Source organism: Wyeomyia smithii, chromosome 3 (assembly GCF_029784165.1).
Source record: "Wyeomyia smithii strain HCP4-BCI-WySm-NY-G18 chromosome 3, ASM2978416v1, whole genome shotgun sequence".
NCBI classification, from domain to species: Eukaryota; Metazoa; Arthropoda; class Insecta; order Diptera; family Culicidae; genus Wyeomyia; species Wyeomyia smithii.
The window spans coordinates 256,330,488-256,575,335 of NC_073696.1; the positions used below are offsets into that span (position 1 = coordinate 256,330,488).

Consider the following 244,848-nt stretch of genomic DNA (forward strand, 5'->3'; position numbering starts at 1 on the left):
ACAGAGAGTGAGTGACAGCAGCAGCTGATTCAGATCGGTTCGTACTTTGCCGCAGGGATCAGCCATCAAAGGAGAGATATAAGTGATGGCGCTATTAGTAATCAGCTGATAATGAATTCTCGCGTAATTTTTCAAAGGGACCTAAGTAACAAAGACAGATTCTCTCCTCTCTCACTTTGTTTCGTTAATTACGTCGCCATTATATATATTTTCTAAGCTTTCTTCCCCTTAATCGAGAGATAGTAATACTGTCTTGCTTACTAGCATTGAGTGTTATGCAATATGGAAAAAATAACATAATTATTGATCAAAGAGAAAGTAAACAAAGAGAGTCTCTCAATGTTAGATAGGTCGCTTTGAAAAATTACGCGAGAATTGTTCACTTCTTTAGAGAAAACTATGTCAGAATCACATTGATGGACAAATACTGTGGCTTCCGATTTGACACAGATGTTCCTGCAGCTATTTGATCCATGAAAAATGTTCTGAAAATGCACAAAAAATTGTGCTGAGTAATTTTCATAGACAGAGGAATTTTTTGGACTAAAGATGGCAGTGGCTTCTATAGTTCCAATGCCCTTGAGGCATTCATCCGTTTTTTTTTTAATTACAATTTTGGTGTAAAGAAATAAAATTTAAAACATTGCACTTTGGTCTCTAAATTGACCGCACGTATTTTGTGTTGATCGTCAAAATTCAATGTGCATGTAATACCAGAGTGATACGAGAACTTTTCAAAATCTTTTCTCATTCACTCTCCAAATACTGGTTTCATTGACAAATTATCTTCAGAAAAAAATTAATATATAACAAGCCTAAGAGAATGACGAGAAGTTTTGCCGCTAGTGGCACTGCAAAATCTTACTTTACAGTCTTGCACTTTAGAGAAATGGTGTCTTTAGTAAAATGGTGGATAATTTTTGACACAAAAAGTTTTGACGAAGACACTTTTCTTCTAGCACCGAGCAACACTATTGCCTTCTTAATGCTACAATTTTTCTCACATTTGAAAAAAATTAGTTTTAAAGACTAGTTTATTAAAGTTAAAGTTTAAAGACTACCCGAAAAAACCTTAAAAATTGCTGTAACTGTACATAGTTATACCATAATTTAACTATGTTTTTCATTGTAGATACATCAATTTTACATTAAATATCATTGTCCAGAACAATAAAAAACATCGTTTTTGCCATTTTTACAATGAAAAAGGGGGGTCGTTATGTATCTTAACAGCATTTTTTCAAGCATTTTTCCCATACATTTAGAAGTCACTGACAATGTTTTTCATGGTAAAATTATTGTCGTGGTAGATTCAACAACAAAAAACGTTGTTAAAACATGGTAATGACAACAATCGTTTACAAGCTTATACAGTAAAAATACCGTGTTTTTTATGAACCATAAAAAAACGGTATTTTTATTGTAAGCTTGTAAACGATTGTTGTCATTACCATGTTTTAACAACGTTTTCGGACAATCGGATAGGTAGACAGATGATTAGGCACCAATGTAATGTAATTTGTATTTCGCAGCAGTAGAGGGTGAGGAATAATTATCCGTGTTTTTTTGTTACAGTGTATAACTAAGATTTGACAGATGTTAAAATGAGCTTACCTATGCAATTTTTAACCTTGGCTATGTGCAGAGTTGCCAATGTTCCAGTTTAAACTGGTTTCTTCCAGTTTTTTTTAAGTGATCCAGTCAAACAGTTGAATCCCAAAATCTTCCAGTTTTTTCATATGTTTGCCAGTTTCATCCAGATTTTTTATTCACTTAAGCAAAGTTGGTTTTAGAAAAAAAAAAATTAAAAACGTTAATTTTTATATTCTTAACGGCATTTTCAGTATTTTCTTCTCGCACGAAACACGGCCAAATTAAAAACTGCATGGCGAGGTTTAGATAAAAGCAAACTAATAGGTTTTATCAGATCAAGAAAAAAAATCTTCTATTTATTTTCTGTTGCGTAGCAGTTTGAAAATTGTTAGAAGAATTGGATACCAAGCGAGAGCGAACTCTGAAATTCTCACAGAAAAGTTCTTTCATAATTTTTTTTTTTGCTTTTATTTTTTCAATTTATTTGGAATCCAGTTTTTTCCAGTTTTTTCTTCAGCATTCTTCCAGTTTAACCAAAAATTTTATTGGCAACTCTGGCTAAACAAAACCACGAAATCTCCTTTGAAACAGTGTGCATTAGGTGTCATAATGAAGTCAAATCCATTATGCAGTGCGGTGATCGAGTTGTATGAACAAGGAGAGAGTCCAGTAAGTGTCGCTAGTATGTTAAAACCGTGATTCTAGAAGGTCAATTCGAAAAATGCCAAAATCAATAAAAATTGACCCGAAATCTGTACGAACTATTCTTTAGAAGGATTTGGGATTACGTTGTTACAAATTTCAACACATGGAGCGAAAAAACACTGGAACTCTGTAGCAGATTTTTTCCGAGATATTTAACTAAAGATGAATGGTCTTCTAACTCCCCTGACTTAAATCACAGAACAGATATGCAACTTCGAACAAAACTCTGCAGCAAATCGGTGCCCAAGCTTTCGCATTCATTTTTTGCTGTTCCATCCTACATTGATTTTACAGTGCATCGTTCGAACAGTTCGCTCCAATAGTTTGAGCATGCACCAAAATATTATTTTTCTTTGCTTTAATGACCAATTTTTAAAACGGAAATTCAGTAACAATTCACAATCAACGCCAATAAAACAAATTAAACTAAAAATCTTTCAACCATTTTAACATTGTTTAATAAATTTTCTTGGTTTGTACATCTCGCGACTATTTTAACCTGTTAGTTGCTTTACTTGAATATCTTCGTTGGAGTTGGAAACCGAATTTCTCGACCAACGACAATTTTTTTTTTCTCGTACCGTTTTTTATACCTAACATTGCAAGTAATGCATATCAGATGCGCTATATACAGCACTGATTACGATATTAGGCCCTATTTAGAGTTCCAAGCGAAGTGAAAATCGCATACAAAATGTTCCTTTTTTTTACGCTCGTGAAAAATGCAACCTGCAAAAATTTCACTTCACTTGGAACTGTAAACAAATTCGATCCAGCGGAATCGAAGGTTGTGGACCTCATCTTTTTCGCTGGGGTTTACTTTTTTCACGCATGCAAACGGTAGTGGAAAAAGCAGCAGCAAGCGGAAACTTGCGTGCGTTTATATTCTGTCAGTTGCAGCCAATTTTCATTCCGCTCGGAGTGTAAACTCGTGAATTTCGCTTCACTTAAACTGTAAACTGCAAGCTGGTGAAATACCTGCGTGTTCCACAAACGGGTTTTCACGACAGATTTCGCAAGCGAAAATTTACGCTTTTTCACTTGTCAAATTTTTCACTTCGCTTGGAACTGTAAACTATGCTTTAGGTACAATGTAGAAAAATTATTGTCGTTAGTCAAGACATTCAGTTTTCAACTTGGGCAATAATGAAATTCATTAAAAATATATCTACATAAAAACCATTGCACGTATGCGGGTGGTACTGTACGATTATCATGAAAAGGCACCCTCGCTATACCAGTACCAGGGGAAACGAAGGATTCTCTCGGCGAAAAAGCAGCGAGAGCTCATACAGTCCTTTTATTGAATGAATGGAATATGAGCGTAAAAAAATTTCGAGTGTAAAATGCGTTCTCTCCACCGCTAGATGTCGATACTTAAAATAAAGAGATTTTGTCTCATTTTTGGTTCTTCAGTTGAACAGATGTGCTTAAATCCAATGGACTATTCCGTTTGGTCAATTCTTGAATCCAGAGCCTGTACTTAACCACACAAATCATTGGATCATTTGAAAGCTAGTCTAACCAAAGCCTGGGATGCCATATCTGTGGAAGAACTATCGTCTATCGTCGATAATTTCCTAAACGATTGAAGGCGTGCGTTAAAGCCAAGGGTGGACATTTCGATTCCGTGATGTAAATATTACAAACAATGCTAATGTATCTACATTTTGTATAAATATGGTGTTGTTTAATATTGAAAGAATAAAGTTACACTGGGGTTGCTTTTTACGCGGGTCGTTTTTATGCGTTTTTTTAAACAGGATATTTTTTCAATAACGCTACTCGATTCGGTAGATGATTCGTACGCGGTATCAAATAAGTTTAGTATAAGTATATCTAATCTAATCTTTTAAATGCGGTAAAACCAACCGCGTAAAAAGCGACCCCAGTGTATGACTAAAACATTGAACACAGATAATTTTTCCTCACCCTGTATACATTTTATATGTATCATACAGACTTGTCAAAAAAAATCTGGCGTCTCTGCTTATGTCTATAAAACCAGCATTTGGAGAGTACATGAAAACAAAATCTCGATTTTGTGACCTCATATCACTGTGAAATGTGCATACCCTGTAGTATTCAAATAAAAATGCAACTTTATTTTGAAAACGCATGCGGTCGCTAGGAAATGGTTCGACGGGTAACTCTTAATACCAAAGCAAGCTGTTCCAGCGATGAGCATGCAGCCTCATCGAGCAATTCCTTCAGTTCAGCGTCTTCGAAGGTTTTTAGCTTTCCTTCACGCGGACAGCTGTCAGCATCTAAACTAGGAGGGAGTCCTTAAAAATGTGTCCACGTAGAATATGGCTAGCTCCGAATACACACTACACACTGTAAAAAATAGACACGTTACTGCCAAGTGGATTCCACCTGCTTCTGTGCTAATAGATGAAACATTTCATATCTACGTGGAAAACACTTGCGTTTCAGTTCACAGCACAAAATCAAGTGTCTTACACTTCGGTTTGCCATGTCATGTATACCAAAATCAATCATTTTACACTCAGATTTCAATGGCTACACACGTCAAATGCCAAAACACGTTGAAATACCGTGGATTTCAATAAAAATCGATATGGATCGACTTAAAATAATGGTTATGTTCGTTTATTTACACTTATATGTTAAGAGCATCAGGGATTAACGTGCTATTTATTTTCAGTGCACACAGACACACACTAGAGACTCAGTATATTGCGTTGATTTGATATTGGCCGCGCGTCATGCGTTAAGCAGTTCGGAGCTCAATTTCGAAAAGTGATCGGAACGGCAAAGTAAACTCAATGCTCACCTAATTTTTTTAATGTATCTTAAAACATTTTTTCTCAGCTTTCCAATGGTGATGTCAAATTTAGAATCGGTGGTTGCGAACTTACTAAAAAACATGTTTTTCTGATACAATCCAAGATGGCGGCGATGTCTATGATGGTGGCCAATTTTTTTCTACCTCAAATTAAAGCTCTATCATTCCTCTTTGAAAGGATGTGTTGGTTGCATATATATCATTCCTCTTTAAAACGATGTGTTGGTTGCAAATTCAAGAGAAATAAATCAATAAAAAGATCCAGAATTGCTCAAAAATCAATTTCTGTAGAAACCGTTTGATCGATTTTTTCCCAAGGGGTCCATCAATATGAACTAACCAAAGTAGTTTGCTCATTTTTTTTACTATTTTCAATCATTTAAACACAGATAAATCCTATTTTAAAGACCTCATGTCACCAGTGGGACAGCTTCAGTGGGAATTACTCAAATCATGTAAAACCCCTACATAAAATGTTCACCTGCCCCTGTGCAAAGGTAGGGTGGCGCAAAGCGATTGAAGCTCGGCTTTTAGAAATCCGAAAATCCACCCAATACGTGAAATTTTGGTTTCAACAGCAGAATCATACACTGGTGGAATGCAGCACTGCACAACATTGCTAGTCATGTCCGGACATGTTAGTAATTTTGTCCGGATCTGTCGCGTTGCGTTTGCTTTCAGCCATTTGGCCACTGCTTATAGCTGTTGGTGGACCGGTAGCGTGTGTATATGATCGTTATGCCCTGTTGGCAGTGTGTTCGGAATGGAGAATAACAAGAGAACTAGAATAAGCCCGTAAATGTAAATAAATGGCAATCTAAAATCAACGCTTCTCTTCAAGATTATCATTTAATCTATGGAACAAAAAAGTTGAATCGACATATCATTGATAACTACCGCCAACCATTAAATAAACCCCAATCGAGTGTAGTCACAAACCAATTGCATAAATACATTTACATAAGGCAGACTGTCGTGATTCTACGTTAACCTTGCGCTCGTGTCTTAAAAACAACCTCTTCAACTATTTGAAAATTTCCAACTGCAAGATGATAACTAACTGTTAGTTAAATTTTCAAAAAGAAACCCGAAATTATCCACCTAGCGGTGAGACCCAGCCTTTCCCATTCAATATTATTACATATTTATTTAAATATATTTACACGAACACTTTAATTTATAGAAAAAAATACACGTTGATAATTTCTGTTGAATTTATTCTACACTCTAAATAACGAATTTCTGGTAGCCAAAAGCACAACTATACCGAACATTTCAAACGTAACATTTACACACATATGAACATATGAACTAACACATACACATGAAATAAATATGTTTTATATATATGATGCAATTTTTTTGGTCGTGGTTTAATTGAAACGTCACTATACGCATAGAATACACATATTTTGTGCCGAAATTTCAGTTAGGTGAAGATTTATGAAAAAACCTAAATTAATCCACCTAGCGGTCAGACTCAGCCTTCCTCATTCAAACTTATTATTTGTAAAATAGATTTACTTGAATGCTTAAATCCAATAAAGGTATATTTACATTTTGGGTTCTAAATTATTGACGTTGTAATTGAAGTATAAAATATGAAATAAATTTGACGTAATGTTAGTGCTTAAGAAATAGCGAAATAAAAGAAATGACTCTTAATTTCGAACAATTTCATCACGAGCGATACCGAGAACGTTCAAATAGTACGATACCTCATTGAAATCATGTTGAGACCATATATATTGATCAAAGCAGGTATAGTGTTGAATAGTCCTTGGATTTCTTTTCTTTCCAAAACTTTTGAACAGCACATCAAATTGTTATGAAGATTGTTATTTGTTAGTTTGAGAGATGACTCGTTTGTATGACACTAGTTATGCTCAAATAAGTCGTGTACTACTTGAGATAATAGACTTTCGTTGTTTTAACAATTGAATACATAACGGTTGCTTAAGTTTGATTACAATCAAATGAAAAGGGAACGTATAAGACAGCCAAACTTTGAAACCACCTGTTCAATCATGATTCAACAGTTAACCCTTAACTAGCCCGTCCATCTGATATCAATATGTCAAATCGGTTGTGTAGTTTCTAAGATAATGAAATAAAATTCAATAGGGTGTTATGAGGCAGCTAGACCTTTCATTTGACATGATTTTTGTGGAAATCGGTTCAACCATCTCTGAGGAAAGTGAGTGAGTCCAAGTAGTCTTCGGAATATGTTTCTTTTCATAGCTGGATTTCACATTTTTAAACATAACAGGCAAAATAATATTCCGTTTGCAAAAAATTCAATACGGTCTCATTAGGCAACAAGACGTTCCATATGACACTGATTTTATGAAAATCGGTCCAGCCATCTCTGAGAAACATAAGTGAGATTAAATAGTCTACAGAACATGTTTCTTTCCATAACTTCTTAACTACCTGTTCAATCTTCTTAAAATTCAAAAGTTAAGGGTTTTTTAGGTAGCCCGTTAATTTGAAACCAATTTTCTTGAAATCGGTTGTGTAGTTTCTGAGATATTGATGTTTCGTGATTTTTACATTTTGATACATAACCTCCAAACTAGAAATCAGATTACAATAAAATTCAATAGGGTCCTATAGGGCAGCTAGACCTTTCATTAATTTCATTGAAATCAGTTCACCCATCTCTGAGAAAATCGAGTAAGATTGGGAGAGCGTTCACACACACACACACACACACACACACACACACACACACACACACACAGACACACACACACACACACAGACACACACACACACACACAGACACACACACACACACACACACACACACACACACACACACACACACACACACACACACACACACATATATACATATATATATATATATATATATATATATATATATATATATATATATATATATATATATATATATATATATATATATATATATATATATATATATATATATATATATATATATATATATATATATATATATATATATATATATATATATATATATATATATATATATATATATATATATATATATATATATATATATATATATATATATATATATATATATATATATATATATATATATATATATATATATATATATATATATATATATATATATATATATATATATATATATATATATATATATATATATATATATATATATATATATATATATATATATACATATATACAGAAAATGCTCAGCTCGTCGACCTGTGTCGAGTGATATACGACTTTCGGCCCTTTTGAGCACTTTTGTACCTTTAGTTTTTGCAATGATTGCTATACCTTTCTAGGATAAAGGCAATAGGAGAAAGGCAAAAAGTGAAATGATAGAAATGACTTTTTATTTCAACTTCAATCCTGAGCAAGGCCGCAAACATTGAAATAGTACAATATCAAATTTAAACGATATTGAGGCCACATATTTTGATCGTAGCTATAGTTTTAAACAGTCTGCGGGTTACATTACTTTATATCACTTTCAAACCACATGTTTAAACATTAGCAACCTAAGCGGCAAATAGACCCTTCATTTGACACCAAGATAGAAAGAATCGGTCAGACCATCTCTGAGAATAGTGAGTGCGAAAAAAAGGTGCACATACGCACGTACACACCCACACACAAACATATACACCTATACATGCATACATGCAGAAAATGCTCAATTCGCCGAACTGAGTCGAGTAGTATATGACATTCAGCCATTTGAATCACTTTTCTACCTTTTAATTAGCCAGTGATCGTTAGGAGAAAGTCAATATGTTTACTTTCATTATGTGATTTCACATTTTTATGAACAACGGACAACGTTACAATCCGATTGCAATGAAATTCAATAGCGATCTATGGGGCAACTAGACCTTTCATTTGACACCAATTTTGTGAAAATCGGTTCATCCATCTCTGAGAAAAATGAGTGAGTTTGAACAACCTCAGGATAACTTTTCTTTACATAACTTTTGAACCATATGTTCAATCATAACGAAATTTAAAAGTTAAGGGTTTTGGAGACAGCCCGATCTTTTGCAACCAGTTTTATTGAAATCGGTTGTGTGGTTTCTGAGATATTGATGTTTCGTGATTTTTACATTGATACATAACCTCTAAACTAAAAATCCGATTACAATGAAATTCAATAGCAACCTATGGCGCAACTAGACCTTTCATTTGCAAATAATTTTATGAAAATCGGTCCAGCCATCTCTGAGAAAAGTGAGTGAGAAAAAAAAGTTGCACATACACACACACACACACACACATACACACATACACACATACACACATACATACATACATACAGAAAATGCTCAGTTCGTCGAAAGGGGTCGAGTAGTATATGACATTCGGCCATTGGGACCACTTTTATACCTTTGGTTTTTCCAGTGATTGCTATACCTTTCTAGGAGAAAGGCAAAAATGTCACATTTTTTCAACCGAGCACTAAGTAGTGCTGTTCTCGGCAAAAATTACCGAGGACCGGCAATAAATTTGTGTATCGAGTTTAGGAAATACACTTCACATCACAGAAAGATCTTTGAGTAAACATCTATCAGAAAAATCAACGCCATCTGGGTGATGAAGAAAATCCCCTGCAAAACAAACTTATACTGCTGAAAATACGTTCGGGCTGATTAACATAGACTCCCTTGGTTGAAAATTTCAATTGATTGAATTTAGTTGATCGTTAAAAGGAAAAAAATAGCTCCAAAAAATGACAGCCGAAAAAAACAATGAAAATATATGTGATTTAGGGTAAGGAACGGCTTATGCAGTGGCGCCTATTTTAATCAGTCGAAGAAAACAGGCCTCAAACTCCTGCATTTTGATCAATATCGACTATTTCAATGATGGAAACGAAAACTTTGATTGTCTAGCTGCCTTACGAATATAAGTAATACCGTTAATCACAAAGAAATCTATGAACAATTGCAATTGAAACAAATCGACCTATATTGCAGCCATTCAGGAGCCACTTCGGGTGCTGAAAAAAAAACGCCTGCGAAACAGATGGAAACTGCTAAAAATAGGTTCGGGGTGATTGGAATAGTGTCCCTCGATTGGTAACTTTGATTGATGATTGTTAAAGTTTGCTAACTTAGTTTTACAATCTGAAAATAAGTTCTGACAGAGAAAACGATAGCGAACAGATTGATATACTACTGTTTGAGTTTCACCCAACACATTTCGAGTATTTCGTCTGAATACACAGGCGGTTCCTAAAGCTGCTTAAAATATGTTCCCTACCCTATGAATAAAATCTTATAAAACAAATCTACGACAATAGAATTGAAGCCTTTTTACTAGGTGTTGAATCGATAATCCGTGTAATTGGTATGTAAACAAATCCACCAACAGAACAGCGAAATCAGCAGATTCAAGCATCATCATGCCGTGCCCCCTTCACTCAAGAGACGAAAAGCAAACTGTCGCCTTTGCCTGGCGCGCTTTCGGAACGCTATTCGAAACCCAAACAGAGAGTGAGTTCCTGCTCTCACTGCTTCGCTTCGCGCTTGTCATCCATGCTGGCATCAGTAGAGATGGTGCCCTATCCGACCGTGCACTCTGGCGTAGTATAGCTTCAGGCGAAATCGACGTCGGATGTCAGTTGCTGGTGGTTAGGAAAATGTGTAACGACGCTATACAGAGGCTCGTCTCGTGATTTAATAATTTTGAAACTTTTTTCTACGCTGCGAAGCAGTACTTTAATTGAGGGGTAATCTGCCCTGTCAATAGAATTGCTTACATTTCAGAAGTAGAGGGCATAAGGAGAAAGTAAAACATTCCCTCCGAAGCTGGGAAGTTAAGTGGCTGCGCTTATCGTTTCAGAGTAGAAAATTAAACAAATCTGGTCAAGTACCCAGTGACTCAAACACACGTACAGGCACATGCTTTTAAGCACCATTATTGTTTGCGCATTTCATGTAGTTTTTCGATAGCTAATGATATTCTATGGGGAATTTTGCAAGGACCCCCTCCCCCGGATCTCGGGCGAGCAATAATGTTAGCGCGCAAACAGCGGGGATCGCCTACAGAGAACAGCCATAAGCCCGCGTTGTGCTTATTTTACATTTAACTTGGGGTATTGTAATATCAAATTTTGTAGGAATTTTCTTCGCACACAAAAGTGCTCTCTAGGAAGACAATGGAATGTTGAGACTATCAGATAGGTATTAGCCGCTGGAATTGTTTGATTTTTGCAGCAAGTAAAATTAAATTTGTTGTTGTGTCGCGAACCTTAATCATATTGAATTTTTGTTGAATATTTTACGTTGCTTGTTCAACGGGAAAAAATAGTCTATATGCTTCCCATTAAAAAGTTAATAACAATACCAGCCGTTATATGGTTTTTCGAGAATGTCTCACTATTTTTGCTTCGGGCGTCTCTGTAGACTTTCGTTCGCTTTGCTGGCTTCTGTTTGCCATTACCTGGAGGCAAACCGAGGTAACAAACTGCCTAGAGCCTAGATTGTTTCAGCGAAAGATTTATCTTTTGGAAGATAAATATGCAGCGACGCCTCACAAACCTGAAATCTGTTAGGAACAAAGAGCTGTGATTTATAACTTCGAAGTATAACTTCGTTCAAACTCAAATGTATTTTTTTACTCTACATAGATTAAGGAAAATCACACACAATCATAAGAAAAAATTAAGCTATCAAAAGCCAACATCTGTAAACATGGCACTACAATAAAATTAATGTTACCATCGTGTTCGGTTTGAAATGTTACGGTCTGCCAGACCAGACGCGAATGGATAAATAAATATAACCGCACTACACTGGAAGAAAGTGCGATATGAAGTAATACGGTAGTGAGGGGTAACGATAATTATCATAAAAAAGTAGCTTAAAGAATAAAGAAATTACCGTTCACATCTTTACAACGACAACGACGACGCAGCCGACATTGCTCCGTAATAGTAGTGATGGTACCGCTTTTGGTCATTGTTGATTTCTTAGCTGCATTTACAGTGGGTTCATTCGACAACAGCACCCACCACCCTAGTGGTGCCGTCGTTTATCAACTTCAACTACACCTTCGAGTCAAACCAGAAGCCCAATTGCTCATTGTTGATATTAATCACTTTGCTCGTGGTTAACGTTAAGCCACCGACTGCGATGCCGAAGCAGGTGTTGTGCTTCGGGTTAGACAAAGTGGCGCTAGTGTTGCTGTTATTGTTATTATTGTCCAACGTTTTTACGTTTTGTGTCTGTGCGTAACTGCTTTCAAATGTACGCATAAACATGTAAGACAATGTGTTTACGTTGAACTCGCATTGATGAACAATTGTCGGAAGGAATTTGCCCTATTTACGTGATTTGTTTTTCGTTTTATTTTAGTTTCGCAGGGTTTTAGAAATGTTTTTCGGTACATTGATATTACTAGAGGGTTTTCTCAATAATTAGTATAAATTTATCAAACAATTGTTTGATCTAAAGAAGAACTTAGAAAAGGGATCTAAATTCAATTTTCTATGTCACAGTAATATTTTTTTCACTACAAAACAATGTCATTTTTGACAATATTATTTGTAAAAAACACTTTCATTTGAACCCATAATGATTGAGGTTGTTAATGGTTTCAGGATATCTTTTTTTCATTTCCGCTGAAAATATAATTTCATACTAAATCTTTAGTGCGAAGGCAGTATGAGGAACGGAAAGCAAGCAATTCAGCTCTAATATTGTTGAAACTGTCCATTCCAGACAAATCAACTTCCCTTAAAACAATGAAATAATAAACTTAATCTCTGTGCACGCAAAACGATTCGATTCCATTTATGAACCCTGCATGAACTGGTTGTACGAGATTTTAACCTCAAAGATTCGGCATTCGAACAATTTTCCAACTTGAAGTTCGTGTTTTCCTCACTATCAAACCACTGATGCTGAGAATGTTAAGTGTCATATCCTTCCCTAAGCCTAAGCATGTCAGTGTCAATCAGTTCTAGCAATTGCCGGCTCAGACAGCTTCTAACCAGGTCATCGCTATGTAATTGCATTTTTCGAGAAAAATCCACCACCGCCACCAAAGCTTACAAACAAGGCTCGCCACTTGGTTGTGCGGTTGACTCACACCCACTGACCGGCAGTTCGAATTTTCCTTTTGAAAGTGCATTTGTACAAGTGCCGGCTGCACCCGCTCGTACTCTATCGTGCAGGTGGTTATAACCGTAGCCTACAGCACCTTAGGTGAAACGCGGCGTCGACCGTTGCTTAATCATTCTTTCGCAAATTTTTTGCAAACCCTGTTTGGAGTCTTCGATTAGCACTTTCGTTCGCTCGGTTCTAGCGTCGATCCCATTGCTGGACGTGTTGCACTCTCCAGTGGTCTGCTGATGGAGTCAAATTCTTACAAGTTACAACCGGGCATTGGTTAAGCTGCTAGCTCATAACCACGCAAGCGGCGTTCTTGTCAGTGACTTTGGCAGGACAAGTTGATATTAACTTGAACGAAAACGAGGTTATTTCGCGGGTCGTTGGTTTGATCTTGAATGTATTATATTCTAGATCGTTCTATCGGTGTTGATATTGACTTATTTTAATAGAGTGCTTAGTCAAGCAGAATGATAGCGTGCGTAACGAGGTGAAGTTTTATGGTCTACGTGATTACTTTGTGTTGAAAGCAATTGAACTGCATAATTACTTATTTTTGTTTATTTGTTTATTGATATATGTAACGTAAGGCCATGCCTTTTAATATGTTACAAAAAGGCTTCTCGTTGATTAGCTTTTTATCCATTTGTGTAGCTTTTAACATAAAAACCATTTTTTTGTATTGTTTTGTGCTTCCTTTTTTTTTTTAATTTAGGCTGATACAAAAATTCGAATTCTTTTTATGTCCATAACCTTAGCAAAGGGGGTGGCAAAAAATAAATAACACCGGGACGAAAAAAAGGAAATTTCTTTGACCAAAGTTTGTATACAAGTTATGACGTTTGTAACTTGCATTCAAATAAATGTTGAATAATGACACTTTATTATTATTATTATTTATTTCGCTTGCCTTTCGACGACACTCTCGCTGTTACTGGACTTGTTTGTTGCTAAATTAAGCATTTATGCTGTCGGAAAACCAATAAAATGAACTAAACGGTTTGAGCTTTTTTTTCTTCCCCTTCCAATATTCAAGATTTTTGAAGGGGGGGTGACATAAAATGAAAATAAAATAATTTGTAACGGCCTTATTTGTATTACCTCGCCATGAAAATATAATTGTGGAGCAGTGAGCATAGCTTTGGAAAACAGTATCCCCATAATTTAAGAAAATGTTGTTCAAGTCGTTGTTCATTCTCCGTCGTTATGGTTAATACACAAGTAAACCTGAAAGTCATCTGCGAAAAAGAACATCGAGCAGTAATCCAAGCTTGTAAACAACTCATTAATGAAAAGCAAAAATAAGAGCGGACCAAGAACGGATCCTTGTGGTACGTCAAATAGAATTGGCTGAAAGGTAGACAGAACTTAATTACAGAGAACAGATCGGTATCTATCCGTAAGGTATGACTAAATTAACTTGATTGCCGTTGTAGAGCAATCAAATGATCTAATGATGATAACTTCTTTAAAAGTTTGCTATGAGCGTCACAATCCAAAGCTTTGGCATAATCTATCAAGAGCAGGATAGCGATCCTTTTTTTGTCTAACGCCTGTGCAATGTCATTATGGATCTCCATGTCTCTGAAACCCTAAATGAAAAGGACTAACAAAATTGCAAAATGAACCAAATTAATGGTGCTTGGGACTTGGGACTGCTTGGGCTTGGGACTCATTGTGCAATTTTTACTGGCGGATACTTTTACAACTGACCAAAAAAATTGTTTAAGAAAACGAATCTTTTGAACCTTATTGCTGAACGTACTTCAAAGGTAAATTTTTGACGTAGAACTACGTCGCTCAGGAAGTTTGGCTACATAGGGATGTAAAATGAAAATCTAAAACCGGAAAAAGTGAAAAATATGTCCAATTTAAATGGCAATAAATCGGTTAGTTTTCGATGTATTTCCTTCGTTCTTGCAGCAATAGATTGGAAAATTTTTTAAGACTCTTCCCAAATGCAGAAAATTGTAATTTTATTATTCAAACTATTGTACTATTGAAAATTGTCAAGCTTTGTCAAAACGAAAAATTCAACCTCTAATTGGTCGTTATATGATTGCTTCCCAAGCACGATCGACAGAATTATAGACCTAGTAATTCGGAATGCACTATATGGCTTATATAAGAGCCTGTTTTTGCCGAAACTACTCATATTATCTCCAGACAGCGACAACAGCAGTCCTTCCTCAAATTCGACTTCATCTCCATGTCTCAGAACGTACTGAATTATCTTTTCTTTCAGTAATAAGCACAGCACCCGAAAAGCTTTTATCATCTGCATAAAAATCAGGCTATCGCATAATCAAACCTTAATAATTGTAGAGCCTAATATGACAAGCAACTATATTATTGAAAATTGTCAATCCTTGTTGAAACGCAATTTACGATTGATCTGCTTGGCTGTTATATGATTACTTTCCCAAGCACGGTTGACAGAATTATAGACCTAATTCAGAATTTGACCTATATAAGAGCCTGTTTCTGCCGAAACTGCTCATATTAGTTCTAGGCAGCGACTTCAACAATCCTTACTTAACAGCAGCAGCTGTGGCAGCGGATAGCATCAGCAGCAGTAGTGGTATCAGCAGCGATATTTGGGCTAGCTGGTGTGGCGGCACTTCCTCTAATAAAAGCTGCCTTTGTGCAGTAGCGAGCAGCATCAGTAGTAGGTACATTAGCCGGCATTTCCTCTAATGAAAAGTTGCCGTATTTTGACAACACACAAACGTTTTGGAATACTGGTTTTCAAAGTATATGGGCCGTCGAATTTTCAGTGTAAGAACAGCTTTCAACTGTGTTATCAGCAAAATGCCCTAATCTCCTCTGTCGGGGTAGCACACAGATGCGAATAACATTAAATCAGATATGAAATCGAACAACAATAGTCCTTATAAGAACAACAAACAAATTATTGAAGATTTAATATTTTCTCGTTTTGCACTGGAATTGCACTTTCACTGTTGAAACTTTTTTGCGTTTTATAGTATTTGTTTCATTCCTGTTCAGTGTTGTATGTGCAAACTAAAATTCGGTAGTACTTCAACTCCTCTTCTGCACAAAATTTTAACCCTTTCCCGCTCATGGTGACTCTAGAGCACCAAGAATTTTAATCATCATATCTTGACATAAAATAGTTTGTTGTGCTTACGATTGTTCCATAAACTTTTATATGCTGCCTCAGAGCATCACTGGGCATTTTCTTCAAGATACTACAGTTGACAGTAATTTTAGTTAGTCTACAAAGTGTTCAGCTTGAATTTTCTCGTGAAGCTACCAATTTTAATGATAAACCTTGTGAGCGGGAGAGGGTTAAACATATTCAATACAAGTAATGCAACCAAGAACCTCATGTAGTTCTACGTCAACCTTGTGGTCGTGGCTTTGCATACAAACATTGTAATTTTTCCATACATGTCATTGCCCGCGTTTAAGCTCTAACTATCTGGTCACTTCACTTTTGGAAAAAAGTCCAGGATAGGAGAATAAAAAATACTTTTTGAAGGTTGAATTTTAGAAGAAAACTAAAATTTGATCATTTTTCAAAATACTTGTATTCGTTAAAAATCTGTCCACGTGGTATGTGGATGGCCCCTTATTCAACCCATAGAAATAAACCACTGTGATTGTGAACATAATCGTAGCTTCTTGATTTTTGCTATTTTTGCGTATTTTCTTGATTTTTGCTCAAATTTCCTTTTCTACCTGCCAAACCCCTTGGAGAACTAGACTTTCTCTCACACAGTGAGTAATTATCCACATTTAGGCGTAGAGTATTTCAGTCGCAAAGTTCCTTTTCACTCTTAATCATCGCGTGTTAGGGGCTAAACATTTGTTTGCTCTCTCAGTTTAAGAGGGAGTAGTTTTCGCTAGCTTCTCCTTTACTAGAAGAGAAGTCGGCCATATATCAAAACATTTAGGTTCACATTGAAGCCACAACCTGACCGTTTTCGAATTTAATATTAAAGGAAGATTAACAACTCACCATTGGTGCGTATTCTGCAGAAAATTCGATTTTATACTGTTTTTGCCGCACCCAGAGCGATGAGAACGGTAACGCAATGCTCAGTTGATCGCCGAGCAATTTGTTTCATTTTTCTTGCGTGTGCGGATGAGCAATATACAAGAGTTTCATTGGATTTTTGCTTTGTCAAATTAGGAGCGTTTTTTCGTCAGAGAAACTATTACTCTGCGCTCTCTCTACAGCAGATGGTGTGATGCACATTGAATGTAAGCTCGCAGTTGTTAAGAGGGAAGAAAACTATTTTCTCTTTAAGATGAAGATGAGCAAAACAAAGCCTGCCTAAAATTCTTTCTTAAAAAGTGTTCCTGTACAACCAAAGGTTCCTAAGCTACAACGCTTTAAATAAAACCAACGCCAAAATGCTTTTTTAAAAAAAACTACTGTTGAGTCTGAAAAGTTTGTCCATCCACGGAAAATTCTCAGTTTGCTAGTTCTAAAACCTGTGCCAAATTTCATGCAAATCAAAAATAGTCGATATTCGACGATAGGTCATTTGGCATGAAAACGCTCATGTAGTAAGTAAGTCTCGTATTATTTCACTCATTTTATTTCAACATAACATTTCATGTTCATAATTTTGCTTATTACTATTTTCTGCATGTTCTATATTCAAAACTTAAAATTGCAGCTATAAAGGAATGTCAACCATGGTCTCCCGGGCAGGAAAATATAACAAAATCATAACTCATCAATAATATATTTTTTTTCATTCCGCGTCGAACACTCGACAGAAACGGACGTGCAAAGTGGTCGTTCTATTACAATCCGGTCCGTGTGTACGAATAGCCAAACAAATAAGTGTATTATTCGAGGCCATCAGTTGACAGTCGAGTCCGTGTCGCTGTGCTGAGTGATCTCACACCCGGCTCACTGCTGGTGGTTGTATTGGTGCCGCTGTACTGGTGCTGCTGGCTGCTTTGGGTGCAGCTTCGAACGATCGGACAACCACTGCTGGAAGGAAGAAGTAAAGAGGTACGTGTTCTTGTCGGCGCTAGTTCGCTAGTGCGCTACATTTAGCGCGATGGATATAGATCCCTCGCCTCCCGTGCCACCATCCCCGAACCCCCCTGACCCTGACCCTTCTGTTACCCCCTCCCCTGTTCATTCTCCAGTCCCCCTTGCCCCAGGCTTTACCCGGGCGGATCTCAACAGGGCAGCTATACTGTTTATTTTCGTCCAAAGGCAGGAGTGAATTCAAAGCGATTAAACATACTGCAAATTTCAAAAGACCTGACGAAGGGGTACAAGGCCGTGACCGAAATTTCCAAGGTCCGACCTAACAACCTCCGTGTCGTGGTCAGTGATCTGGCACAGGCCAATGCTATCGCTTGCTCTGAGCTCTTCACACGCGAGTATCGCGTTTACATACCCGCACGAGACGTGGAGATCGACGGTATCATAACCGATTCGAGTCTGTCTGTCGAGTGTATCCTAAAAAGCGCAACCGGTTGCTTCAAAAATACCGAAACACAGGCGAAGATTTTGGATTGTAATCAATTGCGGTCCATGTCTCTCGTCGGCGGTAAAAAAGTTTACACTCCGTCAGACTCGTTTCGCGTTACGTTTGCCGGATCTGCACTCCCTAGCCACGTCTCGATCGACCGGGTTCGTCTGCCTGTGCGATTGTATGTACCCCGTGTTATGAATTGCACCAATTGCAAGCAGTTTGGCCACACAGCCGCCTACTGCTGCAATAAGGCACGATGTAGCAAGTGTGGGGAGACTCATGCGGAAGATTCTTGCAGTGTTAATGCTGAAAAATGTATTCACTGTGGGGAAAACCAGCATGAGCTCTCCACATGCCCGGTGTACATGCAGCGCAGAGATAAAATCAAGCGGTCACTCAAGGAGCGTTCAAAGCGTTCTTACGCTGAGATGCTGAAGAAGACCGTGACCACTTCTACCATAACATCGAACCCCTTTGATCTGTTGCCCTCCGATGAAACCGATTCTGACGATTCATCAGCGGGAACATCTTATGCCAATCCTGGGGAGTCTAGGAAGAGGAAAAATGTTTCTTCTCCTAAACTTCCCCGTAAAGGTCCTAAGATTTCCCAAAGTGTAATGAAAAGTACGAACAAACCAAACAGTGCTGCGGAAAAACAGAAGCAAACTCCTCCTGGGCTTGCAAATTTAAAGTCCCAGAAGGAGTTCCCAGCACTGCCAGGAACATCTTAAACCCCAGTTGTTCCTTTTGCACATCCAGTTGATGAAACAAACTCTGGATCAGTGAAATTTTTTGACATTGTGGACTGGATTTTTGAAAATTTCAATATACCCGATCCAATTAAAATTTTTCTTACAGCATTCCTCCCAACTGTTAGACCATTTTTGAAGCAGTTGACTGCCCAATGGCCCCTCCTTGCAGCGATTGTATCCTTCGATGCCTAATTCAACTGCGTATATGAAGAATTCTATCTCTGTCTTACAGTGGAATTGTAGAAGTATTTTACCAAAAATTGATTCGTTTAAAGTTTTGATAAATAAAAACAAATGCGATGCATTTTCCCTTTGTGAAACTTGGCTTACTTCAAATATTGATCTCAACTTCCATGATTTTAATATTATTCGCCTTGATCGAGACACCCCATATGGAGGAGTACTTTTAGGGATTAAAAAGTGCTATTCTTTCTATCGTATTAACATCCCCTCGATTCCAGGCATCGAAGTTGTCGCATGTCAAATGACAATACAAGGTAAAGAGCTTTGTATTGCCTCAATATATATTCCTCCCAGAGCACAGGTTGGGCAACGGCTGCTCTTTGATTTAATAGAACTTCTTCCCTCGCCACGTTTGATTTTGGGAGACTTCAACTCTCATGGCGTGGCTTGGGGTTCCCCATACAATGATAACCGCTCCTCTTTAATCTACAACCTTTGCGATGACTTCGACATGACTATTTTAAACAACGGTGAAATGACACGTATCCCGAAACCTCCAGCGCGCCCAAGCGCTTTGGATCTATCCTTATGTTCGACGTCGCTACGGTTGGATTGCACATGGAAGGTAATCCTTGATCCTCACGGTAGCGACCATTTGCCTATTCTTATTTCAATTAATAACGGGTCAACTCGCATGCGACCAATTGACATTCCGTATGACCTCACACGGAATGTCGATTGGAAGTTATACGAGGAAATGATTTCATAAGCGGTCGAGTCGATTCAACATCATCCACCACTTGAAGAATACAACCTCCTCGCGGGCTTGATTCTCGACGCCGCGTTGCAAGCCCAAACGAAGAAATATCCCGGCGTAACGATCAAAGAACGGCCTCCCACTCCGTGGTGGGACCAAGAGTGCTCCGATGTCTACACGCAAAGATCCGACGCGTTTAAGGCCTACCAGAAGGGAGGTATACCTGGCGACTATTTACGGTATTCGGAGCTTAATACCAAGCTTAAAAGTTTGGCTAAAGCAAAGAAACGCGGATATTGGCGTCGGTTCGTGAACGAGACGTCGAGGGAGACATCGATGAGCACTCTTTGGAACACAGCCCGAAGAATGCGGAATCGCGTAACGGTCAACGAAAGCGAGGAGTCTTCAAGTCGGTGGATATTTGATTTTGCCAGGAAAGTATGTCCGGACTCTGTTCCTGAGCAAAACATTGTTCGCGATGCGTCTCCGGGCCACGACGCGATAGAATCACCTTTTACGATGGCAGAATTTTCAGTTGCCCTCCTGTCCTGTAACAATAAAGCGCCTGGGTTAGATAGAATCAAATTCAACTTGTTAAAGAATCTATCCGGCAATGCCAAGAGGCGCTTGTTGAACTTGTTCAATAAGTTCTTGGAGCAAAACATTGTACCGCAGGATTGGAGGCAAGTGAAGGTGATCGCCATCCAAAAACCAGGGAAACCAGCTTCTGATCACAACTCTTATAGGCCGATTGCAATGCTATCCTGTATCCGGAAATTGATGGAAAAAATGATACTCCGTCGTTTAGACCATTGGGTCGAATCAAATGGTCTACTATCAGATACTCAATTTGGCTTCCGCCGTGCCAAAGGGACGAAAGATTGTCTTGCGTTGCTTTCAACAGATATTCAGCTGGCGTATGCTCGTAAAGAACAAATGGCGTCTGCGTTCTTGGACATTAAGGGGGCTTTTGATTCCGTTTCTATTGACATTCTTTCGGGTAAACTTCACCGACAAGGATTTTCTCCAATTTTGAACAATTTTTTGCACAATTTGTTGTCCGAAAAGCACATGCATTTTACGCACGGCGATTTGGCAACTTTTCGCATTAGCTACATGGGTCTTCCCCAGGGCTCATGTTTAAGCCCCCTTCTTTACAACTTTTATGTAAATGACATCGACGAATGTCTGGCAAATTCATGCACGATAAGACAACTTGCAGACGACAGTGTAATCTCTGTTACAGGAGCCAATGCTGCCGATTTGCAAGGACCATTGCAAGATATTTTTTCGAACTGAATTTCTATTTTTAACAACGGCTTTTAAACCGTCCCGTGATTGAAAATTTTGAAAGGTTAATCGCACTTAATTCTCAAACCCGTTTTATGACATTGTATTTCAATCACATGTCCCAAAATATTAACCCTTCTTCGAATATTCCAAATCGTGTCGACTTATCAAATACTTCCGATTCTACTGTGTTTTTCGATACATCCATGATAGAAGAAACTCGTGGAATCCCGGATCATTTACGCGTGCAGCAGATCCCTAAAATTTTTTCCAATAAATATCGAAACATCAACTGCGACAATATGTACTACACTGACGGATCACTTCTTGATGGGTCCACTGGCTTCGGTATCTTCAATAACAATTTAACCGTCTCCCATAAGCTCGATAATCCTGCTTCTGTTTACGTCGCAGAATTAGCTGCAATTCAGTACACCCTAGGGATTATCGAAAAAATGCCCACGGACCATTGTGTCATCTTTACGGACAGTCTCAGTTCCATTGAGGCTCTCCGATCGATGAAAGATGTTAAGCACTCTCCGTATTTCCTGGGGAAAATACGGGAACATATGAGTGCTTTATCCAAAAAATCTACTCAGATTACCTTAGCGTGGGTCCCTTCTCACTGCTCGATACCGGGTAATGAGAAAGCGGACTCTTTGGCTAAGGTGGGCGCAACAAACGGTGATATTTATGAAAGACCAATTGCTTTTAATGAATTTTTCGCATTTGTACGTCAGAATACGATCATTAGTTGGCAAAATTCTTAGACCAAGGGGGAACTGGGAAGGTGGTTACATTCCATAATCCCCAAGGTGTCGACGAACCCGTGGTTCAAGGGGTTGGATGTAGGTCGGGATTTCATTTGCGTGATGTCCCGGCTTATGTCCAACCACTATAGATTTGACGCGCATCTCCGTCGTGTTGGGCTCGGGGAGAGTGGTATCTGTGCCTGTGGTGAAGGTTATCACGACATAGAGCACGTTGTTTGGTCATGCCCTGTACACCGTGACGCCAGGTCTAGATTAATAGCTTCCCTGCAGGCCGAAGGTAGGCAGCCGGCTGTTCCTGTTCGTGATTTCTTGGCGAGCCGTGACCTATCCTACATGTCCCTTATATACGTTTTCCTGAAATCCATCCACGCCCCAGTTTAGTCCTATCCCCTTCCGCCTACATCCAACCAAACGACAAGAACACGTTAAGACCCCGGATCCGGAAACAGCAATCAGACCCGCACGATACTCTCAAGGCCCGATGGAAACAACCCAATATGCCAGTCCGTAATATCTTGGCCCAGCAGCGGAACAAATTTAATATGCTGCTTACCTATGGCAATGAAAACCATCAAACAGCAAACCTGTGCTTTTAATGCAAAATATTCTAGCTTTAAGTTAGATTTAGTTTCAGCTCGTAGTCGGCAACGAGGATAAAAAATTTGCTTTTAGTTATTAAGATACTTTAGAAAGTAAGCTACCAGATATAATTGGCGCCGTTAAACATTGAATTGTATTTGTGCCGTGTCAAATAAACTATAGATGAAAAAAAAAATAATATATTTTGTTATAAATTATCTCGTGTTATTTGAAAAATATCCTCATATTTTACAGGATTTATTATCAAGTTTTGATATCAAATCTGTTGCGTCTTTCATAGGACATTGGAATTGATATTTTTGAATGTCTAGTAAGGGGCCATCCACATACCACGTGGGCAGCTTTGGAGGGGGAGGGGGGGTTGGCTAATGTCCACGGTCCACACAATTTTTTTAGAATTTATATGGGCAGTTGTCCACGGAGGGGGTGGGAGGGGGGTCAAAATCGTTAAAAATCTGTCCACGTGGTATGTGGATCGCCCCTTAAAGACACCAACCTTACAACGTCATGTCTTCTGAGCTAAAAATAACATCTACTCGAAACTTTCAGGAGTGTTTCAAAAATACCTGAGTTTTTTTTTTTCAAAGCTCCAGAAAACCATTTTTTAAAAAATAAGATTTTCTTAAAAAATTATTTTCACAAACTACAACTTAAGATGCACCAGCTGTGAAGATTTTATCTAGTTCGATGCAATATTCCTAAAAATATAAAAAATGTCAATAACTACATGAAAACTTACTCAATTTCAATAAAAATTGGAGAATTAAGTAATCGGCTGAAACTTTTGAAATTTTACACATTTATTTGGAATAAATAGACATTAGACAGTTTCACGAATTCTGATCTCATCATGATATTTTCTCCAGCTCGGGTTGCTTTTTATGAAGAGTTTGACAACTTTTGGGTTGCGAGTAAAGCATTTTGCCAAGTCGGTTATGCGATGAGTTCCTTAACAATTGTCTCTCACATGGGGAATTAGTAATGTCGATGAGTATGAATTATTTTCAATTAATTTATGTTCAATTAATTATCACTTATTAACGCGTGTTTGCGCGCATGCGGCTTCAAAATGCTGAAGCTCCCTTGCCGCAAGGTTACAGAGTCCGCTTTGACAAACGTATACCACAAGTATACATTGTGATAAGGCGTTAAAGTTTATATCAATATACGTTTTCAACCGCGGAGAGTAGGCACCGCAGCTACTATTGACATGCCGCAAATTATTGTCATATTAATTTTATTTTCTTCCATCATACCATAGCAGGCACTTTCCTCATATTTTTGTAACTTTCGTGTTATTTTTTTGCATGTTCTCTATTCAAGTTCTGAAATCTACTACAAACCTATCTACAACTGGATGGCTCTCAACAGCCAGATTTGTTTAGGTCACAAATGATAAACTGGAGCGATAGCGCCAAGACCAACTCCGTGATTGTAATTTGTTCTTTTCTCTCAACGGTTTAAGACTACCTTGTTAAAAACGGGTCCCATCAATGTCCGAGGGGGCTTAAAAGTTGTACTCGTTAAATTTAGTACCTTTGAACTTTAGCAACACACATCGCAACACTGCAGAGTTCCATGTTTACTTCATATTACGAGCATCGTTTTTTTGTATAATACTAAAAGTGTTAATATCACTTAATGTGCTCTTCTTATTCTATTGAGATTGATGTTTTATGACTAAAAGGTTTGATTTTGTAGTTAAACAAATAGTGGCGTTCTTTGACCCTCTCAAAATACCACGGAATATTCTAGCTAACCACAGTTAAAGTGAAAAGGGCATCAACTAAGCAACGAAAGCCACCAATAGTGTAGCAGAATGGCCAATCGACCCATTGAGCTTACCACCTTCGGAACCTTGCGCGGTCAGGGTAAGCTTTCGCGAGAGCGAAAGAGAACCGTATACCGTACGACTTCTTCACGATGCATTCGATATTACGGACCTACGACACACAGCAGCACGGGTATAACCTTCCACTTGCAATCAGTACGAGTGCAAGACCTCAAAAAAATTGCACATCATACCCTCGCTGCAAAAGGCGCTGACCGCCACCGCCCCTAGGCTCTGTCCACGGTCGTCCCATCACCATTAAGTGACCATACGAAAAAAAATCGCACATGCACACACAACTGCACCGCAATCGACTTCAACAACAAGAGACTTCAAAAGTTCGCACGTATAGAAGCTTTTATTGGGCCGATTCGCTTTTCTATATATTCATGATTCCATCTTTTGCATTCATGAATCGCGGATCCGTGATCGAACCACCATCGCCCCCGCGCCCTCTGCCGTCCTCGGTACACTACTCTCCAGCGGCTTGTCTTTCGACCGCAACCGCGCTTCGTGGGGGGGTTGGGGCGGACGGGGGGCACTTTGTATGTGAGCGAGCGCGCGCGCGAACGGTCAATTGCAATTTCGTCTGCGGTGCGCTGCTGCGGACTTATTTGCTTATGCGCAAACAACTTTCAGTTTCGACCACGCTGCGGCCGGTTTCAGACGCGCTTTTCTTCGCTTCCGAGCTTTTCGTGTTCGAAGTCCCAGTGTACACTTCTAATACGGCGTGTTTGTGGTTTTTGTGTGTTTCTTCGGGGTATGATAATTTAACGGCTTCTTTTTCTGCTGTTTCGAGTTTAACAGTGTTTTACATCATATTATTTTATTTTTTTTCTTCATTTTGCTTTTCGATGGTGCCATATTTAGTTTTCTATTCATTTGTGGTCCCCGTGTTTGCATACGTGCGGCACTAGAGTCGGGTAATGCATGCAAACTACAACCTGGAAAGAAAGAGTGCAATAGCAGGGGATTGACAGGCGCGACAAAGTGACAACAGCGGAAATTTAAAAGTAAAAGTTTTATTTTGGGGTGCTTCCTCCCACTTCTATCGGATTGCATTGCTATTGCTAACTATCAAAGGTGTTCGAATAGCGGGTAGAATTGGGGGCGAGAAGGGTAACGAAACATCGAACGGTTTCGAGTGCAGCCGTAAAAAGTGACAGTGCAATAAAAACGATCGAAAGAATATTCGAAGTAAAAATTGACGGGGTGAACAACTAGACAGAAAACGGTGGTTAAGGTTGACTACAAGTTGGAAACTGGAACAAGAGATGCGAAGAAAAATAGTGCTTTCAATTGAGTAAACATGTTTGGTTTGCAAATATATGTGAGTAGTGTTGTAACGAAAAGTGACAAGAAATAAGTGCAAAAAAAAAAACAAAAAACATACCAGGTTCCTCGCGTGGCCTGCTGAACCAACATGATCCATAAACTTGAAAGTCGTGGGAATGAAAACAATCTCATCTTGGTGGCCGGTGTGAGGTGGAAAAATCTGTACGACTGCAGTTAGAAACAAAATCATTGTTCTGTTTATTCGAGTGTCCAATAGATTTGTTTTCAATGGTTTAAGGCTGCACCATGAGGTTAATTTCAGAAAGTAACTTTTCTTGTAGGATTGTAAAATATTGGTGATATTTTTGGATTTTTACTATTTCACAGAAACAAAATTTTTGTGATATTTTTTTGAAACACAAAACTATTATCTACGACTTTACTGAACAAACTGCATCGATCGGTTCCAATTGTTTTAAATATTTTGATGTAATTTGTTGTGTTTCATTTCACAAGTAATTATTGTCTTACTGTGCATATTTTTTCTGGAACGAAGGAAAAAATGCTTTTTACATTTTCGCAAAAGACCGTTGTGACTTTGAAAAAAATTTGTTTCGTTTTCCTTTGGTTTTCTTTATGATTAAACAAACAAATTGATATAATTAATTTTTTTTTCGATCGTATTGCATCAAATTTCGAGTTGAATTTACTTATCGAACTCAAAGGTTTAGAATATTGGTTATTTTATTTTTGTTGCAATTAAGTGCTACTTATATACATTCAAATATGTTTTGTATATGAAAATAACGAAAATTCAGAATTCGACTTTGATTCGAATTCCGAACACTTCAACGTAATCACTAAGAAATAGATTTGCCGTCAAAATACTGACTGTCACTTTTTGCAACGCCATCTGATTTACTGGAAGGGGCCCTACAGTGAAGGGGCTCTACACTTTTCACGCGGATTCCGGAATTTACGCGGTATTTTTTTTCTGCGCGGATTCCGATTTCTCTTCACTCGGATTACAGGATTTACGCGGTTTTTTACGCGGATTCCGGAATCTATGCGGTTCTTTTTACGCGGATTCCGGAATTTACGGTTTTTCCGTTTTTTACGCGGCACGTATCTCCCGCGTAAAAAGCGACTTTAGTGTATTACTTAATCATACTTTGTATCACACTAGCTATAATCAATTTTTATTCTGGAGTGTTCGAAGTTTGAATCAAAGCGGTAAAAAAAATATTATCTATAACTTTGCCGAAGATGTCACACTGATTAAACAAATAGTTTTGGCTCTAAAAATAATTGTTATCATCAATACCATTTTTACATAGGTCCCTCTTAAAAATTTGATTGATAGCACAAAATGACACCATTAGCCCATAGGACAACCAGATCAAAAAAGGTTGATTAAAATGGTTGCTCGTTTTGTTTATGTAATTGATTAGAATTAACCTACTGTTTCCCTGAACATGGACCAACATAACGTCCCGGGAGTAAATCGTTCGATCTACTCTTCTGAATTGAAATCCTGGAAGAACACAGACCGCATAAAATAACACAATTCATTAACAAGATGTTTTTACGCAATTAGATGGATGATAATTATTTTCAAGTTTATACAGTCTGCTTTTTTATCGATTCAATCTGATTTTTAACCGATTTGCTGAATTTACGCTTCGATTCTTTTTATTCCACTTTGAATGATTTATAGGCTATGCTTTTTTAATGTTTTGGAAGTCGGTGACATCGGAACAAGTCGAATGTGAATACTTGGAATCTACCGGAAAAATTGCTGAACCCATTGTTTTTGAATTAGGTTTTGATTATTGAATCATACTCTAGTCCAAGCTTCGTAAAAAGACTGTGGTGCGACACTACACTGACAACAGCTCTCTCTTTTTATTCCAACTGCCTCATGGATAAGCTATTCATAAGAGCTCACATACTGCTAAAGCTCACACAAGGCAACGAAACTGTCTTGTGTTGCACACGACAGCGCATTCTTGCGCATGTATTTCGTTCGTTCAGACATGTTTTGTTCATTTTGAGGATGTCCTGTTGGCTTGGCTTGCGCTGTTTACAGCCTGCTGATCTGCTGCGGCTGCCATTGACTCGCACTTTTTCGCTTCTCCTTTATCTTAGGCCGGTGACTAATGAGTACGAAGCAAACCGTTTCACATGTGTTTCCATTGTTGATATTTTTCCTCACGTAAGAAAAAACATGTTTCGCACCACCTCGCTTTCATTATAGCATCGGCCTTACTTCCGTGAATCATAATCACCTCGGATTCGTGCCGATGTCGGATGTCGGAGATTATAGGCTGCCATTAGCGACAGCTTGGAAGAACCAACAAACATAAGAAGATGAAAAATAACAGCCCAGTTTGGCATTGCATGTATGTGCTGTTGGGTTATGTACCGAACGTACGGGGAGCACAGCTCTGTGCAATACAATGAGAGTCAAATTAGTCAAATTAGTTAAAAACTTGCCGTCATGGATACACAATAATTTTCAGAGTCTGGTCGTTAGAAAAATTTTAACTAAATTATGAAAAAAAAAAACATAAATTACAATGGTAAACACAGGTTTTGCCCTAGAGCTCAAACTGGAAAAACGAAAGATTATAGCTTCACAAACAAATAGACATGCCATTCAATGACGAATCTTTCGTCCAAAAAAATAACGATTATTGTGGTGTCGCTATAAGCAAGCGTGCAGACTGATAAATAAAGACAAAAACTATCAGTATTTCCGCTGGTGTCACCATAAGCAAAGACAAAAATCGAAAAACTCGAAAACTAGTACGCAGTAAGTTTACAAAGTGGCGCATAAGGGTAACTTTTCAAACAAGGGAAAAACTTTGTCTGGATTTTTCTTTAAAGAGGCACGTCTGTTTGTCTGTGATAGATTTTCAACCATTCCTGTGAATTTGGGTGCCCCTGGCAGATACGTTTTTCGAAGACTTAAATGAGTTTGCCCGTGAGCCAACGTCAACTTTTGTCGAGATGGAACTCTCAATAAGACTTTGACTAGATTTCAATCTAATTGAACTCTTCAAGTACGTTTCCACGCCAAAAAGGAATTAGATATGACTGTCTAGGAATTCTTTTAAAACAGAGAATGAAACAAATAATGAAGGATAACACTTTTCTTTTTTTCCAGCCTGCGTTCTAAGGCACCAATGGCCGACAAAAGCGAAATAAATTGTCTTAGAGCTCAAATAAAAAAATGAAAAATTATAATTCTTCAATCATCTCGGTAAATTTTGGTACCCCTAACCAGCTCGAAATTATCTCTGTTTCAGAACTGGTCACCCAGAGAGCTTGAATTGTGCTCAAAATTCCAGGGATTTACTTCCATCGAAAATAATCGAGCCCACATGATTTTGTCGGATCATTATGGTGACCATTTCTGAAATAGGATAACTATTAAGAATTAATGAGGTATATTTTGATTTCAAAATTCATAACTTCCGAACCAGTTGATCGATTTTCGATGTTTTTAAATTGAATTGAAGGTTATTTTATGTGTTGTGTCATTAAAATTTAAATTATTTTTTTTTTGTATGCCTGAAGGGCATTGGGTAGAAAGCGCCACTGCGACAGGAATGTTTGTCTTTTGTGGCTGGTCCCGATTACTTTACACAGATTACAAGATGCTCGAACTCATTGATGGAGTTGAGCTAGTTGGTTGTAAGCCTGTGCCCCAATCCGGAACTACATGGTTGATGAAACCTGTGACCGTTTTGGGATTGGTGCTCCATACCTGGTATGGAGTTGAGAGGTAACTTCCAAAGAAGTTAAACCTCGATGAAGCAAGAGCCCCGCAAAAGCCAAGCAAATGCGCTGAGCTCTCAGGTTCAGCGTTGCAAAAGCGACAATAGTCGGTTAGAACTTTGCCGATTTTCTTTAAATGATAAAGAGCAGGACAGTGTCCAGTGAGAAGTCCCGTGATGATGCGTAGTTCACTACGAGTTAAACTAAGTAGCCGTTTGGTAACCGTAGGGTTAGGGTAGATAAACTGTTTAGCTTGCCTGCAACCCTGCGCATGTTGCCATTGAGATGCTATCTTTAGCTTTTCCCATGTACTAAGTTCGCCTTTAATGGCGGATGTGGAAGTACCCCAAAACGGTTTCGGTCCAATGAATTGCTGAGCAGATCCTTGTCTTGCGAGGCTGTCGGCATGTTCATTTCCCTCGATTCCGCAGTGACCGGGTACTCAAAGTAGCATAACTTTGTTGAGGTGGGAGAGTACCCTGAGTGTTGCGATGCACTCCCAGACTAGTCTGGAGACACATGTAGCAGACTTTAATGCCTTTAGTGCCGCCTGACTGTCCGCAAAGATTCCGATTTTCGCATGTCTATATTTGCGATGTAGACATGTTATAGCACAGATATATATTGCGTATACCTCCGCCTGAAAGACGGTTGGTCACTTACCCATTGAGATAGTGGCCTTTATACCTGGTCCGTAGATCCCTGAACCAGTCTGGGGTCCGATTTTTGAGCCATCCGTGTAGAAGCGGATTGTGCCCGATGGAAGACTCGGCCCTCCATTGTTCCACATGGAGCGATCTGTGTCGATCACTATATATGGAACGTCCATGTTTGGCTTCGCTTCCATCCAGTCCGAGACTGTTGTTACTAAAGGTGTCAGCTTAAACTCTTTTAGGATGCTTAGGTGACCCGTTAGGTCACCTTCGAGCATCGTTGTATTTCTTTGCAGCCTTAGTGCGCCAAGCTCTGCTTCCTTCTTCACATGGAGATGTAGAGGAAGTAAGCAAAGCAAGGCCTCCAAGGCTGCTGTCGGTGTTGTGCGCAGGGCACTGGTAACTGAGAGACAGACCAATCGTTGGACTTTGGTAAGTTTCGCCTGAGCTGTCTTTTCATTTACTTTAGGCCACCATGCGAGGGCTGCGTAGGTTATACGTGGCCGAGCAATGGTGATGTAAGACCAGAGCGCTAATTGTGGTTTTAGCCCCCAGGTCTTGCCAAACAGTGTACTGCAAGCCCAGATAGCTGAAGTTGCCTTCTTGATAGCGTAGTCTAGGTGAGCAGTCCAGTTCAGCTTCTTATCCAGAATGATTCCAAGATATTTGGTCTCATTACTGAAACATAGTCTTACCCCATTCAGTAGCGGAGGAATGATTGTGTGCATTCATCGCTTGGTAAATGGTATAATGACCGTTTTAGCGGGGTTAATGTTCAGCCCTTCTTCTGAGCACCACTGAGAGGTGGTGTTAAGTGCCGTTTGCATACGACTAGATAGAGTTGCATCACATTTTCCCCGAACAATAAGGACTATATCATCAGCATATCCAATGACTTCGAAGCCCAGCTGTGATAGCTTGGTTAGGAGAACGTCTACCACCAGTGACCATAGCAGTGGAGAAGGAACTCCTCCTTGAGGACACCCTTTCACTGCCCCTACTGTGACAGACATATCCCCCAATGCAGCTGTGATCTTCCTGCTCGAAAGCATTGCTTGGATCCAGCTCATTGTAGTATCGTCGACTCTTTTATTTTGTAGAGCCGTGTAAATTGATGCAAAGGACGTGTTATCGAAAGCTCCCTCAATATCAAGAAAAGCGCAGACCGCTATCTCTTTATATTTCAAGGACTTCTCGATCTTCGTCACTAGGCAATTCAAAGCGGTTTCAGTAGATTTACCCTGTTGATAAGCATATTGATACTTGTGTAAGGGTAACTCCTTCAGAAACTCACTGCGGATGTAGTTGTCCGTAATTTTCTCCATCAACTTGAGAAGAGTTGACGTCAGACTTATAGGTCTGAAAGCTTTGGGCAATGTTTTGTCTTTTTTGCCCGGCTTTGGTATAAACACCACCTTAACGTTCCGCCAGTTGACCGGGATATGTCCCATAGTAAAGCTGGCTCGAAAGAGGCTGATGAGTTCGGACATAACGACTCCGTCCGATTTTTGTAGAAAGATTGGTAGAATGCCATCCGGTTCTGGTGACTTCATAGGCTCAAAAGAGCTTAGTGCCCAGTTGATAAAAGTCTCCGTGAAAATTCTACGAGCGAGCGCTGCGGAATCACGTGACGTTATGCGTCTGGATTCGAGGCTCTGTAACTCTTCAACGTTCGAACCGGAGATTGCTGTCGATCCGGGAAAGTGAATGTTCATAAGAACATCCAGCGTTTCCTTGGTGTTGACAGTCAGACTACCATCTTCCTTTTTCAACTGCCCAAGACCATTCGTGTGATCTTTGGACATCGCTTTTTGCAGTCGCGTTGCCTCAGGTAGAGTCTGAATGTCTTCACAGAATCGAATTCTAGACCTCCTTTTGGCTTTGCGTAGCTCAGCGTTGTATTTTGTAAGGGATGCTCTATAGGCTTCCCAGTTGAACGTGATTTTAGCCCTGTTGAACAAGCGTCTAGCTTCCCGACGAAGGTTGCTGAGAGTTTCATTCCACCAAGGCACATCACGGCAGACTGTTCGATTTGTTAACGGACAGTTTGACATAAAAGCTTTCGTGATCCTGTGCTGTAGGTCACTTGCTGCGATGTCCAGTTCACCTGGAGTTCGAATATTTTGGTGGCAGGATGTTCTCGAATTGACCAAATGTTCCTTAAAAGAGTTCCAGTTGGTTTTCTTAGGATTCCTGAAATGTTCTCTTCTCAGGGGAGTAGCCTCGACGTCAAATCTGATGTGTCTATGGTCTGATAAACTGGGTTCATCAGAGACATGCCAGTTCTTGACTTTCTCCGTTATCGAGGCGCTACATAGAGTGAGATCTGTCATTAGTAATGAAAAAAGGAAAAGATGATTTAGTGGAAACCGGATCGACCAGTAGCCAGCAGACTTACCGCAGCACAGTGGTTCGCCCATAGGCCAAAAAAAAAGTTTTTTGTTTTCTGGCTGCTATCGATTTAATCGATCAGTTATAAACCTGAGAATGCAGAAAAGCTGTTTTTGTTAGCATATTTTATGAACAGTCGTCTTTTGAGCACGAGATAAATGAAGGTTGAAGGCAAATTGAATTTAAACAGACGTGTTTTTCTACATTGTGTACATATCCGCTGTAGAACAATTTCAATTGATTTATCTGTTTATTTTCATCATGAGCCAGGTTTGTTTCGCCATTGCGGTGTTGTTTGGAGAGGTATGTTTGGAGGTAAGAGGGAACGTAGTAATAAAGTCAGAGAGCACCACTCATACTTAAATTCATGTAAACTTTTAAATGTGTTCCGCGCGAGATACTGTCACGAAATTACTACCAAACGAAAGATTTAGGACCTAAAAAAGATTTGTTAAAGGTTCCAGCTGCATATATTTGCATCTTAGTCGATGACATGCGGCTAAAGATGGTTACTTTTTCGTTTGAATTTCATACTTTTTACATAGTTTCTTAGAATAGTTGTGGTACATTAAGCTCAAATTTACAAACTTGTTCATAAACATTTGCCTTCATTCGAATTCTGATATTTGATGTTAAAATACGGGTCGTTCCTGAGAAAATATCAAATTTGTTTGAGGTTATTCTAGGAAAATAACGGAAAAGAAGGAAAATCAAACTTTGATCGCTTCGAGGGTTCACTTAACGGAACCAGATTGTGTTTAAATTTTGCATGAGGACTTTTTTCGAGAAAGCAAAACTTTTAAAAGCTGCCGTATTTTAAAATTCAATGGTCAAACTTTTCTAGGGTTTGCAGTATTCCCGGGAATCGATTTCCCGGGAAACGGGAATGAAAAATCTTATTTCCCGGAAATTCCCGGTAACCGGGAAGGGAAAATTTTCTAGCAAAAATGAGATTTTAAATAAGTTTATCAGTAAAAGGTAATAAAAAAGGAGGATTAAAGGTCCGCATGTCGTCGAACAATCGCTTCAGATCCGCTGACAATATTTCGATAAGCTCAAAAATGGCATTTCCTTCTGTAAATCTTTATTCAAGTCCGCTGAACCACCGCTAATGTTCGATTTCTAGAATACTTTGCAATCACCGATTTCACCTCTTGCTACATTTAATTGAAAACTGGTGTCCGATGCTTTGTTGAGTTTGTTGAAGAGAAAACTGAGTGTTTGGCAGGCATTGGACGAGGAAAATATTTGCTATATATGGTACGGATTTTTTGGGCAAAATATGTTTTACACTACAGTAAATATTTACTGTTTACTTGAGCGGTAGCAAATCTATTCGCTATTTTTTTTATTAAATATATTCTAAATAAACTTCGCCTCAAATTAGTTTTCATTAACAGAACAACATTTTTAACCCTTTTGGAGTTTATTCCACCATTGATTGGAGCGTAAGATTCCGATTCCGATTCCGATTCCGTAAGACTCGTTATTTCGCCATTCGGTGGTTTTCTGTGACCGAGACAAACCGGAAGGAAACGATAAAGTACTAAATAATCAGTTCAATACGACTTGAAATAAGTCAGTTGAGTTTTATTAAATTATTTATTCCAGGCACCAGTTTGACGTATTCAATTTTATTGCACTATTGCATAAGAAACTATAGTAAATCTAACAAAATTTTTCGCGAAACTCGGGAATCCCGGGATTCCGGGAATTAATATTTCTGTTCCCGAGATCCGGGATTCCCGGGAGATCGTTCCCGGGATTGCAAACCCTAAACTTTTCCCTAAATTCGATTGGCACCCTATTATGTATGTATTATAAAGGCAATGCCAGAAAATTGAAACAAGTTGGGCGATGGCAGTCCCGGAAAAGTTTGTTATAGTCGAAAAACATCTATTTTTGTCGATTTCAGTAGTTTTGAAGAGCAATACTGGACAAAAATGATTTATGACTTCCCATTGCCATACAATTCGAACCACTGTGCGCAGCGCAGCAGAGGACAATTTCAACACACGTTCATTTGATTGCAGTATTCCGTAGCACACGGCGCCTTGTTTAAAAACAATCAAAATTATTCAATTGAAGTAGGGCGACGAACAAAAATTACATTACGAATGAGGGAAGTGGAAAGGGTCAAACAAATTCATCAAAAACTCGCAAATTTCCAAAAAAACATTAAGAGACAAAAATTTTGTTTCTTCTACGAAGTTACATAAAATTTTAGTAAAGCGGGCAATGTATGCAGTTTGCGAGGATGCGAAAATGAACGGGAATAGAAGGTGTGACTTTTAGGCTTAGAAAAAATTTTGTCCAGACGGGACACGAAAAAAAAAATTTTTTTTCTAAGCCTAAAAGTCACACCTTCTATTCCCGTTCATTTTCGCATCCTCGCAAACTGCATACATTGCCCGCTTTACTAAAACTTAAAATGTAAGTCATATGACAAAAATGAAATTAGTTCGTAAAGTACATAAAATTTGCTGATCTACAACTTTGTTGAAAACTGCAGAGCTCTTACGTGTGAGAATAAAAAGTTGTGTCGAAGCGCCATCTCTGCGGGCAAATCGCGAACGTCAAGTCGAAGTTCTTATTACACTGAGAAACTTTTTTGAAGACTGCAAATAGGTTGGATAGAGTATCAGAGTACTGGACCGTGTATTCCATGCAATAAATACATAGCCATGGTATTTTTACATGAAACCTAGGGTTATATTGAAACTGAGATATCACAAAAACACAAAAAAAAAACACATCGTTCAAAATTTCAGAAAATGAAGATTTTTTGATGGACAATTTTTAGGAAAAATCATGGTTTTCTAATACTTGCTAACCTATGAGATATGTAATTCATAAAATTATGTTTTTTTCCAAATTTTGTGTAATATGTTCACTTAAGTACTTCAAAAACTTCTGTACTGGATGGATGGAAACGACGTAATTATTCAATTTCTATTAAGAAAAAAATTGTAAGAAATTATTCGGATGAACTCTTAAAAATTTTCACAATTAAACGTGACATTCAGACAAATTTTACAAAAACTCGTAGATCTCTGAAACTCGAAGAGTTAGAAATTTTGTATACTCGGTAAAGTTTCATAGAATTTAGAGATCTACAACTTTGTCGAAAACTGCGAAGCTCTAGCGTGTAAGGGAAAAAATTGGCATCGCAACGACACTTTCGCGGCTAAATTCCGAACTAATTCAAACATCCAAGATGAAGCACTATCTATACAAAGAAACTTTGTAATAGATCGGAAACCGATTGGTCAAACCCTAAGAGCACTATTAGTTCCCCCAGATTCCATTCCTGGCCCAGTGTGCAGTGTAACTTGGGTCGTGGTCGCAAATTCATGTGAAAATCATCTCTGCAGGTTAATTACGAAGATATTCAAATGCTCTAAAACTGACTTGTTTAGATCCGTATTGAACTGATTAATTACTATTCTTTTTCGGTTTGTTTAGGTCTTCTACAGAAACCACTTGGTAGCCAAATAACGTTCTAGTTAAATAATCAAAATTCTTACACGGAATTCTGCTCTGTAATCAATGATGGTACCAGTTCCAAAAAAGTTTGACATACTAGATTTGCCAAGCAGTTTGTATTTTGAAAATAATTCGCTTCGTGTAGTGACATAGCAAATATATTTGATAAAAAATAGGCAAAAAGACTTTGCTACCGTTCAAGCAAACAGATTTTTGAGCATATATTTGCTATAGTGTAATGATATAGCATACATCGTCGGTTCCGTGCAACACTGGGACTAATCAAAATTTGGCATTTTTCACTTTTTGATAGCAAAATGTCAAATACTGTTAAGTTTCGGCCCACGAAACCCCGTTTCAAAATTCCTCAAAAATTCCAGGGTTATGAGTGTCTTTGCTGCTCAAATCGAAATTTCTTCATAGAGGTAGTAAAAATAAGGTTTAAACCTGTACAACGTGCTCATAATATGTGTACAATAGACCCAAAAATGTTGAATAGTTTATAATAAAATTTACAATTAAAAGTTTGCTTGAAAATTCAAAAGCAATTTTTGACGTTAATTTTCAAACGCGAACAATGATTTTTGAGTTGTGCCAGTGTTGCACTAAACCGACGATATATTAGCCCGAAGAAATATGTTGCCCAAAAAATTCAGCACCAAATAAAGCAAATATTTGCCTCCTTTAATGCCTGCCTAACACTCAGCTTACTCTTCAACAAACTAAAATTATTGGACACTCCAACTTCTAATCCCTTAAACCAACTTTTCTGCAAATATTTCCAACAAAAGTCGGTCGTGAATCCCCGATGCGAATTTGAATTAGTTTTGTTTTTTCATTCGATTTTTATGCGAGTATTGACAACTGCATGTGAACAAAACGATCAAACGAACAAAACTATTTTTTGGTACCTTTTATTAATGAACTGTATTTGAAATCTCATTTTTGCCATGGAATTGTTTTTCCGATTCCCGGGGATTTCCGGGAAATAAGATTTTTCATTCCCGTTTCCCGGGAATATTGCAAACCCCAATAAAAACTTTGAAATCTCACTTTTCTTCTTAATGTTAATTTTTTGAAAGCAGACGGCAGATGCAACGATCAAAAATGTTTTAATTTCTTTACCATTTCCTCGTCTTTATCTTTATACTCGATTTATATTATTTAGTGTAAAACAATTTTAGGGTAACTGTTTAATAGCTTGATATAAATGTTGAACTAAATATTTTAGAATTCGCAAGGTAAGAAAATTCACCATTGCTTCAAGAACGTGTTTGTGGCCTTGAGGAAAGCTGATTGTAATTTGTACTTGGCAGAAGGAACAAAAAATACTTTGAGCTAGTGTATTTCGTAACAGCTTTAGCTTCGGACCCAGCATCTTAGCTAGCTCTCCTGGTAACAGCAATAGTACGGGAGACTGAATTTGGCTGCTCTGCAGCTTGTCTGTGGCTTGCTTGTGTCCTCGATGCCATCTTGATTAAGAGTTTATTGACGGTCGAACTGTTGACGGACTTTTCTGTTCTTTCTTCCATAATACCGTGTGTGTAGCCCCGCTCACTTGTCGCTTTGCTGCGTTTTCCGCCAATTTCGAATTTGTTACAAAATGGCGGCTGTGCAACGATTGCCGTGAATCGCTTTTTTTTTAAGTTGTTTCGCGGCGAGCAGTAGAGGTCGTGCCCAACTCCACCTATAACCAAAACAATTTTTTTTTTCATTATCTACATGAGTGTCGCTAGTGAAGTACACATGATTATATTTTTAGAATTTTTCTTCGCAAAATGGCAACGGTTTGAAAAAAAAAATTCTGTTTCGACAATAAGAATCGAATTTGATTGTTTATAACTTTAGTTGCTGTTAATCAATCGCTGAAATCGTGTGTACTCCACTAGATAATCTAATGAAGAAGCTACAGTTAAAAAAAATTCAAGTCAATCGGATGTAAACTTCTTCAGTTCTACTGCTCGCCGATTTTAAAAACATGGTTTTGAGAAAAACGCGTTTAAAGTTTCAAATTGCTATAAATCTTGAGAATCGCAACAGTAAAGCCCCTAATAATTTTTTAACCTTCAGTCAGCTACCTCTGTACCGTAATGTTGTCCTTTCTGGACTTTATCTTCCTCTTCTTCCTTTTATTTCATCTGATCTATGGCTGCGCCTACGCTCTTTCGTGGTATCAGGCATGCGACGCTCAGTGACTTTGACGCAGTTGGCGTCCGATCCCACGCAAAACTCAAACTTGTCACTCATATTTAAGTACTTTTGAGTATGATTCACAGTTAAAACGTAACAAAAAAGTCAAACAAAGACGGTACATAACGAGAACGGCTGATCTACTGAACAAATAGAAATTGTGACTAAACACGTGCTGTAGAGACGCTATAACGGTCGAAACTTGATGCAGCGACCTCTATACTACAAATTTGAAACACGATATCGATCATAGGTAACTTCTACTAGTTTACAAAGCCTCGAAATTGAAAACAAAAACGAGCATCGCCAAAATAAACAAAAAATGTTTTTTGGAGCATGAAAGTTGTTCGGTAAAAATAGATTTAAACGAATTTTGAGTTTAAATCAGTGCTTGAGCGATGTAGATTTTGATTCTAGGATAGTTTTAGCATGATTTAAGCCAATAAAAAAAATGACAAAAAAAAATTTTTTTTTTGGTAGACATAATCCCTTAAGTCACCTTTCACCTACGCAATTATATGGGTCCGGTCGGAAAGGGTTATCACTACATTCAACAGGAGGTATGGTTATTGTGCGCTTCAAATAAGATTGATTTCCATGAAATTAATTTAGTCCAAGTTAAAAGAAAGTAAGCGTCTATTAACTTAATACTTGCTATCACTCATCTGTCCTATAGCTTTAAACTAGCACTTGGCTATGATCTTGCTTAGACTTTGGCTTCTGTCCTAGCTTTAACTGTAACTGCACTCTTTAGACAACAGAAAAAGAATCCGTCGATGAAGCCAACCACTAGAAAGTAGTAGCAATATTCAGCGACGAGTCCCCCAACAATCAAATGACCCCCTGATTGTAATTTTTTATTAGACAACAGCAGGCCGTTGGGGATGTATTGCTATTATAACTATAATAGTTATTATTATTATCAATAAACGCATCTTTCAACTGTTAAATCCAAGACATAGATGAGGGGGCCTAGTGTGGTTGGTAACGTCTCCGCCAACCACGCTCGACGCCTGGGTTCGAATCCCACCGCCGACATAGGTGTCGATGGTTGTGTGGTGGCGTGATCCACTCACAACCAACCCAACTGCTCTAGATTCAATCCTAGCCGACACCGGGAGATTTTCTGAGGCGAAAAATCTCTGGGATCACGCCTTCCATCGCACGAGGAAGTAAAGCCGTTGGCGCCGGTCCGTTAATAAACGGGTCGTGAGTTAGGGTCCTGGGTGTGGAGTCGCCTCCCTGGGCGTCGGTGATTGGCCACAACAGTGGCGGAACTAGACCGACGGAAAATAAGCGAGAATAAAAAAAACAGCACATTAAGGTGAATAAAGCCGTGCCTCACTGTATTCAAACTGTTCCAGCCCGAATCGTACAACAGTCCTCTTAATAACAAAAAGAGTACCGTACAATTCGCTCGACACACCAGTATGCAAATTACTGCTCATTATTTCCCCCGAAATCAATCAGTGATGGTTTTTTAGTTGGAATTTAACATACATAATCACCACAGCGAAACGATAAATCAATGGAATAATTGACCATTGCCAAGTGCGTAACCGTAATTTGTTGCTTTTAGCTTCGATGAATGTTTTCGAGCAGCTACTGCTCGAACCCATCGCGTCATCAGTGTTTTGACAAAACTTCGGCTTAATTGGTGTAATCAACAATTGGCATCAGTGCCCAAGTGATAAAGCTGCTGTGAAAAAAAAAATCTACCGGAAAAGCTTCCTCTTCCGTGTGAAGGAAAAGAAAAAGCTAACACCAGTGGTGTCGAATTGTTACACAGTGTGGGTGAAAGTGTCCAGTGCGTGAGGGAGCTTGACCCGATTCACCAGAGAAAACCGAAAGGAAGCAAAAGGATCCCGCATCAGTCCAATAAAAACTGAGAAGTTTCCACAGAAGAATTCACCACCAAACACCGACGCCACTACCATCGAGTCGACGTAGGAAAAGTAAGTACCTACCTAGTAGCAACTCAACCGTGTAGTATTTCCTGGTACATGTCATCCCATGAGTAGGGAGCGGTTTCCATTTTACTGGGATGGCTCATTTTGAGAAGTTTTTCCAACCCACAAAGAAAAACATGCAAGAAAATTCCAAGCGAAAAAAACTTACCCACCTAGGGAGTGAACTTGAGCCCACAAAGTAAAACGCTGTATATGTACTATTAAACGAACTGACGAAAGCAGCTCTCGTTCATCTGCCGGCCAGCTGCTTCATCAGTATTGGGTTTTTTTCTCCTTCTCCACCGTCTGTCGAGATCAGCGGTCGACCATTGACCACCAGCAAGCGGTGAAGCGGTGATGCGATGGTATCACAGCATCACTTGGACACTGGTGGAAGGAGGCAACACTGGCGGGCAATTATTATTATCTAATTTCAGTGCATCTCCTCTACGTTTTACACAAACACACTCACAGACGTACACTTGCGGTGTCTAGCCAACACCAATTCCCGGCAACATACGTTCATGCTGTTGTGCAATGCACGATACTGCATTCCCTCAACTTCATACGTGGTTGTTGTGTTATTCGATTATGGCAGAGATCAAGCGATCGACCGACTGACTGACTGACATCGAGCCCGGCAAGATAGTGAATTGAAAATTATTTGGTCATACCTGTTGGCCCCATTACGGCGCTGGGGGCTTGGCCTCCAGCAGATTCCTTTGATGTCGTTTCCAAGATCTTCTGCAGTAGGAATGGACCATCAGAAGGATGGGTTTCTTGACGCTGCATCGTGGTGGATTCTTGGTTCTTTATTATTGTTGCACAACTTTGCATAGACAGCTTTATGAGCTTCATGAGTGAGTTTAGCTTTAAAATGCAATAAATTTACCACTAATTGCTTTAACAGTGTTGAAATATTTTTAAGTCATAATAATGGAGGTAGGAACGAGCCAAGACCGTTCCTGATTAAAAAGTGGTAGTAACTAAAAAAATCGATATAATCAATATTCCGTAATTTTGAATTTATTTTGTAGTAGAACTAGACTGCTGCGTCCATCAATTAAAACTATTGTGTAGTAAAGCTGAGAGTTGCAATGGCTGGGGGAACCGCAATGCAATGGATGGGGGAACCGGAATGTGATCCAGTCATATATCCGCGAGCGGTTGACCGATTCCAGCCATTTCTATCGGCAACATAAAGGACAATTTTCTTCTTAAACCAATCTGCTAATCCATGGAATGGATTCTTCTTAGTTCACTTTAGATTCCTCATAAAGTATAATTTTCAAAAACTCACTTAAAAGCACTAAATTTTATATTATAGCCGGGCATCAGCACTCTAAAACTCATTTAATTTAATCACCTAGGGTCCCCTCTCCTATATTCATCGCAGCACCTATATTCGTCTTAACACGCCTTTTTGATCAATTTATCATCAAATTTTACCACAGTGCGTCTTGAACTGTCCTACAGATCAGACGTTTTTTCGGTTGCTTGTGGACTGGTCTTTGACTGCCTATAGCTTCAAAGTTTGTGTTTTGTCAGTGTGTCTTTTAAAGACTACCTGAAAGTTATTTCCCATCAGTCTTTCTCAAGACTACCTACTTTTGAATTTAACATTTGTTTTCACTTTTTTCGTATCACCTGAAATGGCTGGACGGAAAAAGAAACCTCGCATCGCTGCGGGGAGGAAAAGAGAGGCATCTCTTTCTGACACATCGAGTGTCTGTAGTGACAATCCTTTTGATATTTTGCCTGAGCAAGAAGCTGGTGAAATGGAAGTTATTAATATTGAAACTATACAAAATATAAAATCTTTAAAAAAGGAGAAAGTTCCACCTATTGTGGTAACTATTTCTTCTGAATTTAATAAATTCAAAAAGGAACTTTCAACGTTTGTTTCTGACGTTAAAGTTACCTATCAAATTGGCCGTAGAGGTGAATGCCGCTTATTAGCCGACTCAGTAAAGGATCGTGATCGTCTTGTTCAGTATTTAACTGACAAGATGTACAAATTTTTTACATACAACACCAAGAACGCCAAGCCGTTCAAGGTTGTCTTGAAAGGTCTCACCAACGATCAAACCGTTGATGAGATCAAACTTACTTCAACAGAATTACTTGGTATAGCCCCTACCCAAGTAATTCTAATGAAACAAAAATCACGAGGCGAAAACAGTCAGAGAACTGGAATTTCCCTTGTTAATTATTTAATTCATTTTAACCGCAATGAGGTTAACAACTTAAAATTTTTTGAAAAAGCACATGCTTTGTATAATGTGCGTGTAAAGTGGGAAATTTATAGGAAGTATGGCGGAGGTGAAAAGCATATCACCCAATGCCGTACTTGCCAACGTTATGGCCATGGTTCCAAATTCTGTAACATGGACCAAAAATGTCTTAATTGTGGAGACTCTTCTCACAAAAAGGACACATGTCCTGTGAAAGAGAGTAAAAATTTTCGCTGTGCGAATTGTAACGGCAACCATATGTCAAATTTTTATCAATGCCCAGTCCGTTTAGCAATTGTTAAGGCAAGGCAAGGTAAACAAAATTCAATTTCTCAATTAAAACCAACTTCAAAACAAAATTCTCCAAGCGTACCAGTGACGCATAGTTTACCTACTCCTTTGCATACCCGTTTAACTTATGCACAGGTTACAGGTAGTTCGAACATTATACCACCTAGTGTTGGTAGTTCGAAAATGACCGTTAATATGGGTAAGCAAAACACGCTAGAAAATAATTGTACACCTATCACTCCAGCTAATATTGCTGCCGAAAATATTTTTTCTTAATGTCAACTGCCTGGGGCCTATTACGGCAGGTAAACTTTCTTTTTTGCAACAGGCAATGTTCGATCTTATGAACGCCATGTTGCAGGCAAAATCAATGTTTGAAGCCATTCAAATAGGCACAAATTTTACTATTAAAATTGTTTCTAATTTAAAATTTAGCAATGATTTTAAATAAAACAATTAAAATATTAAATTGGAATGCTCGCTCATTGAAGGCCAATGAGAATGAGCTTTTTAACTTTTTAACAGTAAATAATGTGCATCTTGCAATTATTACTGAAACATTTTTGAAACCTAACATTAAATTAAAATATGATCCCAATTACGTGGTTCATAGATATGATAGGATTCAGGGTTCCGGCGGTGGAGTTGCAATTGTTATTCATCGCCGAATCAAACATCGTGCTCTTCCCCATCTTGAGACGAAAGTTATTGAAACTTTGGGAATTGAAGTTCAAACTGAACTTGGGATTTTATTTATTGCCGCAGCATATTTACCATTTCAATGCACACGCGAGCTCAAAAATTATTTTAAAGGTGATTTACAAAAACTCACTAGAAATCGTTCGAAATTTTTCATAATCGGCGATTTTAACGCTAAACATCGTTCATGGAATAATTCTCAAAGTAATTCCAATGGCAAAATTTTATTCAATGATTGTTCTTCAGGATACTATTCTATTTTGTCTCCGAATAGTCCTACATGCTTTTCTTCTGTAAGAAACCCTTCAACTATTGATTTGGTGCTTACAGATCAAAGTCATGTATGTAGTGATTTGATCACACATGCTGACTTTGATTCTGACCATCTTCCAATAACTTTTTCTTTATCACATGAATCAATTTTAAACCCTATGAGCTCTGTTTTTAATTATAACAAGGCTAATTGGGAAAGATACAAAACTCATATTGAGAGAAATTTCAATAATGAGCTTGATTTGCAAAACGAAGTGAATATTGATTCCGCTTTGGAAGCATTAAAATGTGCAATTGTTGATGCCAGGAATTATTCTGTTCCAAAGGCTCAAATGAAATTTGATTCACCAATAATTGACGAAAATCTTCAACTTCTAATACGTTTGAAAAATGTCCGCAGACGTCAATATCAACGTTCTCGTGACCCTGTTTTTAAAACTATTTATAAAGAATTACAGAAAGAGATTAAACATAGATTTACTCTTCTGAGAAATCAAAATTTTGAGACTAAAGTTGAAAAATTGAAACCATATTCAAAACCATTTTGGAAGCTGTCGAAGATTCTTAAGAAACCTTCAAAGCCTATTCCAGTTTTAAAAGATGGTGAACGTTTTCTTGTATCCAATTAACAAAAGGCTCAAAGACTTGCTCAGCAGTTTGAGAATGTTCATAACTCAAATTTGAATTTTGTGAGTCCAATTGAAAATGAAGTCACACGTCAATTTGATTTAATTTCTTCCCAGGATTTTTTACCTGCAGAAATAATTGAAACTAACTTGAATGAGATTAAATCAATTATTAAAAATTTCAAAAATATGAAAGCACCTGGTGACGATGGAATCTTTAATATACTAATCAAACATCTCCCTGAGAGCACAATGGATTTTTTAGTGAAAATTTTCAATTGCTGCTTCAAAATTGCATATTTTCCCAAATTATGGAAAAATGCAAAAATTACTCCCATTTTAAAACCGGATAAGAACCCAGCTGAAGTTTCAAGTTATCGACCAATCAGTTTGCTTTCTTCAATAAGTAAACTGTTTGAGAGAGTTATTCTTAACAGAATGATGTCACACATCAACGAAAATTCAATTTTTGCAAATGAACAGTTTGGATTTCGCCATGGGCATTCCACAACTCATCAATTGCTCAGAGTTACTAATATGATACGAGCTAACAAATCTGAAGGTTATTCCACTGGAGCTGCTCTTTTAGACATAGAAAAAGCATTCGACAGTGTTTGGCATAAAGGTTTGATTGCGAAATTGCAAACTTTTAATTTTCCAATTTTCCTAATCAAAATTTTAAAAAATTATCTTACTGATCGAGCTCTGCAGGTTGTCTATCAGAATTCAAAATCTGATAGATTTCCTGTCAGAGCAGGTGTACCTCAAGGTTCAGTCTTGGGTCCAGTCCTGTACAACATATTCACTTCAGATCTTCCTGATTTGCCTCCAGGATGCACAAAGTCATTGTTCTGCGATGACACAAGCATTTCCGTAAAAGGAAAAAGTCTTCGTGTCATATGCAGTCGATTGCAGAAAAGTTTAGATATTTTTTCTTCCTACTTGCAAAAGTGGAAAATCTCTCCCAATGCTTCTAAAACTCAAATGATAATTTTTCCGCATAAGCCTAGGGCTTCTTTTCTCAAGCCAAACAATAATCACGTTGTCAAGATGAATGGGGTTATTTTAAGTTGGTCCGACAAGGTTAAGTACTTGGGACTAATTTATGATAAAAAACTTATTTTCAAAGAGCACATTGAGAGTATACAAGCCAAGTGCATCAAATATACGAGATGTTTATATCCTCTCATTAACAGGAATTCTAAACTTTGTTTAAAGAACAAACTTTTGATTTACAAACAAATTTTTAGACCAGCAATGCTTTATGCTGTACCGATCTGGTCAAATTGCTGTTCAACAAGGAAGAAAACGCTCCAAAGGATTCAGAATAAAATTCTGAAAATGATTTTGAAGCGTCCTCCTTGGTTTGGTACACTCGAATTACATAGACTTACTGGTGTTGAACCATTAGAAGCTATGTCAAATAAAATTATTAACAATTTTCGACAAAAATCGTTGCAATCCTCAATTGCTACGATAAGCTCTCTTTATAGCCAATAAGTTAGCAATTAAGTTAGTTGTAAGTTTACTTCCCCTTTTCTGACAAGTAGGTTTAAATCCCTACGAATGATAAGTCCTAATTGCGAAAGCAAACAAATCCTAACAATTAGAATTACAAATTTCTAACAGTGTTGAGAAGTCACCATTTGTGATTGGACACACATACTCATTATTTACTAATATTTATCATAAATACTGAAGCTACTAACAAATCCCCCCTTAAAAAAAAAAAAAAAAAATCAAATTTTACCATATTTTCAACGTAAAACTTTCAGCCACTTGAGAAAATAGTGATGCAAATAGATTTACTTTCAATAATTTGTGGAAATTTGACGGTAAATTGGACAAATGAGAGAAATAAGATTAATATAGGTGCACCAAGCTGTTGAATGAATAATGGAGCGATTACCCTACCTCAGAAAACAAAATCCGCGCATTTTTCTATACGGCTACAACGGGACTCGTTCAGCAGCCAACCAAAGTTTTTTCATCACTAGCGGACCACTTTTTATTTTGATCACTAAACAAAATCACTCACTACACTAAGAATACTTTAATCTTTGAAATGTTCACCTCAAATTTTCTAAAACAAGCTGGAATTAGCTGAAATAGATGAGATGAATTTCTACAATTCCTAAATTTCAACTGTATGTATTCTCATCTGTTTTCACTGCGTTGAAGAAAATCAAGAGCTGCCAAATCAATTATACTGAAAATGTTGAATTATTCCGACATAATTGACATAAATCTACAGCACTGTTGTGGTTACGTAGGTTACCTATTTTGCACGTAAACAACTGCAGCGGAGAGATAATTTCACTAAATATACAATGCTAAACGATTCCATAAGTGTGCGTAAGCATATTTAGCTTATTTGTTCAATGATTTCGTGAAAATTTGGTGTTTAATCCGTGCATTCTTCGTGAATATCGGCTTAATGAGATGGATAATGGAGCAATTCCTATGTGCCAAAATCGAACGGGGTATTTGCTCGGTCGAAAACTAACCATTAGGGCGTCCCAAAATTGCAACAAGTCTGGAATCTCGGGGGCTCACTCTCCAGATGATAGAAAATGGTGTTAAATCCAAAAAAGATGTCCAGTTATTCAATTTTCTATGAAACCTAATCCTTTTATATTTTATTTATTTATTTATTTCGTCAAGCAAATGTAGACTACAGTTATAATGATACAATGTTTACTTATATTCTATACATTATTGCCAGTAGTTAGTTGTTTTTTGATTTGATTTCTGCCCTTAGTGATGTCGATATTTTCGCAGTGCTGATTATAGTGACGCATCATGCGATGCGGGCCATTTTTTGAGTAGTTAGTTCTGTGAGAGCTTTCCGAAAATATATTACGATTTCTTAATTGACGACTGGGTGCAAAAAAATTTAGTTGCGATAATAATTTAGAAGATTCCACGCGTTGAGAAATAATGTCATTGATAAAGTAAAGCATTGAAAGTTCGCGGCGTTTTTTAAGTGCTTGTATGTCTATAAACATGCAGCGTGCTTCATATGATGGTAAGGGAAACGCTGTCCAATTTAGCTTACGAAATGCGTACAAAAAAAATTGTTTTTGGACAGATTCAATGCGTTCTTCATGTGTTACTATATAGGGATTCCATACAATGCTACAATATTCCAGAATTGGTCGGACGTATGTAATATATAATAGTTTGATTGTATATGGGTCTTGGAAATTATGGCCGAAGCGTTTTATGAAGCTCAGCATACTATTTGCTTTGTTGATTATTGTGTTATAATTTTGAATTTTAATTTATTCATAAGTCTTCAAAAAAAATCGTACAGACATTTCTAATAACTACTTATTCTAAGTCTAAACATTGATTTGGTCATATTAAAATCGTACACGTCAGAAACAATATTGAACTTACGACAACACACTTCGAATGGATTGTTTTGAGCAAAGTTAGTGTGGTATCTGGAAATCCGAAAAAAATCGCTTCGTCGAGTAAGCCTTTGTGGTACGTTGAACTGTAAATTGCTGAGCAGTTCTGGGCTGCCTAAGTTGTTTTCTAACAGGTCGAAAACGAAGAGACGTTGAAGCTTGGTCCTCCTACTTGTTAGAGTTTGTAGTTGTATATAAGAGCAACGATGTTCATAGCGTGGCAGTCGAAGTGGACCATTCCACGGCAGCATACGTAAAGCGAATCGAAGAAACTGACGCTGAATACGTTCAATTCAGTTGATATGTACAGCATGATAAGGTGCCCACACAATCGCCCCATACTCCAGAATGCTGCGCACTAGAGCACTGTACAGTGATTTCAAACGGTATATATCGTTGAATTATCGCGTGTTTCTCTTGATGAACCCAAGTACAGCATAGGCCTTTGCGGTTGTAGCTGAAATATGCTGAGCAAAACTTAACTTGGCATCAAGAAGGATGCCTTCACAGTATTGACTCGGTTGATACTGGCTTGTGACATCCTGTAGTCGTACATCATGACTTTCGCACATTTACTTCCATTCCATTAAGAGTGCACCAGCTTAACAAGGTGTCAATATCAGCTTGGATAGCACAGCAGTCAAGAGCAGATGTTACTACTCGAAAAAATTTGAGATCATCGGCGAACATGTATTTGGGAGATTGTATGGTTGAACATAAGTCGTTGACAAAAAGAATGAACAATAGAGGTCCAAGGTGGTTTCCTTGAGGCACACCCGAGTGTAACGTAAACGGCAAAGAACACGTTCCACCGATGCGTACGTACGCGCTGCGCTAGTTGAGGTACGACGATATCCACATCGTGAGCCAGTCCGGCAGACCCATTTTCCGTAGCTTTGTTACCAGCAGAAGGTGGGGCACTTTATCGAACGCTTTGGCAAAGTCAACGTTAATAGTATCGACTTGTTGGCGCTTATCCAATGCGCTACTAAGCAACGAAACATATGCCATCAGGTTAGTAGTCGTCGATCGTTTTTTGACAAAGCCATGCTGCCATTCGGATATAATGTGGTGAACTTTTGGGTAGAGCGAATCGTGAACCAGGCTTTCGAGCACTTTCGGTAAGCAGCTCAATATGGAAATAGCCCGATAATTTTTATCGTCGTGAATACTACCTGCTTTATGAACGGGAACAATTGCCGCTGATTTCCATGCGCTGGGAAAGCTTCCCTCTGATATTGATCTGTTGAAAATGATCCTTACAGGCAATGCAAGCGACTCTGCACAGTTTTTGAAGAAGATAGTGGTAGACACTCAGGACCAGCGCCTTTGGAACCAGCGATAGATTGAAGTTCCATCATCACATCACGAAGCGAAAAGTTGAAAGGTGCCAAACCTAAGTCGAACTGCGGCAAACTATTCAGATACGCTTCAGACGAAGGTGGTCGGTTATTACTTTGCAGACTCCGAAAAAAGGATGAGAATAGGTTTGCTGACGACCACGTTGTCGTTGTAAGTGACACGTTCGGGAACTCCAGAAAGCTGTTTGCGATTTTTCACAAAAGTCCAAAACGATAATGTTCTATGAATGTAAGTTTGGAGTCTAAGGCTACGCCTAGCCCTTTCTGACCGGGCCCATATAATTGCGTAGGTAGAAGGTGACTCAAACAAAACCGTCTCTCTCGCTTTTTGAACGTCCTATTCATTGTTTTATTGTTTACAACGCTAGTGTCAACATCGCAGCTGCTACGGAAAATAAAAAAACCGGAGCAAGCAAGTGTTTTCATATAGTAATTGTTCCGATTTAGGTTTTGTTATCCGTCATTTTTCACCCACACAATTGTGTGGGCTCGGTCGGAAAGAGCTAGGTTCCTTACGATTTTGCATTTTTCTACTGGTTGATTTCCTAACAAAATGTCTGTTGGTGGTGTTACTGTTTTTCTGCTAAAGGCTATTGAATTACATTTTTTAATGTTGAGTTGCAATAGACTTTTGTTGCACCAAGTGTAGAATACATTAATTTCATTCTGGAATATTTCGAAGTCTTCTGCATTGATTATTTCTATAAAGAGCTTCATGTCGTCAGCATATACAAGCACATGTATTGATTTAAGAAGAAAGGAAATGTCATTCACGTATAATATAAAAAGAAGAGGGCCCAGGTGAGAACCTTGAGGAACCCCGGAAGTTACTTCTATTGGGTTTGAAAAGGAATTTTGTAAGCGGACTATTTGTGTTCGTTTTGTTAAGTATGACTGCAGCCATTCCAAAATTTTTGTTTCCATTCCGTATTTTTCGAGCTTGAAGTACAATAAAGGTATGTCGATTCTGTCAAATGCCCTGCTAAAGTCCTTTTAAAGAGCTTCTACGTGGTTGCCGTTGACCATTACAGTTAAAGTGAAAGTTATGAATTCCAAAAGATTTGTGGTAGTTGATCGGCCTTTGTAAAAGCCGTGCTGTTGAGTTGTAATTTGCTGTTTTACCTGCTGAAAGATTTTTTCATTAATTATTGATTCAAATAATTTTGGACTGCATGAAATAATGGCAATTCCACGATAATTACGAATGTTAGATTTCGCACCGGTTTTGAAAATTGGCACTAAATATGAGATTTTCCAAAGTACTGGAAAAATTCCATTCTTCAGAGACATATTAAAGAGGTAAAGTAAAGGTGTAGATAGTTCTTCTGCCAAGTTTTTGAGAAAATTTTGAGCTATTCTGTCAGGTCCAGGACCTTTCGTAGCGTCTAAATTTTTAAGTGCGTTCTGAATTTCGAATTCAGATATTTGATTGACAGATAAAGAATTCGAATATTCAGGAAAATACGAGAAATATTCGCGGTTGCGGTCTGTTTCTTCAAATGTGGTGTATATTTCTTGAAAAAAAAGTGGCAAAAAGACTATATATTTCATTACTAGTGTGTCCTACATTACTGTCAAGATGCATTCGTGATGGAAAGTTGTTACTTTTTAGTTTGGTTTTTTCGCAATTGAAGAAGTTCTTAGGGCAAGATTTGATTTGATGTTCGATTTTACGGTTGTGTTCTTCATGTGCAATTTTAATGGCTGCGTCAAGTTGACAGCAAATTCCTTGGTTTTCGCTATTGTTGTCTTTTTTGTATATTTTATGTGCTTTTTGTTTTCTATTTTTTAGGTTCTTCAATTGTGGATTAAAGCACACAGGATATTTGTTGGTGCTCGTACGTCTTCTTTTTTTTTTTGTGGTACATTTTCTGATATAATTTGATTAATTATTTCATAAAATTTTGGTACTTCTTCGTTTACATTTCCTTCTTTACAAATTATACTACGCCAATTTATTAGGCGTAGTCTCCGTTTGACTTGTTCGAAGGCAGTTTTGTGGTATTCCGGTACATCCTCGTACTCGCAGTCGCTAGGGTACGAAGTGTTATTCATTACTATTAAATATTCAATTGCTGTGTGAAATGCTTCATTTTTCCAGATGGGAGTCAATGATGCATCTACACAGAAGTCTTCAGTGCAGTTTGTGAATAATAGATCTAAATATGCATTTTGTTTGTTCTTGACATTATTGATATAGACCGAGTTCTGAGGATTTGCCAAAAAGATACTGCAGTGTTTCGTTTTCGCCTACGACTGGGAGTAAGATAGATTCATTTTCAATGTCTACAATAAAGTCTGCATTACGTTGGTTGAAGTCGCCATAGACATGCAGTCTTACTTCTGGTTTCATGTTAGCCATAATAGATTCTAAAGTTTTGAAAAATAATTCATATGAATGTTTATGAGCATGTTCCGGTGGAAAGTACACGGTACAGAAGATATGTTCTTCACCAGCAATAAATGCTTTGGCCTATACATGTTCAAATTCTTTATATTTGTCAGATATTATTTCTTCAGAAGTAAAGTCTGCATTAATGGCAATGAAGACTCCACCGCCTGACTTTTTTCGACTGGTAGACAAATTCCGGTCGTGCCGGAATACATTATAAATGTTTCCAAATACTTCTTCGCTTCTTACGTTTTCGTCCCAGCTACTTTCAGTTCCTAAATTATTTTAAAAGATGATGACAAAATATTTTGCTGAATGCTGAATTTTGCTGAAATGTCCAGGTGTGCCTACGTTAATACTTGCCAGATGGGGCGTCCTTACTTGTAAAAATTTTTGGTGCTTTCACGTAATTGCTGTAGACGCTTGGTTCGTTCACTTGTCAGAAAATTCTTATATGACAGCAAGTCGGCTTCGGCTTCGAGTGGTGTGAGTCCATATTCCTGATGAACTTTGATGAAAATGCTCCGTAGATGGTCGGAAGATGTGGGAAGACCTTCCGATGCTAGGAGCATTCTGATGCTGGTTGGCGTTAGCCCTTCTACACATACTGATGACGATTGTATACGAGGATTCGACTGTGACACTAAATTTGATTTTGTTTCGGCTTAGCAGTCTCAATAAAAACAGCGCTGATCTCTATGGGGTCATCGCCAACGTTTCGATCCGGTTGGTTGGGATCTTCATCAGGGCCTATTTTAAAAAATTTTATTCCATTACATAAAAAAAATTGAAAATTGTACATAAATTACATTTAGCTAACAACAAAACAGAAAGAACTCACTCGACACTAATCAGCTTGTACAGTTACAGAAAATATCCTACGTGTGGAAGTCAGGTTCGAAAGGGGGGAATTGCACTGCGTCTGAAACATCTATTCTAGCTCTATTCTCACTTTTTTTTAAATTTACTCTAACACTTTATTACAATTGTTTTATTTTGCTAATTAGCAGCTGCTATTTGGGTTCAACTGTTTCCCGCAAAAAGATGGTGTACGATGGGGGGTTGTGTTTGTGTTTGTGTTGGTAGGGGGTTTTTTAAAGTTGTGTGTTCGGTTCTACTCTTTTTTGACGACGCATTCCTCATCTCTCTTCGATCTTTGATCGAGAGTAAGAGATTTGCGTACGCACAGCTTAGGTTGTCGGTGTCAGTCCGATGGTTGACCGTGTTGGTTGTAGTTGCGATGTGGCACATCTCCAACACTTGCAGAGCTTGTGATTTGTAGGCACTGTCGAGGATGGCTGGCGTGTTAAGGTCGAAGCGGTGGTTGTACTGGATGCAGTGATCGATCATTGCTGTCTTTCCCCGGAGTTGTTGGATTTCATGATCTTCGTTTTGGTGGCCATTGGAGAGCAGTTTGTCCAGTGTATTTACATGTGACTGGTGTCCGTACATACGACAACGAAGTTTGTTCGACGTCATACCAATGTACTTGCCGTGGCAGTCTCGGCAAGCAATCTGATATACAACGTTACTTTTGTTTGTGTACGGTACAGGGTCTTTAGCTGTGTGATATAAGTGCCCCACAGTGTTTTGGCTACTGAAAGAGATGCTCGTAGTTGGGTCGCTGTTTTGGAGAATCTTTTCGATGGTGGTAGAGAGGCCATGGATGAACGGAATAGATTGGTCGTTCATGAATGCCAGGTACAAGCGCACTACTTTCATTATATGCGGGTCGCGAAGTCTTCACAGTAAAAATTTCTCAATATTAAGCGCAACGTAGTTTGTAATGTAACGTAAAGAATACAAACGTAACTCTTTATCAAACATAAGTTTACGTTCTTACATACTTAACATTGAAGACCAGCAACCATCACTGGAATTTTAATATCGTCCCATTTCATTTTACTGGAGTGCTATAAACGTAATAGCTGCGCCACCTTATTTTACACGAACTGTCTTATTTTTAAATTGGATGTGTTTTAAATTTCAACGTACATCACGTAAAATTGACAACCGAGCAGCACTCTGCTGCCGTGCGAATACTTTTCTGGCGGCCATTGTCGTGTTTAAATTCGTGTGGAAAGGTATGTATAAGGTTTTTTTTTTTTTTAAAATGTTACGTAAAATTTGCAATGTGCATTGTGAAAATATGCCATGTTTCATGGCACACATCCGGATTCACCGGAGTTATAAAGTTTTTAAGTGCCCGGTCGCCAGCTGTGGATTGGTTTCCGAAGGCGCGACGAATATCCTCAGTGCGATTCAGGATTTAATGTGCGTCTAATTCGTACACAGTTTTGTGTACATTCCAAAGGCTTCGAAGTTTCTGGAACTTCTACAAGAGTATTTCCTGAAACTCTTTCCCGCCAAAGGGTCAAAGTCCAGAGCCACTCGTGTTGGAAAGCAGCAACGGCAAGTACAAAGGGTCATTGCGGCCTTGTCTAATCATCGATTGCACAATGAGGCAGATCCGTTACACTAAGATCTCTATGAAATGCGATAATAAAACAAGTTTTCACACATAATAATATTCTGCATTTTTTATTCGTTTTTTGAAGAGAAATATAAAAACTATTCCTGTACGAGTTCTGCGTGCATTGAAATGCATCAGACGACAAACACTCGCAACAACTTGTTTTCGGAAAAAATAAGGGGATTCGAATATTACGTATGATTTGAATTTTACAGTACACGATATACATTCAATTATTTAAATTTTACAGCTCACGTAATTCTATTTCGAAACATTTTTTTTCCTGTAATTTTCAAATCTCACGTAAAATTGAATTATACACAATGGAGGTAATTCTTTATAGGCGATTCGACGTAAATTTCAATGTTTATTTTTAACTGTGTGCTTTTAAAAAGCGCCCGTCGCCGTTTGTTGATTGCTGCGTTAAACGCACTATAGGAGGCCGCATTGGATCTAGCTCGAATTGGCTGTCGCGCGGTGATGATGACGATGAAGGTGTACTATTGTTGTTGATGCTGTTGTTTTTTTCTGTCTGGTCATTAAAAGTCTTTTCAGTTCGGCACAAGTTGATAGTTTCGCCTTTTTGAAAATTGATGAATTTTGTTCTAATGTCATTATTATCTGGACAACAACAGAGAATTGTACGCGTGCTGCGACCAATAATTCCTTGTCAAGAAGCAAAAGTGAAGGTGGTGTGTTGCGCTGCGTGATGGTTCCAGTTTCGTTGCTGTTGCTGTTACTGTAGGTGATGATATTGTTGTTGCTACTGTTGTTGTTATTTATGCGGATGTTTTTTACAGGTTCCTTAGGGCCCAAACTATAAGAGAACAATTTGTTTCGGATTATTTATCGGCAATTTATTTTCCTAAAAAAAATTCCTCCGGAAGATACCACAAGTGCAGTCTGTAGACTCGGCAACTCTCCAAAACACCGTGCTAAAGTCACATCGGAGATTGCAGGTTCGAGACCCATCTGGATGAGATTTTTTTCTAATTTTAAGTCACACTTTCTGTCCTTGTTCATTTTTCGCATCATCGTAAAACTACATACATTTCCTCCCCTTTAGTAAACTTGATATTATTTGTTCAATTTTTTTTTTACTCTTTATTTTACTTTTTTTTTTTAAATCATGAATTACTCAGAATCAAGTTATTTTAGAGCCATGTAGTCTTTGGCAAAGTTCTTTCCTATAAAATTTCCCAACTTTAAATGGTATTCAGTTGGTGATAGTATTAGGTTTAATACCCACTCTTATTGATTGAATGTTAAAATATACTTGAAAAATCTCCTTTCCAAAGGATATAATTTGTTTCAGGAAAATAAATTGACGATAATCAATCCGAAACGAATTTTTTCCTTACATTTTGGGCCCTAAGGAACCTGAAAAAATATAAAAGGATTAGGTTACATGGAAAATTGAATAACTGGACATGTTTTTTGGATTTGACATAAGAAAACCGATTTTTTGCAAAAAAAGTCATCGGGGCCAGTTGAAAACAAAGTTTGTTCGTAACGCCATTTCCTATCATCTGGAGGGTGAGCTCCCGGGATTCGAGACTTGATGCAATTTTGGGACACCTTACTAACCATTCTTGCTTGTCGTTATCATATCTATGAATTTGTAGGCAAATATTATTCTTAGAAAGGAGGCAAAATCATTTTGCCCATTTCAACCATTTTGTGAAAGCATCAAATGAAGGCAGAGTTGGCAAGAAATGCGAATCTTGGTAGTAAAGTGGCCCCTTTCCACACGCAAGATTTATGCCGAAAAACGTTTATTGCCTGAAAATACATTTGCTCCGATCGCGCTTGCCGAAGTGTATTGACTTTTTCGAGGGTACTCGAGAATAGTAATAGAAAAATAATTAAACACGTAGATGCTGTATTCGCACGCGCCGCTTGCATAAGACTGCGGGATCTGTCGACAAAGGTAATCATCCTTCAACTTCATAAGTAATTAAATTCACGCACAACACTCTCCGACTTGCTCACTTACCACGGTGACACAACCATTCCTTTCCGTCGCAGTCGTGGAGATGCAGATGCTAACTCGGTCTCCGACAACAACGACAGTTACGCCTTCTTCCTTATAACATTTTTCCTTACTCTAACGATCGTAACGACATGGCCGGCGCCGTTATCAATCAATACGAAGCGGTAGCTACAATTCATTGTTGTACATTGAAGATGTCAAATTAATTCCAAGTAGAAACATAGGTTGCTGCCTGCGAACTTTCACTAGCTAAAATCGATCACGGCTCAAGCCCAAGCTCAACTTAATATCTATTAGAATGTGACTGCAGTGTCCTTTATTCTTTGACCAATTTCTCACTTATAGCAAATTTATTTATTCCACGACATTGCGATTTACGACGAAAGAAGGAAAGATATGCCAGATAGTTGTTGACGACCTAAGCCCAAGCGAAGGTGGGCTAAATGTGAAAGACTTTACGGTGCGCCTCGGAGGTAATGCCAGGTCAAAACAAGGTCAAAATCAATCGTATAAATTACAAAGAAGGGTTTCGACAGCAGTTAGGGTGGCTCCAGATCGAAACCAGGTTGGCTGTGGAAAAGAAGCAATTCGCTATTATTAACTGAAAAGCTATACAATTTTGCTGAAGACATTGCACCAATTGTAAATGTCATGATATTTAATACTTGGAATGTGTAAAAACTATTTTGGAAGTTTTTTCATGAAATGGTGGTTGAAAAACGTGCTCTACAATCAATGTTCAGTTGTTTTCATATCACTTTTTTGTACTTTACGATTTTCAAAAGGACATTACTCAAAAATGTACCCAACGACGATTTTGAAACTTTGACCAGAAATTCTGAACGTCATAACGAATCGAATGGTGCTTTTTTATAATAACGGTCTGTGGGAGCACCGTGGGGCAGTTGCTCACTGTGTGAGAGACAATTTAGTTCTCTCGAATCGTCAGAATGGATGGATGAAACATGATTATAAGCCGTGTTTCCATGCAGATTTCGTAACTCAATTTCTTTTCTCGTACGATCCAAAATTACTAAGATCTTGAACACTTGAAATGCTGATAATACCGAAAATAGTAGAAAGGCTGAAAATGTTACAAACATTAAGATATATTACTGTTTCGTTTTCACCTCTACTCGACAAATTAAAGTGCGTTTTTCTCACGCTCACTATTCCGATTTTATCACGCTTCTTCAAGAAAAAAATAAAAAAAAATAATGTAGTTTTAATTATCATAATTCTCATTTGTGTCTTGTGCCCTTATTGCATGTGTATTTATGAGCTCAATTTATTTGCTCACGGATAGGGTAAAAAGTGTCATATCTGTTACAATTTGTTTGTGTTATGATTGTGTACAAAAGAATTTAGAAAGCGTATTTCATTGACTTTAAAACAGAAATTATGCATTATTCTAGCCGCAGAGAGAGAGAAATTCTATTAAAAACTCAAATTGCCGGACAGTTTGGTGTTCAAAAAATGAATTGAAAACCAATTTAAAAGCAATAAAATCTAACGATTTCGAGTCAGAACCAAATCAAACTGACTTTGCATGTATAGTTGGCATGAGAAGGTATAATTATTGAACTGCTAAGATTCTCAAAATGGTAAAAATTAAATAAATAATGAAAATTATTGGAAATGCTGAAATTGGTAATAAAACTATTTAAGATAGAAATATCTAAACAGCTGTGACGTCCTAAAAATGTTATTACATGTAGAAAAGTCAAAAGGATGCTTAAATTACCTAAACTAGCAAAAACAATAAACGACCAATAACATGCTCAGAATTGCGACCTCGCTGCAAGATTGAAAAATTAAACTTTTATGAACCAATGCTTTCAATATGCATACCAGGCACCAGATTTTCTTAGCAATAAATTTAATCACCCAACGCGTCGTCACATCACATCACGGTGAACCGCCAGAGCATGTCGTCCCCCACGGTAGGGCCCACTCCACTGACCGAACTGGGGGAGGGAGGCAAGCGAGAACTGGCTGCCCGAGTTGTCGCCTGTCCATATGCGGTGCAACTTTTTTGAAAGTAGTTTCACCTTGCCCTGGTACTGCACCACGGATGGCGGAAGTAATTGCCATCGTCGTCGTCGTCCGATTCGCCATTCATTGCCAATTCGCAGGGCTTGATCGGCGAAGTTCAAGGTTGGATGCTTGACATGTATTACCCGTCGTCACCTGACAATATCGGTGGTATCATCGGAAAAAGTTCAAAAAGAAAGATTGACCGCTCGCGCACACATTCATCAACTTTCCGTTCCGCTTCGGAAGGCTTGAGATTTATATTTAAATTGTTGTCCTGCTCGTCCTCGAACACTATCATCACAAACAACTTTATCGTTTCATAAATCCGTCGCTTGTCGTGTGTCGCCATCGCCACCACCGAGTTACGCTATCACTTTTCCCTGTAGCATGGGAAGATGCGTCGACGGAGTGGCGCGATTGCCCGCTAACTCAATTAGCGCGCCAAACATTGCTCTGCCAGTGTTTCGCTATTCACATCACATTCGCCTTTTGATCGCTGCCATCAAACGTTTTCAGCCGAGTTGTGCTTTCATCCCGTTACGGGTTTGATGGGCACTTATCTCCTTCCTTAGGCTGCTTGCTTACTGCTGGGCTGGGAGTCAATAGGTGTGCACGCCTCCAGGTGGCGGCGGGTCAGGAAGTCGATAAGCTCAATGCCATCCGTAACAAGATCGGACTAGACGGACACACCGCACGCATGCACACACGCATAGACAAATGTACGGTGGAGTGATCGGAGCGACATTCATGTGGAGCAAAATTAAAACAGCTGAAGGAGTTTCGACACAATGTTATAACTTATAGAGATATTCTGGAATGTCCTTGTAGCAATAATGGAGCTAAATTAATTCAACTTTTGTTAACAATCGTGAGTGTTGAAATAAATCTTGAAAACAGCTATAAAGCTATAAAGTATTATAAAAATGCTAACAATGCTGAAAAAGAAGAGAAAATCATAATTTTAGGTAAATTATCTCTCGTGTGATTCGAGTCCACCCCGAACTGCGATTGACCGACTGCTCCATTAACCACCTCCAATTGGCACTGTCCGATGACGAGCGGTTACACATACGTACACGCTGGCAATGAAACTGTACAAGTGAACAAATATTTAATTACACACGCGCTACGGGCGGTGGGGTATTGTAAATAAGAAAAAAAGCGGCTACTTTTACGCGGATTCCCCGAATGCGATTGGTTTGTTTTTTTTTTTCGATTGGTTACAAAATCGCGTCATGTTCGCAGCTGTTTTGTGTATAACAACCAGTAAGTCTTCACACATTGTGGGCCATAATTATTCCATCATGAAACATTAGCCTATTAAACAAATTTTTCTAAAATGAAGTATGGTTTCGACAAGCCACACTGTGAAAGTTGTCACCAGTCATTAGCTATTTGCTGTAATTTCAATTATTGAGCCGTGAAATAGAATTCCAATTACTTTTATGATTGATAAGAGATAATTGAAATTTTACCAGCCGCTAATTTCATTCAACATTGGAATGGAAATGGAACAAATTCCTGTTCAAACATACCTCTAGACGATTTTTCTTCCAATGTTTTTTCAAAACTGTTTACGTTGTTCTACTTATTATTCCCGTCGTCTGGTTTTTCAGGCAGTCTGGATCGAGCGACATAAATAAACCATCGTTTTTTTTTTTTTCGGTGGGACGAACACCACAGAAACCTGAGAAAGATTTTTTGTTTAAATTGAGTTGGCGTTTGCATTCCGATTTGTCTACCCACGGCAACAACACCGCGAAAGCTGATGATGGAAACTTTTATATCAATGGAGACGCGCGGTGTACCATCGCTGTTCTGTTTGCTGACCGCACTCAAACTCATTTTCTACACAGTTTGACTGGCAGTAAATGAATCGTGAAATAACTAAATGATCTATCTTAATCAATTTAAAAATTGATTAAATTGTTTTCATCTCATGGCATCATACTTGAACGTGAAACAAAATATACATAAGACATTCTGTGGAAGATAAAAGGTGCTTATGTAGAGGACGTAGTACCCCATACTGGGACTTGTAGAACATCAGATACGACACAAATAATTTTATTAATTACTTATGCCTTATCACTCGCCCAACTTCTATCTCCTATGGCCTTTTCATTCCTTTCAGTATGAAAGTTTTACTCAGAGGCATTCCATAGAAAGTCAAATCTTGTACCGTTGTTTCTTTTTAATGAAGAGGTCAGTTTATGATATCAGTTCTTCGTGTTGGCTCATGACTGCTGTTTTCGAAAGGGCCTATTCAAAGATGAGACTGATGAATAAAATATTCTACATCAGAAAAACGGTTTGTTTGATTGAAATGGTGTGTTAGGCAAAGTTGTAAGTAGTAAAATTGCTGCTCTAGAAAAAATATGTAACTTTTCGTTTCTATGACGACTGAAACGGTTAGTTTAATGGGTTTATCGGCTTAATCAGTCCGTGTATACTAGCAAAAACGATTTGTTTTTTCTTATTCCGACAGTTTCGGTGACTTTATTTCACCTTTTTCAAGGAGTAGAACGATTATCCTTTCTACTCCTTGAAAAAGGTGAAATAAAGTCACCGAAACTGTCGGAATAAGAAAAAACAAATTGTTTTTGCTAGTATACACGGACTGATTAGGCCGATAAACCCATTAAATATGTAACTTTTCTTAAAAACTAATTTTTGTACGCTCTGAAGATAACACTGTTTACTACTATTTGTTAAAATTTAGTGCTAGTAAAATGAGAAACAAATAAGTTATAATTTTCAACAACATTTTTTTTGTTTGGCTTTGGCTAGTTCGTAAATAGTATTTTCGTCGTTCCAGTAAAAATATACAACGTACGAAAAAAAAATCTTCTTAAAAAATATTAATAGTTATCAATAAAATGTCTCAGAAAACGCACCTTTTTCAGACACATTGTTACACATTTGTTAGCTAAAAATCAAGCAGTTGTGAGTCAACATAAAGAACTGATGTGATTGGCAGCTGAATTACTTTAAAAAAGTATGTATTCCGTGTAATGTTGCAATGACGTGTTTTGCCTCGACTGGGCATTCTATATACCGTTCGCTTACATCACGCCATTCGATAAGTTCTCGTGTGATTCCTACTGTGTTCCTGACTTACGTCTGCCGAACCCTGTAGGTTACCTGGGAAGAACGGAGTTACCGTTACATTCGCCCCCACTACAAAATGATGTGAGTCTTCTTTAAGAAAAGACTGTAATGTCGGTTTTTAGGTTGGTATCATATGCTTATGATTAAATTTTTTGTCGAACGCCAAAACGGATAGTTTGATCGGTGAGACGTCATTGGCAAAGTTATAGATAATAATTCTGTATTTCCGAAAAAAAATTTATACCGTGAGCAAAAACTGATCTTTCGACAAAAAAATCGAAAAAAGAATGTAAAATTATTTATTTCGAAAATTTCATTTTTGGAAGGAATTTTTTTCTGCGCTAATAATGGCTTGATCATGGACAAATAAAAAACAAAAAAGTTGAAATTTCCCAAAAAAAAAAAAAAATTAATGCCCGTGTGTCTATTAATGAAAAAAAAATTTTTTTTGGAGCCTAAACGGTTTGTTTAATTGGTAGGTATAGTGCACACGAGTCAAAATTTCAAACTGGATAATCAAGGATAGGGAAGTTGGAAAAAAATTGCAGTGGCGATTTATTTTGCTATTGATTTTTGGAAGACGTTAAGCGCAAAAAAAGATAGGATATAATCATTTTTGTGGAATGTAGAATAAAAGTAACCCAGAAAACCAGTATTTCTTTTTTTTTTATATTTGCACAAAACTCCACCACATGTTGTTGACTTATATGAAATTTTGGGATGGGAAGAAGTTGTGCAGCTTTCCACGCATTACAGAACTCACTGAAACAACTGCTGTAGTCCTCTCGATCACAACGTTCTACAGTGTCCCCATAATTTGGTCATGGCTCGATTAATCGCTTCGCCAGTAGATTCAGCATTGAATCGAATTCACCGTGTCCGATCACTTTACTAACATCTTCGTTGTTCTCCTGAGCCTTTTCTACTACAGGAATCCTTCAACTGTGATTCATCAGAACCTTCTTGTCTATCCTCAATCATCAGGATAAATTTGATGATCAGGATTAATTTGAGTAATGACCGTCATCGATCCCCACTATCAAACATCCATCCACTGCTATAATTCACCATGCGGTGATCTGCGTAACTAGTGACATTATCACTGGTTTTTGTGAAGCAACAAAAAAGTCATGAAGGTAGTTTGCAGAGGATGTGAGGAACTCTTCTAATCCCGATTGTATGGAGACAGTTTTGGACTCACGAATGACACGAGCAAGTTTCGCAGTCTATGATAGAATTTTTTGAAGAAATTTTGTGGTGGGTTTATCGGCTTAATCAGTCCGTCAGTCAACGGACTGATTAAGCCGATAAACCCATCAAACTAACCGTTTCAGTCGTCATATAAAGAAATTTTGTGGGCATGAAATCAAAATCTTACCTTTCTGGTACTAAGATCAAGCTGGTTTTTGATGTTCAGCATTTGGTTATGTGAGAGCGCTTCTTTTGTGTCTGATTTATCATGAGCATGAGGTCGGTAGCATTTCCCCTTACATTCTTCAAAACAATGTCGTCTTCGTTGGAGTCTCTAGAGCGTAGAGATCAAGGAACATCTTTCCACCGCGTTATCGCCCTATGGTATTCCTTGATGAACAACGCAACTTCCGCTCTGACATCCCCTTCTCGCTGACTGTCAGCCACGGCAGCACCTTCGTGGGGAACGAACTGCACCTCGGAGCTCACTTTCTTCATGGGGGAAGTAAAATACGAAGCGCCCTGCCAGTCATTGCCATCCAAGGTAAGATAGTTTGATGCTCGAGTTCGCGGTGAATAGGAGCCATATGTCCAGGGATCTGAGGCAGGACCTCCTCCTGCTTCGGGCTACCATCGACGAAGCTCAACAGGAGTTCGACGAACATGTGGCTCGGGTCGAAGGGGACGAGGACTAGGAAGCAACTGAATCTAAGCAGGTTCAGACTGCCCTCATGCACTCATTCACCGCGATCTGCTCTACGTGGCTTGTCGGTAAGCAAACGAGGCAGTCCCCGGAGGAAGCGGCCCCCGATAACATGAAGAAGCGGTTGGTGAAGCTAGCCTCGCGAGCTAGCACACCAACAGGCTCAAAGGCTGGAACATCGACCAAAAAGGCGACTGCGAAAAATCCATGGGTTACCGTAATAGGAAAAGGGCGCCCCCCCCCCCCCCCCCAGACAACCAGAAGTCGCATAAGATTGAACGGATTACCTCGTATAAAGTTCTATGTTGCATCAATATCGTATAGCTGTATGAACAAAGTATGTGTTTCATCGCATATGGTGTTGTTTTGCGAACTTCTTGCGATATGTGTAATATACTCGTATAGCAATACAGAAAAACTCATATCGTGACTGTTCAAACTCGTAGTAATTCCACAAAGTGATGATTATACGTAGGAAGCAAAAGTCTCCCATATCACATCGTATTGCATATAAATTTAGTCGCAAAAAGGAAAATTTTGCAACACCGTTAATGACTAAATTCTTGATAACAAACCCAGACAACTCCGAGACAACAAAAAATTGCATAAGATTGCATGGATTACCTCGTATAAAGTTCTATGCTATATCACCATCGTATAGCTGTATGAGCAACGCAAGTGTTTCATCGCATATTGTGTTGTTTTTCGAACTTCTTGCGAAATGTGTAACATACTTGCATAGCAATACAGATAAACTCAAATCGTGTCTCTTCAAACTCTTATTAATTTCACAAAGTCATGATTATACGGGAAAATCAAAAGTCTCATGTATCACATCGTATTGCATATAAAATTAGTCGCACAAGGCATCATTTTGTAACACCGTAAATGACTGAATTTATGATAACTAGATGCCGCTAATGTTTGCACAGCTTACATCGCACAAAGTACTACGATAGATCATTACCTTATATGACCAATTTCATCGCATATAACGTTGTATTGCGGAATTCTTGCGATAAATATGTAATATGTAAGGATTTAAACACCAATTAACTTCGCCAATGCAAACACGCAGTTAATTTACACATTGACGACTATGCGTGGGAATCGAAACCATCCGCATTACTACATCGTATCACATATAAATGTAGTCGCTACACGGAGTTGCGTCTTCTCAAAAACATGAACCACGGAAAACATCTGCGAACCACTCGGATCGATTATGCACTACTTTGCTTTATATCTTTGTTGAAAACTTGCCTTTAATTGTTGTTGAAAACGACAAAATCACTTAATTTTGTTTAAACAATCGACTCAGCTCATCGAGCGGCCATGACAGTTCAACCGAAATATAAACAACGAACATTCCCGCATAAATTTACAAACTAACTCGCGATACGAAATCTATCTATATCTATCTATCTAATCATATTATTGACAGCGAGACCACGGAGGAGTAGAATGAATGCTGCTTGACAATCTAAGAGTTCAAGGTTCAAGTCCGGATGGGTACTCAAATATTACAGCGTGTGCCCACAGGGAAAATATTTTAAAAATTAAAGACTTTCATTTATAATTTATTATTCCTGGTAATATGAATAGCAAGAGATGAATAATATTTAATAATTGCTACTGCTCGCTGTTTTTTTATTAAAAGGAATGATTTTGGTCGCATGTTCTAATAAACTGCCACGTAGGAACACATGGCGAACATCGCATAGATATCTAAAACAATTCTCCAATGTTGGCTTATGAAGTCGCATTAGGTAATCAAAGAACCCGTTGTGTGTATTCATATATCGCTTATAGTTTCGTTTCAAATCGCAAATATGAAGTTGTGAAGTCGCATTAAATAATGAAACAACTCGGCTAAGTAAACAAGCTTTAACAGTTAAAGTCGCATATATGAACTTGAAGTTTTGTGATATTTTGGAAATGCACGCATATCGCCTCCACTTTTGCGCGTATAAGCAACATTAGCAGCATTTTGTGCGACGTAACAATCACGTATAAATGCACGTACAATGCGATGACTGTTTGCGTTATACGCGTAAATTGGTTGTCTGGGCAGGGCGGAGCGGTGACAAAAGGTCCACTAAATAGGCGAGAAGCAGGGGGGACGCCTTCATACTCACGACTGACGGGTCTAAGTACTCAGAAGTCTTGAAAAAAATGAGGGCTGTAACCCAGCTCAAGGATTTAAGGGCGGATGTGCGGACCATCCGTAATGGCGAGCAGGCTTCGAAATGGTCACGGTAAAACCACTTTTCACTGCGATAATCGTCTTCTTCTTCCTCTGACGCTACCAAGGCTCGCTGTCTGAATACATTCTTAAACAAACATGTCAAATGAGTATCGCCATCACGCCGTTATTTTCCTCAAACGTATTTTGACATTTTTTCTAGAAATGAGAATTACGCACGTTGAGCGCGTGTATTCTGGCAATTATTTATATCATTGATCTTGTAATAGTATTTCTCAATATAAATGAACTAAGTAGACAGAAATAGGCCGAAATAACATCGCTGAACGATTGACAGTGTGCATGTCTTTGACACGCGAGTGTCGTTTGACTATCCTTTTCTTTCTGTGAGCTAAGCGGCGATGGTTTGGTTATTTTACATTTACGAGCGAAAGCCGACTGTGACGCACGCAAAGGAAGCGAGATCAAATGAAAATGGTGACCGTTTATAAGCCTGCTGGCGAGATGATTCTTGAGCTCCGAAAGGATGCGAAGAACAAGGGCGCCTCCTACAAGGCAATAGCCGAGTCCAGCGAGGACCCAGAGGTGGCCACTTTCCGACTAGCATCGGCGAATGTGAACCTGGCACTAAAGGAAGGTTAACTAAAGGTCGGGTGGTCAGTGTGCCCTCTGGGTATACTCCAACAACCGGACATTTGCTTTCAGTGCTTCGAGGGATGACATAACACCTGGACCTGCAATGGGCCCGACAGAAGCCAGTTAAGCAGGCGTTGTGGTGGTGCAGACCATAAAGCGAAGGATTGCGGGGCGTCTCCCAAATGCATGGAATGTTCCGGAAAACGGGACGCCAAACACTTTATGGGAGGCCCCAGGTGCCCAGCCGGTAAGCCGGTTGCGAAATCACGGGCATAAGGGTAACACAACTGAAAGTGAGCCACTGCTATGCGGCTCAGCAGCTGCTACACCAGAGGGGATTCACTACTGTCAAATTTTATATATGTGCGCGTCATTGCAGATCAACTCTGGTCCATGACGTTCGTTGGTACATGATGATCGTAACTTTAAACAATAATGGGGAAATAATTCACTACACAACGTAGGGGAACTGCTCCATTATTCATCTCAGCCCGTATATTCATCTCATTCAACATGTAAACACAATTGAAAACAGGAAAAAACGCACATTTTCTTCTTAAACCAATCTGCTAATCCACGGAATGGATTCTTCTTAGTTCACTTTAGATTCCTCATAAAGTATAATCCTTGAAAAATTCACTTAAAAGCACTAAATTTGATATTATAGTCGGGCATCTGCACTCGAAAACTCATTTAATTCAATCACCTACCTCAGAAAACAAAATCCGCGCATTGTTCTATACGGCTCTAACGGGACTCGTTCAGCAGGCAACCAAAGTTTTTTTCATCACTAGTGGACCACTTTTTTTTTCATCACTAGTGGACCACTTTTTATTTTAATCACTAAACAAAATCACTCACTACACTAAGAACACATTAATCTTTGAAATGTTCACCTCAAATTTCCTAAAACAAGCTTGAATTAGCAGAAATATATGAGATGAATTTCTTCAATTCCTAAATTTCAACTGTATGTATTTTCATCTGTTTTCACTGCGTTGAAAATCAAAAGTTGCCAAATCTGTTTCTGTCAATACGAAAAAGTCATACTGAAAATGTTGAATTATTCCGATATAATTGACATAAATCTACAACACTGTAGTGGTTACCTAGGTCACCAATTTTGCACGTAAGCAACTGCAGCGAATATCTAGGTAACCTACTAAGACAGGCTGCGGCTACGTTTATTCAAGATAATGTGATTCATTCATGAATAACAGTGTGATTAATATGGAGGCGTCGTGAGATGAATAATTGAACAGTGATTCAAGTCTTAAGATGGATATGGAAGCGTTGTGAAAAATAGTTTGTTTTACAAAATTCAGGATAAATCTAGCTAATTTCACTAAATATACAATGCTAACCAATTCCATAAAAGTACGTAATCATATTTAGCTTATTTGTTCAACGATTTCGTGAAAATTTGGTATTAATTCCGTGCATTCTTTGTGAATATCGGCTTAATGAGATGAATAATGGAACAGTTCCCCTATTATTCATAAAGTTTCCGCGATTTCTCGAGTTTTGATAAAAAAAAGTTCTAGTTCTATAATATTTCACATCGATCAATTTCATGACCAAAAAGAACAAAAACCAAAACAAGCAGACGCCATGTTGCCCAATATGTTGGTTACACGATGTTTGACGGATAGAATCCCCCCCTGTGCTATACCAAACAGTCACTGAGTCACTGTCGGACATCGCCATCGTATCGGACCCCTACTGCATCCCTTCCGGAAACGGTAACTGGGTTGCGGATAAGTCCAGTATGGCGGCCGTATGGACGACGAGCAGGTTCCCGGTTCAGGAGGTTGTTTCAACCTCAAACGAAGGGTACGCGGTTGCCAAGGTGAACGGAGTATTCTACTGCAGTTGCTATTCTTCGCCACGTTGGTCTACCGAAAGAACCCAGATGGTCGACCAGTTATTCATGGAGCTAACGGGTCTAAAGCCGTTGATGGTGGCGGGTGACTTCAACGCTTAGGTTGTTGAGTGGGAAAGTCGCTCTACGAACCAGAGTGGTCAGATCCTGTTGAAGGCTTTGGCAAAGCTCAACTTAGATCTGGCTAACGTTGGGACCAAATGTACATGTAGCAGAAAAGGTGCGGAGTCGATCATCGATGTGACGTTCTCCAGCCTAGGACTGATCACGAACTAAAGGTTAGGCGATTGCAGTGTAGAAAACAACGCGAGGCGGCAAGTGACGGGTAGAAACAACACTCACCGCGGCTGGAAGACATTGCACTTCGATGCCGAGGTATTCGAGAAGGCAATGAGAAGGGAGCGCGAGAGGGGCAGTTGGCTCCGCCCAACTGCTGACCATGCTTTCGCGGGCTTGTGACGCCACCATGTCTAGGACTCGCCAACCTTGGAATGGGAAGTCACCGGTTTGCATGGTGGACGGACGCGATAGCCGAACTTCGCAGTGCGTGCCTCCATGCAAGACGGAGGATGCAGCGTGCGCGAAACGAAGAAGAGAGGACAGAACGCCGCGCAGCATTCGGTTCTGCAAGATCAATGCTATAGAGTGCGATAAAGGGCCTGCTTCGATAGGCTATGTGCGGATGCAAACACGAATCCGTGGGGTGAAACCTACAGGATCGTAATGGCCAAGACTAAAGGCGCGCTGGCGCCTGCAGAGCGATCACCAGCGATGCCGGAGTGTATGATCGAGGGACTCTTTCCGCGCCACGAATCTAGCCCTTAGCCCGTGAGCGACGACAGCCGTGTCGAGGTTGAGGAGGAGCAAGGGTTATGAATGAGGAACTCATCGTGATCGCCAAATTCCTAAAAGTGAGCAAGGCACCGGGACCGGATAGAATCCTTAACCTGGCAATCAGGCTGGCGATAAAAACGGCCCCCGGGCTGTTCAGGGCAGTAATTCAGAGGTTCCTAGATGACTGTCTCTTTCCGGACAGGTGGAAACGGCAGAGGGCTGGGAAACCGCCAGGCCTATCTGCCTGCTGGACACTGCCGGCAAGGTGCTCAAGAGGATTATTCTCAACAGACTGATGAGGTACACGAAGGGTGTACACGGTCTGGCAAGTAACCAGTTCGGCTTCCAGAAGGGCAGGTCCACGCTGGATGCCTCTTTCGTCACCAAGAAGGCGGAGGTAGCACTCCAGCGCAAGAGTAAGAGAATACGCTATTGCGCAATCCTCTTGCTCGGCGTAAATAATGCGTTCAATAGCGCCAGTTGAGACTCCATAGCGCTCGCGCTCAGGAGCATCCATGTACTGGTGTTGCTGTTCAAGATTCTGGAAAATTACTTCCAGAATCGAGTACTTATTTACAACATGGAGGATCCCAATCACTATAGGAGTTCCGCAAGGTTCTATCCTATGTCCGGTGTTGTATGACGGAGTGTCGAAACTCAAGTTCCCTGTAGGGGTTGTGGTCGTCGGCTTTGCAGGCGACATAACGCTAAAAATTTACGGCGAGTCTATCGAAGAGGTCAAGTTGACGGCCACGCACGCATGCACTGAACTAGATGAGCTCCAGGAAACTGGAGCTTGCGCACCATGAGACGAAGGTCACGGTTGTGAATAACCGCGAATCAAAGCAACAGGCGGCGGTCAGAGTCGCACCATCACCTCAAAACGATCTCCAAAGCTCTTGGGGGTTATGGTGGACGATAAGCTCATGTTCGGGAGCCACGTCGACAATGCCTGTAAGAGGGTCTCATCGGCTATTGCAGGCCAGAGCTGCGAAATTTCGAAACTACAAAATGAATATCACACAACAGCAATTTCATTCTCTCTGATTAAGACTGATATTGAGTGCCACCTGTGTCAATTCTCATTGAAAATCATGTCAGTGAAAAATATGATATTGTCTAGAAACATGTTGAATATATTTGATCTGAACCAATTCAATGCAATAAGCCGATGAAGTAAATGAGCATCTACATTCTCAAACACATAAACATCGCCAAAAAAACACAGCGCGTGCGAAATCGTAGTAGTCAGTATTACCATTGTCAACCAATTGAACCTGAAAGTCATTTCATTTCCAGCTCTTTCGTGCTGAAATCGATATTCACAGCGATATTCAACTGATATTCTCACAGTGAAAATTCGCAGCTCTGATTGCAGCACTATCTCGAATGATGTCAAATAGCTCAGCGATGAATGGCAGCAAGCGTAAACTTCTTACCAGCGTGGTTTCGTCCACAATTAGGTATGAGGGCACAGTGTGCTCCAAGGCGCTAGTTATCGTGATAAACTGGAAAGTACCTACAGGCTCATGAGCCTTAGGGTTGCGAGCACGTTCCGTACAGTGTCATACGACACAATCTGCGTCCTGTCCGGCATGATGCCTATCAGCATAGCCATTAGGAAGGTCGTAGAATGCTTCGATCAACGTGGCACAAGCGGCATACGAGGTACCAGAAGATCATTCTCGATGATCAGATGGCAGCAGGAATGGTCCAATTCCGCAAAGAGCAGCTGGAGGCACCGACTTATTCTGCTCATATCTGGATGGGTCAGGAGGCGCCATGGAGAAGTTAACTTCCACCCGACCCTAATCCTGTCAGGTCATGGTTGCTTCAGGCAGTACCTACACAGGTTCGAGCATGCGAGGTCCCCCATGTGCTCCGAGTGCGTGGATGCGGAAGAAACTGCTGAGCATGTCTTCTTCGTATGTCCGCGTACGCGGAGTGACATGATTGTTGTGAGCGGGCCAGACACTACTCCGGACAACCGAGTTCAGAGGATGTGTGAAGACCCGAACATCTGGAGGGCGGTTTGTGCAGCCGCCTCTCAAATAATCTTAGAATTGCAGGAGGTTGCACAAAGCATAAAAGCCGCTCCCCGAAGCAATACTTAGCGGTCGTCCCGGTATTATGGGCTGGAGACTGGAGGGTTTTAAGAGGGTCAAGCCCCACACTACCTGAGGTTGGTCTCTCAGGTGTTTGGCAGCAAATTCTCCCTCTACCTGAAATAAAAAAAGGTCTCGTCGTTCATCACCACCGCCACGTCGCGATTCGCCGTGAAAATCGACTTGATCATCTTATTTACCCGCTATTGCTGCATCATTACCTGCAGCTTTGAAAACTGTATATCTCTTTCTAAAATTTATTTTATTTTCTTCACGCCAATTTATTCATAATTTTTGTGTTGTAGAATAGGAAATCACGTGCGAAAGCGGAAGTGAACATAAAACCGCTATTGCTAAAGATAAATTAAGAGAGTGGCAAAAATGAGAGGTAGCTACTGCTTTAATAATGTCACTGCCAGGCTATAGGATCTATAATTGAGTTCGCACAACACACAAACTCCTTTATAGTCCAATATCCTGAGTTCTGTATAAAGGAATATTTAGTATAAACAACTATTACAAGACTACTAGCTCAAACATACAACAACCAGTTTGTAGAACCCAGCTTCCAGCCTCTGCTCCGAACCGTGTGTGTATGTGAGCTAGATACTCTGGCCTATAATTTGTGCAACCCCGTACGAGTAGTAGTTTCTCCCGTTCTTCCCTACTACTCAAGCGAAAGTATCACCAACAACACCAACTAACTAATTAATGCGTCAAGCAACTAATAAATGCGTTCATTACTGTGGCACGGCCTTGAGAATACTTGTTAATTAGCACCATTGATTTTCCTTTTTCCGCCTTTCTTAAAGTTGCTATTTACGACAGTTACAAATTTTACACAAAATCTTTAAAGAAAACTCTCTGTGTGACGCAAAATTTAGTGATGTTAAACGTCTAGAGTAAGGGCCACTAAACACTGACGTAAGTGCTGCCCATAAAACTCGTTTGCTGCCATTTCATTTACCAGCATTCCCATCAAGTTTTACTTCCGATTCCGATTACAATACTAAGTTTTTCTTTCATATTCAAAGCTTCGCCTGAACACCTGCTCCTCTGGGGGTGAAACAACTTTTGTCTAATGCAGTAAATCCGACGTAATGTACAAAGGATAGAATTTTCCGCCTCATTAACGTCGAATTACAGCACGTGAATCCGCGCACTGGCGAATCACCCTAGCAGATACTTGCTTGAAGACGAATAAAAAATAATGTTCCTACTCCCCCCGGTTCACCCGATGCAACGACGTTTAAGGAATTGTTACTCAACACTCTGTCGGAGGAGACGATGACTCGAGTTAAACCGTGTCTACATACTCGAAGCGCATCGCTGTATGTGGAAGAACTTTCCCAGAGCTCCGTGCAGGAGAAAAGCTATTGTTTCAACACAACAGCGGAAGCTCGGGTTATAAGTTGCATGACTGCGAGCGAAAAAGCAATGCGCTAATACATACGTGTAATACCTGAGTCACGTTGTTGAATCGGATTCGTTTCCGGGCGATTAAAGTTGGGTTGTGTACACTCATAATCCGCGAAGGCTATTGAACAATTTGTTAAGACTTGCCTGAGTTTTTCCGAGGCGGTAAAGGATCTTTTTTTCTACCAATCATCCTTAATTCGAATTCGTGATTTTGGACTAACAGAATCCGTTTACAGTGTAGTTTCGTGTAAAGTGGACCTTCGAGTGCCGACATCGACATTTTTTCTCGGTCACTTTCAAACTTTACGAACGAAAAAATATTCCCGGAAAAAAAAATCGAAACGTGTAAAACTCATGTTGCCTGACATTGTTTTTAAGGTGGAATAATTTTACAGTAAATTTGCTTTCGCGACACTGTAGTGTTTGCGTCTAAAAAACAGAAGGTTACCGACACACTGGTAACTTATATTGACAGGTTTACTAAAACTCAATTAGCAGAATTGTTAATGTTGATGAAGCATAAAAAATACGGTAATGCAAGAGAAAATCTTAGCGCTAACGATAGTACACTACATAATACTTCTGTCAGAAATACTCCTACATTCATTTGAAGATTTCTCTAAACTAGGCTCTTTTTTAAAATAATTCCGGCTCAAACAATTTCTACATGAAGAAGACAAACAACAAAAAAATACAAAAGTTCCTTTCAATCATAAATATAAAATTGAACCTTGGAAATGAGTTTCCAAGCTTGTGTACGCAACACAAAAAGTTATATGACGAGATACTCGCCATACATTTCAAACGATTCCCACCTTAATTCTTGACGAACATTCTGTTTGTTGTTTGCCTACGTATCAAGTCTTCACAAAGAAGTCTTGATTTTCCAGTGTAGTCAATCCGAATGCCAGCAACCACCTTTAAGCGGCTTTCATTTGAGGTTTTTCCGTGGCTTTTCATTTGTTAGATTTTTTTCGAGCTTTGAGCAAGCGAATCACTGCTGCTACCCTTTGGGCTAAAAAGCAATTTGCCATTGCTTCAGTTCGAAGTACCTGTTCTGGCAATTCGCTTCGTTTCACAGCTCGGTTTTTACATCTTTCGACCGAAGAGAAAATCACCCCATTTCTACTCAATTTAACTTAACAGCGATTGGATTGCTTACAAATTTTCTTAAATGTTCAACTTGGATCTAATCCAGTGAAATCCCTGGAATTCCCAGAGGTAGTGGCCAAGAGCGCTACCGCACCTGCTTTTTCAAGGAAAAGAAAAACAAGATGTAAAGATTACGCATAATAAAAATCGCTTCTTTTGATGGTGTCATAAGCAGCGACTTGCCTCTATTCACGAAAGTGTAACACCTTCCGTTTCTATTTAACACCCAGCAACACCTGGGTCGTGTCGTGAATTATGTGATGAAATTATTCAACTTTTATGTTTGTTGAATCGGGCACCAATTCATTTACTTCAATCGAAAATGCGCGCGGGCGGAGCGGGAGGCTACTCCTTCCGTTTGAGTAATTTTTCACTTCAACATGAAACAACTGTGGGCCGTTCAAACGCCCAATCAACGTTCTGAATGTGATGCCTGAGTGTATACCCTTTTCCCATTTTCCATCACAATACCGCAAGGTTAAGTAGAAAATTGCGGAAACTTTCCCTGGAAGAGCTCTTACGAGCAATTTTCTTTCGTGTTGAGAACTGACGTGTAACTTAGTGCTTATCTGCTGGCGTCTCTCTCGAATTTCGGTACACCTACGATTAATACGATTGAAATCAAGAATTTATTTTAGTATAAAAATCTTCAACATACATAAATATTACATTTTGAAATTTACTTAACTTAAATTATCTTACATACAGTTAGTATCATTTAAAAACCAATAATGTGTTTTTAATATCCCACTGATCAAAACAAGCACATGCTCCAAATTAATCTATACACGTCAACGCGAAAAACCCTACTCGAACACTCGTTCGAACCGTTACAGTAAACCTAACATTTCAATCCTTTAGCAAACCACCTTCTCTGGTGACATCAGGAGAACCGAATGGTCGGTCTCTTTAATTCGAGAAAAAAAGAGAAACAAGCGATTCGAATGCCGACTTATTTGCGAATTACAACACACACGCACACCAATTAAGTGCCACAACCGAGTCTGACTGCCAAATGCAACCGTGAAGTGGCACGCAAGCGAGAAACCCGTCCTCCGTCCAATGCGTCCGCGATCAGAACCGTATGTTTTTCGTTTAACAATTTTAAGTGCAGCACAACTCTCTGTACAGCAATAATTAACGAGAGTTTCGTTTAAGACCCCACCCGCCTGGCCGCAGCGCGGCCCGAGCGGGCTTTTTTGTTGTGTCCAGCCAGATCAGCGCGGCGCAATCTGGTTGAGTAATTTTTACCTGCTGAATGCGTGCTAAAGTTGTGTGACTTTCTTCTCCGGAGGAGAAGAGACCAAGTGTGCTCTCTCAGAGTGTTAAATGAGACGTACGGTGCTGCTAGATGGATCGAGCAAGTGTAGGTGTTAACCGGGTAGGTCAGTAACGTATGCTGCATGGGATTGAAATTTTATGAAATTTCGCACAAAAACGTTCAAGGTCGCCGTCATTTCGCGGACACTACGCAACGCGGTGGAGATTAAATCTGATATTTCTCTCTGAAAGACGCGGCGCACTGTCTTTAAAAGGAGAGCCATGTAAAGTGTTGTGTATGTATAAACGATTGTATCATCGCGTTTAATTTATAACCGATGCGAGTCTGCAACCGGGCCGGGCGGCGGCGACGGGATGATCAATTGCTGGGGCCGCCATTACCGTTATTACCGCTCGCACTATCCGTGATCGTCGTAATTCATTCGCAGAAGGCACACGTGGACGTGGGGCTGCTGACCAGACCGGGAGGGCTGTCACAACCTTTCTTCTTACCTAATCGGCGAATGATTCATGGACGCTTTTTTCAGTGCCGAAGCTTGAAGCCAGCCGCTACGGATACAACGCGCAGTATTGGGCAAGACGGACGGAAAATTTTGTCTGCGTCAGTCGCGATAAACAGCAGCGCGGGGCTGAAAAGAAAGTGAAATTGTAAGAAATGTTGAGGATGTTGAAAGGTAGAATTATCTAATTCTTTCACAGAAAGCTTCCATAGTAACAAATATTTGTGTCATAAACAGTCGAATAGAGAAAAGTCAATTAATCATTTTTCCTCAAAAACCTAGAGCTTCTTTCCTCAAGCAAACAATAATCACGTTAGCAAGATAAACGGGGTTATTTTAAATTGGTCTAACAAGTTTCAGTACTTGGAACTAACTCACGATAAAAAAATATTTCCAAAGAGCACATTGAGAGTATGCAAGCAAGGGGCATCAAATATACAAGATGAAATTCTAAACTTTGTTTGAAGAATGAACTTTTGATTTACAAACAAGTTTTTAGACCAGTAATGCTTTATGCTGTACCGAAAATCTGAAAATGATTTTGAAGCTCCCTTTTTGCTTTGATACACTCCAATAACATAGACCTACTGGCATCGGAACATGTAAAAAATTAGACAATTTTTCGTCGAAAAACTGATTGTTAGTCTCTACGATAAACTTTCTTCAAGATCAATAAGTTAGCAGTTAAATTAGTTGTAGAAGCATTTCCCTTCACTTGACAATTGCGTTCAAAACGATAAGAACAACATGTCCTAATTGCAATCTCACGCTTGCAAGAGAAAACTTAGAGCAAAGAAATATATGGTAGCTTTCTTTAATGATTTTGTTTCAGTATTGCCTGCTTCAGAGCCAGTTACACACACGGCGTAATGACGCCTTCTTCTTACAAAAAAGAAGGCGTGATGGCGATCACGCCATCTATTTTGTATGGAGAAGGCGTCCTTACGCCGTGTGTGTAACTGGGCCTTTAGGCGGAGCGAGCAACAATAAACACATACATCATCACAAGTCACCGAGAAGTCATCATTTGTTTGTGGTTAGCCAAACAAAATAGTTAATTGATATTTCACTGTAAAATACGGTGAAGTGTCGATTTTATCACGGTTTCGTTTTTTCACGTTCTGTTTTAATCACTCCTAAATTTATCACGTAAAGCATTTCTGTTTAATCGCGTTTCTGAGATATCAAAAAAATAATAAAAAAACACCATTTATACCGCCTAGCGGTGACATCTAACGGGAAAAAGATTAGGATATTTTCAGGCAATCGACGCTTCCGGACAAATGCTTTAATTACTAGATCAAATTTATAGTTGTGACGAATTTCGAAAACACTTCCTGGATAACAATTAACAAGAATTTGATAATTTTTATACCTTCTCGAACACGAGACTCGCCGTTCTTGCTTATTGAAAGATATAAAAGATTCAAAAAAAGGATGCTTGAAAACATATGTAACGGTTTTATTGAGCTCCAACTTCCAGTGATTGGTTCCAAAAACAGCTTGTTCCTCAAGTTCGTGAGTTTCGGGTCAATCAGTTGTTTTTTCTGCTACCAAATGTCAACATCGATTGCTCAACCAATATTAAATTCATCTATTGGAGAAAATCAGAAACGTCAGTTGTGTCGAATGCAAAAACATCAAATAACACATTGGAGATAATGACATCAAGATAGTCTGCGTCTATTTAACTCCTCGCTTTTAGTGATATTACCTCTTTTTCTAAATAGTGCGAATCTGTTTCTATTTTAGTTCTCGTATTCATAATAGTTCTGTTTGCTGTTTATTGTAGCGGCCATTCGCACCCCCCCCCCTCTTCCCCCTTTTACAATAACTATACAAAAGAGCTCACTGTATAGCTTTTACTGTGTGTCTCTAAGCATACATCAAATAAGAGGAGCATCTAGGCAGGAAAGTAGATTGCGTCTGCTCTGCATCTCGAAGAAACTTTGCACTAAAAAAAACACATAAACACAGCCGCCCGTCACGCATGTTTGCTTTTCGAATGCTATCGAAGATGAGCAGCTTACCGGAGCTTACTTCTGTGTATTCTCACTAGAGTGTTTCACCACTTTTGATCAGTGATGCGAATGAGACGAATATGACGCAATCGTCGTTTTATCACGGTCTGCACAACTGATGATGTATTCAAGCAGTGAATAGACCAGAATCCTCTCAACCACTGGCGTAGCGTGGGGGGGGGGGCGGTCCGCCCCGGGTGTCACCCGCTAGGGGGTGAAACCCGTGAGGAAAATTTTCATACGTATCGCCCTCAAAAAAAAAAGATTAGAGTAGATTTACTTATCTTTCCAATCGGGTAAATAAAATCCGCGCTATTGCAAAAAAATCCCGTTTGAAAATACGTATCAAAAAAAACCCGCGAAAGAAAGAGTGTGTATAATCCCAACCATTTTTTAAAAAATGGGTAGATTAAGTGCAATTGAAAACGAACGAAAATGATTTCACTGCAACCTGGTGTGGGTGACACCTAGGGGGAGAAGGGGTGACACCCAAATTTCCCGCCCCGAGTGTCACCCGGTCACGCTACGCCACTGCTCTCAACCCATAATGAAATGATGATAAGGTGCATTGATTTCTGGGAGAGAACAGACGCATAATTACACTACATCAGCTCGTAGAAGCGATTCGGTTCAGCTGCGGTTAGGTGACCGAAAGTAAGAGAGATACACTTTCATCTACCCTTTTTTTTTTAACGAAAGAATCATGATCATTAGTCAAATGAGTACGAATAGATGAGAACTATTCGCTTTGTGTACATCAGACGAATAACTTCATAAACCGAATAGCCGAGAACCACAACATGATATATATATATTAAGAAGAAGGGCGACGAGTGTGTACCACACCGATACATATTTATTCGCATTAAAATTAGAGAGTTAAAATAAGAAACAAAAATTTAACAGTGTAAATTGCAAATGACTGGAGATTTGCTATGGGCTGAAGGCTGCGTTATTGGTAGGTAAGTGTTTTTTCGAATCAAGACTAATTTGTGAAAAGAGATATATAAAAAGGGTATTGATGATTACGAATATTTTTAGAGACAGAACAGTTTGTTTGATCGGTGTGACGTTTTCGACAATGTTGTAGAAAAACATCATGTCTTTTCGAAAAAAATACACCGCAGGAAAAAAAATCAAAAATCATAAAAAATGAAAAATAAATTATCTTATAAAGCTCCTTATGAAACGACAAAAGATTATCTAACCAAGCGTGTGTTATCAGTATGGAATTTGAAAAATGGAGTTTTTTTCTAAACTCAGTGCCTATAATAGGTCAAAACGATTTATTTACTAGTATCTTTGAGAAGGTTTTAGATCAAAATATTGTCCTTCCAAAAAACAAATATAAAAATAATTTAAAAAAAAAAATATTTTGTTTTGAAACATTAAACTTTGTTGTACTTTATTGCTCAAAGTTCAGTCAACTTTCAATATTCAGCTAGCATTGCACGGTGGTCCTGGAATGTGATCTAGCGGAACGCAATTAATGAATCCAGAAACACTATCTCTGTTGTTTTCTTTCTCAGATATTTCTTTGATTGAAAAATTATTTTTTTTTTAATTTTGGTCCCACGCTGTATGTTCGTTTCTACAAAATTTCATAATATTTTCTGATTTACAATTTTGTCGAAAACTAAAAAACCCTAACGTGTAAGAGAAAGAAAGAAAGCGAACTAAACTAAAGCAGGTATTAGACGACGCAAATATTTGCGTTAATCTGTATTAAAAAATAGCAAATATTTGCTTCGTCTAATACCTGCTTGAGCATAAAATTGAACCCTTTATTGCATTGAGAAACACTGCCAAAGGCTGCGAATCGCTTGGATAGAGTATCAGAGCACTAGCCTATGCATACTATTCAATAAATACACTGAAATTTGCTTTTTCGCGGTTTTTCGAGGCTTTTTTGTGTGGATTTGCGAAATTTACGGATTGCGGAATTTACGCAGATTTCCCAGTGAAATCGTTTTTTACGCAGCATGTTTTTTAATGGTTTTTCACCTTCAAATCGTTCATTTAGAGTGTACGATGAGTTTGGCAAGACCAATCACTGAATGTTCACTGGTTTATCTTTACATTTTTTTTATTTTTTCTTGATTTCCTGCTCGATTCGCAAGTGGAAATAACTCAGCTATTGATTCTTTTTCGAAAGTATTTAGCAGAAATGATTAAAAACCTTCAGCGAAAAAGGTTTTTACGCGGATTTAGAATTTACACGGTTTTCACGCGTTTCTTTTCGCTCTACGTACCGTACTGCATCAAATTTCGAACACTTAAGCTATGATGTAACTTCTTGCACTAAAAAATCAACGAAAAATGAATTTTCCCGTCGATCTTAAAGGTTTAACATGTAGGTTATTTCATTTTTGTTGCCATTAGGTGCTATTTATATAGATTCAAACATGTTTTGTCTATTTTAAAACTAGCATATATTTTTCAATCAATGTTTTGTAGTTGAATGGTCGTCTGATGATCGTCGAATGGCCATGAATATGCAGCATATATGGATTTGTTCTGCTAAGCCACGATGCTCGTAGTCGGCAGCGAGGATAAAAAATTTGCTTAAAGATTTTAAGTCATCAGATATAATTTGCGCCGTTAAACATTAAATTGTATTTGTGCCGTGTCAAATAAACGATAGATGAAAAAAAAACATGTTTTGTACATTAAATTAACGAGAATTCAGAACTCGGCTTTGATTCAAATTCCGAACACTTCAATGTAATCACTAAAGATAGTTAAGCAAACCGTCTCAACACTGACTGTCACTTTTTTCAACGCCTGCTGGTTCCCTGGAAGTGGTCCTACAGTGAACAGCTACGTCACTGGGTAAAGAACATTCCGAGGAACGAAATGGTATATAATAACCATATTTTTGATTACTCTAGCTATAATAGTGTGATTTTTATTCCGAAGTGTTTGAAGTTTGAGACTGTTCTAAGTTTGAGTCGAAACGGTATGCCTCGCAAAAAACAAGACGTTAGTGTACTTAGAATTTGCATTTTTACATGAAATTTTTGGTTGCATTCTAATTGCAATACAGTCGGGTTTTTTACATTTTTCTAAAAAAAATTACAACTGTTTTGTATGAATACTGAAAATTTATGCATTTTAGCCTTTAGACTGACCATTATCATATTCAGTCAATGTTCAAACATTTTGGGAGTGTTTTTAACGTCATTCTTTCAACTCAATCAAGTCTTTTTAACGCGATTCCTTACAAATTATGAATACATCCTCTGCGTAAAAAAATGACCGTTTCACAGAACACAAAAAGAAAAAGTGAAACTGAGACGAATTTCACAAAAACTCAAATTTTGTACATTCATCGAATGTCGTCGAATACTGCAAAGCTCTATCGTATAAGAGAAAACTGGCATCGCTGCGTCATCTTTATGGCCAAATCTAAAACTAATTTCAGCATCTGTATTAAAGCACTAACTATACCAAGATGATTTTGTTCTACTAGATTCCATTTCTGGTCCAGTTTGCAGTTTTTATAAGAAAAACACATTAAAAAATTAGATTTTTAAGATAATTATTTCTATTTTTTTCCAGATATTTTTGCTGAAACCAATTTTTTTTTACATTGCACTTGTTTTTTGGAGAGACAAAATTACTATTTACAACATTGCCGAAGATGCCACACCGATCAAACAAACCATTCTGGTTTTAAAAATATTTGTAATTACAGTCCCCCCACGATTAAATGGATCACTTAAGAAGATGTATGAATTCAAAAAATCATTTCTGACCAATTTTATTGTTTATAAGTAATCTCTAAATATTTTCAGTCACAGAAATATGTAATCTTTCACTTTATTGAGTATTTGTTTCCATGTTTTGTGAATATTTCTCAGAAAGTATATTAATTTCATAACTCACCAAATACACAATCATGAATCACTTTTGATAGCGGTTCTGATTATGAGACAACTCGCATCATATTATGGATCAACATAATGAAAACAGCTTTTGGCAACGAATTTATTCAATAAACCTTATTCAAATTATGTAATTTAAAGAAATAAAATCGTATTAAAGATCCCGGATGGCCTGGTCACATTTTATGTGGCTTTTGAGGTTGCAGTTAGATCGAGAGTCCGTGTCTGTCGCTTCCGAAGATAGCAATGAACCATTGTATACGGTACATCATAACAGTTTCCCGCTGTACGTAACTTTCCTATTCCTCGTGCCTTGGAAATAATATTTTTCAAAGGCTCAGCACTGTTTAGCTTCCGTTTAGAGCTTAATAGAAGTTGAGGGGGGTGTTGTAATTGGTGAAAATCACATTTGAATCGGAGTGATCCATATTTATTGAGAACTATCTTGTCTCTGTCCTTATTATAGAACACTTAGAAAATAACTAGTTTTTACAAAAAAATCGTTATCAACCATCAACATTTTGATGAATCGTGAATAACTTACCTAGATCTTTGTATATGAGTTATTTTTTGCACGAGAATTAGCGATAATATCACATATGAACTTTATGAATGATGAGCGTGCTACTTACGCTGATTGAGAAAAACGACAAATATTTTGATAGATTCTGGAAGACAATATTTCACGCTTATGAAAAACACATCAATCTAGGAATAAAAACGATGTTTTCTGTGTAACCTGCTGAGAACAGAACGGTTAAACTCTTTAGGAACATATCCACACCTGAACTACATAATTGGATCTCATACGCTCGTACAACATCGCATTCGGCCTCGCGTCTATTCGACCTTGCGTCCATATGCTTCGTGTCCCGTTCCCCTTTGAAATCACGTCCAATTTTCGATATGAAGCCTAACTGGCGATTGGCTTGTGAAATAATTATAATCATAATTATAGTTATAATTATAATCATAGTACGATGACGATCAAAAGACTGTTTTGAATCGAGGGTCACGCCAAGATCATTCACGTACTCAACTACATTCAAAGCTTGGCCATCTTTTTGGTAATTAAATTTAATGGGCGATTTTATACAATGATAAGTTATTACGTTGCATTTAGCAATGCTGATTGTCAGACAATTCAATTTACACCAATACACAAACGAATCTATCATTCCCTGAAGACGATGACAATCCTCGATGCAACGAATCGTCAAACCTTAAAATATTAAGGTCATCAGCATAAAAAAGCCTACATCCAATTCCTAATACAGCAGTAGCGTCGTTGAAATCTAAACATGTAAAAATGCAGCTCTGTCTGTCTGTCTGTCTGATTCATATAGGCTTGGAAACTACCGAACCGATCGGCGTGAAATTTTGTATATAGGGGTTTTATGGGCCGGGAAAGGTGACTAAGATAGTTCAAGTCCCCTCCCTCTTCTGCAAGGGAGGGGTCCCATACAAATGAAACACAAATTTCTGCACATCTCGAGAACTAACCAAGTAAATACAAAATATTATAGCCTTAAGTTACATTTAGTTTCAGCTCGTAGTCGGCAGCGAGGATAAAAAATTTGCTTTTAGTTATTAAGATACTTTAGAAAGTAAGCTACCAGATATAATTGGCGCCGTTAAACATTGAATTGTGTTTGTGCCGTGTCAAATAAATTATAGATGAACAAAAAAAAACAAGTAAATAGAACCAAAATTGGTAGGTGGATGTTTTTAGAGGTAACAAATATATCCATAATGGTTTGACACCCGTCCCTCTTCTACAAGGGAGGGGTCCCATACAAATGAAACACGAATTTCACACAGCTCGAGAACCAATCAACCAAATACAACCAAATTTGATATGTGAATGTTTTTAGAGGTAACAAGTATGTCCATAGTGGTTCGACTCCCCTCCCTCTTCTGTGAGGGAGGGTTTCATAACAAATGAAACACAAATTTGTGCTTATCTCGAGAACAAACCAACTAAATGGGACCAAATTTGGCAGGTGATTGTTTTAGGGGTAACAAATATAATGGTTTGACACCCCTCTCTCTTCTATAAGGGAGGGGTCCCATACAAATGAAACTCAAATTACGCACAGCTCGAGAACCAATCAAGCAAATATAACCAAGTTTGGCAGGTGAATGTTTTTAGGTGTAACAAACATGTCCATAATGCTTCGACACCCTTCCTACTTCTGGCATGTCTCCAAATACCATTTCAAAATCCAAGTTGGCGGCTTCCTGTTTCTGAAAAATAGCGGCAATTGAACAAATACCACCCAACATGGGTATTTCCGGAATTGTTATGATGCACTGAAGCCACAAATCGACCTCAGACAGCATTTCGAATTGTAAGATGGCGACTTCCGGTGTCTGGAAAACAGCCGAAAATGATCAAGTACCACTCAATATATGCGTTTCTTTAATCAGATTGACGCACAGAGGCCAGAAATTGTTCCCAAATGTCCTTTTGAAATCCAAGATGGCGACTTCCGGTTTCTGAAAAACAACGGCAAATGACCAAATATCACCCAATATGGGTATTTCCGGGATTTTTATGATGCACTGAAGCCACAAATCGACCTGAGACAACATTTAGAATTGTAAGATGGCGACTTCCGGTGTCTGGAAAACAGCCGAAAATGATCAAATACCACCCAATATGAGTGTTTCTTCAACCAGATTGACGCTCAGAGGCCAAAAGTTGTCTCCTAATGCCATTTTGAAATCCAAGATGGCGACTTCCGGTTTCTGAAAAACAGCGGCAAATGACCAAATACCACCCAATATGGGTATTTCCGGAATTGCTATGATGCACTGAAGCCACAAATCGACCTCAGACAACATCTTGAATTGTAAGATGACGACTTCCGGTGTCTGGTAAACAGCCGAAAATGATCAAATACCACCCAATATGAGTGTTTCTTCAACCAGATTGACGCTCAGAGGCCAAAAATTGTCTCCTAATGCCATTTTGAAATCCAAGATGGCGACTTCCGGTTTCTGAAAAACAGCGGCAAATGACCAAATACCACCCAATATGGGTATTTCCGGAATTGCTATGATGCACTGAAGCCACAAATCGACCTCAGACAACATCTTGAATTGTAAGATGGCGACTTCGGTGTCCGGAAAACAGCCTAAAGTGACCAAATACCACCCAATATGAGTATCTCTGGAACAAGAATGAAGCTGAGAATTGACCTCAGACACCATTATGAATTGTAAGATGGCAACTTCCGGTTTCTAAAAAACGGCCAGAAAAGGCCGATTTCCATACAATATGGGTATCTTCGGAACCAGAATGATACACAGGAGCTAGAATCGACCACAGACACTATTTTGAATCCGAAAATGGTGACATCCGGTTTCTGGGAAACAGCCGAAAATGACCAAATAACACCAAATATGGGTGTTTCTTATGCAGCTGAGGGGCCAGAAGTTTTCTCCAAATGCCATTTTAAAATCCAATATGGCGACTTACGGTTCCTGAAAATAGCCCAAAGTGACCAAATACCTCCCGATATGAGTATCAAACAAAATGGCGTCGAAAAATCTCAAAAATTTCCAGTTTCTCAAAAATTGAAAATGGCGCCATTGTTGCCCCTTAAGTTGAAATATGTTCAAACTCCGGGGAATCACATCAAACTTCATCAAAAAATCATACATAGAAGCCAAGGCAAAAAAATTGTTGCACTGTGTAATCGTAGTACGATGACGATCAAAAGACTGTTTTGAATCGAGGGTCACGCCAAGATCATTCACGTACTCAACTATATTCAAAACTTGGCCATCTATTAGGGATTTGAATTTAATGGGCGATTTTATACAATGATAAGTTATTACGTTGCATTTAGCAATGCTGATTGTCAGACAATTCAATTTACAACAATACACAAACGAATTTATCATTCCCTGAAGACGATGACAATCCTCGATGCAACGAATCGTCAAACCTTAAAATATTATGGTCGTCAGCATGAAAAAGCCTACATCCAATTCCTAATACAGCAGTAGCGTCGTTGAAATATAGTATAAACAGAAGTGGTCCCACATTACTGCCCTGTGGTACCCCAGATTTATTAGTGAATGGAGGCGATAGTTGTGATCCTAATTTCACTCGCACTAGTCTACCATACAAATATGAGCATAGCCATTTTACGAATTGTTGCGAAGCACCCATTCGTAAAGTCTTGTCTAGAAGTATCGGGTGATTTATGCGGTTGAAAGCAGCCTTCAGATCAGTGTATATCACATCCACCTGCGCTTTGCGTTCCATTTCGTTAATACAACTGGACTTCACCTCCACCTAGGTGATTCGTAGTGACGGAACGGCCAGTCGTAAAACCATGTTGGTCAGGCGAAATATAGTGTCTAGTGCTACGTTGTATAGCTGCACTTACGATAATTTCAAAAAGTTTCGAGCCTGCGGATAAATTGGTGATGCCGCGGTAATTTTTTACGTTGCTACGATCACCATTTTTGAAAACAGGAAACATTATGGAATTTTACCAGACATCCGGGAACTTTCCTGATGCGAAGGATTTATTGAATCTACAGCTAGAAAAAAATACACCAAGGTCTTTTTTTACACAAGTCTTTTTTGAGTTGCAAATATAACGAAGAAAACCGTCTTAAAATGTTTGACCCTCGTTTGAATATGATAGTGGTCAACCTAGAGACCAAAATTCAACATTTTAAAGTTTCAGTATTTACACCGAAAATTGCGATTTTTTTTTTTTTTTAGAACATATATATGATTACTTTTGGTCTAAAACGGAAAATGTGATTGAAATGAGGTCGATATCTTGTACCGTTTTTTGAGAAATTTAGAAAAGCAACCCGCGTAAAATCGTATAAAATAAGACCTTATTGTACAAGAGTAAAACATGAAGCCCTTAATGCCTGTTTATCTTGTTCCTTCAATCTTTTTGTTATTTCTCACCCAACGTTTCGAGCTACTTAAAAGTGTGATTGAAGTTTCAGCAAACTTTACACGGTATCAAAGAAAGTATCAGACTAAACTCACATTTTGTAAGGAAAACAAACTCAAGCACGAACTAATCAAAACCTAATCTTAAGAGTTGGAGTCTACATAGTAGATGAAAACTCGAAATGATGTAATTGAATAAGTACTTCTGCAGAACTGAATTTTTCATCCGTTAAGGAACTCACCAAGCAAAGCAGTTACCTTCAGGAACATTTTTCTTGATTACAGCCAACCGCAGAGTAAAAGCGCACTTTACCGAGCTCTTTTCATTATTCTTTATTTTTATTTGCTTCAAGCGGCGGCGGGAGCAACGGAGGTGGCCGATTAAATTCAATTTACCTCCGCCGTAATAACAGCGGATTCCATTCTGAGTGCACAAAGCCGCCAGGTTTAGAGGAGAATAAATTCAAAAACATATTGTGAAATAAATGAGAATTACACAACCTCTGGATTTGTCTTCAAACCGAAGATGAATGAAGTATGCTGTAATGACGGGAGAGTCAAGTTGTAAAATTTTACCGTGTATGCGGAAACAATGTCATTCTTTTGCCAGCTTTGCTGCTGACTAAACGAAAAATCTGCATGCCCTTCATCGTGGCACAGATTGCACAAATTGACTGACTTGGCTGAAGTTTTGTGTGTCAAGGAACGGGTGGGTGCTTTTGCCACTCTGGGCTGCCATTAACGGTAGTAGCACCTACTAGACGCAGGGGTCACAATCGAGCCGCGCTTGTGGGTGTCGTCGAATTCCGACGACCAAGACCTTGATAATGAGCGGCGAAATGTGGCACGGTGGCAATAAATTTCCTTTTTTGAATAACAAAACCACACACAACACATACTATCTTTCGTTTGCGGTGGACCGAAAGCGCTAAAGGTTGAATCGTCTGAAGAGGGAATTGGAATACGATTTTATTGTTGAATCATATGAGAGAGATTTTACGCAAACTCGTCTATGGAATCATTAACATCTTTTCATATTGCGGTGAATCATTGTGAATTTTCTATTTTTGAATTAGTTCAGTGTTATTCAATGCATTGTTTCTCTTCTACTTACAGGTATTATCAATTCAGCAATAATCGAAACTTCAAAAAAATTGCATTGGTAAGTGTTGACAATTTTGTTAAACTCTCTTTTTCGATAAGGAGCATTTGCCAGATGTAAGCACAAACAGCAAAACATTCGAGTCATGATTTTCAGCCCACTGCTCCACTGCCTGGGTTATTATCTACCATCTCCGATACTATTTCGGTTGGGTCGAAATCGACAAATCAATTACGCACTGATTTCCCTGCGTTCACAGTGCTCAATTTTCCGTGTTTATTTCGCGTTGGCAGACGCACAAAACAAAACATCGCTGTTATAATCTAGTGGGAGCTTATTTTCCTTTCCTCGAGCTTGTTAAGGTTCACCGCAGACCTTGATGGCAGAGTTTAATAGCATTCCAATCGGTCAAGTCACCTGTACCTTAGATCATATCTCGCTGAACTTTTGTCGAAGCTTGCATTCCTATTTTCCGCATCACATAATTATCATGATAATTTCCTTTTCCTATTCGGTCACCGCCCATCGCGGCGGGCTTCCTTCCCTAGTCGTTTGTGGTTGCAAACGATTAACATTATCTCGATTCCTTTTATTATGTTTTCGCCATCTCGTTGATGATGACTAAGGGTCAATTGGAGAGAAGTACCCGATAAGCGATCAGCGACGGTTCAGTAGGTACATTTAATTATAATTCACTCATTCCATCAATTGGAATTTGTCAAAACAACCCCTTTATATTAAAGGTAAACTGAATAACAGAGATTTCAAACCGTCCACGGAACGGCCAAGCAGAACGTTACCTAGGGCTACGATTATCATTGCCATAATAGTATAATATAACGGCTTTCGCAAAAATTGATTATCATGCCGTCCATCGTCTGTTTATTTTTCGTATTTTCCGCCAATCCAGACGGGCGGTGCAAGAAAAAAGCCGGTTGTCGAGCCACGCGGGCACGTGCGCAACAATCACTTTCGCTTTCAGAGTCACCCGATAACGTCATACAAACGGGCATAACCGTCACGACGATGAAACCGGTTCCGGCGGTGGTGGCGCTTGAGCAGCATTGTTTGTTTTCCGTTTCAGCTAACGTTAATATACATACAAGCATGATGAGGCACTGTTAACCTGTCATCCCACACCGTCAGATGCTGCGAGTCGGGGTTCACTTTGATAAGCATGTTTCTACGCTCTTGGGTATTTTTCTTCAATTGCGATAGATATTTGTGAACTCCGTGGTTGCATAGTATCGGAGTGAAACTTTTTCCGGCGTGAAATTCTACTGAAGTAATTGCAAATTCAATGACATTTGACTTCGCACGAATCGGGAGAAAAACAGTCCCACATTGACTACAAATTCTCAATTAGTAGATGCAATACGGAGGAAAGCACAGCCAAACATTCATGAGACTGACAAGAGCATAACGAGGTAGAAAATTGTTTGAAATAATTTATTTCAGGAATTTTGTATCTCATCAAAATTCAGATTTATTCCAACTATGAACACTTTCATCGTTGCACACTGTTTCTAAGGCTAGTAAACCGCGATCTAAATTATATTGACCCAAAAAAATGATTTTAACGCCGTAGTATCTTCAGTAAATTTTTTCCATTAATTATCCTCCATTCTAAAACAAGCTGCATTTATACATTGCACCTAAATGTGAAAAACGAATTTTACTTTTCTCATGTTTGCATATAAAAATCCATTTTGCTCGGCAAAGTTGTGGCAAATTTGGTAAAAAACAACTTTGCCGAAGACACCATACTCCAATAGCTAAAGAAATATCAATATAAAACTAAATAAAAATAAGTCGTTGTCCTTATGTTACGATTCAACTTAACAGCGGATCAGCGGATCAGCATGGAAGTTTGTATATAGTGGTTTGTATATAGCCCAGGAAGGTTTGTATGCTAGTTTAGGGCCTCTTCCTCTTTGCATAACTCAAGAACTAATCAAACAAATGGAACCAAATTTGGCACGCAGAAGTTTTCGGAAGCAGGATATATATTATTAGTTTTTGGAAGCAGGAGAAGTAGTGGTTCAACATCTCTCCGTTCTCTGAAAGGGACAGCTCCGATATAAATGAAACACAAATTCCTGCATAACTCGAGAAACAATGTAGCAAATGGAACCGTATTTGGCATGTCGAGGTTTTTGAGAGCAAGAAATATTTATTTGGTACCCAGAGGCCAGAAATTAAATCCACATGCCATTTTGATATCCAAGATAACGACTTCTATTCTCTGGACAAAAAAAAAAGACTGAATATCACCCTTAAAAGGTATCTTCGTAATCGGGATGATGCATAGGAGCCAGAAGTTGCAATTTTGAATCTTTTCAGGGCCACCATATATTTTTTAGAGAGTTATTTTATCAGTGTTAGATTGAAGTTATTGACATAAACATATTGATTGAGAATAGTGTTTCGTAATATTATGGCCTATAATTCAAAGAATCATTCAAGATCAGAAGTTCGTTCCGAACGTTTCAAACTTGCGGATGTGGCTTTGCATGCAACTTTTCCTGATCATATATACATATATACATTTCGCTGTTTCAGCATCCGACTGCAGGAATTTTCTCGACACAATTATTAGTGATTGGCGATGGAAAAGTACCAGTTGAGGTTTTTGTTTGATTGATTTCGTTCCCACAAAATAGAAAAAAAATGAAGGACGAAGCTTATAACATTATAACATTGAAGAATATTAAAATATTGCAAAATATTAAAAAATGCAAATTAATGTGATTTTTTCAAGAATGCGTAAAATGAACACGGGCTGATTATGTCAAAAACATTACAAAAGTTAAAAATATGAAAATTCCAAAATAGTTAGAAAAAAATATCGTAGAAGTCAAAAATGGAACAGCAATATACGACGATAACCACACCCGAACCACTGTTTACATGCTGTTAAAGTTGGTAAAAAGGTTCCGATTGTGTTTAATAAAAGTTTTACATTTTGTTAAAGTTTTTTGCCTTTCTCCTAGAAAGGTATAGCAATCACTGGAAAAACTAAAGGTATAAAAGTGGTCCCAATGGCCCAATGTCATATATTACTCGACCCCTTTCGACGAACTGAGCATTTTCTGTATGTATGTATGTATGTGTGTATGTGTGTATGTGTGTGTGTATGTGCAATTTTTTTTCATAAAATTAATTGCAAATGAAAGGTGTAATTGCGCCATAGGTTGCTATTGAGTTTCATTGTAATCGGATTTTTAGTTTAGAGGTTACGTATCAAAATGTAAAAATCACGAAACATCAATATCTCAGAAACCACATAACCGATTCCCATAAAACTGGTTTCAAATGATCGGGCTGTCTCCAAAACCCTTAACTTTTAAATTTCGTTATGATTGAACACATGGTTCAAAAGTTATGTAAATAGAAGTTATCCTGAGATTGTTTAAACTCACTCATTTTTCTCAGAGATGGCTGAACCGATTTTCACAAAATTAGTGTCAAATGAAAGGTCTAGTTGCCCCATAGGTTGCTATTGAATTTCATTAAAATCGGATTGTAACTTTGTCCGTTGTTCATAAAAATGTGAAATCGCATAATGAAAGTAAACATATTGACTTTCTTCTAACGATCACTGGCTAATTAAAAGGTGGAAAAGTGTTACAAATGGCCGAATGTCATATACTACTCAACTCATTTCAACGAATCGAGCATTTTTTGCATGTATGCATGTTTAGGTGTATATGTTTGTGTGTGGGTGTGTACGTGTGTATGTGCACCTTTTTTTCGCACTCACTTTTCTCAGAGATGGTCTGACCGATTCTTTCTATTTTTGTGTCAAATGAAGGGTCTATTTGCCGCTTAGGTTGCTATTGAATTTCATTGTAATCAAACTTTTAGTTTTGGCGCTGCGTCAGAATGTGAAAATCGCTCTTATATCTCAGAAGCTATGAACATAGTTGAATTCATTCCAATGGGCTTTTAAACCCTTAAACAATGAGGTATCATAATGTTTAAACATGAGGTTTGAAAGTTATAGGAAGAAACGTAACCCGCAGACTGTTTAAAACTATAGCTACGATTAAAATATGTGGCCTCAACATCATTTAAATTTGATATTGTACTATTTCACTGTTTGCGGCCTTGCTCGGGATTGAAGTTGAAATTAAAAGTCATTTCTATCAGTTCACTTTTTGCCTTTCTCCTAGAAAGGTATAGCAATCACTGCAAAAACTAAAGGTATAAAAGTGCTCAGAAGGGCCGAATGTCGTATATCACTCGACTCAGTTCGACGAGCTGAGCATTTTCTGTATGTGTGTGTAACGCTCTCCTAATCTCACTCAATTTTCTCAGAGATGGGTGAACCGATTTCAATAAAATTAATTGCGAATGGAAGGTCTAGTTGCCCCATAAGACCCTATTGAATTTTATTGTAATCTGATTTCTAGTTTAGAGGTTATGTATTAAAATGTAAAAATCACGGAACATCTATATCCCGGAAATTACACAACCGATTACCTCTATTAGATTTAAGCATTCATGTAAATCTATTTTTGCAAATAATAAGTTTGAATGAGAAAGGCTGAGTCTGACCGCTAGGTGGATTAATTTAGGTTTTTATTGATTTATTGATTGGTTGGAGTAGGGAAAAGCCAGTGAAATTGTGACTGTTTCTGTTTCGAAAGTCACTTTTTTCATAGGCATAAAAACCTGCTTTTCTTTTCATAAGAATTGCTTACAAATAACAAATAAATTATTCCAACTAGCTAACCCAATAAACACAGTGTTCTTTGAAGGGCTGGCTAATGATTTCTATCAAATTTATCATCATATCATATGGCATCTCTATTTCCTAATTTCTACTAGAAGAATTAATCTATACACAATAGCGCTTTAAATTATCGCTTAAATATTTTTTTAGTTGTCGTGTAAACAGCTTCAAATTATGCAGATTTTTCAAATCAACGTGTAGAATATTAAACATTAATATCCCATTATATGTTATTCGTTTTCCTCCGTAGACCGCCTAGTATTGTGAGAATGATTTTGTCTCCTTTAATCCAAATTTTAAGTTGATAAAAAGGTTCCAGTTATGTTGATTTAGCATGTTCCGTATTTGACACATTTCGATTCTGACAACGTTTGGTTTCGTTTTCGACGACACATGTTTTTTTTTTGTTTTCCGATTTTAAATTTTTGCTTATTGGCGGCTCAAGATAACAGACTAGCTTCTCGTCTGATTTTTATGAAATATTATTAATTTTATGAACATAAAAAAAAACCACAAAAGCAGAAGCATACTTCGCTTCGCTTGAGATTTATTAATCCAGCTAGCGGTCAGAAGGACCCGTAAGAAAACCATACGGAAGTCTGGTGAAATATTCACGTCTATTTTTATTATTTCTTTTGTATTTTAATTGATATTTATTTTAAAAATGTTTTTTTACATCCAATACTTGATTCCATCTAAAAACCCAAGAAGTAAATCTCACCGTTGCACAGTGGTCTAAACTCGTAAAATCGTGATCGTTTTAGATTTGATGGTGAAATATTGTTTTTATGTAGCCAGTGTCTTCAGCAAGATCATTCTATGAAACAAGACCTTTCTTTTGATTTTTTGGGTTTATGATTAATTATTTTTTGTAATTTTCGAAATACCAGAATACTTCCTTCAGTAAAGTTGTTAGATGTAAAACCTATACGAAAAAACCTAAATTAATTCACCTAGCGGTCAGACCCAGCCTTTCTCATTCAAACTTTTATTTGTAAAAAAAGATTTACATGAACGCTTCAATCCAATAAATGTATATTCACTCTTTAGGTTCTAAAATATTGATGTTGAAATCTATACATATAAAAATGCAGTCCGGTCTATCTGATGCATATATGTAGGCTCGAAAACTACCGAACCGATCGACGTAAAAATTTGTATGTAGGGGTTTTTGGTGCCAATAAAGGTTCCTATGATAGTTTGAGACCCCTCCCTCTTCTGGAAGGGAGCGGTTCCATACAAATGAAACACAAATTTCGCACAGGTTAAGAACTAATCAAGAAAATACAACCAAATTTGGTATGTGAATGTTTTTAGAGGTAACAAATATGTCCATAATGGTTTTAACAATTCCCATTAAATATGAGTATCTCCGGAACCAGAAAGAAGCACAGAAGCTAAAAATTAATCCTAATACCATTCAATATGAATGTTTTCGGAACCAGAATTACGCCCAGATGACAAAAAGTGACCAAATACCACCCAATATGGGTTTCTTCGGAACCAGAATGTTTTTTTTTTTTTTTTTTTTTATTCTAATTAAATGTAATAAGATAAAGGCCCAATCGCAGAGAGCATAACGGGGCCGAAATAAATATTGGAGTAGGGAAAAGCCTGCTTGAGTAAAATTAATAAATATTTCTCCTCAAACAGGCATAAAAACCCTCTCATCTTTTCATATACAATAATACAATTATAAATAAGTTACAAAACATAAAACACAATCTTGATAAGTATGGTTCCTGCAGCTTCAAGAGCCAAATATATTTTCGGGAACGTCTTATTCCTGGTTAAGCGCGTAAATACAATCTGAAATGAAAACAAAAGTGTACTAAATAGGAACATCAATTGATTTAAGGAAGGAATATAGAAGACGCATATATGGGAAATCTAAAATTGCTAAGACATCACGAACAGGGACATTTGGTTGTTTATTCCGAGCTTTAAGAGAATTTTCTAAATTGGATCTAGCTTCACGATATAACGGACATGACCAAACAACATGTTCAATATCGTGGTAACCCTCGCCACAGGTGCAAAGGTGATACTCTGTGAGTCCTATACGACGAAGGTGAGCATAAAACTAGTAATGATTGGACATAAGCTGAGACATCATACAAATGAAATCACGACTTACGTCCAATTTGTGGAACCAAGGTTTTAAAGAAACTTTAGGAATAATTGAATGACACCATCTTCCTAGATCTCCATTGTCCCAAGAGTTTTGCCAGTTCATGAGCGACTCTCGACGTATAGAACTAAAAAATTAATTGAATTCAATAGGTCTTTCATAAATGTCACCATGTACTGTACCGATCTTAGCTAATGAATCTGCCGTCTCATTGCCCTCAATTAAAGAATGAGAAGGGATCCATACTAATGTAACCTGTGATGCGATTTCGGATAAAGTACTCAAATGGTCGCGTATTTCATTCAAAAAATATGAAGAACTCTTTATACTTTTTATCGATCGGAGAGCTTCAATAGCACTGAGGCTGTCCGTAAAGATGAAGTAATTGTTTTTAGGCAAATTTTCAACAAAACTTAATGTGTACTGAATAGCAGCCAGCTCTGCGACATAAACAGAAGCAGGGCTTTCGAGTTTGTAAGCGACGGATAAATTATTGTTATAAACACCGAAACCAGTAGATCCGTTGAGAAAAGAACCATCGGTATAAAATGAATTATTACAGTTTATATTTTGATATTTTTCACGAAATAGATTTGGAATCTGTTGTATACGTAGTTGATCAGGCATACTACGAATTTCATTTAACATTGATGTATCAAAAAATAGGGTAGAATCAAAGGTATCTAATGAGTAAATATTATTTGAAGGAAATGAAGAAGGGTTGATATTTTGAGACATGTAATTGAAATAAACAGTCATAAAACGAGTTTGAGATTGAAGTTCAACAAGTCTTTCAAAGTTATTTATTATCATAGGATTCAAAATTTCACTTTTCACAAGAATGTGAGAAGTGATAATCCAAAAACGATCTTTTAAGGGGAGAACGCCCGCTAACACTTCTAAACTCATCGTATGAGTTGAATGCATACAACCTAAAGCAATGCGTAAACAGCGATACTGTATTCGTTCAAGTTTTATGATATGAGTTTTTGCGGCAGAACGGAAACAAAAACATCCGTATTCGAGCACTGATAGAATTGTAGTTTGATAAAGTTTAATAAGGTCCCAAGGATGTGCTCCCCACCATGATCCAGTTACTGTGCGCAAAAAATTAACTCTTTGTTGACATTTCTGTATTAAATATCGAATATGACTTTTCCAAGTGCATTTTGAGTCGAACCATACGCCAAGATATTTATGAACTAAAACTTGAGTAATGGGTTCACCCACTAACATAAGTTGGAGCTGAGCTGGCTCATATTTTCTAGAAAAAACTACATATTCAGTTTTTTCAACTGAAAAGTCTATACCTAGTTGTATTGCCCAATTGGATAAGTTGTTCAAGGTATCTTGTAAAGATCTTTGTAAATCGGATGCCCTGGGACCTGTGGCAGAAATCACACTATCATCTGCAAATTGTCTGATAGTGCAATTTACCAAACAGTCATCAATATCACTCACATAAAAATTGTAGAGCAGTGGACTTAAACATGAGCCTTGTGGAAGACCCATGTAGCTAAGTCTAAACGCTGACAAACTACCATGAGAGAAATGCATATGTTTTTCTGATAGTAGATTGTATAAAAAATTATTAAATTTAGGAGGAAGACCTTTTTGATGAAGTTTATCAGAAAGAACATCTATAAAAACAGAATCAAAGGCTCCCTTAATGTCTAAGAATACAGAAGCCATTTGTTCTTTTTGAGCAAATGCAATCTGGATTTCTGTTGAAAGTAATGCCAGACAATCATTTGTTCCTTTAGTTCTACGGAAGCCAAACTGGGTATGTGATAATAAATTATTACTTTCAACCCAATGGTCTAAACGATATAAAATCATTTTTTCAAACAATTTACGAATACAAGAAAGCATCGCAATTGGACGATATGAGTTATGATTAGAAGCAGGTTTTCCAGGTTTTTGGATAGCAATCACCTTTACTTGTCTCCAATCATGTGGAATGATGTTTAATTCAAAAAAATTTTTGTATAAATCTAACAACATTTTTTTAGCAATGTCAGGTAAATTTTTCAGTAAATTAAATTTTATTTTATCCAGACCAGGAGCATTATTATTGGAAGAGAGAAGAGCGATAGACAGTTCAGTAATAGAAAATGGTAGTTCCATCACCGATTGTTCAGAAAAATTGTCACGATTAATTTTTTTAACAGGAACAGTGTCTGGACATACTTTTTTTGCAAAATTTAATATCCATTGATTTGAATATTCTTCATTTTCATTAGCCACTACTCGATTTCTCATTCTTCTAGCAGTGTTCCAAAGAGTATTCATAGATGTTTCTCTGGAAAGCTCATTAACGAATCGTCGCCAATAACCACGTTTTTTAGCTTTGATCAAGTTTTTAAACTAAACATGGATTCTAACTTCATGTATCGTACAAAGTCTTCGATTTTTCCTTTTTTCCGGAAAATCTTATACGCGCTTGATTTTTTAACATAAATTTTTGAGCACTCTTTGTCCCACCAAGGAGTAGGAGGTCGTCTTTTAGTTGAAACGCCAAGATATTTTTTCCTTTGGGCTAGTATTGCAGAATTTAAAATTAAACCCGCAAATGAATCATATTTTTCAAGAAGTGGAAGGTGTTGCAATGCCTCTAAAGCTTCTGTAATTTTTAATTTATAAATTTCCCAATCAATATTTAATGTAAGGTCATACGGAATGTCAATTGGTCGAGTACTATTTGACCCATTATTAATTGAAATTAAAATTGGTAAATGATCACTACCATGGGGATCATAGACAACCTTCCAGCTACAATCTAACCGTAATGACGTTGAACGTAATGATAAATCCAATGCGCTTGGACGAGCCGGTGGTTTCGGAACACGTGTCATATCTCCATTGTTCAAAACAGTCATATTAAAATTGTCACAAAGATTATAAATCAAAGTGGAGCGGTTATCGTTGTAAGATGAACCCCAAGCTACACCATGAGAGTTAAAATCTCCCAATATTAAACGGGGTGAGGGTAGAAGTTCGACAATATCAGAAAGCATTTGTTGTCTAATTAGTGCTTTAGGAGGGATATATACAGAAGCAATGCAGAGATCTTTGTCTTGTATGTTAATTTGACAAGCTACACATTCGATGCCTTGAATTGAAGGTAAATTAATTTAATAAAAAAATAACACTTTTTAATCGCTAAAAGTACACCTCCATAGGGAATATCTCGATCTAATCGTACAATATTGTAATTATTGAAATTGAGATTGATATCTGAAGTGAGCCATGTTTCACAAATAGAAAACACATCACATTTCAAATTATTAATCATAGCTTTGAATGAATCAAGTTTTGGTATGATACTTCTGCAATTCCATTGTAAAATATGTATAAAATCATTAGTCTCAGACGATAAGTTAGTCATCGAAGGATATTAAAGTAGAAATGAGGGGCCATTGAGAGGTAAGCTGCTTTAAAAATGTTTTGAAAACAGGGAGTAATGAATGAATAAATTTGCTGAAAGGGTCCGGTATGTTTAATGATTCAAGAATCCAGTTTATTACATGAGAAAATTTCAGAATTCCTGATTTTGTTTGTTTATTTGAAGGTGTGAATGAGCTATCACAGTTTTTGGGTGATAGTGGTGGAAACTCTTGTGTTGACTTTAAATTTAAAATTCTAGAGGAAGTTTGATTTGATTTTCAGTATCGTGATTAGATTTGGGAACATTACCATTTCTATTAAGTGATATTTTAGGGCCCTTGTTGGGAAGTTTTGGGGAAGAAAGATTTTTCCTTTTTCTAGACCAACCAGGGTTTGAAAAAGAAGGACCAGCAAGAGGAACATCGCAGTCCGTCTCATCAGAGGACAATAAATCATAAATATTAGAAGAAATAAGAGAATTTGTTTCCGATTGCTTAAGGAGATCAGAATAACTGCGTTTAGCGCGGTCTTTAAGAGATCGTTTCATTTTAATTTTATGTTGAATGAATAAGGAACAATTCGAGAGTTCATGTTTGGTTTCACCACAGTAATAACAACAATTATTTTCTTGATTGCAAGAGTCATCAAGATGGTTACCCCCACATTTACCGCATCGACTTTTATTGCAACAGTAGGCAGAAGTATGGCCTAACTGTTTGCAATTGGTGCAGTTCATGACTCGTGGAATATACAGGCGAACGGGTACAAGGACATTGTGAATCGAGATGTGAGATGGTAAAGCAGATCCAGCGAATATGACACGAAATGAATCTGAGGGGGAATATATTTTCTTCCCTTCTACAAAGGACACGGATCTCAATTGTTGACAATCGAGAATTTTAACCGTTGGAATGGAAGTGTTCTTGAAATATCCAACACCGTCTTTTAAAAGAAATTCACTGGATAAGCTGGAATCGGTAACAACACCGTCAATTTCTACATCTCGAGCGGGAACATAAACATGATATTCCCGGGTGAAAAACTCCGAAGTAGCAATTTTATTAGCTTGAGTAAGGCCTTTAACCACAACTCTCAATTTGTTAGGTCTGACCTTAGAAATTGCAATGATAGACTTGAAATGAGACTCTAAATCTTTAGATATCTGAATGATGTTTAAGGGCTTTGATTTGGGCCCTATTTTTGGTCGGAAATAAACAACAAACGAACCAGTCGATCCGTCTGGATACAGTTTAACGCGTGAGGGAATTGAGGAAACAGTGGAAAACGGGTCAGGAGGTTTAGGTGTAATAGAAACAGGATCGGCCAAATTTTTTTCATCCACTTCCATTGTGTGTAAAAGAGCACACTATGGTAGGGCAACAAAAAATGCAAATGGATACAAATATAATAAATTAAGTTCTATACTTAGCTGTTATAATAAAAGAAATCTTGATCTTTAAATTTCTTGGTGTACTTAAATTGTCGTTGATCTTTCGAAACCTTCGAACCCCTTGAAAACTCTGATTCCTGTATCCTGTAGAGCAGCAAATCTTGAATAGCTCTGGATCTCTTGGAATCTTCAAATCTCTTGAATACTGATGACGGTATCCTGTAGAGTTGCAAATCCTGGTATTTCCAATTTTGAATCAATACTTCAGATCTGCAATTATAAAGAAAATTAATGACGGTAGCAGCTGTAAATAAATGCGACACTTCCCAAGCGAAGGTTGCTGAGCAAAGAACCAGAATGTTGCAAGAAGCTAAAAATTGACCTCAGACACCATTATGAATTGTAGGATGGTAACATCTGGTTTCTAGAAAACAGCCAAAAATGGCCGATTTTCGTCTAACATGAGTATCTCCCGATCTAGAATGATACACAGCAGTTGTAATCGACCACAAACCCTATTTTAGATTCTCGGTTGGCGACTTCCGGTTCCTGGAAAACAGCGGAAAATGATCGAATAACACCAAATATGAGTGTTTCCTCAAACAGAATGACAATCAGAGGCCAGAAATTATCTTCAATACCATTTTGAAATCCAAGATGGCGACCTCCGGTTTGTGAAAAACAGCCTAAAATAACCAAATACCATCCAATATAAGTATCTCTGGAACCAGAATGATGCAATGAGCTAACAATTGACCTCAGGCATCACATTGAATGGCTAAATGGCAACTTCTAGGAAACAGTCGAAAATGACCGAATAATACTCAATATGGATATTTCCGTAAACGAGATGATGCATAGAAACCAAACATTGACCCTGGATACCATTTTGAATTTAAAGACGACCACTTTTAGTTTGTGGAAAACAACCAAAATAACTAAATATCTCCCAATATGGGTATTTCCGGTGTTAGATTGATGCCAGAAAATCTGCTGAGAATGACCGTATACCACCCAATATGAATAAATTCAGAATTAAGGCTATGTACAGAAACCAAAAGTTGAAGATGTTGTCATTTCTATAAAACCAAACATTTCAAACGATTTGTTACTTGACTTTGATCATATCCTATGGCCGATTCGTCGTGCATTTGCAGACTTTAAACACATCGCAAGTAATCAATGAATTAGGAAACTCAAATAGTACGATACCACATTAAAATTATGTTGAGGCCACATATATCGATCAAAGTGAGTATAGTTTTAAATAGTCTTTGAATTTCTTTTCTTTCCAAAAACTTTGAGTCACATATCAAATTGGAATGAAGTTTGTTATTTGTAAGTTTGAGAGATGACTCATTCGTATAACACTAGTTATGTTCAAATAAGTCATGTAATCTTTGAGATAAAAGACTCTCGTTGTTTTTTAACAATTTAATACATAACGGTTGCTTAAGTTCAATTATAATCAAATGAAATGGGAACGTATAGAGCAGCCAAACTTTGAAACCACGTGTTCAATCATAATTCATCAGTTAACCCTTTACTACCCCGCTCATCTGATAATAATGTTGATCAAATCGGTTGAGTTGTTTCTGAGATAATGAAGTTTCGTGATTTTCATATTTCGGTACATTACAGACGAAATTACTGTTCGATTACAGAAAAATTCAAAAGGGTGTTATGAGACAGCTAGACCTTTTGTTTGACACTAATTTTGTGGAAATCGGGTCAGCCATCACTAAGAAATGTGAGTGAGTTCAAGTAGTCTTCGGAATATGTTCCTTTTCATAGCTGGATTTCACGTTTTTAAACATAACAGGCAAAGTAATAGTCCGATTGCAAAACAAATCAATAGGGTCTTATGGGGCAACTAGACCTTCCATTTGACACTGATTTTATGAAAATAGGTCCAGCCATCTCTGAGAAACATGAGTGAGATTAAGTGGTCTTCAAAACACGTTTCTTTTCATAACTTTTGAACCACAAGTTCAATCTTCATAAAATTCAAAAGTTAAGGGTATTTAAAATAGCTCGCTCATTTGAAATCAATTTTGTTCAAATCGGTTGTGTAGTTTTCGAGATAATGATGTTTCATGATTTTTACATTTTGATACATAACCTCTAAACTAAAAATCCGATAAGAATGAAATTCAATAGGGTCTTATGAACAACAAGACCTTTTATTTTTAATTAATTTCATGAAAATTAGTCCAGCCATCTCTGAGAAAAGTGAGTGAGAATAAAAATCTACACACACACACACACACACACACATACACACACACATACAGAAAATGCTCAGCTCGTCGAGCTGAGTCGAGTGATATATGCCATTCGGCCCTTTGGAGCACTTCTATACTTTCGGTTTTGCAAGTGATTGCTATATTTTTCTAGGAGAAAGGCAAAAAGTTACTGAACACTGCAATCTTCTATCCATACATCTGATATGACAAAATAGAGTTTTCTAGGAAACACCTCTCTTAACAGCCAGATTTAACAATTATGTCGTATTATGTTGAAATATTTGATACAATTACCTTTGCCTACTTTATGATGTCAGTGTCCAGAAGCAACAGCTTGAAGGTTGGCTCCACAACGGTCTAGTGCATCTGTATCAAGTCCTGCATAAAAAGTAATTACAAGCGTATGGGCAATGTAAATGTTTAAACTGCAATTTCGGCAGATTTCTCAGCTTATCTTTAATAAGCGTAGCATTATCTGTAAACCAGAGCAAAGGTTTTCAACTGATACTTTATATTTGTTAGATTTTATAGAAGATGACTCGAGATAATCAGGAGCATCTGATCAAAAAATAATATAAACAAAAATCATTAGGTATGAAACTTTATTAAACATTCTAACTTTATACTCACTTTGAAATGATTCTCGATATCGGTATTGCATATAAGCGTGCTACCACGGTTAAATCTCGATTGGTAATTGTTAAATCTGGCTGTTACGAGAAGGGTTTTTATTTCATTCAGTGTTCGGTTGGATACAACTAGAAACTGTTGAGCTCTTATGAGTTTCGACAAACTTTCAAATGCATATAATCTGATTTGCAACTATTTGCAACCTTAGAGAAATTTTAACACAAAATATAGCTATTTTCAGTGAAACACTGGGAAAATTTTGGCAACATGTGAAACTATCAAGGCAATATTTCTGCTGAAGAAAGCAATCTGGTATTTTGAAAATTAAAAAAAATAATTTTTATATATAACTGTTAGAGGGATTAATCATAAAACCAAAAACGTCAAAAGAAAGGCCTTGTTTTATATAATAAACTTGCTGAATACACTGGGTACATAAAATCAATACTTCACAGTCAACGGTGCGTCGATGACATTTTGCGTTATAAGATTGGCTGTTTTAAAAACCCCCTGATGCAAAACGTGAAGATACTGGATTGCAAGCAATTGCAATTGAAAACCCCTCGTGCATCCGTGCATTTTTGGATCTGAGTATACAAAAGGATTAAAAATATGAATATTTGAAACTTTCCCATTCAAAATTCGCTTTTTGCCCTTCTCCCTACAGTGAAAACATTCTTGAAGCAACTTGCAACAAATTGGCTCCTAATTTCAACGATCATTTCGTTCGACGACTAGTACGTCGAATGAGGCTAGTACTTTAGTTATTATATTACAGTGCAATTGCAGAAGTATCATCCCTAAACTCGACCTATTTTTACATTTGATAATCACAAAAAGTAGTGACGCTTTTGCGCTCTGCGAGACTTTCCTCAGTTCGAAAGATCAACCCAATTTTCACGATTTAAACATAATCCGTCGAGATCGAGACTCACACGGTGGAGGGGTACTCTTAGGAATTCAGAAGTGCTATTTCTTTTTTCAGAATCGACCTCCCCTCGATCTCAAATATTGAAGGCGTTGCTATCAAACAAATATGAATGGAGAAGACCTTTGCCTTGATTTAATATATATAGGTACTCTCTTCTTTTAATAAAGAAATATTTCATTTAAAAACATAAGTTGAAGGAAGGTTATATGAGGGTTGTGTTGGTTTCAATTAAATTTCAGTTTTGTTGAAGTTTCTCGAATTTTTATTTGGGTTTTTTATTAGTCATGAGCAGTGGTTAAAATTATCAAATGAGTTTCACAACATTGAAACTTAGCTTTTCCGTCGTGTAGGTGATACATATTACCATGACAATCAGTTTCATTATCCTATATGCGATGTAAACAAAAGTGTTCATCGTTACTTGACGTCTCAAAATGAATATGATACCCAGCAAGAACGAAACAGAAGATATTCGGATCGGTTCATCTATCAATTCAAAAACGGCAACCGTAAAAATGAAACTCAAAGGCAAAAAATCAATTTTTATTTGAGGTACTGATATTTTTTGAAGTGCAGTTACATTTTTTTTACTTCGAAAATAATCTGAAATGGATAGCAATACCAACTGGAAGCTCTTCTCGTAATAACGATATTATCAAAACTAGAAAGCTTTGTGCAGGTATGGTTATCGTCCATGTGTTTTCAACGTTCTAAAAAGTGCTTTAATATTAAAAACCTTCTTTTAGGGAAGCGTACGCTACAGGAAGTTGCTTTACCGCTGATTGCACGTGGGCGTTGTCAAATTGATGTTGGGAGCGAAAGCAAACATTCCTAAGTCGTTTTGGACATCGGGAATTTCATCCGGCATTTCCGTACTAGTCATTCTTTTGAAGCGTATGAGCATGGTTTATTCAAAGATGATGAAATTACACAGAAGAAACCAAGAATCATCACCAATAGACAGGTCGCTTTAGCTGATCAATTGTTCATGAATTCAAATAATAAGTTTGTGATTATGATTGAACTTATTTATGAGAAATATCATTTATTAGAATAAACGTATTAAACGTTATAACTTAAATAAATTATATGAATTATATACTATGATGGCTGCTGTGATTACGTATGAACTGGTCTAGGTCAGTCGGTAGCTTGTCGAACCCCAGAAATTCAATATCGAATATTGCATCTGAGCTCAACGTAATACAAATATTCAGTACAAGTTACTGACACTGATATTCGTTTTTATTTCCGTGACGATGATAATGAATTTCAACTTTGACAATATATAAACGAATGTGAACTTTGACGGAGGAATGAATGCCAACAAATGTGTTTATCGAAAACCAACATTTCGATCTGTCTAGCGACCGTTGTCTTGCTACAGTTTATGTTTGTGCGTAGAAAAGATATTTGACGCTAAGGTTGGCTTGATATCAGTCTGTTTGAGTTTCTAGGTGGTGATTTTTCTCAGCACTGGTCATGAGTCATAATAAGTGATCGTTTCTGGGGACCCGGGGGCCATGGCTTATCTCACAAAGCTACTTTTTCGCAAACATAATTGTCAGGAGCTGAACACTTCGTTCAATGACACCCAACGACTCTTCAACTGTAGTACTATATACAAAAAGGTTATAGGGACTCATCCTCATGTGATCATTTGCATCCTCGCCAAGAATGTAGAGTATCACTCACGCTCTTTTTTCGCAAGCCAATAGCTCGTTCAATAAACACATTTTTGAAAAACTTTGTATGACGAACTTGCAATCCTCAAGAAGTACTATAACTTTGTCGAAGAGAGTATTGCTTGTACTCAAACATCGGAACTTGGAGATGATATTCTTGCATTCTCGCAATCATCACGATAATTTCCCTTAATATACTCTCACGGTTCCAGTGTTTGAGGACGAGTATTACTTCTCTAGAAAGAGTGCGCAATATTGCTAAAAACGAGGAGTTAAATTGACGCAAACTAACTTTCCAACGTTGATGAGGCACGTTTAAAATTTAAAACTGTTTACGTAAAATGTTGTATCTCGAGATTGACTCATATTATCCTAGGGTAATAGGGGTTTCATACGTGAAGTTTTCCTAGCAACACGATAAAAGACAATCGGGAAAAGATTTAGAATTGACATTTTTTGCTCAAAAAATTGTAAAATGTACTAAGCATACAACATGTTCCCCAACATCAGTGATTAACAATTTTTAGCATAATTAACATGTAACTTATCTTCCGTCTCCTGCTCTTTTCGTTATCGAAAGATTCTTTTTGCCTTATACAACTTCACCGATGCCACTCATAAAATTGGAAAGTTGCGATGGATTTAAAAAAAAAGTTGAAGTAGAACTCGTCCATCCAACCCCGAAGGTTTGTACAATTCACGCACTAAAAAGTTTGCAGTCAAATCTGCAGATTTCTCAGCTGCCAGAAAGTGCACACTTGCACAGATAGAAGCGAGTACCAACAATGGGACTGTTTGCTGTGTAGATAATCTCTGCACTCATTTTTGCTCTTCTTCTGCTATCCCTGTATTGCAAACAGTTTCTGCTGAGGAACACTACAAATATGTCACGATACTCTGACCAACAAAGTTCCCCCGTGGGGAATGCGGTACATGAGTTTTTACTTTTGAATTTTTTTGTTCATCCATTTCTTCTTAGTACAGGTACCATGATTGGCATCAGTGAACATACTCAATTCACTGACTGTTCAGTTTTGTGGAATGCAGAGCGGGCCAATGTATTGAAAAGTACTCTTAATGAAGTCACTCTAGTAACGTGATCCCCAAGGTTTCCGATGCTTTTAACGGTGGTACTCAAGGGTGATAGAAGTGGTTTGAAACATTACTCGTATTGTTGATGTTTGAAATGGAAACTGATACTGCGAAACGGGTATTCTGAATCGACATACATGAGAATGCAAAATTAAATTACATCGAAATCGGTGCCATGATTGCAAAACTCAAACAAGCATCACCGTTGAAATAGAACGCTCCAGTGAAAACCAAACACGCTGGGTTTATTGTTCTCAGAATCAAATAGAACACGAAACCATGCAGTTCGTCGGTTGATATTTGGCGGAGCGTAAAACTGCTATCATTTCCTGTTCAGCGGAATGGGAGAATTTTGGGTAATTGACCGCGATCAATTTTCATTTTGGTTGTCATAAACCAAATTGGTACCATGGCGATGATTATCTACAGTACACAGCAAACGCGCAACAACGGTCAAAATTCGTTTTCACTAAATGAGTTACACAACTTGCAGCATATTCATATGATTTTAATTCCAGTAACTTCTACAGTGTCTTCCCAAGTAACACACAAAACATGTTAGAAAATAGATTACAACGAAAGTAGTCATATAAGTACTACAAGCGCAATCAAAAACTTGCGTTATTATATTGTGTTTGAAGTTGTTTTTCATCAGTAATACAACCGCATTTCGAAAACAAGCTCATTTTTCTGGTTTTGGAGATGTTTTTAATAACACGAGTTCAAGAATAACAATCACTATCACTTGGTCTTTTCGTGTGACATTACACCATCTAATAACAATATTACGTACCTGTAAAATGCTTTTCCTTAGTACAACAGTCGTAGCATTCAACACTCAACTTAAAAATACTTTATCAAATTAATATTTAAATTATATGAACGATTTCTATATTTATTCGAAGCGGGTCAAAACGTGCCATCAAAAGATAAACAAAACGCTTGCAGTGTAACCAATATCACTTCAGTTTTTTGTTATTGTATATCTAACAACGTATTCTAGTTTTGTTAGATTTTATATCCAGATAACATTGAAACTATGCGAAAACAATTTAAATATTCAAGCACAAGAAACAACTCTTTTTGAAAGGTGGAAAATTATTTTTTGTCATCAATTTGTAATCAATTAAAACTGCCACTGATAAAATCTATTGTCAATCTAGTTGCACTGCGCCGACACAACACATTTGCGCATGCACTGGTTAACAGTTGTCATAGCAACAGATTTGCGCATTGCCGTATTAGTACTCGAGATGTATTTTGCCACTTAATTCTATCAAGTTGGCTGCTTTCATGCTGTTATCGGTAGGGGAAAGTAGGTAAAGACGGACACTGCGGGTAAGATGGATACTTTTAATATTTCACAAACTAGAATGTATTATGATAGTTGAGTGATGCGAATACCTTCTTTGTAGTGTGTTAATGCTTTTGAGTTGCATTATCGGTTTTCAGCAAGCAAACTGTCAAATTTGTAAGTAAAACAAAGAATATTTTCGTGAACGCGCAATTTGATGTAATTTTTATTCCACGGAAAATAGTGAAAAACTCGTGAAACTTACGTGTTTTCATATGTTCACAATAGTAAAGTGATTAATTAGTCTTTCCTCGGTTTTCTAGTGAAAATCCAGCAGATTTTCGATGTTCCGATGAAGAGCTACGATCGTTTGAAAAATTTACAACCAGATCGGGCAAGACGGACACACTAAGGTAGGGAAGGATGGACACACGGATTTTCCAAGAATTTTCATATGTAGCATCTGTTGTGTACTACAGATGTTCACAAAGTACACCCGCGAGAGAAACCAGCAGATATTAATCACTTAGCAGTTAGAACAGGCCATATAGACGGAGAATTTTCGCCTTTATCGAAACCCATTCTCTCACACTGTTCACGTGATGTAAAGATGGACTCTAATAACGTAGAGTAATGTATGGCCATCACTTAACACATAAATCAAAAGAATACTGAACGTACTACATCTTTTTTGTGAGTGTCCACCTTTACCTTCGTAGTGTCCATCTTACCCACCCCAAGTGTCCGTCTTTCCTAACCATGACAAAAAACAGCAATTTGTAGTCTTATTTTTGAAGACCCAAAACACATAAAACTTGAAGGAAGCTCACTAAAACCAAAAATGGTTATGAAAACAAATGACCTTAAGTTTCAATTTGTATGACTGCTGCGATCTAAATAGCAATACCTAAGTAATTATTAAGATTAAACCTTGGGGTTTCCGTCTTTACCTACTTTCCCCTACTTGTTCTATTAGCCTTCATGTTTTGTGCTTTTCTGGTGATAGAGATGTCATGAAATAGGTAACGTCAACTATTCTATACCAACTATTCTATACCAACGCACTTGCGTTTTTACTAGTTTGTAAAATTGTTTTAACGCTTTATTCCGCAGAAAACGACATCCCGTACGCGATGCGGGTCCTGACGGTGGGGGCGCTGGTGGCGCTTTGCTCGTCGCTCTGCACGGCGGCGGACATTCTGATGATCACGATGGGTGGCACCAAATCGCACAAGATACCCTTCTGGGAGCTGGCCAAAGGATTGATACCGAGGTGAGTGTAATGAATGCGTTTCTCACCGATACACACACCTAACCGTGAGAAACGAATTTGACTTTTCTCATTTTTGCAAGTTAAAATCCACTCCGTTCGGCAAAGTCATAGCACATTTTACATGAAACAACTTTGAAGGAGGCACCATACATTTATCTGCTTCATTAAATGGACTGTTTTGAATTTTTTTGAAGAATGATTTTTTAAATCATTTTTTTTATATAACTTTTTATAGTAATTTTCTAAAATTTTTAGATGTTCTTCAATGTTGTTTGCCATAACAAAATACACAATTTCACAAAAAAAAATGAAAAAGATAACATCTTTCGTTAGGTATTGAAATTTCTTAGTGAAATAATGCTCTAATTTGCCAACAGCAAACTTCATCCCCTAATATGAAAATATCTGCAGACAAAACCATTTCTAAAATAAATTATCGTTATCTCTTGCAATGAAAAAATTTGCTCACTCAAATATTGACTACGGGTACGATCAGGATGCGATGTGAACAGTAACTTCATAAAAAAACGTCGATTCCACAATAACGGGCAACCATTTTAATCGACTATTTTAGATTAGGTTGAAACTGTAGATAGGTCTTGCTATGTGCAAAAAATTGCTTTTTTTGGCAACAAAACTAAAAATAAAATATTTTGAAAAGCTTATTTTGAAAAAATCCAATTTTTTCATAAAACTTCAGAAGACAAGCTAAACATTCATGGGTGCTCGACTATTGAAAAATAAAAATAAACAAACAAGTTAAAATTTTCCAGAGAAATGAAAAAATCGATCGGAATAACGTCTTCAGCAAAGTTGTAGACAGTAAATTTTAACTTTTTTATTTCTCACTTCACCACCACCAAACTTTGACATATTGCAGTGAATATTGTTATCTTCAATGTGTGAAAACAAAAGATTTTTTTAAAAGGCACTTTTTGAGATATTTAATTTTTTGTGACGATTTGGAAAATTTGGAACAGAAAATAAAGTTTTTACTGTGCATATAATTTTATAGAACCGCAATTTCATTGCTTATAAATATATCGAAGACACTATTTCAATCAAACAACCCGTTTTTCTGATGTAGATAATTTTATTCATTTTTGAATTGGATCTTTTGAAACAGCAGTCGTGAGTAACAACTAAAACAAATGATATTGTGAAATAACCTTTTGCATCAACCTCCCACAGTGACAAAATTCCTAACCTCTTTCGACGTATTAGTTAGGAATAAGGGACCAAATTGCTGCGAGTTACTTCAAAAAGGTTTTCACGGTAGGCAGAAGAGCAGGAAGGAATTTTGAAAGGGATCTGCTATGTTGAATATTTTAAATATCCAGTCCACAATATTAGAGAATTTTATGAAACCTGTTTCTTTTTCAACATCAGAGCGAGAAATGGGTGCACGAGGGGTTTTTGGTGCCCCAGGAAGCGGTGGATACTACTGGTTTAATTCAAAATTGACTCCGGTCGGTACTTGCTTTGGTTTTTCTTCACTGCTTCTTTCTTGTGTTTTTTTTCTCGCGCTGTTTGTACGCGGGACATGCCAAAAAACATGCCGAGTTCCCACGCAATAAAGGCACTTTTCAGTGTCCTCACTGGAAGTGGTCTCAGCATGATTGCCTCCGCGTTTGCTGCAGTGTGCCTTGTTGTAGCAGTAGGTGGCTGTGTGACCTAACTGCTTGCAGTTTTGGCAGTACATGACCCGCGGCACAAACAGGCGTACAGGCAGACGAACCCTGTCCGAAAGAATGGTGTTCGACAGTGCAGACCCGGCAAATGTTTTTTTTTTTTCCTGTGTGGACTTATCACTGCGACCGGAGATTAGATCTATTGTGATATTGCCCAGGTGTTTTCTGTACTCCGCACTTCATATTATTGGCAGTATCACTATTGAAGTAAGTGATACGCTTCTCTTTCATATCCGTGCTTGTGTGTAAAGCAGGTATTAGACGAAGCAAATATCTGCTATTTTTCAATACAGATTTTATTTTGTGCAAATAAAAATCGTACCAAAAATAGCAAATATTTGCTTAAGTTTTACCTTTCCGTTTGAAGCTTACTGCTCTCCTATACCGAGCCTCTGTCCCTCCTAACAAAATCGCCTAATCCCAATTCCCTGGAGAGAACATTCATACGTTACTCACACCAGTTTTATTATATTAGGCGTCGTACACAAATTGCGTAACGCATGAAGGGGGTGGAGGAGGGTCAAGTCTGCGTTACTTATTGTTACGTAGGGGGAGGGGGGTAGTTGAGACCGTTACGTTGATGTTTGCTAAAAATTGCAAATTTGGAGGGGGGGCAGGTTGTCCAGCGTTACGTTATTTTAAGGGGGGGGGGAGTCATATCGAACGTTACTTATCGTTACATAGGGGGGAGGGGGTCTGAAATCTAAGTTTTTTGCGTTACGTAATTTGGGTACGACGCCTTAGGAACCTATTTTTGTTAGAAGGAGAGTCAATATGGGTACTGTAGAATTCAGATTGAAGGAAAGGTACTTGGTGTTAAGCGTGAGAATAAACCCATGCCAGAGTCCTTTGGCAACCAAGTGGCCTGATTCTACTAAGGTTAGAACCCACGACCACCCGCTTACCAAGGCGTACTCTGTAACCTTGCGGCTACGGAGCTCACCTAAATGCCCCTAAAACCTGGCAAATGTTACTGGATACTGAATGCAATTGCTGGCAATCCAGTATCTTTACATTTTGCATCATGGGGTTCATGAAATAGCCCACCCCATAAGGCAAAAGGCATCGACAGTTAGATCCCCTCGCAGGGATGTTCACGCGCTACTCTCTAGTGAATAGCTCATAATTGCTGGGCCTCAAGCTACTCACAACAACTCGCGGGTCTCGCCTACGTAACTCGGCTACAGCCGGAAACTATCTTACAAAGTCATTGTCAATTTGAATAATATTCACTGGCTGCTCTCCCAGCTGGTCTCGAGGTACGATGCTGGCCTAACAAGCCAGCTATCGTAAGTTCGAGTCTCGGCTCGGAAGAGACTGTTAGTGTCAATAGGATCGTAGCGCTAGCCTCGCAATTGTCCTGTACACTTAACAATTGGCTGCGAAGTCTGTGTATAATAAACAATCGCTTTTTAATGGCTTCTCAATGGCTTGTGTCTGAGCCGATAGAAAATAACTAAGGGCCCTTCCTAGGCATCTGGGTAGGCTATCACCTGTAACTCTGGTACCCTTGGTACAGGGCTAGGTAACTAGGTAAACTAGGTAACTAGGTAAACTGTACCAAAAACACAAGCGACGCATACTGTCTGAGTTAGCTCTATTCTGTCTTCAACAAAGTTTCTACCCATAAAATTTTCGATCTTTTAATATATTCAAACTTAATATGGCTTAATGTACAATACCTACATTAGTTGGTTAAATGCCGGAATGCCCCAATAAATAAACTATTTGGTTATAAAAAAAAATTGTAATTCCTGCTTGGGACGCTGAATGGCTCTGAAAAAAAATTGGCTTATAGTTTAAACCATGAAAAATCCGTTAGATTTCTTGTCTGCAACGGAAAGGTGAGTAACTCAACTTTGCAAGCTGGTTCTTCAGGAGTGCAGATCGGGAAAAATGGTTAAGCAGGAAACGTAGTCTCTAGGTCTCTGGTGTGGGTTCTCGAACAACTGTGCAAAGTTTCAGCGAAATCGGAAATGATCGATCAGCAAAGGTTTGCAAAGTAGCGTGGACTGCCTCCCTATAGAAAATTCCACCAAGAAAAAAAACCTTTGTTATAAAATGGAACTCAAAAATTCCAAATTAATAACGAAAAAATATTTCTAGATCTCCAAGCACATTTCTGTCAAAATTTTAATGTTTTCTAAATTCTCAGGTTCTTTTCTTTTAAATTGCATCAATCAGGATGTCCATAATCGAAGCAAATATAGAAATAGAAATGAAGTAAATTTGATTGTACAATGAAGCCTTTTTTAAGCGAGAGATGCGTAGCGCAAAAGAAAACACAGCATTAATGCCGAAATTCACGTAGAACAAACCGCCTAAATTCTGCAATCTGCGTAAAACAAAAGCTCTATTTGTAATCACTTCTGCAAAACATTATCGAAAAAGAATCAATAGCAGTGTTATTTTTACCTGCGAATTGTGCTGTAAATCAAAAAAAAATATAGAAAATATAGGCCTAAAACAGTGAATATATAGTAATTGGATTAAGTTAACTCATCGAACACTTTATATAAACGATTAATTCGAATAATATTTAATGGCTTATTTTTGGACCGGAAAAAAAACTTAGAGACCTTTCGAGACATCTGAGTAAGCATTTACCCTTACTACCGGTACCCTTTGTTTAGGGCTAGGTAAAGGAGAGGTAAAGGTACTCCCAGCTGGTCTCGAGGTACGATGCTGGCCTAACAAGCCAGTCGTCGTAGGTTCGAGTCTCGGCTCGAGAGAGACTGTTAGTGTCAGTAGGATCATAGCGCTAGCCCCGCAATTGTCCTGTACACTTAACAGTTGGCTGCGAAGTCTGTGTATAATAAACAGAAGGTCGAGTTCCGATACGGAATGTAGCACCAAGGCTTTGCTTTAAAGGGGATGGTAGAGGGAAACTGCTGAAACTATACCAAAAACACAGGCGACGCGTACCGTCTGTTTGTTCGAGCGAACAAGAAAGGGGAGCTATGTTCAATGCCTCCTTTCGCAACGATAGCATAGAAGCGAATGACTTGTAATAGTTGTGCGGTATTATTTCGTCTTATAGTTTTCTCAGTCTCTTTGAAAAATAAGTACACAATAATCTACAGTCAAATTTGCCGACGTTTCGACAGTTGTTGGTGGCCTTTTTCAAGGAAAAACAGCCGAAACGCCCGACTAGTTTATTGTGTACTTCTTTTTGAAACAGACTGATGAAGGAAAAAGACAAAATAACACCTTAAAACATTGTTTTTTCATCGCACGAATAACTTTATTAGGATCGAAGATAGTACTCTGTCTCCAGCAAAGTAACTACCCATAATTTTTTCATCTTTTAATCGTACTAAACTTAATATGGCTAAACGTTTTGGATAGTCAAAAAAATGTAATTCTTGCTTGAAACCCTGAATGGCTTTGAAAAAAAAAATCTGACTTATAATCCACACCACGAAGAATCTGTTGATTATTTTTTCCTGCAAGCTGATTCTTAGGCAGTGCAGATCGGGAAAAAAGCTCAAGCAGGGATCGGTAGTCTACGGGAAAAAAGTATAAGCCTGACAAGAGAAATAGCAATTCCGAGGTCGAATCTGAAGATGGCAGCATTCCTGGATCGTCCGAGGATGGTAACGTTTCCTATTCTGGGTACCAGGGTTTGCAATCCCGGGTTCAATTTTCCGGGAAATATCTTTTTCCGGGATTCCCGGAACCCGGGAACAGAACTATTGATTCGCGGAATTGCGGGATTCCCGCATTCCCCAAAAATATTCCGCAAGATTCATTATACTTTTCTATGCGAAAGTGCAATAAAACTAAACAATCTATCGAAACACGGAACTGACGACATCAAACTGTTTAGCAGCACTAAAGTGGACATTACACGAAGCAATTATTTGCTTGAAATGATGGTCAAAATTTGTTAGCCTCTGTCAAAAACTATATTTGCTAAGGAGTTCATTTTTTTAACTCGCATCGCATCGTTCGAGCAAACAGAGTTTTGAGCAAATATAGCAATTGGACCCTCCAGTTTCTAATGAAATGTAGGAAGAGATTAAATCGGTGATTTAGAAGTATTCTCCAATTCAAACGCCAGTGGTGATTTTTAGCGTACTTAAGTAAGAAAGTTAAGAAAATTACATTATTTGTGCCTAATCGAAAATTGTCAGCGGATTTAAAGTGATTATTTGACGACATGGAAGCCCTTTAAACCCCTTCTACTGCAAATGTTTGCAACAAAAATCGATCGCGAAGTTCTGATGTGAACTCGTATATGATTTTTTTTTATTTCATTTCGTTTTTCATGCGAATTGATAATGAAATAGTAAACGATTTTTTGTTACCTTTTATGAACAAAACTTTATTTTAAATCGCGTTTTTGAAAAGATTTTTTTTTCATACTCGGTTCCTTCCGAGGAAATGAGATTTTTTATTTCCGTTTCCTGGGAATATTGTGAACCCTGCTGGATACGAAGAAAAGAAAAAATAGAGGGACACGGCGTAAATTTTACTATACACTAAACTTTCAAAACCCGCGTAAAACAGAATCTTCATTTGCTGAATGTTTTTGATGTTGCTATGCTTAAATATAATTCTGAAAAATTGGGAAGAATTTGAATGCAATAAAACTAAAATCTTTACTCATATTTAACCCTCTAGTGCCCAATGCCGCCATTTGGCGGGCTTCAGTCGAAGTTCTGAAAAGCTTTAATAAATACTTAAAAAGTGTTTATAATGATTCATAGTGATTTTACCAAAGCCCGTCTGGAAATTAACTTGGGCACTAGAGGGTTAAGAGCGTTTGAGGAAATTTTCATGCAAAAATTATTGATTGAATACTTGAAAAAAATTAAGATTACCAATGGAAAGTGTGTTTGCCTTTTTGCCTAAAACACATTTATCCGCTACAACTTTATTTTTGATATCATTATTGTAATTTTAAAGTTGAAATGTCACTATATACAATCCATCTCTGTTTTTCTGTCTACATCTTTTTTTATTCGTGTCTAAGAGAGAACAGGCAGCACAGTACTGAACGACTGCAACGTGCTTTTCAACCGTGTGTGTGTTTAACGACTTTGAATTATTTGTGTGATATTAGTGAAATTTGTGCAGGCTTTTTAGTTTGTGGCGTCGCGTGTAAAATGTTTGAAATTCATTAAAAACAAGCTAGCCTACAAGTGAAAATTTCATTTGAAGATCTACTTTTTTCGGCTTGTCGAGTTGTTTTTTTTGCTCGTTTTCTCGTTATTTGCTGATAGTTCGTGCGAGAGTGAGAGTGTGTATATCTAGTTGAGTACTCTGGTAGAGAGGAAATCGTTTTATAGCAGATAGAAGACGTTCTATTCATCATCCGAAAACCAGAAGTTAATGTTGAATTCGTTTATACGGTGTAGCTACACAAGGACTACACTTTTGCCCTGTGGCTTTTTTTCTCACCTACCGAACTACACCCAAACTTTTTCTGTACCGGACTACACCCGAAAGATTCGTTTAGCTCTTTTAAGCTGCAAAGTGTCGTTCAGCTTAGCTTATATATCGATAGCTTTACTGTATTTATTTTCGAACTAAATTTCTATTTTTAACAACGGCTTTTACCCGTTAACATTCAAGTTCATTGCAGACAATGTGTGCAGCAGGGGAAGCGAAAAATAAGCGAACTGGAAATATGACACAGATTTGAAAAAATATACCGCATCCCGACGGGACTTGAAACTACAATCTTCCTGTCTCCGGCATGGTGTTTTGACCAATTGAACTACGGGGGACGGTGCTACTGTTCCACAATCTATATACGTATCTAATTCCACTACCGACTCATTCTATTGCTCATCCCTAATTACACACACTACTGTGCAAGCGTTATTTTTACGACTGGAAGGAATGTCTCATCACACACAGAAGAGTAAGCTGATGCTGATAACTCCTGTGTGATCGAGACCAAAGTCAGTCTGAGTCGTGCTTGCAAGTGCGACACAACAACGGAAGGTGCTCCGTAGGGCTAAATTTTTTCGGACTAAATTTATATTTTTAACTATTTTCCTAGAGATCTAGAGATTTGTAACGCGTTGTGTTATCCCTTTCCGACCATACCCATATAATTGCGTAGGTGGAAGGTGACTTGAACAAAACCTTCTCTCTCGCTTTTTGAACGTCCTATTTATTGTTTTATTGCTCACAATGCTAGTGTGAACATCGCAGCTGGAACGAAAAATAAAAAACCGGAGCAAGCAAGTGTTTTTATGTAGGAACTAGCTGACTCAGCAAACTTCGTCCCGCCTATTTAAGTGTTTGATTTATTAATTTTAAACATTTTAAATTCATTGATTCCTTGCGATTCGATTATATCGTTTGAAAATGATTGGTTTTATCAGAATGACAATATCCTCGACTTTTGGCTTTTGTACATGACCTCTATTCCGGATATATATTGGGTGCATTTCAGTTATTTTCGTTGTTTTCCAGAAACTGAAAGTAGTCATCTTCTAATTCAATATGGTGTCCAGGGTCAATGCTTTGCTTCTCTACATCATTTCGATTACGGGCATATCCATATGTAGTAGTATTCGGTTATTTTCGGCTGTTTCCCAGAAGTTGCCATTTTTTAATTCAAACTGTTGTCTAAAATCAATTTATAGCTCCTTGCATCATTATGGATCCGGTGATACTCATATTGGGTGGTATTTGGTCACTTTAGGCTGTTTTCCGGACACCGGAAAACGCCATATTACAATTCAAAATGTTGTCTTAAGGTCGATTTGTGGCTTCAGTGCGTCAAAACAATCCCGGAAATACCCATATTGGGTGGTATTTGGTCATTTGCTGCTGTTTTCCAGAAACCGGAAGTCGCCATTTTGGATTTCAAAATGGCATAAGGAGGCAATTTTTGGCCTCTAAGCGTCAATCTGGTTGAAGAAACACTCATATTGGGTGGTATTTGGTCATTTTCGGCTGATTCCAAAAAACCGGAAGACGCCTTCTCACAATTTAAAATATTGTCTGAGATTGATAGGTCGATTTGTGGCTTCAGTGCATCATAACAATTCCAGAAATACGCATATTAAGGGGTATTTTGGTAATTTGCCGCTGTTTTTTTAAATTTCAAAATGGCATTTGGGAACAGTTTCCGGCCCCCGTGCGTCAATCTGGTTAAAGAAACGCTGATATTGAGTGGTATTTGATCATTTTCGGCTGTTTTCCAGACACCGGAAGTCGCCATCTTACAATTCAAAATATTGTCTGAGGTCGATTTGTGGCTTCAGTGCGTCATAACAATTTCGCAAATACCCATATTGGGTGGTATTTGCTAACATGCCGGTGTTTTTCAGAAACCGGAAGTCGCCATCTTGAATTTTAAAATTGCATTTGTATACAATTTCTGGCCTCTGAGCGTCAATCTGGCTAAAGAAACACCCATATCCGCTGTTTTTCGGAAACTGGAAGTCGTCATCTTGGATTTCAAAATGGCATTTGGGAACAATTTCTGGCCTCCGTGCGTCAATCTGATTAAAGTAACGCTCATATTGAGCGGTATTTGATCATTTTCGGCTGTTTTCCAGACACCGGAAGTTGCCATCTTACAATTCGAAATGTTGTCTGAGGTCGAAAGTGTGGCTTCAGTGCATCATAACAATCCCGGAAATACTCATTTTGGGTCATTTTTCCGCTATTTTTCTGAAACGGGAAGTCGCCATCTTGGATTTCGAAATGGTATTTGGAGACATGCCAGAAGAAGGAATGGTGTCGAAACATTATTGACATGTTTGTTACTCCTAAAAACATTCACATACCAAGTTTGGTTGTATTTGGTTGATTGGTTCTCGAGCGGTGCGAAATTCGTGTTTCATTTGTATAGGCTCCCTTGTAGAAGAGGGAGGGGTGTCAAACCATTATGGATATATTTGATACCCCTAAAAACATCCACATGTCAAATTTGTTCCTATTTACTTGGTTAGTTCTCGACATGTGCAGAAATTTGTGTTTCATTTGTATGGTACCCCTCCCTTCCAGAGGAGGGAAGAGTGTCTTACCAACATGGACATATTTGTTACTTTCAATAACATCCACCTGCCAAATTTGGTTCCATTTGCTTAGTTAGTTTTCGAGATGTGCAGAAATTTGTGTTTCATTTGTATGGGATCCCTCTCTTCCGGAAGAGGGAAGGGTGTCGAATCAACATGGACATATTTGTTACTCCTAAAAACATCCACATGCCAAATTTAGTTCCATTTGCTTGGTTAGTTTTCGAGATGTGCAGAAATTTGTGTTTCATTTGTATGGGACCCCTCCCTTACAGAAGAGGGAGGGATCTCGAACTATCTTAGTCACCTTTCCCGACCCCTAAAACCCCTATATACAAAATTTCACGCCGATCGGTTCGGTAGTTTCCAAGCCTATATGAATCAGACAGACAGACAGACAGACAGACAGAGCTGCATTTTTATATATTTAGATTGTTTCGATTTAGGTATTGTTATCCGTCTTTTTCTCCCAAAACAATGTGGGCTTGGTCGGAAAGGGAACCTTAAAATCTATTAGAATCTATATTCAAATAGGTGAAGTGTACTATTTTTCTCATGAGTGGCTAACTCACAAAAGGGATATTTAGTGTAATTCTTACACAAATACTCCTTATGTGACATTCATGGAGATGCAGAGATGAAATAGGTCTCGTAACTACGTGCGTCGGACTAACAATTCCTTTCCTAAATTTCCCTAACGACCGCAAGGACTTGGACGGCGCCTTTCGTGTCTAACTTTATTTCTCTGTACTGTATACAACATCTCTTTCTACATGTCTATCTCAATATCTGTTTCTCTTTATCTATATTTTTCACTTTAACTTTGTTCTTTCTATCTGAATCTCTCCTCTCTTTCTGTCGTTGGTTTTTTCTCTCTCCATTTTGATCATTCTTTCTCAACCAATGGACGCAAAATTTCGACCCAATCAAATATTATTCAATAGCGCCACAACATTTCTGAAGTCTGAATTCTGTTTTTTTGCTTCTGAAGTACGTCAGCTTAGCTTAATATCAATAACATTATAACCTCAAAGAAAGGTCAATCAATCAAACATTGCCCCTGCCTTGTTGACGTCGAAAAAGCTTCCCCATTTGCAATACGTGCAACTCCTTAGCGCGACCTGTTAGCTATTTATAGATACCAAAATAATATTAGTCCCCTGAAAGGGCCATACCGACGGCTAGCCCGTGGTCACCAGAAAGACAGTAATGACCCATTATCTGTTTTCTAGTATCGGTTGTTACTGGGAACGACCAATTAAAAGCAAATTATTTTTTTTCGCAATCACCGGTCTGTAGCAACGGAACTTCAGTTGCATTGAAAGCTAGTGCATAGGACCTGATAAAGCGGTGCTAATAAGTGCGCTTTGTTTCGTAAGGTCGCCGAATCAACATTTTTGTCCGCTCAACTGAAAACAAACACGACGCATCCGGTCTAACAATCCAGCGGGGATTAAATGCCACTTCAATGTCAGGTTCTTCGTTAAAATGGGATTCCTTTCTGTTAGCACGGGGACCGCAGATATGAGAGCAGACACAGTACACTGCATTTCAAATGTCTATGCTTTTTTTGAGGGAGGACGAACGAAGAAAAATCTTCGTTTATCGCTGCATTCTAAAACATCATTGCCAAAGGATTACCGCTGCTAGTTAGCTAGCTGCGGGCTTACTGCAATTCGCTTACGTCCTCATCATGAGCATCATCACCCCGGTAAACGAGCGCGTTTTTCTTGACTTGGTTCGAGCTAACATCGATGGTTCTGATGCTGGCGATAGCATAAAAAATCCCGCAAAATGGGTGGTAGCCAATGCACTTTGTTTTCTTTTTTTCGTACTCGAGTTTTCCCGTCTGACGGTGATAATCCGTTGGTAGACATTCCGTCCGACTTTTTTTTGTTTTATCCGGGGCTTGCTTGTTTGCACTTGGTAAATCCGGTTGCACATTCATAAACCAAGTTCATTGTCAAGCAAAAGCGAAATCCGTTTTTAATCATATGTGCTGCATGCGGGACAAACTAACCTAATTAGCAAATAGATTACTGCTTTCGCTGGAGATTATTTTCTAGTTCGGAACGCTGATAAAATGGTAGTTTTTGTCTCGACTGTTTTTAATGGGAATGAAGTTTTGTTCTCTATGAACTTAATGACTTGACCTTCAAGAGCTTCATTATTTTTACCAAAAGGAACTTTTTTTCAACCATTTCAAACTAATTAAATATGTTACCATTGTTATTCAGTAATAACATTGATTGTTCATATTTTCACAGGGGTCACAACATCACCTTCATGAGTGGCTTCCCGGCGGACTCTGCCGTCCACGGTCTGCAGGAGGTTACCCCGTCCGGCTTGGTGGAATACATCCGCAACTACACCAACTGGGATCTGCTGGGGGCCCGGATGCGCGGAGATCTGCCCCTGTCGATGTGGGATGTCTTCCGGTACGCGTGGCAAGTGAGTGTTCCGAAGCGGTGCATCGCTCGTTTTGTTGCAATGTTTTTTAAGCTAGGATTTCTTCTGTCCTAGGCTTGCGACGCAACCTTAGAGGACAAGGAAACGATGGACCTACTCGGACGGAAGTTCGATTTACTGATTCTGGACGGAGCCTATCCGGAGTGTGCACTAGCGCTGGCCTACCGCCTGGGTGCTCCCTATATGTACATCAACACGGTCGGATTCTATACCGGAACAATGTCACTGGCTGGAAACCCTTCACCATACTCGACAAATCCGGTGTTTTATCGACCGTTGACCGATGACATGGATTTCTTTCAACGGGTCATGAACACCATCTTCAGTATCTTCATATTACCGGTGCAAATCGTAAGTACAACAAGTGCAAATGTAAAGCTCATCGCATCAATTTAAATTAATGCGAAGGTCGATAAGTTTGTCGATAATAGCCCTAGGTCTACATGCAACGCTGTAACATGAACTGATGATGCCGGCATCAAAGATAGGCAATTTCCCTTTGATCAATCGTATTGTGGTACGTAGGGTAGGGTGGGAGACGACAGGTGCTTCGATCGTGTAAACAGCGCGAAAACATCGATTACGCCTATCATCCAACAACTGAAACGACAACAATCCGAACGAAAAGGGAAACAACATTATCATTACCATCAACATCATTCCATCACAGGGCTAGATGCGTTGTCTAGGTAAATGTCACGGTTCTCATCTTCGTCGGTCACTAGCCCGGCTTCATTCCCTCTGATAGTCGAACGACCCTAGGGGAAATGGTTGTAGATACAATGCTACAGTCACGCGAAGAGAAAATTGATGAAATCGATATGACATGACTATTATATTGTACAGTTTAGATTGGCAATGTTTTCATTGATCGTGACCTTTTGAGGTTGTCACGGTGATCGACGATAGCTTTTCGGGTACAAAGAGCGATACAATATAGCGTTGTAGCACCTAAAATGTTCGACAGTAGTAAATATTTATTTATCTAAAAACAGTTTTCAACAGTTCTATGCTGAATTTTAGATTTTTTTACTGTTTTTCACTACTGACTACTGACAGTTCTACGAAATTGTCCGAATTTTAATATTTTTTCAAATTGTCATTTTTTATTTATCTGAAACTTGGCATTTATATGGGCAACAGATGCCATTTTGTGCTATTGGTTTGATTTTTTGAAACACGACTCATATTTGAGAAGCTATTGAAAAATGCTATTTTGGAAAGGTATCGATGATTACAAATATTTTTAGAGCCAAAACGGTTAATTTGATCAGTGTGATGTCTTCAGCAATGCTGATTATCTACAGCTCTAAAAAAATTATTTTTTGAAAAGAAGTTGTTTTGAAAAGTTTTTTGAAAAGAAAAATTAAAAACCAATTATCATAACTAGTTTGTGAAAATGTGATTTTTTTTTGTCATAAAAACTACAAAAGATTACCTTAACAATGAAACCGGTTCGATCATAGAGAAATCAAGAAAAAAAGTTATGAATTTTTGGGAGACGGGACACGAGGCATATGGACGCTAGGCATATGGATGTTAGGCATAACGGATACGAGGCATACTGCCACAAGGCATAACGGACGCGGGTCCGAATGGACACAAGGCCGAATGGACGCGAGGCCGAATGCGATGTTGTACGATCGCATGAGATCCAATTATGAGTTCAGGTGTAAATATATTCCTAAAGAGTTTAAGTTGGGTATAATACTTTTCTTGAAATCATGCGGCGAAGACGCATAATCGAGGGCAAGGAAACGAGGCGGCACTAAGCCGCCGTGGTTTCCGCAGTCCGAGCCGGCCGCCGACCCGCCGTCGGAAGCGGCGGCCTCTCGCACTCAAACGACTGATCTACTGGTTTGCTAGGTCTACTAAACAGAGTTTTCTTCCCTTAGTTAAGTCCGAACGAGCGGTAGCGACTAAGGACAGCATTCGCTCGAACAGCGAGTCGTCTAAAGGCCGCTTTCCAAATGACACTTTGAAGCGAAATGTTATTGAAAGAGGGCTGTGATGATGATGACGATAATAACATATTCCACATCACTTCCCCTTTACCTTGTGTCCGTTCGGCCTTGAATCCATTCGGCCTCGCATCCATTTGGCCTCGCATCCATTTGGCTTCGCGTCCATTCGGCCTCGCGTCCATTCGGCCTCGCGTCCATTCGGCCTCGCGTCCATTCCGCCTCGCGTCTATATGCCTCGTGTCCGTATGCCTGCTGTCCTTTATGTCTAGCGTTCTATGCCTCGCGTCATCGAATTTTTGAAAAAAAAAATATAAATTTTTTCGAGAAGCATATATTTTTGGAAGGACAAAAATATTGTCTACAACTTTGCCGAAGACACTATGCCAATCAAACAAGTCGTTTTGGCGATAAAAATATTTTTAACCGTTATTTACTCGGTAGGGTACCCAGACACCTTTTCATACTTTATTGCTTGAAAAAAAAACAAGGATAACCTCAACTCAGTCAGCTGAAACTTATAGAATGCTCCTAACTAGTGGAATAGAATGATTTCTCATCATCAGACTGTTCATCAGAGTCATCATCATCAGACTGTTTAAAACAGCAGGGAAGGCTTCGAGTTTTTTCACCCCATAAGTACTCGGCAGGGTACCCGGATACCCACAAAATGAAATGTTTCTTGTTATTTCAATTCTTGACCGTATTTCGATCTCGGCCTATCAAAAGATTTGAAAATCTGTCTATTTTTAGAATCCGAGACCGACATATACCAGTGACCACATCTGGTTCCTGTAAATCCGGATTTTCGGGAGCATGTTCCGGTGAGACAAATTAGTACAATTATGGACGAAACTGACCGTTAATTTTGAGTCCAACTGATAAGCTGTCCGAAATAGGGGTGTGCGAAACTGGCTTTCCTGGTGTCGAAACGAAACGAAACGAAATTAACCCTTAGTTTCGGTTTCGCCAAATTAGTCGAAACGAAATCAAGGTGGATTTCGAGTTCTCGAGACGAAACGAAATTGGTCTCTAAATTTCGCGAAATTTCGAAAAATAAAATAAATGTTTCTGAAACATAGCATTACAATGATTTGTAATTTTGGAGCATACGCTAACGAAGTACGAAGAGTAACGTAGGTATTCAGATATCGATAAACCGATAATGACGAGAAAATCAAAAATGTTAAAAACTAAAATCTTGATGCATTCATTTATACAGATTAGATTGCAGGTAATAGCACCTCGATAGATACAGTTTCAAAAATTTGACTACAGTTAATTGCTGACAACTCTCAAACTTTCCGTGACACTTATTAATTAGTCGTGTCAAATAAATTTATTAATTAAAAAATTGCGAAAGCTTCGTTCTTAGTGGCAATAAAAAATTATAAGTCAGAAAAAAGACTACGTGGTCTATTCGTTAACCCCCACACCCCCCACGTGATTTTTCGTGGTCTTTTGATAACCCCCCGTCTCCCTATATATGACTACGTGGTTTGGGAACGGACTCTTTGAAACAAACCAAAAATTATTTTTCTTTCAACCAATCAACAGTTAGAATGGAATGTTGTAATGCAACAAACAAATAGTTTTCTCTTTACTCAATTAAGTTATTCGTAATCATCTTCGTTCTCTTATTTCTCGTTCTTTCTAACCTTTCTTTTCTTCTACCTTGTATATTCGTCAAGTGCAAAGTCAGAATCACTTTTATGCTATAATCTGAACTTGTTTTTGACATTGTAAAATTTCGTGTCCCCTAAAACAAGAGTAACATTCCTCAGTTATGTGTTCAACGAGAGCGAACCATGTACTTTTTATTCATTCATTGATAAAGTATACTTTTTTGGTAACACGTTTAAAATATTTTTGGTAAGGAACCTGGCAATTTTGAAACCTATGCTGACTTTGAAGTCAGAGTGTTTCGAAACAATACTAAAAATTCAGGCAATTACAACTTTTCCTGCTTGACACATCGATCACTCTGTCTGCACACTATTAGGCAAGATATCTGGTCAGCCTAGTGATAGCAATGAACTATCTGAAAAAAACACATTTAAATACACTACGGTGTGCGAAGAGGAGTCCTCTAACACAGAGAATCCGAAAAAACGCTTGAATATGTTTACAAGTCGAGTAGCATAGAACATTTGGCCTGTAAGATAGAGCTTCAGAGCTTTAGTTTTGACAGAAGTTGCTGTGCCCTCCTAAACGAAAGACTAAAAGTGACCTCTTTAACCTTGTGGGCTGCAAATATAACCACATTTTAATGTACGTAAAAGATGCTTAAAATTTATTCCTACAAACAAATAACTAGAAACCTTGTAGCGCATTTGGACGGCTTCATATTCCTCGAATATGACTTCAGTGATGACATGAATTTTATGCTCTGCGTGAATAAAAAATACCTCCCGCATGATGTTACGGTTTTATCTTTAAAAACAAAAATTACCGGCTGAGAGTTTATTTTTCTATGTCTGACTTAGTATACCAGATATCTGTTGAGATATATTCAATTTAATTTATAGTCGCAATGAGCACAAACCAAAATAATGTGCATCGGAAATTTGGTCCGAAATCTCGCGAAATTTCGTAATCGTCGAAATTGGAAATTTAATTTCGCGAAATTTTAGGCGGAATTTAGCGAAATTCAACGAAATTTTTCGGCAATTTCGCGAAACCGAGATTTCGCGAAATTTCGGGAAATTTCGAGTTTTGCGAAATTTTACGAAATCATTCGAAATCTCGCACAGCCTTAGTCCGAAATGGCCATTTCGGAACAGCTTCCCGATCTTGAACATGGTCCTCAAGATCCGGATTTACGAGAACCTTCTAGGGACCAATGGCCTTTTTGGGTCCCGTATAAGTAAAATAGACAAATTTTCCAATCTTAAGACGGGTCAATATCGAAAATCGGTCGAGAATTGAGGAAGTAAGAAGCATTTCATTTTTGAAGGGTACCCGGGTACCCTGCCGAGTACTTACGTATGTTAAAATTGCCGAGTACCGTCTGCCGGGGCGAGATTGTGCCAAAAAAGATCCTTTTTTGTTCGTTAGCTTGAACGAACCAAAATACGTCAATGCACGCTTGAATGTTTTGTTAACAACTACCGTAAATATAGTTAAGTTGCAATAAACATATAATTACTTTATTAAGGTGGCTTTCAGTCACAGGCTGGTTCGCCACCAGTTGCAATGAACTATAATTTTGCTAAAAATACATTAACTTTGACCCAATCTCACCCCTTCTATGGGGTGACATTGTTTCAAAATCGAAAGTTTGAGTTTTATACCTAAAAAATAAACAGTAGTAACAGACACCGCTACCTCTTCTATAAGGGAGGGGTCCCATACAAATTCACAAATTTCTGAACATCTCGAGAGATCCCTCTCCCACTTCTGGATGGGAGGGCTCTCATGCAAATCAAATTCAAATTGCTATGGTGGTTTGACACTCTTTCGTCCTCTTGAAGGGGAGATTTCAACCTTTTTTCCGATAAACAGCCTGAAATGATCGGGATGATGCACAGGAGCCAAAAAACGACTCCAGACGCCATTTTTAACTTTTGGATGGAAACTTTCGGTTTCTTGAAATCATCCGAACATGACCGAATACCTAATATACCAAATATAATATGGGTTTTTCCGGAACCAGAATGACGCTCAGATGCCAGAAATTGTCTCCAAATGCCATTTTGAAAACCAAGATGGCGACTTCCGGTTTCTGGGAAAATGTTGAAAATGACCAAATACCACCCAACATTGGTGTTTCTGAAACCAGAATGACGCTCAGAGGTCAGAAATTGTCTGCAATTGCCAATTTAATTCCAAGATGGCGACTTCCGGTTTTTGAAAAACAACAGAAAGTGACCAAATACCACCCAATATAGGTATTTCCGGAATCGTAATGATGCACTGAAGTCACAAACCGACCTTAGACAACATTTTGAATTGTAAGATTGCAACTTTTGGTTTCTATAAAACAGTCATAAATGGCCGGTTTCCCCTCTGTATGATTACATCCGGAACCAGAATGATGCACAGGAGCCAAAAATCGATCACAGACATCGTTTTCAATTCAAACATGGAGATTTCCGGTCTCTGGAAAACAGTCGAAAATGACCAAATCCCATATATTATGGGTGTTTCTTAAGCCATAATGAGACTCCGAGACCAGAAATTGATTTCATCGCCATTTTGAAATCCAAGATGACGACTTTCGATTTCTGGAGTCCCGATAAAATCAATCAATTCGAACGATTTGTCTTTTGATTTCAATCATATCTTATGGCCGATTCGTGTGCATTTGCAGACTAAAAACGCAAGGAGTCAATCAATTTGGAATGTTTATAGTTATTTAATTTAACACAAAAATGGGCGGGGTGAAGTTTGTCGGGTCAGCTAGTAACATTAGAAAATAGTAAGTACGGGTATGACTATTGAAAACGTGGAATATTAGGGGCTGGAGGAGGTTGAGCACAAACTACGTTTCATACGAATTATAACAAAATGTATGTTTGGATCAATCCGATAGCTGGAATAACCAGCTATGATAGCGTGGTTTATAGACAGCCTCTTTACACATTATGGCGTTTCCAGGTTTCTTAGAAAGTGAAAATGTATCCTTAGAAGACTTTTTTTGTCTATTATTATTTGTCATTGGTCACTGTATATTCCATTGAAGATCTCAAAGCCGCTGGGCACGTACCCACAACCCTCCTTCCTCGCTTTAAAGGTCATCGGTTTATACAGAATAGGTGTACAAATTTTTGTTATACTGTAGCAATATCGGTCATTGTAATTTTCCATCTATCAGTTGTTAGCTTACAGTTCTGAAGCTTTTAGGCATTATTTCAAATAATACCATAGCTAGAAAACATACCCTTTGTAAACAATGCAAGGTATTTGGTGTATACAGTATACTGATAAAATTTTGTCGTAAATGTGATCCTTATAGCTTGGCACAACCTCACCCCCGAAGAGCTCAAAAATGTATAGTTTAGAAAAACATTATTTTCTGAATCAAGACTAGTTCAATTCATATTTTTTTTCTCAATACATTGAAGACGACATTTTCACGTACCATTTGAGCAGTGAGTTGATGTAATTTTGTGATCGGGTTGGTTTGAAACACCACTGTTCTGTCATTTGTTCCTTAGCTCAATTGACTGGAAGAAACTAGTAAAATGTACGACAGTATGTGTTGTTACTTGCCTGGAGATGAATGTTATCGCTTTTCAAGAAACAGTTTTATTACCAGAAGGAGAATTTTCAGTTACTCCTTTTAAAGTAACAACTTAAAATTTGGCGTATATGTTTAATGTAAATAACTTTTATCCAACACCAATAAATTCACTCTCTGGAAATATTGTAGTGTCCTTGAAAAATTCAAAACGTCATCTGGAGTCAACTTCTGGCTTTTGGATCTCATCCCATTTCCGGAAATACTCATATTAGGTGGTGTTTGACCATTCTCTACTATTCTCCGGCAACCAAAAGTTGCCACCTTCGATTTCAACACTGCGTCTGCGGTTGATTTCAGGTCTCTAGGTATCGTTCCGGTTGAAGAATTACCCATATTTTAGCATTTGGTCATTTTTGGCTGTTTTTCAGAAACCGGAAGACGCCTCTTCTGATTCTGAATTGGCATCTGGAGTCGTTTTCCAGCCTCTTGGTATCATTTTAGTTCCAGAAATAACCCTATTGCAGTATTTGATCATTTTCGGAAACCGGAAGTCTTGGATTTAAAAATAGGGTCTTGATTCGGTTTCAAGTACAAAAAATATATGTGGGACGATATTCAGCCATTCAAAGATGTTTTCAAGAATCCGGAAGACATCATCTTGGAATTAAAAATGACATGAATTTTCGGCCTCTAGACATCATCCCGGTTCCGAAAATACACATGTTGGATAATGTTTGACCTTGTTTTCGACTCTGATTGGTACTGCGACAATACCGCGACATTTTTCATTTATTTATTTATTTATTTCGTCAATCATAGTAGACTACATCTTAAAAACTATTGCTAACATCACAAATATAGTTATGTAATTCTAGTGTTCAATATTTTTCTAAGAGCATTTCGTGACATCGTTAAATCAATAACTTCACAATATTTATTGTAAAGACTCATCATACTATTAACTGGCCCGGCCATGGCATATTCTGTTCTATAAGAATTTAATACGAAAATTTTTCGCGTTCTTAATGAGCGTGTAGGAGCATAAAAGTTGAGTTTTCCAAGCAGATTTTCCGAACTTATGCGTTGTGAAACTAAATCGTTGACAAGAGTTACCGAAGCAATTTCTCTTCTTTTTTCAAGCGTTTCTATATTAATAAGCATGCAACGCGATTCATAACAAGGGAGAGGAAATGAATTCCAACCTAGTTTTCTTAGTGCATATAACAAAAACTGTTTTTGTACGGATTCGATTCTATTGGAATGGACGTCTTGATAAGGCGACCAAACAACACTACAGTATTCTAAGATAGATCTAACATATGTAACGAAGAGAGTTTTTATAGTGTACGGGTCTACGAAATGATAACTGAACCTTTTTATAAAACTAACTGTTGGCTCTATTGATGATCGTATTGTAGTGATCAATGAATGTTAACTTAGAATCCATAATTACTCCTAAATCTCTAATTTGATAACACCTTTCTACAACTTGATGTGCAAGAGTGCAACTGGCATGTTCAGGATTTCTTTTCCTTGTGTAGGATATAATATTACATTTTTTTACGTTGAGATCAAGAAGACTTTTTTTACACCAAATGTAGAAAATGTCAACCTCTTGTTGGAATTGTTGGATGTCTGATTTGTGTTTTATTTCCATGTACAGTTTCATGTCATCGGCATATATCAATACTTTGAGACGATTCAACACAAGGGTAACGTCATTAACAAATAAAATGAAGAGCAAAGGGCCTAAATGGGAGCCTTGTGGAACTCCAGATGTCACTTTTACTGGTACAGAAAGGTGTCCCTTAAACCTAACCGTTTGTGTCCTGTTCGTCAAATAAGATTCAATCCATTTAAGTAGGCCTGACTCAAATCCCAGTTTTTTTAATTTGAACATAAGCATGGAAATATCTACTCTGTCAAAAGCTTTACTAAAATCCGTGTATAGAGTTTCCACGAAGTTGCCTCTGTCCATAGACGCAAGAGAGAAATCAACAAATTCAAGTAAGTTGGTAGCCGTAGACCTCCCTTTGTAAAAACCATGTTGGTTACACGTTATGCGATTCTTTACCTGATTAAATATTTTTTGGTTTACGATAGCTTCAAAAAGTTTGGGAATACATGATATTATTGCAATGCCACGATAATTTTTGATGTCAGATCTCTTACCTGACTTGAAAATCGGTATAAGAAAAGATTTTTTCCAGACTGATGGAAACTGTCCGGACGTAAGGGATAAGTTGAAAAGCCAAAACAAGGGTTTTACGAAGGCAGGAGCAAGATTTTTCATGAGTGAGGGTGGAATTCCATCTGGACCTGGACCTTTTGAAGCGTCCAGTTCTTTTAGTGTTGCGAGGATTTCTTGAACAGTTATTTGCTTAATAGATACGTTATTTATTTGTTCATGCAAGTGCGAGAAATATTCAAAGTCCCTGACTTCGTCGCTATTTTTATAAACGGTTTGAAAAAAAACTCGCAAACTTGTTGCAGATTTGCTTTGAGTCAGTACTGGCAAAGTCTTCATATTGCATGCGAGATTGGAAGTTATTAGACTTCGTTTTATCGTTTGCAAATTTAAAAAACTGTTTTGGGTCTGATTTAATGTTATTTTCCACCCTTGTGTTGTGGTTCTCATACGCAATAGATATTTTAGTATTCAGTTCATCACAAATGTTCAAATATTTGTCCAAATTTCTTTGGTCTTTAAGTTTTTTGTGAGTTTTATGAGCTTTTTGTTTCCTATTCTTTAAATTTTTGATTTCTCTTGTGAAGCAAATGGGATCTTTTGAGCTAACCGTTTTCTTTTTTGATTTTGGTACAGTTGAGTCTAAAACACTATACAGTGATGATAAAAAATTATCAACCGCTTTGTTCATATCTATTTCATTTTTTAGAAGTGATTGCCAGTCGATGTCAGTTAATTTACGATTGATTAGTTCAAAGTTTGCTTTAGTGAAGTCATATTTATATTCAGGATGATGATCAGAGGGTCGTGATCTCTCGGTATCAATCATTAGCGAGTACTCAATTGCAGTATGAAATTTTTCATTTTTCAATAGGGGATATTCTGCTTTGTCAACACTAAAATCTTCCGTGCAATTGGTGAATAAAAAGTCTAAAAAACAGTTTTGCTCATTCCGGATTGAGTTTACCTGATTTAATCCAAGTTGACTAAAACCGTCAAAAATAAATTGCAGAGTTTCGTTTTCTCCTACTACAGGAAGTAAAAGCGATTCATTATCATCGTTTACAATAAAATCAGCATCATTTTGATTGAAATCTCCATATATATGAATTTTTGAGTTAGTGTGGGACTCATCATTCACTAATTCTACCGTCCTTAAAAAATTTTCATATGATTGCTTTTTGGCAAAGTGGGGTGAAAAGTAAACAGATACGAAAATATGGATTTCACCCTTCAACAGAGCTTTAACCCAGACATCTTCAAATTCGGCATGTTTCTGGGTTATGATTTGCTCAGAATCATGCTGAACCCCAACAGCTACAAGCACTCCTCCACCTGATTTCTTATCAGATAGTGATAAATCACGATCGCTCCTGAACACATTAAAGGAACTGTTGAAAACTTCTTCACTTTTAATATCTTCGTTCCAGTTCGTTTCCGTTGCTAAGATGATTGAGTATGAACATCCACTTATTCTGTTATTAATGTGATTAATTTTGAGTGCACTGCGCATCCTGTTGAAATTCTGATCATAAATCAATACTTCATTGACTACTGGCGTTGTTTTTTCTTTCTCTGAGCGTCACTGATTTTGAAAACACGAATGCTTACAATAACATCCATCACACGGGAAACTTGCTGATCTAAAATTATTGTTATTGTTATAGTTGTGGCTGCCAGCCAAATGGTAAGGACACGATACAGCTGAAGAGGTCGCGGGAGTCGTTAAGTTGAGCGGGCTCGTTGAAACGGTAGGCATGAAAGATGATTGTGACTCATTATTCGCTGGGTACGGATTAAGTATTTCGCCTCGTTGAAAAGAGATATGCTAGAGATTAGGTGGGGGTCGAGAAAATTTATCCTTCGCTGCAGCAAGAAGCACACGGTCTGGTGGTAGTTGGTTGTAGTAGCTGTTGTTAAGATTCCTGTTAAGATTGAGGTAACGATTCGGGATTTGATTGTTGTTATTATTGATGCTGTTATTGTTGTTGTTGGAGTTGTTAATGTTGCGGTTGTTGTAGATGTTATTATTGCGATTGAAGTTCTTATTGTTGCGGTTCTGGTGGTTGTTGTTGCTGCGGTTGTTGTAGATGTTATTGTTGTGATTGTAGTTGTTATTGTTGCGGTTCTGGTGGTTGTTATTGCTGCGGTGGTTGTAGATGTTATTGTTGCGATTGTAATTGTCATTGTTGTTCAGGTGGTTGTTATTGTTGCGGTTGTTGTAATTGTTACCATTGCGGTTGTTGTTGTTAGTATTGTTGTTGTAAGCCTGTTGTCGTCGATTCCTCCTTCTTCTGGCTGCATCTGCATTCTTCAACTGTACCAAACGACGCCTTTTACGTTCATCATAATCTATCCAATCCGCTTTCCAAACTTTTTTGGAACCTAGAAACCGCCAACCTGAATTATTGGCGTTATCCAAATTAAGTTCTGTTGCCAAACTTGGAATTGGGGGAGCGGCAACACTCGCTGACTTAGATCTTAGTTCTTCGATGCAGGATGACAGAGTTTTAAGTTCATCTACAATGTTTATCTCTAACGGACTGGTTTGTATTGAACAGCTGGTTGCTGTTTCTACAAACAGCTGTCCTAACTGAGAAAGTTCGTTATTTATGCTGGTCAGCGATTCCGTTAATTCGTTCCGAAGTTCGTTCCGAAGTTCGTTCTTGAATTCCGAAAAAGCAATGTTAACGAGCTGCGTCAGGTGATTTTTAAGTGTAGGCATAACACCAGCCACACTGTTGGCTTTGATGTTTGACGTTAGCGCTTGGTTTATTTGTATAAGTGACTTGTCGATACCCTCTAGAGTTTCTGGAATTGTGCTTGGTTGTTCGAGTTGGGTCACAAGTCGATGAATCACCTCTGTATTATCATCAATCAATTTCGTCAGCTTGTTCTGCTGTTTGGTCAACGTGTTCAATTCAAACGATGCCGTTACTAAAAGTTGGCAGGAATCGCAGCACGGTAGCAAAAATGCAGTTGGATCTACGGCTGGTTTATCTTGTTTGTCTTGTTTGTCTTTTTTAACGATACGCAGAGAACTTCTGCTTTTAGCAACTACTTCGGGGGGGCACGATACTCCCACACAGGAGGCATGGAATTTTCGATTACACCCTCCAACACACGACCAGAACACTTCGGCACCGGAGTCTTTCGCGCAGACTTCGCAAATTTGATTCATTTTTACCGACACAAAAACACAACAAGCAAAATGAAAACTAAGCGAAAAACAATAATTTGATTTAAATTCGCGCGTGGATAGGAGCTAACAACAAACACGTCCAACTTGGTTGACGACTGACTGATTTACTCATAGCATAACAATTTTCCCGCATGTTGGTGGACGCCTTACTAATTGTCCAACCGATTGTGGTAAAAACGAAGAAAATGCATCGCAAATCAATAACACAAACCACTTTTTAGGCTCAATAACCCTTCCGCATAAATTTACGAGAAGATCGGAGTTAAATATGTATATTTTACAACAGAAAAAAGCCGATTTCGCTGAAACTTTTCACAATTGTTTCGTTTTGCTAAAGAGGTCATTTTATAACATCAGTTCTTCAGGTAGACTCGCGACTGCTGCTTCAAAAGGGCCAATTCAAAATGGTGACTGATTGGTGAAAATTTCTATATCAGAAAAACGGCTTGTTTCATTGAAATGGTGTCGCCAGCAAAGTTTTAGGTAGTATGATTGCGGTTTTAGAAAAAATTAATACACTGTAGAAAAAAAATTCTGTGCCAAATTTTACAAATTGTCACAAAATAATGAATTTCTCAGAAAATACTTGTTTTAAAAATCTAATTTTTGACAATAGTAATACATACTATCTGTCAAAATGTCAAAATGTCAAACCTCGGTCCACTTCTGTTTTCAATATTCATTAATGAGCTGTTAGTTCTACTGCCGCCGGGATGTCAGCTCGTCTACGTGGATAATGTCAAATAATACATAACTGTGGAATACATCGAAGATTGTTATGTGGTCCAACAATGGATCAACATTTTCGAAGGATTGTGTTCGAGAAATCTATTAACGAAAAGCATCAATAAATGCAATGCAATAACGTCTATCTAAAACTAATTAAGAGTAATGTTTGATTCTGGACTCCCATTCCACCTCTACGACAACCTAATTACTAAAGCTTACAGAAAGTTCGGATTCATATTTAAAGTATCCAACGAATTTTGCGATTCTCATTGTATTTGTCTTTGTACTGTGCCTTAGTGTTCTCGATTCTAGAGTCCAAGGCAGTTGTGTGGTGCCCATATAAGCACACTTGGAAAAACAGATTATATTGAACCCGTACATAAGAATTTCGTTGACCCTTTCACGCTCATGGTGACTCTAAAGCACCAAGAATTATAATCATCATATCTTGACATAAATTGGTTTGTTGTGCTTACGATTGTTCCATAAACTTTCATATGCTGCTTCAGAGCATCACTGGGTATTTTCTTCAAAATACTACAGTTGACAGTAGTAGTAAGTGCTCAGCTTGAATTTTCACGTGAAGCTATAAATTTTAATGATAAACCTTGTGAGCGGGAGAGGATTAAATACGCTCTTCGTCGTTTGCCGTAGTGAAATACAGCGAACTTGCCACCAAACGAACACCGGTGCAACCTAGTGGGTCTGAATACACTAGAGCGCAAGAGACTCAGGCTGATTCCGTCGGGAAAATACCGATAAAAGACACTGATTGTGACACAACTTAATTTGATTACTCTCGAAGCCCGTCGCACGAAATACGGTCGCCACGAGCCGATCCATTTTATGGCTTCCAACTTTAATGAGATGCGCACTTCTACAATTTCAACTCCTCTAATGCGGCATTTCAACGCAAACTTCTGAACACAGAGAGCGAAAACTGAAATGACGAGAATCTAACAAAACAAACTAGCCAGGATCATTGATATTACATCTAGTAATACAGTCATCCCAGTATTATGGGTCAACCAGTATTATGGGTCAGTCTACACTTTGTATTGGTTTCTAACATATTTCAATAACTTTCAATGGTCAAATTTAAGTTGAGTGAACGTGAACAACGTTTACCAAACTTAAATTTGACTATTACATGTTATTGGCATACGTTAGAAACCAATACAAAGTCCATTGGCCCATAATACTGGGATGACTGTAGTGATAGGTTTATACTGGCGTTCGTTTTTTTCTTGTGTTAATAAAACAAATTCTGGAAACCGGAATTTTTTTTTAATTAAAGCAGCGCAATTTGGTCTCATGAAACACTTTACTAAAGTTTCAATTTTAGTAACTATTCCAAATCTAATTCCATCCCGAATTCCAGTTCCAAAGTTAATGTCAGTCCAACCCTAATTTCCGGCCACTCGCATTTCAATCACATACTCCATTCTAAATCCCAATCCCAATCCCTGTCTCAATTCCAATCCCAATCCTGATCCTAGTCCCAATCTCAGTCCCAATTTCTCTGGGAAACGCTTTCCATAGTTTTGGCAAACCTACTATTTGTTAGAAATCTGCATAATAACTGAACATAATTTGTGTTACATTCTTTCCGTCGTAAAATTTACTTGTTGAAGTATTATTAGCAAATAATGAAGCTCGAATTTCCCATTTACTTTTATCGTTGTTAAGAAAAAGTTTGGATAGAAGATAAAAGTATATAAAAACATAATCTAAAATCAATGATCAGATAATCGTATTAAGGTGCAAGATTGTTGTTCACAATTACACATATTTTTAAACAAGGGAAAATTCATAGCTTCAAAAGTGAAGTGGAAATTCAATCGGTCGCAGCACAGCATCCCCTAAGTGGTCGCTGTGATGAGATTTCAGTGAAAAAATACTCCAACCCTACAGCGTGTCTGACCTTAACCGCACAATTGACCCTGTTTGTGGCCACACCGGCCGTCAACGTTTAGTCCGGCATGTCGACGCGTAAAATCTGCGTGTTTTCAGTCCAACATAAACCGCTGGACAGACCGACGTTAAAGGATGGATAGATGCGAAACCTGCTCTTTGGCTACGAAACTGGTACGCACATGAGGCCGGAAGGTCCACCGCTGGTTTGGGCTTGACAGGTATACACGACAACGATTGGCGGACGGTTCTAGAGCATTGCAGGGGTCAGTACGCTAGAGGTGAGAGGAACGCTAGCTCAATGATAATTTAGAATGCGTCACCTGGGTTTATTTTACGCCATACCTCTCCCTTCGCGAGCATGAAATGACAAAAATGGTCGTTTGCAAAGTGGTCAATTTTCTAGACCACGGCGTTCTACTATTTTCCATATCGATGCAAACCTGATGGTACGTACTTGCTGTCCGGCGTGGCGGTGTTTAATGTTGCAAATCTGTTTAGCCGAACGAGCGCTTCTGAGCTAAACGGCTCTGAAACGAGATAACGTAATCAATTTAGATCGTTCTAGTCAATTGCGGCTTGTCGTTCTCGAACCGAAGCGCCGTGAACGCGTTACACGCATTCCATGTAAATTGAATTTGGAGCGAAGGTAGAGACAGGACATTTTGAGGGCATGCAAAATCAATGCGAACAGAAAATAATTAATCTAATTGGCTGTGGAAATTCACGATGTAATATTTCGTGAAATAACGACATCGTTATTGGAGTTAGAAATCGGAAATTAAACCTGGAGCGCGCTACACAATTACCCGGAAAGCAAGCAATAGTTATTGGGCATAGCTCCAATCCAAATTACTTGGTACTGAGGAACGACACGACCTGTTTGAAAATGGAATTTTGAATATTCTAAAAAACAAACTGTTTTCAACTATATTTCCGATACACACATGTGCTTTCTTTTTAATTATTCATAGGTCATAGATTATGGCAACACTTTATGGTTGTTTCAACTATGTTGTTTAAAAGAAAAATATTCAGTTTACCAAAACTGAGTACGTGTAATATATTCCTGAAACTAGTGCTTTGAAAAAGGAGGGGAATAATTTTTTTCTTGATGGTTCGATCGAAAAAAAAACCACTAACATTTTGTATTGCTTTATATAAATGATTGTAGATATTCCCGTATCTTCAAAGAATAGACAGTTGACTGAAGTAAAACAAGTTCCAAACCTTGAACAACCCTTGTTATTTAGTGCTATTTATCATCACATACGCTGATGCTTCCCGTTTCATTAAAAAAGTGCCGTTATCTTATTCATGAATCGCTCAGTGGTGAATAGTGTAAACAGCAGCTCAGTCGCTCATTTTTCACTGTGAAATAATCAAATCGAATGTTATTCCACACGGAAATCAACGCTTAAGTTCGATGGCATGTGCAATTGCGCCACCTGTATGTGAGTTAAATGTTTTTTATTGCTTCGACCACTTTTTGTGAGTTGCATACTGGTGAGAAAATCGTCAATAAGTGATTTCCTAACTATCTCTCTTACACTTTTATATCTCAAGTCGATACTAGTCTTTACCGCATAACTCAATCGCGATAAAAGAGATTTGCTAAACGTGTAACCCCCCAACGACGCCGATCGCAAATTCAGTTGACACGCACCGGCTTGTTATCACAAAATCAGTCCTTTTCCGTCCTGAACCCCACGGCCCAAACCTCATCTGTCACTCGTATCCATCCATCATTCACGCACATTTGCGACACCTTCAGAGGAAAAAAATTGTGCATCCAATGCACGGTCACACGCCCCGCTAAGGCGCTACGGCAATTAGCGGAACCAATGAAAAATCCGCAGGTTTGCCTTAATGACCATATACTTTGCATGGTCTCGTGTTGTCGTCCTCGCAATGAAACCGCCCGCTCTCCGGTGATGATGGCTTGTTAAACTTGAACCACTTGTCGACACCAGTAGATGAATTCATTATATCGGAAAGTGCGTCGCTTTTGGACATGTTTTGCACTAACTAATGACGCGCTGGCGTCGTCGTGGCGTATGCTAAGGAGCGAAGGGTCAAGGGCCCTGTTGCATGTCCAGAAACGGCTAATCGACACTTTTTTCTCTCCTTCCGCAGTCTAGTCTCACCATACTTCAAGCGATCGTACGACGACATCTCGGTTCGGACATTCCGAACGTTTGGGATCTCTCGCGGAATGTTAGCTTCATCCTGCAGAATGGCCACGCTACCGTTACTTATCCACGGCCAAACCTACCGAACATTGCCGAGATCGCATGCATCCACTGTAAACCGGCTGGACCGTTGCCAAAGGATCTGGAAGATTTCATCTCCGGTGCGGGCGAATCCGGCTTCATCTATGTATCGATGGGATCTTCCGTCAAAGCAGCCAACATGCCGGATCAACTGCGCCAGCTGCTAATACAGACCTTTGCTCGTCTTCCGTATCGCGTGCTATGGAAGTACGAGTCCAGTTCATCGATCAAAGATCTCCCGTCGAACGTAAAACTCGGCCGCTGGCTGCCACAGCAGGATATTCTAGGACACCGGAAGCTGCGTGCTTTCGTCACACATGGAGGTCTTCTGAGTATGTTTGAAACCGTCTATCACGGCGTGCCGGTGGTCACGATGCCAGTATTCTGCGACCACGACTCGAACGCAGCCAAGGCGGAAGCTGACGGGTACGCGCTACAGCTGGATCTGACAACACTAACCAGCGAACAGTTGGTGCGTGCCATCCATCGGGTGATACACGACCCCAAATATCGGAATGGTGCTAAGTATGTTCCTCCTCAGTTCTAGATGTTGGAATATTGAGGGAATTGGAATTTATTTTTTCTTTATTTTAGACGTCGTCAGATGCTACTTAAAGACCAAAGAACGACTCCGCTAGAGACGGCCATCTACTGGACGGAGTATGTGCTGCGGCACAACGGTGCCTACCACCTGCAGACGCCGGCGAGGAATTTGACGTAAGTGTAGAACATTGTACGCCCCTCAATCCTTAAAAATTTACCTAAGTAAAGGATGCTTTCTGATTCTTTATAAAATGATAGAAATGACCTAATCAGGTATACTAAAGTTGGACTAACAAGCTATTTTAGTTTAGCTTTGTTTTATTGCAAATATAGGTCATGTTTTTTCTGTTGAGGCCGTCTAACCTGGACAAGGGAAAGCAGGGGATACGCTCATGTCCATTCTTGTCGGGGATAATGATAATTTCCACGTGACACTTTTTTTTCAAAAAATGGAAATCTGCCTTAAAATACAATGCCTTATAACATAAATAATAAACATGTTTTGGTTTCTAGAGTCGTTGTCAGCTACATTTTAGCCCATGAGAATGTTTCAAAAATTTCAGGGAAAATATGTTTTTGTTTCTTTTCTCTAATAAGCACAGATATTCCTTTGTTTTTTAGGCTTATTTGAAATCAATTTTTATGAAGGGTTAACACTCTTTGAGACACTTTCAACTAAGCCGAGAGCTAAATTTGGAATCAGTTTTGTCATTGGTCTCATCCGACTATTTAATTCTGCTTCGCGTTTTTCTTTTATTTAGAAGCGTCCTTCAATCATAAGCCTGAATTTGAATCATTTCTCTCTTGGCCTTTTGCTGTCATTAGGCTAACTTGATTAATTTGAACCAAATTTTAGATAATTTTCGTCTCAACCGTCTTTTAAAAGTAGTATTCATTTGTTGGACTGAATTTTGAACATTTTTTTTTGCTTAGAAAAGGTTGAGGCCGGTTCAAGGAAAGTGTATAATTCCTTTTATCATTGATTTTTCTTACCTTCGATGCGTTTATATTATTGTTTTTAGCTTTTTGAGGTAAATAAATATATATTTTTTTTAAATAGCTTTCAGAGCATGACGATTTTTTTTTTTTTGGATATTCCTCTTTTCCTGAGAACTTGTTGAACTGAATTTTAAATAATTTATTTTACTTTCTGTTCTGGTTTCAGGATTGCTTCCCAGAGCATTTTCTTGCAGTTTTAGTTGAATCTAATGTATTTGTTTTTTTTTTTTTTTTTTTTTTTCTAACAGTATTCTACAGAACCATTTAGCCATATTGAACTAACTGTTATATCCTTTTCATTTTTGGTCTCTTATTCGATTTCTTCGAGCTGTTTACAACGTTATTAAAAATAAACTTTTGTTTTGGCCATTTCATGGTTTTTGTTTAGATTTTATGAATTTTGAGCTTAGTTTTGGCTTTTTTCTGTTTGGGCTCCTATTTTGTTTCACTACAAGTCGGTTTAGAGTGGTGTTTGGAGCTTATTGTGTTGATTTTCTCGCGTTTAGAAGTGTTTAAAATCATTCAACGCATGATTTAAGCACAGACGTAACACTGGAACCTAGCTCCATCGTCACAAAAAACGATCATTTCAAATTCCAAATCGAATAACAGTCGTCGCGCGACCGAGACCGATTGATCACTATACGACAGACCTGCAGATTTTGAGATTTTTTTAATTTTAGGGTTCGAGGAGGGTTAAGGTTCGAGGCTTTGAAATTTTTTAAATTCTTGAACAATGCTTTTGGAATTTGAGGATTCTAGATTTTTGGGTTCAAGGATTTCAAAATTTTAGGATTTAGAGATCTTAGAGTTTTGAGTATTTAGGATAATGTTAAAGTCTTGGGATTTACATTTCTAAGAACTTTTATGTATCAGGATTGCAGGATTAAAGGGTTTAATGATTTACCGTTTTTAAAATTTAAAATTGTAATACTTTGGGATTTTGGAGTACGTATTATGATTTTGGGATTTAGGGATTGTAGATACTTAATATTTAGAAATAGGAAGATTTTGAGATTCTGGGGTTTTGGGATTTTCAGATTTCACAATTCAAAAATTTTATGAATCTAGGATTACTGGATTATAGAATTCCAGAATTTTAGAGTTTTGCGTTTCACAGATTTAAGAATTTTGAGATTTCAAGATTTCTGGATTGGAGTTAAAGAAATTAAAATTTTTGAGATTGGAGATTTTAACACTTTAGAATTATAGGATTATGATTTTTGGAATTTGAGGATTTTAGAAATTTAAGTGTTGAAATTTCAGGACATTAGGATTTTGAGATCTTGAGATCCCAGCATGTCAGGTTTTTGGGATTGAAGGAATTTAGGATTTTGAATTATAGGATTATGGGAATTCTAAATCATAGATCATAGATTATGGGAATTCTAAATCAATAGATCACTATTTTAAGATTTTTAGATTTTAGAATTTCAGGATTCTAGGATCTTGGGATTTAACAATTTCCGGATTTTTGACTTTCGGGACTTACAGATCTAAGAGTTTTGAGATTTTTGGATTGCAGGATAAAACTTTTTTGAACTTTTAGATTTAAATGCTTTAAGATTAGAGGGGAGTACTATGATTTTGGAGTTTCATGATTCTAGAATTTTATGTTTTGGGATTTCTAGATTTTAGACTTTTGGAATCCTAGGCTTTCAGAATTTGAGAATTTTTGGATTAGATTTAAAGCTTTGGAATTTCAAAACTTGTGGTTCGGAAACTTTGTATGAGATTTTAGAATTTTGGGATTTTAGAGTTTTGGTATTACCAGATGTAAGGATTTTGAGATTTCAGGATTATAGGATTAATGGGTTTTACCCCGCCTTTGGACGGGCTACGGTGAATTACTATGAATCATTATAAATATTGTGTAGGTATGTATTTATCGAAAATCTATAGTCATTTTACTGAAGCCCGTATAAAGGCGGCTTCGGGCACTAGTGGGTCAAGGATTTAAAATGATCGAATTTTACATCAATACTTTAGGATTAAGGGATTTTGGGATTCAAGGGTATTATGACTTAAGGATTAGAAGAATTCAGAATGTCAAATTTTGGGATTATATTATTTAAGAATTCTGAGATCTCAGGATTTCTGAATTTTAGGATTTAGGGATTGGAGGGTATTAAGATTGTGGAATTTTATGATTTTCAGATTTTATAGTTTAAGGATTTTAAGAATTTTGGAATTTTAGGATTTTTGGACTTTATTTCAGGATTTGTATGATAGGGGCTCAGGGATTAAAAATTTTTGAGGTTTTATTTTATGATTCTGGGATTTCAATTTAAGGGGTTTGAGATTACGATTTCGAAATTCGAGAATTTTAAAGAAATGAACTTTGAGGATTCAAGGATTTTGAATTTTAGTGTCTTAAAGTTTGGTATTCACAGATCTGAGGAGCGCAGAATTAGAGGATTTAAAATTTCTTCAGAATTCTAAAATTTAAGTTTTCCAGAATTTTAGGATCTTATGGTTTTGGCATTCACAGATCTAAGGATTTGAGAAGGAGAGCTCCGTAGCCGCAAGGTTACAGAGTCCGCATTGGTAAGCGGGTGATCGTGGGTTTGAAAGCTATTTGGTTGTCAAAGGACTGGCTCCCCACCACGTACCCTTCCTTCAATCTGAATTTTACCATACCCCTGTTTACTCTCCTTCCAACAAAAATACTTAAGTTCCTATTCAAATAAAACTGGTGTGAATAACGTACGAAAGTTCTCTCTAGGGAATTGTAATAAGGTGATATTGTTAGGATGGACAGAGGCTCAGTATATTAACTAGAACAGTAAGCTTGAAACGGAAAGGTAAAAAAATCTTACACACAAGCACGGATATGAATGATAAGCGTATCACTTACTTCAATAGTGATACTGCCAACAATATGAAGTGCGGAATACAGAAAACACCTGGGCAATATCACAATAGATCTAATCTCTGGTCCTGCGGAGATATCACCAACTACGCTAGGCCCCCCTGCCAGTTAAGTAACTTTGGAATGTATGATTTTGGGATTTCAAGATTTAGGAATTTCAAGATTTTATAATTTTACGTTTTGGATTTTCATTTTTTAGGGTATTAGGATTTCAGAATTTTAAAATTTTGAAATTTATAGAACTAACGATTTTGAGACTTTTGGATTGCAGGACTAAAGGGCTTAAGAACTAAAAATTTTTGAAACTTCATTTTCTTAGAAATTAAGGAATTAGAATTAGGAAATTTTTATGTATTCTGACTTTGGAATTACTGTATTCTGAAATTTTAGGTTTTTGGATTTTAAAATTTTAGGATTTTTAGAATCTTAGAATTTCAAGATTTTACGTTTTCGGGATTGCATGAATTCGAGTGCTAAAATTATTATAAGTTATAATTAGAGATTTTAGAATTTTCAGATTTTAGAATTTTGAGATTTCAGGATATTGTGATTTTAGGATTTTGGAATCTTATGATCTTAGAGTTTTGGATTACAGATTTACACATCTAAGCAGTTTGAGATTTTAGAATCGTACGATTAAAGGGTTTAGGGGTTCAAAACTTTTGAAATTACTTTTGGATAAAAGGACTTTGGGGTGTCATGATTTTGAGATTTAACCCTCTAGTGTCCAAAGCCGCCTTTTGGCGGGCTTCTGTCAAACCTTTAAAAAGCTTCAGTAAATACTCAACAATACATACTTAAAAAGTGTTTATAATAATTCCTAGTGGTTTTACCGAAGCCCATCCAGAAAAAAACTTGGGCACTAGAGGGTTAAGAATTGAATGAAATTTCGAATCAAAATTTCAGGATTGAGAGATCGTAGGATTTCAGAATTTTAGGATTTTGGTACTGAAGAATTTTAGGCTTTTGAGATTTAAGAATTTCACTTTTTGCATTTGAGTACTAAAATAATTGTAAGTAGAAATTTGAAACATTGTGATTGTCAAATTTTGGGATTTCAAATGTTTGGGACTACAGATTTTGAGATTTCAAGATCGCAGGATTATAGAGTGTGAAGCTTCGAAGTTTTCGGAATTTGTGATTTGAATACTTTAGGATGAAGAGATGGTTTAAGGATTTGCGGATTTCAGAATTTAAAATTTTGGGGTTTCAAGACTTTGAGATTTGGGGATTTTAGAATTTCAGAATTTTACAATTTTGGGATTGTGCTTGAATTTACAGAGCAGAAAAATATTGCAGAAAAGAATCTGACTGATACTATTTTGTTGAGTCGTTAGAGTTCCGAACGAGGCTACGACATTGTATGAATTTTTTTTTTGTTTATCTCCAAAGATAAGAAAATAAGGTTTCTGAGTTCATCGAAAATGTTACTCTCCCTAATTTTTGATAACATAACAAAAGCCTTTTATCATACCGTTTTGACTCGAACTTCAAACAGTATCAAACTTCGAACACTTCAGAATAAAAATCACATTATTATAGCTGGAGTAACCAAAAGTATGATTACCATATACCATTCCGTTCCTCAGAATGTCCTTTACCCAGTGATGTATAGCTCTTTACTGTAGGACAATTGGTGTAGGGAACCAGCAGCCGTTGAAGGAAATGACAGTCAGTGTTGAGAGGGTTTGCCTATTTATCTCTTAGTGATTACATAGAAGTGTTCGGAATTTGAATCAAAGCCGAGTTCCGAATTCTCGTTAATTTCATAAACAAACATGTTTGAATCTATATGAATAGCACTTGATTGCAACAAAAATAGAACAATCAACCTTTAAGATCGACGAGGAAATTCATTTTTCGTTGGTTTTTCGTATAAGAAGTTACATCATAGCTTAAGTTTTCGAAATTAGATGCAGTAGGGTATGTAACAACTCGTAGAAGAATGTCCTTCTCTGGAGTATTGCTATCAAGCTATATAACCTAATTTCCCCCTAAAATTCGGCTTCTGCACCATCGTGAATTGTAGGATTTTATGATTCTACGGTTTTGATAGTTCAAGATTCCAAGTTTTTGGAATTCCATGATTTTGGGATTGCAGGGTTAGAGTTTTAGGAGCTCGGGATTTAATGCTTCTCATTATATAAAGTTTTTGGTTTTTTAGGTTCCTAGGACTAAAATATTTTAGAATTTGAAGGTTTTTTAAATTATGACTTCAGTTTTATTATTCAAGAAATTTATTTGACACGGCTCAATAATCTAAAATTTTCACGGAGCCAGTTTCCTTCGTTGCGGTGGCCTGCAGCATTCCGATTGTTTTTTTGGGATTTTATAATTTTGAGGTCTTACAATTTGAAGATTTTTGGATTTTTTGATTTTAGGATTTTGGGATTTTAAGATCATATGATTTTAGTTTAGTTGCATTGCATTTGAAACTACTCTCTACCTTCCTACTCAATTATTATTTGATTTTTAAATGAAAGCACCTTCAATAGTATTTATTTAACATACAAGCAAAATTACTTATGATTCACCTTGTTTTCACAAAATCCTCAAGTATGAACACAACTTAGCAAGACGCGACGCGTTACGAGACACAACACTTATCGTTCTTATATAAAATAAATATATCTATCAAATCTACTTTAAAGGTCGACCGGTTTCAAGCCACGTGTTTTTCAATTCTTAGATACCCGTGTCCCCGAACACCGTTTTGTGAATTTTGAACCTTATGTTGATATGTAAACAGCACTCAAAAGTAATAATTTCCGTTTGTTTGAATAAACAATAAATTTAACCATATAAGAATTCAGCGAAAGATACGTAAATATAGCGATTATCGAGCCAAATTTGTCTGCTAGTGGATTAGTTATCAGCGTCACTAAATTGTTGGTTATCGGTACCCACCACTAGAAATAAGGGTTCCAGAAATTCAGGATCTTTAAATCTAAGGATTTTAGGATTTTGGAATTTTTAAAAATTTGTGTTTTCAGGATCTCAAGAATGTAGAATCTGATTCACTTAAGAATTTACCATTCCAGGTTTTAAAGTTCAGTATTGTAAGATTTTAGGAATTTGAGATTTTGAGAGTTCAACGCCCCTAGATTTATGTTAGATGTTAAGATTTTGAGTTTCAAGTATAATTTGAGATTTAGAAAGTAATGCAAAAAATACTGCATTTTGTTTTTCTAAATTGGATAATGCATGTAAACCAAAACTTGAATTAAAAAGAAATACTAGCGAACCTGCCTATTACAGAGTAGCATACAAATACCTTATTATTTTGTTACATCAAGATCAACGAAAAATTATAATGAGTTTACATCACATGCCTTCCCATCCATCCTCCCACTAGAGAGCCGTAACGCAATTATGACAGGATAATAATCTTCATTTTTCGTCGTTTCAGTTTCTTCTCCTACTACTGCCTAGATGTGATCTGTTTCTTCCTGGCGGCGGCCTACCTATTGCGTCTGGTCATCCGACGGGTGCTGAAACCGCAAATCATTCAACTGACCAAGGAAAAGATTCACTAGCAGCTCTTCAACCACCGGATACGATACGTAGCTACTGTATAAGATAGTCAAGATAGCTTACGAGTCAAGAAGCCCCAATCCAAACGTCCGAAACTTTACACCAAAAGCAACCTTGTGAGTGAGAGTGTGTGCAGCGGTAAGAGTACCGAGGGACGATAAAAACCGACTTTTCGGTTGATATATTTTATTACATGCAAAAACTGTTGGATATTTGTAACCAACTGGAGCGTAGCCTCCGTTTCGTAGAACACTGTTTTATACAACCGTCAATTTTGCGTCTCCATCGTTGCAAAAAAATCAGTAAAATAACTTTTCAGACGATGAATAATTTAGTACTACTAAAAATCGAAACAGCTGCGGTGACATGAAAATTCCTCCACCGAAGGTAAAAACTGCTTCGACCAAAAAAAAAGCTATCCGAGAGCCATGCGAACCGGTCACGTAAAACCAACAGCATCTTGTAACAAATTGAATCAGGTACTGATTCTATGTAACGAGTGACGAAGCACACCGGAAGTTTGCTCTCGTCCAGCAATGCAAACCATTTTTCGGTCAACCAAAATACCACCCAACTGGGAGATGAAACCCATTCCATCAGGTGACAAAGTGTTTTTCCAAGAGCCAGGAACAAAAAAAAAAGAGAATAGGAGATATGAATTTTTTCATTGTTATCGTTCTTCGAACTAAAATCGGGTACTCAGTTCAACTGGTGGTGCTTTTCATGTTGAAAAAAAAAACTGTTTCTTTTACTATCAAAACTTGCTCAAGCTTATCAAAGAAACCGTAAAGTAAAAACAAATCGTCTGCCGACCATAAACGATGCAGTACACCAAATTGTGATACGAAGAAAAAAAAAGCAATTTCATCACATGCAATCTAGTTCGAGTATAAGGTTCTTTTTAAACTGTATAGTTGATAGGGCTAGAAAGTGTGGGTTTTTTTCTGGTTTTTAGTCTATTTCATAGAAAATGATGGGTAGTCCGTAAGGAGCCGTAGAATCGCTAATTTATTTGATCCCCCAGTCAGAAAGTAACATTGTGCGTCCTATAGAGCAGTAAATCATTGTACAATACACCTTCTTAGGTCTGTTCCGTGTTTTTAACAATGTTTTCGAGCTAGTGTAGGTTTTTCAAGCGTGTGTGTGTACATACGATGATCGGTATGCTTAGTAGTGAACAGAAAACTGTAAATATTAGATAAATAAAAGTAATGAAATGAAAGCTGCGGATTTTTTTTTTACACTTCGTTCGCATTGGACGATTTCGTTCGTGAAACAGACCTAACAAAATCAAATGTAATGTAATGTAATATATTGGTGCTTATTACGGGAGTCACTTCACGGTGAAATATATTTCACTCTCACGCTCACTTCACTTTTTTAGACCTATTCCCGATTCCACCTCAAGTGAGGTTACAAAAATTACCTCCGTAGACTGAGATTGACAGTGAAGTGAAATTGAGAAGAGTACAAGTGAAATGAAATTGTTTCCCAGCTCAAAAATATCCAAGTCCCAGAAAGTCGTTTTTTCCCGTTTTTTTTAGATAACACCAGATCTTGACGTGTTCTGCATTTCTAAGACATTCGGCATCAAAAAAAATGTTTTTTCGGTATCGCAAATTTGCTGAACTAGTTTGCATTTTTTTCATCGGGCAAAAAAAATGAAAATTTGACCGCTTTAAGGCACGGATCAAATTTTGATTCGCTTCGTTATTAAAGAATAAATCCAATATTTACCATTAGATCACAAATCAATCAACTTTAAGACTTATGGCATTTCCGTTGAATCTTTTCACCGTTCAAAATAGTCGTGAAATAATTCCACGCGAATCGTCGCTTTTCCCGTTCTCATTTCACTGATATGACACTCATAATAACCCAGATTCAGCGGCAGATGTCACTTTGCGACGTTTTTCTCACTTACGTGAGTCCCGTAATTGCATTTTGTTCACTTCACTCTGATTTCACCGTGAAGTGACTCCCGTAATAAGCAACATTGGCTATAAGTGAAATTTCTTTGTGACTCACGAGAAAAATTTTACTAATTTCGTACTAATTTTGTTCTCATTCGATCATCGTTCGATCGATTTCACTTCGGTCTATACATATTTGGTATCTTGAAACCATTTGACTAAGTTTTGACGAAGCTAGAGAAATTTTAAGAAAAATATAAATTTCCCTGGACGTTTAAGAATTAACTATGACAGGCAGAGCTGCGAAATTTCGAAACTACAAAATGAATATCGCACAACAGCAATTTCATTCTCTCGGATTGAGAATGATATTGAGTGCCACCTGTGTCAATTCTCATTGAAAATCATGTTAGTAAAAAAAATGATATTGTCTAGAAACATGTTGAATATATTTGATCTGAGCCAATCCAATGCATAAAGCCGATGAAGTAAATGAGCATCTACAAACACATGAACATCGCTAAAACACCACAGCGCGTGCGAAATCGCAGTAGTCAGTATTACCACTGTTAACCGATTGAACCTAAGGGTCCATCCACATACCACGTGAACAGCTTGGGGATTGGAAAGAATTTATATGAGCATTTGTCCACGTGATAAAAATGATATCGCGTAAAATTTATCTTGGAGGCATCTCCGAAGATACTATGAGCAAAAATCACACTTTAAGCTTAACTCCACGCAAAATCATTTCTCATCTGTGACGTCGAGCACCCCTCGGCGTCCAACAGTGCCCAATAGATACGGGCGCATTTCGGGCAACAATGCAGGATGTGATTATCAAGAGACGTCATTGTTAGTGACGAGGCAGAATTGAACGATCAATCGAACAAGTGAAGCTAGTGCTGGAGAGCGTTTTCTTAAAGTGCATATTCATTTATATGGCAAGCTTATATTGATTTTAAGATTAGGTAGATACAGTGGATTAGAAAGGGTAACCTAGTTTAACCGTGAGTAGATTACTCGGTTCATTATAAAATGTTATAAAACTATATAATTATAAAACTTATTCTAGAATATTCATCTAACCTAAAATTACAATTCACATTGTCGAAATTAGTACGGAGGAGAAACTGTAAAATTGTAAGCTTACATATTAGTCTAAAACAATTATCTACATGGCTAAAATAAATTAAATTTCAGTTAAAGCTGATCCAACTTGAACGGCGTTTACAAACGGGTCTGCAAGAGAAAACAGTTTCAACATCATCCTTAAGCAAGTTTGCAATAGCAGCATGCTGTAGCAGTGTTGCTGGAAAAATTCAATGGTGAGCCGTTCGTCAGATATTTATTCAGTTTGGGGTGAATAACTTTTTCTACGAGCATCGTAGCGCCTTACGGTCTTCAGAAGAGTTTTTTCCAGCATACGATGGTACCAACCTGTTACTGTCGTATGCAAAATGAAGGTAAGGTGTTCTGCTGTGCCTGAAAGTTGGCTCGTACGCAGCTCCCGTTTCCTAATGCCGCGTACCTCTAAAAGCCATACTCCACTCGCTACCGTGTGACGAACAAGTATGAAGCTGGATTTTCTACACACGCAGTCTCTTGTATCGAGTTGAGCGTAGATTTTTGCCATGAAGGCGTTGTCACGCAATCTAGAGAAAGAGAAAGGAAACCAAATACTTTGCTGAATCAGGATATGTAGGCAGTGGAATTTAATCCGTCCATGTTATTGTTATCTGTGCTCGGGAACAAAAACAATAGCGAGGAAAATGTATGGGAAAGCTTGACCTTGGAACTTTTCACCTATTTTCACCATTGAGCAGTAAAGCAACAATGTTAAACATTATATCAAACTACTGTCACACATTTCATCTATCCACCGATAAATGACTAAGATGCATTGAGTCGTTCGCTTGCTATAAGCGTTTGAAATCTGACGCAACCTTTACCAGTTTCATTTTCAATTTTACAAAATGTAATTTAGAATAGAAAACAAAGACGTAGCCTACTTCAAAAAACTGGCTTTTTACCTAATAATTTTAATAAATTTCATTGTGATAAATTGGTGGTTGGAGAGGTTTAGGGTCGTCGTACCACATAGTTCATTTGTTGATGGAGGGCAGGTATTCCTTAGACCACCGCACCCACATACGATCTTACAGGAATTGCGACCTCTTGTACGAGTCCCGCTGAGACTCGGCGAGCTCCTCCTACTTATCGAGTAGGACGTCGGTATCTCGGACGGTTCCTCGTAAGAAGTGGTTGGGAGTTATGGCTTCCGTACTCGCGGACTCTTCTGGCATGTAGGTAAACGGATGCATATGGGTCATTCCATACGAAGTGTACATGCCACTTGGACACGACCATCACAGATTTTGTTCAAAGTTGGGAGAATTATTCATCTACTGTCTCTTTGGAAAAATCCCAATTTTGGTGTCGATTGGAATACCCCCCGCTCTCCAGGACCCCCCTCTTTATTGCAAAGTCGCGCAATTTTTGTCAAAAATCTCTTTTTTCTTCTTCTTACAATTCATAGACGTAAGATGTCCGAAAAATACTGATAGATGATTTTTGAAGAAAATAAACCAAGGAATCCAGAAAAAATATAAGTTTCGACCGGAAGTGATGCCAGATAAACTATTTTTGGATTTGAAAACTGAATTTACATTTTTCGGCAAATGCAGCCATTTTATTTTAAATTTGATAATTTCATCGTGTTCCTTGGAAATTTTCACATAAGAAACAACTATCATCCCGAGGTAATGACACCCGAAAAATAGTGATAGTGGGTTTAGAACGAAATTCAAGGGTAAAGTACCAGACCTTGCCAGGATCGGTTTCATCGAACTCTTCTTGTGTAACCGAGTGCGCGTATCCTTTCTGTTGATACTCAACGATTTGTCGGCGAACCTTTTCATGCAGCGCAGGATTTTTCTCCAACTTCCGTTCTAACTGTTCATCGGGAAGCTATCCGGGAAGATGACATCGTTCACTTTCCAGAGGAGGCTGGTTTCAAACCGGTCGCCAACTCTCTTCGTCTCACAGCCCGTTCGTCCTTTTTCGAATTTCTTTTCGCCGCTACCACAGATTCTTCCAGAGCATACTGCGTTTTCAGAAGATCGTGGATGGCTTCGTTCGTGACGATATCGTGGAATCCTAGCAGTCCATTGGCAGGCTTCGGGCATATCTTCTTCGGCCCGACGACGGACCACCACAGTTTACAGCGGACCGCAATTGGGTCACCCGGTTCACCCAGCTTAACCTGCAGTGGAGCAATGGCATCGATGTTGTCGATTCCAATCAGCAGACCAAGACCAGGGCTTCGGAGTAGGACACTATGTGAAGACTCGTCAGATGCTCATACTGTTTTCCTGCTTCGGAAGACGCAGACTTTCGACAGTGTTAACGGAATTCAGCAGCAACTTTTCTCACCCAGTCATGTTTGATGTCCATATGTTAATCCGTTCGGAACCCTTTTCTTCACGAGTTATGTCTGCCGTCCAGGTCATGGTCAACCGCTCAGGAACTCCAACGATTCCCAATCGATTCATCAGGGACTTCTCAATCAGTGTAATCGAGGCGCCCTCGTCCAAAAAGGCCAGCGTGGTTACTGTCTTCGATTCAAAGTGAAGCTTCAACGGAATCTTTCGGAAAAATAATGATGTCTGCTGTCTGAATAAGCGCTGCAATCACCGTGTCCGCCGGATGGAGTGACGGACTATGTTGTTCTTGGCACTCACCGATATTGCAGCGAATTTTGAACTTACAGGTTGTGTTGCCGTGGTCGATCCGCGTAAGACAGCTCGCGAAAATCTTCACAAATTCGCAGGCGGTGATCGGTCCGCCGGCATGCTTTGTATGATTTCGGCTTCACCTTCTCTGTGGACCTACTCGGCTTACTGTTCACGATTCCGTGGTTAAGCCTTGCTTTCTCCTCCCCCTTGATCGTTTTAAAGCGGACCCATTCACGTTTGTCGCCGGCTAGGAGTTCATTCACCAAATCTTAGATCAATATTGAATTGACCAGGTGTTGCTGCAAATATGCTGCCTCCAAATGCTCACAAAGCTGTTCTATTGCATTTTCGAACGAGATGAACTTTGCCAGTTTCAGCATGCTGCTGCCCCAACTTGTTTTGAAACTGGCTGTCAACTTGTTCACGATTCTTCTTCGGGGTACTAGACGATGATCCATCCACGTTTTGATCTGCTTGATGGTCCACGAAATCGCTCTCCGAATCTTCACATTCGTCTTGCTCACCAGCTCCAATTCCACTTGCAGACGCGACTTCCTGTTTATTCGGCATCTTCGGTTTTTGGTTTAGTTTTAACGAGCCAGTAATTGGTGGCTTTTCGGCAGTCACATTGGAAACTGAAACCGGAAAATACAATCCCAGTTCTCGGGCATTCTCATCCATAATATTTACTCCCTCTTCATACTCGTCACGAATACACTTCATTCGCCGGAGGTAATTTGCTTTGTCCGCTGGAGCACGATTCAGCATATTTTTTCTCTGCATCCAATTCCTGCTCTTTTAATTCCTGTTCCTGCTGCACCTGTTTTTCCTTCAGATTCGATTTAAACTGCATCTCCCTTTCCTTTAGGATCCTCTCCATATCCAATACCTCCAATCTCTTCCAATGCTCCTCTTCTATAGCCAATAACTTCTGTACCAGTGTAGGAACCGTTTCTGACTTCTTTTTCATGGCATCTGTTTGTTTCTGATACTTTTTGGCCGCCTTTTGGTAAGCGATCTCCTTGCAGAACCACCATTTTTCCTTCTTAACGGCTTCCGTCCAGTTATCACACGAATCGCATCCTACGATTGGCTCATTCTCCGTTGAGGTAGTTTTACAGGCCGCACAGGGCGTTAGCGTAAGATCCAGCTCCTCCTGATTGGAGGGATTTGAGATTAGATTAGTGTGACCCATTACTTTTTTGACTTTGTTACGGTTTCAGAAAGTAATTTTGAAGCAGTCAATTTTCATGATCAGCTCAAACTAGAAATATTCAATTTATCATTGGTTTTAAACATATTTTGTTTTAGTTTTTCATCTACCCTCGTGCTACCTTCGTGCTCACACCTACTCTTCCTTCTTTTTGCTTTTCCGTATAGTTTCCACACAGACTAACAGACGTAACACTGGAACTTAGCTCCATCGCCGCAAAAAACGTTCATTTCAAATTTTCAATCGAATAACAGTCATCGCGCGAAAACGTCGTCCGGGGCGCTGTCATGCAATCTCATACATATTTTGTAGTTCCCCATTTGACACATTCAGTAACGCTGGCGCTGATGTCGAAATACATGACGCAGCGCGAATAAAACAGCAGATGGTGCTAGTGTTACTAACGTAAAGTACTGCAATCATCCAAACGATGATTTTATTGGAAACTTGTTCGACGTGTTATGTCTGTTAGTCTGTGGTTTCGATATAAATTTAACAGCTTTACTTGAAGTAATCTCTTACTTACGCCCTTTTAAGTGTAGTTTTTTCTAACTTTATAACGTTTATTTCCGTAATTCGTTTAAGGTTTGGGTAACTTAACTTAAGGTAACCTAGCTCCATCGCCACAAAAAAAAACGATCATTTCAAATTCCCAATCCAATAACAGTCGATCATTTAAAAATATCAGGATTATAACAAATCTTGATATTTTGTTACGAACTTTTTGTATCAACTTGTGTTCTAAACTTGGTCTCGTTAATAGTTAAAATATCTAAAATCCTATCAAAATTACTTACTAATTATTACAAATTATAGCAAGTTTTGTAAGATTTTTGGCAGAAAAAGATCAGAATTAGTTACAATGTACAATCACAGACTAACAGACATAACACGTCGAACAAATTTTCAATAAAATCATCGTTTGGATGATTCCAGTACTTTACGTTAGTAACACTAGCACCATCTGCTGTCGTGTTCGCGCTGCGTCATGTATTTCGAAATCAGCGCCAGCGTTACTGCATGTGTCAAATGGGGAACTACAAAATATGTATGAGATTGCATGACAGCGCCCCAGACGACGTTTTCGCGCGATGACTGTTATTCGATTAAAAATTTGAAATGAACGTTTTTTGTGGCGATGGAACCCGGTTCCAGTGTTACGTCTGTTAGTCTGTGGTACAATATTTTGTTGATTGAATAACAAATTTTGTTATAAATATGCTTCTAAAAAACATTCTTTTGAACATTCCAGCGTATGATAACAGAATTTGATATAATTCTGTACTTTTCATCATTCTGGCATATCAAGAATATTGCAGGCTTTGTTATTTCTTTCAAGTTCAGATATATTTGTGATAGCCGTTTGTTATAATCGTTCGATCGGGTACTAACGTAAAGTACTCCAGTACTCGTCCGAACGATGATTTTAATGAAAATTTGTTCGAAGTGTTATGTCTGTTAGTCTGTGGTTTTCTGTTGAATTTACTTACAGTAACTAGATAAATTATTCCAACGTACAAATTTTCTTTTTTGCATAATAAACTGGCTTTATAACTAATAATTTTAATAAATTTCACTGTAATAAATTGGTTTTATAATTCACGTTCGATTTTATCTCTTATTATTATTCTTCTGATTCTTTGTTTCCGTTAACTGTCACTTTTGACAGGCTACCCAAAATCGTTTACCCGTTCCAGCTACCCAACTCATTAGACCGACGTCATCTCTCGAGGTTAGCCCAGCGGTGTTGAGAAAGGCTTTGCTTTGCTTGGTCATTATGGCACACTTTTCAATACTGTAGAAAAGCTGGGTTTATATAAGAAAAACGAAGAAATTCACCATTAAAAACCACATGTGTGAGTATTTTGGAGAATTGATAGCATCGGCCATCTTACCCAACGGGTGCGTTTTGTACGGTTCTCCCTTACGTTATTTTGTAAACGGTTCATAATCACAAAATATGGAGTAATATGTCTTGAATCAGAATCGGCGATAATGAAGAAATAAAATAACAAAGACTCTGTTTACTTACACTGAGATGGTATACAAACATTCTCACCTAAAAATTATTTTCAATAAAGTTATATTTGAAGTGATGCTACATTACCTAATCTTAAGCTAAAACAGTTCACCATCAAATCACTGAAAACGAAAATATTCGTCATCCTCGTGAGGTAGGATACACAAACGGTTGCTAAGTGATGCAGCATCTTCAAAGCAAACCTTTTATTCTACCGGCGCCTACTATTTGATCAAAACGCTTTTCGAACCCACATACGGCTTTCGATACACCCAAACCAAACGAACCCTCAAATTAAGCTCCAAACGAACGGAGAAGTAAACAAACATACGCCCGTTAGCTTGGCAATCGAGATTCCACTGTGGCATAGGGACAATGTACGCCTAAATGCGTACAACAGAGAAGTAGTTTTTCGAAAGAGAAAAAATCTAATTTTATTATTATTATTTGTAATTCAGAAAACTTCAAAAATGTGATAGTCTGCTTTTGAAACGTTTATTCAGATTACGAATGCTTTAGATTTCAAGTACTGAATGTGCCTTAAACATCACAATGATAAGGTTCATAATTTAGCCTGCAAACTGCCATAACAAACGAACTCAGTACCTCTCCTGCTGCATCTCGGTAGCTATCACCTTCGGCGGCTTATTCAACCCATCGATAACGGGTGGCAAGTTGCGACTGTTGTTCAAGCTGACCAAATCCTTTACCGGTTTGGAACCAGCGCTGCCTCCATTTTCCGCCCGGGGGACATCTCCTTTGCTACTTTCGACCGTCACCGGAGTAACGTTCATCGTTTTCGACGTTGATCCCTTATAATACATGAAACCACCACCAATCGATCCGATCGTTCCAATTATGATTGTGATCCATTTAACAGCTGCGTTGAATTTTAGGCCACTATTAGAAGAATAAAAATTTGTAAACCATCCTTTTTCACATTACATGTAATACTAACAGAAACAGTTGATACTTCAACTGATTGGTCCAAGTTTTATTCAATGCTACGCCTTCCTCTACCCAGAACATGGGTAACAGCAACGTTGGTAGTTGACCGAGAATTTCGTGATCTCTCACAGGTTCCAATTGTAGATTGAACTGCAGACGTTTCCTTCCCACCACAGGAGTTCCCGACATCTACGATTAAAATAGAAGTTTAAAAAAAATATTCATGATCTAATCTGCATTCCGATGAATACCAGTTCGAAGTGAATGTAAATGTTGTGTTCTTCGTCATTCGGTTCTAGTCCTTCAACATCCTGCAACAGCTTCGGATCTCCATCGATAAAATGTGGCTTGGAACCGTAGATTGGAGCCCCCAGGCAGGGGCCCAAATCCATAGTTCCCTTCGGAGGGCAGTCATCCGGTGGATCCCGACAGAAGCAGTGATTTTCCGGTTCGTTCTGAAGGTATTCATCGATTATTTGAAATATTCATGGTACCTAGATACTTTTTACCTTCAAGTCCCCAAAATCCAACTTGAACAAACTCATCGGCATCCCGTCGTATTTAGCTTTACCGATATAGTGCGCCCCCATTGATCGGCAAATATCGGGCGACCAAGCCCACAGTTTGTCATTCTTCGTCAAAAAAGGAGGGAAAATGGTCGAATCAGTCCCAATGTACTGATTGCAAGAGTCACCATCGTATATCTCCATTTCGATTTCATCGTTGTAACTCACGACTCTTCCCAGGTCTCTAACGTTCTTCACTCCCCGATAGACAACCCACCGACCTGCATCCGTTCCGTTTCTCTGCATTAACCCGTTAGTAAATTAAAAGTAAATAAAATCGTATCTTTCGATCTCACCATTCCAAACATCGAAAACTTGAAATGCGTTTCATTCAGCGGAGCCATCAATCCCTCGGACTCCAGTCCGGAGCAAAGCGCCTTGGACGCGAAGTCCTGACTACCACAATCGACCGGAAAACCATCGAACAGAAAATCCATCGCCCGTAGAGTCTGGAAGCCGTTGATCGGTGCGAACACGATACTGGCCCCCTTCGATACCAACGGCATCATGGCTTCGCGATCTCGTTGCACTGTTAGCAGTGCGCCCAGTAGCAATAGATTCGGCACCGTTATCATCTCTTCACCTGTGTACGCTGATAGATCTGGCCGGAATATGAAGGTATTCTTCAGCGTGAAGGTCAACGTGTCCTCTTCTACGTTATCTTCCGTGTCGTACTTCTCCTTCCACTCCCTGGAATAGCCAACGATAATCTCAAACAACCTGTTGAAACCTTTCACTACTCACTCGAAATAGAACGGCCCGATATCCTTGACGCGCGGCTTACCGCCACGCATTATTTCGTCCGGGTTGGTCACGTTGAAGATGTGAATTTTGAAATCGAGCGGGAACGGTATCTTTTCGAACATTCCGCGCATCTGGGTGCCTGGTTTCAAGAGTACATTCTGAAAAAATGGAAAATCCACAGAGTAATGAAATCAATTGCAACATAATTTATACAACAAAAGTTCTGGTCTTTTATTTACACTAAATGACTGCTTGAATGACAGAACTTCAAGCCTAATACCTTCGCAAATTTTCTTGACAAAAATGCGTTTTGACGTTGACTAACGTCTATATCGAAGTTAGGCCCCTGAATTTGAAAATCTAGTAATTCAACCAGAGAAAACCAGGGAAAAGTGGTCAGGTTTTGAGCGCTTATTTTGCAGTCATCTATAATCAGGTTTTCGAGGTTTTGGCATCAATCGATCAGAAATTCTTTTACGGTTAAATTTATGTAACAAAAACAAATTATTTTTTGAGATACACTATTGAAAAATTAGTAATCAATATCGATTGTCTAAATCATACCGCGCAGCCAATCACTACCTCTCTTCCCAAGCACAGTCGACACTAACGGATACAATCGATCTGACTTTGTTGTTATTGTTGTGGTCACTTTCTGTTTCCGATGTTTATGCTGCTGCTAGCGGAAAAAACCTTGCAAATATGCATCTTTTTGTTGGTGTTAATTTTACGACAGCGGCCGGCGCCCCATCATTTTGATTCCAAAACTGCACCAGCGACATGCGGATGCTAGGTGATAGCAGCTGAAAGGAGGAAAGACAAGAGTACCGGTCATCTCGTGCCGGTTTTACTCGTTATGCTGGTGGCTGTTAGCAATAAATGGCACTGCAAAATACTAAAATGGCTGAAATTCTGGACGGACTAACCAAAAACAAAAATGTATTCGGCTGTCGGCACCTGGCCCCTTTTGGTGCCTCGAAATTTTGTTACAGAAGCGGCTAATTGAATTTTCTGTTTTAACAAATGCTGCTGCAAGCGGAAAAAACCTTGCATAAATGCATGTTTGTGTTGGTGTTAATATTACGACAGCGGCCGGCGCAGCTTTCAAGAAACATTTGTCTCTACCATTCCATCATCTATGTAGCCCCTCCCTTTTTCTAGTTATCTGATGAAGCCTTGGTATAAAACGTATCGTTCGAACATTTCACCCCATCAGTTTCATTATTAAACCGTACCGGATACATACGGACGCTCTGTGTTAGCAGCTAGAAGGAGGAAAAACAAAATAGTACCGGTCATCTCGTGCCGGTTTGACCCGTGATGCTGGTGGCTACTGCAAAATACTAAAATGGCTGGAATTCTGGACGGAAACCAGTAAACAAGAAATCGGCAACTGGCACCTTTTGGTGCCTCCCAGTTTTATAATAGAAGCGGTTAGTTGAATTTTATGTTTTACAATTGCTGTTGCTAGCGGAAAAAACCTTGCAAAAATGCATGTTTATGTTGATGTTAATTTCACGACAGCGCTAGGTGTTAGCAGCTGAAAGGAGGAAAGACAAAATAGTACCGGTCATCTCGTGCCGGTTTCACCCGTTATGCTGGTGGCTGTTAGTAATAAATGGCTACTGCAAAATACTAAAATGGCTGGAATTCTGGACGAGAATAATCGGAAACTGGTACCTTTTGGAGCCTCGAAATTTTGTTACAGAAGTTTTGTAAAAGAAGCGTTGCAATTCCCTCTACTATTTGCTTCAATGGAATATTTTTTTTTTTTTTAAGAATACGGTAGTCAACGTCATGCGGTCGTATCTTGAATACCACCCTCCTACTTTTTTCAGAGTAACGTTTGCTTCTCTTTTCTCACCATTTAGTATTGAATGTGTCTCTCGACCTGATTCGAGGTAATCTTTTTTCTTCGCTATTTGTATTTTTCGTCAAATTTCATTTATACATTTTTATCCTTTAAACCAGTTTCCGGAAAATTCTACTGTAATTCTGGATAATTGATATTTCATTTTTTATTGGCCCTGCTGACTTATCCTCGATATAGGAAAATATTCGACTATCAGGAATTTTATAGTCTTTTTGTCTCTTGCAAGTTTTTATTACTTTTTTTTTTTCAAATGCGTTTTGAGCCAAGTTTGAAATTATCTTCGATTTAAGACTTTAATTCAGTTTGGTAATGTTCAGAGAATGCATTTATCTGAAATTAGGAAAAAAGGTATTCTTCGGATGCAAGCATTTAGTGTTCTTCGGCAATCATGAACTAAGTTCGTTTACATAATTTGGTCTCAAATGTGGTTCTTGGTCAGATTCGAAACAAGTTCTTTCCTCGACGTCTGTGACCTGTAAATGCCCAAATTGAATTGTATCGCAAATTCGCGGAAACAATCTTCTAACGGTCAGAAATGATTGCAAAATAAATTATTTCGAAATTTACGAAAACGCTTTTATAACCATAACCTTATTCCGAATTCAGCTCAGAATGGCGAGAACACTTGTTACAAAAAAGATGTTGAACTGAAGCAAGAAACACATCCAAAGACTAGAAAATGGTTTTCAAAGTCCACAAAAACACAAAAGTAGAAATCGTTGAACTCAGAAGAGGTCGAAATGTAGAATAGCCCAAATTGTGCTCAGAACTGCAAAAAACTTTTCTAGGGGAGTAATAATTAAATGTCCTAGTTTTTTGAATTTATAACTTTTGTTCTTAACGCAATGGATAATGGTAGGCACGCAAAAATGCTTTACGCTGGCTTCAGTAAATGATTTGACCGAGTCGACATAAAATTATTACTCTTCGAACTACAAAAATTGGATTGACGTACTTCTGTGTTGGCTCCAGTCACATCTAACAAATCGCAAACAAATAGTGCGCCCTATTTTGTGTGTGAATGACATTTCCGTAATGCTTAAAAATTATTATTTACGCAGACGACATGAAACTCTTCATGGGAATCAGAAATTTTAGCAACGTTGGAGAATGCCAGGAAGAAGTTCTCCACTTGGTATCGTTGATTGTAATACATTACATTGATTTTGGGTGTTTTCGGTAATATAAAAAATTGAATTGTTCCAGCCTTAGGTGAACTGTGTTGAATCCACAAATGGCCAAATTGGAGCCACCACGTGGTTCACGTCGAATTTTCAGAAGCACAAGGCTCGTTACGCAATCGGCCTTGGACGCGCCCGCATGACTTGCCTTCCTATCGAAACCGATGTGCACTGAGGCAGTTTAAGGAGCGAAAATTTTTCAATCCGAAATTGATAGTCCTACATTACTTGGACAACTCCATATCTACGCACTGCAACGCACTTTAAAGTCCAGACAATGGCTACGACAACCTTCCAAAGATACTATGTAGGATCCATACCCTATAATAAATGTTAGCAGGCGAGTCCAAGAAGTGTTCTACCTGTTCGGTTTTACCGTGTCAACAAAAACCTTCCGCCAGCGTATTCGTAGTAACATGTGATAATCTATTTATTTCACATTAAGTAAATCATCAAGACCAAGTAAGGAAGTATAAACAAAGCCGCAAGGTTACAGAGTCCGCTTTGATAAGCGGTTGGTCGTAGGTTCGAATCTTAGTCAAAGAGCTTTAACGTGGGTTTATTCTCAGGCTCTCCACTTTATACCCTTCCTTCAAACCGAATTCTATAGTACACGCAAAACTTTTCCTTATTACTTTAGAAGCAATAGCGCAAAATTGCCTTTTAGGTAACAAATCCATTACTTAAAAGGCAATAAAATTCTTCCCCAGTCAAGTAACAACACATACTGTCCTATATTTAGCACGTGGTACGAGAGTACGACTATCTAATAATGGTCGTTTCAACCACACGCAAAATTTTCGAAAAAATGTTCTCTCTTCGTCCCAAGTCAAAAAAAAGTCGCATATGTTGCACATGTTAGGCCTCTGCTAGGCTGAATGCCAACGCGAGCGATCGGGCGAGATTCTTGCCGTAGGTAAATAAACAGCCGTAAGTAGAGCTATTCATTAACCTACGGCAAAAATCTCGGCCCATCGCTCGTGTTGGCGTTCAGCTTGGCAGAGACGTTACAAGTTTCTTTAATCTCTAATTCATCCGGTGTGCGTGTATTAGTTCGCTCGTTGTATGCCTCCAGAGTAGCGAAAAAACAGAGGTCTGACGTTTAATGAGTATCCTGCATCCAAAATCTTAATCCAATATGGCGTCATTTGTTCAGTAAACAACTTGAAAACCATGGTTTTTCTCGACCGCAGTGCAGTTTTAACATTAAGATATATTACCGTGTGCATGGTGTTACCAAAATTATCACAATAATGATTGTCATTACTGGCAAATTTTGTCGTGTCTTGCGATGTCAGTGGTACCGCAACGTCAGTGGTACCACAATGTCAGTGGTACCGCTATAAAATTTGGTAACGCGACTTTTATATCGGATTTGACGTTTATAGCATAGCCCTGCGAAAAAATATGACAAGAGCTGCCAAGCAGCATTTTCCCCGTCATAGAGTATGCAACCTTCGATGATTTCAAAGACTTGAAATGCGCCTTAAAATGACATGACGATCTGTAAACAGCACATAATCATTGGTTCATGGAAACTCATTTGGACCAGTTTGAAAATACGAAACTTGTGCCCATCCAGAACAATATTCGCAACTTCAGCAACTCTGGTCAGACAGTATTACATATTTCCATTTCAAGTAAATACTGTGGGACGAAACGAAAGTGTTTCTAATTAGACATTTGAGGTTGACGGTTGAGATTCTGATTATGTGTGGATAAAGGGGAAAAAAATAAACCAGGCTGTATGTTCTCCTGCAGAAACACATACAAGCGTATGGCCGTCATAATTTTTATTACTTTTTGTTTATTACATTTTGTGTATAATGCGCAGTCATAAGACACAAAAAGTAATAAAAAATTGCCCTAAATTAATAAAATGTTCCCCGTTTGCGTTGGGTGTGCCCCCGTTGACTTTCCTCCTAACAAAAATAAGCTCCTTTTTTAATTTAATAAAACTAGTCTCAGCAACGTATAACAGTTCTCTTCAGGGAATTGTAAATATGGTGCTATATTGGCTGAAGGAACGAGGTTCCGATAAGACTTCTTCCTCTTGAAAAAATATAAGTCCTACTCATGATAAAATTGAACGGAGGTAAAGCATTAAGAGCCTCTCCAGGGAATTGTGATTGTGACGCGGTGTTGGTAGGAGAAACGAGGTTTCGATAAAACTTCTTTCTCTTGACATAATCAATCCCTCTTAGAATAAACCTGGCCAAAGAGGAACGTTAGGTGAGGTTCCTCTCCAGGAAATTATAATTTGGTGATATTGGTAGTGTCGACTTCAGGAGTTTATGTGAAGAACGTCTTTCTATTAAAAAGGGTTAGATTCCTCGGGTTATCTTAACCGACGTGCAAAGGTCCTTTTCGTATTCGAAAGGCTTAAACACGCAAGGGACAACCTCTGAAATCTAACGTTCGGATGAAGAAAGATCTACGCGAGTTCGATTTTGCTAGTGGTATGATTCTATTTGGTAGCAAATCGGGTTTATATACAAAATTTGCAAATTGGAATCTTATGAACTATGCCTACGCATGGAAGAGAAAATGGGAGAGAAGATTCTCCTAATCTTCGTAAGAGAACAAAAGAGAACGCGGCAGAATTTCCACTCGCCTAGTCAGGTCAAATTTGCCTACCCTTAATCCGGTACCTGAACGGGAAAAAGGTTTCGAACGTTATCGGCTCTTTCTTTACACGCGCCTACGACAACATTCATTCAGATAGTTACAATGTTTTACAAAACGCCGGACTTGCATTCCCTATTTCCCTACTTAAGATAATAATGCGTACGCAGACGCGCCGGCTGATAATAGGACTTATCGCCCTTTTCTTTAAGCAATATCCGCCCATAATTCACATAGTCATTGACGCTGGCTAAACCTAACAGACTGAGAAAATAGACCGCTTACGATCAGTGCACTCGCACGGATCTAGAAATTCTATACCTGCTTCTAATCTAGCACCCACGCAAAGGGTCGGTCTATGTTGCAATCTCCTCTATGAAGGGAACCTATTTGCGATTATTTTTCTACTCAAATCTTCCTTCCAAGAAACAATAATAAATGAGTTGCTGAATGACTATATTATCACGTTCTAAATAATGCGTTTGCTACAGGTAGGATGGAAAGAGACACAGTATGGTAGCGCAGTAAGCTTGAAACAGAAAGGTAAAAACCTCACACAAAAGTACGGATATAAATGAAAAGCGTATCGTTTATTTCAATAGTGATACTTCCAATAATATAAAGTGCGGAGTACAGGAAAAACCTGGGCAATATCACAATAGATTCACTTTTCAGGAATTCGAATCATTGAATCTTGTTTTCAATTTTTTCTCCTATATGACAAAAAATCTAAGTTAAATAAATCACCGTTTTATTATTTTTCATTGCATTTTTTTTATTTCCCGGTTTCCTGGGAAGCTGAAAACCGTCGGGAAATGGGCGCTCTACATCCGACTCGAAAACGGGATATTTACTTATTTTCTTTAACGAGGCTTTAAAACAGGGTATATTGTTTGCTTCCATGAGCTCAGTTAGACGCATTTGATGTCTCGAACGTAAAGGTTTTTAGGAAAGTTTGAAACAACCCTATTAGAACCTAATGAAAACTGATGTCTTGATAGAAAACATGCTGGTAAAGGCAAAAAGAATGTGCACTACAGGTGGAGCAGAACGCCGATGGTGTATCATTGCAACGGTATACTATTTCTATTCGTTTGCGAACAAGGGAAAACTGCAATGCTGATGGTGATTAACAGTTTATCTTATGAATATGGTTACCGTAAAAATTATAAATTACTCGAAAAAATTAACTTTTCTTGCAAAAATTGGAAATGTTTGCAACGGTTGTAAGTTATAAGTTATTTTTGTTTCAATTATATTCTCGATGTTCACTAAATAATCGTGACCGGCATGATATTGAAAAAATAAATTCCTGAAAATACAAATAAATAGAAGAGCAAGAGCCGGCAAATGCTTGTGAAGATTTAATCACATTTTTTTACATTTCAACATTGTTAGATGATTTCTTTTTATTTTCAACTTATTAAATAGTACACGTATATGAGCTGCCTTCGTAATACAGTGAATGTAATTTTTGTCAAATGGAAAAACTTGTCAAGCAAAAAACGAAAATAAATCATTTTAAATTTCAACTTCGTTTCAATTGTTGATTACTACCATTTTTTGCTGGAACTTGTTGATAATTTTGTTTAACATATCTTTTAATGTTTCATTATTAGTGAACGGCTTCGAAATTATTTTCAGAGTAAGATTAATATAATAAATTTGATCAGTTTTGTTATATATATTTCATCATTGAATTTCAAAACCCGAACATGCACATTTTGTTCATATGGTCTGTGCAAAATTTCAGCTCAATCGGACATGATTTAGGGGTGCCTCAAAGCGCTCAAAGCAGTGACCCTCGGAAATCTGCCAAGAGGGAAGAACATAAAATTGGAAAAATCGAAACTTTTCTCTCGATGCCAAATGACTTGAAAATGCATAAAACGTCGAGATCTGTTTTTTTCTCGAAAAAAAATTTTTGGCCGCAAATCGACCTTTTGAAACTTAGCCGTTTTCTGGGCAACCAAAAGCTAGTTATGGAATATTCTGAAACTGGCTTCTGGTCATCTTCACAACTCGTTCCAAATTAGTTGTAAATCATTTTAATGTTTATTAGGTATCTTAAACTTGACCGGTTTCCTTTTTTTGCCTTTATTGCTCTAGAATACGGTTTTCGAAATAACTAGCGTTTAGTTTTGCCAATAACCTGCATCTTTTTATCTTTTAGGCTTCTCTGATCTCTTAATTTACTCAGAGAATATGAAATGATCGGAAAATTTCCTGTTATTATTATGTATTTTTCAACAAATTGGGGAGTAACTCTTGATTCAACTGTTGATAATTTCATGGCGAATTTTTACCGTTTTGTATAAGATCGTAATTTTTTAACAACAGTTTTAATATTTTTTTTTTTGATATCCTGCAATTACGTTGTTCCCTCTAAGGATTATTTTCTTACCCCGCACTTGAAATTTTTTGGAAAATAAAATGATAATTTTGCGTTGCACTTGATTTAGGTTTTATTTCCTTCTGCTGTTATTCAGGTTTTCGGTACTTTCAAAGGCAATCCTCGATTTTACTTTTCTAAATTTTACTTTTCTAAAGCATTTCTCGGCAATTTAAAGTGTAAGTTTGAATTATTTAAATTGAATGAACCCAGGTTTCTTTTACGTTTTATAATCTAAAATACATAAAAAAAAAATAACGTTTCGCACTCTGCCTTCTGAATTTTTTTTTTTAAGGGGGGATTTGTTAGTAGCTTAAGTATTTATGATAAATATTAGTAAATAATGAGTATGTGTGTCCAAACACAAATGGTGACTTCTCAACACTGTTAGAAATTTGTAATTTTAATTGTTAGGATTTGTTTGCTTTCGCAATTAGGACTTATCATTCGTAGGGATTTAAACCTACTTGTCAGAAAAGGGGAAGTAAACTTACAACTAACTTAATTGCTAACTTATTGGCTATAAAGAGAGCTTATCGTAGCAATTGGTGATTGCAAAGATTTTTGTCGAAAATTGTTAATAATTTTATTTGACATAGCTTCTAATGGTTCAACACCAGTAAGTCTATGTAATTCGAGTGTACCAAACCAAGGAGAACGCTTTAAAATCATTTTCAGAATATTATTCTGAATCCTTTGGAGCGTTTTCTTCCTTGTTGAACAGCAACTTGACCAGATCGGTACAGCATAAAGCATTGCTGGTCTAAAAATTTGTTTGTAAATCAAAAGTTTGTTCTTTAAACAAAGTTTAAAATTCCTGTTAATGAGAGGATATAAACATCTCGTATATTTGATGCACTTGGCTTGTATACTCTCAATGTGCTCTTTGAAAATAAGTTTTTTATCATAAATTAGTCCCAAGTACTTAACCTTGTCGGACCAACTTAAAATAACCCCATTCATCTTGACAACGTGATTATTGTTTGGCTTGAGGAAAGAAGCCCTAGGTTTATGCGGAAAAATTATCATTTGAGTTTTAGAAGCATTGGGAGAGATTTTCCACTTTTGCAAGTAGGAAGAAAAAATATCTAAACTTTTCTGCAATCGACTGCATATGACACGAAGACTTTTTCCTTTTACGGAAATGCTTGTGTCATCGCAGAACAATGACTTTGTGCATCCTGGAGGCAAATCAGGAAGATCTGAAGTGAATATGTTGTACAGGACTGGACCCAAGACTGAACCTTGAGGTGCACCTGCTCTGACAGGAAATCTATCAGATTTTGAATTCTGATAGACAACCTGCAGAGTTCGATCAGTAAGATAATTTTTCAAAATTATGATTAGGAAAATTGGAAAATTAAAAGTTTGCAATTTCGCAATCAAACCTTTATGCCAAACACTGTCGAATGCTTTTTCTATGTCTAAAAGAGCAGCTCCAGTGGAATAACCTTGAGATTTGTTAGCTCGTATCATATTAGTAACTCTGAGCAATTGATGAGTTGTGGAATGCCCATGGCGAAATCCAAACTGTTCATTTACAAAAATTGAATTTTCGTTGATGTGTGACATCATTCTGTTAAGAATAATTCTCTCAAACAGTTTACTTATTGAAGAAAGCAAACTGATTGGTCGATAACTTGAAACTTCAGCTGGGTTCTTATCCGGTTTTAAAATTGGAGTAATTTTTGCATTTTTCCATAATTTGGGAAAATATGCAATTTTGAAGCAGCAATTGAAAATTTTCACTAAAAATTCCATTGTGCTCTCAGGGAGATGTTTGATTAGTATATTAAAGATTCCATCATCACCAGGTGCTTTCATATTTTTGAAATTTTTAATAATTGATTTAATCTCATTCAAGTTAGTTTCAATTATTTCTGCAGGTAAAAAATTCTGGGAAGAAATTAAATCAAATTGACGTGTGACTTCATTTTCAATTGGACTCACAAAATTCAAATTTGAGTTATGAACACTCTCAAACTGCTGAGCAAGTCTTTGAGCCTTTTGTTCATTGGATACAAGAAAACGTTCACCATCTTTTAAAACTGGAATAGGCTTTGAAGGTTTCTTAAGAATCTTCGACAGCTTCCAAAATGGTTTTGAATATGGTTTCAATTTTTCAACTTTTCACTTGAGCCTTTGGAACAGAACAATTCCTGGCATCAACAATTGCACATTTTAATGCTTCCAAAGCGGAATCAATATTCACTTCGTTTTGCAAATCAAGCTCATTATTGAAATTCCTCTCAATATGAGTTTTGTATCTTTCCCAATTAGCCTTGTTATAATTAAAAACAGAGCTCATAGGGTTTAAAACTGATTCATGAGATAAAGAAAAAGTTATTGGAAGATGGTCAGAATCAAAGTCAGCATGTGTGATCAAATCACTACATACATGACTTTGATCTGTCAGCACCAAATCAATTGTTGAAGGGTTTCTTACAGAAGAAAAGCATGTAGGACTATTCGGAGACAAAATAGAATAGTATCCTGAAGAACAATCATTGAATAAAATTTTGCCATTGGAATTACTTTGAGAATTATTCCATGAACGATGTTTAGCGTTAAAATCGCCGATTATGAAAAATTTCGAACGATTTCTGGTGAGTTTTTGTAAATCACCTTTAAAATAATTTTTGAGCTCGCGTGTGCATTGAAATGGTAAATATGCTGCGGCAATAAATAAAATCCCAAGTTCAGTTTGAACTTCAATTCCCAAAGTTTCAATAACTTGCGTCTCAAGATGGGGAAGAGCACGATGTTTGATTCGGCGATGAATAACAATTGCAACTCCACCGCCGGAACCCTGAATCCTATCATATCTATGAACCACGTAATTGGGATCATATTTTAATTTTATGTTAGGTTTCAAAAATGTTTCAGTAATAATTGCAATATGCACATTATTTACTGTTAAAAAATTAAAAAGCTCATTCTCATTGGCCTTCAATGAGCGAGCATTCCAATTTAATATTTTAATTGTTTTATTTAAAATCATTGCTAAATTTTAAATTAAAAACAATTTTAATAGTAAAATTTGTGCCTATTTGAATGGCTTCAAACATTGATTTTGCCTGCAACATGGCGTTCATAAGATCGAACATTGCCTGTTGAAAAAAAGAAAGTTTACCTGCCGTAATAGGCCCCAGGCAGTTGACATTGGAAAAAATATTTTCGGCAGCAATATTAGCTGGAGTGATAGGTGTACAATTATTTTCTAGCGTGTTTTGCTTACCCATATTAACGGTCATTTTCGAACTACCAACACTAGGCGGTATAATGTTCGAACTACCTGTAACCTGTGCATAAGTTAAACGGGTATGCAAAGGAGTAGGTATACTATGCGTCACTGGTACGCTTGGAGAATTTTGTTTTGAAGTTGGTTTTAATTGAGAAATTGAATTTTGTTTACCTTGCCTTGCCTTAAAAATTGCTAAACGGACTGGGCATTGATAAAAATTTGACATATGGTTGCCGTTACAATTCGCACAGCGAAAATTTTTACTCTCTTTCACAGGACATGTGTCCTTTTTGTGAGAAGAGTCTCCACAATTAAGACATTTTTGGTCCATGTTACAGAATTTGGAACCATGGCCATAACGTTGGCAAGTACGGCATTGGGTGATATGCTTTTCACCTCCGCCATACTTCCTATAAATTTCCCACTTTACACGCACATTATACAAAGCATGTGCTTTTTCAAAAAATTTTAAGTTGTTAACCTCATTGCGGTTAAAATGAATTAAATAATTAACAAGGGAAATTCCAGTTCTCTGACTGTTTTCGCCTCGTGATTTTTGTTTCATTAGAATTACTTGGGTAGGGGCTATACCAAGTAATTCTGTTGAAGTAAGTTTGATCTCATCAACGGTTTGATCGTTGGTGAGACCTTTCAAGACAACCTTGAACGGCTTGGCGTTCTTGGTGTTGTATGTAAAAAATTTGTACATCTTGTCAGTTAAATACTGAACAAGACGATCACGACCCTTTACTGAGTCGGCTAATAAGCGGCATTCACCTCTACGGCCAATTTGATAGGTAACTTTAACGTCAGAAACAAACGTTGAAAGTTCCTTTTTGAATATACTAAATTCAGAAGAAATAGTTACCACAATAGGTGGAACTTTCTCCTTTTTAAAGATTTTATATTTTGTATAGTTTCATTATTGGTAACTTCCATTTCACCAGCTTCTTGCTCAGGCAAAATATCAAAAGGATTGTCACTACAGACACTCGAAGTGTCAGAAAGAGATGCCTCTCTTTTCCTCCCCGCAGCGATGCGAGGTTTCTTTTTCCGTCCAGCTATTTCAGGTGATACGAAAAAAGTTAAAACAAATGTTAAATTCAAAAGTAGGTAGTCTTGAGAAAGAATGATGGGAAAAAAACTTTCAGGTAGTCTTTAAAAGACACACTGACAAAACACAAACTTTGAAGCTATAGGCAGTCAAAGACCAGTCCACAAGCAACCGAAAAAACGTCTGATCTGTAGGACAGTTCAAGACGCACTGATCTAAAATACATATTTTTATTCAGTTTGGGTTTACTTTTTTCTGTCTCTTGCGTTTTTTCTCTGTAATGTAAAGAAAATACTTTTCTATAATCCGATTTTTCGAATCGTTTCGGCTTAAATTCATTATAATGTTCTTTTACAAGTCTATTTGTTATTTGACTTAGAGGAAATTGTTGTTGCAAAATTTTTTTTTGGCTGCTGGAACGCAAGCAATCATGCTTGTATATCTTTTTTCCACCCTCAATGCGTGATTTGTTTTCTTTTTAACTTGTGGGGAATTTTTCACCTTCACAACCATTTGAAGCACAATTTTTTATTGCCCTAAAATTTCACATTTTCTGAGCTTTAGAAACGCTTTTAGTTTAAGTTTGAGGTAATTTTTATAATATCAAAGTGAATTTAGAACATTTTTCTTAATTTTTATTTATATATTTCTGATGTTTTTATGGGTTTATAATCAGGACAAAAAACATGAAAAAATACCTCTGTTTTCTACATGTTTTTGCCCTGATTTTTTTTTTCATTTTTTAGCTTTTCCTTTGGACACGATTGTTGCAAAACAACATTTTTAAATATTTATATTTTGTCTTCAAATATGTTGTTCTGCCTAATTTCGACTAAATTTTATTCGTTTAATTCGTGATAATTATTTCAGTAGTTTCTTGGTCTCTTGTGACTTTAGTTAATGGTTCATGGCTAGGCCAAGAGTATTTGTAGAATATTCACTCTTTTCTCTCTGTGAGTTATAGCCTAAATTGGATTTCTTTCTTTGCGATTTGCTCTTTCAACGCGGATCTATTTTAAACCCTGTCTGGTCTATAAAATCGTCTCAGGATTGATTTTTTTTTGGGTTTTGCGTTCTTGGTTATTTTAAGGCAAATGTATCGTCTTTGTATCAGGACATTTTCGACCATTTCATTATTTTTTGTCATTTCTGGTCGTCTAAATCTTATTTTGTTCACTCGTTTTATTTTTTCTGGTTTCTAAATACCTTTTCCTTTTTTGGCTCTCAGGTGTGTTTTACGACCAATTTCCGAATCATTTACGGGCAATTTTAATTAAGTTCTTTGGCCTCCTGTTGGCGTTTGAGGTTTTTGAGATGCTCAAAAAATTTGCAGCTTTTAATTTTAAGCGTAATTGTGAACCATGCTTAAAAGCGCTTTAAATTTTTCACTTAAGCATTTTTAACTAATTTTGATCCAATTTGAGAATATATTTTTTCAATTATTTAATTGGAATCAAAATTTCCAACATGAAAGTAAACTTTTAGAATTGAAGGTTGAGAAAAGAGCTACAACTTCAGCCTTACCTGTTTCAACATAAACTTCAACAACGATGGAAATATACCAAAACTGAATGTTAGCCCACCAACCAGCGTACAAGCACAAATGATTGTAATCTTCTTAAAATTCAAATCCTCCAACTTCATGTTGCAACGGGGGATGGAAACTGTTTCTAGCTTTTAGTGTTGTTTAGGATTATAGTCACTGATTCACTGATTACTCAACTCAATTTCAGTTATTTTGTATGTACATACACGTTTATTGATTCCAAAAACCACGTTCACATTTTTTATTCTTATTTTACTTGAATAAATCGTCGTAATAAAAAATAAGATTTTTTCAACTTGTAACTCACTCTACCCCCAATTCCTTGATGTAATAATTGTCACTCAATGAAATTTTGCAATCTCAACGTTTCGCGGACCGATCAACCTAGGTACGTTTAACTTTACCGACTTCCGAACGATAACTGTTTTACCAATATTAAGCTAATCATACATCCAGCCCTATCGATGCCGATTCATACCGCAATACTGCGGATTATAATTTTAGCTCGAAAGTATAGTCTTTTTTCAAGTTCAGTGCTGCTGAGACACTCCCTAAGCACCCTTCGACCCCCGCCGCATCGTTGCTATCATCTATTACAAGTATCGGTTCCCAGTGGGACGACCGACAACGTGTCAGTCAGAGGAGGAATTTGCTAGAAAATGCACTTTCATGTGAGTAAAAACCTACAACAATATGCATCGGTTCCCATTACGCTTTTCGATACAGTTGATGAAGTTTTTTTTTTCTGTTTGCAATCTTTAACGACCCTGCGGTGTCGATACACTAATTGGCTGTAATTATTGGGACCGCTTTACAAGGGTGTAGTACAGTTTTTGATGATAGCTATGCTACCAATCTAACTGTCACGGTTCAGATTGAGACGTTCCGCCCATTCCAAGACGATTCCGAACCAGAACGCAATTGTGGGCAAAATATAATTACAGTTCCAGTTTGACATTGATTTTTATTAGAACAAAATTTTTAACCATCTACTAAAATAGTTTGATCAAGTGAAACATCAAACGTCATTTGTTGGAACCATTTTTCACAAAATTTTGGTGATCACAATTTCCAACATTCAATTCATCACTTCGAGTCCCAATACAATGTATCTCACAAATCAATTTGCATATTCCTACACCATCATTACTAGTGGTATTTCGAGGCTTCAGCGTTGAATATCAAATAACATTCAATGATGCCTCCAGGTTTATTTGAATTCACATCTGGAGCTGAACTGCAGCATATTTGCTCCCTACCTTTCCCATTCAAACATTTGCCAAATTTCATTATTGTTTGTATTGTTTAAAAGTTCATAAGCTAGAACACTCAGCCTTCGGTGTTGCGAATATCAAACTCCTCAATAGAATTCTTCCAGCAATACAAGTTAAGCTCCTCGTGTAACATAACATAAATTTCAAATGCAGAAGTAACGTCTCTTATCCGCCTGAATCGAACGACGTGAAAGTATGCATATATTTACTATGGAAAGCTGCAGTTTACTTTCGGCTCCCGAAAGGCAGTAGAAATAATACCATGAATGCAATTAAAACATTCTTCCTTCGACCTGACGGTGTTCGAAAAAGTCGTAACCAATGTAAAACGTACGAGAAGGATACCTACACGGATGTTGAATATTTTCCTGCGGAAAATTTATTAGCACCAGCTGAAACGATGCAATTTACCTTCACAGCCGGGGCAACCAGAATGCTGCATTTTGTTGATGGTGTGAAATAGAGAACATACAAACAGGGATGACTCAAACGTGCTGCAGATGAGTCCCATACCTGGAATGTGTTATATGTTCTACAAGTGAGGCTACAAGACAGAAATCACATTGTATGACGGTTCAGATTTTAAATAAGTAAATTTCGAATATTTGTTTTTTGTTTTATTAATTTGAAATTTAATTCTGACAATCCTAAAATTCTGAAAAAAAAACTTGGAATTTCAAAACCGTTCAATTACGGAATACAATAGACACGAAATCCTGAAGGCCAACAGTTTCGAATTCAAAAAGTTCATCAACAGGTCACCTCAAAATCTTAAAATACACAGATTCCTTCAAGATTTGAAGATTTACAGAGCCCCAGATTGCTAAATACTACATAATACTCACAATTACAGAATATAGAAACTGCTTAGCAATGGATATTTCGAATTAATAGACTTTAAATTATTGACATCTAAGAGCCGCGCAATCCTGAAAATTTTTGGTCTTTTTATTTGAACTTCTCCAAAACGTGAATTATGGAAAATACAAAAAACCTAAAATGTTATTGTCGTTCTGTAAAATCCTAGAAATAAGATATTCAAAAATCCTGTCATCTCAAAACCTGAGGACCATCTAATTCCACAATTAAAATCTCCTGAATTTAAATTTCCAGTAGTTCAGATACCCGAAAGGTCACCCACTAAAAATTTAAAATATTCTACAGTCGAAATCCTAAAATATCTCAATCCTTAAATCATGATAAGAAATTTATAAAACTGTTACATTTTAAAATTATGAAATCCAGTATTCCAAAAAGTTAATGCCTACAGTCAAAAAAACTTTAGTGGTGTCTTGAAAATTCGAGATCTATGATTCGACATTCAAACACTTATACTCTCAAAATTCTGAAAAATCAAACCAAGAATCGAAAATCCTGATGGCAATATTTGTGAACATCAAAAGTTTAACCCAAACATAAACATTTTATAAGCATAAAACTGTAATAGTATCGGATTCCTACCTTACGAGAATCATTGAATTCCATACTTGCATTACACAGTGCAACAAAAATTGACTTTTTTTTATATAGGGGGGGAGTTTGTAATGATTTATTTATGTACTAAAATATCTTTTCAGAATTAGTATTGTGTGTTCTGCCACAAATGGTGACATTTCAACACTATTATATATATTTGTACGCTTTTTAGTATTATTGAATGTTATTAGCTTTCGCAGTTGAGATAATGTAATTGTAGGAAAATTATTAAACCTACTGAAAATAAACTTAAAATAAACTTAAAACTATCTTACTGACTATAAAGTGAGCTAATCGTTGCAATTGAGGATTGCAACGATTTTTGTCGGAATTTGTTGATAATTTGGCTTGACATATTTTCTAATGTTTCTACATTAGTGAGCCTATGTAGCTCGTTCGTGCTAAACCAGGGAGGACGCTTCAAAATCATTTTCAAAAGTTTATTCTGAATCCTTTGAAGTGTCTTCTTCCTGGTTGCACAACAACTTGTCCAGATGGGAACTGCATATAACATTGCTGGTCTAAATATTTGTTTGTAAATTAACAGTTTATTCTTGAGACAAAGTCTAGAATTCCTGTTGATAAGAGGATATAAACATTTGATATACTTATTGCACTTTGACTGGATATTTTCAATGTGCTCCTGGAAAGTAATATTCTTATCATAAATTAGCCCTAAGTATTTAACTTGAGCAGACCAATTTAAGACCACACCGTTCATCTTAATAACTTGGTTATGGGTGGGTTTGAGAAATGAAACTCTTGGCTTATGAGGAAAAATAATTACCTGTGTTTTTGAAGCATTAGGGGAAATCTTCCATTTTTGTAAGTATGAAGAAAATATATCTAAACTTTTTTGAAGCCGACTGCATATAACACGAAGGCTTTTTCCTTTTGCGGAAATGCTTGTATCGTCACAAAACAGAGATTTCTCACAACCTGGTGGTAAATCAGGAAGATCAGAAGTAAAAATGTTATATAAGATTGGGCCCAAGATACTCCCCTGAGGCACACCAGCTCTAACAGGCAATATATTAGATTTACCATTTAGATAGTTAACCTGGAGAGTGCGGTCAGTTAAATAACTTTGTATCATTTTTGTGAGGTAAAGCGGAAAACTGAAATTTGACATTTTAGCTATTAAACTTTTATGCCAAACACTGTCGAATGCCTTTTCTATATCTAGTAGAGCTGCTCCAGTCGAATAGCCTTCAGATTTATTAGTTCGAATCATATTTGTTACTCTAAGTAACTGATGAGTAGTGGAATGCCCATGGCGAAAACCAAACTGCTCATTTGCAAAAATTGAGTTCTCATTAATATGTGTTATCATTCTATTGAGTATTATTCTTTCAAAAAGTTTGCTAATAGGGGAAAGTAAACTAATTGGTCGATAACTTGATGCCTCAGCTGGATTCTTTTCGGGTTTTAAAATTGGAGTGACTTTGGCATTTTTCCATTTCGTAGGAAAATGTGCTAGTGCAAAGCATCTGTTAAAAATTTTTACCAAGAAATTTAAAGAGTTTTCGGGAAGTCTTTTGATGAGGATATAGAAAATCCCATCATCTCCTGGTGCTTTCATGTTTTTGAATTTTTTGAGAATGGTTCGCACCTCATTCAAGTTTGTCTCCAATACCTCTTCGGAGAGAAATTCTTGGGTGGTGATCTGAACATACTTTTGGTTTACTTCATTTTCAATAGGACTTACTACGTTCAAATTGGAGTTATGAACACTCTCAAACTGCTGAGCAAGTTTTTGAGATTTTTGTTCATTCGTTAGAAAAATGCAATCACCATCTTTAAGGACTGGAATGGACTCCGAGGGTTTCTTAAGAACCTTCGAAAGCTTCCAGAAAGGTTTTGAATAAGGTTTTAGTTGTTCAACTTCTCTCATGAAATTCTCATTTCGCAAGAGAGTGATTCTATGTTTAATTTCCTTTTGTAATTCTTGAAAAATAATTTTCAAAGCGGGATCACGAGATCTTTGGTATTGACGTCTCCGTATGTTCTTCAAACGTATAAGAAGTTGAAGTTCACAGTCAATAATTGGTGCATTATATTTCACTCTTGCCTTAGGAACTGATAAATTCCGGGCATTGAGTATTAAGCTGCTAAAATTTTCTAATGCTCAGTCAATGTCAGCACTATTTTGTAAAATAATATCATCATTCAAATTTTCCTCGATCGTAGAACGATATCTATCCCAATTAGTCTTGTGATAATTTAACACAGATGTAGTGGGATTTAAAATAGTTTCATGGGAAATAGTAAATGTTATGGGAAGATGATCAGAATCAAAGTCAGCATGAGTTAATAAATCACTGCATGAATGGCTTTGATTTGTTAGTACCAAATCAATTGTAGATGGATTCCTTATAGAAGAATAACATGTAGGACTATTTGGAAATAAAACTGAATAAAATCCAGCCGATCAATCATTAAACAATATTTTTCCATTGGAATTGCTTTGAGCATTATTCCAAGATCGATGTTTCGCATTAAAATCACAGATGATTAAAAATTTAGATTTATTTCTTGTGAGTTTTTGCAAATCTCCCTTGAAATAATTTTTTCGCTCACCAGTGCATTGGAAAGGCAAATACACTGCGGCTATAAATAAAATGCCAATACTTATTTCAATTTCGATTCCCAAATTCTCGATAACTTTGGTTTCAAGATGGGGTAAAACACGATGTTTTATTCGACGGTGGATAACTATTGCAACTCCACCACCGGCAACATCAATTCTATCAAACCTATGAACTATAAAATTTGGGTTCTTTTTTAGTTCAATATTTGGCTTTAAAGCGTTTCCGTCACAACTGCAATATGCACATCGTGGACTGTTAAAAAATTGAAAAATTCATCTTCTTTCGCTTTTAAAGAGCGAGCATTCCAATTTAGAAAATTTACAGCATTATTTAAAATCTTTGCTGAATTTCAATTTCATAACAATATTAGTTGTAAATTTTATACCTCCTTGAACAGCCTCGTACATCGAGTTACAGTTCAACAAAACGGACATTAGCTGCAGCATGGATTGTTGCAGGCATTCAATCTTTTCGGGAGTTGGATTACCTAAATCAATACTGGCTGATTTTTCAGCATCAAACACGAATGGTTTGTTACTGTTTGAATTTGAAATATTACCTAAAAGGACACTGACATATGAACAGCCTGGTGTTGCCTGAACAGGATTATTTTCCTGAAATTTGTTATCTGAATTTAAATTATTACCTACAGACACACCTGCTAATGAAAGTGCTGGTGATGCCTGAACAGTACTGAAAGTCTTTTGATTACCCACATTGACAACAGGTTGTTTAGAATTCCTACGTTGTCTAGAAGCAATAATTTTTGACCTTACAGGACAATTAAAGAAATTAGATTTGTGATTTCCCCCACAATTTACACATTTGAAACTATTAGTGGTTTCTTTCACGGGCAGATATCTTTCGTGTGACTAGTGTCACCACAAATCATACATTTTGCAGCCATATGGCAGTTTCGAGTTCCATAACCATAGGCTTGACAATTCCGACATTGCGTAAGATTATGGATTCCTCCATGTCTCTTGAAAATTTCCCACTTTATTCGCACGTTGAATAAAACACGTGCTTTTTCTAAACATTTTAAATTATGTACTTTGGTACGATCAAAATGTACTGAGTAATTTTCCTGGTGTATTCCAGTTTGAAAAATTTTGGCATTTGCCTTTCGTTCCATCAAAATTACTTGGTTGGGGGCAAAACCAAGTGATTCTGACAAACAATCTTTGATTTCATCAATACTTTGATCATTTGAGAGACCTTTCAACACAGCCTTAAACGGTCTCTCGTTTTTGGCATCAAAAGAGTAAAATTTATACATCTTTTCAGTCAAATACTGTAAAAGATGTTTATGGCCATCAAAAGATTCGGCCAAAATACGAATTTCGCCTTGGCGACCAATTTGAAAATTAACTTTCACATTCGATAGAAATGATGAAAGTTCTGATCGAAATGCTTTAAAGTTTGCTACAAATACCACAATAGGTGGAACTTTAACCTTCTTCATAACGGCTTTATGCTCAGTATGAGAAGTTTGGAATTCTAGATCCCCAACAGAAGAAAGAAGAATATCATACCAGTTAGTCGAAATTTCAGTGTCACTTAGAGGAGATGCCTCACGTTTCCTTGATGCCGCATCAAAGCGAGCTTTTTTATTTTTTCCAGGCATAACTGGACAACTTCACTACACTTTCACTTCACTATAGAATTTGAGTAGAAATATCTCAAACCAAATTAATTCACTAAACACTCGTTAACTTTAAAAACAAATTTATTACTTTGCCTTTCAACAGGTAGTCTTTTAAAAAGATTGCCTGTTGAAAGCGAAAAATAAAATTTTAATATCTCTCGGTAGTCTAAGACTTAGCCTTGAGCTGTTGGTAAAATGCGACCGTACTGTAGGACAGTTCAAGTCGATCTCGAAAGGGTAAGTTGTACAAAAATTGACTTTTTTTTCTGCCTTGGCTTCTATATATATTTTTTTGTGTATTTTTATGCAAAACTAAATTTCCCCGAGTTTGAACATATTTCAACTTAAGGGGCAACAATGGCGCCATTTTGAATTTTTGAGAAACCGGTAATTTATGATGTTTTTTCGACGCCATTTTGTTTTAAGGCCAAATATCAAAATTCTAAGAGTTTGTCCACATATTAGCATCTTTTTTCCCATCTTTTGAAAAAAAAAAAACAGATCTTAAATCGGACAAAAACTGAACGGTGAAAACCGGTTTTGGCATAGTTTTAGTATATTTCACAAAGTAAAATAATATCGATTATTTTTGAGCATTTATGGTAATTCGCTAATATCTCAAAGTGGTAGTCTAATTATATCTTATTTTGAGTAAAAAAGTCTCAGAAATCGAATGTTAGGTGTCTGTTCTACGTAAAATGTCAGCAGATAAACCTTTTTTTTGTATTGTAGGGGAAATGGGGCATAATAGACATTTTGCTGACATTTTACGTTGATCAGACACCTACCATTTTTTAGTGTTTTTAGTGGTAACAAATGATACACAGTTGCTGAAATCGACCACAGACCCCATTTTGGATTCTAGGTTGGCGACTTCCGGTTCCTGGGAAACAGCGGAAAATGATCGAATTACACCCAATATGGGTGTTTCTTCAACCAGAATGACACTCAGAGGCCAAAAATTATTTTAAATACCATTTTGAAATCCAAGATGGCGACTTCCGGTTCGTGAAAAACAGCCTAAAATAACCAAATACCATCCAATATGAGTAACTCTGGAACCAGAATAATGCAATGAGCTAACAATTGACCTCAGGCACCATTTTGAATCGCTAAATGGCAACTTATAGGAAACAGTCGAAAATGACCAAATAATACTCAACATGGATATTTCCGTAATCGGGATGATGCATAGAAACCAAACATTGACCCTTGACACCATTTTGAATTTAAAGACGACCACTGTTAGTTTCTGGAAAACAACCAAAATAACTTAATACCTCCCAATATGGGTATTTCCGGTGTCAATTTGATTCCAGAAAATCTGCTGAAAATGATCGAATACCGACCAATATAAATATATTCAGAATTAGGGCGCCAAAAGCCAAAAGTTGAAGATTTTGTCATTTCGATAAAACCATTCATTTCGAACGATTTGTCTTTTGACTTTGATCATATCCTATGGCCGATTCGTCGTGCATTTGCAGACTTTAAACACATCGCAAGGAATCAATGAATTTGGAACGTTCAAATAGTACAAAACCACATTTAAATTATGTTGAGACCACATATATCAATCAAAGCAGGTATAGTTTGAAATAGCCTTTGAATTTCTTTTCTTTCCATAACTTTTGAGCCACATATCAAATTGTTATGAAGTTTGTTATTTGTAAGTTTGAGAGATGACTTGTTCATATGACACTAGTTATGTTCAAATTAGTCATGTAATCTTTGAAATAATAGACTTTCGTTGTTTTATTAACAATTTAATACATAATGATGGCTTAAGTTCAATTATAATCAAATGAAAAGGGAACGTATAGGGCAGCCAAACTTTGAAACCACGTGTTCAATCATAATTCATCAGTTAACCCTTAACTAGCCCGCTCATCTGATATTAATATTGATCAAATCGGTTGTGTAGTTTCAGAGCTAATGAAGTTTCGTGATTTTCATATTTCGGTACTTTACAGACGAAGTTACAATCCGATTACAGTAAAATTCAATAGGGTGTTACGAGGCAGCTAGACTTATTAGTTGACACTAATTTTGTAGAAATCGGGTCAGCCATCACTGAGAAAAGTGAGTGAGTTCTAGTAGTCTTCGGAATATGTTGCTTTTCATAGCTGGATTTCACATTTTTAAACATAACAGGAAAAGTAATAGTCTGATTGCAAAACAAATCAATAGGGTCTTATGGGGCAACTAGACCTTCCATTTGACACTGATTTTATGAAAATCGGTTCAGCCATCTCTGAGAAACATGAGTGAGATTAAATAGTCTTCAAAACACGTTTCGTGTTATAACTTTTGAACCACAAGTTCAATTATTATGAAATTCAAAATTTAAGGGTATTCTAGGTAGCCCGTTCATTTAAAATCAATTTTGTTCAAATCGGTTGTGTAATTTTAGAGATAATGAGGTTTCATGATTTTTACATTTTGAACCATAACCTCTAAATTAAAAATCCGATTATAATGAAATTTAATAGAGTCTTATGAGACAACGAGACATTTCATTTGCAATTAATTTCATGAAAATCGGTCCAGCCATCTCTGAGAAAAGTGAGTGAGAATGAAAATCTGCACATACACACACACATACATACAGAAAATGCTCAGCTCGTCGAGCTGAGTCGAGTGATATATGCCATTCGGCCCTTTGGAGCACTTTTATACTTTCGGTTTTGCAAGTGATTGCTATACCTTTCTAGGAGAAAGGCAAAACGTCATTCAGATAAAATTGCTAAATCACGAAGGGAGTCAATAGTTAGAGGTTAAAAGTTTAAAGATAAATACAGATTAAAAAGTTCACAAATTATATCTACAAGTTCTTGAATTTCGGATCGGTGGTAGTTGTGAAAATTAAGTGAGGCTTAATCAGGTATCAAAATTAGAATAAATTAAAAAATAGCACTGAAATAACGTTACATAAAAACAGCACGACAGGACAAACCGAGTTAAAAACCTTGCGGGGGAGAATTTGTAGGATTGACGAGTGAAAGTAAGTCGATAGCTAAAACGTTAACCTAAAGTAAAATAAAACATTGAAATATTAAAATTCAAAATTTAGAAAATCTGGAGTCGATTTAAGAAAGGGAAAGATAAGTCGAAGAAATCCGCAGGAGGAAGGAAGAAACTAAATGTGAGTTAGCAAAATATTTTTTTGGTTAAGTTACTAAAATTAATAATAAAATTGTAGCTTTGATCTACTCAGAACTAAAAGTGGATTTACGGCTGGTTTCTTGTTCCGAACAACCCCGAATCCTTGAAAAACTGAGTTCTCCGAACTCTAAGATATCAAAACAGTAAAATTCTACAAATCCAATAACTATAAATCCAGTATCTAAAAACTTTGGAATTCTCGCAATCCCGATTCTTTTCGTGTAGAGAAAACAGCACCCCGAAAATCGTCAAGTATTTTCCAAGAAAAAAAGTTTTTTTTGCGTCTAGTTATTTTTTTGTCACTTTTGTTTTTGAAGCTCTTGTTTAGCTAGAGTAGCAATCTGAATTTTCAGCAAATCTCGCAAGTCTAACCAGAGTTCTGCAGTTTCAGTGATTTTGATGGCATTTTCGGAAAAAAATCTTCAAGGAACGTTTTACCCCAAATGGCGTATCATCCTGTAAGATAGGTAGTTCTGGCAAGGCAAAGTAATTTTCCAAATTTTCAGCAAAAACTCTTAAGTCTAGCAGGAATTTTAGCGAGTTTGACAGTTTTTGAAAAAAAAAAACCTTCTAGGGCCGTTTTACCCCATTTGGCGCACTTGGTATATACATAAATTGGAAGCTCGAAGTGACTTTTCATTTTTCATAATTTTTCTTGATGTTATTTGGCTGGCGTTAATGATAGTCAGCCTACACATTAAATTTTTATTGCTGGAAACCAGCAAAATTTTGCTGATATTCTACATGCTGGAAAATCAGCTATGATATCAGCAAACTTTCTCGCTAAAACGATCAGCAAATCGAAACGTCAAATTTTTGACACCATTTTTCTGCAAATCAGTTGTTTGAATAAATTGCTGCCTGTTCAGCATTTGAGCCTTTGACATAAATTTGCTGATGTATCTGTAGAAAACACACAGAATGTTCTTTTGTTTTTTGTTATTTTATTAAATGCGAATATTTATTTTAAAGTTATCTGATTTTGAATCTGAATTATCAGTATGAACTTTCAAATGTCTTTGTAGAACATCGACATAACCTTCCACTAATTGGTAGCAGAAATTTCATTACAGTATATTGCCCATATTCCCAAATTCCTAAAAAAGACTGGAAATTAACTTATCAAACATTTATTTTATATCACAATTACTCTATTTAAGTGCATGCAATGCTTTTTTAAATTCCACATCCATGATACATACGCTTATAAGCTCATTTTAATTTCTCTATAGTTTTGTAAACTTTTTACGCACAAAACGGCGACTGTTCTGACAGTTTGACGGATGGAGAAATTCAGCAATTACCAGCAATTTACTGATTTCCGGTAAACAGAATTCTGAATGCTTATAATCAGCAAGAATATTTTTACTGATTTTTTTCAGTATTTTTTCTTGCTGAAAATTCTTTCCAGATTTTGGTGTGTATACACCAGAGAGACGCCGAGACACTCACCGTTAAGGCAACTGTCAACATCAAAACGGGCGAGCTGTATAATTTGGCATTGCCGTTATCCGTTTTGATGTTGACAGTTGCTTTAATGGTGAGTGTCTTGTCATTTCTCTAATATACAGGTTCCCTAGTTAATGACAGTGCGAGAGCGCTTTGTATATATTGCTACTGCTTGAAAGAGCCCATGAAACGTTTTTGTTTCCATCTCGGGTCTTGAACGAGTAATCGCGACGCACTGTGGGGCAGAACCCAGAAAAAGTCGCGACAAAACTCAAAAAAAATAAGTTTTCATGCCTCATTTTATTTTTTCTTTGCAGTAGTCATGTTGTCGACTGGAAATCATGATAATTTACTTTGAAAAATAATTTAGAAAATGTGCTATGATATTGTGAAAGGAAGAATTTACAAGGCTTGTAAAATGAAAAAAAAATTCACAGATGTTTTCCAGTAGGGCATGCAAATATTTAGGAATTAGTTAGCTTACTCATATGATCCTCATAAAATAGAGTATTAACTAAGAGGTACAGTAAGGTCGCTTTTTACGCGGTTTTTTTTACGCGGGTTGCTTTCTTCCATTACTAAAAAACGGTACAAGATATCGACCTCATTCCAATCACGTTTTCCGTTTAAGGCCACGAGTGATCATATATCAGTTTTCAAAAAAAATCACAATTTTTGGTGTAAATACTCAAAATTCAAAATATTGAATTTTGGTCTCTAGATTGGCCACTATCATATTCAAACGAGGTTTTAACGTTTTAGGACGGTTTTCTTTGTTATATTTGCAACTCAAAAACGTCGTTTTTTACGCGGGCCTATACAAATTTGGAACGCATCCCCCGCGTAAAAAAACGACCTTAGTGTATTGTGATATTAGGACAGTTTTGTTGAAAATAGGTTCGTAGGAGGCATAGTATGTATAACAAGTTTTTCTGTAGTTTTTTCTCAATTTCTCGGCAACATAAAAACCAAAAAGTTCTACGTTGTTCTGCTGTGACACTATTATTGAACTAAAATACAAGGTATTGACTAGTACTAAACCAACAATCAGCTGCTACTAGTTGCGAGTTACCGAGTAATTCGAGTTTTCGCAACGATTATTTTCATGTCAATTCATGTTAAAAATCGTTAATCGGCAGTGTCCGTATCGATGTTTTTCTTACAATAGGCTTGGCTAAATGCCGGTGTATGCAACACGACCATAATTGTGCTCGGGGGTTTTTCAGAACTAACGTCCAGAGGTATGAAGACCCCTTGAAAATAATTATTAGTACTAGAAAACAGTTTGTTATTGGGTGAACAGTGTTTTAAACAAAAGTAAGCGTTTAGTATCCATGTTAAATGAAATAAAATTAAACAAGAAGAGCTCTTGGAAAGGGAACATGACCAACTAATCTTCAATTGAACAATGTTCCTACTTGAAATATTTTGTCACAAACAATAACATCGAAATTCTATTGTTGGGATACAACATATTTCCTGACGATTGTTGAAGAAAATTATAATAAAAACACATAATTTGTGTATGACCCCCGCACGTGTTTGTTCTGTAGATTCGTTGATATCATTGTCTTGTCTACTTATCTCCAGACGAAGATGAAGACTGAATTCGCCAGAATTGATATAATATTATAGTATTAACGACAACAAAATTGGGTATTTTATATTCTTTCTTAAAAATGATGACACAGTGTAGGTTGACAAAAAACTATACAAAGTCAACTACAAACTGTCAATGATTAAATTCATGATGACTCGAAAGCTCTAATATATCTAAAATGGAAACATATGTACTTAAGTCCCAGTTATAATTAATTACTGAAGTTTTGGTTTTATGAATAATGAAAATAATTTTATCTTTTTAACGGTCAGTCCTACAGTAGTAATATTTTTGACAATTTTATGTCAATTGATGATATAAACAATTTTTCTGAAGAAACAAAATAGCTAGCACCATTCATTCAGAAGATAGATGTCAACGCCATCTGTGGGAAAAAAAATTGCTGCCTGAATACATTTTTCAAAAAGATGTTTTTATAGTGAACAACATTTCCGAACATGAACACTGTGGAAACAATTGTTAATGAGTTATGAGGTATTGTCGCACCAATGGACAAATTTGCCCCACTGTGCGGCGGTAGAGGAAATGCTTCGGCAATCCGAGCGTCTATTCACAAAGATGGTGCGGCTCACAACAGCGTCTGAGCTCCATGTTAAGAGCGGCTCATCAACCTGGTTCTGGTGTCGGTGTGAGACTCTAAACAGCACGGACTAGGGATCATATGAACCGGCTATTAGAAAAGAGCGAAAGAACGAACGGTTCACGAAAAAGCGCCACGACTCATTGAGCGCACCAGAACTGATGGGTTCGCGCGAACCCGAAGTTTACCGAAAAAACACGAATTGTCAACGCTCGTGAATCATTGTGAACACGAGCCGTTCATATGAGTCGGCTCGGAACGGTGAGTGAGCTGTTCAGAGCCGCTCTTGCAAAACCCCTAGCCCTGACACGATGCTCCCCAGGCGAGACAGGCGAGTTGAGGAAGGCCCAACGAGCCACCCCGGAAAAAATCTGTTACAAACAACGTAAGAGATAATACAAACCGAAACAATGGACCTAAATAAGGACAAGAATGGAAATAAGGACAGAGGGTATGGAAAAGCGGGTATCGGGTGGCTGTTTTCTATCAGAGTTCGGCACCACTAGGGAGCTGGGCAAGATGCGCCAACACGTGACGGAGAGGCAGCCGATTAACGCAAGGATGTGCAAGTTGAGGATGAAGTACCGATTCTTTAACTACAGCATCATCAACGCGCAATACCCATGATGATGTTGTGTATTGCAAAAAAAAAATATAATTAATACCAAAAATTTTCGTTTCCTGAAGACGAAAATTCTCTCACCGATTTTTCATCAGTTCAATAGTTTTAAGCTGCAATTTTTGCTATACATTCATCATTGAATCACAACATTAAATGATGCATACTCTAAAGATTTGTCTCACAATGGTATAAATTTGGACTTATAAAGTATAAATAATAAAAAGTATCGAACTAGTCTCTCGAAAATTATCTAATGTATTTCTTGGTTAAAACATCCAAACTATAAGGCAATTCAAATCTCGATCTTGCATGTACTTCATGTAGGGTAGCGAACGGCTTTGGCAGCGGTTTTTTACGGCAGGTTTTCTGCAGCGATTATATGCAGAAACCTGCCGAAGCCGTTCGCGTCCATATATTACTTGAAAACTTGCATGAAATACACTTGAATACATGCTTTATGGAAATCTGCGCCTCCTATACCTAGAAGACAACACCCCGTAAAACATCAAGCATTCATTCTTGCCTAATTACTTCAAAAAAAGAAAATTAATTTCTAGGTTTGCGCCTGTTGTACCTATCTACACGTGTGAAAAAAAATCGAAAGCGCGAAACGAAACAAACAAATCCCTAGTGAAAATGTTTTACCACATATCCTTTTAAATTTATCGAAAGCGATAGAGAATCAGTTTAGACTACTGATTAATTGTCACTCGAACGATTTTTCCCATCCTTGAGTATGACAATTTTGTAAACCGCAAGTTTAACACAAATAAAGCAACCCGTTTTAGTAAGATGCATTGATAGCTGTCAGAAGTTGAAACACGCTGTTCGAGTGTTGTTTCGATCGATTTTTGAAGAAAATTGATTGTTTCTCGGAGGTATTTTGTGTTTTACGAATTCTGGTAAGTATTTATTATGTAAACAAGAAGTATGCAAGGTTTTAATTCTCGAATTCTACAAAACGCAGTCAACGAAAAAAAATCGCGTGCATAATTACATGTAAACACAGCGAATCCGCAAAATGTCCGAGGTAGGCAGCAGCTAACGCGAAATCGCAAAGTACTTGGAAAGATCCAAAACCTCCGTGTACAAAGAAAAACGACCGCGAAGGATGATTCTGATATAAAGCGAGTCTCCAAGATAGATCCCTTCAAGGCCTATGAAAAGATCCGAGATCCGAGATGAACTGAAATTGTCCGTGAGTTTGCGGACAGTTCAGCGGTGGCTGGTGTAGCTAGTGCTAGGAGGTAAAATCACCGGAACGTCCCGATGCTGACGCCGAATCATCTCAAGGCGCCGCTGAAGTTCGCGAAAGACCACTTCGATTGGATCGGTCCGAAGAAAGAAAAGCATCCCCTCATCGGCTCGGACGCTTACATGCCATACATGCTTACATGCTTACATGCTCTTCAGGTACGGAGTTAGCCCCTGTACTGGGTGGATAAGATCATGGATCAGTGCCTCTGAACCCAAATCGTGAGTGATGTTATGCTGCCACACGTCAAGAAGTACCCCTGAAATGGCAGTTCATGCAGGATAGGGATCCTTTTAGTCAATTTCTTTTTTTTTTTTTTTTGTTTAAGCAGTGGTCTTAATGTTTTGTCCGAAACTGTACCTAGGATAATTCTACCAATTTTTCGCTTCTCCAACAATTTAAACGTAATTTTCAATCATTATAATATTTCGTTTCGTCTGGTCTGTTTAAATATTTTTTCTATGTAACTTTGGGATAATTTTCTTGCTCTGCTTCCAACAGTTGTATGTAATCTGATGGGATTTTTGCTGTTTTTCTGTTTTTTTTTTTTACTCAATTAGTGAAATTTTTTTCTTTGCGTAGTCTTTATCGATTTTTGATGATTTCAATGTGGTGATTTATTTTCTTAATAAGTCTAAACAATATATTTATCATTCCAGTTTTTATTTTTAATGTGATCCTGAAATATCAAATTCCTTCGGTTGCAATTTCTGACAATCTCAATCAAAACGAATTATTTTTAAATTGGTAAACACAAAAAATCATGACAAAATTTAGAATCTTCATAGTCCTTAATGTCTGAAAGTACTGTGACTATATTAGCATCTAAATGCTCAAATTCATAAATGTTTATCTGTAAACTGCAAGATCCTATCAGTATTGACCCAAAAATTTACTCAATTTGCCAAAATGAATTATATACCGGTACCTTATAAAACTTGACCATTTTATTTTTTATCCCAAATCATGATTCCCATTATTTTGAAAACCAAAAGTCAAAAAAATTTCTTGACGTTTGCTACTCGGCTTTCAAATCTGCAACAAATAAACGTCTATGATTTCAACAGTATCTGAAAAAGTTTGTTTTCGAATATTTTGACATATTTCATTCTTTTTCATCCAGAAATTTGAAAATCCTTAAGTATAAATTAGTTTATGAACATTTAATAAAAGTGGTCTGGAAGCTAAAAGTCTAAACTTCAAATAATCCATCGTACAGATAATTTCTGTTTGGTGATCAATGTAACATTTATCCTGTTGGGATTCAAGTGATTAATGATTTTACCAAGCATATATAGCCATCACCTGTTTCGAACGATATCTTCAAGCTAGCGTAGAACAGAAATGAAAATTCACCATCCTTCCCCCGGTGAGGACATAGATCTCATTAATATTCGATTCCAAAAACACGGCACCACCAGACGTTCGCTACAGATCTTCTAGGTTGTCCATTTTATATGGAAATCAATTGTATTTAACCTGGATTTGCTCCCATCGAAGACAAGAAATTGATATCAACATTTCTCGTTCTGGAAAGTGATTTTGAATTTCTCGTTCAGTAGGTACATCAATTACTAGATTTGAATTGCGTGTCGTATAATTAGGACAGTTAGGGCTACGATAGAAACAATGTGACAGCAAGCTAGTCAGAATTTCTGGAATGTAATAATTACCAACTTTCGTCAAAATTGGATAAAAGCAGCCTATTACCTACCGTGCTGGATCGAAACCCGTACAGTATCGAAATCCGTACACCTGGATGTTTTTCTTCAGTTTTATGTATTATATAAATGAAAATTCATATGATAGTTACATGTACATATCCGTTGAGCTGTTGGCCTTCTGTTAAATTAAACTATGCGCCAGTAGGCCATGAAATAAAAATATTAAAAATAAAAAATCAATCGTGTCTCGGCTTCAGTTGTCATTTCGTTGTATCGTTAGAGAATTTACTAAGGAAACGTTCTTCAGATAAAAACGATTTCCAAGTGGGATATAAGTGTTTCAATCTGTGAATCTTTTTGAAATTGATAAAAAAGGTAAGTCTTTGTCATTTTCAAGCTGTACATTGTCTGGTAAATAGTGTTAATTGTATTTATTCAACAAAAACTGCCGCACGGATTTTGATTCTTGTTATTTGCTTGAATCGAAATCCGTACAGCGTGTGTATCATGCATATATTGTTGAACTTTCTTCTTGTTTTCAGCATATAATGGAAGAAAACAAGTATAAATATATGGCAAACAATTTCGAACGAGCTGTGACTGAGTTGCACAGAGGAAAGTCGTACCGGGAAGCTTTGAGAGGTTCCGGCGTTCCGGTTACTACGAAACGCTACGAAAATTGCACTATTTCAGCTGATATGAAAAATTCGTAAACCGTGTGAAACATTAGGAACCAATTGATCCTCAAAATATATTTATTCGTTAATTTTAAGATAAATTATAAATAAAATATGTTCATTTTTGTACTTCTATAACGATACGGATTTTGATTTATTGTTGTATGGACTTTGATCCAGTCTATATCGCGTGTGTGCGGATTTCGATTCAAAAGTGTACGGGTTTTGATTCAGACAAAAAACTGTGTACGGATTTAGATTCAAAACATGTTCTATTTAAACATGATTTTTTCAAGTTTCGTAGTGATTTTAATCATTTTGCTTGAAAATAGTGATAAAACATAAGAAGACCTATAAGTAAACGTGTCAGTTTAAAGCAATATGTGATTTCTTGATTTTATATTGACCGTCGAAGATTATCATGTGCTTAGGTGTACGGATTTCGATCCAGCACGGTATTCGGCTGGCAATTAGCAATTTTCATTCCAAGCGATTGAAGCGAACGAAAACCAGGGAACCCCAATTCGAACCGAGCAGTTTTCCGCCTATTATGACACTTGCCTAGCGCCTTATCAATTTCTTCTCTAACAACTCATTTCTCCTTCGTTAAGAAAGTACGAGAACCAACGACGTTTGCCCATATGTTTCGCTCAGTCGGTCGGTCGATCTAGTTTTCTAGAAAATGACAAAATTCCCATCGATCCGAAGCGATTATCACACATGACAACACGCGCCCATCGTAGCCTTTGGTCTGGCATTCGAAATATGGTGCCAGGACGGAATGTGAGCACGAGCAGGTGGTCGTCGAGCTTTGCTGGCCACTAGGGCTAGTCTCAGTTTCTATCAGTGGCGGGTTCGATTGTGCTTGATTAAGATGTTATAGAAGAAAAATTTCCAACATGGTGTTCAAAGCTTTTGAAAACTTTAACGAAATAGAGAAAATCATTGCCAAGCCAGAATCGGTACCATACTTCTCAAACTTAGAACCTTATAAAATGTTGCCAATAGCTACACTGGATGGGCATCGTTACGAAACCGATCGCAACAGGGTTTGGAGTTGCGATTGAGCCCTTTTTTGTGCGATATGCAAGCAAGGCTTTCTTTGTAGGCCCGAGAAAGGGGTTCGATGGTGTAAAATGCATCTTACTTACCCAATTTGAAAATCAACCTAAAACAAGGTACGACTAATCTCTGGAAAGCATCGATCGGAAAATTCTTCACTCCATATCACCCCATCATTAAATCGACCACAACAAGAAAAGTAGCGTCTTGATGCGTACGACTAGCTAACTGTATCACCGCCCGGCAGGGCGTACAAGTTTTTCCGCTTTTCCAAGCAATTGGATGAACGTAGTTTGCAACAGCAACTGACAGTTAGAGAAAAAAAGCAACAAGCAGAGAAATGATTTATGGCCATCGGCAACCCGAACCGGACCGTCCGACTTTCTGAGCCTGTCTGTGATGGACGAATTTGGTCCTAGCATTACATGATGACATCTCAACTGAAATCAGCCGCTGCTGCTCGGAGTGCTCTAGTGATCCCATTCCAGTATAAAAGTAGGTGAACATTATCAAATTATCGGTCAGAATTGCAAAGTGCTTCGGCTTGTGTTGCTCAGTGGTCAGTCCCAGTCATGAAGCTGCCAATTGTAAGTGTTTTTCTTGTGAAAGCTAGTGTTGTGAAGTTTTAAGTTTTACGCTGATGTTCTGCGTTCTTGTTCAAGATTTTCAGAGTGTTTGTTGTGGTGCTGCTGGCATCAGTGCAGGCACTCGCTTCACCACCTACAAAGATCACCTACAAACGAGCTCTTTACGGAGGGCTCGGTATCGGAGGATACGGCTATGGAGGTCTAGGATATGGCGTTGGAGGACTGGGCATTCCTGCTCTTCCTACTGGATTAGGAACGGCTATTGGAGGTCCACTGATAGGTCCTTCAATTGCACCAGCCATTGCACCGGCGATTGCTCCAGCGATCGCACCGGCTATAGCGGCTCCTGCAATCTCGTTTACTCCTACGGTCACACGCCATACCCACACGCAGTCCACCGTATCCCAACCGGTTCCAGTTCCAGTACCGACTCCGGTTGCCGTCCCCGTAACGCGACATGTTCCCGTTCCAGTACAAGTGCCGGTGCCATTTCCCGTAGACAGACCGTACCCACAGCCAGTACCTGTGCCGGTTCACGTTCCACGACCATATCCTGTCCATGTTCCGGTGGATCGGCCTGTTGCCGTTCCTGTACCGCAGCCGTACCCAGTAACTGTTACCAGGTGAGTTAACACAAGGTTGAAAATTTTTTCCACTTCCACCCACAAAGGGTCGATTACCCTTAATTTACCAACCGAGGTGAAAGTGACTTCAATCCTAACTTCATTCTAATATCATTACGAAAATCGCTTACGAAATATCAGTGGCTTCTGTAAATGTTCCGAAGCTTCCAAAGTATTAATATTTGATCTATTTTTCGCACATTATGAGTACGATGTACCAGTTAAAGCTTTATTTCTACTTACTTTGTAAAAAATCGATTGGTTCTACAAAGGCACTTCACTGAAATTTGAAACGGGGTATCGTGAGAGAAAAATTGACCGTATCTGGCATCTTTTTCATTAAAAACTCAAAAATGCGAAATTTTGAGTTGTGCTAGTGTTGCACGAAACCGACGATATCTTTCTCGCATTCTGCTATAAAATGCGTCGCAAAATTTGTAATAATTTGGCATTTGTGATCTTTTTTTTAAGGGGGGGGGATTTGTTAGTAGCTTAAGTATTTATGATAAACATTAGTAAGTAATGAGTATGTGTGTCCAATCACAAATGGTGACTTCTCAACACTGTTAAATATTTGTAATTTTAATTGTTAGGATTTGTTTGCTTTCGCAATTAGGACTTATCGTTCGTAGGGATTTAAACCTACTTGTCAGAAAAGGGGAAGTAAACTTATAACTAACCTAATTGCTAACTTATTGGCTATAAAGAGAGCTCATAGTAGCAATTGATGATTGCAACGATTTTTGTCGAAAATTGTTAATAATTTTATTTGACATAGCTTCTAATGGTTCAACACCAGTAAGTCTATGTAAGTCGAGTGTACCAAACCAAGGAGGACGCTTCAAAATCATTTTCAGAATTTTATTCTGAATCCTTTGGAGCGTTTTCTTCCTTGTTGAACAGCAACTTGACCAGACCGGTACAGCATAAAGCATTGCTGGTCTAAATCAAAAGTTTGTTCTTCAAACAAAGTTTAGAATTCCTGTTAATGAGAGGATATAAACATCTCGTATATTTGATGAAAATTTGAATTCTGGGTCTCGAAATATTTTCATGCTGGGAGTGCATTGAATTCAGAATGAAGGATTTAGATGTAGTTGCTGAGGTAGGGCCGGATTCAGACGGTGTGGGGCCCGGGGCAAATTTGTTTGTGAGGCCCTCTTTTCTAAAAATATTTAGAGGTAACGTTCCGGAAGGTGACGAGCAAAAAAAAAAGGTCGCCCAAGGACTAGGGGGGCCCCTTGAATCGGGAGGCCCGGGGCATATGCCCCCTTTGCCTCCCCTCAAATCCGAGCCTGTGCTGAGGTATCCATGACAATAGTATTGAATCATATCCTATTTAATTGCACAATGGTACAAAAACCGAATATAGGGGATGATTTGGATCTAAAGCTCGATAGCAATATTCTAGTGAAAAACAATAATTGGGATTTCGGCCGAAATCCCAATTATTGATACCATCTACAGTCGAACTCTCCCACCCAACTAGTGAAAAACTTTCTTCTACAAAGTTGTGACATATGATGAAGCGCTCATTTTAATGTTATCTAGAATTTTTGAAAAATCAGGGTGATCAACATATCCGATGAAATTCGAAGTCTAAGTTTTTCACCTCCGTAGTTGTCCTACCATGTTGTAACCCCGTTATTATGAACAACCTTAACAAAAATGTTGTTCTATCACTGAAAATAATATGATTTATATTGAGAAAAAAGCGCTTTTGCTCAAAATTTTTATTTCAGTTTTCACATCAAAACTGTCGTCGAACGACTTTTAAAGCATTTAAAGATCGTAAATATCTCATCCTGTTTAAAGTTATTGAGGTTTTTCATAATAAACATACGATCATTCCATTTGATAAAAATTACTTTGTAATTTTACGTTGAAAAGCACACATATTTGATTCCTCAGTAATTTCACTTGAAACCAGAAATAATTAATTACTTTGAATTTAATTCAAAAAGATCCAAACCCGATACGCTGGTTCAAAAGCTATGGGTTTTTAAAAATAAAATATATCGAATAAAGCCTTATTTTCTGGCCAGTTTATTTTGGAACTAGCCACCCTAACGACCCGACAAAATGAACAAGGGTCCAATCATTTTTGAAGAAGAACAATCCCTGAAATTTGGGCATAGTTGAAGTAAATATACTGAGTGATCAGCTCTGAAATAGTGATGGGAAACTTATCGATACTTATCGATAATATCGATAAATGCTCGTCATCGATATTATCGTTAATTTTTTGACGTTAACGATAATTATCGATATTATAAGGGTGAGCACAAGTCAGTGCGGCTGGTTACTGGAGGAGACCCAAGAGAAGGAGACCTCACTTACCCTACCCCAGGAGTTGCTTTTGCCGCTAGGTATTTGTTGGGCGCTGCTATTCGACAAGACTTAGCATTGTTGGGGGTGGTGTAACGGTTCGCCCCGGGTGTCACTGAGTTTCTGAGAAATAATGGTAACTAAAAAGGTATTTATAGTTTTTCGTTTCCTAAGAACAGATAAATTCGACAACTTACAACAATATCCAAACTTTTTGCACCATCTCATAAAAAGCAATTGTAATAAAATGCATTTTCTTTGGCTTGCCAACTCTTATAATATGATGGACATGCATAGCGGCAGTCTATTGGTAATTCTTTGGTAATTGTTTAGTTTAACTTGGAACTGTTTAAGTTTAAAGTATCTGTTACCCAACAAACAATTTTTAGTTCCACTAAAAATCCAAATCAACAAAATTGTTGCGCCAAAAAAGTATCCTGATTCATACAGGGGGTAGACAAAATAATTGAGATAAATAAAATTCTCTCGAATTTTAAATGGCCAGAACTTTACGAAAAATGAATCAATTTTGAAAACCGGTTTCTTTTCACTAGAAAACAGTATTATATTATAAGTTTAGTAAAGCGGGCAATGTATGCAGTTTGCGAGGATGCGAAAATGAACGGGAATAGAAGGTGTGACTTTTAGGCTTAGAAAAAAATTCCCTCGTCCAGACGTCTGGGTCTCGGAGCTGCAGGCAATGACGCAGCGACAGCGGTTGAATAAGACGGTCAAGTCGATTTTCCCTGCGAATCGCGACGCGGCAGTGGTATTGGACGACTAGACCTATCTCACCCTGGATGGCAACGACTAGCAGGGCTCTTCGAATTTTACCTCCCCCACGAAGGAAGCGAGCACCGAGCAGTAGCGTAGCGTGACCGGGTGACACCCGGGCGGAAAATTTAGGTTTCACCCCTTTCCCTCTGGGTGTCACCCCCACCAGATTGCAGTTAAATCATCTTGTTACCAAAAATGGCGAGAGTTAGTCCGCTCGTTTTCAAATGCACTAAATCTACCTGTTTTCGAAAAATTTATAAATTTTCGAGAATTTCAGCTCGACCTCCACTTAAATGGTAATTAATCTCACCCTTTCGAAGGCGACACGCATAAAAAAACTTCTCCTAGGAGGTGACACTCGGGGCGGACCGCCCCTCCACCCTCCTCACGCTACGCCAGTGGCACCGAGGTAAAGTTTTCACAGACCAAGTTCCCCAAGAAGGTGCGGCTGTGGCTGACAATCAGCGAGAAAGGGATGTCAAAGTTGCTCTTCTTTCGCACCGGGCTGGCCGTGAACGGGGAAATTTATAGTACGAAATTCCTGACAGAAGTTGCGTCGTTCATCAAGAAATACCATAAGAGCGAAGACACGGTGTTTTGGCCAGATTTGACGTCGGATAACTACTCGAAGCGATCGTTGGAGGAGATGGAGCGGCTGAATATCGATGTGGTACCGAAGTCAGCGAATCCGCCCACGCAAACTTGAAGCGCAAGATCTATTCCAACAATTTTATCGCGAAAACGGAGGAGGAATTAATAAAAAAACGAAGAAAGAGCTTAAAAACATAGCTACACGCATGTTTTCGTCCGCCATAGCGAATGTTCCGGTTAACTGCCGGCAAAAGGCTGCACGCAAGGACGTAATATTTTTTTGTGAGAAAGCTAACATGATAACCTTCCATGAGAAATTTATCCAACTCAATTATCTGTCATAGTATTTTTTTCATCGCCATCTGAAATAGTTTTTTTTTTTCATCACCATCTGAAAAATTTTTTTTACTCCAAACGTTGGCTGTCAAATTATCGATTCTTATCGATAATATCGATAAAAGCCCCGGAATTATCGATTGTTATCGATGTCCGTTTTGGGCGATATTTCCCATCACTACTCTGAAATAGGGTGGCCAAAAAATATTTTTCGATTTATTTTATTTTGAAAAATTCATAGTTTCGATGTTTTTAGATCAAATTGAAAATAAATATTTCTAGTTTTGAAATAAAAAAAAACTAATCGATTTACCTAGCAGTGAGACCCAGCCTTTCATATTCAAAACTTATCTTTTGTTTAAAAGGATTTACACGAACACTTTAATTTTCAGAAATATACACCTTGATAATAATTGCAGGATTTATTTATCACTCTAAATAACAAATTTTTGGTTGACAACACCTGAACTATACCGAACATTTGAAACATAACATTCAAACACATATGAATATGCATTAACACATGCAAATAACATGAAAAAATTATGTTTCAAATATATGACGCGGATTTTTTTTTGATCGTGGTATAATCGAAACGTCACTCATATTGAGGTTGTACTTGATTATACAGTAACTTGATGTACTTGATGTACTTGATTATACAGTACCACCCGGTACTGATATACCCGATTTAAACTGCCTCCGATTTTATCACCTTTTTCAGCCGATTTTAACATGATATAACATTTCATCAAAAAAAAGTCAGTATGAACTGATTTTCTCTTTGGATTCAATATTTTAGTACTTTTGCACAGCTCTGGGTAGAATAACATCATTCTGGATATAGTTTTCATTTCTATCAAAACGTATATTTGACACGGCTATAGTTTTCATTGAAAACTCAATCATTGCACAGTGTTTTATTTTGACGTTTCCGTTCGATAAATTGAATAGTGATTCAAGCCATAACGTATATTCATATATTTTTTAAGCTATTAAACAACGCATTTTTTTATATAGGAAAATGGGTGATCAATTCACCTAAAAGTTAGATAGAAAATTTCCTTCTTCATTTGATTGAAATAGACGCATAGTGTCTTCAGCAAATCTCTTACATATTACGAACCATATGAAGTTTTCTTTCAAAAGGCACTAAAAATCCCAATTTTCGTTCTATTTTTAAACCTTCTACAAAGTTATCAGCCTGCCAAAAATGCATGTTTTTGCAAAAAAAAATTTCAGGAGTAATTGCACGTCCACCATCTCCAAATCTTGCAATTATTCACAAGTGGCACTTTCGCTGTCGATTAAGATACAAACTTTCGTATTTTAAAGTCTGTAGACAGCATCTTCGATTATTTTTTTTTTGAGCTGCTTGAGATATATATGACACTAACAGCACAGCTTCACAGCTTCATGCAAACACTAGTACCTTAGTACCTTACCTAAGAACTAATACAGAAATTTATGTCCCTTTCAGAGAAGGGAGGGATGTCAAGTTACCATTGACATATTTCTTACTCCTAAAAACCTCACCACGTCAAATTTGGTCCCATTTGCTTGATAACCTTTCAAGTTACGCAGAAGTTTCTGTTATATTTGTATGGAAGCCTTCCCTTTCAAGAAGAGAGAGAGGTCTCGAGCTACTCTAATAACCTTTTGCGGCCTCAGAAACCCCTACATAAAAATTTTTACGCCGATTGGTACAGTAGTTTCCACGTCTATAAGGATCAGAGAGACAGACAGACAGATCCCAAGTAACAATTTGAGCCGTATTGCATTCTTATAGCGGTTTCTATGACCAGTTTCGTAAAACTGCTATTAAAACTACAGACACCATCAGAACCTCCTGATAACCGCTATAAGTTCGCTTTACAGCGAAGTGGCCCACGTTTGCCAAGGTTGCTAAAGAAATTATAGGAACAACAATAAAACCGCTTTAAACCCAATTGGAAGTTGTAGCAGTAGGCTGAAGGCAGTTGGCATTACCGCTTTAAGAATATCATCAAGTTCAGGTACACTTATTGCGCTCTGCTACTAGCTACAATAAGTTCAATTTAACTTTTCACTGCTTGACAGCAACCACAATAAGTTTGTTTGTTGTGTTATTTCACATAAACTTCAGCAGCCAGTATGTTTTATTTCCATATGGGAATTTCCAGCGAAGAAAAGTGCTCATGCATTTGTGTTGGTGATAATCACGAAATCTTTTTTCTCTAATGGCGATATTACTGGAAGATGATAAATAAAGTGGAACTTTTTGGCGGTCAAATCAGTTCTCAAGCATATGCGCATAAAGTTTTGTCGTGCATTTTGGGAAGATAAGCGCATAAAATTCATGCGCCCTCAAAATAGTACTGTTTAACAAGAAGTTACATTAATAGAAAACAAATCATCCGAGTAATTCAACCCCAGTTTACCAAAAAATAAATCTATCTATATATTTTCCCAATTTAAAAAAAGAACAAAATAATCATTGGGTGTTACAGTTAATCATTAGTTAGACTAAAAACTAGATTTGAAAAATCATTAGTTAGACTAAAAACTAGATTTGAAATGGCATTACTTATAGCCGCAATAAGTATAATTGGCCAAGGTTAAATAACACCACAGACAAACAAACATGTCACTCCACCACCACTTAAACAGTTATGCAATTTGTTTTTTCCTAGAGTCAAGCTTTACAACAGCAGCGAGTCTTGCAGTCCAAACTACATAACAAACTCGAAAGTACACACAATAAGTCTAAAAAACAAAAAAAGGAGAATGCGAGTTTACTTTATTTATTTTATTTACTAATGTAACCGCGCAAATTCGAAGTTGATACGGCCTGCATCAACTTTCAATCAAATCCGTAATCGCAAATCTCGTCTTAATTAATAAATGATCGCACGCATTTCTTTTTTTTTACTTGAAAATACATAAAGACCTTAATTCAAATGAAAGTAGCGAAGACAGTAGCCAGTGAAAATTCGGATTGTTTCAGCAGCACAGTTATACGCTTACGAGTAGACCATTGAGATAGGTCTAGAATCTATTTCATAGGAAAAGATGTTGAAAACCAGAGTCTATGTTTAAGAGTCCCGCAAAGATGAAACCAAAGGAACCAAATCAGTGTCAAACGAGGGTACCAATCGAGCAATGTAAATAAACGAGGTGATAATGTTAGGAGTGGATGAAAAGTGTTGTAATTGAGCGTAATAAAGAATATGTGTTTTTCCGAAGTTTTACTTACACATTTTAATCCAACATTAAACCTGTACACTGGTTCACTTAAATTTAACAAAACATCGCCGGTGTAATCTTTCAAAACTGTGTACCTTGTGAAGAATTTCAAAAAATGATATTCGCTTATGCATGGTGAAAAACAGAACTGTATAGTTCTTGGCAACAAACGGCACAAAAACTGTGTTGCCGAAACGATAGATTTTCTCTTCGCGCGACTCTATATACCATAGACTCTGTTGAAAACAAGGGTCAATTTATTTAGTTGCTACATGTTACTTCTAGATGAAAATTAGTTGTCGAATGGTGTATTTTGAATAATTTTTTTTTCACCTTTTACTACCTACCCGGTGGCATTGCTCTTTTCCCAATAACAAGAGACACAAGTAACATTAAACTTGTGCACTGTGTTGTAAAGGGTACGATTATGCAAACCGCTCTTAAAGTATTTAATTTAGCCTCGTTGTGGTCATCATGTTCCCACCAAGGCCGCAGCCGGATTATCGCCTTAATTTTATTTTTGAGTAAAAGCAGCAACAGCTATCGTGGCAGTAATTTTTCAATTAGCAGCGATCAGCACAGGATTCAGACACAGGACACACAAGTAAAAATTGGAAACCAGATCATGACGAAATAACAATTACACACATAATCATTCGATTGAGTTGAGAAATCACCGCCGCATCCACTGAAACCGACAACACCACTGGAAGTAACTGTAACTGTAAGAATTGTGGGAGAATTTGCCGGATCAATTTCTGGAATGGCACACGTAGTTAGAAACAATAAATTTCTTTTTTCAACCTTTCACTGACCTGTTTTGTCTAATTTGCTATATCGTAGCCACTCCCGTAGCGAGATGTTATCACGGGATTAGGCAAAACGACACAACTTCTTTAAACTTACGTTCTGCAACCCTGCAACTTTATTAATCATAGTCGGAGAGAGGATCAGTGTTATGACAGTCAGCGTTGCCAGGTCATTTTTTTAAAAATCTGGAAAAGGCAAAATAAAAATCTGGAAAAAATCTGGCAGTCATTTCGTGGGGTGAAAGGTTAATTTTTCGGATAAAAGTCTTGGGGTACGCAAAATTTGAGGTGACAAAACTGCAAAATTTCGCGCCAAAATTTAAGTGATGACCTTTTTGTGGAACAGAGAAAATAAAATCTGGATAAAATCTGGATCATCCATGAAAAATCTGGATAATTGGACATCAAAGCTGTTCACCTGGATACATGTTCAAAAATCTGGATAATCCAGCTAAATCTGGATACCTGGCAACGCTGATGACAGTATAGTTTTTCATTTTTAGGTACGCTGCTCTTCAGTGTAGCCAAAAATATTAAATAAGGAGGATAGAATATCTCGGGTATTCAAATGTCCTGAGTTTTAATTATAATTTGATGATGTACGTTCGTTTGATAATGTGCGTTCGGTAAATCTTGAATTGTCGATTTAAATGCTTGAAAGTATATTTTTGAATTGTTGGTACTAGTCATTGAAAGTCCATATTGCCGAAACATCAAACTTAGTATCACCACCAGTATCAACAATCTTTGAGAAACCGACGAAAATAAAGTTCCGAATGAAGCCTGCAATTACTTGTACCTTGACACTTCATTGGGCACAAAAGTTTTCGTGAAATAGAACAAAAGTAGCAAAATTTTTAGAATCATCCGTAAATTTGTCTTTTTCCTGAACAGAAAAAAAAACAGTGAAACAAAAATATATCGATCAGCACGGCTGGCACCCACTAGCAAAAAAACACAGTGTGTCAAAGCAAAACGACCAATCAGATGGCTGTTAATTTGACACCCGTGTTTTTTGGTTTTCGTTGCACGTCAAAAAAAGACACAAGTTGTTAACCGTTCTCCTAGAACCAGGGATACCAGATTTGCAGATTTTTCTTTTGAATTCTATTATTTATTATATTTAAATATATTTGTAAATATAAATACATTTCCGCTTATATGTTTTAGTCTGTGGACATATTTATTTCCGAGTCTTCTAATATTTGCGTTGCTTGTTCTTAAGTGTGCAGAGTTTTTTGTAGACTTTTGTCGTAGTAACCATGATGTATAAGGACATGGTGTAACGGTATGTCAAAAGCAGAATCAGCAATTTCGGAAAAAAAAATTGTCAGAGACTGAGTTTGTTTATAAATAACCAGAGCATAAAACTTTCTGGAACTGAACACTTATTACAATCTTATGAGAGATTTTCCATAGCCAACTTGCTGTTCTCAATCTTTAAATGACTGCATTTAAACCGGTTTTATAACGGTTGGCTATGTAGATTTTATAAGACTCGCGCTAGCAGTAAAGAAACCGCTAATAAAGCAAAAAAACATGGGCGCTTGCTGGTTTTGTTTTTGGTTTTATAAGAGCTTTATTGACAGCTTTAAGTGTATCTTACGGTCCGTTCTTTTAAGTAAGGAGGCTGACCGCCTTAAGATCGTTGGCAATAGCCGTTACCGCAATAAAACCGTTGAGAGAATTGGATAGAGCCAAGTAGCTATGAAATTGTTATTTGGGATAGAACTGCTTTTTCATATGATTAGATTTCTTTTAGTTGGTCTCGAGGTACGACGCTGGCCTAAAAAGCCAGTCGTCATAGGTTCGAGTCTCGGCTCGGGAGTAACTGTCGGTGTCAGTAGGATCGTAGCGCTAGCCCCGCAATTGTCCTGTACACTAAACAGTTGGCTGCGAAGTCTGTGTATAATAAAAACAGAAGGTCAAGTTCCGAATCGGAATGTAGCACCAAGGCTTTGCTTTGCTTTAGATTTCTTTTAGTAATTTAAATCGCTGATTGCACGTATTTAATTATTGGTTTACCATCTTTTATAACAAAATATCAATAAAAAACAATTTCCCGATTTCATCACTTTCCCTATTTTATCACCTCAAACATCATCAAGGGGGTGATATAATCGGGTGATCACTGTATATCATTCGATAAAATATCATTTTATTAAAAATAAAATAATATTTTATTGTTTATAGTAGTAGGCTAATGTCCACGGTTCATACAATTTTTTTTAGAATTTATACGGGCAGTTGTCCACGGAGGGGGAAGGGGGGTCAAAATCGTTAAAAATCTGTCCACGTGGTATGTGGATAGCCTCTTATGCAATATCCTATTCGATGTCTCAATTTGTTTTTTCAAGATACTGAAAGGGAAATAAAATGGTTTCCAATGAAATATCACATGTGCAGTTACAGGTTTTTTGTCAAGTCTTTTATTTTTTCAAGGAGTTAAAGAAATTGTATATGAGACACGACCGCCAGGGTAATGTTGAACTGCGACAGCTTTTCTATGCGATTCCAGGCGACCAATGTAATCGATCAATATTTGGTTGGCTGAAATTCCACATAGACGTTTTCATAGGCAAAAAATGTCATTTTGTGCTATTGGTTTAATTCTCTGAAACACGACTCATTTTTGGGAAGCTATTTAAAAATGCCATGTTGGGAAGATATTGATGATTACATATATTTTTCAAGCCAAAACGGCTTGTTTGATCGGTGTGATGTCTTCGGCAAAGTTAAACATGATAATTTCCGAAAAATATACACTCTGAAAAAAAATTTCTCTTTTTGAAAAAAAAGTTAAAGAAAATTAAAAATTAATTATCAAAAAAAAAATTTTTTTTGGTTTTTTACATGGTAGGGGGATTAGGGGCATAATGAGCACACGGGGCGTAATGGGCACCCCTCTTTTATGCGAAACTACGCATTATTAATACAATATGGTATGTGGAACTCTTCCGTAGTTACTACAGTATCTTTTTATCTAGAACAAAAGTGGTTTGTCTGTTTAAAATATGGAAATATATTGAAAAAAATCAACTTGGTTCCAGGATGTTGGAAAAATTATTATTATTGCGCACTACTAAATAAGCTTCTACGGTCGTTTGAATGGCTCAATCAAGTACGTAGACACATCAATCTGACGTATGGGTCGTACCCCAAATTTCACCATCATTGAAGTTTTGATTTTAAGCTATAATTAGTATTAAAATCTCATGTTAACTTTAACTAATTCGATAGGGGCGAAATGGTCGCCTTTAGGTGGGGTGGAATGAGCACACCATGTCACATAAACTTACCTGAAATTCATCTCAGTAGACTTGTGAGTTTGTCTGTTTCCATAGTCAGTGTTTGTTTACAATGAAGAATTGGCCACCATAGGCGCGACGGGACATTCACGAAACAAACCACCAAGTATCACGGCATCTCGCGACAAACGTTGGCCCATTATTTGTACTTCTACACAGTTTCAAGATATGTTATATAAGAGTGCTCATTATGCTCCAGTGGGGTGCTCATTGTACCCCACACATCGACTGATTGCTAGTTTTTGATGCATGAATCTAACTTGTGTTTTTCACCATTATACGATAAACTTTTCAATTTGTGAATAGTGTACCTTTAACTATAGATAGTAAATTCAAGTTTTGCACTGAAGACAGCTTAAATTTTTTGTCATTTTCCATGCTTAAATCAGCAACCAAGTTAGGGTGCACATTATGCCCCTATTCCCCCTATATATAATTTTTTTTTTCTGAAGAACAAATTTATCATCTACAAGTTTGCCGTTAAGGCTCTAGCATTTTTAAATAGCTTCCCGAAATTGAGTCAAAATTTTAAACAAAGGGTTGTGTTGAAAACCACTGTTTTTCATCATTGGCTCCAGCATAGACAGTCTGTTAGAAAATCATCTCTTTTTTCTTTTTTGTTATGTTATATGAAATTGTCGGAATTCAGGTCACCTAAGCGTCATTTTCAAGAAGTTTTGGTTTTCCGTTTTAATTTGTAAAATCTGCAGATGAGGCACGTCGGGAATTATGGTAAAGATTGCATAAGTGAAAAAACTTGTCGAGATTGATTTTAACGCTACGAAAATTGCCTCTGCTGTATTCTCCTGACACCGCGCTATTCGATTACCCCCTCTTCTGATTAATGACGCATTGTCTGGCTGACCAGCACTTCCGTTCTTTTAAAGATACAAAATATGAGGTAATTCGCTGATAGAGTCAACAAATGTGCAGTTTATTCGACACAAAATTTATGTCCTGCTAAAAAGATTAGAAAAAGATGTGTCTGATTGTATTTGACCTTTTTTTTTCAGCTGAGCAAAATCATCTCAAATGACCTGGAATCGCGCAAAAATTTTGTCGACCATTTTTGATTTGAATGAAACTTTGCACACGTATTCGGCTTAGCAAACTGAGCATTTTTCACAGATGAAGAGATTTTTTGACCCATAATAAGTTAATTACTAAAAGGGCGTATGCATTTTGACATAGGTTTCAATCAAATGGTGGCTCAGAAACCTTTGGTTGTATAGAAACACTTTCTGAGAATGAATTAAAGGGAATTAATAATGCCTCATAGAAACCCAAATTAATCCACCTAGCGGTGAGACCCAGCCTTTCTCATTCGAACTTATGATTTGTTAAAGTAGATTTACACGAGCACTTCAAGTTTTGCCTTTCTCCTAGAAAGGTATAGCAATCACTGAAAAAACCAAAGGTATAAAAGTGCTCCAAAGGGTCGAATCTCGTATATCAACCGACTTAGTTCGACGAGCTGAGCATTTTCTGTATGTGTGTGTATGTGTGTGTGTGTATGTGCGTGTGTATGTATGTAACGGTCTCCCAATCTCACTCAATTTTCTCAGAGATGGCTGGATCGATATTAATGAAACTAATAAAATAAATAAATGAAAGGTCCAGTTGCCCCATAAGAACCTATTGAATTTTATTGCAATCGGATTTTCAGTTTCGAGGTTATGTATCAAAATGTGAAAATCACAAAACTTCATTATCTCAGAAACCACATAACCGATTTGAACAAAATTAGTATCAAAAGAACGGACTTGTTTTTTTAACTATTTGTAAAATAATTTTATAAGGATCGGACATGTGGTTCACAAGTTATGTGAAAAAACGTGTTTCAAAGACTGTTTAAACTCACTCACTTTTCTCAGAGATGGCTGGACCGATTTTCACAAAATTAGTGTCATATGGAAGGTCTTGTTGCCCCATGAGATCCTATTGGATTTTATTGTTATTGGCCTTTAACTTTGTCCGTTATGTATAATAATGGGAAATCAGGCTATGACAAGAAACAGGTTTCTAAGACTGCTCGAACTCACCCACTTTTCTCAAAGATGGATGGACCGATTTTCACAAAATAAGTTGTAATAGAAAGGTCTAGTTGCCTGATAAGACCCTATTGAATTTTATTATAAGCGTACTGTAACTTTGTCTGTTGTGTATCAAAATGTAAAAGTTATGAAACTCTATTATCTCAGAAACTACACAACCGATTTGATTAAAATAGGTATCAAATGAACGGACTATCTTCAAAACCCCTAAACAACGAATTTTATGGTGATTGAACATGTAGTACGAAGGTTATGAAAAGAAACGTGTTCAGGAAACTTTTTTAAATTCACTCGTTTTGCCAAAGATGGCATGACTGATTTCAACAATCTTAGTTTCAAATTGAAGGTTCATTTGCTGGTTTGGTACCCATTACATTTGATTATAATACTGGTTGACAAAATCGAAAAAAATGCTGCTCTAAAGCTCACAATAGTTGCCCTAGAAAGAAAAAGATTCACGGGAAAAAAAGCTTTCGGTTTCTGGAAAACATCCTTAAATTGTCAAATACAATCCAATGAACGTATATCCAGTAGGGTGGGCAATCGTTATACGGAAATAACGAAATTTGATAGCAGAAAGCCAGAACCAAGTTTTTTTGTTCTATTTGGGGCCCCAAACAATCCTGAATTTATTGGAAGTCGATTGGTTTTGTCTCCGCTTGGCGCATTGCATTTTAAATTCATATGGAGATTTGTATGGAAAAACCAATTTTTTTGCATTTTCTATTCTAAAGAGCTCAAAATGGCTCAAACCATAGGTTTCATGACTTCATATGGTAGGTTTTTTGATGCCCAACAACTTGGCCGAAGACACTTAAGAGCTAGGGTGTTCCAAAAAATACTAGAGCTGTCCAAAGTTGAGTATGTCGAAATTAATGTTGCAACTCATTTTTTTCTGCCAACACTGCCAGTGTACCGGCGTCAGTCAGATTGCTATCAGAAGTTACCTCTGAAACACGTTGTAGATTCTATTTACCCCTAGTATATTGACCTAAATTTGTTTGCTTGGTCCAGCTGAGTGTATAAACTCGTTACGACAGGTTACTTCTGATGGGAATCCTATTGATGCCGGTACATTGGTAATGTTGGCAGAAAACAAGATTTTCTGCATTTAAACCGACATACTCAACTTTGAACAGCTATGACTCTTCTCAGGGATATTCTAGCTCTTCAGTGTCTTTTGCAAAGTTGTTAGGCATCTAAAATACTATACTTTAACATTATGTAGTGCATTATCAGAGCATTATTGAGCTCTCTTGGAAGGTAAATGCAAAAAAGTAGGTTTTCCCATATAAATTTTCCTACAAATTTGAAATGCAATGCGCCAAGCGGAGACAAAACCAATCGCCTTCAAGTAAGTTTGGGGTTGTGTGGGACCCCAAAAGGAATCAAAAAAATTTAGTTCTGGAAAATCGATTACTTTTCCCCACCCTAATATCCAGTCTTCAGGTTCTAGAATATTAATGTTATATATAAAGTAATAATTTAAGTATGTTTGAGACTAATTTTGTGAAAACCGTTCAAACCATTCTGGAAAAAATAAGTGAGCTTAAGCAGTCTATGGAATATGTATCTTTTTAAAAGGTGATTTCCTTTTTTCAATAAATAACGGCTAAAGTTATAGTCCAATTACAATGAAATTCGATAAGGTCTTGTGGGGTAACTAGACCTTCAATACGACACTAATTTTGAAAAAAATTATTCAGCTAAATCTAAGAAAAATGAGTGAGTTTCAAAGCCTCCGGAACACGTTTCTTTTAAAAAATTTTGAACCACATGTTTAATCATGAGTTAAGGATTTTCAAGACAGTCCGTTCATTTGACACCAGTTTTGTTTAAATTGTTTTTTTTTTTGCTTTCTTAACTGCACACACTGTCTGCCTTCAATCAAGCGTCAATGGCAGCATTGCATCTTTGAGGCACCAGTCGCTAACGAGGCGAGCAAAATGTTGTATTTGAGAACGCGAGTGAAACTTGGCTGGGAATAGCTGAGTCACGAACGAGTTCAGCGATTTCGCAGACGAGCTATCTGCAATACCAAATTTGGTCAGGCGAGTAACTCAACTCCAATTGGACAAAGACCGTTAGCAAAGGAACATCTCCAGACCATCACATGACCTCCACCGTGTTTCACAGTCATTTGACAGTACCGTGGATCTAAGCACATTCCGACCAACGGGACACAAACCAGAAAATTTTTCGCAAGGCGTTGAGAGAATAATCTGTCTTGTACGGCACGATGTCTAATCGTGCGTCTCGATATCATGAGCTACAATTCTTGATTTGGTAGAGTCCGTTATGATGCATCTGCTGATTAAAGAGTCTTACCTGGTAGAATAAGGTCTTCTTCCCTTGTGGTCAAACGGTAATCCAACCAGTTGACCGATATTTGATGCATAACCTTGTCACGCTCAAAGATTTTTTTTCACATACTATTCACACAATCACAGATACCGTAGACTGGGGTGACTTTGATCACTTTTTTATTGTAACTCAAATATTTTCAAAATATACTAAAAACAATATTCTTTGATATTTTTAAAATAAGTACTGGCATGAATTGAGAAAGATTTAATCACTACTTCAAAAGTTTAGCAACAATTTTGCTGTTTTTAAATATGCTTTAAAAAATTTACACCAATCATCATTCCGGGGTGACTTTGATCACTTCATTGTTTTGATGAATTTGGAGTAACAGTTTGCTACTTCAACTAAATTGAACAGGCTATAACGACTTGAACGAGTTTATAAATCTGGAAAGCAATTTGGGGGCCATTCACATTCTACGTGAACAGTTTATAATGGCGAATGTCCTTGATTCATACAAAGTTTTTAGAATATATATAAATGATTATCCACTGAGAGGGAAGGTGATCTAAAATCATCAAAAACTAGTCCACGAGGAATATGACCTATGAAATTGTCCAAATTTGCATGTTGCTTCGCGACTTGGATTTTTTTTTAAGAAGAAATATGTAATACGCTGTGGAGAATATTGAGACTCAACATTGCCTTTGAGGAAAAACTTGCAAAAATAACAATAAAATGTATTTTTATAATATTTGTTCATCTTAAGAACTAATCCGGAAACAAAAAAAAAACTTTACGTATTGCAACTTGTTGTTTTGAATCTGCTTGAACCGATTGTTTGTATGCAACAAAAATCGCCAAAAATACACTTTATTTTCAATTAATATTTTGGCATGAAAAACACACTTTAAATAGCAGGAAATGCATGAATAGTAGCAATGCGAACATATATCCACACAATCAGGGAAGATTACGACAAATCCCAAGCACTACGAGCGCTTTTTTACCACATATTCAAAAAAGAGGTACAGTGATCAAAGTCACCCCGGTGATCAAAGTCACCCCAGTTTACGGTAATCTTTTCTATTAATTGCTTGATAAAAAAACATTTTTTTTTTTGATTCACCGGTGAATCATGTGTATCTTTTCTTCTACAAGAACTTCGTTTGTTGTTCTATTAAACTGCTTAAGATACATGTTATTACTTGCAAAAGAAACCATTAGTAGTAAGGTTGTAGTAAAGGTTGCAATTGTTGCAATTCGTTTGTCAGCAAAGCTCTGTCGGTATGAGCGCAATGTACGACTGTATTCATGACTTTTTAGAAAATATTCGCAGATTTGAGCAATTAATCTGTAGATCTGGCATCACTGATCGCGAGTGTTGCATGTAAATTAAAGCGAAGAGCAGCGTTTCTTCTAGTATATACCCTCCCCCCTCTGGCAGAGCTGCATGCCACCACGGGTCGGCGCGTGGCGACCGCCGAGGTCACGTTATATGAGGGCGACCGCTGACAGTACCTAACAGCCCTGGACCAGCAGCGGGAGATTGCCTAGGGGTGGTGAGGGTCGGACACTGGGCCGTCGACTCCTCGTAAATGCCACAATTACCCGGAAGCATCTCTGACGGAGCGAGTAGTGCCGCTCCCATCAACCAAATGCACTCCCCCGTCCATTGGGGCCGACACCAGTAAGGTCCCAATTATGGCAACTGGCAGCGAACGAAACGGATTCGAGTCGGATACGCTAAGGAACCACGACCAAGGGCTGGCACCTGCATCGAGCTCCCTTAGTAAAGTCGCGTGACAGCGGCTTGAAACGGCGAGATGATACCCGGTGCAGTAAAACCTGGCAGGCCTTCCAGTACGTTCCGCGTCCATTGCCTGGTGGGAATCAGGCAGAGAAGGATCAGATGGGGGGGAACTAGTCCTAGGACAAGATGCCCCTTTCCTGACTTACGCGGGCGGGGGCGTCATAGTGCTCATAAGGTACTATGGCGACCCCCCTTACCCATGGCCTCACTGCTTCGGCATAGATTACCATGGGACCATACAAGCGACTTCTCATCTATGGACAAGGATAGCGGCTGGAAGGGGGACCCAATTAACAAAAATGAGCTCGAAGAACCAAAAAGAGACGGGTGCGGAGGGGTTACCAAATCCCTTCGCACGAGGTGGCATCCAGCGGTCTCCGCAGAAGAAGGCGGAGACGGATGCGGCGAAGTCTGGAGGTGGAAAAACGGCGAACCCGTCGGTGTCCACACCAGACATCTCGGTGGACGGTCCCTTGCTAGTCAAGGCCGTCGAAAGGTGCATGGACACGCGGCCAAGAGTGGCGGCGCTGTCTGAACAACTCGATGCCATAATCGAGTTCTCGGCGAACAGGCGAAACATCGCTGGCGACCTGAAGCAGAGCCTCCTCCTGCTTCGGAGCACCATTGATGAAGCCAGAAAGGAGCACGAAGAACTCGTAGCTCGGGTGAAGGCGGCCGAGGAAGCGGCCAGGACCGGGAGGGCGACTGCATCTAAAGAGGTGCAGACAGACGCCCCCTCGTTCGCGTCGGTCTGCTCCACGGGGCAGGTCGCTAAGCAAACGAGGCAGTCCCCGGGGGAAACGGCCCCCGGGAACACCAAGAAACGATTGGTCGTGCTACTCCCACGGGAACACACGCCAACCGGTTCAAGGTCCACCGCGGAAAAGGCACAGGTGGAGGCTACGGGCAATCCTTGGACTACCGTAGAGGGTAGGAAGCGTCGGGAAGGTGCGACGCGTCAGGATGGCGGAGCAGCCAGAGGACCAAAAAAGGTCAAAAAGGCGCGGAGTAGGGGTGATGCCCTCATACTCAAGACGGATGGGTCGAAGTACTCAGAAGTCTTGAAGAAGATGAGGGGGGAAACCCAGCTCAAGGATCTGGGGTCGGATGTGCGGAGTATCCGCCGATCTCGCACTGGCGAGATGATACTTGAGCTCCGGAAGGACGCCAAGAACAAGGGGGCTACCTACAAAACGGTAGCCGAAAAGGTCCTAGGGAAGGAGGTGCAAGTGCGGGCACTCACCTCAGAAGTGACTCTCCAGCTTAAAAACCTGGACGAAATCACTGAGGGGTGCGACATTGCACAAGCCCTTAAAGCGAAGTGCGGGGTGGAGGTGGCTAAGGAGTCAATCCGCCTCCGCAAAGGTCCGGCGGGGACCCAGGTAGCTACCTTCCGACTACCGTCGGCGGACGCTAACCTGGCCCTGAAAGAGGGCAAGTTGAAGGTCGGCTGGTCGGTATGTCCTCTGGGCATACTACAGCAACCAGACATTTGCTTCCGGTGCTTCGAGGGCGGACATAAGTCCTGGACCTGCAAGGGGCCCGATAGGAGCCAGCTGTGCAGGCGATGTGGAGGTGCAGGCCATAAAGCAAAGGACTGTGGGGAGTCTCCCAAGTGCATGGTATGTTCCGGGAAACGGGACGCCAAACACTTTATGGGAGGCCCCAGGTGCCCAGCCGGTAAGCCGGCTGCGAAACCACGGGCGTAAGGGTGACGCAACTGAACCTGAACCATTGCTTCGCGGCTCAGCAGCTGCTACACCAAGCAGCCACTGAGTCGTTGTCGGACATCGCCGTCATATCGGACCCCTACCGCATCCCTCCCGGAAACGGTAACTGGGTTGCGGATAAGTCCAGATTGGCGGCCATATGTACGACGAGCAAGTTCCCGGTTCAGGAGGTTGTCTCAACCTCAGAAGAAGGGTACGTAGTTGCTAAGGTGAACGGAGTGTTCTACTGCAGTTGCTATGCTCCGCCACGTTGGTCTACCGAAAGGTTCATCCAGATGGTCGACCTCCTATCCATGGAGCTAACGGGCCTAACGCCGTTGGTGGTGGCGGGCGACTTCAACGCTTGGGCTGTTGAGTGGGGAAGTTGCTTCACGAACCAGAGGGGCCAGATCCTGTTGGAGGCTTTTGCAAAGCTCAACCTAGATCTGGCCAACGTTGGGAACAAAAGTACATTTAGCAGAAATGGTGCGGAGTCGATCATCGACGTGACGTTCTCCAGCCCAGGACTGATCAAGAACTGGAGGGTAGACGATGGCTACACTAATAGCGACCACCAGGCGGTCTGTTTTAGTGTAGACAACAACGAGAGGGGGCAAGCGACGGGTAGAGCCAACACTCCGACCGTTCGCGGGTGGAAGACATCGCACTTTGATGCCGAGGTATTCGAAGAGGCAATGAGAAGGGAGCGCGAGGGGAGCAGTTGGCTTCGCCCGACTGCTGACCAACTAGTTGCTATGCTATCGCGGGCGTGCGACGCCACCATGCCTAGGACTCGCCAACCTAGGAATGGAAAGCCACCGGTTTACTGGTGGACGGACGCGATAGCCGACCTTCGCAGTGCGTGCCTCCGTGCAAGACGGAGGATGCAGCGTGCGCGAAAGGAAGAAGAGAGGACAGAGCGCCGCGCAGCATTCAGTTCGGCAAGATCGATGCTAAAGAGTGCGATAAAGGCCAGCAAGAGGGCCTGCTTCGATAGGCTATGTGCGAGTGCCAATACAAATCCGTGGGGTGACGCCTACAGGATCGTAATGGCCAAGACTAAAGGCGCGCTGGCGCCTGCAGAGCGATCACCAGCGATGCTGGAGCGTATCATCGAGGGACTCTTTCCACGCCACGAGCCAAGTCCTTGGCCTCCGGCGGTCGAGTCTCACGTCCGACGTTCCAGTATCTCAGACATAGACCAGAGATGGTCGGCCAACCTGCCGAGCATCCAATCCGTGAGCGACGACAGCCGTGTCGAGGCAGGGGAGGAGGCAAGGGTTACGAATGAGGAACTCATCGTGATCGCCAAATCCCTAAAGGTGAGCAAGGCACCGGGACCGGATGGTATCCCTAACCTGGCGATCAGGCTGGCGATAAAAACGGCCCCCGGGCTGTTCAGGGCAGTCATGCAGAGGTGCCTGGATGACTGTCTCTTTCCGGACAGGTGGAAGCGGCAGAGACTGGTCTTATTACCGAAGGCTGGGAAACCGCCAGGGGACCCATCGGCATATAGGCCTATCTGCCTGCTGGACACCGCGGGCAAGGTGCTTGAGAGGATCATCCTCAACAGACTGGTGAGGTACACGAAGGGTGTACACGGTCTGGCAAGTAACCAGTTCGGCTTCCGGAAGGGCAGGTCCACGCTGGACGCAATCTCTTCCGTCATCAAGACGGCGGAGGTAGCAATCCAGCGCAAGAGAAGGGGAATACGCTACTGCGCAATCGTCACGCTCGACGTGAAGAATGCGTTCAATAGTGCCAGCTGGGACTCCATAGCGCTCGCGCTCAGGAGCATCCATGTACCGGTGTCGCTGTACAAGATTCTGGAAAATTATTTCCAGAATCGAGTACTTGTTTACGACACAGAGGAGGGTCAGAAGTGCGTCCCAATTACCGCAGGAGTTCCGCAAGGTTCTATCCTGGGCCCGGTGTTGTGGAATGTCATGTATGACGGAGTGTTAAAACTCAAGTTCCCTGTAGGGGTTGTGATCGTCGGCTTTGCAGACGACATAACGCTGGAGGTTTACGGCGAGTCTATCGAGGAGGTCGAGTTGACGGCCGCGCACTGTATACGCAAGGTCGAGGACTGGATGCGCTCCAGGAAACTGGAGCTCGCGCATCATAAGACGGAGGTCATGGTTGTGAACAACCGTAAATCGGAGCAACAGGCGGTGGTCAGAGTCGGAGACTGCACCATCACCTCGAAGCGATCCCTGAAGCTCTTGGGGGTTATGGTGGACGACAAGCTCACGTTCGGGAGTCACGTCGACTATGCCTGTAAGAGGGCCTCATCGGCTATTGCAGCACTATCTCGTATGATGTCCAATAGCTCAGCGGTTTATGGCAGCAAGCGAAGACTTCTTGCCAGCGTGGTTTCGTCCATACTTAGGTATGGTGGGCCAGTGTGGTCCAGAGCGCTAGGTACTAACAGTTACCGTGGCAAACTGGAAAGTACCTACAGGCTCATGTGCCTGAGAGTTGCGAGTGCGTATCGTACGGTGTCATACGATGCAATATGTGTCTTGTCCGGCATGATGCCCATCAGCATCGCCATCAAGGAGGACAGAGAGTGTTTCGACCAACGTGACACAAGGGGCATACGAGGTACCAGAAGGTCATTCTCGATGCTCCGTTGGCAGAGGGAATGGTCTAATTCCACAAAGGGCAGATGGACGCACCGACTCATACCGGAGATATCCGGCTGGGTCGGGAGACGACATGGCGAAGTGAACTTCCACCTGACACAAATCCTGTCAGGCCATGGTTGTTTCAGGCAATATCTGCACAGGTTCGGACACGCGGTGTCTCCCATGTGTCCCGAGTGCGTGGAGGAGGAGGAGACTGCTGAGCACGTCTTCTTCGTATGCCCCCGTTTCGTAAGAGCGCGGAGCAACATGATGGCTGTGAGCGGGCCTGGCACTACTCCGGACAATCTAGTCCGGAGGATGTGCGACGACCCGGACATCTGGAACGCGGTCTGTGCGGCCGCCTCTCAGATTGTTCTGGAGCTGCAACGTGTGTGGCGGGTCAACCACCAACACGCCAGTGGTAGCTAATTACCAGTCTCCAGGTAGTTAGCTAGGAGGTTATAAGAGTAAAGAGGGTGCATCACGCACACTTCCCGACGTAATACTTAACCGTCGTTCCGGGAAGACCAGGGCTGGAGACTGGAGGGGTTTTAGTGGGTCGGGACAGGGATAAGTAGGTGTCTGGGGGAGTGTAACTACCCCAGCATCTCTCCCCTAGTCTCATCCCCACACCCTGAGTTCTCTTCTCAGGTGTCTGTTTGCAGATTTCCCCGCCACCTTTAAAAAAAAAAAAAAAAAAAAATACCCTCCCCCCTCTATGCCTTGCAAACCCACTCGGGAAAAAAGCATTTTCGTGGTGGTTTTTCCTTCATGCAACGTTAGGCTGACCAGATTTTCTCGGGGGAAAAACGGGACAAATGGGTTCGGAATCGGGACACTTGTGAAGATTGAGTTTGTAAAATTATTATTGACCAACTTTAAATATGCAAACAATTCATTGCTTTGATGTCTCGTTCTTTGCCTAACATGGTCTCAATTTGCAATCGCGTTTATGATAGACAGAACATTCCAGTAACGCGGTACAGGAGGGTACAAAATGAATCAGTAACTTCCACAAATTCATGGCAGCTTAGAAGCTTGTTTCCCATTTTGTAAATATTTTAACGGTTTGTAACTGTCACGGACTCTGTGCTCATTGAAGCTTTACTCGAAAAGCTTTACTTCTTAAGGAGTATCCAAAAACGCTACAAAATGGCAAAAAGACGGGACGGTTGAAAATTAGTTATCTTGTAATTCGAAACAATTGTTCTACCACAAATGTTTGTCTATACTAATACCATTTCTCTCAAAGTTTATTCCTTAGTAAGGTAGGAAAATAATTACTCAATCTAATTGTCGTTGTGACTTTTTCTCCACAATATTATTAAACAGTTTAAAGTTCTATGAGCTTACCATAAGTCTAGCTGGAATAATTTATGCCAATCCTCGCTCTCAAACAAAGAGCAATTATCGATGGACGTTTGAAAACTTGCTAATAGCTGTCGGATTCAGCTGCACATGAAAAAGTAATATTTCCAACCAATGCTGCAAACTTTCTTTCCCCTGTCCGAGAAAATTAATAATACAAATTGGCACTTTACTTCATCATCTTTCCAGAACCGTCCCGGTGAGCGTTCCACAACCAATTCCGGTTCCACAGCCAGTTGCAGTACCACAACCTGTGCCGGTACCGCAGCCCATCCCGGTACCACAACCCATTCCGTACCCAGTGTCAGCACCGGCACCGACCTACGCGATCGCCCCCTCGTATGCTCCAGCTTATGCGTCATCGTATGCACCAGCTTACGCCACCGGAGCAGCCATCGCACCAAGTGTCGGTCCCATCGTGAGCGGCGGAGGAGGCCTCATCGGTGACGGCATCATCAGCGGTGGCGTTCTCGCAGGACACATCGTCGGCAGCGGGCTGCACTCCGGCATCGGTCTGTCCAGCCTCGGACTTAAGAAGTACATCGGGTAAAAAAACAACCTGCCGGAATGCGCCCAGCTTTGCCATTATTGTGAAAGGGCTTTTCACGTTCATATACACCTAAACCCACAGTCAGTCAATTAATTACAGCTAGAGATTACGTTATTACTTTTATTACGTCAGAAGCAACGAGCCTCTCTTTGGAGCAGCAGGAAAAACAGTGCAAAACTAGGTCTTAAGTCAATTCGGCCATCCGCTGCGTAAGCTCTCGTGTTGCGCCAATACCATTTTAGAAGCTTATTTTACTAGACATTAGAGTTAGATACCAACTGTGTGAGAACGAAACGAGCGATGGATAACTGCGAAGGAAATATACAAAGTGCGAGCACAGAGTGTCACACCGCACGGAGTGACACGATTGAAAATGGAAACAACAAGCGGGTTTTTGTGTTTTTTTTTTTTCTGCAGAGCTTTTTTTTGCTCAATTCGCCCTTCTATGGCCAATCAGCCGCCTATGGGTTGTGCAATTTCCCACAAAAGAACGGTGCTTGTCCCTGTGCGCGCGCGCGCAAAGCAACTGGGTGTTCGATTATAGCGAGCTAATTGACTGCTGGTCTCCGGTGCGTTTAAGTCGCAGTCGATGGTTCGTGTTACTTATCACTCTTTCCACTATTGCTGAAACAATTTACATTTCGATTTCAGATCGGGCGGGCATACCGCAACAAGACGTACATATATAGAAACTAACAGTTGTAATCGACGAAGTACTCGCTGCATGTATAATCGTACTTGTTTTAGAACTGTAACTTCTTTTTACCTTTTACATTTACAGCATGCATCAACTTAAGTTTGCGAAACCTTTTGAAAAATATTCGTTGGATCACAAATTTCCGAACTGTGATTAAAATGTCGTTACACTTTTAACTGTTATTATACGCTTTTGCGTAAAGATTTTTACTCACACAAAACAGTTATAAACCAGGTAACCAGGTAAGAATTTTTTTACGGATTTTTTTTATATGCTCGAGTATTCGTGCAGGACGACATAAGACTGACAAAAACACTCTTGTCTTACAAAACATGTACAGGTCGGACTCGATTATCCGGAACATCAAAAAAATTTTCATTCCGGATAATCGAGTTTTCCGGATAATCGAGTCACACAAAAAATACTGAAGTTTTGCGATTAACGAACATAAAATAAATATTTCTTTACTTTATTCCACTTGTCTGATGCAGTGGCGTAACCAGAAATTATTTCTGAGGTGAAAAGCGGTAAAACCCCGAGCAAAAAAAAAATTGGACATTGATTATTTTCACTTAATTCGAACATGTCCCAAATATGCCGGAAGTAACTTAAATGGTAACAAATATGCTAAATAAATAGAAGGGATGGTAAAGGCAAAATTTTGGAATAAAAATTGAAAACGGACACCAAAAAACTAAAATTCCGGATAATCGAGGTTCCGGATAATCGAGTCCGACCTGTATCTAAAACTCGCGATACTTAAAAGGGAACCACTACTCTGGGTGTAAGAAATGGAGACATAGCTCTGAACAGCGTAATTGGAGAGCTTTTTAGTTGAAAAGTTAGATATTGAATAAGTACCAATAATTTCACCTAATACAACAAAACAAAATCAATGCTATTTCCTCAAAAGCCAAGAGCTTAATTACTAAAAGGGGGAACCCTATTTTCATAGGTTGAAAATTAATGAATTATTGTGATTTTATTTTCGGATGTTTGGAGTGTGGTGAAGTGTTCGGGTATTTAGGCTATTGTTCAAAGTATATTTGAAGATAGGCTTACTGTACTATAAGATATGTCAAACAGATTTATCAATAAATGCCGAAAAAGAACCGCAGCAATGTTTTCAACATCACAAATCAGTTTTTTAAATTTTCCAAAAATAACATTCACTTAATTTCGAGAGCAACTAATTTGAAAATATTTTCAAGTTGTCAAGCTGGAAAAAATCCTCTAAAACTCTGGAAATGTAACCATTTGTGGAAGTACTTTGAATAAATCTGTCTTTGGATAAATTTCAGCCTCATTGCGACAAACGAACATCTAAAGTGCACCAGTGTAGTTCTGGTGTAACTGCATAGCAAACACAAATTCAACATTATATACGTTAGGACTTTCTATTATATAAAGCATAAACATGTATGCAGTTTTAATTCATGAAATCTCACTCAAAAGTTCAATTTTAAAAACAACAAAAGATTGGCAGCCGTTCGTTGTCAACGTTTTCACTACGAAATAATTACCACACTTTCTAACATAGAGCTCTAATTACAGTACAGCAATTTAGCAAACAAAAATCAGAATACAACAAAACGACACAAAGCAAATAAAGGTAAACAATCAATGACTCAGAGCCACACCGGACGCTCCATGTAACCGTAGAAAAGGAACCACGAGCGAGATATTCGCGGTATGGTGCTGTTCTTCATTGGTTGCGTGTCGATCCAAAGACGAGCATCGAATACCGATTGCTTGATGCTCGACTCTGTAAAGCACGCGCCGTTTTTAGTACTGTGCGTGCTTCATCAAGTTTCTTGTTGCACCTTAGGGCGACAACGAGATGTATGAGGAAACATTGACCTTTGAATATCGTTCAGTGGTAGGGGTCAAAATTTCCTCTTATCGAATATCAGCTCAATCGGATTTCGGGAACACATGCCTTAAAGCGATCAGGGAGCTGCGTAGCCGCAAGGTTACAAAGTCCGATTTGTCAAGCGGATGATCGTGGGTTCGAATCTTAGTAGAATCAGGCCGTTCGATGTCAAAAAGGGCTTTAAGCAGAGGTTTATTCTCAGGCTCTCCACCAGTTACTTTTCCTTTACGCTGAAACCTACAATACCTTTGCGTGACTTCCTCTTGAAAAAAATAAGTCCCTCTCATCAATAAAACTGCCCAGAAAGGCACATGACGAAACTTCTACAGGGAATCATAATTGGTGATATATTACATGAGAAGCGAGGCTCGGTAAAGGATAACAGTAGGCGTGTAAAAGGAAAGGTAGCACATTACACACAAGCACTGATAAAAAAAATAATAATAAGAATGCCACTTCTCAATAGCGGTATTGCTAATAATAGAAGTGCGGGATACAGCAGACACCCGGGCATATTTCACAATAGATCAACGATTCTGGTCGCAGTGAGGAAGTCCATGCAGGAAAAAAAAGCGATCAAAGTTTCAACTTTTTGAAAGATGAAAAATGCACTGGTTCATGAAATCGTCGATATCGAAATTTTTTTCAATGCTAAATATGTTAGATCATTCGCTTCCCTGCTACCGTTGCGAAAGGAAAGATTTGAACACAGCTCCGTTATTCTTTGCTCGCTCGAACAAACAATACCGTTTGGTGTGCGCGTGGCTTGTTTTTTCGGTATAGTAAAGTATACAATAGACGTCCAGCAGTCGAAGCAAATTCTCGCGCCGCCGTGCGCTGGATACTTCTTGTGGCACAGTGCTACTCGTGTTTTTGGTACCGATACTGGAGTCAAATCAAAAGCCGTTCAGTAGTTGGAGCAAACCCCCTGCGTCGCTGGGCACCGGCTATACCCTAGCGGTGTGGTTACTGTGCATTGTGTGTAGACGGTCACATGTCGTTTGTGCTATCAGTGCAGTACTATATAAACCGTTCAGCTGCCGAAGGAAACTTCCCGCACCACCAACCGCTGGTTAGTCCCTAGTGCTGGCTCAGCTGAAGGAGACTGATTGCGATTCCTGCCACCTACTGGATCAACCCAACTATCAGCCAGTGAGGCGCGTAGGTCGAAATTGGAATAGTCTGGTGAAGTATTCACATTTGTTTTTATTATTATTATTTTATATATATATATATATATATATATATATATATATATATATATATATATATATATATATATATATATATATATATATATATATATATATATATATATATATATATATATATATATTATATATATATATATATATATATATATATATATATATATATATATATATATATATATATATATATATATATATATATATATATATATATATATATATATATATATTTTTTTTTTTTTTTTTCTCAATACATTAGTCTTTTTTTCTATTTAACAAATCTTATTTTGGAAAATTGTTTTCACATTTTACAAAAATTATTGGACCCCCCCTATATACGCATATTTATAGTTTGCGTGCGGTAGAGCAGAACGCTCCCGCAAAAATGGACAACATCCAGATGGAACTATTCCTGGATGTGGAAACAAATGGGGAAGAGATTGAAATCTCCCCCTGCAGTTCCCCCCTGCCTTCCCCTGTACCTAGCCCAGTATCGAAGGTACGGGCAAAAGCTTACCCAGATACCGCTGGCGGTCCTTTCGTAGTCTTCTTCAGGCCAATTAAAAAGCCATTGAATATTTTTCAAATCGGCAAGGACCTGGCAAAAAATTTTTCGGACGTCACTGAAATTACGAAAGTGAGACCGAACAAACTGCGAGTTGTCGTGAATAGCTTGAAGCAAGCAAACGCAATTGCTTGCCACGAGCTCTTCACGAGAGAGTATCGCGTGTACATCCCTGCCAAGGATGTAGAAATCGACGGTTTGGTTACCGAAGGGAATCTCACTGTCGAAGATATTTTGCGTTACGGGGTGGGCTGTTTCAAGAACCCCCTGATGCAAAGTGTAAAGGTGCTGGATTGCAAGCAATTGCATTCAGTATCAATCGAAGAAGGGAAGAAGAAATTCTTTCCTTCGGAGTCCTTTCGAGTGACATTTGCCGGATTCGCACTGCCGAACTACATCCGTTTGGATAGGGTTCGTCTACCTGTACGCATGTTTGTGCCGCGGGTCATGCACTGCCAAAACTGCAAGCAGTTGGGTCATACAGCCACCTACTGCTGCAACAAGGCACGCTGCAGCAAATGCGGAGGGAAACACGTTGAGACCGCTTGCAGTGAGGACACTGAAAAGTGCCTTTATTGCGGTGGTCCCCGGCATGATCTTTCGGCGTGTCCCGCGTACAAACAGCGCGAGGAGAAAATTAAGCGTTCCCTTAAGGAACGATCAAAGCGCTCTTTTGCAGAAATGCTTAAGAGGGCTGAGCCACCCTCGACAGGAAACATCTTTTCCTTTTTGCCAACCGATGAGGGTACATCTGACGATCCCGTCGAAGGGTGTTCCTATGCCTTGCCAGAGGGATCTAGGAAGAGGAGAATGCTCAACTCTCCTAATCTTTCTCGTAAAGGTCGTAAGATAACCCCTAGCGGAATGACCAATAAGACAACACAAAAAGGAAGCGGTGAAGAAAAACCGAAGCAAGTACCCCCCGGTTTTAATTTCAAATCAAACCAGGAGTACCCACCGCTTCCTGGGGCACCAAAAACCCCTCGTGCACCCATTTTTCGATCAGAGGGTAAAAAAGAAACAGGGTTCATAAATTTCTCTGATATTGTGGACTGGATATTCAGAACATTCAACATAACAGATCCCCTTAAAACATTCTTCTTGCCCTTCTCCCTACAGTGAAAACATTTTTGAAGCAACTAGCAGCAACTTGGCCCCTCATTTCAGCTATCATATCTTTCGATGACTAATACGGCGAAAGGGGGTTGGGAATTTTATCACTGTATTACAGTGGAATTGCAGAAGTATCATCCCCAAATTCGATCTATTTTCTCATTTGATGAACACATACAATTGTGATGTGTTTGCGCTCTGTGAGACCTTTCTTAATTCAAATGACCAACCCAATTTCCACGATTTTAACATAATTCGTCGAGACCGAAACTCACACGGTGGAGGGGTACTTTTAGGGATCAAAAAGTGCTATTCCTTTTTCAGAATCAACCTCCCCTCGCTCTCGAATATTGAAGTCGTTGCCATTCAAACGAATATGAATGGAAAAGACCTTTGCCTTGCTTCGATATATTTTCCTCCATCCGTGCGGATTGAACAGAGGCAACTTGTTGATATAGCAGAACTGCTTCCCGCACCTTTTTTGATTTTGGGAGATTTTAACTCCCACTGTTTGCAATGGGGGTCGCATTACGACGACGTCCGATCTTCTTTAATCTGTAACTTAATCGACGACTTCAATATGACACTTTTGAATACTGGGGAAGCGACAAGTGTACCTAATCCTCCAGCTCGTGAAAGCGTGCTTGACCTATCCCTTTGCTCGACCTGTTCCTTTCTGGCTTGATCATCGACGCCGCGACTCAAGCTCAGACGAAACCAAAACCCGGGGTAACGATTAGACAGCGTCCCCCCAACAAGTGGTGGGACAAAGACTCATAGAGTGCTCTGAACTGTACGCGCAAAGGTCCTCGGTGTATTTGGCCTTCCGAAAACACGGTACTCTTGATCTGCTCCGAAAGTACGAGGTACTGGATAGGCAGATGACGAGTTTAATTAAAGCGAAAAAACGCGGATACTGGCGGCGGTTTGTAAACGCGTTATCGAGGGAAACAGCGATGAGCACTCTATGGGACATGGCCAGACGCATGCGGAATCGTAACGTTTCTAACGAGAGCGAGGAATATTCAGGCCGCTGGGTACTCGATTTTGCCAAAAAGGTCTGCCCGGACTCTGTACCGGAACAGAAAACCTTTCGCGACGCGTTCTTAGTACCCACGGGAGAGCCTCCATTTTCGATGTTGGAATTTTCAATGGCCCTCCTTTCGTGCAACAATAAAGCTCCAGGGTTGGATAGAATCAAATTCAACCTGTTAAAGAATCTACCCGACTCTGCAAAAAGACGCTTGTTGGGCTTGTTCAACAAGTTTCTTGAGCTAAACATTGTTCCGCACGACTGGAGGGAGGTAAAGGTCATTGCTATTCGAAAACCCGGAAAACCTGCCTCTGATCACAATTCTTATAGCCCGATTGCAATGCTCTCTTGCCTCCGGAAATTAATGGAGAAAATGATCCTTTTACGGTTAGACAAATGGGTCGAAACAAACGGTTTACTTTCAGATACTCAATTTGGCTTCCGCCGGGGCAAAGGGACGAACGATTGCCTAGCGTTGCTTTCTACTGAAGTTCAACTCGCCTTTGCTCGAAAAGAGCAAATGGCTTCTGCGTTCTTGGATTTTAAGGGGGCTTTTGATTATGTCTCTGTAGAAGTTTAAAGCGAGAAACTTCATTCGCAGGGACTTTCACCAAATTTGAATAACTTTTTGCTCAATTTGTTGTCAGAAAAGCATATGTATTTCTCACATGGCGATTCGACAACTTCCCGAATTAGTTACATGGGACTTCCCCAGGGCTCATGTTTAAGTCCTCTCTTATATAATTTTTACGTCAATGACATCGATGAATGTCTTGCTGATTCATGCACGCTAAGGCAACTTGCAGACGATAGCGTTGTATCCATTACTGGAAGCGAGGCTAACGATCTGCAAGGACCATTGCAAGATACCTTAGACAATTTGTCTGAATGGGCTCTTAAGCTGGGTATCGAATTCTCTCCGGAGAAAACTGAGCTGGTCGTTTTTTCGAGAAAGCATAACCCAGCTCAGCTGCAGCTCCTACTAACGGGTAAAACGATCACTCAGGTTTTAGTCGCTAAATATCTCGGGGTCTGGTTCGACTCTAAATGCACCTGGGCTTGTCATATTAGGTATCTGACACAAAAATGCCAACAGAGGATTAATTTTCTTCGTACGATTACCGGATCCTGGTGGGGTGCCCACCCAGGAGACCTTATAAGGCTTTAACAAACAACGATATTGTCTGTTATTGAATACGGGTGTTTCTGCTTCCGCTCCGCCGCGAACACACACATTATAAAATTAGAGAGAATACAATATCGTTGTTAATTCTGTGCCGAACACGCATCAGTACTGGACGTGTTTGGTGATCGGTCCGAAAGAGTATAAAACAAAAGACGTGTGAACAAGTGTTGGCATTGTTTGCCTGGTCGAGTGAAATAAATCCGGGTTCAAGGTCGTTCCTTTGTGCAACTGTTTCGCATCGTGACTGCCAGCTGGTGCGTAAGCCGATTTGGCTGCTGGCTGGATTGTGCTACAGCAGTGGACGAGACACAAACGAGGAAAAAGAAGAAGCCATCAGTGTCAGCGAGTCGTATCGCTGTGTGGAGTGATCTCACACCTGGCTCGCTGCTGGTGGCTGTTTGGTGCTGCTGTATTGGTGCTGCTGGCTGTAACGGCTGCTACTTCGAACGATCGGACAACCAACCTTACTGGAAGGGAGAAATAAAAAGGTACGTGTTCTTGTCAGCGCTAGTGCGCTAAACATAGCGCGATGGATGTAGATCCCTCGCCTCCCGCGCCACCATCCCCGAACCCCTCTGACCCTGACCCTTCTGTTACCCCCTCCCCTGTTCATTCTTCAGTCCCCCCTCGCCCCAGGCTTTACCCAGACGGAGCCCAGGGCAGCTATACTGTTTATTTTCGGCCAAAGGCAGGACCGAAATCGAAAAAGTTGAACCTCTTGCAGATTTCTAAAGACCTGACGAAGGAGTACAAGGGCGTGACCGAAATTTCCAAGGTCCGGCCTAACAAGCTCCGTGTCGTGGTCGGTAACCTGAAAGAGGCCAACGATATAGCTTGCTCTGAGCTCTTCACACGCGAGTATCGCGTTTACATACCCGCACGAGACGTGGAGATCGACGGTGTCATAACCGATTCGAGTCTGTCCGTCGAGTGTATACTGCAAAGTGCCAAAGGGTGCTTTAAGAACAAAACGTGTCCCGAAGTAAAGGTGCTCGACTGCAAGCAATTGCGGTCAGCATCGATCATCGGTGGCAAAACAGTATACACTCCGTCAGACTCGTTTCGAGTTACGCTCGCCGGGTCTGCACTACCAAGCCACGTCTCGATCCACCGGGTTCGTCTCCCTGTGAGGTTCTACGTGCCCCGCGTCATGAACTGCCTGAATTGCAAGCAGTTAGGCCATACAGCCGCCTACTGCTGCAATAAGGCACGTTGTGGCAAGTGTGGGGAGTCTCATGCGGAAGATTCTTGCAGTGTTAACGCTGAAAAGTGTATTCACTGCGGAGAAAATCTGCATGAGCTCTCGACATGTGCGGTGTACATGCAGCGCAGGGATAAAATAAAACGGTCTCTCAAAGAGCGTTCAAAGCGTTCCTACGCTGACATGCTGAAGAAGACCGTTACCACTTCTCCCGTTACTTCGAACCCCTTCGATCTGTTGCCCTCTGAGGAAACCGATTCTGACGATTCACCAGCGGGAGCATCTTACGCCAATCCTGGGGAGTCTAGAAAGAGGAAAAATATTTCCTCTCCTAAACTTCCCAGAAAAGGTCCTAAGATTTCTCAAAGTGAAATGAAAGTTACAAACAAACCAAACAGTGCTGCGGAAAAACCGAAGCAAACTCCTCCTGGGCTGGCAAATTTAAAGTCCCAGAAGGAGTTCCCAGCACTGCCAGGAACATCTAAAACCCCAGTTGCTCCTTTTACACTCCCAGTTGATGAAACAAACTCTGGATTAGTGAAATTTTCTGACATTGTGGACTGGATTTTTGAAACTTTCAATGTACCCGATCCAATTAAAATTTTTCTTACAGCATTCCTCCCAACAGTTAGATCATTTTTGAAGCAGTTGACTGCCCAATGGCCCCTCCTTGCAGCGATTGTATCCTTCGATGCCTAATTCAACTGCGTATATGAAGGATTCTATCTCTGTCTTACAGTGGAATTGTAGAAGTTATTTACCAAAAATTGATTCGTTTAAAGTTTTGATAAATAAAAACAAATGCGATGCATTTTCCCTTTGTGAAACTTGGCTTACTTCAAATATTGATCTCAACTTCCATGATTTTAATATAATTCGCCTTGATCGAGACACCCCATATGGAGGAGTACTTTTAGGGATTAAAAGGGCTATTCTTTCTATCGTATTAACCTCCCCTCGGTTCCAGGCATCGAAGTTGTCGCATGTCAAATGACAATACAAGGTAAAGAGCTTTGTATTGCCTCAATATATATTCCTCCCAGAGCACAGGTTGGGCAACGGCTGCTCTTTGATTTAATAGAACTTCTTCCCTCGCCACGTTTGATTTTGGGAGACTTCAACTCTCATGGCGTGGCTTGGGGTTCCCCATACAATGATAACCGCTCCTCTTTAATCTATAACCTTTGCGATGACTTCGACATGACTATTTTAAACAACGGTGAAATGACACGTATCCCGAAACCTCCAGCGCGCCCAAGCGCTTTGGATCTATCCTTATGTTCGACGTCGCTACGGTTGGATTGCACATGGAAGGTAATCCTTGATCCTCACGGTAGCGACCATTTGCCTATTCTTATTTCAATTAATAACGGGTCAACTCGCATGCGACCAATTGACATTCCGTATGACCTCACACGGAATGTCGATTGGAAGTTATACGAGAAAATGATTTCAAAAGCAGTCGAGTCGATTCAACATCATCCACCACTTGAAGAATACAACCTCCTCGCGGGCTTGATTCTCGACGCCGCGTTGCAAGCCCAAACAAAGAAATATCCCGGCGTAACGATCAAAGAACGGCCTCCCACTCCGTGGTGGGACCAAGAGTGCTCCGATGTCTACACGCAAAGATCCGACGCGTATCTGACCTTCCGGGATACAGACGATACCGACGACTTTAAACGTTATTCGGAGCTTGATACCAAGTTTAAAAGCTTGACTAAGGCAAAGAAACGCGGATATTGGCGTCGGTTCGTAAACGAGACGTCGAGGGAGACATCAATGAGCACTCTTTGGAACACAGCCCGAAGAATGCGGAATCGCGTAACGGTCAACGAAAGCGAGGAGTCTTCAAGTAGGTGGATATTTGATTTTGCCAGGAAAGTATGTCCGGACTCTGTTCCTGAGCAAAATATTGTTCGCGATGCGTCTCCGGGCCACGACGCGATAGAATCACCTTTTACGATGGAAGAACTTTCAGTTGCCCTCCTGTCCTGTAACAATAACGCGCCTGGATTAGATAGAATCAAATTCAACTTGTTGAAGAATCTACCCGGCAATGCCAAGAGGCGCTTGTTGAACTTGTTCAATAAGTTCCTGGAGCAAAACATTGTACCGCAGGATTGGAGGCAAGTGAAGGTGATCGCCATCCAAAAACCAGGGAAACCAGCGATTGCAATGCTATCCTGTACCCGGAAATTGATGGAAAAAATGATACTCCGTCGTTTATACCACTGGGTCGAATCAAATGGTCTACTATCAGAAACTCAATTTGGCTTCCGCCGTGCCAAAGGGACGAATGATTGTCTTGCGTTGCTTTCAACAGATATTCAGCTGGCGTATGCTCGTAAAGAACAAATGGCGTCTGCGTTCTTGGACATTAAGGGGGCTTTTGATTCCGTTTCTATTGACATTCTTTCGGGTAAACTTCACCGACAAGGATTTTCTCCAATTTTGAACAATTTTTTGCACAACTTGTTGTCCGAAAAGCACATGCATTTTACGCATGGCGATTTGGCAACTTTTCGCATTAGCTACATGGGTCTTCCCCAGGGCTCATGTTTAAGCCCCCTTCTTTACAACTTTTATGTAAATGACATCGACGAATGTCTGGCAAATTCATGCACGATAAGACAACTTGCAGACGACAGTGTAATCTCTGTTACAGGAGCCAAAGCTGCCGATTTGCAAGGACCATTGCAAGATACCTTGGACAATTTGTCTGCTTGGGCTTTACAGCTAGGTATCGAATTCTCTCCGGAGAAGACTGAGATAGTAGTTTTTTCTAGGAAGCATGAACCTGCTCAGCTTCAAACACAATTAATGGGTAAAACGATTTCTCAGGTTTTGGTACACAAATATCTTGGTGTCTGGTTCGACTCTAAAGGCACCTGGGGTTGTCACGTGAGGTATCTGATGAAAAAATGTCAACAAAGAGTGAATTTTCTTCGTACAATAACCGGACAATGGTGGGGAGCCCATCCAGGAGACCTTATAAGGCTTTACCAAACAACGATATTGTCTGTTATTGAATACGGGTGTTTCTGCTTCCGCTCCGCAGCAAACACACATTTGATCAAACTGGAGCGAATACAATATCGTTGTTTGCGTATCGCCTTAGGTTGCATGCAGTCGACCCATACGATGAGTTTGGAGGTTTTAGCTGGAGTACTACCATTGAAAAACCGCTTCTGGAGCCTGTCTTCTCGTATTCTAATCAAATGTGAGGTCTTGAACCGTCCCGTGATTGAAAATTTTGAAAGGTTAATCGAACTTAATTCTCAAACCCGTTTTATGACATTGTATTTCAATCACATGTCCCAAAATATTAACCCTTCTTCGAATATTCCAAATCGTGTCGACTTATCAAATACTTCTGATTCTACTGTGTTTTTCGATACATCCATGATAGAAGAAACTCGTGGAATCCCGGATCATTTACGCGTGCAGCAGATCCCTAAAATTTTTTCCAATAAATATCGAAACATCAACTGCGACAATATGTACTACACTGACGGATCACTTCTTGATGGGTCCACTGGCTTCGGTATCTTCAATAACAATTTAACCGTCTCCCATAAGCTCGATAATCCTGCTTCTGTTTACGTCGCAGAATTAGCTGCAATTCAGTACACCCTAGGGATTATCGAAAAAATGCCCACGGACCATTATTTCATCTTTACGGACAGTCTCAGTTCCATTGAGGCTCTCCGATCGATGAAAGATGTTAAGCACTCTCCGTATTTCCTGGGGAAAATACGGGAACATCTGAGTGCTTTATCCGAAAAATCTACTCAGATTACCTTAGCGTGGGTCCCTTCTCACTGCTCGATACCGGGTAATGAGAAAGCGGACTTTTTGGCTAAGGTGGGCGCAACAAACGGTGATATTTATGAAAGACCAATTGCCTTTAATGAATTTTTCGCATTTGTACGTCAGAATACGATCATCAGTTGGCAAAATTCTTGGACCAAGGGGGAACTGGGAAGGTGGTTACATTCCATAATCCCCAAGGTATCGACGAACCCGTGGTTCAAGGGGTTGGATGTAGGTCGGGATTTCATTTACGTGATGTCCCGGCTTATGTCCAATCACTATAGATTTGACGCGCTCCTCCGTCGTGTTGGGCTCGGGGAAAGTGGTATCTGTGCCTGTGGTGAAGGTTATCACGACATAGAGCATGTGGTTTGGTCATGCCCTGTACACCGTGACGCCAGGTCTAAATTAATAGCTTCCCTGCAGGCCGAGGGTAGACAGCCGGCTGTTCCTGTTCGTGATGTCTTGGCGAGCCGTGACCTATCCTACATGTCCCTTATATACGTTTTCCTGAAATCCATCCACGCCCCAGTCTAGTCCCGTTCCCCTCCGTCTACACCCAACAAAACGACAAGAACACGTTTGAACCTTAAGCACAAAACCAGCAACCAGACCCCGCACAACAGAACCAGGACCCAAGGACTACGAGCCTCTGTCCCAACTCACGACATCGTGGCTCAGCAGAACGAATTCATACATGCCATTCGACGATTATCAGACGACCATTGAACAACAAAACACTGATTGGAAATCCCATGCTAGTTTTAAGTTAGACTTAATTTCAGCTCGTAGTCGGCAGCGAGGATAAAAAATTTGCTTTAGTTTTTAAGTCATCAGATATAATTGGCGCCGTTAAACATTAAATTGTATTTGTGCCGTGTCAAATAAATGTTATGTGAAGAAAAAAAAAAAAAAAAAAACAATATCGTTGTTTGCGTATTGCCTTGGGTTGCATGCAGTCGACCCATACGATGAGTCTTGAAGTGTTAGCGGGTATTCTTCCGCTGAAACATCGTTTTTGGAATCTCTCTTACCGGTTGCTAATTCGATGCACAGTTATGAACCCATTAGTAATTGAAAATTTCGAGAGGTTGGTCGACCTTCAATCTCAATCCAGATTTATGACTTTATATTTTGACTATATGGCTCAAGATATTAATCCTTCTTCATACGATTTCTCAAATGTCGCACTTTTAGATACTTCTAATAATGCTATATTCTTCGACACCACCATGAAACAAGACATCTCTGGTATCCCGGATCAATTGCGACCCCAAGAGATCCCTAAGATTTTTTCCAATAAGTTTAAACATGTTAATTATGATAAAAGGTTTTACACTGACGGATCTAATCTAGATGAGTCCGCTGGCTTCGGTGTTTTTCACGAAAATTATACCGCCTCCTACAAACTCGATGCTCCTGCTTCCGTGTACACCGCAGAACTTGCTGCTATTCAGTACTTCCTTGGGATCATCGAAACCCTACCCATAAACCACTACTTCATCTTCACAGACAGTCTCAGTGCCGTTGAGGCTCTGCGATCGAGGAAGACTGTGGGCACACCCCGTATTTCCTGGGGAAAATACGATGGTTTTTAAGTGCTTTAACAAATAAAAATTACCGGGTTACCTTAGCGTGGGTCCCTTCTCATTGCTCGATTCTGGGCAATGAAAAAGCCGACTCTTTAACTAAGGTGGGTGCTATTGATGGCGATATTTATGAAAGACCTATTGCTTACGATGAATTTTATAGTATTTGCGTCAGAGAACACTCAATAGTTGGCAATCATCATGGAATTCAGATGAACTGGGACGGTGGCTACATTCCATTTCTCCTAAGGTATCGACGAAAGCATGGTTCAAGGGGTTGGATGTAGGTCGAGACTTCATTCGCGTGATGTCAAGACTTATGTCTAGAGACAGTGGTAATTCGCGGCAAAAAGTTGGAAATTCGCGGGTGGCATAATAGAAAATATTCAAATTTCGTGGTAATTTCGCGGCACCCTTTTTCTTTAGAAAATACTGAATAAAGTGGTTTTTTCTCTGGCAAAATCAAAAAACAACTGTTTTATTTAATTTAATGTACGGTAATTTAACCGCACAATCCATAATTTCTTTGCATTACCAACTCAAAGCACGTGCTGTGTCAAATTATTTTCAGTTATATAGTTCAGTTATATGGTGTCGTTAGACACGTATTATTCATGTTATACTGGCTCACGCTGCGTTCCGTATCTACCGAGTTTCCGGGAATCGATAAGAATTCAATTGCCGTCCGGGAAAATTCAGGAAAACGTCCGCGATTCGAATACCTGCCTAAATTTTACTGTTTTCTTACTGTCGGTTATTTTAAAAATGATACTGGCTTGTAGGCCTCCCTCATTCATCTTACAACTTGGATTTTATGGCTGCACTCTCAGGAATTCTATCATGCACGTCACCAATCGCAAAATTCAATTATGACTGACAAAATCGCGTTGTAAGAGAGCGGTTGTAGTACTGTTTCATGTTATTGCCATCTAGGTGCCCATGATTCTTTAGCTTTGTCCTTGTTGCTGGTTTTCATGAATTTCGTAGGTTGCAAATCGAAATGTTTCATGATTGTCATAGAATGTTGCTGTTTTTTATTATTTTCGCGGCATTTCGCGGGTTTTTGTGAATTTCGCGGTCGAAGCTAGATTTCGCGGAATTCGCGGCTTCCGCGAAATCGCGATTTACCACTGTCCCTACTTATGTCCAATCACTACACGTTAAACACGCACCTCTTTCGTATAGGGCTTGTAGAAAGTAATCACTGCGCTTGTGGCGATGGCTACCATGACATCGAGCATGTTGTTTGGTCGTGTACCGAATTTTTTGGTGCTAGGTCCAAGCTAACAGATTCCCTTCGGGCCCGAGGAAGACAACCGAACGTTCCCGTTAGAGATATTCTGGGAAGCGGTGATTTCCAGTATATATCAGAACTATACTTGTTCCTAAAAAATGCCGACCAGAATACCCAACCCACTATGTACTGATTGACGAGCATACTGGAGATACAGAAAGCTTACACAAAGCGGAAACAACGCGGCACTTATAGCGAGACTCTGCCACGATACAAACTTCTAACTTAAACAGTGCAACAATTCGAAAAATTCAGTAAATTATAAGATATTAGATATAAGCGAATAGTTATTAATTATTAGAAATAAGTCAGTTTTATTTTTCATGTCAGTCATTTCTTTAAAAACAAATGCAACTCCCAACCTTAAAATTCCCAACCAGAAAATGGCAATGCCATACTAACCCCAGTAAATCGGGCGTAACGATCACTCCTTCTAACAAAATTCGCTTCTTTTCAAATTTAAAAGCCAATATATTGTGAACACTGCTCCGTTAAGCTACCGAATATGAGCTAGAAAATAAATAACTTTAAAACTAAAATATCTTAGAAATTCATGAAACGTCGATCTGATCTGACGAGATATAATTATCTGAAAAATATTTTTTTTGAAAAAAAAAAAATTCGACTGTCTGTCTGTCCGTCTGTCTGTCTGTCTGTCTGTCTGTCTGTCTGTCTGTCTGTCTGTCTGTCTGTCTGTCTGTCTGTCTGTCTGTCTGTCTGTCTGTCTGTCTGTCTGTCTGTCTGTCTGTCTGTCTGTCTGTCTGTCTGTCTGTCTGTCTGTCTGTCTGTCTGTCTGTCTGTCTGTCTGTCTGTCTGTCTGTCTGTCTGTCTGTCTGTCTGTCTGTCTGTCTGTCTGTCTGTCTGTCTGTCTGTCTGTCTGTCTGTCTGTCTGTCTGTCTGTCTGTCTGTCTGTCTGTCTGTCTGTCTGTCTGTCTGTCTGTCTGTCTGTCTGTCTGTCTGTCTGTCTGTCTGTCTGTCTGTCTGTCTGTCTGTCTGTCTGTCTGTCTGTCTGTCTGTCTGTCTGTCTGTCTGTCTGTCTGTCTGTCTGTCTGTCTGTCTGTCTGTCTGTCTGTCTGTCTGTCTGTCTGTCTGTCTGTCTGTCTGTCTGTCTGTCTGTCTGTCTGTCTGTCTGTCTGTCTGTCTGTCTGTCTGTCTGTCTGTCTGTCTGTCTGTCTGTCTGTCTGTCTGTCTGTCTGTCTGTCTGTCTGTCTGTCTGTCTGTCTGTCTGTCTGTCTGTCTGTCTGTCTGTCTGTCTGTCTGTCTGTCTGTCTGTCTGTCTGTCTGTCTGTCTGTCTGTCTGTCTGTCTGTCTGTCTGTCTGTCTGTCTGTCTGTCTGTCTGTCTGTCTGTCTGTCTGTCTGTCTGTCTGTCTGTCTGTCTGTCTGTCTGTCTGTCTGTCTGTCTGTCTGTCTGTCTGTCTGTCTGTCTGTCTGTCTGTCTGTCTGTCTGTCTGTCTGTCTGTCTGTCTGTCTGTCTGTCTGTCTGTCTGTCTGTCTGTCTGTCTGTCTGTCTGTCTGTCTGTCTGTCTGTCTGTCTGTCTGTCTGTCTGTCTGTCTGTCTGTCTGTCTGTCTGTCTGTCTGTCTGTCTGTCTGTCTGTCTGTCTGTCTGTCTGTCTGTCTGTCTGTCTGTCTGTCTGTCTGTCTGTCTGTCTGTCTGTCTGTCTGTCTGTCTGTCTGTCTGTCTGTCTGTCTGTCTGTCTGTCTGTCTGTCTGTCTGTCTGTCTGTCTGTCTGTCTGTCTGTCTGTCTGTCTGTCTGTCTGTCTGTCTGTCTGTCTGTCTGTCTGTCTGTCTGTCTGTCTGTCTGTCTGTCTGTCTGTCTGTCTGTCTGTCTGTCTGTCTGTCTGTCTGTCTGTCTGCCAGCCAGCCAGCCAGCCAGATTTCTCCAAACGGTGGTTTATACTGTTGCAAAAAATTACCGCAATCAAATGCAATTAGTTGAAGTGGATTCCAGTGAAAAGCGCCCGTTACGTATGCATTTGTAAATCGATCGGCAATTGAATTGTGCATAATTTTTTAGGTTATTTTTACAGTTGACCGAGGTTATATGCAAAATATCGAATGCGATAGTTAGCGATATTGCTATTTTCATGTAACTGAAATGCGTTTTCAAAAGGGTCATAAAAACCTAAGCACTTAAGAGCACAATTAATTTTTATTCCTCGTTCTGACCACAACTTATCGATCAGTGAGGAGCATTACATAACGACTCATCAAAATGTTACAACCGAACGGTTTTTAACTTCAATGTGGATGTATTAAACACGCTGTACCTGCAATGGTAACACTCGCGAGGGAATTTAGGTTCGGAATGCAATATTCCCTTCAATAGGGCCATGGCAGCAAAAATGCCAATTTCCCCGGAGAAGAGGCGAATCTTTGAACTAATATTTTATTCATGTGGCACAGTCATGCCATTCACCGTAAAGCGACACTTTTAGAGAAATATACGGACAGAATGTTACTGGCGCTTTTCTGAATGGATTTGCACTCCCAAATTGGCAAATGGGAATTACGTCTGGAAAATTCTGAAAGCCGCCTGCCACTTACTGTAGAAGACTGTGTCGAATTTTATTATTTCCCTCGATCCAGTAAAAAGAACGCTAAAATAAAACCTACGATAAGGAACAGCGCGGCTGTCCTCTAAGCAAAAAGTTTCTAATAGAATATGTGAGTGAAAAAAAAAATACGCGCGAGGTATGAATTATTAAAACTTTACATTTGGTATGTGGGAAAAAACTTTCCAATGGCTTGGACCGATCTGGTTCTGGTGGTGCAGGTGATTGACTCTAAACAGTATTTGCGGCCCGCTTGTGGAGTATTTTTCTTCTTAATTACCATCTGGGTTGTGCTTTAATTAAACACTCGATCTGAAAATATGAAGTGAAATAGAGCTAACCGAATCAAATTGCTGTCAGTTACCTTCGCGTAACAGCGGCGCTTCATTTATAGGTGATATAAGTTATGTATGCTCATTCGGGTTTCTGACCTAAGCTGGTGATTGCAGTTCATTTATGTGCGAGCCGTCAAAACTGATGATTAGCGAAGTCAACCTAAATACTTACCATTTCCCATTTGGGTTCTTCGTTTGATCTTGAAAGAGTAAAGGAATAAAAGAGTAAAAAAAATGAAAACGCGCCATACCTACCATAAACAAACCACTTGACAAATTGCTCAACCCTCCAGGAACCATATGTGGCCTCATCGCAGTTTCAAAATGCGTTTCGCGCCAACTTCGTGGTCTGCATTCCGCTATGTGGTAATCACTGTGACAGCATTTCTCACCAGTCTGACAAATTGTTTTTTAATTCCTATCACCAGTCCAATTTACCAATTCTGGGGACCCCGCAGCAGCGAAACATGGAATATCGCAGAAAATTCTCGCACCGCATTGGCGTCGTCGTCGTCGGTCAACCTTCCACCGAAGACGACATTCTGTGACAACTGCGGATAGGTCTAGAAAACAGAGATATGGAACAGAAGGTGCCAAATATGGGAGAACAGCAGAATCTGCGTTGCGGTTCAATTGCGTAATTCGGTATTTTATCAAGCTCAAGTGACCAAAAGTCGGAGGTACGAATAGCTGCTGCCGACGTTTGTGGGCGCGTATTGTCAATCATTTGCTGGTGGGTTGGCCGCTTCCACCTCGTCGTCATCGCAGTCAGACCCAGACGACGACGACGACGGTTGCAATCAGAGTTGTCTCGCGAAACGTCTAGAACCAGTTTTGCTTTATCACTACGCTTGTGCCTCGTGCCGGCGACCACTTTTGCATCAGGGGGGTTTTACACCGTTTACCGTTACACGTGACTGGCAAGGCGGGGTCTCCATCGACGGTCGGAGGTTCATTGATCAAAGTAGGCTGATCGTACCGTGGTAGAGGAGTTATTTATCGCCTCGATCGGATATTCTCCTGAACGGGGTTTCACAAACGTACAGCTTACCCTAGCAATATGACCGAGACGCTTTTGTAAACACAGAAAGTGAACTTTACACTAAGTATGTAGCTATTTAACGCTACAGGTGACAGACAGCATGATCAATACAGAACAAGTTTGAAAGAATTGAGTCGGGAAGGTCGTATGCAAAGGGTAAGTTGATTTAATTCATCCATCTTGGGTTGGTTTCGGAACGGTTTGGTTTGGTTCGCGAGGCCACCACCACGCACTTTGATCGATTGATATGGCGTAAACAGTCGATTCAGCCATGAACTAGTTGCTTTTTTTTATTTTTTTATTATTTGTCTATGCAGGCGGGGTGTACAAATATCGTATTAGAATGTAAATTGATCTCAAGAGTTCAAACAAGACCGGACGGTTGAGTGGTTGAAAGTGTCATGTTAATTGGATTCTATTTTACCACTAACTGCGGTATTCGCTCTTCGAGGTGCTCGGGGGCATTTCTCCTCTTGCTTTTTTGGTTTTTTTTCTGTGAGTAAAGGTATTTTTTTACATTTTTAATTTCCAATGGTCGAGGGAATTCGTATCGATTTTGATTCTTTTGTTTTATGCGTTTTATTCATGCTGGGTTCGATTTGGGATTATTTTTTTTCTTAGCCTTCTTAACATTTCGAATCGGTTATTTTTGCTATACTGAGCTGTTTATTTTTTTTCTAATAATTTCAAATTGACGAGACTAAAAAATTGTGTGAACCTTTAGAACATTCCCAAGACTAATGGACTTCAAGGAAATATTTTCAAATTCAATGTGTACTTAAAAACAAATGTTCTAGCACCTGCTGAAGAAAAAGCAATGAACTTAAATATATCGCCACATAAACTTTAACAGTTAACCGCAGGAAATATAAGAGCAGAGGCGAATGCCAAATTAGGCAAAGCCTCTTTAGCATAGCATAGCATAGCATATTTGATCGCCCGTGTGTTGCCCGCGATTGACCAGAATCAGCTGAAATTGCACAAAGAACCGTCAAAATGGTGCCTAGGAGTAGCAAGCCATTTTCAGTGTACAATTCCTGGTGATTTTTCTTTTCACTGGTCAATAACGTAGCTGGCCACGTCCAATGCAGATCAATAGAGGAAGGGATATCGGGAGTGTTAGTTTAATACTTGTTGCTACTAGAGACCGAGGAATCCTCTGCATCATCCACAAGTGTAAAAGGAAGGAATTAGTGTTAGTGGAAAGGAATTGATCTGGATCCATCGAGGTTGATGGTGCGATCTTTTCTACACAAATTCGCGCCCGATATGGATATTTCTCGGTCTCTGCGCAACCGGCCATCAGAAGACGATATGAATAGAACCGCATCACGATCGCTGTATCGGCATATAGGAGAATCAAAGTTTCTACCAATCGTTATTATCAGCAACCAATCGTTAACAGTCTTATCACACCAAACTTCGCGTTTCATCCTGTGAACTATTAAAATTTACCTCGAAACGAATGAATTTCGTAAAACGCACCGCACGCCAAATGCAAACTACTGGTACCAGCTCAAAGAACCGATAGAGCGAGTAAAAAAACCCACAAGGCACACCCGAGCATTATACGATGTAATGGTCATTAAACTCCGAAACCGCTGTATTAAGATAGTTACACTGAGCGCTGTCAAAATAACGTGCGCGAAACTGAGCTGACCTCCCCGAAGCAAACTATAGCGTGCCCACTACACTCCGGAAACCCTTAGATAAACAAAACTCACCCGGGCCGATGATGCGTTTCACCGGGGCATTATGCACGACCGCTCCATTTTCTCCTACCGACGCATACGCGACACGACGTTTCGCACCAAAGACACCTACTGAGTATAAAAACTGACAAAGTTCCATGCATTCATAGCCCAAAAACTTAAAAAAATGCAAAAAAGCATATTAAACAAAACAGAGTTCCAAATTTATTATAAAAATGCCAAAATAATTGCAATCAAAGTTCAGTTGTCGTGAACTATTTTCACGCCCAAAACGATTTCAACATAATTAAATAAAGTTACTTATGTATATCAACATTTGTCCAAAAGCTAGGAAAATCATAAAACAAGAACATAGACCTGAATAAAATATCACCGCCCTGCCAGGACTCACAATTGTAGACGATGCATCAATCGCATGCCGCATTGTCATGCTCGAATGATAAATTTTGAAACTATATTGTAAAACTGCCAATTTTGACCTGTGAGAGTGCATCGCACAATCTGGTTTGTAAATATAAAAAAAAACTACCCGCAACCGAAAAGCTACCACACTTTGTGCACCCAACAGATGACACATTTACACTTCTGACAAAGTCCAAAACCCGCTGAAAACCACTACACACAGATTCTATGCATTCTTAAAATGTTTGATACAAAAACTTATACTCATCTGTTTTATTTTGGTTATGCCTATGCCAGCGAAACAAACGCCGACAAGCACAGCGCAACACTACTCTCTTCGCTCTCTCTCCAGATATTATCGTTCTCTTCGCTCACACTGCCATGCATTCCATTTTCGCATGTTAATAACGAACCGCTAGTTAGCGCGACGCACAAAGTAGGCACTCACACTCACGCAACTTAGCTGGCCTTACAATTTCCAATTGCAATTCGAGGAAAAATTATTACTTTCACGCAAGGAACACTGTGTTTTTCACAAAACTTTCACTTTTTTTACTTAGACATAGCATCACAGATCACAACTTGACACTTTTTAACAAGTTTGGCCACTTAATTCTCCTATAAATTAATAACTTAAACGGATAGCTTTCGGGGCACGTATTATTAGTTAGCCGTGATGCCAGCCTATCTCGCCAAATTAGGCGAAGCCTCTTTAAAACAAAAAAAAATATAAGAGACACTCGAACTTTGGCAAAAATTTGTCATACAAAAACTAGTTGTTATTAGAAAGGAAATCCAAGAAAAGTCGATTAGCTCCGCAAATAGAAAAACGTAACGTACGTAACGATAGCGAAAATATTTTCCACAAATGGATCGTAACTACTCTCATGGTCCTTACCTTAAGAAAACTTCTGTTCAAGCAGTTTAAGAGAACAGTGTATACCTGTTAAGAAAATGAAGAACTAAAATTATTTATTCGTCGACTAGCTTGAAAGGTGTAGGGACCAACTAATATTACCCGTGTGTACCGAGAAAGCACCACTTTGTCGAAGCATCAAATTGAGACTTAAATATTTACGCAATCATTTCAATTCGAACAGTTTCACCTTCATTTCATTTTTTTCTGTTACTGTTATCAAACCACAAAAAAAACACTTTCTCTGCCAAACGAAATATTATTACGGGCTTTTTACCGTCTATCGCTATCGATTTATGTATTTAAAAAAAAATATTTCAAATGAAACTCATGACTGTTTAAATTGACGGTATAACTGACGCAAAGTATGATCACAGACAGACGTTCAAGCAAGAACAACATTCATCGAGAATACCGTGTTAATTTTCAAAGAGAATTATAAATCACTTGTACACTAGCGCCGCCTGGTAACCTTATCGCTAGAATACATTTTTCGCTGGTGTACGAGGGCGTCACTGGTAGCGCTATCTGTTTACGAATAGCTATTACAAAAAACTTTACACAGGTTTGAAAGTTTCTGTCCTTCCGTGTGTCATTTGAATATAACATTGCATCACGTCGTTTGATGATATTTCTTGAATGCGTGTGCATTGTTAAATTGGTGTCAATCACATACTGTTAAGCATACCCTCCCAGCACCTAATCGACGATGGACACGCGGAAAGTGGCGATTATGTGACAGCATCCATTAAGTACGTCCTGATGATTTTGATAAAATTAGTCCCCGCCTCTTTACCACTCAGGGTCCTGAAACTGGTAATGGTGGTGGGAAAAAATGTGATGATCGTGTCCAAGTTTGTGCTTATGGAATGACCCTTATTTTGATAATCTTCAAACAAATCAAGTTATGTTATTTTGAATAGTACTTTAGTAGTACTAATAGTACTTTAAAACGCATTGTCATAATTATTGACAAAAAGATAACATGACTTAAGAAATGCATTTTTCTTTTAAAGACTGTCAATTTTTAGTGCCTGTCTACTCTTCTCAACATCACTAGAAAAATATCTGAATATAGCGTTTTGAAGAGCTTTAATTTCATGTATAAGCCAAATGCAGTTAAAACGTTAAAACGAACTTATGAGTTTTTTTTTCTATCTAGATTTGATAGATTTCACTGAAAATTTGGATAATCACTTACCTTTTGGGTGAAACATTCCTTGAAAAATAAATCCCTAAATGTCGTTAAAATTACTAAAACTGCAAGAACTCGGGTCACAATAGATTTGCTGAAAATTTGGATTATTATTTTACATCACCAATCGGACGAGAGATGTGGTGGCTCGTGCAGTATCAAGAAATTGTCAATATGCTCGGTTTTTCGCCAGTACCCCAGACGTCTCATCATCGCAAGTCTCCTTCGATCTAGCCGAGCCATCGTGCATGCTGCGCCTTTTTTTCCTGGTGCCGATAGGGTTGCTGTAGAGAAGTGATTTTACGGGGTTGTCCGTGACTAGCCCACGCAACCTATTGACTTTCGCCAGGTGCGCGTGCAGCTCAAGGTTCATGCGCCGTCGCCATTTTCCGTCTTCTGTCTGTACTCCACCGTAGATAGTATGTAGCATCTTCCGTTTGAAAACTCCAAGGACGCTAAGGTCCTCCTAGAGAAGCATTGTTGTCTCGATTCCGTAGAAGATTGTCGGTCTTATCAGGGTTTTGTACAGCGTCAACTTCGTGCGTCGTCGCACTCGACTCGATCAAAGTGTCTTCCGGAGTGAAAAGTAGGCACGAATTCCAGTCTGGATGCGTCTCTGGATCTCTTTGCTGGTGTTATTTTCGGCGGTCATCAGTGACCCCAAATACACAAACTCGTGATCGACGAGCTCATCGCCGTCTACAGAGACTTCAGTTGGAATGCTAATGTTGTTCTCCTTGGAGCCTCTCGCTCGCTTCGACGCATTTATTCGCAGTTCGATTCGTCCGGCTTCAGCTTTCAGTTGGTACATGTTATGATGTCAAAGTCATCCGCGAAGTCCAGAAGCTGAACAGACCATATGAAAATCGTGCCCCTCGTGTCGATGCGCGCCGTCCGGACCACACCCTCAAGGGCGATGTTGTACAGCAAACAGGAAAGTCCATCACCTTGTCCTAATCATCTGCGCGATTCAAAGAGGCTCGAGAGTATCCCTAAAACACGAACGTAGCACATCACCTGCCCTACTGGTGGCCATGATCAATCCAGTCAGTTCATCCGGAAATCCGTTGTCGTGCATGATCTGCCATAGCTGTTCTCGATTGACTGTATCATAGGCCGTCATGAAGTCACTAAAGATGTGAAGTGTGGGTACGTTGTACTCGCAACATTTCTGTAAGATCTGTTGGGTGAGACGATTTGGTGCCATAACGGCACGGGCTCCCATGAAACATGCTTGGTACTGGCCCACGAACCTCCTGGTAAAAGGTGATAGACGACGGAACAGGATCTGTGAGAGTATTTTGTAGGCGGCATTGATAAGCAAGATACCGCGGTAGTTGTGGCACTCCAGCTTGTCGCTCTTTTTGTAGATGGAGCAGACGACTCCCTCCATCCACTCGTCTGGCGTCCCACCAAATCCTGGAAATGATTACAGCGCTCTAGCCAGCGCCTCTCTCCGATGTTTAGGGAGCTCACTCGGCAGTCCCTCTTTGCCTGCGGCTTTGTTGTTCTTCAGCTTCCCGATCTCACAAAGAACTTCATGAACATTGGAGGTTGGTACTCGGTCATCTGCTGCTGGTGCTCCTAGGTCAGTTCCTGCTCAGCTTCTTACTGTATCGCGAATCAGGTGTCCATCGAAGTACTCCTTCCATTCCACCTGTCAATCGCCTCGCTGGTCCGTGAGAGAGGTAGCATGAAACTTCCGCGTATCACGGGCATGGTACAGCTGCTCCAGCTCCTCATGTTCACGATCCTCTTGCTGTCGCTTCTTTCGTCTGAGAATCGTGATAATGTCGTTCCATGCTTCCATGTTCTTTCTCGGTGACCTGCCCAGGTATTTCATCCAGGTCCGGTTCTTGTCATTCACCGCTGCCTCGCATTCCTCGTCATACCTCTCGTTGTTCCACTCAGTGCTTCGACTCCTAGGGTCGCTGTTGCGCTCTGCACAATAGCTGTGCGAATGTTGTACCAACCATCCTCGAGAGACCTCTTCGAGCTGTTGCACGTATTCCTCCGCAGTCTGGGAGTCCCGGAGCCGAAGGGTTCGGCGATGTCGCGCGTGGTATACGGTCGACAATTTTGAGCGCAAAGATGCCGCAACTAGGTAGTGGTCCGTGCCCATATCCGCACCGCGATTGGTGCGTACGTTTGTAATGGCTGAGAAGAACCGGTCAATGCTGTACGTTAGCCAGGTGATCTCCAGGTGGTTTTGTGGATGTCCTTTCGGGGAAAGATGGTACTTCGAACTGCCAATCTTCGGGAAGTCCCCGATGGCGATTTTGATGTCTCTACGCGATTAAGTTTCTCCAGCTGTGCGTAGAATGCCTCTTTCTCTACATCGGGTCTTCTTTTGTGAGGGTAGTGCACGCTGAGGACATTGTAGCTGTAGAAGCGGCCGCTGCTCTGGTAGTACGTGCCCTGCGGCCACAAATCCTCCGTACCTTCTCTCCTTTCCGGCAAAGTTCCTGAAGCGCAATGATGTCGAAGGGGTGGATTTCCAGCACATCCAGCAGAATCCAGTCGCCACCCAGGACGTTCAGCGATCTAGAGTTTCATTTTTTTTTTTTTTTATTAACTTATTTATTTGACACGGCACAATACCACCAGTATTACGGTGCCAAATACAAAAAAATAATCTACTGCTTTATGGATTATTATTCGGTACGTTTCTTTTTCCTGTTGTGGGAGCATTTTGGCTGGTACTACGCGTTGTGATCTTTTTCCGGGGTGGGGAACAAACACTCTTTTCTGCCGCCGGATCAGGCCCAATAGTGTCGTTTTCGCTGGTGTGTCTTGTGCTGATGTTTTTTCCGTTGCTGTTTTGACTGTTGGCTGCTTCGCATTTGGATTTTGTGTTGTTGTCTTTGTTGCTTCCGATGATAATGACGGCTTTGTCGATGGTTGTTTATTTGTTGCTTCGAGGATGACGAACTGCGTTTTACTGCTTCATTGCAGGGTTTTCCAGGATGAGCCTCTAGGCCGCACCATTGGCAAGTTGGACGTTGATTTTTGTAGGTAACCAAGCTTCGGAGTAGGTTAGACCGGCAAAAGTGACAAAACTTGGTATGGGTTTTGATAAACGCATACGCACGATGCGGACGCCATTGTAAACTCCCGGGAAGAAATTTTTCATGTATCGTGTCTAATAGACAAAACTTCTCCATACTCGCCTATTATACGTTCTATTGACCTCGGACTAAACGCCCTTGGAAGGTCATGGGTGCGTTCATCAATGGCATTATCTTCCATGTACACCGGAATCAAATAATTTGATTGCTCATTCCGAATACGATGTTTCATGTTGTTTTCGGTTATAAATTTTTCAACTGCATCGAGTAACTTAAATGTGATCAACACACAATTACGAACATGATGCATTTGAACACTATCGACTTCATCGACATTGATTTTCATCTCGCTTTTCGTTATTCTTTCAACTTCACGAAGCGAGGGACGCGGAACACAGGATGCCAAATCAACCACGGCAGTGTTAACACGCATGATACAAGGTCCCCCTTCAGAGTTTGCCTTTCGCAGCTGCGCTGCAATAGTATTGCCAACCATTTCTTCCATCAAGCAGAAAGAACACCACTATTGTTTTCGTGACGGAAGCAAATGTAGAAGAACTGAACAACAGAACGGCTGCACGGCGCAAAGCACTTTTTTATGAAGACTTACTTTTGTACGCGAAGCGACAAGCTTCCAATAGTCGTTCTTATTTCGTCGCCTAGATCGTTGTCGTTTGTTCCGGTACGTATTTAAACGCGAATGCCTTGTCTCACGAGTCTCTTGGGTGTAGCTGACGAGGCATCGGGTTTCATAATTCAGCCGTCCGCTCCGGATCAAACGCTGTTTGAGCCGCTCCTAACATGGCGAACAGACGCACAGACAAGCTGCCCTCCTAGGACAACAGCTACCCCTTTCCAGTCAGCATACTACCAGGTTCCCACCGGTTCACCAATCTTCCCTTGGTTGCTCGTATCCTAGTCGGTACCACGTGGAGGTAGGGACAGGAGTTTCTGGGCATTCTGCTTTGGACCACACTAGATTCTGTTTTATTTTGTACGCACCGCCCAGCCGTTACACAACCAGATTAGAACTTAGATTATTACTCTATCTTAATATGAACTTAACACCTCTACTGGCCAGTGCCGCCTTTAGACGGTTTTTAGTTGAAGCTCTAAAAAGCTTCAATCAATACTAAAAAAATGTAAATAAAAATTCATGGTGATATTTTCGAAGTCCGTCTGAAAATTAACTTGGGAACTAGAGGGTTAAATTGCAAGGTGACAAATAAATTTACATGACAAAAAAAATATTTTTCTTGGTGATTTTTGGGGTGCTGTATTCTCTACATAACCCGGACGAACACATATGATTCGCATAGATTCTCTAGGATTCCTCACATTGGATTCGTGAGCGTCCTTGAAAAGAATTCCTGAAAAAAGAATCCCTAGGAATGCCCTGTATATGGCTCTAGGATTCTTGAATAAGAATCGTGAGTGGGAATCCTCCGGATCGTGTTTGCGATTCCCTTCACGATTCCGTCACTGTGTTAATCGGTATCCAGGGGATTCTTACTCAGGATTCTCTGCGTGTTAGTAAGGGAATACAACTAGAGAGCTTTCATATGATCAAATCCAGATGCACTATCCAAATACCGACTAAAAAGAACTTAAGTTTTTCCTGACTCTCTTACTAAGTTTCAAGAAAAGCATCAATCAAGGTAACAGTCATTATAGATATGACGGTTGCTGGAAGACTACAATATTTCTTCAACGTTCATTGAAGCACCATCTTCTTTTACGCTGGATGCTCATAAAGCAATGAGGACAGAGAAATACCCGATACCAATTAGTGCAGAATAAAAAAAAAAATTAAGAACTTTTTGTGGTTTGGACGTTTTCGGACATATCATCTTCAAATGCTGTTTTACCCGACTTAACCCCAATGAAAAAAAAATGAAATTTTGAAAATCTCCTACCTTGAATAGACAAACAAATACTGAAAATTTCAGCTCAATCAGAGAACATCAAAACAACATGCGGTTGCGCCTCTCGCAAACTGGCTCTTAAACAGCAATTATGTCTCTTTCCGAATTTGCTCATGAACAAAATAAAATATTAAAAAATGGGGTTACGCAGGAGCATTCATACATCCGGAAGTCAACCATGAATACGATTTTCTAAAAATACTAAAATGCGGAGCAGCTTCAAATATGAACTTTCTAAAATTGGTTCTACCGATGTTTTTAATTCAATCAACACCAATCTAAGAATCAAGCAAGTAAATGTTAATCCTTGGTGCTACATTCTGATACGGAACATGACCTTCTGTTTATTATACACAGACTTCGCAGCCAACTGTCAATGTAATGGACAATTGCTGGGCTAACGCTACTATCCTACTGACACTAACGGTCTCTCCCGAGTCGATACTCGAACCTACGACGAAAGGCGTGTAAGGCCAGCATCGTAATTCGAGACCAACTGGAAGGGCTTGGTAGTCAAGTAAGTATAAATATCAAAAAGATTATAGAAACGTCAGTATTCACTGTTCCGGAAATTATTTTAAACTGATTCATAATATTTTTCTGTTTTCTTTAAAAAGAACAAGCGTTCTTTTTTTGTATCCCTTAGAGTAAAAAGGATAAAACCCACCAAAAATCTATGCAAACTACGCTTAGTTGTGAGATTTGGAATCTTGTCGGAATTTGTAGTAAAAACAATAAATTTTCTAAATATCTACTGAAACATTTAATTAGCATAAACCTTTTCATTATTAGCGCTTTCACGGGCAATCGTAAAAGTTCCGAAACCTGCCGCACAGTTTAGTTCAACTCAGCAAAACACGCATAAAATACAGCATAAAATTAATTATCCACGCAAACAACCTACGCGACAAGTGAATGAAAATATCGAATCAATCTACGGCGGCAAATTGGCATGAACAAGTTTTACGCGACCAGCTGTAAATGAGTAATCATTACTAAACCCCCACTTCCTATCGAACCTCAAATCAGCTGCGATTTCTGCTGGATGTACAAAACGCTTACATAGATATCCCCATATCACTTCAAATCAGTTATTGACGCTTGCCCGCGCGCTGCGATTTGTGGGCACTTATGGTAAATGCAATTTTATCACCATTCACCAAAGCGGTGCACCGGATGAAGGTAGAGTGGTGGAGAGGCAGGAGGGGAGTTCTTGAACGATCGTTTATCGCTCAGATACGGCAGATTCCATAC

The 244,848-nt window shown here is 38.7% G+C and overlaps 3 protein-coding genes across 7 annotated transcripts; 2 read left to right on the forward strand and 1 right to left on the reverse strand.

Annotated features, from left to right (window-relative positions):
• The first annotated feature begins 25,539 nt into the window (after positions 1-25,539).
• On the forward strand, positions 25,540-146,896 carry LOC129729567 (UDP-glucosyltransferase 2). 4 transcript variants are annotated; one of them, XM_055688233.1, is made up of 10 exons: positions 25,540-25,641; positions 25,752-25,894; positions 40,239-40,614; positions 87,381-87,426; positions 108,004-108,163; positions 120,110-120,293; positions 120,366-120,662; positions 137,627-138,288; positions 138,358-138,480; positions 145,587-146,896. In XM_055688233.1, the coding sequence occupies exons 5-10, from the start codon at positions 108,024-108,026 to the stop codon at positions 145,711-145,713; spliced, it is 1,533 nt and encodes a 510-aa protein (XP_055544208.1). In that variant the 5' UTR covers positions 25,540-25,641; positions 25,752-25,894; positions 40,239-40,614; positions 87,381-87,426; positions 108,004-108,023; the 3' UTR covers positions 145,714-146,896. The 4 variants fall into 4 exon arrangements, with proteins under 4 accessions (XP_055544208.1, XP_055544210.1, XP_055544209.1 ...); XM_055688235.1 differs by lacking the exon at positions 40,239-40,614; XM_055688234.1 differs by lacking the exon at positions 25,752-25,894 and having other exon boundaries at positions 25,542-25,641.
• An 8,106-nt stretch (positions 146,897-155,002) lies between these two features.
• On the reverse strand, positions 155,003-171,235 carry LOC129732144 (sensory neuron membrane protein 1). 2 transcript variants are annotated; one of them, XM_055692703.1, is made up of 7 exons: positions 171,075-171,235; positions 156,853-157,010; positions 156,405-156,798; positions 156,052-156,348; positions 155,794-155,997; positions 155,553-155,731; positions 155,003-155,494 (listed from the first exon to the last, which is right to left on the reverse strand). In XM_055692703.1, the coding sequence occupies exons 2-7, from the start codon at positions 156,981-156,983 to the stop codon at positions 155,194-155,196; spliced, it is 1,506 nt and encodes a 501-aa protein (XP_055548678.1). In that variant the 5' UTR covers positions 156,984-157,010; positions 171,075-171,235; the 3' UTR covers positions 155,003-155,193. The 2 variants fall into 2 exon arrangements, with proteins under 2 accessions (XP_055548678.1, XP_055548677.1); XM_055692702.1 differs by having other exon boundaries at positions 170,746-171,235.
• Positions 171,236-190,373: 19,138 nt separating this feature from the next.
• Positions 190,374-215,330, forward strand: LOC129730368 (tetra-peptide repeat homeobox protein 1-like). Its single transcript, XM_055689654.1, has 3 exons — positions 190,374-190,438; positions 190,514-191,061; positions 214,506-215,330. The coding sequence occupies exons 1-3, from the start codon at positions 190,424-190,426 to the stop codon at positions 214,864-214,866; spliced, it is 924 nt and encodes a 307-aa protein (XP_055545629.1). The 5' UTR covers positions 190,374-190,423; the 3' UTR covers positions 214,867-215,330.
• Positions 215,331-244,848: the final 29,518 nt, after the last annotated feature.

Bases quoted from the DNA above. Each gene is read 5' to 3' on its own strand.
- LOC129729567 (XM_055688233.1), top strand. From the start codon at position 108,024: ATGCGGGTCCTGACGGTGGGGGCGCTGGTGGCGCTTTGCTCGTCGCTC. The intron at 138,289-138,357 runs GTATGTTCCTCC...TCTTTATTTTAG, and splicing joins AAATATCGGAATGGTGCTAA to ACGTCGTCAGATGCTACTTA. The intron at 138,481-145,586 runs GTAAGTGTAGAA...TCGTCGTTTCAG, and splicing joins ACGCCGGCGAGGAATTTGAC to TTTCTTCTCCTACTACTGCC.
- LOC129732144 (XM_055692702.1), bottom strand. From the start codon at position 170,865: ATGAAGTTGGAGGATTTGAATTTTAAGAAGATTACAATCATTTGTGCT. The intron at 155,732-155,793 runs GTATTCATCGGA...TTTTAATCGTAG, and splicing joins TTTACATTCACTTCGAACTG to ATGTCGGGAACTCCTGTGGT. The intron at 155,495-155,552 runs GTTAGTATTACA...TTCTTCTAATAG, and splicing joins TTGAAGTATCAACTGTTTCT to TGGCCTAAAATTCAACGCAG.
- LOC129730368 (XM_055689654.1), top strand. The intron at 191,062-214,505 runs GTGAGTTAACAC...TCATCTTTCCAG, and splicing joins TACCCAGTAACTGTTACCAG to AACCGTCCCGGTGAGCGTTC.